Source organism: Brachypodium distachyon, chromosome 2 (genome assembly GCF_000005505.3).
Source record: "Brachypodium distachyon strain Bd21 chromosome 2, Brachypodium_distachyon_v3.0, whole genome shotgun sequence".
Taxonomy (NCBI): domain Eukaryota; kingdom Viridiplantae; phylum Streptophyta; class Magnoliopsida; order Poales; family Poaceae; genus Brachypodium; species Brachypodium distachyon.
Window position 1 is genome coordinate 118190 of NC_016132.3, and position 250034 is coordinate 368223.

The 250034-nt window shown below is 45.9% G+C and overlaps 27 protein-coding genes, 4 long non-coding RNA genes and 2 pseudogenes across 54 annotated transcripts; 16 read left to right on the plus strand and 17 right to left on the minus strand.

The window, feature by feature from the left end:
• Positions 1-6649: 6649 nt before the first annotated feature.
• On the minus strand, positions 6650-7628 carry LOC106866128. The gene is made up of 2 exons (XM_014898872.2): positions 6984-7628; positions 6650-6909 (listed from the first exon to the last, which is right to left on the minus strand). Exons 1-2 carry the CDS (start codon positions 7591-7593, stop codon positions 6881-6883), a joined length of 639 nt encoding a protein of 212 aa, XP_014754358.1. The 5' UTR covers positions 7594-7628; the 3' UTR covers positions 6650-6880.
• A 15157-nt stretch (positions 7629-22785) lies between these two features.
• On the plus strand, positions 22786-24134 carry LOC104582979. The gene is made up of 2 exons (XM_010234609.1): positions 22786-23166; positions 24102-24134. Exons 1-2 carry the CDS (start codon positions 22786-22788, stop codon positions 24132-24134), a joined length of 414 nt encoding a protein of 137 aa, XP_010232911.1.
• A 15618-nt stretch (positions 24135-39752) lies between these two features.
• On the plus strand, positions 39753-48424 carry LOC100826213 (probable nucleolar protein 5-1). 8 transcript variants are annotated; one of them, XM_024459458.1, is made up of 12 exons: positions 39753-40051; positions 40300-40414; positions 40527-40568; positions 40983-41147; positions 41244-41423; positions 42193-42390; positions 42500-42717; positions 44047-44151; positions 44259-44689; positions 45171-45338; positions 45430-45609; positions 46783-46920. In XM_024459458.1, exons 2-9 carry the CDS (start codon positions 40304-40306, stop codon positions 44350-44352), a joined length of 1113 nt encoding a protein of 370 aa, XP_024315226.1. In that variant the 5' UTR covers positions 39753-40051; positions 40300-40303; the 3' UTR covers positions 44353-44689; positions 45171-45338; positions 45430-45609; positions 46783-46920. The 8 variants fall into 8 exon arrangements, with proteins under 8 accessions (XP_024315226.1, XP_014754252.1, XP_014754249.1 ...); XM_014898766.2 differs by having other exon boundaries at positions 44259-44300; XM_014898763.2 differs by lacking the exon at positions 46783-46920 and adding an exon at positions 47080-47214 and having other exon boundaries at positions 44259-45338.
• Positions 47651-48416, minus strand: LOC100826528. Its single transcript, XM_014898476.1, has one exon. The coding sequence runs from the start codon at positions 48335-48337 to the stop codon at positions 47651-47653; it is 687 nt and encodes a 228-aa protein (XP_014753962.1). The 5' UTR covers positions 48338-48416.
• A 3025-nt stretch (positions 48425-51449) lies between the features above and the next one.
• LOC112271139 lies at positions 51450-52419 on the plus strand (the record flags this gene model as incomplete). Its single annotated transcript, XM_024460182.1, has 3 exons — positions 51450-51892; positions 52043-52187; positions 52291-52419. Coding segments are annotated over exons 1-3 (717 nt in total), but the record flags the coding sequence as incomplete, so codon positions are not given.
• A 9003-nt stretch (positions 52420-61422) lies between these two features.
• LOC104582981 lies at positions 61423-65673 on the minus strand. Its single transcript, XM_014898477.2, has 6 exons — positions 65527-65673; positions 63402-64507; positions 63157-63303; positions 62895-62996; positions 62098-62809; positions 61423-62016 (listed from the first exon to the last, which is right to left on the minus strand). Exons 1-5 carry the CDS (start codon positions 65671-65673, stop codon positions 62104-62106), a joined length of 2208 nt encoding a protein of 735 aa, XP_014753963.1. The 3' UTR covers positions 61423-62016; positions 62098-62103.
• Positions 65674-67673: 2000 nt separating this feature from the next.
• Positions 67674-69076, minus strand: LOC100827142. 2 transcript variants are annotated; one of them, XM_024459461.1, is made up of 3 exons: positions 68260-69076; positions 67999-68111; positions 67674-67915 (listed from the first exon to the last, which is right to left on the minus strand). In XM_024459461.1, the coding sequence occupies exons 1-2, from the start codon at positions 69055-69057 to the stop codon at positions 68007-68009; spliced, it is 903 nt and encodes a 300-aa protein (XP_024315229.1). In that variant the 5' UTR covers positions 69058-69076; the 3' UTR covers positions 67674-67915; positions 67999-68006. The 2 variants fall into 2 exon arrangements, with proteins under 2 accessions (XP_024315229.1, XP_010232916.2); XM_010234614.3 differs by having other exon boundaries at positions 67674-68111.
• A 325-nt stretch (positions 69077-69401) lies between these two features.
• Positions 69402-70515, minus strand: LOC112270892. The gene is made up of 3 exons (XM_024459462.1): positions 70037-70515; positions 69680-69942; positions 69402-69481 (listed from the first exon to the last, which is right to left on the minus strand). The coding sequence occupies exons 1-2, from the start codon at positions 70460-70462 to the stop codon at positions 69856-69858; spliced, it is 513 nt and encodes a 170-aa protein (XP_024315230.1). The 5' UTR covers positions 70463-70515; the 3' UTR covers positions 69402-69481; positions 69680-69855.
• A 253-nt stretch (positions 70516-70768) lies between these two features.
• Positions 70769-72268, minus strand: LOC112268516 (the record flags this gene model as incomplete). The annotated part of the gene is made up of 1 exon (XM_024460184.1): positions 70769-72268. A coding segment is annotated over one exon (1500 nt), but the record flags the coding sequence as incomplete, so codon positions are not given.
• Positions 72269-72502: 234 nt separating this feature from the next.
• On the minus strand, positions 72503-76164 carry LOC100827457. Its single transcript, XR_002963484.1, has 2 exons — positions 76026-76164; positions 72503-75548 (listed from the first exon to the last, which is right to left on the minus strand). It is a non-coding gene; the product is annotated as an uncharacterized LOC100827457 (long non-coding RNA).
• Positions 76165-77479: 1315 nt separating this feature from the next.
• LOC112268529 lies at positions 77480-77951 on the plus strand (the record flags this gene model as incomplete). Its single annotated transcript, XM_024460185.1, has 1 exon — positions 77480-77951. A coding segment is annotated over exon 1 (450 nt), but the record flags the coding sequence as incomplete, so codon positions are not given.
• On the plus strand, positions 77921-78575 carry LOC100827759. The gene is made up of 2 exons (XM_024459463.1): positions 77921-78228; positions 78336-78575. The coding sequence occupies exons 1-2, from the start codon at positions 77956-77958 to the stop codon at positions 78417-78419; spliced, it is 357 nt and encodes a 118-aa protein (XP_024315231.1). The 5' UTR covers positions 77921-77955; the 3' UTR covers positions 78420-78575.
• Positions 78576-81853: 3278 nt separating this feature from the next.
• On the minus strand, positions 81854-90021 carry LOC100829593 (aspartate--tRNA ligase, chloroplastic/mitochondrial). The gene is made up of 15 exons (XM_003568639.4): positions 89597-90021; positions 88782-88922; positions 88241-88350; positions 87257-87368; positions 86636-86707; positions 86090-86181; positions 85721-85841; positions 85288-85410; positions 84768-84963; positions 84494-84681; positions 84261-84332; positions 84068-84166; positions 83175-83255; positions 82829-82886; positions 81854-82465 (listed from the first exon to the last, which is right to left on the minus strand). The coding sequence occupies exons 1-15, from the start codon at positions 89975-89977 to the stop codon at positions 82296-82298; spliced, it is 2016 nt and encodes a 671-aa protein (XP_003568687.1). The 5' UTR covers positions 89978-90021; the 3' UTR covers positions 81854-82295.
• A 645-nt stretch (positions 90022-90666) lies between these two features.
• LOC100828071 lies at positions 90667-93987 on the plus strand (annotated as a pseudogene).
• An 81-nt stretch (positions 93988-94068) lies between these two features.
• LOC112270893 lies at positions 94069-95497 on the minus strand. The gene is made up of 2 exons (XR_002963483.1): positions 95355-95497; positions 94069-95118 (listed from the first exon to the last, which is right to left on the minus strand). It is a non-coding gene; the product is annotated as an uncharacterized LOC112270893 (long non-coding RNA).
• LOC112268532 lies at positions 95170-98769 on the plus strand (annotated as a pseudogene).
• A 1835-nt stretch (positions 98770-100604) lies between these two features.
• LOC100833883 (histone H2B.1) lies at positions 100605-101326 on the minus strand. The gene has a single exon (XM_003568827.4). The coding sequence runs from the start codon at positions 101240-101242 to the stop codon at positions 100772-100774; it is 471 nt and encodes a 156-aa protein (XP_003568875.1). The 5' UTR covers positions 101243-101326; the 3' UTR covers positions 100605-100771.
• A 4257-nt stretch (positions 101327-105583) lies between these two features.
• On the plus strand, positions 105584-119783 carry LOC100828373 (putative pentatricopeptide repeat-containing protein At5g59900). 4 transcript variants are annotated; one of them, XM_024460049.1, is made up of 5 exons: positions 105584-106160; positions 115722-117910; positions 118516-118717; positions 118956-119120; positions 119248-119783. In XM_024460049.1, the coding sequence occupies exons 1-2, from the start codon at positions 106008-106010 to the stop codon at positions 117768-117770; spliced, it is 2202 nt and encodes a 733-aa protein (XP_024315817.1). In that variant the 5' UTR covers positions 105584-106007; the 3' UTR covers positions 117771-117910; positions 118516-118717; positions 118956-119120; positions 119248-119783. The 4 variants fall into 4 exon arrangements, with proteins under 4 accessions (XP_024315817.1, XP_010230327.2, XP_010230328.2 ...); XM_010232025.3 differs by lacking the exon at positions 105584-106160 and having other exon boundaries at positions 114966-117910; XM_010232026.3 differs by lacking the exon at positions 105584-106160 and having other exon boundaries at positions 114966-117910; positions 118989-119120.
• Positions 119784-126629: 6846 nt separating this feature from the next.
• Positions 126630-127416, plus strand: LOC100834711 (histone H2B.3). Its single transcript, XM_010232024.2, has one exon. The coding sequence runs from the start codon at positions 126717-126719 to the stop codon at positions 127182-127184; it is 468 nt and encodes a 155-aa protein (XP_010230326.1). The 5' UTR covers positions 126630-126716; the 3' UTR covers positions 127185-127416.
• Positions 127417-127913: 497 nt separating this feature from the next.
• Positions 127914-131744, minus strand: LOC100828677 (putative receptor-like protein kinase At3g47110). The gene is made up of 2 exons (XM_010232023.3): positions 128705-131744; positions 127914-128598 (listed from the first exon to the last, which is right to left on the minus strand). The coding sequence occupies exons 1-2, from the start codon at positions 131520-131522 to the stop codon at positions 128237-128239; spliced, it is 3180 nt and encodes a 1059-aa protein (XP_010230325.1). The 5' UTR covers positions 131523-131744; the 3' UTR covers positions 127914-128236.
• On the plus strand, positions 131241-132068 carry LOC112270665. The gene is made up of 2 exons (XR_002963055.1): positions 131241-131538; positions 131741-132068. It is a non-coding gene; the product is annotated as an uncharacterized LOC112270665 (long non-coding RNA).
• A 757-nt stretch (positions 132069-132825) lies between these two features.
• Positions 132826-134490, minus strand: LOC100829495 (iron-sulfur assembly protein IscA-like 3, mitochondrial). Its single transcript, XM_003568985.4, has 3 exons — positions 134052-134490; positions 133348-133465; positions 132826-133244 (listed from the first exon to the last, which is right to left on the minus strand). Exons 1-3 carry the CDS (start codon positions 134233-134235, stop codon positions 133148-133150), a joined length of 399 nt encoding a protein of 132 aa, XP_003569033.1. The 5' UTR covers positions 134236-134490; the 3' UTR covers positions 132826-133147.
• Positions 134491-134654: 164 nt separating this feature from the next.
• On the minus strand, positions 134655-138729 carry LOC100828978 (uncharacterized sugar kinase slr0537). Its single transcript, XM_003565172.4, has 8 exons — positions 138447-138729; positions 136460-136723; positions 136303-136374; positions 136172-136210; positions 135929-136036; positions 135740-135837; positions 135417-135528; positions 134655-135222 (listed from the first exon to the last, which is right to left on the minus strand). The coding sequence occupies exons 1-8, from the start codon at positions 138594-138596 to the stop codon at positions 134974-134976; spliced, it is 1092 nt and encodes a 363-aa protein (XP_003565220.2). The 5' UTR covers positions 138597-138729; the 3' UTR covers positions 134655-134973.
• A 125-nt stretch (positions 138730-138854) lies between these two features.
• LOC100829278 lies at positions 138855-141876 on the plus strand. Of its 7 annotated transcripts, none has more exons than XM_014898357.2 (7): positions 138856-139129; positions 139236-139307; positions 139496-139530; positions 139658-141134; positions 141210-141282; positions 141364-141441; positions 141639-141876. In XM_014898357.2, the coding sequence occupies exons 2-4, from the start codon at positions 139265-139267 to the stop codon at positions 140828-140830; spliced, it is 1251 nt and encodes a 416-aa protein (XP_014753843.1). In that variant the 5' UTR covers positions 138856-139129; positions 139236-139264; the 3' UTR covers positions 140831-141134; positions 141210-141282; positions 141364-141441; positions 141639-141876. The 7 variants fall into 7 exon arrangements, with proteins under 7 accessions (XP_024314386.1, XP_014753843.1, XP_014753842.1 ...); XM_014898356.2 differs by having other exon boundaries at positions 139658-141116; XM_024458617.1 differs by having other exon boundaries at positions 139658-141282.
• A 2326-nt stretch (positions 141877-144202) lies between these two features.
• Positions 144203-147028, plus strand: LOC100838900 (protein RER1B). Its single transcript, XM_003569262.4, has 3 exons — positions 144203-144776; positions 146285-146465; positions 146613-147028. The coding sequence occupies exons 1-3, from the start codon at positions 144400-144402 to the stop codon at positions 146661-146663; spliced, it is 609 nt and encodes a 202-aa protein (XP_003569310.1). The 5' UTR covers positions 144203-144399; the 3' UTR covers positions 146664-147028.
• Positions 147029-148424: 1396 nt separating this feature from the next.
• LOC104582454 (ABC transporter F family member 4) lies at positions 148425-149697 on the minus strand. The gene has a single exon (XM_010232030.2). The coding sequence runs from the start codon at positions 149629-149631 to the stop codon at positions 148645-148647; it is 987 nt and encodes a 328-aa protein (XP_010230332.1). The 5' UTR covers positions 149632-149697; the 3' UTR covers positions 148425-148644.
• Positions 149698-149978: 281 nt separating this feature from the next.
• On the minus strand, positions 149979-151581 carry LOC104582455 (formin-like protein 5). Its single transcript, XM_010232031.3, has one exon. The coding sequence runs from the start codon at positions 151270-151272 to the stop codon at positions 150187-150189; it is 1086 nt and encodes a 361-aa protein (XP_010230333.1). The 5' UTR covers positions 151273-151581; the 3' UTR covers positions 149979-150186.
• Positions 151582-152660: 1079 nt separating this feature from the next.
• LOC106866199 lies at positions 152661-156119 on the plus strand. The gene has a single exon (XM_014899014.2). It carries the CDS (start codon positions 152940-152942, stop codon positions 155874-155876), a length of 2937 nt encoding a protein of 978 aa, XP_014754500.1. The 5' UTR covers positions 152661-152939; the 3' UTR covers positions 155877-156119.
• A 671-nt stretch (positions 156120-156790) lies between these two features.
• Positions 156791-160324, plus strand: LOC100822959 (mediator of RNA polymerase II transcription subunit 17). The gene is made up of 8 exons (XM_003569380.4): positions 156791-157100; positions 157190-157385; positions 157482-157595; positions 157836-157921; positions 158003-158390; positions 158542-159000; positions 159084-159404; positions 159806-160324. Exons 1-8 carry the CDS (start codon positions 157003-157005, stop codon positions 160121-160123), a joined length of 1980 nt encoding a protein of 659 aa, XP_003569428.2. The 5' UTR covers positions 156791-157002; the 3' UTR covers positions 160124-160324.
• A 1138-nt stretch (positions 160325-161462) lies between these two features.
• Positions 161463-199842, plus strand: LOC100845900 (serine/threonine-protein kinase ATM). Of its 7 annotated transcripts, XM_014899010.2 has the most exons (79): positions 161469-161644; positions 161766-161874; positions 161985-162128; positions 162567-162728; positions 162810-163005; positions 163146-163302; positions 163385-163515; positions 163595-163682; positions 163793-163896; positions 164241-164339; positions 165066-165122; positions 165321-165396; positions 166088-166171; positions 166750-166791; positions 166913-166983; positions 167856-167904; positions 168179-168250; positions 169547-169684; positions 169782-169874; positions 170632-170819; positions 171057-171666; positions 171749-171817; positions 171932-172096; positions 172842-172967; positions 173052-173179; positions 173332-173488; positions 174128-174174; positions 174260-174323; positions 174500-174574; positions 177757-177879; positions 178350-178535; positions 179913-180037; positions 180127-180196; positions 181124-181251; positions 181760-181901; positions 181979-182119; positions 182207-182305; positions 182394-182440; positions 182616-182814; positions 182905-183123; positions 183919-183990; positions 184083-184152; positions 184770-184878; positions 184967-185090; positions 185166-185297; positions 185998-186063; positions 186680-186727; positions 187183-187287; positions 187366-187452; positions 187752-188048; positions 188141-188253; positions 189739-189805; positions 189896-189970; positions 190051-190173; positions 190457-190621; positions 190703-190804; positions 191910-192061; positions 192171-192372; positions 192447-192494; positions 192582-192665; positions 193280-193363; positions 194000-194080; positions 194166-194255; positions 194338-194400; positions 194973-195113; positions 195223-195279; positions 195374-195433; positions 195836-195930; positions 196019-196127; positions 197508-197597; positions 197694-197773; positions 197871-197949; positions 198034-198080; positions 198191-198290; positions 198393-198524; positions 198631-198765; positions 198851-198916; positions 199146-199286; positions 199403-199842. In XM_014899010.2, the coding sequence occupies exons 1-79, from the start codon at positions 161576-161578 to the stop codon at positions 199478-199480; spliced, it is 9018 nt and encodes a 3005-aa protein (XP_014754496.1). In that variant the 5' UTR covers positions 161469-161575; the 3' UTR covers positions 199481-199842. The 7 variants fall into 7 exon arrangements, 4 of the variants coding, with proteins under 4 accessions (XP_024315549.1, XP_024315550.1, XP_014754496.1 ...); XM_024459781.1 differs by lacking the exon at positions 179913-180037 and having other exon boundaries at positions 161468-161644; positions 180095-180196; XM_024459782.1 differs by lacking the exons at positions 179913-180037; positions 180127-180196 and having other exon boundaries at positions 161468-161644.
• A 1683-nt stretch (positions 199843-201525) lies between these two features.
• LOC100841533 (RING-box protein 1a) lies at positions 201526-204732 on the plus strand. Its single transcript, XM_003569526.4, has 5 exons — positions 201526-201735; positions 201829-201879; positions 201973-202032; positions 204276-204347; positions 204439-204732. The coding sequence occupies exons 1-5, from the start codon at positions 201576-201578 to the stop codon at positions 204474-204476; spliced, it is 381 nt and encodes a 126-aa protein (XP_003569574.1). The 5' UTR covers positions 201526-201575; the 3' UTR covers positions 204477-204732.
• Positions 204733-205059: 327 nt separating this feature from the next.
• Positions 205060-210397, minus strand: LOC100836028 (1-deoxy-D-xylulose 5-phosphate reductoisomerase, chloroplastic). Its single transcript, XM_003569591.4, has 12 exons — positions 210193-210397; positions 208941-209122; positions 208606-208692; positions 208380-208505; positions 208234-208296; positions 207666-207815; positions 207414-207481; positions 207222-207333; positions 207026-207130; positions 206601-206722; positions 206333-206479; positions 205060-205655 (listed from the first exon to the last, which is right to left on the minus strand). The coding sequence occupies exons 1-12, from the start codon at positions 210281-210283 to the stop codon at positions 205487-205489; spliced, it is 1422 nt and encodes a 473-aa protein (XP_003569639.1). The 5' UTR covers positions 210284-210397; the 3' UTR covers positions 205060-205486.
• A 3482-nt stretch (positions 210398-213879) lies between these two features.
• Positions 213880-214655, minus strand: LOC104582456. Its single transcript, XR_730179.3, has 3 exons — positions 214407-214655; positions 214236-214306; positions 213880-214156 (listed from the first exon to the last, which is right to left on the minus strand). It is a non-coding gene; the product is annotated as an uncharacterized LOC104582456 (long non-coding RNA).
• Between the last annotated feature and the right edge of the window lie 35379 nt (positions 214656-250034).

Genomic DNA, 250034 nt, shown 5'->3' on the forward strand with positions numbered 1-250034 from the left:
AAAAACCTGCACTGAGAATTGATCCCCTGAAACACCACACGCATCTGTCGGCAAAAATAACTAGCAGTATAACTTGTTGCAGGAAGAAGTACACAAGCATCAACAAACGACATGAAGCCATGCACGAATCCGATCGAAATTACACTTCATCATACTACATCATTCAAAGATTCCAGGTAATTGACAGCAGTAAGCGACAGTTGAACTGAACCACAGTTAATTTCTGTAGGCATCAAGCAGACGGTCGGTCCAGGGAAGGATGCGAATTCGCAAAGCCGAGCAGGCCAACAACTAAGCTAAACGTGGGATGAAGCAGACGGATGAATGGGACTTAGGGAGGGCAGAGACTCATCAGAGGCCGAGCAGAGACTCGTTGGTCATGGAGATGTGCGTGTGGCAGATCTCCGTGCAGCGCAGCGCCTCCTCCAAGGCGGCGATGGCGAAGCCGCGCTCGCGGTCGACGCAGCCCTGGGCGTCGGGGAGGCCGCAGACCGAGTTGAGGTTGCCGCGGCACGACAGCAGGGGCGTGTACGCGTCCTCGGCCGCCCTCCTCGCCGCCCGCACGTCGGCGACGGGGTCTTCCTCGTCGTCGTCTTCAGGGGCGAAGGCGGCGAGGTCGGCGGCGGAGAGCGGGTGCGCCGGGTGGTGGCTGGCGCCGCGGAGGCCGAGGAGCTCGGCGCCCCACATGAAGGAGGCGGCGGCGTCGAGGAACCCCGTCGCGCCCCGGAGGTGCGCCAGCGCGTCCTGGGCGTTGCCGAACGTCGGCGCCACCGCGTCGTCCCACGCCGAGGCGTGCACCATCGGCGCCTCGATGAGCGGGCGCACGGTGAACTGGAGCCGCTGGAAGGTGTCGGTGCAGAGGTTCTGCGCCGCCACCACGTCCCCCAGCACGTGCCGCTTCCACTCCTTGGCCAACTCCACCTCCATCGAGATCTTCTTGAGCGCTAGCTTTCTTCTCCACGGCGTCGGCGTCGGCGCTCCTCAAGTAGCCCGGTAACCGCCAGCCTGGCAGTGGGGCCCGCGCGGCACAAGATTTGAAACCGCAGGGTAAGGGGGGCGGGCTGTCAGTGACACAGTGGCGACTTCCTTCCTTTTGGGGATCGTGAACCGCGAGGATAGATACTCACGCCAAATATTGGCGGCTATCCGTGAATCGGCTTTTCGTAACCGATAGGACCATAAAGTAAAATCATCTAATATGTTTCTAATTATTACAATGGGTGGCAAAGATATATGACAAAAGATCCAGGCTATTTATTGAGTCCCAAATCTTCCATCGGTAAGCATCATAGCCGGCCATAGGGATGGTGAGGCGACCGCCCCCATGGAGCATTGCCCGAACCGGGAGCAATCCGAGATGGTTCCAAACAGCCCGACTGAGAGGGCAATGGAAGAACAGGTGCTCATTCGTCTCGGGTAGTAAGAGGCAGCGTGGACAAATAGCATCCGTGATGATATGCTTGCGTAGTAAGTTGCTCGTGGTACTCCTGTATGTGTATCAACAGCCATGCATGTTTAACTAAATAAAATAGCTATACGCACGGTGTGTGATAGCTTTTGCTTGCTCAATCACGTTCACTTGTGTCTTGTACTTGTACCACGGGTGTGTACAAAATAAATTCAGGACTTACCGTCTTGACGGTGATGGCGTCCATGTCCTTGAGTCTCTGCATGTGGGCCTCGATCTGGCCCGGTCGAACACGTCGCCCACGAACCGTACACCTGCGCGAAATGCTGTCGTCTGCAAGAAAGGAGAAGCACCAAACAAAACATGATTCAGCATGTATCCGTGAGAGCTTCTACTAAAGAATTGATCAATGTCGACTTGTTACCCGGCGACAACGGGAGTGGAATCGTGTCGTCCTCTGCATCAGCGATCGCCGACGCGTTGCCGGTGCCAACCCAATCCATGCTCGTGTTGCCGAAGATCGGCGCTGCTCCCATGCTTCCTTGTGCTGCTCGCCTACAAATTGTTGGTTCCGGACGAACACCAACACGCGGGTATATATACTACTAGGCGTAGGGATAGAGGTAGAGTCCATTCGCGGTTTGAGGTTTGGAGGGCAGCAAGCTAGCTAAGGAAGGATGATCGGCGGTGATGGCTGGGCTGCAACCAAGTCTCGAGCCGAGGGGTTAACGCGTACAGCTGGCAGTTGCATCTGCATGGCGTAGGCGGCTAGGTGCAATGCAAAGCGGAAATGCTTCCGTATTCCGTTTCGGTGACGCACGCGGCCTTGGGTCGCAAATACGCCGCGTCAATTCGATCGGTAAATAATAAGCTCGGGTCTTTTCCATTCTTGGACCCTCTTGATGGAGTAGAATCGAAGCTGGCTTTCATGACCAAAAGAGAAATCTTGGCACCACGCCAGGACCTGACAGCTGAGCCAGCATGTACGCGCACGCTAATTTGTTGTGCGTGTGTCCTGGTGACCACACAAGCCAAGCTAAGCTAGAATGGAATGGCAGAGGAGGCAAGGATATCATCAGACAAGACTATATTTTGGACACGCCTCGATCTGTTGAGAATATGAAAATGATGAATTGGACAAGGATATCATCAACACGTGTTCCTAGCTAGTGCTCTATAGATAGAGCGCAGCAAAATATTAAATAAAATATCAAGGAACCCCTCTGTAATACGTAGAGACTTTGTTATGAAAAATGACAACTCTTGTCATTCCGATTGTGTAGTGACACCTTTTTGCGCTTTAACTCCGACAAACAGTTTGTTCTTCTGTTTATCTGCTGATACATAGAACGCCATTTTTATCTAAAAATACTTTCATATCGCATAAACACAACTTTTCTGCTAATCGGTTGCCAAAACCCAAACACTGACATTCAAGCAGGATGACAGCAGATCTAAGACGTAGGGCCCACATTTCAGCCTCATAGCTGCCTCCTAAAAAGAAGCTGGCCAGCAAGTACGAGTAGTATCTTAATTATTCACTCGCATTTAAACTGATCATAGATATTTTGATTCAAGTTCACAACAAGTGAAAGTAACAACAGCAATTAGCAAATAAAAAAAAATGTAGACCGTTTTATAGTACTCTTTGATTCTTCTCGTATAAACATACTTCATGCATTCAGATGAGCAGGAACATGTGCAGAAGCCCCGAAGTTCTATTGGTGGAATGGACCAATTACAAATACGACCTACTGGTGTTAAAAGTGAGAAAAGCTAGTATTAAAGCATGCATGCCGTACAAGCTGACGACATTAGTTTGTTCCTAAAATATCAAAAACATGGAACAAAATTAGCGCATCGTCCCAACACTAGAGCATGCTGTAGTACATCCTAATGTCAACACCTGGGCATGCTGTAATCGATTACACTAGTTTTTTTTTTCGGGTACCGATTATACTAGTTTCAACACTACAGTGTATTGTATATCAAGGAATAACAAAACCAGATAAAGTCCCACGTCCTGATACTTTTTTTAAAAGAAAACAGGCTCCATTTCCATGTCCATATTCTGTAATATAGATCGAGTGCAAATCGAAGGAACAACCTCAAACAATATGACGAGCTAGTATTAAAGCACGCGGTAAGAACATAGCAACTCATTACACTAAGATTAACCTATTCTTAGATTGCTCCAACAAGGGCAGAAAGCTAAGGTGGTAAATACTCTGTCGTATTCACTCGGTAATCAGCAGTACTGAATACTAAAACCCTGCACTGAGAATTGATCCTCTGAAACACCATCTATACTCATCTCCTGAACAAATGAACTAGCAGTATAAATACTTTGTTGCAGTCAGAACAGCACAAAGCAGCAGCAAACGAAACTACACTCCATCATATCGTTCATAGAATCCAGCAAACGTGTGTTCAATCGGTAATTAATCATCAGTTGATCAGTAGTGTATACTAAAAACCTGCAGTGAGAATTGATCCCCTGAAACACCACACGCATCTCTCGGATAAAATAGCTAGTGGCATAACTTGTTGCAGGAAGAAGTACACAAGCAGCAGCAAACGAAATTAAGCACTACACATGCACGAATCCGGTGGAAATCACACTGCATCATACATCATTCATAGATATATTTCAGGTAACTGACAGCAGCAACCGACAGTTGAACTGAACCACAGCTAATTTCTGTAGGCATCAAGCAGACGGTCGGTCCAGGGCACGGATGCGAATTCGCAAGAGTACGAGATCATCTACGGGCCAACAACAAAGCTAAACTAGGGAGGGATGAAGCAAAAACGGATGATCGAATGTACAGACCGCTTACGGAGGTCCGTCAGAGGCCGAGCAGAGACTCGCTGGCCATGGAGATGTGCGTGTGGCAGATCTCCGTGCAGCGCAGCGCCTCCTCCAAGGCGGCGATGGCGAAGACGCGCTCGCGGTCGACGTAGACCTGGCCGTCGGGGAGGCCGGGGTAAACGACGAGGGCGCAGACGGAGCTGAGGTTGCCGCGGCACGACAGCAGGGGCAAGTACGCGTCCTCGGCCGCCGCCCTCGCCGCCGGGATCATGCCCAGCGCGGCCCTTACGTCGGCGATGGGGTCCTCGTCTTCAGGGACGGCGGCGGCGAGGTCGGCGGCGGAGAGCGGGTGCGCCGGGTGGTGGCTGGCGCCGCGGAGGCCGAGGAGCTCGGCGCCCCACATGAAGGAGGCGGCGGCGTCGAGGAACCGGGTCGCGGCCAGGAGGTGCGCCAGCGCGTCCTGGGCGTTGCCGAACGTCGCCGCCACCGCGTCGTCCCACGCCGCGGCGTGCGTCATCGGCGCCTGGATGAGCGGGCGCACGGAGAACTGGAGCCGCTGCAAGGTCTCCGTGCAGAGGTTCTGCGCCGCCACCACGTCCCCCAGCACGTGCCTCGTCCACTCCTTGGCCAACTCCACCTCCATCGAGATCTTCTTGAGCGCTAGCTTTCTTCTCCACGGCGTCGGCGCTAGCTCCTCAAGTAGCAGGCCGGTAACCACCAGCCTGGCAGTGGGACCCGCGCGGCACAAGATTTGAAACCGCAGGGTGACCGGGGCGGGCTGTCAGCGACACAGCGGCGAATTCCTTCCTTCTCTTTCTCTCCCCCTGCTGTAACAGAAAGCGCCAGCCTGGCATCTGCCGCCGTCTGCAGAGATCGCCGGCCGCCGCAGTACAAATAGCGCCTCATCAGAGACGAGACCTTCTCTCTGTCCTCCAGAGGCAGAACTCAACCACCGTCAGAAACCCGCAAATTAAGCGCGGAGAGATCGAGCAATGGAGATTTGGAGGAGGGCGGCGAAGACGGCGTCGTTCCGCAGCATGCTCGCCTGCGTCCGCATGGCGGGCGAGGTGGCGCATTCCGGGCGCATGCTGGAAGGCGCCCGCGAGCATTTCGCCTGGGTCGAAGGCGCCGCCGACAGGGCCATGCAGGTCCTGCCGCCCGAGCTCCGCGACCGCCACGCCGTCGCCGACGCGTGGACCGCCACGCGCAGCGTCAGGCGCGCCATCCGCCGGACCACCCGCATCGTCCGCGTCCACACGAGGTGCGGCGACGTCTTCTCCCTCTGCGCGACGTCCATGGCCGTCCAGGAGAGCGCCATGGCACCGTGGTGGCACGAGTGGCGGCAGCGCCACGCGCACGCCGCCACGCAAGCCTACGCCGCGCTGGAGAGCCTTCGGTCCGCCTGGACGAATGGCGACGCGACCCTGGAATACCTCTGCAGGCTCGGGCTGACGGAGCCCCCGGACTGGGACGAATGGGGGCCCGACATCCTGATTCACCTGGACGAAGCCGGAGACGACATACGCGACGCCATGGCCGCGCTGGAGGTCTTGGAGCAGGCACTTCTCGTTGAGTACGCCACCGCCCGGAGGCTTCTGCGCGACGACATGTACTGATTAGCACGCCCATCGACCCATCACCAGTGAGCTTATCACGCTTCTCTTCTGTTTCAGTTCATCCATCGATCCTTGCTGGGTTTGAGTTTTTCCATCCATCGGTTCCTACGTGTGTGAGTATAGTAGAGTACTGCGCAGAGATCAGTTCCAGTTTGTAGATGAACTTGATTGGAGATCCGTCGATGATTGCAGCAGGAACTGAGTGTCAGTCTGTAATGCTCGGTTTAACAAGACTAGTCTTGATCGATATAGTGCAGAAAACCTGTGCTTAGTTAGTTTGTACTGCAATCTTCAGTTAGATACAGTGCAGAAAAGTTGCTTAGTTTGTACTGCATCTTGTTTCTACAATCTTCAGTAATCTGAGTTGCAAGTATACGTGTGTGTTTGTGAGAAAATTAAGGTGACTGATGTTTCTTTTTCTGTTTTGCGAATTAAGGTGACTGAGTTGAAGACAACATCGATTTGTAACAAACAAAGCTAGCTAGCTGGTACAAATTAAGGGCTCTACACTTTCGACCAGGATCGAACGATCGATCAACACTCAACACAACAACATTTTAATTTTCAAGTTTGCTCGAATGCGGATCCATCCGTGTCCTAGCCTTAGCCACCGTTTTCTGCGGCGACTGTTGATCTTCTTCTTTCAGTTTGTTCCTCCTCCATCCTTATCCATTTCAGCAAGACCAAAAAAAATGAAAAGAAACAACGAGGTTTGAAGAGCCTATTGTGGCCAACATAATATAAACACTAATATATATGCATCGCAGAAAATAAAAGATCAAGAAAAAAAAGGTACTGCACAGGTTGATTCCAGGTAGCAACAAACGCATGGATCATATAACGTGGAAGTAGTAAGTAGCCAACAATTAACATTGGGATATCAGATCAAGCAACAGCAAAGCTTCCACGAATCAACCGCTGCAGCATTATCCATCTACAACTAGAGCATCCTTGCAAGAAATGAGAGAAACAACAGATGACCGAGTTGGAATTGGACGGGGCATGCGCGCAGGCATGGTTTCAGCAGTCGGCAGTACTCATCCACTACGGGACCAAGAAAGCAGTACAATGAACTGAGGATGGCGAAACGATCGATTAAGAGATGTAGCTGCAGGCAGAGGGAATAGAGGTGAGGGACTCAAGAAACCTGGATGCGGGCGACGGGCTCGGCGGCGAAGGAAGCAAGCGCCGTCATGTTCAATGTGCTCAAATACACGGGTCCGAGATGCGCGGCGATGTTGCGGATCAGGGCTTCGAGGTAGCGTCCCGGGAACGGGGCAGGGCGCGGAGCACCAGGGAGGAGGCCGCCGACGCCGAGCATGTAGGCGATGGTCCACAGGGCACAGGCGGCCTCTGCAGTTGTCGAGCACGCGGAGCGCGTCCTGGCCGTGCTCCCTGGCGCCCTGGAGCCTGACGAGGGCGAGCCACTCGTCGTGGAGCCGCTGCGTGTTGGCCACCGGCTCCGCCGGGACCGGCCCGCAGCCGCGCCGCGCCAGGAGGTCGGCGGCCCCCATGTTGGCCAGGGCTTGCGATAAGTACTGGGATGCCCTGGTCATGCTCTCCACCGCCCGTAGCAGCCGGGTGAAGGTGAAGGCCGCCGCGCCTTGGGCGATGCGGGGCTGGAGCACCTCCGACGGCGACTGGAGAGCCTCGGACGCGTTGTTGACATGCACCGGGGCGGAGCGGCAGGCGTTCAGCGCCATCACCACCTCACGCTGGAACACCCTCCTCCATTGCTGGCTCTGCTCCGCAGCCATGTCTCTCTCTCGCTGTCTCCAACACACACGCGGGGCAGGCTCTTCTCTGTTTCTCTTCGTCCCCCTTCTCCTCCCAGCAAGAAAGAAACAGGCGAGCCTGGAACTCAGGCAGCTACCGATCCCATCACTGACAGGTGGGTCGACCGTACGTCGGACCAGTAGTTCAGTGAGACAAACTGTATAACGGCCTGTGTATCGTGTCCCGTGATGGATTGTGACGTGGGAGCGAGGTGATTCTGCACGGCAGCCGCGAGGTTCACTGACACGTGGGTCCGTCTCTGCGGCAGACCCCACTCCCGTAACAGAATGTTTGCCGTCTCCAGCTGGAACTACTGGTACCTCGCAGTCCGTAACGGAATGTTTACCTCAGCCGGCGCAGTAGAAACAAAAATGGAGGGTAAGAAAGAAGAAATTATCTACCGGTTCCATCGAGCGGTAGAAATTATCTAACGACGCCTGCTTGCCGCCGCCGTCGACGAGGAGCGCCAGGAGCTCGGCTGACCCCATCTGGGCCATGGCTTCAGATAAGTGGTGCGATGCCATTTTCGATGCTCTCCTCCGCCGAAAGCAGCAGGTTGAAGGCGAAGAAGGCCCCCTCGCCGTCGTCGGTCGCGTCTTTGACGTGCTTCAAGGCGGCATTGCTCAGACATCTCTCTCGATCTCGATGTCTCTCTCAGACATCTCTCTCGATCTCGATGTCTCTCTCAAGTCTCAAACACACATGCGCGGCGCGGCGTCTCTTCCCCTGGCTTTCCCCTTCTCCCAACAAGAAAGAAATAGCCAACCTGGCCAGGAGAGCCTGGATGGAACGAGCTCACCATATTTTAGCGAGCGAGACGGTGTGGAAAAGATGATGACAGAGGAGCGGGTTTTGTGGTTAAATGGTGGTGGATCCGGTGCCATCTCCACACTTCTTAAGTGAGATGCGACGGATTCAGATCCAGTCCAGCATGGAGATGTTCTCCAACCGACGTACTACAGTGATAAATGCCTGTATGCAGCACACATGTTTATCAGCTCAAAAAAACTCTTTGGTAGTGGTGCCGCTCTTTCCATTGTTGGATGTTGTGCTTCTCTTCCAACGCACAGACTCCTAAGATGCTATGTGTATATTATTTTTTTATTTTGTTGGAGTCTTTTTTTTATTGCTTATCACATTCTTGTTTTCTCACGGTCAGTCTATTAATTAATTTCTTCGTGTGTTTGTATTTGTGATGCTCTATTTATTTTTATAACAGGTTTGTTATTTAGAAGTCACATATTTTTAGTTACAGATAAGTCGACGTGTTTAGTCATTGGATTTTAATCCAGCGACAACACGTGTGAGAGGAAAAACTAGAAATGACACTCATATCTGATTCAAGTGAGATTTAAACATACCCTCCGTTTCATAATTCTTATCTCAAATATGCCAAAACTGGATGTATCTGTTTCTAAAAAACGTTTAGATATGTGTAATATTTCGACAAGAATTATGAACGGGAGGGAGTATTTATTTCTTAAAAATCATAAGACTGCCGCAACCACTTTATAAAACGCGGTTACTCTCTCCGAAAAACTACCTCGCTGGCAGAAGGCCGCTTTCGACCCTACTTGTCAGCCTGGCTTGGAGAGAAGCTCCTGGAACTACCTATCCCGTGAAAAATGATCTTCAATGACAGGTGGGTCGGACGCATGTGGGACCACAAGTTCAGTGAAACAAGTGTAGAACGACCAGTGTCCTTTATGGATTAGGCTGACGTGGGAAGCGAGGTGATTCTGCACGACGCCGCGAGGTTGGCTGACATGTGGGGCCGTCCCTGCAGTGGACCCCACGGCCGTAACGGAGCTGCCCTGCCGTCTCCAGCTGGAACGGAATACCTCGCCGGCGCCAGCGCAGTACAAATAGCACCAGGCGCCTCTGATTAGAAATCGGCGCCCTTAGAAAACTCACCAACAAAGCGCAGAGCAACTAGGTAAGGTAGCTAGCACGCGGCGGCGGCAATGGAGGAGGTGTGGAGGAGGAGAGCGATCAAGGCGTGTGTTGAGAGCCTCGTCTGCATCCGCGCGTCTCACGCAGCAGAAGTCGGTCCCATGGACGCCGCCCGCGTGCAGTTCCTCCGCGCAGAGCTCGACGCCGAGTACCACTACCGGAACGTGCCGCGCTCCCCGCGCGACGTCGGCACGCGCTCCGAACGAGCCTTCGTTCAAATGCTCCTCGCCACGGCCCATGTTGTCCTCGCCGTCAACCGGATGAAGCTCGTCGTCGAGAACCACGCGGCGTTCGGCAACATCTTCTCCCACTGCGCGCTGCACCTCGGGCTGCAAGCGGCGCCGGGCTGGCTCGCCTGGGAAGAGCACCACGCCGCCACCGCCGCCCACGCCAACAGGGCGCTGCAGATGCTGGAGACCGCCATGTCAAGCACACGGGGGACCATGGGAGCCCTCTTCAGGCTCAAGGACAGCCCGCCGCTGTCCCCACTCTGGAACCAGTTGGGACACCTAGTCGGGCATGCCCTGCGCTTCGCCAGGGAACATCTGGACGCGTCGGCGCTAGAGGTGCGTCCCTTGCAGAGTGCCCTTGTCCTTGAGTTCGCCGCCGCCCGGAGGCTTCTGCTCGCATAAGCAGTTGCGCTTCTCTTGTGTTCGTCCATCCTTTCCCCGCCGCCCGGTCCGGAGGCTTCTGCTCGCATTGCTATGTCTGTGAGTACCGAGTACGTACAGAGTTTAAGTTTGTGGATCAACTTGTTGGAGATTCGACGCACAAGATCAAATTGCTTCGTAATGTTCGCCGGCTTAACCAATCAACTCAAAACTACGTAACTCTTGATCAGTTAGATAGAGTGCACAGCATTGCTGCTTAGTTTCTGCTACCACTTGTTTCTGCAATCTCCTTTAATCTGATCCCTTTCTGAGTTGCATCCAAGTACAATTGAGTTTCTGCAGATTGAGATTTCTTTTCCCCTCCAGCACTTTGTTATGTGTGTTAGTATGTACAGAGTTTCAGTTTGCAGGTCAACTTTTATTGGAGCTTCAGTACGTTGATCTTTGTAATGCTCGGTTTTGCAAATCGACTCAAAAGTCAGAACAACTCTTGATCGAACAGTTAGATGTATTGGAGCTTCAGTGCAGAAGCTTGTGTTTAGTTTGTACTGCATCTTGTTTCTACAATCTTGAGTAATCTGCTCACTTCCTGACTTGCATGATCCATGTGACATCACTGATCATTCTGGATCAATTGTCATGTACGTAGAGAGTTTCAGTTTGTAGAAGAACTTGGAGCTTCAGTGCATTGATCTTCGTAATTAATACTCGTTTTACCAAATCGACCCAAAAGACTAAACTACTTGATTGATCAGTTAGATTTCGTAATGCAACTTGTTTCTACAATCTTCATTTCGTTTCGTGACGCTGATTCGGGACTTGTTTGGTTGGGGATTGGAACGGGGCCGCTTTGTGCAGCTTGGCTCGCTAGATTTTTGTGAGCGAGATGGCTCACAATTTTAAGCTAAGAAATAATTATTTCTTAGTCAACAATCGTATCCATCCAATGAAGATATTCTTATTTATCAGACCTACATTAATCTTACACGAATCTCAATGATTAAATCAAAATGTTGTTATCATTGACTAATAAATACTCCCTCTGATTCTAAATTCTTGACTCAAATTTGCTCAAATATGGATGTATCTATTCTTAAAAAACGTCTAGATACATGTAATATTTCGACAACAATTTAGAATCGGAGGGAGTAGTTATTTTTCAATCGCCTAAGAAATAGCAAAACCGATATTTAATTCATGAGCCGCTCCGCTAGGGGGGTCTTGCGATCCAAACACACACAAAAATTTAGCCTCTCCAACCCATTCCATAACCAAACACATCCTTGGTGAGGGTCTCCTTGAGTCGAACAAAATCTGCCTCGACTTCTTCCTAACCACGGCGATGTCCATCATGGCGGCGTTGAGAAGCTTGTGGCCTTGTCTGTTCATGGGGTGTTTGCGAAGGTGAGATTTGTTCCATTGTGTCGCTAGTGTTTGCTGTATTTTGCAGCGGTGCCAGTGAACAGAAAACGACGATGGTTCAGGAGTAGATCTTGTGGTTCAATGGTGGCGGATCCGGTGCCATCTCCCGACTTCTTCGGTGAGATGCGACGGACCCGGATCTAGTCCAGCGTGGGGATATTCTCCAACGGACGTACTATAACGACAAGTGCCTTACTATATGCAGAAGGCATGTTTATCCGCTCCAAAAGACTTCGGCAAAGGTGCTGCTTCAAATCTTGCATTTTTGAAGTTTGTGTTTCTCTTTAGACAAGCGCCTCGGTATTGCTGGAATTTGGCGCCGGGTTTTGGCTTCAATGTGTGAAGATATTCTTAAGATGATGTGTTTTTTTTTTATATTACTTGTTGGATTCTTGCCTTGTACGGGTCAATCTAGTTGTTTCCACGTGTGTCTGTACTTGTGGTGCTCGGTTAGTTTTGTAAAACGCGGTTACTCTCTCTGAAAGAGAAAAACCACCTCCTCTGCAGTACAAGAATGGACTGCACGCAGCCGGGCTTGGAGAGACGAGCTTGGAACTACCGATCCCGTGACGCACCATATTCACTGACAGGTGGGTCGGACACATGTGGGACCACAAGTTCAGTGACCCAAGAAAGTGTAGAACGATCTGTGTGGATTAGGATGACATGGCAGCGAGGTGATTCTGCACGACGCCGCGAGGTTGGCTGACATATGGGGCCGGCCCTGCAGTGGACCCCACGCCCGTAACGGAATGTTCCCCGCCGTCTCCAGCTGGAACTAGCTCGATCGCCGGGCGGCGGCGCAGTACAAATAGCAGCAGGAAACGTCTCCGATTCACCAAAAGTCAGACACCCGCAAATAAAAGCGCAGAGAACACCCGCTATTCAAGCACGCCGCGCCGGCAATGGAGGAGGAGTGGAGGACTCGAGCGAGGGCGTCTGGATCCGCGAGTCTCACGTAGCCGCACTCGGTCACCTGGTCGCCGCCCGCTTGCACTTGATCGCCGCAAAGGTTGCCGCCGTGTACCACTGCCTCAACGTCCCGCCCCTGAGCGAGAGGAACTCGGAACGAACCGTCGCTTCCATGGTCACCGCCACGAACCAACTCAGGCCCGCCGTCGTCCGGATGAAGCGCGTCGGCGAGGTCCACGCGGCATGCGGCATCGCCTTCTCCATCTTCGCCTCGCACATCGTCGGGCTGCCGGGCTGGCTCGCCTGGCAGCAGCTCCACGCCGCCGCCGCCGCCCACGCCAACACGGCGCTGCAGAGGCTGCGCACCGCCATCTTCTTCGCGGTTTGGGCCCTGGGAGTCCTCTTCATGCGGCTCAGGCACAGCCCGCCGCTGTCCCCGCTCTGGAACCACCGCCTATCTGGACGCGTCCACGGACGAGCTGCGGCCCATGCAGCGTGCCCTTGTCCTTGAGTTGTTCGCCGCCCGGAGGCTTCTGCTCCCATAGTCACCCACTCGGTGAGTAGTTGCGCTTCTCTTCTGCTCGTCCATCCTTTGCAGGAATCGATCGATCGAGTTGTCCCCATCGACGTGCCGATTGCAATTGCTATGTCTGTGATGTGACTAGGTAGAGAGTTTCAGTTTGTTGATCAACTTGGGGATTCGATGCGCAAGATTAATTGCTCGATCTCTAATGTTCGGCGGGCGGCTTATTAACCAATCGACGCAAAACTAGTCTTGATCAGTTAGATAGAGTGCACGACATTGCTGCTTAGTTTCTGCTACCACTTGTTTCTGCAAACATCTGTAATCTGAGTTGCGTCCAAGTACCAATTGCAATTATTCTCCCTTCTGCTCTGTTCATCGATCCTTGCAGGAATTGAATTTTCTTTTCCCCGCCGGGCTTTTCCATCCATCAATTTGTTATGTGTGTTAGTATGTACAGAGTTTCAGTTTGCAGACCAACTTTAATTGGAGCTTCAGTACGTTCATCTTTGTAATGCTCGGATTATCAAATCGACGCAAATGTCAAAACTACTCTTGATTGATCAGTTAGATGCATACACTATACAGTGCAGAAGCTTGTGCTTAGTTTGTACTGCATCTTGTTTCTACAGTCTTGAGTAATCTGATCCCGTTCTGAGTTGCATGATCCATGTGACATCACTGATCATTCTTGATCAATTCCTATGTCTGTGAGTATGTAGAGAGTTTCAGTTTGTAGATGAACTTGGGGATTCGATACGCAAGATTAATTGCTCTGTAATGTTCGGCGGGATCAGTTAGACTGTTAGATAGAGTGCACAACGTTGCTCCTTAGTTTGTGCTACCACTTATTTCTGCAATCTGACCCTTTTCTGAGTTGCGTCCAAGAAAAATTGAGTTTCTGCAGATTGAGATTTCTTTTCCCTGCCGGGCTTTTCCCTCCATCAATTTGTTATGTGTGTTAGTATGTACAGAATTTCAGTTTGTAGATCAACTTTAATTGGAGCTTCTGTACGTTGATCTTTGTAATCTCGGTTTAGCAAATCGACTGAAAAGTCAAAACTACCAGTATTGATCAATCAGTTAGATGTCTACAGTGGGGAAGCTTGTGCTTAGTTCGTACTGCATCATGTTTCTACAATCTTGAGTAATCTGATCCCGTTCTGAACTGCATGATCCATGTGACATGACTGATATATCATTCTTGATCAATTGTTATGTACGTAGAGAGTTTCAGTTTGTAGAAGAACTTGGAGCTTCAGTGCATTGATCTTTGTAATGCTCGGTTTAGTAAATCGACTCAAAAGACTAAACTACTTGATCGATTAGTTAGATTTATATTAGTAGTACACAAGACTTGTGCTTATTTCGTAAGGCAACTTGTTTCTACAATCTTCGGTAATTTCTGAGTTTTTTTTATTTAGGAAACCCCCTTTTTGAGTTGTATGATCCATGTGGCATCACTGATCATTCCATGCGTTGAGCTACAAAACTGATCGATCACAGTTCGCAGGCACTGATCTATGTGTACCCAAAAACTTGTTGCATATGCACACAAGTCTCTCTCTATATATACAGGTTGAGTTAGAAGTTCAGGATAGGTTGATGTAGAAAGAACATAGGAGTATCTCCCTAGGAGTATATACTTGTAGCAGTAGTAGGAACGGAGGGAGCAGTATAATTCTCGAGACGAGTCTTATAACAGTACCTCGATCGATCATATACAGGCTCTAGCTCGATTTTCTAAAAAATAGGCTCTAGCTGGCTCCAAGCTGCCATGTGGCCAAGGAAGGAGGGGCAATGCACCTCGTAGAGCACACGGCAATTATACGTGCACTCGCTGCAACTATCGTAGCCTTGGCAGGTGCACGACCACCGACACACCTCCGTGGGATAGTAGCAACCACGGCGGCCACTAGCTCCTGCAGTCTCCGTCTCCCCGCTCTCAACATCAAGCCACCACAAGGTCCACAACCTGTCCACGCTGCACACCAGCAGTTTGCCTGCGCTCTCCGCGAATCCCACCACCTTGAACAACCGATCCGATGGCAATGGCGCCCTCTGCAGCTCCGACCGCACCCAGCTTCTTCCATGATCGGCCGTCTTCCAGAGATGTAGCCCTCCGCCGCCGACGCCGGTGCTGTGGAAGAACAGCGCGAGGTCGCCGCCTCTGGTGACGCATGGGAACAATGTCTGTTGTTGTTGTTGTTGGAGATGGCGTTGGAGCGGGGGGATGAAGGGGAGCTTTGTGAGGGCTGCGCGTGTGGCGTCGCCGGTGACGGCGAGGATGTACAAGGAGGAGGCGTCACGGTAGAGCCAGTGCGCCGTGCCGTGCGCGTCGTCCACGGTGCCGGCGCGCGGCCCGGACATGGCCAGGGATTGGCAATATTCGATGTCGATGGGCGCGCTCCAGAGGCCCGCGGCGGAGGAGTAGGATTAGGCGCGGTGCACGAGCTGGTGGTGGTCGCCGGAGCTGAAGACGACGGCGGTGATGAGCACCCTGAAGGACCCAGCGTCGGTTAACAGCAGCGCGTAGCCGGTGAGTTCGCGGTGGAGCTCCGGGTCGAGGTCGAAGGGGGGCGGCGGGAGGACGCGCGCGCGGCCGCCGAGGAGAGGGTGCGAGACGGCGAGGTGGAGCTTCCGTTGGTCTTGCGGCGTGGGCAGCAGGCGGGAGAGCGGCAGCCCGCGCCGCGACGCCAGGGGCTTGGCGGAGTAGCTGCTCAAGATCCCGTCCTCGGAGCTGGGGAAGAAGCAGGAGCCGGCGGGCCGCGTCGGCGCGTGGAGCCTCACGAACTTGGGCGGCAAGGAAAGTTTGTCATTGTTGTGGTAGAAGGCACCGAGGACGGAGGAGGAGCGGTGGAGCTGGAGGCCGAGGTTGGCGTTGCCGGCGGCGTAGGGGTGGAGGTCGAGGATGAGGCGGAACCAGCGTGCGCAGGTGGCGGCGCAGCGGAGGAGGTCGATGGGGTCCGGGAGCCGCGAGAAGATGTCCAGGAGGAGCTCGTCATGGAGCTCGGCGGCGGCAGCGGCCATTGATCGATCTGATTAGATTGATTATAATTTGTAAATTAAGTACATACATGCAGCATGCATATATAATACCCAATACGTTGATCCGTGGTCCGATAGCATTGGGGCTATTTGTGCTAATAATCTTGAATCCGAATAGGACATTTACGTTTGTGTTTCCGGCCTTGTGTTTGAGTCGGTTTTTGAGTACGAGTCTGAAGATACTTAAGTTAATGCGTACCTAATTACTGTAGTTCGTAGCAATACTAGTTTGAATTAGCTTAGGCGCCTATAGTTCGAGTCTAGTCCTGTTAGGAGTTGTTCTGCTTTGCGTACACAGTAAATTTCACAAAAGCACACTTTTTTAAGCAGCTTTGTCACGGAGCCACGGTTAACGCAATACCGTCCGCAGAACCACACTTTTTGTGTCAAACCGTCTCACTTAACCCGAAAACCGCTTATGTTAGTAGTTTTGCTCAAATCCTGACCGGTGGGGCCCACATGTCGGGCGGACCCTAACCCGACCTGTTAACCCCGGGTGTTTGACGAGGACGCGATCTCGCGGAGCATGGCGGCCGCGGCTGTCCCGGCATGGGCGAGTGAGAGATTGGCGTTGGACGTAATTGACACGAGGGAAGAAAGGGACCTCGGGGAGCACGCGCTGCGGCGCATGGAGTCCGCGTCGAGCGGGGTGGAGAAGACGACGATGGCCACCAGGACGTCGGATGCCGTCTGGGCATGGCGAGAGAGACTGCAGCAGGCCAAGGAGAGCGCGCGAGCGGTGCCGGCGCGCACGAGGCAGCGACTGTCGCAGTCGCTGTCCCTGGCGAGCGCCATGGCCCTGGCCACGAGCTCCCGGCACGCGACGCCGCCGTCTTCCCGCCGCGGAGGCGTCCAGGGCGGTGATGGGCACGCGGGGCGTGGGCGCGCGCTCGTCCGCGCGGCCGCTGGCGACGCACAAGCCCTGGATGAGCCGCCGTGCGGCGTCGTTGGGGACGAGGTCCTCGAGCCGCAGCGGCCGGCCGGTGCCAGGGCACGTGGAGCGGCCGCGGTTCAGCCAGGCCTAGTCGCTCTCCCGGTTGTACGTGATCCCACGGGGTCCCTCATCGTCTCCAGCGAGCTCGGGCACAGCAACTGCGCCGGCACCTCCTGCCCGCAAGGTTTTCGACTGACGGTCCCGGCGGCTGGGCATGCGCATGTGGTCGGCGCTCATGTGCGCCGTGTTCACGAAGCAGCTGCGGCTGTCCAGCAAGTCCCAGCGTGGCATTCCGTGGGCGAGATCGCCAACTACATCGCTCGGCAAGCTCCCCTTTTGGCTGCACCTGGCGTGGAGCATGCCGGTCCAGCTCACCCTCGCCATCGCGTTCCCAGGGCTCGCCCCATGGCCGCTTGCAGGCTAACGGGTCGGGTTCGACAGAGCTGACGTGTCTCCTGACATGCGGGCCCACCGGTCAGGGTTTGGGCAAAACCACCTAAACAAGCGGTTTCGGGTTAAGTGAGAAGGATTGACGCAGAAGTGTGGTTCTGCGGGCGGTTTCGTGTTAAGTGTGGCTCCGGAATAGAGCTGTCCCAAAAAGTGTGGTTTTATGAAATTTCTAATGGCTCCGCGATAGATGCACCGGGGATCATTTCTAATGGCTCTGCCACCTGGTGGTGCGTGCAGAGGCTGCCACGTGGTATTTACCCTAACCAACATCATATACCATTAAAAAATATATATATGATATACCAATAAATATATCTTTCACATAACACATACCAATACCATACACCATTGGTGATACCACATATCAATGAATATCAATACAAATATATCATTTGATACCAATAAAATATAGTAATGAGGTGGGCCGGCCCAATATCGCGTGGCACCCTCTACACGCACCGCTTAGCAGAGCCGGTAGAATCGCCGCTTTAAGCAGCCCAATCAACACGAGAGTTATTTTCAACTAGTCGGTTAGCTACGGAAAAAAAAATGTAACCTAGCCGTCAACAGACCACGTGTCTCGCCCCATCCGGCTGGCGACCATTCCAACAGGTCCCTGGCTTCTCCGCTTGCCGCTCCAGCGGTAGGAGAGGTTAGGGACACTGGACCTGCGCTTGGTCCAATAGTAGATCCCTTAAGTTAGGTTTAGTCAACCGGCATCGGCGTTATGGTGGCGATGACGGCACTGTGCGGGTTAAAAATAAGGTTTTCTCAACTCCCTATCCACCTCGTCGATGGCGATCTCGTCGTTGACATTGAGGAATGTGGAGCGTTTGATTGCTGCTCTTTTGGAGTGGTGAATTTAGTTTTAGTCTTCGTGTTTTACAAGTAGTCTACGTGGCTTGATTTGTTGGTTCCCGTCAACGGATCCTATCGCATCAAGCCCAACATTCTGATTTTGGAATCCATCACTGGAAAATACAAGTAACTGTCTCAGACAAAAGAGACAAGGGCAAGAGCAAGTATTGACGCATGAAGTGCGATGCTAATGGCAGGAAAAAACACGGGCCATTTTACAAGCACTAATCCCCTGCAGTAAGAACATTTACACCCATCTATTCAGGTTTGGATGCAACCCATTCATCTTGGAAAGAAAATCTACTAGTCCAGTTAAGAATTAGCACACCACACATGATCGACCAGATAAAACAGTGAACATGTATCTAGCCGACAGAAATTAGGGCATCTGAAAATTTTACAGTGCAGCACAGAAAACAAATACAGATCAGGCGCCATTTCCGAATGTTGTGATTCAAACTAGGACAATTTCAATTCCAAGGATGGATCTAAACAATACGGCGAGCTAGAATTAAGGGAAGCAGTAGCAGTTATTGAGACTCTGATTAAACTGTTCCTGCAAGACCCGAAAACAGGGAAGAAATAGGCGAGAAAACTAATCTGTCGTGTTTGCGCGCAGCAAGAAGTGATCCTCTCGAAAACGAAGCATCATTGACGAAATTAATAACTTGTCGACAGTTAGAACAAGACACACAACTCAACAATAAACGAAAGCATTATGCATGCGCAAATTAAATCGGGTCGAATTTCTGTTCATATACAAGGATTCCAGGTGATTGACAGCAAACATGCACGAATTGATCTGTACTGCAGTACGTAGCATCTAAAGCAATCCTTGCAAGAACACACAGGAGTTGGAATTGGACGAACACGATCAAATCAAGAGACCTGGCCAACAACGGGCGATTAAGAGAGACTGCTGCTGCTGCTGCTGCTGCAGAGGGAAGGAATTCAGATGGACCTGGCTGGCTGTACGTCGTGGATCACTGGATGGGCGAGGGCGAGAGCAGGCTCGGTGGCGAAGCCAATAAGCGAGATCATATTGAAGGTGTTGCCATACGCGGCTGAGAGCTTCTCGGCGACGGCGTCGACCTGCTCTTCAATGGAGCGGCGCGCGTGCGGGGCAGGACGCGGAGCACCAGGGAGGCCGTCAAGCATGAGCGCGAGCGTCCAGAGGCGGCCGGTGCAGTCGTCGAGCCTGGCCGTGCTCCCTGGCGCCCTCGAGCAACTCGCCGTACTTGGTGCCCTTGTCGATGTCGTGGAGGAGCTGGGTGCTGGCCACCGGCTCCGTCGCGCAGGCTCGCAGCACCAGGAGCTCGGTTGCCTCCATGCGGGCCATGGCTTCGGATAAGCACCGGGATGCCTTGCAGATGTCCCGCCGCGCCGAAAGCAGCAAGCCGTCCTTCGACATGCTTCTCGGCGGAGCGGCAGCCGTCTAGCGCCCTGGCCACCGCACCCTGGAACAACGACTTGCATTGCTCAGACATCTCTCTCTCTGACTCAAACACACACACGGTGACGGCGCAGGCAGAGGCAGGCTCTTCTCTGTGAGGCCGGGGGTTTCCTCCTTTTCGAAACAAGACAAACAAAAAAAGCAAGAAATAGCCAGGAGAGACGACGAGTCTGGAAGTCAAACAAACATAAGTGTACAACGACCGGGGATCAGGACGTAGGATTCTGCACGACGCCGCGAGGTTCACTGTCATGTGGGGCTGGCCCTGCAGTGGACCCCACGTCCGTAACGGAATGTGCCCTGCCGTCTCCAGCTGGAACTACCTCAGCGGTAATCTCTGCCGCCCTCTGCAGCCGGCGCAGTAAAGAAATGCAGAACCTACCGCGCGAGGCCTGGTAAAGAAATTTCGATCGAGCCTACAGATATCGCCTCTCTCACAAACATACACGGGCATACAACTCACCGCCCGCAAATTACGGCTGCCGGCAATGGAAATCCCCAAAGAGATGCGTGCGTAAATATTACATCTACATCAACAGTGGGTACTTCGATCACGCAGCAGTTTCTAATCGAGCATCGCACAAGTAGCCAAGTACTTGGTAAAAAAAGCAGAAGAACATGGCAAAAGCAAAGGTAATTAAATAGAGGAGTCGCTCACAGCTTTGCCGCCTGTCGCTGCCGGCGGCGATGAGAGGAGGAAAGCAACCGACCGATCGGGTTCGGGGCGACGAGGGTTTTGCCGTGAATGTGTGAATGGTTTGTGTTAATATATGGTTGTTGTAACTAGGACTACTAATTTTGCTCATTAACAAGCTGGACCAAGTTCCTGACCTGTGTGTCAAAAAATCTACAGTCCGTTAACAAGCTGGGCCTGGTTCCTGGTCTGTGCGCCAAAAATCTACAGCAAAGAAACGGAGACCGACCCGGAGAAAAATCGAATCCCTCTTTACGCGTAGGTGTTGTGCAAGAAAGATCTCCTCTTTTTCTCCGGCAATCCCCTCTACAAGTGCTGGAGCCCTAATCCCCGGCCCATGGCAATGTTCTTGGGCCTCCGCGAGCCCCTGTCCGTCGACGGCGACGGCCGGTTCGGAAGCGTCGAGCAGATCGTCGAGGCCACCATGCGCGGCCCCTGCCCTGCTGCATTGACCAAATCACCGAGGTACGTATGCTTGGATCTGGTCCTAATTGGGTGTTTAATTCAATCGAATTTGTGGCTTAGCTATGTCAAGTTTTTTCCTATAGTAATGATTGTTTGTTCATCATCTCCTTGGAGACTTTGAATTGCTCCTTCTACTCAACGAGTCTGCTTGTTGCACTTCAGGAACGAGGATAATGTGGCTGCTGCTGTGCTGCAACAACTAGAATCAGCTTGTTGTGCACTTAACATGCTTTGTTGTTTTAATAACATATTTGTTTCCTCCCCTTTGCAGGATAGCAGCAATGAGCGTAGGATAAGATACTTGCTCGAGGTAATAATGTATCTTTTTTTAGTAATATAATATGTATCTGATGCGATATATATAGTACCATTTGTATTAACATGATGACTATGGCTACTTAAATGTTTATAATACTTTGCTTGTATTTTTTAGGACTATGAACCTTTTGTAGTCCCTGCGCATGCCACACTTAAGGTGAATACCAAGGACGACAATGGAGTCTAAATCTAAGGAGGTTGGCGTTGCCGGCCGCTTCTACGTACTCGGTCATCGGGGCGCATGCCACATATTTCATAAAATTTGCTGTAGAGATTTTACGGGCGGTGACCTTAACACCCACTCTTGAGGACTTTTACACACTACACTACTTGGGATATCAAACTTGTGGGAACTCAATGTTGATACAACACTCTCTTTAGTGGCTATCCTACACACAACCCTATCATGATAGCTCACTTCTCTACTTGGTGTGGTTATACATTACTTGTGGTGATTGTGGTACAACTCATGGAGAGGGGGATCACCCCTATTTATAGTTCTACAAGAGCATGTGGTACATCTTACTACAATTCTCTAGAATACTCTACATGTACTTAGTTCTAGAGAATTCCCACGGATTCTTGCAAGTTAGCCTGAGACCTTTCCGTGGTAAATAGCAACCCTCTTCAAGCAACCTCTCGAGCCTTTTAGAATATTCCAATCTTCTCATATTCGCTAGAAAACTCCTTGTAAATATCTTCACCTCCAATAATCCAAAATATTCTAGAATTTTCTCAAATATGCATAACTAATTCACAACACTCTCCAATTATCCAGAGTGTTTCAGAATATTCTCAAGTATGCATTGCTATTTCTCAACATTTGCATAGTCTCGATATGTTTTATGTCTTAATTTGTGAATTTTAAATCATGTAAATATCGCCATGAGTTCCCTATTGGAAAGATTGGTAGAAACAATTCGTGTAAAAAAAAAATGATGAACAGTACATTCAGTAATATAATTATTGAAATATAATAAATTCATTAGATGGCAAGGACCAAGTCAAAGGAAGTCGCAAGGCTCCCAACATTTCCTGTACTCGAAAGCATCTATCTCGGCCGGTATAGCTAGGGCCAATAATCTGAAAAGCTTATGATCTGAAATGATTTAAAAAAGGAAAATTAATACTCGAGCTCTGTCGTCAGTTGGATGTAATACCCGAGTCGCCAACTCGCCATCGTACGTACCGTTGCAGTTCGGTAACATGATCCGTGGCCGCGGCGCGTATACGTGCGCCAGGCCACCAAATGTATGTACGTAGGAGTACTTTGGGCGCTTCAAATTTCCAGGCCGGCCGTTTCTGCACGTAAATGTATGTGCCGGCGTTGCAGGTCTCGGAAACGAAGCGTCTGAACTCCCGTTAAAAGCTGCAGTTTCGATCCCATTAATTCCCGGCCGAGCATGCATGCCTGTAGAGATTCTTCCCACTACACTCTGAATTGAAGACGTGTCTCCTGTGTGTGTATAAATAAAGAACGTCTCTCATTCGATGATCCATAGCCTACATCTGTCGGAACACGTACGTACGCGATGGCTTCGACAGAGAAAACCACCACGCTGAGCCTGAAGCTGCTGGTGGACAGCAAGGCGCAGCGCGTGCTGTATGCGGAGGCCGGCAAGGACGTGGTGGACTTCCTCTTCTCCCTCCTCACCCTCCCCGTCGGCACCGTCGTCAAGCTCCTCACGGCAGACTCCATGGTCGGCTGCGTCGGCAACCTCTACGGCAGCGTCGACAAGCTCGACACCATCTACATCTGCCGCAAAGACGCCAAGAAATCCCTGCTCACGCCTGCCGCTGGTCGCCATCAGCCGGGGGCCGATAAGCTGCTGCAGCTACCCGCTGCTGAGGCCGGACATTTCTTCAGCTGTGGTTGTGGTATCTACTTTAACTGCTGCTACAATGTAACCAAGGTAAAGGGTACCCAATGTCCGCTCTGCAAGAACGCGATGAACACCCAGATGAAGCTCGCGGAGCGGGCCGCGGGCTCCGTCCCCGCACCTCGACCTCCGCCCCGGGAGCGAAGAGCGGGTTGTTCTTCATCACCATCTTCTTGGCTGGCGGAGCAGTCGTCGCCATCTTGTTCTTCTTCTTGGCGACCGTCGAGCTGCTTGGGACGGCAGCGGACGACGCCTTCTTCATCATGTATCGACGAGGCGGCGAGCGCTACTGCTGTTGTCTCTCTTTTTCGACTCTGGTTTGTGGAAATGTGCGTCTCCGGCGGTGGCCATGGCGCCGCCTATAAATCCATGGAGGGATTTTCATGGTTTCGGCGTCCGAGGAAGCGGAGGACTGGCCGGCGGTTACGTACGCTTACGCGGCGAGCGACATGCCGACATTGGCTTCGCTCCTTCTTCTTTTTTTCCTTTGCATGGTGGGGCGCTCGCGCTCGGTTTCGCTTATTTTTACCCAATTCGTTTGGATCGATGGGGTCTTATGGGAGCGCGCTATGGCCCAAGCCTAGAAAGAATCGTGCCAATGGCCATCGTACTTTCTCCCCTGGCTAAAAAATGGGCGTATCTAAATCTCACGTCTGTTTTTAAGTGAAAAAACTTAAATCTTAGTACTCGATAGTACTAGAGTCGTTCGATTAGTATCTGGACATCACATATACTCACTCCTTCCTTCGTTCCGAATCTTCGTGCACGGTCCAGACCCAACGGCTGAGCAATCAACTTATCCTAACTAAAAATCAGACAATTTGGATATAGCAAAATCGAAAAAAAAAATCTATTTCCCCCTCTCGGTCGTCACCTAAAAGAACGGTTGGCGCCGATGGACGTCGAGTGGGCTATTTATTAAGTCAAACAACTATTATATGAACATCTTTAAAATAAAAATATTACAGTCTTTCTCTGCACTTGCTGGTAACGTGCTATGAGCGAAGCTTGATGCTGTTTATAAAACTACGAACCGCGTCAGAGCTAGGAAAACGTTGTTGACATAGCAGCATGAAAGTCGCCCTAGGACGGAGCTACATTATTAATATTGGGTTCATATGAACCCAATAAAAATGGTCAAATTCAATAGAGTTTAGACATAGTACTACGTATGAACCTCATGATTACAATATAATGAACCCATTGGTGGTTTTTTTGGCTCCGCCCTTGAAGTCGCCAGTCGCAGCCAGAGGATGTTAGTAATAGTGATCGGGGAAATAGACCGATGTTCCGGAGAAGAGAGCGACGAAAAGAGCTGGACGACCGCCCCAGATCCAGCCAAACAGATACGGGGGTACCTATCGTCATCGTCTTCACTCTCTCCCTAGCATCATCTTATCTCCCGCATCCACGTCTCGTGTGCTAGTTGCCACGCGGCTGCCATGTCTAGCGGACACGATACCAACGAGCTGACTACTCACCAGACGGAGCTCCCACAGCAGTTGACCCGGTCGCAAATGACAACATGGCATGCCGACGTGTCAGGTCGGCGGGCAAAACCACGTCACGTCAACATCGGAACCGCTTTAGACGGGTCGAAGGATCAGTGGCTTCTGAGAGTTGAGCGACCAGGAGTCCACCAGAAGAGTTGATGGTCCATTTGCACACTTTTGGACAATTTGAGGGATGGATACTTTTTACTTTTCTCAAAACATTTGCATCTACTTTTCTCGAAAAAATTGCATCTAGAGTAACGAGCTCTTCCTCTTTTCTTTGTTGCGAGTAAGGTTGGTCATAGTGTGGGAGTAACATAGACGTAGTATCATGCATATGATACTAGTCTATATTACTACCTTCATAATGCATGGTATCATAACCACGGTATCATAGAACCTTATTGATTCACAAGAGACATCATGCCTTGAAAAACGCTATGTTACCGGTATCATATTATGTATTAGTATCATCTTTCTCCTCTGTTGAGATATGTGTCGACTTTCGTAACATCCTCTTTAAATGATATGCCACATCATCTAAATGTCTATGTGGCACTGCATGATACTATTTTTGTTACTACCACTATGACCAGCCTTGTCTAGATATCTGGGATTGATACTGATTGATCTGGCTACCACAAAAGTGTTGAAGTAGATGAGTTTCTGCCAAGCATCACATATGTATGAGAAACTAAAATTGGTCTCTAAAGCAAGCAATAATACAAGAAGAGAGCAAACCTGAGTATGTGGAGCCATACACTTCGTTAAACTCACTCTCGGATGAAAATTCAGGGGAGGAAATGCCATGAGAGATATTATATTAGAAACCACCCTGGGATGAAAGTTCATGAGGTGAATTAATCCAGTCTGAGACGAAAATCCCGCAGAAAATCATTGAGGGAATTCAACATGTCATGGCATGAAAATGATCCCGAAGAAAATCCTAGACATGTCGATGGCGTCCGTCGCTTTGCAGGTCGATTCCACCTTTGGGGCACCAGGAGAGGCCGCCGTCGCCATCGCCCGGAAGAGTCGCCCCATCTGCTCCCCAAAATAGCCTTAGTCGCCTCCTATTCCTCCTTCTACCGTCCTCCTACCGAATCCCTTTGTTGCCGGCGGGATCACTAAAGGAGGGTTGCAAGTGGAAGGAGAAAGGGCACGAGAGAGCCGCTGCCGTTGCCAGGCGTAGAGGAAGGAGAGCTGCTAGGGTTCAGCGAACAAGGTGTCGGTGTAGGAGGACGTGAGACTGTCGTCGCGGGCGATCGTCGGCGCCCCTGCCAAACCTAAAAGGGGGCCGTGACCGCACGCCCCCGATGTCGGAGCCCCGCGCGACGCCATCTGGCGCGCCAGGTAGGGGGCGCGAGAGAAGAGCTCGCCGGTGATCGCCGGCAGCAGCGTTTGCATCAACGTCGGCTTCGCCTTCTTCGCCGACGAGACTAGTCGCCATGCCCCCCAAGCGGGCTGGTGATCCTCGAATAGACTCGCGTGAGGCCCCAGCGGCGCACACGCAGTCGCATGACGTACGACCCGAGTCGGGGGCTCAGGAGAACCTCGAGCCCTTGAGAGTGCAGCAATCACAGCTGCCTCCCCCGCCTCCTCGGCCGTCTGCAAACAATCAGCCGAGGGGACCGGCTGCCCCCAGTGCCGGGGCCAGTCGCGCGCGCGGGCATGGTGCCGCCCGCGCCGGCGAGCGAGTCGAGTCGCGGGCCGAGGATGCGCAGCGAAAGCGGCACCAGGAACATACCGCGTCGCGAGCGACCCCCGGGGGGTCGCACCCCGCGTGCCTGGAGGCGTCCGGGGCCAGAGCGGAGAGCAGCCGCTCGGGGAATCGGCTGGCCCCCGCGCAAACCCCGGCGGAAGCCATCATCGCTGCGCGCGTCATGGTGCGGTATGGACCGCAGCAAGGCACGCCGGCGCACGCGACGTGGGGCGAGGAGTTGGACGCGCTCCTCGCTCTGGCCGCCTAGCAGCCGCAAGGCGAGGGCACCCCGGTAGGCTCCGGCCACGGGCAGAACCCGGAGCGCGGGGACGTGCCACGCGCCTCGCGACAGGGGGGGAACCCTCCCCCTCCGCAGGGAGGTCAGGGGAGCGGGGGCCCGGAGGGGTCCTCGAACTCGTCGCCCACCGTTCCGAGGGGTGACGCGCGCGGCATCTTGAATGCCTGCTAGCAAGAGGATCTGTGCCGGCGCTCCAAGCGCCGGCGCAGGCGCGAGGTATAGCGCCAACGCCCACAGGAGCAGTAAGATGCTCCCATGGGCCTCAAAGACGGTTGCACCGCGTTCACGCGCGAGTTGCGGTGGGTGACGTGGCCCCGTAAGTTCCGAGCGCCCGTGCTCGGTGCGTTTGACGGGACCGCCAATCCCAAGGATTTCCTCTTGACGTACACGTTGGTGATGCATGCCATCGGCGCCGACGACAAGGTCAGAGCCAACTGGTTCCCGATGGTCCTGAAAGGATCAGCGAGAACCTGGCTACTCAACCTGCCCGCCGGGTCCATCGCCACTTGGGCGGACCTGCGCGAGCAGTTGGTGAGCGCGGTCCAGGGTGGCTATAAGCGCCCGGGAACCATGGCGGAGCTGCACACTATTGTGCAGAAGCCGGGAGAGACGTTGCGAACCTTCGTCAACCGCTTCTCCAATCTCTCCTATTCCATCCCGGAGGCGGAGGCGGCTGCCATCATCAACACTTTTGCCATCAACGTCCGCGATCCCAGATGCGCGAGAAGCTGAGCACGCATCGGATCCGAACAACGCAGGATCTGTACGCCTTGGTGCACAAGTGCACCATGGTCGAGGAAGGGCGCCTAGCGCCCGAGCTAGCAGCTAAGGCTGCCGCGTGCCCCTGCGAGGGTTCGCAAAAGAAGGGTTCCCGCAAGCGCAGCGGGAAGCATGTTCTCGCTGCGGACTCGGGGGCTCCTGCGGGCCTCGCCGGGTGGCGGATCTGGCGGCAAGCAGGGTGATGCTCCCCGTTGCCCCATCCACAGCAACTCCATCCACGACGCGCAGAGCTGCCGCATTCTAAAGGGGATCAAGCAGCAGCGCGAGCAACGCCATGAGGAACGCCGTGCCGCCGGTGCCTGCTTCAACTGCGGCGACATCGGGCATCTCTCCCGAGATTGCCCGAACGACCCCAGGGTGGGGCCGAGGCCTGCTGGCGGTGGTGCCGGCAGGGACGGACCCCAAGGGGGACGCGGTCAGCCCCGCGCGAGAACGCCTGCCTCGAGGACGCGACAGAGCATGCGCTGAGGAGCAGCGCGAGTCCGACTGCACTCGCGGCGACGAGCTGGGCTTCAAGGAGCCTCGCGGCGTCGCCTGCATCCATGGGGGAGCTTACGCTCTCCCATCCCACACCACGGTGAAGCGCCTCGCCCGCGACGTGTGCGCACTGTTGCCGGACGCGGAGCCGCAACAGCCGCTGAGGTGGTCGCATGTGCCGATCAACTTCAGCGCCGATGATCACCCAGTGTGGCAGCTGCGTTCAGGGGTAATACCCTTCGTCGTCTTGCCGATCATTAGCAATATGACGGTGACTAAGGTGCTGGTGGACAATGGAGTGGGGCTTAACCTCCTGTCCGCCAGGCTGGTGGAGAAACTCCAGTTGCCGGTGGAGCAGCTGAAGCCCACCGATCCGTTCCGGGGGGTGAACCCCGGGATCGTGCGCCCATTGGGGCGCATCACGCTGCCGGTCACCTTTGGGTCCCGGGAAGCGTTCAGGACCGAACACATAGTGTTCGACATGGCACACACCCCGTTGCCATACAACGGGATCCTTGGTCGGCTAGCGCTGATCAAGTTTATGGCGGCCATGCATTGCGCTTATGGCATGATGGAGATGCCGCCCGTCTATGGGGTCCTCTCCATCAGGGGCGACCTCAAGGACGCGGCCTGGTGCGTTGGCGAGGTCGTCAGGGCCGCCGCCGCAGCTGACGCCGGCGACGAAGACACTGCCGGAGACGACAGCTTGTCGGGCGATGCCCCGGCAACGGAGAAGGCCCGCGCTACCCCGCAAGAGGTTGTCGGGGGAGGCGTAGGCTCGAGCTCGCGCCCCGGCAAGGGGCAAAAGCTCCGGGAGAAGGCCGCCAAGGTGAAGAAGCTGCCCCTCCAGGCCGGCGACAAGGGACGCACCGTCACCGTCGGTGCAAACCTTACTGCCGAATAGAAACGCGCCCTCATCACCTTCCTCCGGGATAATGCCGACGTGTTCACTTGGGAACCGTCGGATCTTCCTGGAGTCCCCAGGGAGGTGATTGAGCATCGGCTCGCGGTGCGTCCGGACGCGCGTCCCGTCAAGCAGAAGATTCGCCGGCAAGCACAAGAGCGTAAGGATTTCATCAAGCAGGAGGTGGACAAGCTCAAGGCTGCCGGGGCGATCAGGGAAGTTTTGTACCCCACTTGGCTGGCTAACCCTGTAGTAGTACCTAAAGCAGGGAATAAGCTCCGCATGTGTGTAGATTTTACTGATCGTAATCGCGCATGCCCCAAGGATCCCTTCCCTGTACCCCGTATTGATCAAATAGTTGATTCTACCGCTGGTTGTGACTTGCTGAGTTTTCTGGATGCATTCTCCGGCTACCATCAAATTAAGATGGCGGTCGAAGACGAGGAAAAGACAGCGTTTATCACCCCAGTTGGCTGTTATTGTTATACATGCAAGCCTTTCGGGTTGAAGAACACGGGCTCCACATTCTAGCGCGCTTTGCGCGAATGTTTGGGGCCCCAGTTAGGCCGCAACGCGGAGGTCTATATGGACGACATCGTCATCAAATCAAAGTGTGGGGACTCGCTGATTGATGACCTGCGGGAGGCGTTTGATAACCTCCGCAGGATCAAGCTCAAGCTGAATCATGAGAAGTGCACCTTCGGTGTCAACTCCGGGCAGCTTCTGGGTTTCTTGGTTTCACACAGCGGGATACAGGCCAACCCGAGCAAGATAGAAGCCATCGAGAAGATGAAGGCCCCCCGCAAGGTGAAGGATGTCCAACGCCTCAACGGCTGTGTTGCCGCGCTGGGACGTTTCATCTCCAGGCTGGGCGAACGCGCCCTGCCTTTCTTCAAGGTGATGAAGAAGAAGGGTCCGGTTGACTGGACTCCCGAGGCCGAGGCCGCGTTCCGGGAACTCAAACAGTACCTGAGATCGTCACCAGTTCTTGTCGCCCCCAAGCCGCGCGAGCCGCTACTGCTCTACCTAGCAGCGACTGACCAGGTGGTCAGCTCGGCGATGGTTGCCGAGAGGGAGGAAGATGTCCCGGGGACTGACGCTGCGGGGCAGGGGGCTGAGCGGCCCCCGGTGACCATCTTGGACCCAGGGCCCACCCCCGAGCCGGCAGCTTTTGCGCCGCGGAAGCGGTTGGGGCAGCACCCGGTGTACTTCGTTAGTACGGTGCTGCGCGACGCATGAACGAGGTTCCCGCAAGTACAGAAGCTCCTTCTGGGGATTCTCCTTGCGTCCCGCAAGCTGCGCCACTACTTTCAGGCGCACCGCGTCACGGTGGTGTCGGGGTTATGCTTGAGCGGGCCCTCACCAACCGTGAAGCCACCGGGAGGGTGGCCGAATGGAGGATGGAGTTGTCAGAGTTCAACCTCCACTTCGCCGACTCCAAAAGCATCAAGAGTACGGCCTTGGCGGACTTCATCGCGGAATGGACGTTTGCAGGCGTGGAAGAGAATGAACCGGAGACTAGCCTGCCCGGCAAGCTGGACGAGGACCACTGGGTCCTATACTTCGACGGCGTGTTCAGTCTCCAAGGAGCAGGCGTCGGGGTCGTCATCGAGTCACCGACAGGGGACCAGTTGAGGTTCGTTGTCCAGCTCGACTTCGCGAACTCCACCAACAACACGGCGGAGTACGAGGGCATGCTTGCCGGGTTGCGGGCGGCGGTCGCCCTCGACATCAAGCGCCTAGTTGTTCACGGGGATTCCCAGCTCGTGATCAACCAGGTGAACAAGGACTACGACTGCCCGCAAATGGCACCGTACGTGGAGGAAGTCCGCAAGCTAGAACGAAAGTTCAAGGGTTTGCGTTTCGAGCACGTCAAGCGAAAGGATAACTTCGCTGTAGACGAGCTGGCCAAGATGGAAGCAGAGCACCAGAAACCTCCGACGGGGGTGTTCTGTCAGAAGCAAGCGGCTCCTTCAGTCGCCCCCAGCCGGCTGTCGGGGACGCCCCTCCGGCAACCGAAGGAACCCCTGCAGCAGCAGGGGTCCATGCCGCTGACATGGCGGCATGCGTTGGCAGGGAGATCCCTCCCTGGGCGGAAGAGATCGCCCGCTACTTGAAAGGGGAGGCTCTCCCGCAAGATGATGTTGCCGCGGAACGAGTAGCGCGGCAAGCCAAGATGTACACTGTGGTGGATGGGAACCTCTACCGCAGGCGTGCGAACGGTGTCAAGCTCATCTGCGTGCCGCAAGATGAAGGGCGCGCACTGTTGGAGGAGATACATCGAGGCACATGTTCACACCATGTGGCCTCCCGGGCTTTAGCCGACAAGGCGTTTCGGCACGGTTTTTACTAGCCCACGGCCCTTGCCGACGCGGAGCGGCTGGTGAAGACGTGCGAAGCGTGCCAGTTCCACTCGAAGAAGAGCAACCAACCGGCGCAGGCCCTGCATGTCATGCCTTCCTCGTGGCCGTTCGTGGTCTAGGGCCTCGACATCGTCGGCAAGCTACCGAGAACAGTTGGCGGTTACGAATATTTGTTCGTGGCCATCGACAATTTCTCCAAGTGGGTAGAGGTGGAGCCAGTGCGGAAGGTGACCGCCCAGACGGCCATCAAGTTCTTCAAAAGCATTGTGTGCCGATTTGGTGTGCCTAACAACATTATCACCGACAACGGCATGCAGTTCACAAGTGCGGTATTCCAGGCCTATTGCGAAGGCATGGGCACCAAGTTGCGCTTCGCGTCCGTCGCTCATCCAAGGAGTAACGGGCAGGCGGAGCGAGCCAACGCAGAAGTGTCGCGGGGGCTCAAGACGAGAACCTTTGACAAGCTGAAAGGCCACGGGAAACACTGGGTTGAAGAACTCCAGCCCATGCTGTGGTCGATCCGGACCACAGCTAGTCGGGCAACGGGCGAAACTCCTTTCGCCCTTGTCTACTGGGCAGAAGCGGTGCTGCCCCTCGAGCTCAAGCACGGATCTCCCCGGGTACGCGCGTACGGCAACACCAGCCAACACGAGCAAAGGGTCAACGATCTAAACTTCATCGAAGAGCTTCAATGCCGGGCTGCTGTGCGAGCTGCGTGCTACCAGCAGGGACTCCGTCGTTATCACGACAGGCGAGTCCGTTCCCGGGGGCTCGAGAACGGAGACCTTGTCCTGCGCCGGATACAAGGAACGAAGGTCGGGAACAAGTTGACTCCAAAATGGGAGGGCCCCTTTCGGGTAATGCAGGTGACCAGGCCGGGGGCTGTCCGGCTGGAAACCGAAGACGGCTTGCCGGTGCCAAATAGTTGGAATATTGAGCACTTGCGCAAGTTCTACCCGTGAAGCGGCGGAGCCCGACCCTCAGGTGATGCCGCCGATGCATACCTCTCGAACTAGTGTAGCCGGGCAGCCCCCGTGTGTAAACCACTAGTTATTGTGAATAAAGATAAGTGTTTCATTCCTGAGCTTTAAAGTTGTCCTGTTCATTCGCATGTTCTTCCTTCTCCTGTCTCCTGCCTCAGGTGCACAAAAGTGTCTTTCCATACTTGGTTGTGAGCAGGGGGCTGCTGGAGCCTCGAAAAAAAAAACTCGTTGCCGGATCGTTCCGGCACGGGACATGCAGTTGGCGGGCTTCCCGCAACGAGCATAACGGAATGTGCAGTTGCCGGGCTCCCCGCAACGTGCACCGCGCAGTCGCTGCGCCTGGGAAATGAAATGCTCACATCCAAGTTTGGCATCGACCCTTCTGTGCCCGGGGGCTGGGAGGCAGGAGGCTATCCGTGTTGCTTTGTGTATTTTTGTGAATGTATTTTCGTGAATTTCGAAAAAAAATTGCAGCACCTCGGGTCGAGTAAAAATCTAACTTGCATGAAAAGAGGGAATCTTGTGCACTATTGTACCCGTGGGCTGCCCACGGGTCGTGGCATGCAGCGGTGCCTTGTGGTGCGGGACGACCGCAACACAAGGGACTCACCGCACTCTGAGGCTTCTGACTCGGGAGGGCGCCGCCACGTGTGCCGCGGCAGCTTGGCATGCGGAGTGGCGGAGACTGTCTCACATTTTAAGGGAGGGAGGCCACGGGTGCCGCGCTGATCCGTTGCGCGCGATGGCAAGTCCCTCCCTCGCGCCTATAAAAGGCGCGCCCCAGCCATGGGACGGCTCAGAGCGAAGCCGAGTGAGGGGCTGGTAAGGCGGGCGGTGCCGCGGAGGCGCGATGGTGGCGCATGCCATCAGCGCTTAGCGCCGACGGGTGCACTGCCATCGCGGCCTTGCCGCATCACCCCATCAAGCCCACCCCGAGGGGTGTCGTAGAGGCACGGTGGTAGTGCATGCCATCAGTGTTCTGCGCCGACGGGTGCACTACCGCTGTGCTCCTGCCACGCCTCCTCAAGCGGGTGGCTCCTGGGTGAGGGCTGCCGTGGAGGCACTGTGGTGGTGCATCCCATCAGCGTCCGGTGCCGACGGGGTGCATTGCCGCACTGCCCTTGCCGCACCCCTCCATAAGACACCTCTGCAAGGAGCAGGGTCTGTTGCGGAGACACTATGGTGGTGCATACCATCCGCGCCTTGCGCCGACGGGTGCACCATCATAGTGTCCCGGCTGCATTCCCTTTGAGAGAGCCTTGCTTTTCAGGCGCGGGTCGTTGCGAGGACGCTGTGATGGCGCCGGTGCCGGCGCACGCCGCCCGTTCCGGCCCATCACTGCGTCCCTGCCACGGCTCCTGAGCAGTTCTGCTCCCGGGCAGCGAGGGTTGTTACACCCCTCGGGACGAGCTCCCCAGAAAAACCAGGTCTTCCCAGGTGCGGGGGCTGTCGCCGGGAGCCTATAACTTCCTCGCCACCCGTGCCCGCCGCTCCAGGTGGGATGCAGCTGGCGTCGAGGACGTTATAGCCGTCTTGCAGCAGCTCCCGGGGCGGAGTCCCCCTAGGCCAGGGTTCCCCCCCCCCCTGAAGGCGAGGGTTGCTGCATGAGCGCGGTGGTAGCATCGTCGTCGGCGCTTGCCGCTGGCGGCGATCCTGCCGCATCCCTCAGAAATAGATTTCCTTGAACAGGTACCCGCGGGTGAGTCCCTACTAAGGCAGTGCTCTAGGCGCACTTTTCCGGCAAGCGTCCCGAATCATCGGACTGAACGAAAAAGCTAAGTGCTTGAACATGAACGTTGAACTCGCTAAGAATTGAACGAAATTGAGCGTTGTCTCGCCGGGTGTGGCCCCAGAACCTATGCGTAGCCGGAGTGTTAGAAGGACGCTTGCGGGGGGAGTGTGCTCCCCGTGTGGCTTCCCGGGTCCGTCCCGGAAGGGCACGGCTTGGAGTAGTTACCCCACAAGGGGAGCGGTTCCCCCGCTACCACTTGACCCCAGGTCAGCACCGCGGGTCCGTCCCGGGTCCCTGGTCTGGTCAAGGGTGAGACGCGTGAGTCCCCTGCAACACAAGGTGAAACATGCAAAGGCTAGTGAGGCCGCCCCGCGAGACAGCACTGGGAACAAAGAACTAGAAAATGAACATGTTAAAGAAGCTGTTTGACTAAGAGTAGAACGATTACATAGGCTAATCAGAGAGTAATTGTTCAAACGGCGCTAAGCGCCATGCTTGCAGGGAAAAACAGACAAAAGAAGATACATTGTAAAGCAGCAAGGACGGCTGGGGCTGCGGCAACTAGTTGCCGGCGTCTTCGGCCGGGGGCTCGGCAGGCAGATCGGGCTCCGGCTTCATCTGCATCCGCTCGACCACCTCGTCGACGAACTCACGCACTGCTTGGGTGTGCGTGGGTTCGTCCTCGCTGTCGGACCAAGCGTCCAGCAGGGACTCGAAGGAAAACTCCGGGTCCCGAAGATGAATCCGCGGGAGGATTGTCCCGGCAACCTCCCGGGTGCAGTTGGCGACCTCGTTGGCGCCGTACTGGGCGATCCAGACGTCGAGCGCCCCAAGCTTCCCCACCAAGTCAGAGAAGAAGGGGATCAGGGTGGAGACGTCCGTCCCGTCCACCGCCGCAGCCTGCAGCTCGAACTTGGGCAGCAAATCGCGCAGCGCTTGGGCGATCTTCAGCAGCTTCTCTGTTTCAATCTGCTGCTGCCCGATCAGCGTGCCGTGATGGAGTCGAGTGTCGTGCGCGGCCTTTTTGGCTTTGCGGATGTTGTCTTCCATCGCCGCGAGCTCTGCGGTCTTCACCGCGATCTCGTTGCCGGCCTTGGCGAGCTCCTCCCGGACGGCGGCCAGTTCGGTCTCAAGCCTGTCCGCTTTGTCCTTGGCGGAGCCAAGTTGGAGCTCGTGCCAGGCCGCCGCTCCCACCGCTTCCTCGGTGGCCTTGACTTGCACCTCCAGCATGACGCGAAGGCCCTGCATCTCACCGCGGTAGTTGGCGATCAGGTCACTCTTCTCGTCTAGCTGGGTCTGGGCCGTCGCGAGCACCTCGGCATGCTCCTTCCGGGCCGCCTCGAGGGTTGCCGCCATCGAGTCCAGCTCCCCCTGAAGCTTCGTGCGCTGGGACTCCAGCTGCTGGTGGAGCTCGGCCTCCGGGACCACCGGCTCCTTGGTGTCCTCCAAGGCTTGCCGAGCGAGGCGCGTCTCCTCGCGCAGCCGGGAGAGCTCTTGCCGCTCCCTCTCCACGGCTTCCCGCACCTCACCGAGTTGGTTCTTGGCGGTGGCATGGTGCTCCCTCACCTCGTTGAAGGAGGTGATGAAGGCTTGTTGCTGGTCCCTGACGACGTCCAGGAACCGGTGCCCCCGCTCGAAGATGCTCGGATCCCAGGTGATAGGTTCCAAGCGATCCCGGCGAGGGTGCCGAGGTCGGTACCGGGGAGAGCAACCGAGGACGACGAGGCCCCCGCTGCTGACGTGGGGCTGTGCGGGAGGTCGCCCGCCTGCTCCCGGGGGTCTTGCTGCCTTTCCCCGGCAACTTCCCCTGCGCCTGCGCCTGGGGACCCTGGGGCTGGGGAAGCCTCCCTGCTCCCGGCGGGTGCTGTCTCCTGCTGGGCGGCAGGTGGGCCCGCGCCAGTCGCGTCCGCGGCTGCGGGAGCGTCGCCCTGCGCCGTCTTAGTGGCGGCGGTGTCCATCGCTACCACTGTCTCTGGCGCGGTGGGGCTTGATGTGAGAGCCGGTTCCGGCTCCTCCTCCGCCCCTGTGATCTCGACGAACGGGTCAAGATAAACCACGGTCGCGCCCGTTCCAGGTGCGGGCACACTTGTGCCTGCAGCAATGAGAAATATGAGAATCGGCGAGTAATAGAACTGTCAGAAACGGACAAGGGTGACCAGGATGGTTACCTTGCGCGGCTGACGAACTTGCGGGGGGGGGGGGGGGGGGGGGCTCTCCCGCCTCGCCTGCGCCGGCGGGAGCCTCCGAGAGGCTTCCCGCGGGCGAGCTGCCGCTCTCTGCAAAAGAAGGTACGATTCATGTGTTTAACTAACAACTAAAAAATGCAGCTACGGAGAAGCGAAGAAGAAGTACCAGTTGCCGGCCCCGCCTCCGTGGGGACTAGGCTGTCGTTGGGTGCGATCACGTCGCTGCTGACCTCTGCAGCGGTGGGGTCAGCGGCGCCGCTGGCATCTGCGCGCGCCCTCTTGCTTGGAGTGTCGGGTGGGGAATCGCTCCTCGCCGTCTTGCTGGCACCCGCCGGCGAGTTGGACTTCGGGGGGTTGCGCCGGAGCGCGAAGCTCCGGAAGACCCCCCGAGCAGGCGGCGCCGTGGGCGCCCGCGGGGTCGTCGTGACCCGGATTGTCGCGGGTGTCGACGGTGATGCCGCCGCCGTGCCAGGAGCCAACCCCAGGGAGGCTGCCGCTGCTGGCGCGAAAACTGTCGTCGAGACTCCGGCGACCGTTGCGGATGCGGGCGCTACCGGAGTGCCGGCGGGCGCCCCAGGAGCGGCTACCCCCATGGTGCTGGCGGCTGCCGCCGGGGCGGGGCCCGCCGCTGAAGCACCGGCGACCCCTGCGTCCGCGGACGCTGCCGAGGTACCGGCGGGCGCTCCTGAAGCGGCCGCCGCCGCAAGGTTGGTGGCCGTTGCTGGGGCAGACGTCGCCATCGAAGAGATAACTGCAGCCGCCACGAACACCCTTGATCTCCGCACGATCAGGGGCGCGCTGTCCCTGTCTTCATCGTCGTCGTCCACGGGGACGACCTCTGGGGACGCAGCCGCCTGGCCCGCCTCGTCGTCCAACGACTGGAGGGAGGGCCAGTTGGGTTCGGATCCGCCCCTGCTCTCCTCGAGCACCTGCTCCTCGCGGGGTGCTGGCAGGGGAGCGCGCGGGGCTCGAGTGGGGGTGTCGTCCATCAACCCCCACTCGTTGCAGGGCGGGAAGGCGCCGACGATGTCGCTGAGCGCCGCAACGCCGACATGAAGAGTGGAAACCCCCGGCGGGACCTTCGTCGATTGGAAGGTCTTGCCGGGGATCCCCCTCACCCACGTCCTGAGGGTCTGCAAGTCTACGCCATCCTGCTGGAGGCGTGTCCTGTCCCCAGGACCTGTGTACATCCACGCAGGCCGGGAACGCAGTTGGAGCGGCGCTATGCGCTGGTGGATGAAGGTGCGCGCCACGTCCACGTCGGTGAGCCCCGCTAGCCGCAGCGCCTTGATCTTTTCCACGATGGGGAGGAGATCGACGTCGCGGTGGTACCTGTCTTGCCAGCCATTTTGGGGTTGCGGGAGCTCCGTGGGCGACTGGATGAACTCTTGGGGGTCCTCCACCCGGACCCAGCACCAATCGCCCCGCCACTCCTTTTCAATTTTTTCCCCGACCGGACGATAAACTCAGACTTCATCTAGTCGCGGGCGCGGAACACCACCCCCGACGACATCGCTTTCGCGTTGTCGATGCGGGGATAGAAGTAGTGGCGGAAGAGCCCCACCGACGGCATCAACCTCACGAACGCTTCGCAGAGGAACTGGAAGGTGGCGAGGAGGAACAGCGACGTGGGATGAAGCTGCGCCACCCGCAGCTGGTAGGACTCCCTCATCGCGTGGAGGAATAGCGAGAAGGGCGGCACCAGGCCGGTGAGAAGGAAGCGCGCGAACACCCGAAATTCGTTGTCCTGGTGCTCGACGCCCGCCGGGAAGATCAGCGTCTCCCCGTGCTCGTTGAAGTTGGAGGCGACGGCATGCCGGACCATCCCCAACGCCTCGCCATTGTAGTCGGGGCGGAAGAAAGCGAGCGGGGCCCACATCTCCCGTTTCTTCTGGTCCTTGGCGGCGGCTGCCTTGGTTGCCGTCTCGCTCTTGCTTGCCGTGGCTTTCTTCTAGACCTGCACCTCCTTCCCTTTTCTGGTGGTGGGGGGCGCCTTGGGGAACGAAGGCGAAAGCTAGCAGGAGCGCCGGGATGCGAGATGCGAAAGGGGATGAAGAAAAAGGCTATGGGGGCAAAGTGTCTTTCCCCTTTTGGCAACAGTAAGAGCCTTATAACACCCGGCCGTTTGGTAACTGCCGGTTCCGTACCCTACGGGTGCGCGGGGATAACTCCTTAACTTCCCTATTTAGGGGGGGAGTTAGGGCGGAAATCACGCGCCCACTACTCCGTCTGTAACGGCGCTGTGCATGGGGCAGCGAAGGAACGCGGGCCCGCGGCGAATCGGGTCCCACACATCGGTTGAGGGCGTCGCCCGGCAACCGACCTGGGGAAGCCTCATCCGGGAACAGGCGATGCCAGCCCATGCCCGGGGGCTACTGTCGAACCAGTGGCACCCGGGGTACCACCGCGGCGCGATGCGTGGGCCCCGTCCCCGAGTTCCCGGGATGGTTCTGTCCCGGGCAGCGGCCACGAGCAGCCCGGCAAGCTACCAGCCCGGAAGGGCTAGCGGGGCTTCGGGGAATATTCCCGCCTGGGCATCTCCCGGGAAGCCGCTTCCCGGGAGGAGGTTCCTGGGTGCGTTGGGCCCGGGCGCTTCCGGGGGAGCGACTTGCCGGGATAAGTGGTTCCTGGGCGTAGGCTACCGCCTCAAGGGTGGGGCCCAGTGAGCAGATCAACAGCGCCACGCGGGCGCGTGGCAGGCATGGGGTGCGCGGCCCCACCGGGGCAAGGAGTAAGGCGCTCGGCTCATTAAATGAGCCGACAGGAAGAGCGTTACCCGTCCAAATTAAGTAAACAGTGGTTGTCCAATCCTACTCAAGGGTTTTAGACCCCTAGCGGCAGTGGTGGCGTCCATGCGTGCCACCAGCTCACCGGGGGGGAGTTGTATGCCTCCCCACTCGACACTTGTAGCGCATGCACCGTGGCACCTGTGGCATCCCCTTGAGTATAAAAGGAGGACCCCCGCTAGCGGTCAGAGGGTTCCAGGTTCCAAGTTTTCAAAGGTTGGTCAGTTGGATAGTTTAACAGTCACACGGCTACACAGACTCATAGCTCACAACTAGCCCTAGCCCGAGGGTAGCAAGTAGCGTTCACAAGGAAAGAGAGAGAGCCCGGGGACCTTCCCCCGGCAAGGTGTAAACACTTGGTGCTTAATCAATACTAGCTCAGACAGGAAGGACGTAGGGTTTTACACCTCCGGACGGCCCAAACCTGAGTAAAAACGTGCGTGCATGTGTTTTTTGTTTGTGCGCACCCCGAGTACATCATTTCGCCGGCCCCGCAGGGCCATCGGCCACGCCGGCGATCGCCGGGGCAATCCCCGACGCCCCTGCCGAACCTAAAAGGGGGCCGTGGCCACACGCCCCCGGTATCGGAGCCCCGCGCGACGACAAAGACCAAGGCGACTGTCCATGTATTCTTATGAGCCCAACAAGGCGATGCTTAACAGGCCGTCTCAGCCCGGTTAACCAGGCGGAGTGGATTTTTCTATGGGAGCAGCGGCCCATGAGGACGGACGCCTAGATCGGACGGTTGGAAGCTCAACATGGTAAGATCCGACGGACAACAGAATTGATAGCACGAGAGGGCTGGAAGGGTGTCCATTTTTACTGTCCTAAAAAATACGAATCCGTATCCGTATCCGTATCTGTTTTGTACTCTTCTTTAATTTAATCTTCTTTTAAGTTGGAGTTTGTACGCCCGTCCGCCTACCCCTTTCTTTCGAAACTCCACGCGTACGCTGCGCCATCCTCCCCTGCGCATGCCGCCGCTGCCCTCAAGGCCGCCACCTCCGCCTCCGCCGGCCGCGCTCCTCCCCTGGCTGCGCGCGCTTCCCTCCCGCACGCCCGAATCTCCTTCCCCTGTGCGCGCCGCCTCCTCCGCCCGTCTCCGCCTCGGCCGGCCAAGATCCACGGACGAGCCGGTGATCCCCTCTATTCGGCGGCCCAGCCCCCTCGCTCCGTCGCTCGTCTTCCTCCTCGCGCGAGCGCCTCCACCGCAGGTATCTATCTCCCCTTCAGTTCTCTCGTTCCCGACCGTTTCTCCTCCCATCACCCCACGAACAGATCCCTCCCTTTAGCTCCCCGTTTCATCTCCTTAATCTTCCTCAATTCGTAACTGAGGCAAAAATCAAGGTAGGGTGCCCTACCGGGTCCTCCGCCCTTGTCTCTCGGCTCGGGAAGGATTCAATGGAATATAGTGCCTTTTCCGCATGATCCATTAATCTTGAGTCTTGATTTGCTCTGCCAGGAAAATGATTGAAACTGTGTATACGGAACATTTGAAGGGAAGGAAGGTGCTGCTTGAGACGCCCACTGGTTTCGCAATCTTCGTTGTGAAGGATTTTGCTTTCGAACAAGACAAGGTAATATGTTGTCCTGTGATGAATTATCCGGTTTCGTTCCTTTCTTGCTTTTGGCCCAGCAACTATTTTGTAAGCCTACACGCCAATTAATTGTTCTTGCGTCTTTTTACAGAATATCTGGGTGCACTTCTCGGATCCAGAATGCGCAATTCAGGTACATTACAGCTACTGAATAATATGTTATTCCACACAAGCTGGGGTAAAACAAGATCCTGGATGGACATACTTGTATTCTATTAAGGTCTCTTGAGACGTAGTTATGTTGGCCTCTCTTTCTAAATGATAAATCCATAACTAAAGATTTCATAACATTTGGATCTTATAGAGAAATAAAAGCTGGACATGCTATTGATGTTTGTTAGTTCTTTACTACCACTCCATCATTAAATATTTTATAATATTTGCATCAAATAGAGTAATAAAGATGAAAGTACTATTGATGTCTGTTAGTGTACTACCACATGGTTCATGGCACAATCATATCCTTTGGTAGGCTCTTTTTATGGTTGCTCTAGGCCTGTACTCTGTTAATGATTCATGCTCTCACTTTCTTCATAAACCTTGTCAGGCTCTTTTTGCCTTGGGCTTCAAAAAAGTTGATAACAAATCTGCTGCTCGGAATGGTGATGCTGGTCCTGGAAAGGACCTGGTGCAACTTATTATGAAATTCTGCAGGACTGGAGAGACATTAATTGTTCAAGATAAGGAACTTAAAGCTTCTATCGAGAAAAAGGTTGTCAGTATATGTTGCCTTTAATTTTTTATTTATGTGATAATCATTCCAAACCCTAATATGGTATGTATTGCTAATGATTAAAATGTCTTTCAGGGTATCAAATGTAGATGTGATGGATATGATGTTGGTGAGGTGATATGGGGGATAAAAAATGTTTTGCATGCATTTATACGCGAAGAAGAGCGCAATATAACACAGGAATATTGTCTTCCAGTGAGCAAGGGATTGCAAGAGGCCTTACAATATTATGTAGTCAATATCCCGCCAAGAATGGTAATTATGCTCTTGCTGCTGCTATTTCAAGTATTTATTTTATAGCATCTATTATTGTTTAAGCTATACGTGCCATGCATCCCCCCTAGCTTGTTGTGCTGTTATTTTACATCATATTTTCTCTTATTAGTAGACTCTTACTCAACTCACTTTGATTTTTGTGCATCTGTGTATGTAATTCTTGTTTTTGCTTAAGAGTGTATGTCAGAAATGTTCTTCTACCACTATATTGAATGTATCACAATTATTTCCATTCAAGTCATTATTAAGTATATTGTGTGCCTCTTGCCCCTTCACTTCTGAAGTTATTGATGCATTTGCCCATGGCCAAATTATTGTTTGGACTGTCGATGCCTTTCTTCCTTTCATAATTCATAATGAGCAGAGTGTTCTCTAATTCAATGAACTTCTGAATAATGGAGATACTCCCTCCGATCCATATTAGTTGTCGAAATATTACATGTATCTAGATGCTTTTTAGGCATAGATACGTCCATATTTGAGCAAATTTGAGACAATTAATATGGATCGGAGGGAGTATTATTTTTCGAACTGTTTTTCATGTATCCAAACATTAGTAATTATGTTGTTTGAATTTCAATGACTAGCCAATTTATTGTGTCACAGTCCATATGCACACTAGTATTTCTAGTTTACATTCCCTGTGATTTCTCAGCTTTATTTTTGTATAGATTGAAGCTCCTCCATAACTCTTACCTTGCAGCATGATTCTAATTGCTGTGCCTTTTTCTCTTGCTCTCTATTTCAGGTTGACAAAACTTTCATAACCAAATTTGGTTTCCTGTGCTACCTTGACATGAACCTAGAGGGTTTTCCAAAGGAATTGTCGAGGTCATTTGATGAGTATGTTGGGATTGGTGATACTATTAAAGATGGCTTGGACTATGCGAAAGTGCTTGCAATGGCACTTGTTCCTGACTTGGTGGAAAAATGTGGTTTCTCTAAGGTTAACGAATCTTAATTAACAGTTGTTGATTTTTACAATGTAATGGTCACATAAACTTGTCCTTCAGTGATAATTGATATATGAATTTGACTTGCTTTGTTTTGTGTAGACATTTTCTCATGATTTGGAATCAAAGTTGCATCAGGCTAAGCTGTTTCAAGCTAATCGTAAAGATGACCTTACTATGCATGACTTGGAAAAGATAATGGGATACCTTGATTACCTCTTGTATGTTCCTCAGCTGAGAGACAAGATTATTATGGATGTGAAGCTTATGGAAGCGACACTTCTCAGATCTCTCAATGCAGTCCAAAGGGTTAATGTATGGTAAGCACTTGTCGCCCATCTGCTCTATACATCAATTGAGGGTTGATTATTGTTTTGTTCAAGTTTAGTATGCGCAGTGAAATACAACTCTCAGCAGGTTGAATCATAGCCCACATCTCTTTAAAATTTATTTCTGTATCATGGTAGAAGAAGCCGAATTTAGGGCTTTCTTGCAGCTTAGTTTTGCTCTTTCTTTTCAGATCTGTTAAACAACAATATGGGGTACTTGTTTCTACAGAAGTGTTTTTGGGTAGGACTGTAAATTGGAGAACCTTAGGGTGCCCACTGACCCTCTTTGTAACTTCCCAAAATTCATGCACTCTTTGATATCGTTTCGTTGTACTAAATATGGTAACCCCATTTGCACCCCTAATTTGGACTGGAACTCTTATTTGGTGTTTTAGGTTCGAGTTCGAGTCTAAAACAGTCTTTAGGGTTTGATCTTTGTTGTGGACAATGAAAAAGACCAGTTAGGATAGTTGTTCCTTGTAGCTCAACGCTGGTGAAACATGTATCCTCATGGAGGAATGGTGGCGGGTGGCATTTTTGATGCACTATGAGGCTGGAGCCTTGTTTGGGCCATTCTTAGGGGGTGTTTGGGACTGCTCCGCTCCCATTTTTTCAGCTCCGCTCCACGAACTCCAGCATGGAGCAGCTCCACCATAGAGTTTGTGGAGCAGGTGGTACTGTTTGGCACACAGCTCTGCTCCAGCTCTAAGAATGGGTTGTTTTCATGCAAATGGTCCATTATGCCCTTGATTGAAATTGCATTTGATATTTTCCAAGAAAAAATAGAAAACAAATGCTAGCTAGATTATGTCAACTAACTAGGCAGCTAGGTTAGGCGAGGGCCAAACGGTCAGGCCAGAACCGTGACGTCCGATGGGCAGGGGGAGGATATTGACATGGAAGGACGTCACGTAGGCAGACCAAGACCGTCGGAGATTAATGAGCGGAACAAATAGGAAATGAACCGGTGGTTAATATGTGGCAATGTGGGTAATTATCCCTCAACTCTACGTGGGAGTACAAAACTTCAAAACTGGAGTACCCCTTGAGGTGCTCCAGAAAAAACGTGGAGTTGGCCTCCAGCTCCACCTTTTTTGCGGAGTGGAGTTCGTGGAGCTAGGCGTGTTTGGCAACGCGAAGCTGGAGCGGAGCTGGAAAAACGGGAACGGAGCAGTCCCAAACACCCCCTTAGGCTTTGGATGTTGGTTACTTTTCTTAAGTTTGAGATGAAAAAAGCAAAGTACAGGCTGCTTTTAGTTTTCTTTGTGAAGTAATCACATGGCTGCTTTTAATTTTCTTTGTTCTTAACTTCACTGGCAGGGAACCTGTAGATTTCAATAAAATGAAGTTCAGGAGGGTGCTGCTCGAGACTCCCTCAGGTTTTGCTATATTTAATGTTCGTGAAGATTTGTTTTGCAATCTAAGGTATGTCCAAACACGCTTGTGATGAATCACCTATTTTCCTTTTTTTTGGTGTCATGCAACGGATCATTGAATCCAGAAACCGATAAGTTTTTTCCCCATTTTTGCAGAATATCTGGACTTATTTTGCAGATATACATGGTGCACGCAAAGTACAGTATCTCTGAAAACTCAACTTATATTTTTAATTTCGTCCATTGCTAATTTGTTTGTTCATCCCGTATGGGATCAAGTTACATAGGAAACTCTTCTTTTTTTAATGTCTCTTGAGGAGCAATCATGCTTCCATCTCTCCTCGCAATTTAAGTTGGGACCTGTTTGGTGGATCTCCCAAAGTCAATTGCTCCTCTGCCGAAAGGCCGTTTCCAGGAATCACTCTATAGAATTGACTCTCTGAAATGAACTAAGATATTGGGTGCTGAAAAAAACAGCTTCTCCTGATTAACTTCATTCCTTATTCCTCCGTAGAATCTCCCCAGAGAATCACTTCTAGGTCATCTCTACCAAAAAGGCCCTCAGTAGTACACCATCAGTTGTAATGGTAAGATCAGTGCCTGATTGGCTATTTGGGTGGGTCTAAATGGGACAAATTGGCTAAGTACTGGGTAGGTTCGGTAGGTATAGCCACTTTGTGCGTCCATAGCAAGGCTTGGCACTCAGCTTTACAGCATTGCTAAGAAGACTGTTACTTCTAACTGACATAAAGCATCTAATTAACCTAACCTTGGTAGGATAAATTGACTAGATATCTGGGATGGATGATGCACGCTCTGTAATGCCCTGCCAAGGAGAAAATACTTTTACTTCCAATCACAGGACATGCCGTACCATCTTCCTGTAGTTTGATGGTCAAACATATTTCCAAAAAGGCTTTGTTCTTGTTGTTACTTTGATTAGAATCATTTTGATCATGCTGCATTTATCAGCATTTATCTTCTCCATTTGAACCGCGCAGGGCTCTAATATTTTTTATGTGTCACCCACTATCATATTCTGATGAATGTTGTTTTGGATTATGTCAGATTGTCTTTGCCATTGGTTTTGTAAGTGTTGATGAAAAATCTGTTACCCGTAATAGTCATGATGGCCCTGGTGACAAACTGGAACAGCTCATTCTTAGATTCTGCAATGCTAAAAGGGAATTGGTTGTTCAAGATACACAGCTTAAAGCTGTTATCGAATCAAAACTTGTGAGTTTTTATTCCGTCAACAGTTTTCCTTTTTGTCATCAGTACTGATTCCAGTCAAATGTGGCATTCTAATGTTGACATAGTTTCTCAGGATGTCAAATGCTGGACAGGTGACCAAGTTGTGGAAGAGGTTATTTGGGGATTAAAGTATGTCATGCCTCATTTTATATTGGAGGAAAGGAATAAGATTACTGATAACTATTTTCTCCCACTGAGCAAGCAACTGCTAGAGGACCTGCAAACAAATCGAATCAATGTCTCCACAAGTGAGGTATTTTGCTCTCCTTGCTATTGCGATGCTATTCTATATTCTGATACTCTTGAAATATCATAATAATTAAGATTTGGAATAGGTTCGATTAGTGAATCACCTATGGCTTAAAAAACGCTGGCACTTATAAAATGAAAACTACCCATCCGTTTTAAAGGCCAATTTTACCCAAGCATCATTGACATACGTCGTCCCCACAAAATAGAAGTCTGTCCTCTACTATTAATACAATGATACACAGCTCTCCTGCGTATTCAAGAAAAAAAATAGAAGTCTGTCCTGTTCTATAAGAACAATTTAGTTTATCCAATTGTACTTGAGTGCCATAGAATTGGAGTGTTGACATGGACTATGTTGTAGCATATGATCTGAGCGCTTAAAGAGTTGTTTACTACTTTCCTAAATCTGTGAATGTATAGCAACACATACCATGGTCTTACTGCACCTTAGTTGCAGATTGCACAGGTATTAGTGAGCCTGATTTCTTCACTGTTCTTTTGCATACTGGTATGCCATTCAAAGCATTGTAACAATTGACATGCTCAATGCCTGCAAACATTGATTAAATGCCTGCCTCATGTACCTCATATTAGAATATCTTTTTGGCGTGCTCCATTAAGACAAGACAAAATAGACTTCAGAGAACTGGTGGCAGCCATTCCTAGATTTGAAAGTTTTGTTATTCTGCTTCAGTCCTTTTAAATCGTCTCAGTAAATTGATAGTGGTTCTGCTTACATTTTGGTGCCATTGATGACTATTGAATTTTGGAGTTTACGGTTGAAATTCTCTATCATTATTAGCATATTGTGTTTGAAATTAAACCATAAATTGGTGGTGCACTAGAAATTGAAATCCTTCCCTGAAATCTGCAACAATATTGTCCTCTGATTCAAATATCAATAATGCAATATCGTGCATCAATGTAATTAGATCCTGTTATTGTTCATTAACAAGTAGTTTTGTCTGCAACCATGTGGAATTTATGTGTATTTCTAATTTGTTGGTATTGCCCTGTGATCATGCTAACTCACAAGTAGTCCGTAGTCGGTACATGTTGTACTGTATTTTCAAGAACTTAGCTTCTTGATGGTTTATTTGTGTATTGATTGCTGTACCTTCTTGAATTTTATATGATTAGGTTTATTTATTTTCTTTTTTATTATCCATTTCAGCTTACTGCAGGTATCATAAATCTGTTTGGTTACGTGAAAGTTCTTGACAAAATCCTCAAGAAACTTTCTAAGGCTTTATGCACCAAATGCGATTGTTATTTTTCTGATATCATAGTCAGTGAAGATGATATGACCTATGCAAGCATGATCGCAAAGGTTCTGTTTCCTGAGTTTAAGGAAGAAATTGGGCTCCCTGAGGTTGAACATCTGACAAAATTTGTTAATATAGTCGATGCATTAGCAATAATAATTGGATCTGGAGTGATTGATAAATAAAATGTGTTTTGTTTTGTACAGATTGCTGGTGGTTTGGGATCAAAGCTAATGGATCTGCCTAAAGGTGCCGGAAAAGCTATTGCTAATAGTGACAAACAAGAAATCCTGGAGTCCCTGAAAAGGCTTTCACATGTTTGCAAAGAGAAAAGGCGTGCATTTCAGAAGCTCCTGGAAATTGAAGCTCAAATTGGTGTTGCCAGGATGGCTGTCCGTAATGAAGCTGTTGGTAAGGATGATGAGGGCAAGACAAACACAAAGGGTAGCAACAAGGACGGTGGATCTGGAAAGAAGTGCGAGACAGAGGTTACTAACAAGGGCAAAACAGAAACAATGGGTAGCAGGAAGGATGATCGATTTGCAAATAACGGCGAGACAAACCAATGGAGATATAGCACTCATATGTGAATGACTTCTTCCTCAGCTTCCCTCTTGCAACGAGCCTTCTTCTTCGGCACGAGGAAGACGTCTGTCAGCAGAGTCTTGGACTTGAGCGCAGTAATGAGTATGTCCAGCGCCTGTATTCCCATTTCCAACACAACACACACAAATCAAAGAGTCCATCCCCTAATAAATATTCAAAACTGAAAGCACATCACTGTATAATTATAATCACCTCTTCCTTGCCGATCTTGACTGTCTTCTCCTGCAGCATGCTGAGGTCCTTGACGTGGCACCGCGACAGCATGGAGATGCCCGACAGCACGCCGCCGGACGCCTGGGTCACCGACAGGTCGTCTCCGATGGTGTACATCCTATTGGTCTTGGCTGACGTGCGATCATTGCCGCTGGTCTGCACGAGCGCCATGACCTTGATCATCGGACTCCCGCAGCCCTGGCAGGCCGCGCCGTAGATTCTCAAGACGTACCGGCAGCTGGCGTAATTGGAAGTGGTTCCGTAAGGGTTGCTGCTGTTGCTGACACCGGACTTGCCTTGGCACCCGTAGAGGCAGACGCTGGTGTCGCCGTTGGTGATGGATACCTGCTCCTGCTGCGCGCCGAGCAGCTGCTGCAGGTGGGAGAGCGCGGCGGTGGAGACGGCCGGGCTGAGGTGCCGTGGCTTGCTGCTGTAGTTTGTGCCCATCTTCTCCACGCTGCCGAGCAGGCTGCCGATGCTGCCGAGCATGTTGTGCTCCTTGGCGAGGAGGGTGGCCATGGTGCACAGGGGAAGGGAGAGGAGGCCGGTGAGGAACTCCACCTCGTCGATGCCGGCCTCCGCGAAGCAGACCTTCTGAGACTCTTTGTTGATCAGGAGCTTCATCGATAACTCGTCGGTGGCCATTCTTTTCTCAGCTTTCTTTCCTGCCACAGTTAAACTTCCAAAATTAATAACTGTTGATTATTCAAAAACTTCTAGTTAAGTGGGCAATGCTTGGGAGCAAATGTGCTTAATTTTCACTCGATTCACTGTCGCAACAGAAGAGTTCATTTCAAAAGAGAAGTTTAAAATGGAATAACAGATAGACTTCCATGTGTGTGCAGAAAACTTCAGAGTTGAGATTAATTAATTAGTGGACGACAACATCAAGCGTAACCACAAGCTAATTAGTACAACCGCGCAAGCTATACAACTAAATCAACATGAAAATTTGACAAAACAAAAGTAACGATCGTAAAAGCAAGACCACGCACATTATTGAGATACATAAATATACAGTCAAGCAAACTATGGAACTGAATTCTAGTGTACATTCAGTACGTAGATATCTGTTGGAAAAAAATTCCAACACGCGGAACTCAAGTTAGTAACATGGAAATCCCCAACGAGATGCGTGCGTAAATATTACATCTACATCAACAGTGGGTACTATGATCACGCAGCAGTTTCTAACCGAGCATCGCACAAGTAGTCAAGTACTTGGTACAAAACGCAGAAGAACATGGCAAAAGCAAAGGTAATTAAATAGAGGAGTCGCTCACTTTGCCGTCTGTCGCTGCCGGTGGCGACGAGAGGAGGAAAGCAACCGACCGATCAGGTTCGGTGCGACGAGGGTTTTGCCGTGAATGTGTGAATGGTTTGTGTTAATATATGGTTGTTGTAACTAGGAGTACTAATTTTGGCCCATTAACAAGCTGGCCTCGCCCGTTAACAAGCTGGGCCAAGTTCCTGGCCCGTGTTCCAAAAAATCTACAGCCCGTTAACAAGCTGGGCCTGGTTCCTGGTCCGTGTGCCAAAAACCTACAGCAAAGAAACGGAGACTGACCCGGAGAAAAATCGAATCTCTCTTTACGCGTACGTGTTGTGCAAGAAAGATCTCCTCTTCTTCTCCGGCAATCCCCTCCACAAGCGTCGGAGCCCTAATCCCCGGCCTCCGCGAGCCCCTGTCCGTCGACGGCGACGGTCGATTTGGAAGTGTCGAGCAGATCGTCGAGGCCACCATGCGCGGCCCCTGCCTTGCTACATTGACCAAATCACCGAGGTACGTATGCTTGGATCTGGTCCTAATTGGGTGTTTAATTCAGTAGAATTTGTGGCTTAGCTATGTCAAGTTTTTTCCTATACTAATGATCGTTTGTTCATCATCTCCTTCGTGAATTTGAATTGCTCCTTCTACTCAACGAGTCTGCTTGTTGCACTTCAGGAACGAGGATAATGTGGCCGCTGCTGCGCTGCAACAACCAGAACCAGCCGGTGACTCGTCGTCCTCGGAGCGCAACGCTGCGACATTGGACCAGGCTACTGCTTCCTCGACCTGTCCGCAGGCATATAATACATCCACAATGAGAACCAAAGATTGCTAAACATGCCATGGATGCGGACACACCCCTTGCAAGATAAGATGTAAAACTTTTGCTCCATCGATAAGAAAAAATACGAGCCACGAGAACTATCGACAATGCCTACACCACGACGAAGATGGAGACATGAAACCAATCTTCGCGAAGACGCCACCGCCAAGAACACACAAACACAACGAAAAAGATAGCAAAATTAGATGCCCGACGTTAATCCGTGGTTCCCCTGTCTCTCAGTGCCAGATAAGCTGTCATCGGAGACGAGAGGGGCCACGGAAGATCGAAACTTCCTCCAAAAACAGTGGATAGGATTTTCCCATGGCAGCTCTCCGCAAGAACCCTTAGAGCATGTACAATGCAAGATGCCAAGGTTGCTGCTTAGAAAAGTTAACCGATTTTTGTTAAGCACTGGTGCTTATTTAGACTAAGAAGATGCATAACTTTGCACCTCCTCTATACAAATAAGCACTGGTGCTTAAGAAAGTGCTTGGTTTATTTTCGTAAGCGTCTGTGTAAGCACCTTGCGTTGTACATGCTCTAGACACTGGCCGGTAACTTTCAGAGATATAAAAATAAATAGATTACCATGCATTTTTTTTTTGAAAAAAGAGGTTGAAACCCTGACTTGTGCATCAAAATGATGGCTGTGCTAATTTTTTGAAACTAACTTGACCGCTAGCATCAACATAACCAGCCACGTAAAATGCGGGAAACTCTGGCCCAAAAATGACTAAAATATAAGGCGTTGGTCAGCCCAAAACAGATGAGTGAAAAAAGGCCCGAGAGCCCGTTCCTCCACGTACGGTCTGTGCACTGAATTCGAAGGCCATTTTTTCTTTTGTTTTGCAGGGAAAACAGATAAGCATCTCGAGAGACCTACACACTGACATCACCGAAAGATGAGGAAATAATTCGATTTTGGTTATGTATAAGTAACTTTGGAGTTATTTAAAATACTTGCGCATAGCCAATATAGAGAGTCTCCTTCTCCTGGGCGAGCTAGGCGATTTCCTTGATGCCCAAGGAGTTGTAGGGCCAGTTTTTTTTGGAGAAGCCGTCACTTAAATTTTATTACGCTACCAAACCAGCGTCATCATCATGTTCATGTACTCGATGTTCAATATGTTCCGAGTGTAAGAAATTATACCTTTGATCCAAATCAAACTTGTTATAAACTTTGATCAAGTTTATAGAAAAATCTGCCGACATGATCTACACTCCAAATTAGCTTAATGAGATATTTCCATAGCATATCTATTTAATATTCTAAGTATTGATTTTTTTTTTGACTTAGAACAAAGAACTAGTCCAGTTATAAAATGATCGATCGGGTGCAGGATGCTCGGGGCATGCATATTTTTTTTGACTTAGAACAAAGAACTAGTCCAGTTATAAAATGATGGTCGTCGAGTCCGGTAATGTTTCCCCAGCTGATTGAGTACGGTGCCATGGAAGAAACAAGCCGAGTAGCACACGTGCTGGTGCGTGTAATCCCCTGACCGAGACGGAGTAAAAACGACCTTTAAATTAAATAAATAAATAAATTCCACGTGCGATCGATCGAACGCTCGTGTGTTGAGTATTTATAAAAGCTAGGAGAGGCCTTGGACTAGATCGATCTCCTCTTTCTCCTAGCGGCCGAAACCCTAAATCATCGTATGGCAACCCCGTCGTTCGGCCTCGTGTCCATCGATGGCCGCGGGATGAAGAGCGATCCTTGCCCGCGCGTGCGGCCGGCGATCCATGGCGCCTCCTTGGGCCCAGGGCCGCTGCTGTTCGTCGACCTAGATTCCGATGGCAACTACTCGTGCCCTCTTCTTCCCGACGACCAGGAGATCACCGTTGCCGCTGGTGACGACTACTCGTCCTCGACATTGGACCTGCAGGCTACTGCTTCCTCGACCTTTCCGCAGGCATATAATACATCCACTCGCCCCATTTTGGCCCAGCCACGAAGTGATTGGGGTATGGAATTTTACATCAGGGCTGATCTCGGAGGATCGATCCACACGTATCCTGATGTCGGTGGCCCATTGCAGAGCATGGAGCAAGTTGACGATGCTATCGATCGGTATCTCCATGAGCGTCGGCATCCCACAATGTAAAGTTTCTCGACCGACTCTATTCTTGATTTTCTCCCCACCGTTTTGGTGTGTATCGATCAATTCTCCACTTTTGATGAGGTACGATCGATCTAATTATATATATATATATATATATCATATGACGACCTAATTAATCTAGGTGCGTGGAGCAAGCCGGTGTTTCTCTGCTGGCCTGATGGCACACGGAAGAGGCGTACAAGATCACACGTGCTTCGGAAAAGCCTTGAAGGAATGCACAATTTGGTTTCCGCTGTTGTGGACCAGTACAACGAGGATCACAATCTTCTAGGGGTTTGCTTTAATTTCTCTAGCTCTCTCTCCCCCAAGATTTGCATTATATTTATTCATATAACAGTTGCTTATCTGATTCATGCATGCTTCTTATTCCGGCCAGGATCTTGCATACAACCTCAAAGACGTTCTGCACCATGAATCATTTCGTGAGAAAAAGAGCATCTGGTACCGTCACTTGAATTTCACCGCAAACACCAAAGGACTTGATGGCTTGGACTGCTGCATCGGCAAACTATTCTTTCTTGAACTCAAAAGTACAAAACACGATGGAATAAATGAAGAATGGGTAGTCTCCTGTTTTTGCATGGTTGAACCTTCTGATAATGGTATTCCAATCCATACTCTTTTCTTCAATTTAAATATTTTTGAAATACACTATGTGCTTGCATTGACTTTGATACATCTGTAAGATATAATTTTACATAGTTTTAGCTTTATTTAATAAATTGACTTGCTCCTTAAATTCAGCGGCGTAGCTATGGACCACCCTGGCATTTTGCTACGCGCTTATATACCATACATTTTCAGCCCAATAAAACAAGCTCAATAGGTGTGAGTTTCTATATCCATGTGGGAAAGAGAGAATGGAATCCAATTTGAAATTTTGCAACCCAACTTAAATTTTACAGTAGTGTAGACATGCTATATCGTGTGGCAAAAAAAAAAAACTTTCAATTGGACCACCTTGGCTTAAAAATGCTCACTACGCCACTGCTTAAATTGACATTCGTGCCATGTTTACCTCCATCTTCATCCATTATCTTTTAAGTTCTTACATTTCTAATATCTCAAGCAGGGCCATGCGCATCCATGTGTAGAATTGCATGCATGCTATTTTTGTTTTACTACGGTCAAACTATTCTCTGTTAAACTAACAAATACAAAACAAGAAGGAATAAATGGAGAATGGGTGGTTACAAAATATTTTTTAAGTACACTATATAATATATATGTTAGATATAATTTTACCTCTCTTTTTAGCTTTAGTTAAGACATTGACTTGTTCCTTTGACCTTTGTGCATTGATCTTTTGAGCATTATACATTTCAAATATCTCAAGCAGGGGTATGCACACCCATGTGTAGTGACTGCAAGTACACTGCTTTTGTTTTTACCTACGGTTATTTAGCTATTATAATATGTGTCTGCCTGCTTGGTTATTAGGCAGTTAAGTGGAAATTAACCCCCCCTTCTCTCTCTTTTTAACTAAGGTTCCTGTGGTGCTTGTCTAAACTGTATGAAACACCCCAACAAAGCTGATGTGTACCATGGTGGTCATGTGCGTCCAGATGTTTTATTTGGACTTCCGGCACAGTGGAGCGACTCTGATGAAGATGTATGTTGATTTATCTTGTTCTGTACTTAACATGCTTTCTTGTTTTAATTACATGTTTGGTTACCCTTTGCAGGATAGCAGCAAGGAGCGTAGGATAAGACGCATGTACGAGGTAATAATATATCTTATGCGATATGGTATCATTTGTGTTAACATGATGGTCGGTGTTGACTATTGCTTGTATTTTTTGTAGGACTATGAACCTTTCGTAGTCCCTGCGCATGCCACACTTATGGAGACCAAGGATGCTGGAGTCTAATTCTAAGGAGGCTGGTGTTGTTGTTGCTACTCGATCGGTGGAAGTGATCGGACCCGGGGTTGGTGTAATGAGTCGTAAACCACCTGACTGAACCAAAGTTATCAATGATCAATCTTCTATATCTAAACTAGCTAAATGTCCGTGCTTTGCTACGAGATTAAGAATCTGTGGCTGTGGCTCATATTTTTAAACTTTTGATAAATAAGAAATGTCTAAATATATTATTTTTGAAAAACAACTATCTTGAAAGTCATCAAACCAATCAAGAATAATCAAAAGATGCTGATACATATAAAATAAGTGGCAATTAGATGAATCTTTAACCATTAAAGGATAGTATTGTTGAGTGAACTATCGACCACCAATTCAAATCTTTATAAGTGTAAAGATAATAGACCCCAACTACATGATTTCTCATCACATGCCACCTCGTCAAGTCAGGCATTTTTTTTGAACCCATTTATGTATTCATTTACATTTTTTCATTATTCTATCAGTTGAATCCGAAGTGTTGTATATCTCCTGGTGTTTTACGTCTCCTCCGCTTCCGCCAGCGTCGCCCCCGTTCCAAAGTGAAGGGACGAGGTTGGCTGTGCCCCGGGAGGGCATTGTGGCTGCCGGAGCTTAACACAGTCTCATAAAAACCTCCGTTCTTCATAGTCGTCACCACCCCTAAAATTATCCGAGTTCACAAATGATCACGTCCCACCAACATGTTGACAAAAGTACTATGCATGCTTTCCCTCAAAAAAAAAGTACTATGCATGCGGGGAAAAAAACAGCTACAGAAAATCAAAGAGGTATACACACATACCACTTTAAATCGAAGACTTTGTCATCTCCAATTCTACAATAAAACAGTTTCAGGTTGCAGCCCCAATTTTGAACAAACAAAATTGTGTGGCACTAATGCTGCCAGATCTGGTGACAGCCAAAGGGCGACCAATCATCTTCCATGGTCAAAAAATTACGGTGAGCAAAAAACTCCTTCTCTACAGTACAATAGAATGTTCTGAAAGAGGTCAAGTTCCAGCAGTATACCGTAGCTGATCCTAAATAATTTTACCACCAAGTTATGAACAGTTCGCTCATGAAGCACGTAGGCTGAGATCCTTCAATTGCTGAGGATCCACAGGAGATGGCGCTTTGGTGAGTGAACACTGAGCAGTCGTGGTCTTGGGGAAAGCTATCACATCCCGGATTGAACTTTCGCGAGCCAAAAGCATCACCAACCGGTCCAACCCATAAGCAATTCCTCCTGCCAAAAGATGAGGACGGAGGTGACATTTCTGTTTAACATTCTACTTCTAGTTTAGTAAAAGCAAAACAAAAACAAGAAATACGATACAAGATAACGCACAATAATAAGTATATGCACTAGTCTTTATTCAAGCAGTTTAGATCCAGAAATTATATAATGTTATGGATATAGAAGATTGTTTCACTTCAAGAGACCGAAAACGTAGAAGCAAGATTGCTTCAGAAAGCTGCTCCTGTTTGTGAAACAGCAGTTTAATGAAAAACATAGAAGAAGCATAAAAAAGGAAAGTTCAGCTGCTAGCTCAAATGCACCAAAGAACATAATACATCGAGAGGCGTGTGGTTTAAGACATCATACCATGCGGAGGAGCACCCATGTCGAAACACTCCAAAAGGTAACCAAATTTTTCCTCTGCCTGCATTGCAGATTTGGGTTATGAAGTTTGTCCCCCAGAAAAAGAGCAGCACTAAATATAGCATGTTGGCAGAACGAGCAACGATGGACGTAATGTGGATAAACACCGATGTCTTACAGAGGAGTCCAAGTTCACACATTATAATTCCCTACAGTGTTACACTTCTATAATTTTGCTGACATTATAACAAGCATGCAAAATTTAGCAGCCTAGAACAAACATTTTTTTAATCTTCACATCAATTTTCAGTTTGATTGACATTGCTAAGAGAGTACTTTCAGATCATATGAAGCAGGAAATGGGTTCGTGCAGGGGATCGTCACGTACACGGTGATGGACGACCTCAGGGTGGCGCCCATGTCGTCCATCTCCGGGATCACACTCCTCAACACTTCGGCGTCACGGACATCGAATCGCTCCAGGAGAAGGCCGTGGAACTTGGCTATGCTGAGGTAACCAGATTAAATGCTTGCCTAATACGCGTTCTGATCTAGACTGCAGGCCAGGCATGCCTCACCGGCCGCTTGTTAATTTTTGTCGCCTAGGGTTTGGAGATTCTCAAGGCCTCGTTGCAGTCAAAGACGGTTCTCACTGACGTCTTCCTTGGGAAGAAGCGCAAGGCCTGAAGCATGCACTTCGATCGAACGAATTGGGATCGTCAGTTTAATTGCTTTTGCGTCATGCCGTGGGGCTCTCGATACAGAGCTCGCATATGTGTTTCCTCGTTCAGAGTCTTTAGTTGTTGTCATCCTTGGCAGATGGACTACTCCTTTGATGTGTTCCGTAGTGTTGTCTTCTCTTGGCAAGAAAATGTTGTCTCTTCTGTTAATTTCGCGTCATCTGTGTTGAAGTTTGTCTAGTGTCATGTTTGGTTTACCTTAAATCCGAGCTTCATTATTTTGATTGACGAAAAAGGATTCAGGTCGTGAAACATTCCGTAAAAGGAGAACTAGTAGGCGCGACCACACACATGGTACAACAGTTTTCACTAATAATGTACTGTACGTACGTGGTAAAGCAAATGGGCCATGCCACCACATACGCCAATAAACAAACAAATCACACCGGCGCGTGTTGTATGCGGAGGCCGGCAAGGACGTCGTCGACTTCCTCTTCTCCTTCCTCACGCTGCCGCTCGCCACCATCACCAAGCTGCTCCTCAACGCTAACTCCATGGCCGGCAGCGTTTGCAACCTCTACAGCAGCGTGGAGAAACTCGACGACGCCTACATCTGCCAAAACGACGCCAAGAACGCCCTGCTCGAGCCTGCTGCCGGTGTCTGCGAGCTGCTGAAGCTACCCCGACGAGGCCGGTGGCCAGTTATTCCGCTGTGGCGCCCCCTATGGCCAGTCAAAGTGCTACAACAGTGTCACCAAGGTAAGGGGTACCCCGTGCACGACCTGCAAGACTGCGATGCAGACCCAGATGAATATTCTCGTGGAGCCGGACGACGCTGGAGACGCCGTCCCGGTACCGGCTGCAGGCGCTGGGTTCGTGCAGGGGATCGTGATGTATACTGTCATGGACGATCTCAAGGTTGCGCCCATGTCTAACATCACCGGCATTATTACCCTCCTGAACGCCTTTGGCGTCACGGACATCGGAGTCGCTCCAGGAGAAGACTCTGGAAACTTGGCTACACGCAGGTACCGATCAAAGTTTTGCATGCCATGCATGGATCATCATATCGATCAAAACGTAATTTTGTCTCGTAGAGTTTGTCCGACGAGTTCGTAATAATCCGCTTTGAACATTGCGCTCGAGAGGCGAACTGTGTGGCCCATGAACTGCCTAAGCTAGCTAGATTTTCAGACCAGGGGATTTGGCTCGATGACCCTCCTCCTTGTATTGTCCCCTTTCTGGTCTCTGATGTAACTCTCCTCAATGATCAATAAAGTGCTTGCTTAGTTTAAAAAAAAGGTGCTCACTCCACCGGAAGTTACCAGCATTGTTATTATTTGGTCATGTTCGGTGATCGACTCACGGTTGAATGCCAGATTAAACTCAATATGGTCTCTCGGAAACCCATTCGGTCGTCAGCTTGAGGTTTTTGAGGCAACATATCTACATAATAGCGTCAACAATGGACGTTGGAGTAAGGTCGATAATTTGGTGGGGCACCAAGATTGCTCTCGGTCGTTCCCCGTTGCCAATCAATATGGAGCTTAGCAAGATTGCGTATATTTTCTGAGCGAGCACAACCCGGCCTCGTCAGCATTTGCAAGGGGAGAAAGCCTGAGGATGATTTTTTTGACTTTGGCATGTACAATATCAGAGACCAAACTCTGGCGCCATTGCTAATGGAGATGGCTCCCATGAATAAGGTGGTGGTGTTACATGCCGGTCCATGGTCTTTGAGTTGGTTGTTTTGGCTCTCTATGCAATTCACATTAAACTCCATCTTCGGTAGGGGTTTGATTTTGTTTCTTCTGTAGTTTCTTGTTTGTGAACTTCCTTTAGCGGAAATGATCTGTTGAGAAATAGCAATGCCTACTTGAATATTCTAGATTTGAAGAATTACAAGGAAGAGATATTTGCAAGGAGTCTTCCAGAGAGAATGATAAGTATTTTGTTATGAGAACACTCTAGAAATTTTGTGAGTATTCATGAAGATAACAATATTTACCATGAAAGGTCATAATGCAAACTCCATGCTAAACGAGAATTCTCTAGAACTAAGATACATGTGTATAGTATTCTAGGATAAGAATTTCATGATATAGGGTTTGAATGGTTGCCAATTGACAATAATATAGCGGTGTTGTAATCATCAATGTTAAATAAAGTTGAGTTACCTCACAGCTAAGTGTGATATTCCAAGTAGTGAAGGTGTGCATATATACTCCATCCGTTCCATAATATAAGACGCCCACACATTTTGAGGTCCAACTTTGACCATCAATTAGACTAACAAAATGTGAATTATGTATTATAAAAGTTACACCACTAGATTCATGTATCTGACAGAAGTTTCCGACGGTATAATTTTTATGATACATAACAATATTTACCATGAAAGATCATAGTGCAAACTCCATGCTAAGCGAGAATTCTCTAGAACTAAGATACATGTGTATAGTATTCTAGGATAAGAATTTTATGATATAGGGTTTGAAATTGGCAATAATATAGCCGGAGTATATAGTATTCTAGGATAAGAATTGCCAATTGCCGGCACGGTGGAGGGGGCATCAGGACGGCCGGCAGCGAGAATCGCCGGAGCTGTAGTTGACGGGCTGAGTGACAGTCGATTCGACGAGCAGGTAGATCATGGGATGATGGCTTCCCGGATGGCCGTTGTATCGCGAGTCAGCAAAGATGGTCAACAAGATGAACGGTGAGGGTGGGATTTGCTTTCCACGTGTAAATATCAGTCTCGTGTGCGCACCTCGCCCAAGCCATCGCCTTCGCCTCGCGAGCACTGCGCCATGGCCGTCCTTCTCATGCTACTTGTGCTGCTCGCCGGTTTGTCGGCTAGCAGCGCCAGGAAGCTCGCCGACGACCACACGTGCGGCGGCGCGGGGGGCGTGATCTGCGCCAACCAGACGTGCGGCGGCGGCATGGGCGGCAAGCTGTGCAGCAGGGAGTTCGACATATCAGGCATGTTCCTCGTGTTTGTCTGTGCCATCAACTGCGGCGGAGGGGCGGCTTCGTCCGCAGGGGAGCGCGGCGGCGGCGTCGGGGACGAGCGGCGCGCGAATGCTGACTTGAATCGCAGCCACCGGCGCTGGTGCCCGCCACCTGTTTGACGTCAGGCCCCGCCGCCTAAACCTGAGCACAACGGCCCGAGGTCTCCGTTAGTGCTAAATGTGGTAGTTTGCGTTAATTGAGGAAGAAAAATGAGAGAAGGTAACGTGATTATTGGTATTGGGTTGTGCGTTTCTTTCTTTGACCTGGAAATTGCTCGTGAGCAATCGTGGGACTGGCCGCCGATGGGGGAAAGCTGCAGCGTTGCGCTTTCCGTCCTCCGCCCATGCTTCTCCCAGTTCCATAGCAGTCAAGTGGAGAGATGATGGCTTCTGTTGTCTTGTGCCAATGTTGAGTAGCAACTACTTAGCTTTTTTTAGTGCAATGCCAATACTCGATCAATACAGTATAATTTCTCCACCTTTTTGCCTAGGATATATACAACCTTGGTTATTATTCCGCGAGGATGAGTGATTCATGGTATGAACACAACTTTGTCGCCTTTTGCATTCGAGTCACGCCCTATTGGACGTTCAGGTTCAAGTGGTTGCTACTTGAGCAAACATGTTAAATTCCACATGTTTCTCGCAAGAGCTAGCTTAAGCAGTTTCAAGTAACACAATATTTTCAAGCACTTGAACGCCCCCACTCACCTTCTATTATCCTTTGCTTTACTGTTTTTGGTAAATCACATGTGTCGTCGTATGCTTTTTCAACTATGTTAGAACATCACATATAGTCATGTAGGTTTCCGCCATCCGTCTCCGCGTCAATACATGACATACCTACCAGCTTTTAGATTGTCTCGTAAAAATGTGCATACCCATGTTTTACCATTTATTTATTCATGCTCTAAAATTGTATTTTCTTTTGCGCAGGGGCTTCCAAGGCTTGCGACGGACTGTGGCTCGCTCACTGCCTCGTCAAGACCTGTGAGGTTGACTTTGCCGCCCCGTCCAGTGACTGTTGCGATGCCTTTTTCGCAGTCGTTGGGCGGGGTTCCCACTGCCTCTACTCAGTGAGCACACAGGCTGTGTTCGTCTTCTCTCCTCTCGCCTCTTCGCACAGCCTTACTGACCTGTACGACAGGTGTGGTGGCATGGATGTCCACCTCCGCTTGGACGATGTGTGCTCAGAGGCCGCCCCCCCCCCCCCCCCCCCCGCCTTCTCCTGTAGGCGAGGAGGAGTGTCCCTCCGCACCGCAATCATCGGGTGCAGTCTACTTCGCGATGTGGAGTGGTTGGTGTTTGGTGGTCCTGTTACTTTGTCTCCTTTTGATTTTGGTGCGGGCTTTGAAGGTGTCTTTGAGACGTGACGGGGAGTTGAGGGCACCTCCACCTCTTGAGGCGGCTACCGTATCAAAGATCAGTGTTGAGGATCAGGGCACCATCTGCCGGTGACATTGAGTTGATCAAGCTGGTCAGGAGGTCTCTTGCTGCACATGCCGCGGTTGACCTCGCTCCGCGTTGACACTGCTTGTATCCACATGCTGTTCTATGTTACAAAATATTGACATCGCTTGTATCTGCATGTTGTTCGAATGTCTTATCTTTAGAGCTTTATAAGATTCTTCGGTTCACTAAAATGTTATCAAGTGATTTCTGTTATGTGCGAGAATTACTATTAGTGATCATGCACAAACATTGGCGAGCATAGCATCATATAGATTATGAAAGTCCAAATTAATTCACTAGGCCTGCTAAGCTTCGGGTTTCTCCTTTTATATTTTTGCACAGAAGCACGGAACATGCTTGTAGAGATTTTACGGGCGGCGACCCTAACACCCACTCTTGAGGATCTTTGCACACTACACTACTTGGGATATCAAACTTGTGGGAACTCAACACTTTATTCACTATTTCAATGTTGGTACAACACTCTCTTTAGTGGCTACCCTACACACAACCCTACCATGGTAGCTCACTTCTCTACTTGGTGTGGTGATACACTACTTGTGGTGATTGTGGTACACCTATGAGGTGGGGGCACCCCTATTTATACTTGTACAAGACCGTGTGGTACATCCCACTACAATTCTCTAGAATACTCTACATGTATCCTAGTTCTAGAGAATTCTCACTTATTCTTAAAACTTATCTTAACTATGTCCTTTTATGATAAATTGCCACACTCTTCAAGTAACCTCTCAAGACTTCTAGAATATTCATATCTTCTCATATTCACTGGAAAGCTCTTTGTAAATATCTTCTCCTCTACTAATCCAAGGTATTCTATATAATGCCTCCACACAAGTTTTCCCTCACTCTGAGCACAGGTTCTGTGTTAGGCATCTATACTCAAATTTCCAAGGCCACTTCAAAGGAGAAAATCTAAAGGAAATGGAGAAAATGACAACTTGACTGTAATGACCACAACTATGCAAATGGATCATATTTTAGTCATATATGTGTGCTATCTCAATCTGTGAATTGTATTCACTGAATCCCATTTATATGAGTACATGTGAATTCATATTTCAGTCATATATGGAAATGAGGAGAGCCTAGGTTCGGTTGGGTTTTCAGCAAAAAGGCCATGACCATTATGCTGCTGGTGCCTACGTGGTTGCTGCTAGTGACCGACAAACAGTACCTATTTGTGAACCACAGAATAGTTTAAGTATGTACTGTGCATTTTACTCGAAAATAAAATACATTTTTTAAGAAAAGAATCGAATAGATTAGTGCTATCAAAAGTACTTACTCAGATCCTATATAATGCCTCCACACACTAGAAAATATGCCTTCTTCTACACCACAGTTCAACACAAGAAATCTCACAGATCTACCAATGGCTTTCGAAATTGTACGGGAAAGCAATATATCAAGCACAGATATATCTTCAACTTTTTGAATCAAATCCTCACCCTATAGAAACCGTGTTATTATTTCTTATTAAAATTTTGAAGAAGAAAAATTACAAGTAAAAACAACAAAACATCACCTAACCTTAGTTTAACCAAGAGCACGCTGGATGAACTGCCTTGAAAACTTGAAAACATGCCGGTGGGTAGGTGACCAATGGTCAAAAATATATTTATACTTTCTACTCTTCTCATGTAGGTAATTGTAGACTTTGGACAACAGTTGAAGCTTCTGTGCTCCAAGTCGCCAATTAGCACAATTCCTCCAGCTGTGTAATGGACGGTATCGAGGAGGTTTCCCGGAGAAATTTGCATCTCCCGCTATATAAATATTACAAATGAATGAGGCCCGAACCAAAGGTGGTTTGAGCGCCATAGGATAGCTAATCAATACAAGAAACCTCTGCCACTTCTCTGGATCTCCAAAACAATCATTTATCAACATATGATCCTCTGCTAACTCGTCAAAGTGCGGAAGAAATTGTCCGTCAATCTTAAGACGATTAAGTACAGTTTTGCAGAATGTAGTTAGATCACGATGTCCACTGTCAGCACTCAGCTCACAATCTTCTTCGAAGTCAATCACAAACTCAGTGCCATTCTTGACCTTCATGTTAGCTTCGGACCATTTTCCATCCCAACACCTGCCTGTTTTGAACTTGGCAACAATACAACTGAGGAAACCCAACCCCATCCTCCTACTATCATACGATGGTAGTGCTTGAGAACTCTCACCAAAAACAGCATAATGTTCATGCAAAACAATGCTCTCAACAAAATCCACAAAACATTGGACGCTACATTCCAAGAAAAAAAATGCAATCAATAACGCCAGCATTTTATCACCATATTTATCACTGTAGGCTGTAGTGAAGAAGCTACCTTTTAGTAGGAAGGCCAAGTATTTTTAATACAGCATCCGGGGAATCCACTCCATTCTTTGATAAATAGAAATCAACAGCCTTCTTCAGATCTTCACAAATCCTGTATTTAGGAAAAATAATCACATCAGGTACTAAACACTTTTGACTATATGCAACAGATGTCACTTTAAGTGGCTCCTTGGTACCGGTGCTCAATAGAGATTGCCTAACAATTCTAGATACAGGGTAAGTATGTTCAAGGGATGCAGGTGGCTTATTACCCAGAATAGTTGTCTTCAATCTTCAGGGCCAGTGGTTCATTAAATGAAATGATAAATTCGTATGGCACATAAAACCGTGGCCTCTGTGAAGCAAAGGCTGCCACGACGCCTTCAAAGTAATGATCCGAGCAACCATTGTCTTTAAACCTACAAAAATGAAATGTGTTAGAATAGAACCGCTAGTCTAGAACAACAAAACTCTAATCTATAAAACAAATTCTTCTGGAATAAGTTTAGAAGCTTACTTATCCAAAAAGTTCAAGAAATCAGAAGCATCACCCTTAGGCACACCATCTTGACTTCCAGAAATGTTACCCACTGCCGCTCTTTCATCTTCATCTGGTGTTTCTTTATCTGACTTAACCTGTGCTTCATTTCCAGTAGTTAATATTCCAATTTTTGATTCACAACTTTCAGCAGCTCCATCAGCAGAGTGCACTGCTGCTCTTTCATCTTCATCTGTTGTTTCTTTATCTGACTTAACCTCTGCTTCATTTCCAGGAGTTAATATTCCAATTGTTGATTCAGGACTTTCAGCAGCCCCATCAGCAGAGTGTGCTTGTTGAGGTGACTTCTTCACCCTGCTGTCTTGATCAGGCACCACTACTTCTCCGCCATCACTGTGATGGGAGCCCACTGCGTCTGCCCCTTTTCCAGTAGTTAATATTCCAGTTGTTGATTCAGAACTTTCAGCAGCCACAGAGTGTGCTTGTTGAGGTGATTTCTTCACCGTGCTGTCTTGATGGTGATGGGAGGCCCCTACCTCAGCCCTTTTTCCAGTAGCTTCACTTGGTATAGAACTTCCACCCGCATCATCTGATTGCCTTTGTTGAGATGATTTTTTTCTCTCCTCCCCCTTGTCTTCTTTTGGTTCCTTCTCTTTTCTCAGTTTCTCTATAAGTTCACGATACCATTCCATAGCCTTGTCTTTGTGCGGTTGATGTATGATAGGGAGGAATCGGTCATTGAAGTAAATGATGTTCTCTTCGTGCTCTTCAAATAACATCCAGACAGCTTGATTGATTTGTTGGCGGATGGTCTCATCAACTACATATATGAATAGAGCATCATAGCGTTTGCAAACAACATCTAATCTGTCGCGGCAAAACAGAAGTGCTAGTCCACAGTCATTCAGCTCCTCATGCAAAATCTTAAATCCATAGGAAGTAAACTTCCTTTCCAATAAACTCTTACAGACATTCCTATGATCACCTTTGCCATCGACATAGTAATCCGCCAACTCCCTATGAGAGAAGTCTCTGAGGGCAGCATAACTTTTGTCCTGCGGATCTAGCACCCAGCCGTGAAGCAGAGGCAATCGCAGAAGCTCACACAGCAACCTTGACCCATTCTTGTAATTAAAATTTACTTACATGTACAATATATACGCATGTCTGTATTTTTCAAACATTAAAATGTCATGTAATAAATTTATTCAAACAAGCTGGGCTTGCTGCTAGAGCCTGAGAGACGAAACGTTTTTCAGACTGCATTAATTACTACTCACAAGGCCTTTCGTGTTCACTCCTAGTAGACGATATAGATTCCGGATTAGTATATTAGGAAAGAATAACAGTGAATTAATTAAGCTAACTTATGTTTCGTTCCAGATTATAACAATAGGGATTAACTACATGTAGATTACTTGCTATCTCGTTTTGCGATCAGTACGTGCAACTCTATTCTTAGAATTCGGCCAGTTAATCATGTGTGTACATATAGGGTTGTGAACTTCCTTTAGTGGAAATGATCTGTTGAGAAATAGCAATGCCTGCTTGAATATTCTAGATTTGAAGAATTACAAGGAAGAGATATTTGCAAGGAGTCTTCCAGAGAGAATGATAAGTATTTTGTTACGAGAACACTCTAGAAATTTTGTGAGTATTCATGAAGATAACAATATTTACCATGAAAGGTCATAGTGCAAACTCCATGCTAAGCGAGAATTCTCTAGAACTAAGATACATGTGTATAGTATTCTCATGACATATTTACCATGACAGAAGTTCCAAGTAGTAGGAGGTGATGGCGGCGAGTCTTTTCTCATAAAAGTGTCAGCCTTCGGAACGGTGTAGTTTTGCATTACAGTTTGTTGTATAACAGGGGTTCTGTGATATTTGCTCTGAGTTCCACTATAATAGTTCTAATAAATGGAAAAAATATTTAGATGCAATTTACGAATTGTAGCGTAGTAGGTGGTTCTTGTCATGTGACGTGGAAATCTATTGCAGCTGGCGATCGATGCTTATAATGGCAGGAACGGCAGGTTCAAAATTGGTGGTTCTCGTCAAGTGACGTACTGACGTGGCATCATCATGAAAAAACAAAATCCGATAGCTAGAAATCAATCAAACGACGGTGGTTCTGGACGCAGGTGGCGTTCTTGACGTAGAGCTCGTTGCGGACGAAGCTGGAGTAGACGAAGGAGACGTTGCCGTCGCGGCGGATGGCCTGGCCGTTGGCGAGCAGGCAGTCGCCGGGCGCCACGACGCTGACGGTCCTGGGATCCACGGGCATCAGGGACCGGAAGTTGCCGCACATCAGGTGGATCCCCGAGATGGTGCAATGCCGGCTGCCGCTGCACTGGTTGGAGACTGTCACCGTGTACGCCGACGTCCCGCTGCGGATCCCCCAGGCTCTGCATGATCACGAGGTCCTTTTGCACGTTGCAGTGCCCGCCGCCATGGGCCGGCGCCGCGGGGGGCGGCGGGGGAGCCGGCTGCGCCGCCGCCAAGAGGAGGATGGTCATCGAGGCTGCGAATGCCATGAGCCACGCCATGGAGATGGAGCTAGCGTTCGTCTTCATCGTCGGCGGAGGAGTTCTGAGACTTGCTCGTATGTGCAGAAGCTAGTGGGTTAAGGCGAGCGATGCATCTATGTATACACGTATATACATGCATGTAATTTGGAATTGGTGTGGGTATTTGGAATGATCCGGATTTCTTTTGGCATGACGAGCGCCGGGAATTAAAGAAAGAAATTCTATTTCTTATTCCCATATGTAGCTAGCCCCGGCCAGAGGCCAGAAGTGGATGGAAATTACGCTCTTATCTTAGCTCTTCTTCGTATCTTCTGATCCAACATCCAAGAACCTTTTAAGTCATTAAACTCTTGTTAGACTTAATCTCTTGTAAGTTCGGTTTAGATTCAGGAATCGGCAAAGAAAAAAAAAATCGCTTCACACGTATTCCCTCCGTTTCTAAATAGTTGTTGCTATTTTAGTGCAGCACTAAAACAACGACAAGTATTTAGAAACGGCGGGAGTAGTGTCTAATCAGGACTCTGTGGTCTAGTACACGATACGAGTATATATACACACGGGCACGTAGGTTAAATTAGTTGATGTAACATAAAGAGTAAATCTATAATCTAGCTTCTTCTTCCTGGTAGCTAGATCAGCCCGATCGTTCAAGCTGGCATGGACGCCGCCGACACCGATCACCCTGAAGCTTCTGGTGGACACGAAGGCGAAGCGCGTGCTGTTCGCGGAGGCCGGCAAGGACGCCGTGGACTTCCTCCTGGCCCTCCTCACGCTGCCCGTCGGCACCGTCGCCAAGCTGCTGCCTGACTCCGGCGTGGCCAACATCTACGCCAGCGCCGAGAGCCTGGACCCGGCGTACGTGCAGAGCGCCGCCGTGCACGGCGCGCTGCTGAGAACCAACATGCCCTTGCTGCTGCGTCCCTGCTCGTATACTACTGCCCCGCCACGCCGACAACGCCTTGGTACAGTGCGCCCCATCATCAGCTGGCCGCCGTTGCTGAGAACGGCGCGGTCACGTACTACGGCGCCGGTTACGGCGGCAGCACTAGCTCCGGCGGCGGCGGCGGCGGCGGGATCGTGCGGGGCGCGGTCACGTACACTGTCATGGACGACCTCACCGTCGCGCCCATGTCGAATATCTCTTGCATGGCGCTGATCAGCAAGCTCAACGGGGAAGACAAAGGGCTCGTCGTCGAGGAGAAGTCGGTCCAGATCGGCTACCAAGAGGTACATAAATCTCCACGGACTCTCTGATCTATTGATCGTCCTCCGTGTGTGTGCTGGTAATTCCCTTTGCAACCTGCTGAACTTTGACTTGATTTGTACGTGCAGGGGGTGGAGATTCTCAAGGCTTCGCTGCGATCCAAGACGGTGCTGACCGATGTGTTTTTATCCGGGAGTGGTGACGACGATGATGTGCTCGTCTCCAAGAACAAAAGGGCTCGCAGCGATGACAACAAGGACGACGATTTGGGCGAGGAGAAGACGCACAATAAGATCCCAGATTACTACTTGTGAAACTGGTTTACAAAAATACTGGAGTATGTAAGTTTCTTCGAAGGAATTGAACTGCCGAAACAACATTACAATCCATCATGCATGTTGTGTGATTTTAAGAATTAAGTGAATATAAATAATGCTGCAGTAGTAGCGAGTAATATTTGTTAGTACGTTCCTTTGATGGATGGTGTTAAACTGATGGATCGAGAGGATGCTTCATCCCAAGGGCACGAAACATTGGATGCCGGCAGGCGAGCTGCCTTATTGTACACAGAGAGCTGGTCTAGTAACACTAGCTATCTGGTTCAATTCCACCCAACTATAAGAGCAAATCCAATATTGATGCTTGACAGCTTTGAGGACCAACAGAATATGGGTAGCTGACCGCTGACGGCACCAGGTATCAACAGAAGAACACACACGACCTAAATCGGAGTAGCAATAATTGGTAGATTAAAAGACCAACCAAATCACGCTAGACGAATTGAGGCGTTGTGCCTGCAGATGATCATACAAAAGGGCAAACCTAGTTAAGCCTACTCTTGCAGCTGCAGACATATGCAGAGGAGGAGCAGAGCAACCTGCAGGGTTAATTCAAGGGGTCGTTGCTGCCGCTGCAGGGAGGCTTGTTTGCAAGGAAAACGTCGGTAAGGACGGTCTTGGACTGCAGCGACGCCTTCAGTATCTCCAAACCCTGCAATCGATCGATACATACAAATGCTTAATGGAAGGCGAAGGTAAACAGAGGAGAGGAGTAGCCCCTGAAGCCGAGGTGCTGACTGAAAGAAGAAAGGTCAAATTGACAGTAAGAGCAAGTGTTGACTGACCGATGAGTAACTCACCTCGTTGTAGCCGAGCTGCACGGTCTTCTCCTGGAGCGCGCTCAGGTCCGTGACGCCAAAGCAGCTGACCAGCAGGGTGATCCCGGAGATGGCCGACATGGGCGCCACCTTGAGATCGTCCATCACCGTGTACGTCACGACCCCCCGCACGAACCCTTGGTCATTATTCGCGCCGTCATCGCCGGCCACGAACTGCAGCGCCGTGGTCATCTGGGTGCCGCACGAAGGACACGCCGTGCCGGCAGTGTCCGTCACGTATCCCCGGCAGCTCTTGCAACTCGCAACACCATAGCCGCTGCCGCCGAAGCCGAAACCAGCCGGGGGGGTGCCGAAGGCAGGAGGAGCACCCGAGCTGCAGTTGCTGTTGCACCTGTAGAAGGTCTTCATGGCGGGGAAGGAGGGCGGGCCTGGCAATGGCGAGCCCAGGAGGAGGGAGCTGGCACTAGCGGCAGGAGAGAGCATGGCGGGGCTGAGGAGCTCGTCCTTGTCGGCGCCGGGCTGGAGGTAGTAGGTGTCGTCGAGCTTGTCGACGCTGGCGTAGAGGCTGGCGACGCAGCCGGGCATGGAGTCGTTGCCGAGGAGCTTGATGACAAGGACCCGGAACAACTCCATGCCCGTCTGCGTCAAGGGTGGCAGCCGACGCATGGCCGTGGCGAGTGGCAGGGTGAGGAGGGAGAAGAGGAAGTCGACGACGTCCTTGCTCGCCTCCGCGAACAGGACGCGCTCCGCCTTGGTGTCCACCAGCAGCTTCAGGCTCAGCGCCGCCGTGCTCGTGGACATCGTGGTGGGCGTTGCCATTTTCTCCAAGTAAGCTCTCAGTGTGGTTGTTGGTGGCGGTGACTGAGCCAGAGGAGCCACCATTTAAGCCGGCATGGATGGAGTGGCCATTTTGATTTGACGGGCCGAGAGAGAGCATATGCATCGTATTCTCTTCCCCTAAATCATTTCTCCCAATCAGCCCAATCAGCGTCATGTTCTGCGCCGATATAGGCCCTAGGCACAATATTGGAACTCGAGCTCGGCGGCAGGGGGCGATGGCTCACACGGACACCAGCTGGCTCTCCATGTCGGTGGTGTTGGCAACGAACCTCGTGCACCGCGCGCCGGGTTGTACACGGCTACACGCCCTGCGTTTGTTGTGGCTGTCGACGCTGGTGGAGATCAAAGGGGTTGACATTTGATTATGCAACGCAGTTCAGTAAAATTCACGTCCAGGATTGATCTGATAAAATCAACAGCACGTGACGTCAGAACATCTTTTATATCTAAATAGGAGAACTTCGTTACTTTGTTTTGTCTCTTTCTGTGCATGCACACGCATGCTTTCTTTCCATCGAGCTATTCTCACTAAGTAAAGAATCTATCGTACGATTACATTAAATTTTGAATACTCTTTTGTTGTTACTCAATTTCACTATACCTATGTGAATTAAAACTTTCCGCAACAATGTGCGGAACATCATCTATTCTTCAAAAGATCACGGTCATCCATTCGGCTACTCTTGCAGCTGCAAACATGTACAGAGGAGGAGAAGAGCAACCAACAGCAGCTGCAGGCATATACAGAGTAGTAGCAGAGCAACCAGCAGGGTTAATTCAAGCGTTGCAGGGATGCTTGTTTGCAAGGAAAACGTCGGTGAGGACGGTCTTGGACTGCAGCGACGCCTTCAGTATCTCCAAACCCTGCATTTCATCCACACAGATTGATTCCTAAGAAGAAGGAACATTTATATGACAAATTAACAAGATGAGCAAGTGCTGACTGATGATGACTCACCTCGTTGTAGCCGACCTGCACGGTCTTCTCCTGGAGCACGCTCAGATCCTTGACGCCGCAGGAGGTGAGCAGGGTGACGCTGGAGATGGCCGACATGGGCGTCACCTTGAGGTCGTCCATCACCGTGTACGTCACGATCCCCCGCACGAACCCTTCATTATCCGCGCCCGTGCCGACGGGGAGGGTGAGGATGGACAAGAGGAAGTCGACGGCTTCCTCGCTCGCCTCCGCAAACAGCACCCGCTCCGCCTTGGTGTCCACCAGCAGCTTCATGCTCAACGCCGCCGTGCTCGTGGTCGTGATGGGTGTTGCCATTTTCGACTGACTGAATGACTGGTGTTGGGAGAGTTGTTTGTGAAAGCCATCCTTTAAGCTGGACTGAGTGGCCATTTTGATTGATTCGAGGGAGGTGACCGGAGAGAGCATATGCGTCGTGCATCGATCGGCAGTGGAAAGTTCGGATCTTCTTGGGATCTGCACCGTATTCTCTTCCCTTAAATCATTTCTCTGCTGACGCTGACGCATTTTCTCCCAATCTTCGCTATACTCCGAGTCTCTCATGGGAGCCATCAACATGAATGCCTCAATATCTTTGGTGGTCTGTTCGTCAGCAGCAAACTCGATATTGCAAAACCCGGAATTCCCCAAGCCATAAAGTGCCATGAGCAGCCAAACGAAGGTGATGAGCTCCCCTCCTCGGCCTAGGTGCGCCGCGTGAGTCTCTGGCCTGGACTAACCGGCGGCGTAGGCGAGGAACAATATCCACATGTCCCTAATGTTCTTGAGTGTATCATAACATGGTTGGATCCCGTACTCGTCGTCCGGCCCCAACGCCGAGATCAACCTGTCTGAAGGCAGAGTGACATCGTCAAACTTGCCGGTGACTGGCAACACCTCGGGGTGGACGGCGAGAAGGTACATCATGTAATTGGATAGTTTCCGGCATACCTCCGCTAGCTTCGTTGCCTCCTCCGAGATCTCCCGGCCGTATGACGACGATCTCCTCGTCAGATGCAACTCCGTGAACACATGGAGCCGGACAATCGCATGAGCAAATTCGACCTTGATCTCGACTTTTAGCTTGCTCAACAGTACTTCACCGAGACATGGCCATGACACGGTGCCTCTCCCAGCTGCAGTATGGTGCCGGATCTCACGAACTAAGTCACAAATGAACTGCACGACATTGTCCATCACTTCACTATCCACTTGAGTGTACTTGGTGTCAAGTAACGTGCTCAACCAAAACAACTTTCCCTTTTTGCTACTAGTGCTGCAAACTAAACCCATCATCTTCTCGGCCATCATCTTTATTAGTTGCTTGCATGAGCCTGACAACCTTGGCTGATCACTACTATTGCTGCTGCCCTCAAGCCAGCGAAGCAAGCTGTACCGCCCCATGGAATTTGACCACAGCGGCCTGCTCTCCGTCCATCCAATATTACTGGACAAAAAATACCACGAAACGCGGCCTAGAACATTATTGTAGCCCTTCAGCCGATCCCAAGTCCATGGTGACGTCATCAAAATAAACACCGCGCAAATGTCCAGAAAAATCCCCCCCACGAATAAAACATAGGTGATTGCAACATCGGCTCTACTGTATCGCCCCTGCTGTTTGTTGCTGCTGCTTGCAAGGAAGAAGAGCACAAGAGCAATAACAGTGGATACCTGAGAGATGCATCGAAATATAGTTCCGCTTCTTGTCCGGAGAACCATAGCCTTAGTGTAGAGATCACCATACATTATGCCAAGTTCGACCTCCAATAACTTGCGCATCTCGAGCTTACTGTATCGCCCTTGACACGCATTGAAATGCATTCTTTTAGATATTGGTCCCGTCTGAAAGATGGTGCTTCCTGCAAACACATGTCGGACATAAAGCGCTGAAAGCAAAGCACAACGAACAATGCCTGAGTAGCCACTGTAGTCAGGATATGGTCGAACTTCAAACTCCTCTAAATCCCCAATGGAATTCCTCATGTTCTCTAGGCCCCCGTACATCAGAGCTATCGTTCTCTCCACATACTTAATTATGCCGGAGACAAATAGAAAGATGCCAGGGGCAAGGAGGTGCATGTTATGCTCCCCTATAGACCTCCAGAAGACATACAAGGCTAGGGCAACTTGCACCACCAAATTCAGCAAATGCCTCAACCATAAGTTGTTATCCTCGATGGAAAAAGCTGTAATAGTGTCTTGCCCACCAAGGTGGATGAGAAGGAAGGGTGCCCAAAAGAAAGCCAGCAGATGAGTCCCTCCTAATGAATCCTCATGCCGTGAGAGGAAACCAAGTGCCTAAACTGCTACCAAATCTGCCCCCAAGTAGGCTGACCAAATGGAAACCCTCAAGAATATGTTGGTGCTATTGTTTGACACGAAAAATACTCTTCGGAATAAAAATATTTCTCTTGCACGCCAGGGGAATAAAGCAATGCGGGCGTGCCAGTGTACTAAGTACACAAATAAATAAGGAAGCGTGTATTTTATTAATCTCGACTCGGAGAAACAAAATTACAAGATCCCTTTACATGAGCGCTCCATGGCCTGCTAGCGCGGCCAGAATGACTTGGGCGATTGTGTGTTCTTGGTTCGCGGGGCCTCGGAAGGCTCCCGATTAATTACGTCCGTGGATCGAGTCCACGGACCACCTCCGATTAAGCTGCTGCAATGGTCGTCGTCTTCAAGTCTCGTCTTCTCCATGCGCGGTGCAGACGAGACAGTGGATGATGATGAAGTGGAAGGATGGAGCGGTACGCGCGTCGCCCTGGCGATGCTAAGCCATATCCCTTCGGCTTGTCGACGTTCGAGGATGAAGATGTCTGGCCTCGTCAGCTCAGACAGATGGGCAGCCTTCGCCTCGTCGGTGCCAGGCCTGGTGGTGTCCGCCTTGTCGGTGTCGGACGTGATGCATTGCCTTCGCCTCGTCGGTGCCCGGCGATGTGGTGTATTCTGCTTCATCGGAAGAAGACATGTCGCTGGAGTAGCTTCGCATCGTCGGTGCTTGGCCGATGTCGAGGATGAGTGTGGCGATGTAGATGTTGCAGTAGACGTGAAAGTCGCCGCATGGTGACGTTGATTGATGACGACGGTGCAGTGAGCTTGTCGATGTAAACCTTGTAGAGTCGGTGGCGCACACGAGCTTGTCGAGACTCGATCATGTTTGGAGTCGTGTACTTTGACTTGAAGTAGATTGCCGGTGTAGACATGTAGCGACGTGCCGATGTAGTCGATGTCGTTGTTGGGCGAGGAGCCGATGAAGACCCAGCCGCATGTTGGTTTAGATGGCGTCCTCGTCGAGTGAGAAGTTGATGTAGTCGTCGTTGGCGTCGTCTTGGGCTGTAGCGACTCCATGGGTGACGACACGGCATAGTGTTGATGTAGACGGCAAGAGGGCCTTGGCGCCGGGCTTGATGGAACGTGTACCAGGTCTTCGGATGTTGTCGAGTGATGATGTAGTCGCGTGTGGATCTTGGCGATCGTGCCTGTCTGATGTGGCGTGTTGCGTGCTATATAATAAAAACAGATAATCTTTAAATACCTTGATTATTTTGGAGTGCCATGTTCTGATCAATGACATGCATGGCTGATGTACTAAGCGCGTGCGCATCATGTGAGATGATGGCGACACATCGGCTTGTTAGCGGCCCATGGCGCATCCGCTTCAACTAGGTCGATGAGAAGCATCGAGGTGTTGACGATGTTAGCCTTGACGAGAGGCGATGCAGGCTCCTGACTCCTGCACGACAGCTTGCCTGGTGATGATGTCGTATTTGATGTAGAGGTGGCGGCTCGGCGGACGTGACGAGGGGCGAGCCGTTGGACGGCGCACGTCGAGCTCATGTCGGAGCTTCGAAGGGGCATGCATGTTGGTGTAGTGCTGCGCATATGCACAGGTGTCCTCTCGCGGCGCCGTATGTGTTTGTGTTGATGTGCATGTTTGCACCGAAGAACGCACACATGACTGGCATGATCGGCCGGATCGCCATGGCCGGCAAAATCTGCTGAAGAGAAAGAGAGAAAGGAAGAGGGAGAGAGATTCACCCGTGGTCCTCCTCACTTAACATTGGAGAAGAACGTCATGGGTGCTAGCTTGTGGTTGATGGCGGGCATCGAACTCAGTCTTCTCCCCCCCGCCACCTTGGGCGCGCCCAACCCGGCCGCTGCACGGCGTGTTGGCTCCTCGCATAGGACGCCACCGCAGCGCCGCACTCCTTCGCTTGCAGCTCCTCGTCGCCCTGGATGTGAGCGCACCATGCGAGTCGTTGCTGTCGACACCGGTGGCTTGTCGTCGCCGCCGCCGCCTTGGAAGTTTAATCTGCTTCACGGCCGGCGCCATGCGAGTCACGGCACCGCCGAGCTGGGCGCGCCCCATGTACAGCTTCTCTCTTGGTCGATGATAACATGGAGACACGAGAGATAGATTGAAGTATGTATATTGTGTCCTGGGAGATGCAGCAACCACGGGCGCGTTCTTCCTATGGCTCCGTCGAGGGCGTGGCCGTGCTCCTCAGCTTCTCTTCTTGTCCGGCTTTGCCGCCGCCGGCCATGGGCGCGCTCAGCCTGCTGCCCTGCATGATGGTTCTTCGCATAGGGCGCCGCCGGCCGCGCTCCTTCGACCCGCGCAGGCCCTCCCCGTCCTGGGTATTGGGCGCCCAGGTGATGTGCCGCGTCGGCGCGTCTTCTCTTCTTTTTTTCCTCCTCTTCCTGAGCTTGGACGCACCGGCCGTGTGCTGCCGCCTTGGGTTCCTCCTGATCGATCTGCGCTGCCCCCTGCGTGATGGAGTTATGCTCCTTATATAGGCAGAAGGCTGGGTCGGGGGAATGCCTTGGAAAGGAGTTGGCGACGGCCTGATCTCACGGCGCCGTTCCTTCCTTCTCGCGTTGTCTGGTTAGGCTGGACTGGCTAGTGTTTATCTGAGGCTTCCATATCGCACGGGACTGCTGCAGCTGAACTTCCTTATCTCCGTCGGCTGGATAAACATTGCATTAGCAAAGCAAAATAATATTATTGGCAGATAACGATCAATCCATCCGGCCAGGCGTAGCTTCGTCCGTCGCGTGGGGCTTCATCAGATCAGCCGCACGTACTACTGCTTGCTAAGCCAACAGAACTAACATAAACGAGGTACAGTAGTAGTTAATTAATAGAAAGAAAACAGGCCCATGCATATGTTGGTGCATGCTCGATAGGCTTTAGCAAATAAATAAACAAAGGATAACCTGTCAATTAATTAGCCCAAGCACGCAGGTGCTAATTGGCCATTTTGGGCTTGACCGTGGATATCAGTCAAGCTCCATGATGATTATTTCAAGCACGTGACATGCACTGTTTTTTTTATGTTTTTTAATATCGTCGAACAGCTATACTGCCGAAGATTGCCAGTAAGGAAGAGAAATAGCTGTAATGTGAAGCTGAGGAGCACCAGCAGTTGGATTTCACACTCAACAATCAGCTGGGTGAAATTCTCCATTATAAATTTTTAGCCTTTCGTTTCCTGTGTGCTCTGTGCTGCAATGATCGATGTAAACGATTTAGTGCAGATTTGACAAACACAAATTGAAATAACACCGAATATATTGCATGTTTTGAAATGCGCAAACTTAATAATTTAGTATATGTGACAGCTACAACAAATGAAAAGAAAACCTGGTTTCTGTTTTCTGAAATGAGTAAAATACGCTACAACTAACTACCAATTTCGAAAACCAGAGAAGTGAAATCAATTAATTGACAAATGGCTAATTACTAACTTACAACCTTTATATATACTCAATTGCTATACATAAACAAGACTCGACAAAAAGAAATCCAACTCCAAAAGTTTGTGCTAACCTTTATATATACTCAATTGCTATACATAAACTATTTTCCAGCACATGTTCCCTGCATGCATGCACATATAGTCTATAGAGACGAATCTAGAAGAGCATGCGGTTCTACAACTGGGATCAAAATAAAGTCCAAACTATATATTGGCCACCATACCTTTGCAATAGATGCTGATGAAGTCAATTTAATATAATTGTAGCCAGAGCGCTGGCGATGTTTCCGGCTGGCTTATCATGTATGTGTCTGGACTAAATGATGTTCTTGTGCTGCGTGTGCACATATATTCCTCTCTTGTAGCTATAGGAGCACTCTTCCAGCTGGGGATTCTCAGCTCAGTTTATACATTGCGTGCAGGCAAAGCAAAGCAAAGCGACATTTGGGTCATTATCGTATCTTGTTCCGCTGTGGGCCGACGATGACAAGCCGAGGAGGAAGGGAGCTGGTGGCAGGAGAGAGAGAGCACGGCGGGGCGGGGCGGGGCGGAGCCGGAGGAGCGCATCCTTGGCGGGGCCTGGCTGCACGTAGTGACAGGGTGGACGCGAGCCCGCCAAAAGCTCGCCGTTTTTCATTTCACCGGCGAGCCACGGAACAGAGGTCGGCCCGAGCTCGGGCAGCTCGACGAGCCCAACGGCGTCGGGTCACTGCCATGTGGGCCAAGGCTCGCCGGCGGGTGGATCGAAGCAGCAGGTGAACGTGCAAGTACGCCGGCGGGAGGAAGAGGGTGTCGCCGAGGGCTTGGGGAGGGGAAGGACGCCGGGTCGTCGCCGTCGGCATCGCAACCGCGCCGCCCCGAGGCCGCTCGCCGGCCTCTTCGACCTAACCCGCCGTCGTCTCCGTCTTCCCCGTCCGTGAGAAGCCCCCAGGCGCGGGGCCGGGAGGCAACGTGGTTCTGCGGCGGAGCTAGATGGGCAGCGGCAGGGCGCAGTGTAGCGGCGCAGCAACGGGGGCGGCGAAGCGAGCAGTGGTGGTCTCGGGAGGACTGGAGCAGTCGGGGGAAGAGTCATGGGCTGCTGCAGGCCGCTGCAGCGTTTGGAATGTGACTGGGCTGGGCTGAAATTGTTTCGGGCCTTGGGCTCGCTGAGCCGCGCGAGCCCAAATTCTCGGCCCGGACGTTCAGGCCGGTACATTTCTCGACGCAGCTGCCCTGTGGCGCTGTACGTCATCGCCTACTCAGCCATCACAGTGCTGTCACAAGGATGGAGTAGCTAGGAATCATTCATTACAGTACTGCTGCACCACTCTTGATTTGGAGCTTTTTGGTCTCCGTCGTCCCATCTGAATTTTACTAGTACTCAACTGCCTTGTTGCGTAAATCAAGGACGTGACAGTGCGCTAGCTCTTGGCAGAGTGCCTAGCTAGCTGGGTTGCTGGCTCAGTCACAGACCTGCCTGTTTCTCTCTGGGCGCACGTCTTCCCCATGAATGCAGGCATCCTTGTGTTGTGTCCAGTCACTTCAGTCCAATCAAGTTAATGGCTTCTCGCTCCGTCCAACTCTCAAGCTTAAATACACACGAGCTACTATCGATCAAGCAGCTTTGCCTTCTCACCATCACAAGTCACCGCACAGAACCCAATTCAGGCAAAACATCTAGCTAGCCTGCCCATCAAGACAGACATCACTCATCACCCAGGATGGCATTGGCATTGGCATTGGCAATGGCAATGGCAGCCGCCGCCACCACGAGCCTGAAGCTGCTGGTGGACAGCAAGTCCCAGAGGGTGCTGTTCGCGGAGGCCGGCAAGGACGTCGTCGACTTCCTCTTCTCCCTCCTCACCCTCCCCGTCGGCACCGTCGTCAAGCTCCTCACGGCAGACTGCATGGTCGGCTGCGTCGGCAACATCTACGGCAGCGTGGAGAAGCTCGACGCCACCTACGTCCAGCGCGGCGCCACCAAGGACGCGCTCCTCCGCCCCGCCGTGCTCTCCCCTGCCGCCAGCTCCCTCCTCGGCCTGCCGGCGGCCTCGGCCTTCCACCCGGCGCCTGCTGAGCCGCCCAAGAGTTTCTACACATGCAGCAGGCGCTGTAACTCGAGCGACTATGGATTCGGCAAACAGCCAAGGCAGTTGCTTCAGCTGCCGATGCTAGATGACGGACGTTCTCGCCACCGCCTCTCCGTCCTGTGGCCAACAGATGTCCATGGAGCTGAAGCTCGTGCCGGCCGCCGGGGCTAGAAGCCAGCCGGTGCTGCAGCAGCAGCTGGGAAAAGGGTTCGTGCAGGGGATCGTGACGTACACGGTCATGGACGATCTCAAGGTGGCGCCCATGTCGTCCATCTCCGGGATCACCCTGCTCAACACCTTCGGCGTCACGGATCTGAGCGCGCTCCAGGAGAAGACCGTGCAGCTCGGCTACAACGAGGTGATCGATCAGTCGTCGATCTTGTTAATTTGTCATATAAATGTTACTCTGTTTCCTCCTTCTTAGTTCCTTCTTCTTAGGAATCGATCTGCGTGGATGAATTGCAGGGTTTGGAGATACTGAAGGCGTCGCTGCAGTCCAAGACCGTCCTCACCGACGTCTTCCTTGCAAACAAGCCTCCCTGCAGTTAGAGTCCCAACCCATTATGGGCCTTGGAACTGACGATTGGGACGTTGCTAGACTAGCTCTCTTTCTACAATGCCCCCCACCTGCGGGCATATCACTTAACACGTACCACTCCTCAAAAAAAAAAAAAAACTTAACACGTACCATCCATCATCAATTAACCAACACTCACGTCTAGAAATTTTAGCCGATCGATCGCGCGAGTTCATCCAGGAGAGAATTTCGTATGTACCTTTGGAATGAAAGAAATAGAAGAATTTTTCAGCAAAAAGAGATCAACCCTTCAATGCTTTTGCAGCTGATCATCGATGATTATGGCCTCCTTAAGGAGGCGAAAGAGCTGTAGTTTTTTGTTTAGTGTTCAGTCGCATCGGGGTGGCTGATCTCGGTTTTTCTTTTTCTCCCCTTGGTGTTAAGGGTGCTGTAACTGTTGTACTCTGTGATCTTTTCTAATTGAAAAGTCAGAACACCATTCCCGTCAAAAAAAGAATTTCGTATGTAAAGTTAGTCCATCCGATCTATCGACTGCAGATTTGCTACAATTCTTCTGTGAAAACGATTAACAGGTTAATTTAGTTTCCATGCATGCTAGCTGGTATCTCCCTCGTTCATTCCACTGGCATACGCGGGTGAACTTTATCCGCTGAGATGAGGTGCACCGTACGTGCACTTGTACAAAAAACAAAAAGGTGATGATTAAAACATATTTCTTCGTTCAAACCAAGATAGATAATTGCAACTAAGATAGACATGGGATGGAAAACATCCTCATTCCTCTTTCTTTCACACGATGGGTCTTTTACCCCAAAAATCATAAAAGAGTAGGTATAGTAGTACTACGAGTAGTAGATGCTGTGGAGAGTAGTACAAATCATCACCGAAAATTGACTTGGCATTTTTTGACAAAACAAAAGCCAACGGCAATCGTCACGAAGCAAGGGAGGGTCGCCAGAAGGAAGCTGAAAACGTAGGTCATGACGCCGGTTCCGTCGTCGCCGTGGCCGTGGGTGCACTTGAGTTTGTCTATGGTGACCATGGCCGCAAACGCCTCCAGCACCAAGTAAACAACGAAGAGCAAAGCCTGCAAGCCGTCAAATCAAGAGACAAAAGATCAATTAATTAATCCTTGTTTTGCGACATGCTGCAGGCAATTAATTAAGCTAGATAGTATAAATTTCACATACCACATGTAATGCGGAGGTACAATGCTCGGCCCGGCGACCGGCGACTTGCTGCGGCAGCTGCTGCTGCTCGATCTCCATGACTTGCTGCTGCTGCTGCGGCGGCGGCTGCTGCTGGTTCTCCATGTCGAGCGTCGTCGATGCTGAGAGTACGCAGCACGTAGTACTCCTCATCTTTATATATACATGTGAATATGTGTATCTTTGTCAAGTCTCAGGTTTGTTAATTTCTTGGACCTTGTGTAAATTAAAACTCTTATTTCCTAACAAAATTTGAACCTTCCGTGTATATAGTTCACATTTCCTAAGAACAATTTCGAGTCTTCCCCAAATACTAGTAGCTCGGATTTGTTACCGAAAACAAATTTGTACTAAGAATAAAGGATTTTGAAAACAATAACCCGACTGGGTCCGCCCCTGCATGCGGCCGCGTCGACCTTCCCCGTGACTTCGCCGCCGCCGTCCGGTGCCAACCATGCCGCCGCATCCCCCTCCCCCGTGACCCGCTCGCGCCGGCACTGCTCTGTGAGCACCTCCGCTGCGCCTGCGCCACCAGAAACACGGGATTTCGGGAGGAGGCGGGAATTCAGGGTGAGAGAGGAGGTCAAGAAAAGCTTCGCGCTGTCAAGGTGGTGCTCCAGAGGAAAACGGCAGGCTCGGGGAGCAGCAGGAACGGCGGCGTTATTCCCGAGAGAGATGCAGCTGGACGGCGCTTGGGTGACGTACGGCACATTCACTGACGTGTGGGACCAGACCCACGTGTCAGTGACTGCTAAGGCACGGGCCGTGCGGCACCGAAGCAACCTCCGATGCAGTTACCAGGTAGCATCAAGATGCAGCTCAAGCTGATACAGTTACTGCATATGATGTGGGCCCGAATCATTAACATGGCCAAACCAGCCATTTCAGGGTCATTTGTTACTTGTTAGTGTTGGCATCTTGGTTTACAGAGGCACCCGTCTTAGCTAACCTCTATTAAATGGCGCAAATCTGGCAGCCCCGATAATGCACAGGCCTGGGAAAGGGCCGATCGAGAGAGACATGACCGTACTACGTCCCACCAGGAGCCTCAAGCTGCTGGTGCAAGGCGCAAAGGCCCGTCTTGACTTCAGTTGGTCCTCAAGCATTCATATTTGTATTGGATTTGCTCTTAGTTCACGTGGATTTAGAAAATGGTAACTAGTGTTACTAGACTAGCTCTCTCTGCCTACAATGCCTCTCACCTGCCGGCATATTTGGGGGTTTTCTTGGATCAGTTGGCCTCAAGCATTCATATTTGTGTTGAAGACTCCCCTCGATCCATCAACCAACACTCGCGTCAAGAGATCGATTTAAGCTTATCGATCGAGTTGATCCAAGAGGAAATTTTGTATGCAAAGTTAGTCCATCCGATCTATCCAGTGCAAATTTGTTACGAGTCGTCTGTCAAAACGGGCAAATTGCTAGTATCTCCGTCCTTCATTAACATGTGCAGGAGGACTTTATTCGTTAAGATCAGATGCGCGTTTACGAAAGGACACATACATAAAAAAGAGAGGTGATAGTCAGAACATTTAATTACTTCGTTCAAAGCAAGATAAAAAACATGCGATGGATAGTAAGAATTCTGGACACCGCGGAGATGGCCAAAGCAGTACGTAGGTAGAGCTGAGTGCTGGAGTACATATTATCATCGAAAATTGATTCGACACTTTTTTCAATACAGCAAACCACGGCAATTATAACAAAGGAAGGAAGGGTCGCCAGAAAGGTGCCGAAAACGTATGTCTTGACGCCAATTCAATCGTGGGTGCGCTTGACTTTATCTATGATGAACGCGACCGCTACCGACTCCAGCAACAAGTAAGCGATCAAGAGGACAGCCTGCCGTGAAATTAAGAGACAAGATCAGTTTAATCGTTTGCGTGAAATTAAGAGACATGCTTTGCTCCAGGAAAATAGAGTAAATAAATTGTACCTACCAGACGTGCCAGAGTCGGGATGGAACAAGGGTGGCCCTCGTCCTCGACCATGTAGGCGGCGACGACGATGGCTTGCTGCTGGCTCTCCATGTCGATGCCGTCACAATGGCGATGGATGACTTTATATAGAGCTCCAGGTTTTTCTTCATTGTGCCTTCCGTAAAATGACACTGTCTAATAATATTATACATAATTCCTAACAAATTTTGGACCTTCTGTGTATAGTCTACATTTCCTAAAATAAATTTCGAGGCTTCCCCAAATACTACTAGCTCGGATTTCTTACAAACACAATAGGGCAGGTGAACCTTCCATATATAGTCAGGACTCAGGAGCAGAGTTGAATGATTTTCACGGAATATGGCTCAAGATCCATGTCACACAGTCATCATCTGCAAATCACTACCGGAAAGACGTGATTTGTCGTGTGCCCTCGGCTTTGCCGGAGCCTTTTCTTCGTGCACACGGCAAAGCTGGATTTGCCGAGAGCCTAGCTCACCCAACTCTAATTCTACAATGATACAATTGTTGGCAGCCCAAATTTATTTGTGTGACATTGATGCAGGCAGATCTGGTGACATCTGAAGGGCGACCAATCATCTTCCATGCTCAAGAAAATCTCATAAACAAAACCTCGTTCTCTACATGTAAAGAGAGAATGTCCTGGAAGAGATCAAATTCCAGGAGTATACTGTAGCTGTTCCTAGATAACTTTGCCCCTAAGCTATGAACAATTTGGTCACGGAGCATGTAGGCCGAGATCCTTCAATTGCTGAGGATCCACAGGAGATGGCGCTTTGGTGAGTGAACATTGAGCAGTCGTGGTCTTCGGGAAAGCTATCACATCCCGGATTGAACTTTCGCAAGCCAAAAGCATCACTAACCGATCCAACCCATAAGCAATTCCTCCTGCCAAAAGAGGAGGACAGGTGACATTCTGTTTAATATTCTAGCTGTAGCTCTACTTTAGTAAAAGTAAAACAAAAACATAAAAAAAGATACAAGATAATGCACAATAAATAAGTAGGCGCTAGTCTTTATTCAAGCAGCCTAGATCCAGAAATCATATAATGGTATGGATATAGCAAGGAACAAGATTGCTCCCACTTTGAGAGAGAAAACGCTGAAGCAAGGTTGCTTCGGAAATGCTCTTGTTTGAGAAACAGCAGTTTAATGAAACATAGAAGCAGTGTCAAAAAGGAATGTTCAGTTGCTAGCCACAATCTTAAACTAAAGAACATATAATGAGACAAGTGGTTTAAGATATCATACCATGCGGAGGAGCACCCATGTCGAAACACTCCAAAAGGTAACCAAATTTTTCCTCTGCCTGCATCGAATATTTGGGATATGAAGTTTGTCCCGAGAAAAGAGCATAACTAAATATAGCATATTGGCGGAACGGACAATCATGAACATAATGTGGATAAAGGACTGATATGTTACAGAGGATTCCGAGTTCACACAATATAACTCCATTCAGAGATCACTTATATAATTTTGCCCATGTTATAACAAACATCCTAAATTAAGTGGCCTAAAAGAAACATTTTTTAATCTTGACATCACTTGTCAATTTGATTGACTTATCGCTAAGAGAGTCGGACAAAAGACAAACCTGTTCAGGTGAGATACCGATGATCTCAAATATTCTTTGTTGCACATCACTTTTGTAGATCCTCAAACTGCCTCCTCCGATCTACCAATAACAGGACAGAACATCAGATGCACATTACGATTTCAACTCTGTTTCTACATCATAGCTCATTGCAATTTGCATAGGTGGCAGTAGTACATGCAGATATATGCAGCTAAACTTATTATTGATATATAAAGATTAACATTTGACACTCAGCAGAATCAGTCATTTATAACAGAAAAGGTCATTAACTCAAGCAAGCAACCAGCTTTATAAAAGCATTTTAGGATGCGTTTGGTAACGGTGCCGGCTGGGTTGGGTCGGCCCAATCCTATTTTCTTTGCGTTTGGCTCGCTAGATGGGCTTGAGCGGAGCGGCCCAGGATGGGATTTCTTCCTAAAAAGCTGATCCGCGTCAGCTCGTCAAAATTTGTGGAATCACACGGCCGCCGGCGGTTTCGCTTCGCCCTGACCGGAGCGGGAACCAAACAGATCCTTAGTGTCCAAACCTGTCTGCCGGGACAATATGGTACGAATATTTATCATCTGAAACTCAGAACCATATGCTAATACAAATATAACGCCAAAAAAGGTAAAGCAGTGTTTTACAGCAATACGAAATTATCATAATATGCAGAAAACTACTAAATTATATTGAATTTTGATGCATATCACATATCGGTATGTCCCACTCCATGTTTGGCTGTTTGAGGTATCATGACTATTTATCAAAGATAATATATACAAAAACTCTTCAGGTAAGCGGTGACAAACTTGAACTTCAGTGTAATATAGATTCGAACAGATTGAAACATCGAAACAATGCATTAAGCTAAACCTGAGTAAACACTTCAAAATAGAATCAGGAAGTACCTCAACCCCATTGTAAATCATATCATAAGCCAGGGCACGAGCTGAAGGTAGATCATTCATATCTTCAGGATTTGGTGCGGTGAAAGGATGGTGTAGAGCCTTGTTCAAAAGGGGAAAAAACATTTCGGTGTTTTAACAGTAGAATTAGAATATATACCTCCTATAATTTTTGGGTACAAACTAAAAGACTGACCTCATATCTCTGCTCATCACTGTTCCATTCAAACATTGGAAAGTCTGTCACCCAAAGAATTGAGTGTGCTGACTGGCATAAAAAAAAGGAAAAAAGGGTGATAAGCACAAAGAAAACAGAAGCAGATACTGTTCAGCATCTGCGGTGTTTCAACTTTCAACAATATGCCATGAGGACATGCACAGAATATATTGACAGTACAAGAACGAACATTCTTTGGTTGGGAAACTCACCGTGTCTATCACTTCCAACTTATGAGCAATAAATAATCTTAACCTGCCAAGAATTTGATTAGCTGTTGATTGCTCGCCCAGGGCAAACAGGATAAGATCACCTGCTTTTGCATCTAAAAGTTCCAACAGCTGTTCTTTCTTTTCAGGTTTCAGAGTTGACACAAGCGGACCAATTCCTTCAAGCTCCCCTGTTGTACAAATATAAAAATAAACATACAGCATTTGCTGCCAGATAAAAACTTTGTCTATAAAGAGGGATTGTTTTGCCTTTTACCATTATCCATAACTTTGAGGAAAGGCAGGCCCTTAGCTCCAGCTTTGGATGCTTCAGCATAAACAGTTCCCTTCTTCAGGTCAGTGTTTGAAAAAACTTTGGCACCACCAGGCACAGACAATGCCTTTATTACACCACCATTTTCTAATGTATCTGCGAAAACCTTGAAGCTACTGCCCAAAAATACATCACTAGCCTGCATTTGACAGAACAACATTGAAGTTAATATGGAAGTAATAAGCCTAGAAAAGGATTTTTAGCATAAGTTTTGCATGTAAGCTGCAATGCAAATGAAGCATCTAAATCTAAATTACATCCCACTAAGAAATACAAAACAATATAATACTACTGATAGTACTAGCCGTGAATTTATGATAGCTTCTGTTTAGAATATATAAAAACGGGATAGGGAATAGCCCCTTGTTCAAAAATAATTTGGCAATTTGTGGTAGTAATTAACTAATTAAGTAGATAACTAGGTATCACTGAGGTCATGCTGCAGAAAGTTAAAGGTCCTTACATCTTTTAGCTCCCAGTCAAACCGAAGGTCAGGCCTGTCTGTGCCATAACAATTCATTGCCTCCGCGTAGGTAAGCCTTGGAAAACATTTTGGAAGCTTGATATCTCCCACCTCTTGAAATATCTGCAATATAAATTTACCATAGCTCAATGACTCAATCAACCATGAAGGCAATGGTAGCTCAAGAAAAAGAGGGCTCATTTTCTGAACAATGAACTAAGAGCCTGACTACTGCTAACGGTATAATGCTCGGTAACTAAACTACAGTATGCGCATACAGTTGCGGTTCGTACAACCTCCTGAGAACTATAAAAAAAGTACCAAATTGCGTAACCTTTCAAACTAGGCATTTCACTTACAGACAAGGATGACAAGATATGTGTGCCAAGAAGAAAAAAAGAGGGCGGAAATATAAAGGTCAAAACCAACATACATGTATCATCAACTCTTCATTCAACTTCAACATATCCTCCATTGATGTAAAGGCAATCTCCATATCGAGTTGTGTAAATTCTGGTTGCCTATCTGCACGCAGATCTTCGTCCCGGAAGCATCTGCCATGAAGCAGCTCAGTGAAAAAAGATAATCATGCTAGACAGCTTTTCAGACTATACTAGTTCATTGGTTCAGTAATAAAATGAGGAAAATCAAGAATTCAGCTAAGGCTACAAAAATGAAGATGATTTGCTACTTTGGCATAGGGAAAAAAATGCCAGCCTGATAATATAATCCATGCGGAGTGTAAAAACACAATTACATCTGTGAAACAACACCCGGGCTTTTAAACATGCTACACAATTACCTTGCGATCTGAAAATATTTTTCAAAGCCAGACGCCATCAACATTTGCTTGAACAACTGAGGACTTTGAGGAAGAGCAAAGCATGTTCCTGGCTTCAGAAATCATATTGGAGGAAATCAGAGGAACAGGAAGAATTTAAAAGGCAATAAGGCTGGACATTTATGTAAGAACGTACTAGAGAGCAGTGCATGTCTTAGTCTACCTCCAAGATAGTTTGCGCAAATATATCTATTGCAACTTTTAAAAGAAAAGTAGACAACTCAACTCAAAAGTAACTTTAACAATCAGAATATCAGCCATCAACAAGAAATAACTAACTATGTCCATCTCCTGGAAGGTGATTGTACTCAATAGTGGTAAGAGATTGATACTTGAGAAGGCTATTTTTACAGTAAAGCACTCAAATATGACAGCAGTAGTCATTAGATCTTCCAATATTAAATAGGCTAAGAGAACAGAGCAAAGAGAATCATGTGAAGGCGAAGAAACAACCATGTTATGTAATTGTTTTTGAAAAGAGGTGGAAAAGGTGCAGAGATTATTCACCTGGACTCTTGAAGGTACAAGATAGTCCCGAGCACCTTCTGGTGTAGACTTGGATAAAATTGGAGTCTCAATCTACCTTGGAACATGTAGTAACTTTAGATGAAACATAATAGAAATGATAAGCTGAGAGATGTATACGCTCCAGACATTGCAAAGGAAGATATACTGGTAGTCACTTTAATGCCTTAAAATCTCACGACTTGTCACATCTATTTTGACCAATTCATGCAATTTCCATCAACGAAATGTACTACTGGTGATGACATGATAATCATCCTTATGTACCCAGTAAGAAAACAGATAATTCATTAAACACGTGTTATTAGACGTTCGAGAATCAGTACCACCAGAGTACAAGTAGAACTCTTGGCACTATATTACAAGAGAAACTATCTTGACTTTTCTGTTGCAGTTGATCTTAAGAATAGGACCACCAATATACTGCATGTCAAAATGAAAACGGCAAGCATATAAAGACATGTAGGCACGAAACCACAGCATAAAATGATCAGTAGACATAACCAGCATGCCTCAACAAAACCATGTCTATCCTCCAATTAGAAAACGACAAGCATATAAAGTACCAAAGCATGAAATAGTCAGCAGATATAACGAGCATACCTCAACAAAATCATGTCTATCCTCCAAGTAACGACGAACGTGCTTAATTACTTTATGGCGCAATCTCAAGTTTGACTGCATTTGTGGTCGACGTAAGTCAAGCACCCTAAATCTACAATATTTAAGAAGGGCAGTCACAAAAAAGACAGTCATTACTTAAAATGAGAGCAACTGAACACGTAATTCAACTAAATCCAAGCATGACGGACTAGAGGTAAACTGGTAACCTAAAGCACTGAACACAGGAAGGGGCAAGAACAAGGAAATTGACTTTAGGAAATAGGAGTATTCATATCTTTGGGCAGGAATTGTTCTAACTAGAGAGAAGTTGTGTTTGAAACATGGAATCATTACATGTAATGAGAAATTAATAATGTGGTTGTAGTATAGCACTGCAGTAGAACACATTGTCCAGCAGATTCAAAAGGGCGGTTTGACAGGTTACAGTATGACATTCACATAACCTGCTACAAGCAAATCATGATCCATCTGATCACAAAAAACTATCTACAGAGCTGAATCTCAAAAATATCCACCATGATACCAATGTTGTATCACCCTAATGAGAGATACTGAAAGAACAAGGATCCAAACATTATAGCAATAGACATGGTTAAGTGCGTATTAGTGACCGAACTGAATATTTGGTTATTTCAAAGTGCATGATAAATCTATATCCCTTTGCAGGAGAGTTAACGCCTTCTCAAGTTATATGCTCCCAAGTCCCGATAGTCCGTGCCATATATGGCAAAAGTGGTTGACTATGCCTAAGTTCCCCAAGCATTATCTTCGTGCCTAATAACTTATATGCAGCTCTAGATGTGCCACCTAATCAGATTGTTACACAAACTTGATAAATTTAAGCACTTGTTAGCCAATAACCCCCTGCTAGATTTTTTGGGGATTCAACCAAATATTCTTCCATGTACTTAACAATATGCCAATGAAAAAATATGCAGAGAACGCTGATTGTGCTTGTCTTACCTCAATCTGACTTCTTCTGGAAATTTCTCTTTTACAGTATCAGCAGTAGTGACTGGAAAAGGTAGTGAACGAGTTACAGAGTTCAGCACCAATATATGATCTGCAACAACCTTCAAGGTGGAGCATAACAACATAATTAGAAAAGCATGTTGCCTTCTGGAGGAACACAAAACAAAGATAGAAAAGCTCATGGCAGTTAAAGGAAACAATTAGTAGAGCAGTAAAACTACGATTAATGTTGTTACATACTGCATGTTCAGATACGTGACAGTCGATTTTTTGAACTGGAGCCATGATCCCCGTTCCATTACGATCAACAGAAGTAACAGTGTCTTACAGTTTGGAACAGAAAGAAAAGAATTGTCACACAAACAGCTTTTGGGAAGAATAAAAATTACATCCTAAGGCTGATCTCTAACAGCAGTTTGTAACTTTTCTATACTAGATTGTTTAAATTTCAAATTCTAACTATGTTTAAGTAACTCTAGCTCCATCCACCCCCAAAAAAGTTAAAAAAAAGTAACATAAGACCAATCAATACCTCTATAGCCCCAGTCTTCATCTCTGTGTTGATGGCTTCTGTCGGGCGTGGGCGCACCACCCCCTCAACAGAAACCACTGATTCCACTCTCAGCTTGTTCACAACAGCATATACTTCAGGGTACTCTGGCAAGGTTGCCACCTACAGAAAGAGTAGAATAACCCACTGGGATTGAGATCACCCAACAGCGAACAATAATGACAGAAAACATCAACAAGTAGAGCAGGTAACCATGTAAGAATTATCACTCTACCAGCCACTGCAAAGAATTTTTTTTCGCATGAGCCACAACAGAATGGAGTAACAATCACTAGAAATGCACTACTAATGAGGTTATATATACTTTTTTTTGCCTGTAGAAGTTACCTGATCTCTCAACATCAGTAAATAGAGAATTCATGTTTGTGAAAACAAAATATTCAGGACAATTGCTATTGCATCAGTATTGAGTACCGCTACCCTATCGCCATTTGTTGACTACAAACATTTGATAAAATCACCCGAAAGAACAGTAGCTAGTTATAGCGCTATGATGTACACCACTAACTTGCTGATACAACAGAACACTCCAAATGACACAAATGGAGCAAAGAAAGCTTAAGTGAAAAAAAAATGTGATGTCATCAACTATTCTACTATGCCTAGGATATCTATAGGGAAGCAGGAACTACATTGTTGTAATCATGAATTTACGAGAAGGAGATCATGAAATTAATCACCAGCCCACGGCAGCTAAAAGCATGGCAACCGGAGCAGCAAACAAGTAATGGCCAATTACTAACAGCACTCACGGCATTAAAGCGCAAATGGATCACCTGAACCATGCCGGAGGAATCACGGAGGGTGAGGAAAGTGAGGCCGGCGTGGGTGCGGCGGAGAGCGACCCAGCCGCAGAGCCGCACCCGGCGGCCGGCGTCGCCCGCGCCGAGGTCGCCGCACAGCGCGTCCCGCCGAGGCCACTGAAGCGGCTGCATCCTCTCCAGCTTCGCCTCCGCCGCGGGAAGCGCCGCCTCCTCGGGTGCGGTCGCCGCATCGGTGGCTAGGGTTCGGAGCGTGGGCGGGGAGCAGGAGGGGACCGAGGTGGAGCCGGAGAGCAGAAGGAGGCGGCGGAGGTGCGAGGCGGGGGGCCTTCGGTTGACCGGCTTCAGGCGGGAGAGGAGGGAGAGCGGCGAGGCGCGGAGGAAGGAGGACGCCATTGGAGGCGATCAGAAGAAGGAAGCAGATGAGGAAGAAGAGATGGGCTGCTGGGTATCTGAACTCTCAAGTAGTACTCCAGCAGATAGAATACGCCTTCCAGTGCGGTTTACGCACTCCACAAAATCCGCCTTCCTTTAAACTTGTTGTCTTGTTGAGTTTGACCTTCGGAACTTTGAATTTCGATACGGCGCCACAGAACATACATATCCATCACACACAGATGGCACTTCTTTGATGCCTGAACCAATTTGAATTGAATTGCCACGAAAACGCAGACCGGAATCGTGCTCCTTCGCAGACACTACTCAAGTCTCGGCAGAAATTCACTACATTGCCGATAAATGCGCAAAGTTTCACTATATTCCGTGCAAGTTCGAGGAGCAGTGGAGATGATGATAACCTCTTGTTTCTTTTTTTCCTAAAAAGAAGGAATGCTTTCTCTTACAAGGGCAAGTTTGAAAAGGTAAACACAATCGGTTGGCCCTGGCTTGACCACATCAATCAACCTGACAAAAGTCAATAATAGAAGCTAAACAGTAGAGGCATCATCAAAGAGTGTGGCTCATGTCACTGTCCTCCACGGCATGTCCTTGTCGATACTGGTACAGCCGGAAGCCATCAAGGCTCTTCCCAGTCTACAGATTGGCAGATGGTCATCAGCATTCAGCACCTCTGGAAAATTCTGCAGCATTGAACATTTGATCAAGTCAAAAAGAAGACAGTGGACGTATAGATCATATAAGGAATAGCAGGGCATTGTTGAAAAGCAAGCACGCATGACCAAGACTCCAAGAGTATCCTCTCAAAGAAAAGAAAATAGACTTAAGAGTATCCGAAGCAACCAAAACTGGAATCAGTATGCTCACAGCAATGGGGCTGGTGAGCTTGCTATCATCACTTGCTGCCATCCTGATGATGGTCGTCGTGAGCGCCGGCGATGAGGCCGCGTTGCTTGCTTTCAAAGCACAGGCCAGCGGCGGCGCCGGCGGCTCCCGTGCACTGGCCTCCTGGAACGACAGCGCCCACTTCTGCAGCTGGGAGGGCGTCACGTGCAGCCACCGGAGAACAAAGCAGGTGGTGGTGGCGCTGAGCTTGCACCGCGGGGAGCTCACCGGAGCACTGTCCCCAGTTCTTGGGAACCTCACGTTCCTGCGGACGCTCAACCTGAGCTACAACTCGCTCCACGGCGAGATCCCAGCGAGCCTCGGGCGCCTCCGCCTCCTGAAGAACCTTGATCTCTCCCATAACCAGCTCGTGGGCTCGATCCCACCAGAGCTCGGCAGCATCCAGAGCATGCAGATATTGCAACTGTCCGCCAACAAGCTCTCTGGTATGCTTCCACACGCTCTCTACAACTTGTCCTCGCTGGAAAGATTTCAGGTTGGGGGCAATAAGCTGAACGGAAGCATTCCGGTTGATATCGGCAACAAGTACCCAGCTTGCAAGTTCTTAATTTGGGCGCTAATCAGTTCACAGGAACCATCCCTTCGTCACTGTCCAATCTATCTGATCTCACGGTACTGGTCCTCGAGCTAAATAGATTCAGCGGGTATGTTCCTCCCACTTTGGGGAGGCTGGGAGCTCTCCAAGACCTGTACTTGACTGTTAGACTTGAAGCGAATGAAAAAGAGGGATGGGAGTTCATCACTTCTTTAGCAAACTGCAGCCAACTGCGGCGCTTGATACTCAGCAGCAACCCTTTTGGAGGACAACTACCGCGTTCGATTGTGAATCTCTCGACATCACTCCAGATGTTACGATTAGATGACAATAGGATCTCTGGGAGTATCCCTGCAGACATCGGCAATCTGGTTGGTCTGAACATACTACTGATAGTGAATACTTCCATGTCAGGAGTGATTCCAGAGAGCATAGGGAAACTGAAAAACTTGGTTGACCTTGGCCTGTATAGTACTGGCTTGACAGGCATCATACCGCAATCTGTAGGAAATCTTACAGAGTTAACTAGGTTTCTTGCATTCTGGAACAACCTGGAAGGATCAATACCAGCAAGTCTCGGGAACCTGAAGAATCTATTCATTCTAGATTTGTCAACAAATTACCGCCTGAATGGTTCAATACCCGTGGAAATTTTTCAGCTGCCTTCACTCTCATGGTACTTGGATTTATCATACAATGCACTTTGTGGACCCCTCCCGTCAGAAGCAGGTACAATGACTAACCTCAATGAATTGATTCTGTCAGGAAACCAGTTGTCCGGACAAATACCTAGCACTATAGGAAATTGCATAGTTCTGCAGAAAATCTTACTGGACAAGAACTCTTTTGAAGGAAGTATACCCAAATCTCTGGAAAACATAAAAGGACTCAATATATTAAATCTGACCATGAATAATTTGTCTGGAAGGATCCCTGATGCCATCGGTGGCATTCGAGATCTACAACAATTGTATCTAGCACACAACAACTTGTCAGGTGTAATCCCTGCAGTTCTACAGAATTTGACAGCATTGTCAAAATTGGATGTATCCTTCAATAACTTGCAAGGTGAGGTGCCAGATGGAGGTGTTTTCAGAAACATCACTTACATAGCAGTTACTGGGAATATCAATCTCTGCAGCGGCACACCTCAACTTCGCTTGGCTCCATGCTCCACAAGCCCCGTACACAAGAACAAAAAAGGGCTGTCAAAGTCTCTTATAATTTCTCTAGCAACAATTGGAGCAATCTTTTTGTCACTTTCAGTTATTCTTGGTGTTTGCGTGCTTCACAAGAAGCTCAAGCGAAACCAGCAGACAGTAATTGAATATTCAATTGCTGGAGACCACTACGAAAGAATCCCATATGATGCATTATTCAGAGGAACTGACGGGTTTTCAGAAGTTAACTTGATTGGGAGAGGAAGTTATGGTGCTGTTTATAAGTGTGTTTGGACACTGACGAAAGAACCTTGGCTGTCAAGGTGTTTAACCTTGGTCAATCCAGGTCTTCCAAGAGTTTTGAGGTTGAATGTGATGCCATGAGAAGGATACCACACCAATGTCTCATAAAGATCATTACTTGTTGTTCGAGCATCAACCATCAAAGTCAAGAGTTCAAGGCATTGGTTTTTGAGTTCATGCCCAGTGGTAACTTGGATGGTTGGCTTCACCCGAAATCTCAAAAGCTCACTAAAAGCAACACACTCAATCTTGCGCAGAGGCTTGATATTGCAGTCGATATTGTGGATGCAATAGAATATCTTCACAACCACTGCCAACCGTTGATAATCCACTGCGATCTTAAGCCAAGCAACATTCTTCTCGCTGAGGACATGAGAGCCCGAGTTGGAGACTTCGGCATATCAAGAATCCTACAAGAAAGTACATGCAAGAGGATGCAAAACTCATATAGCTCAGTTGGAATTAGAGGTACCATAGGCTATGTTGCTCCAGGTAACTGAAATTCTTCTAGTTTTGTCATTTACTATTCACATAAACATGTCATGCTAAGTTGCTAACTTCAAAGTTAATGAATAATTGTAGAGTATGGGGAGGGCTATGCAGTCTCAACTCGTGGTGATATTTACAGTCTTGGGATATTGCTGCTTGAGATGTTTACCGGAAGAAGCCCAACAAACGACACGTTCAGGGATTCATTGGATCTCCATAAGTTTGCAGAGGATGCTCTTCCAGATAGAACCTTGGAGATAGCAGACCCAACAATCTGGCTCCACAGTGAACCGCTGGATAGCACTACGAGTACCAGAATCCAAGAATGCTTGGTTTCTGTCTTTAGGCTTGGCATATCCTGCTCAAAGCAACAGCCTCGAGAACGGACATTGATTAGAGATGCAGCGGTAGAGATGCATGCAATTAGAAGCGCGTACCTCCTGCTTGGTGGTTAGCTTATAGGAGAACATGAAGAAAGTTAAGGTTCAACTGAAGACATTCGGAAACCATTGAACAAGCTGGAAAGATGTGATCCAGCAATAATAGAAGTTATGCATGTCGTTTCAGTCAGCATTTTGTTAACAGATAAATTGATGTATATTATTGTGGCAACTGCAAAATGCATGTATGATAGCAATGGTATCATTACTGCTTCCAGCAATAACATAGATTATCATTGCAAGGGTATCAGATAAATGTAAAATGTAAAGCCTCAGTGTTCCACAATAGCACTAAAAAATAACCAGACAATATACATGGCTTCTAGTTCCAAAGATTTCAGAGATCCAGTGATGCAAAAAACATCATTCTCGAACAAGTATACTGGCAACATGAATTTATTGCTCCAAGCAAATCAGCAGACAGAAGTTCAGACAACGCACAGAACATTGTCCATGTGAAGGAAAACACGGCGAAATAGAAGCAGAAATTTCCATAACGTTGACTCGTTGAGCGTTTCCAGTAGAAACTGAATAAAATTTGACAGCAGGCAGGAAGCAGCACAAAAGCATAGATTCACGCGGCAGAAACAAACTGGCGGATACAGAAGTTCTTCTAACGAGTAACAGCGGCCAAATTTACCTGACTGCGGAGCAGCCATCATGCATCAATTCCCGTCAAGTACTAGCGAGCGCTACTGCTCCAAGACAACAAGATTCAAAACAGCAATTAGCACTACAGGACGAAACCTAATAGGACGTGGAACTTGGTGACGGCCCTGGTGGTGGCGGAAGGTAAGGGGCGGGGCTGGAGTCCTAGGGTGCGGCTTCAGGCGGGAGAGGACGGGGAGGGTGGAAGCCCGGAGAAGTGCGGGGGAGCCATTGGTGGCGGTATGGGAAGGAAGCAGAGGAAGAGAGGGTTTGGGTTGGGAGGAAGAGAGGGTGGCCCGGAGGAGTGCGGGGGAGCCACTGCTGCAGCCTCTGCAAATTCAGTACAGTCGCTACAAATTCAGTATAGCAGATGAAACAATGGACCAAGTGTCATTTTAGCAGAGTCAGTCAGATATCCGGATGTTGACACGGGATGCAGAAATGCAGAATCCATCTTCCAATCTCCACTGGGCTTCAAACTCAGCAGAAGCCAAACTCTGGTACAGACCTGTTGGCAACGAAGTACAAAAGGGAGACGAAAATGGTAGTACCATTGGATTATCTTTTCCTTGCAGCGATGATTTTCGAACACGATGCGCCGGCATCGCTCTCTTGTAGCAGCCATTGATGGTGGGTCATGGCCGCCTCCTCCGGGAAAGTCTGCAAGTAGAAGATTCCATTATGTCAAACAGAGGACAGGCCAAAGAAGTGTCCATTTTTTTCAGAGCGAAAGTGAACCTTCATAAATTGTGATATAAATGAGGAGTTGCAACCCTTCCGACAGGTACAGCACACATAATCAAGTACTACTAATATCAATATATGAAACCACGCAGTTGCTAGTGCTACTACTCAATTGGCAACCAAACCAACAAGGAAATGGCAATGGGGCTCACGGTCATGAGCTTCGTAATATGGTCACTCGCCGCTGCCCTGATGATCGCCATGGTGAGCGCTGACGACGAGGCCGCGTTGCTTGCTTTCAAAGCGCAACTCGGCGACAGCGGCTCTCGTGCTCTGGCATCGTGGAACGACAGCGCCCGCTTCTGCAGCTGGGAGGGCGTCACATGCAGCCACCGGAGGCCCGATCGGGTGGTGTTGCTGAGCTTGAATGGGAGCGGGCTCACCGGAGCACTCTCCCCAGCCCTCGGGAACCTCACGTTCCTGCAGGCGCTAGACCTGAGCTTCAACTGGCTGAACGGGGAGATTCCGGCCAGCCTGGGCCAGCTCCGCCGCCTGCAGAGGCTCTACTTGAATGACAACTCCTTCTCCGGCATGTTCCCGGCGAACCTGAGCTCCTGCATCAGCATGTTCATATTGGGACTGCACAACAACAAGTTCAGCGGGCGCATCCCGGCTGAGCTCGGCGAAAAGCTCAAGTTCCTGGCAGCGATCTCGCTGAGTAACAACAGCTTCACAGGACCCATACCGGCATCACTGGCCAATATGTCCTATCTACAGAACCTCGATCTCTCCAACAACCAGCTAGTTGGCCCAATCCCACCAGAACTCGGCAGCATCAAGAGGATGCGGCGATTCAATCTATTCGGTAATAACCTCTCGGGTATACTTCCACCTTCTCTCTACAACTGGTCATCACTGCAATTATTTCAGGTAGGGGTAAATAAGTTGTCTGGAAGCATTCCAGATGATATCGGTAACAGATTCCCCAAGATGAAATATCTTGGCTTGTCTGTTAATCGGTTCATTGGAGCCGTCCCTTCATCACTACCCAATCTATCAGATCTCGTGAGACTTGACCTCTCGTGGAACAGATTTAGTGGGTATGCGCCTCCCACTTTGGGAAGGATGGGAGTTCTCCAATATCTTGATTTGGCTGAAAATAAGCTTGAAGCGAATGACAAGGTGGGGTGGGAATTCATCACTTCTTTGGCAAATTGCAGCCAACTAGAGCATTTGTCACTTGGGAGGCGACTCTTTCGGAGGAAAATTACCTGGGTCGATTGTGAACCTCTCAGTGACTCTCCAGAAGTTATACTTAATGGACAGTAGGGTCTCTGGGAGTATCCCTGCAGATATCGGCAATTTGGTAGGTCTCACCTTGCTTGCCATAGCAAATACTTACATATCTGGAGTGATTCCAGAGAGTATTGGTAAGCTACAAAACTTGATCGAGCTAGGCTTGTACAACAATAGCTTGTCTGGCCTCATACCGTCATCACTAGGAAATCTTTCCCAGTTGAATAGGCTTTATGCGTACTATGGCAACTTGGAGGGGCCAATTCCAGCAAGCCTGGGGGAGTTAAGAAACCTATTCGTACTTGATTTGTCAACAAATTACCAACTTAACGGTTCAATACCCACAGAGATTTTCAAATTGCCTGGACTTTCTTGGTACTTGGACCTTTCATACAATTCTCTTTCTGGAACACTTCCTTATGAAGTTGGCAGCTTGGCAAACCTTAACCAACTGATTCTATCAGGAAACCAGTTGTCTGGCAAGATACCCAACAGTATCCAGAATTGCGTAGTGTTGGAATGGCTAGTATTAGACAATAACTTGTTTGAGGGAAGCATACCTCAATCACTGAAGAATATAAATGGGATGAGTAAGCTGAATCTGACCATGAATAAGTTTACCGGCAATATTCCTGATGACCTTGGTAGTATTGCAAACCTGCAGGAATTGTACCTAGCACACAACAATTTGTCAGGGTTAATCCCAGCAGTTCTACAGAATTTGACATTGTTGTCCAAATTGGATGTATCCTTCAATAATTTGCAAGGCGAGGTGCCAAATGGAGGTGTTTTCAGAAACATCACTTACTTAGCGGTTGCTGGGAATACCAATCTCTGCGGTGGTACACCTCAACTTCACCTGGCCCCATGCTCCACAAGCCCCTTAAGCAAGAACAAAAAAAGGATGTCAAAGCCTCTTATAATTTCTCTAGCAATAACTGGAGCAATCATGTTGTCACTTTCATTTATTCTTGTTCTTTGGGTATTTCCCAAGAAGCTCAAAGAAAGCCAGAAGACAACAGTGCAAAATTCAATTGTTGAAGAACAGTACGAAAGAATCCCATATGATGCATTATCGAGAGGAACTAACGGATTTTCAGAAGTTAACTTGCTTGGTAGAGGAAGTTATGGTGCAGTTTATAAGTGTGTTTTGGACAATAAGGAAAGAACTTTGGCTGTCAAGGTGTTTAACCTTGGTCAATCCAGGTATTCCAAGAGTTTTGAGGTCGAAAGTGAGGCCATGAGAAGGATACGACACCGCTGTCTCATAAAGATCATTACTTGTTGTTCAGGTATCGACCACCAAGGTCAAGAGTTCAAGGCATTGGTTTTTGAATTCATGCCCAATGGAAACTTAGACGGTTGGCTTCATCCAAAATCGCAAAATCTCACTGCAAAGAACACACTCAGCCTTTTGCAGAGGCTTGATATTGCTGCAGATATTTTGGACGCAGTTGAATATCTTCACAACCACTGCCAACCGCTGGTGATCCATTGTGATATTAAGCCAAGCAACATTCTTCTTGCTGAGGACATGAGTGCCCGAGTTGCAGACTTTGGCATATCAAGGATCCTTCAAGACAATACAAGTAAGAGGATGCAGAAATCACATAGCTCAATTGGAATAATAGGTTCCATTGGCTATGTTGCTCCAGGTGACAGAAATTCTTCTAATGTTTTCATTTACTTTTCACACAAATATGGAATGCATGCCAGGTTTCTAATCACAATCTTTTGCACAATTATAGAGTATGGAGAAGGCTCTGAGGTCTCAACTTCTGGTGATATTTATAGTATTGGCATATTGCTGCTAGAAATGTTTACTGGAAAGAGTCCAACAGAAGACATGTTCAGAGATTCATTGGATCTGCATAAGTTTGTCGAGGATGCTCTTCCAGACAGAACCTTGGAGATAGCTGACCCAACAATATGGCTGCATGACGAACCACAGGATATAGTTACATGTAGCAGAATTCAGGAGTGTTTGGTTTCTGTTTTCAGCCTGGGCATAGCCTGCTCAAAGCAACAGCCACGACACCGAATGTTGATAAGAGATGCAACTGTAGAAATGCATGCAGTTAGAGATGCGTACCTTGTGTTTGGTGGCTACCTTAAAAGGGGACATGAAGCAGAAAAAGAAGCCTCGATTCAATACACTCAAGACAGCAACCCACAAACAAGCTGGTACAAGACATGATCCTGCAATTACATTACAGTGGCAGATCCACATTGTAGATAGGTGGTTCAGATGAACCCACATAAATTCTAAAAACACCTTTATATGTATTGATATTTGTAAGAAAAAATATGAAAATACACAAGATTTCAATACAATGAACCCACATGATTTCATTTTTGGATCCGCCACGGTTACATTAGTTATATGTGCTGCTTCAGTTAGTAACTTTTTCTTTTCCGCAAAAAAAAAGTTAGTAACTGTTCTCGTAGCTATGTTTTCTTACACCTGTGTCGGATAACTGCATGGCGTTCCTCTGTAGAACTGTAGCATTTTCTAGAGATTTCAAAAATAAAATGGTACAAGTTTTTTTCCATTCTCAGAACAGTACACATGCTGGCAATATTAATTCATTGCTTCAAATAAATCAGTAGACAAAAATCCAAGACTGCGCATGAAGCATACTCACAAGATCATAAATGGATATGCGAGACAATGAATATAGGAAGTAGAGCACCATAGATTCACACAGCAAAAGAACAAACTGTCAGGAAAAAAATCAACCGCTAGAAATGCATCAGCAGTATTCAGATATATCAGGTTTCCTTTGTTCCTTGAGGCCCTTTGTGTAGTCTTTTAATATATATTACCCTATTAAAATATATACTGTCGGGGTCTCTCCTACAGTTTCTGAAAAAAAAATCAGATATATTGTCAGGCAACAATTCCCAAAAGGAGCAACAGCAATTAACACCATTCATAAATTCCCTTCAATTGCTAACAATACTACTACTGGATAACCAGAGTCACAACAGCAATTAACAGAATTCAACAAACAAGCTGTTACAAGGCATGATCCTACAATAATAAAAAGTATATGTGTCCTTTCAGTCAGTAAATTGCTCTCATTGCTACGTTTTGTTCCAGCGGTATCGGATAAATGCACGGTGTTCCGCAATAGCACAAATGCTACTGCTAGAGATTTCAGAAATCGACCGGTACAAGTTTCTTCCCATTCTTAAAACAGTATACATGCTGGCAACACTAATCCATTGCTTCAAGTAACACATCAGAAGGCAAAAAGTTCAGACTGCACACGAAGGATTCTCCTTGAGTATTGTGTAGAAAAACCTTAGAAGGCATTATTCAACAGCAACAGAAATTGCCTGAGTTCTTTCCAGTAACACAAACGGATGATACTAGGCAACGAAATTAGGAAGAGGAACAGCATAGATTCACACAGCACAAACAAACAAACAGTCAGAAAAAAAAATCGACCACCAGAAATGCATCCGTACTATTCATATAAATAACCAGAGCCACACAACAGCAATCTACAACAACGAACTACCACTACGGGATGCAACCTGAGAGGACGCGAACTTGGTGGCCCTCGGAGGACGGCATGCTTGGCGAGCTCGCCTGGAAGGGCGAGGAGGGCGGAGGCCTGGACCTCGGGAGAGAAGCGAAATGCGGAGGACGCCATTGGAGGCGACGGGAAGGAGACAGAGGGTTCGAGGCCGGAAAAAGACAGGGGATGTGTTTACTACGCCTTGGTGTGTAGCTTACGTACCCACGAGAATACGCCTTCCCACGAAGGCGACGGACTGGGGAGTGGAGTCTGAGGCTTCGAATTTTTGAGCTGGCGGCGCCACTACTTGAGATTAGAAACTTGGCGCGTGAACAAAGCTCTAAACTGAAAGCCTGCCCAGATTTTACATGCGCGCGCTTCCAATCCAAAATTTTCCGACCGGAGGAATTTCCCGCCAATTGATTAGAGCCCAAAATTTTCATGTCCGATCTTTGCGCTCCAAAATTTCGGATTGGGCAGTTTTAAGACCGCGAGGAGGCAAAACCAATCGATGCTCTGGGCGAAATGTTTGTGCATATTTCGACCCAGATTTACAGACTGATGCACTTGCATCAAAATTCGAAGCAAAGAGCAGAACCGAGGAACTTTTCAGGAGGAAGAACATGACAAAATCACAGATGGAAGCCACAATTGAAGAACATTAGGTCCTATTTCTCCATTGTTTATCGCACACATCCAGCACGGTTCATACACGACGACGAACAGGAACAAAAAGAACTCCATCAGCTAACTACAGAGTGATACTACCGAAAGGAGGGGATCAATCACGGGAGACAGTAAATCGCCTAGGAGGAGGTAAACTTGGTGACGGCCTTGGTGCCCTCGGAGACGGCGTGCTTGGCGAGCTCCCCGGGAAGAACAAGCCTGACCGAGGTCTGGATCTCCCTGGAGGTGATGGTGGGCTTCTTGTTGTACCTGGCCAGCTTGGCCGACTCCCCGGCGAGCTTCTCGAAGATGTCGTTGATGAAGGAGTTCATGATGGACATGGCCTTGGAGGAGATGCCGATGTCGGGGTGGACCTGCTTGAGCACCTTGAAGATGTAGATCTTGTACGTCTCCACCGACTTCTTCGCCTTCTTCTTCCCCTTCTTCCCCTCGCCGCCCTCCTTGGAGGCGGCGGACGTCTTGCCCGCCGGCAGCCGCTTCTCCGCCTTGGGCTTCTTCCCGGCGGGGGCCTTGTCCGCGGCCTTCTCGGTCGCGGGTTCCTCCTCCGCGGGCTTCTTCGCCGCCGGCTTCTTCTCCGCCTTGGGGGCCATGGATCGCTGCTGCTGCTGGTTGTTCGGAGGAGAGGAGAGTGGTTTCGCTGGGAGTTGGATGGGGAATTGCAGATGCTTGTGTGAGGGGAGGAGGAGGATGTCGCCGAGAGCTTTATACAGAGGACGAGGTGGGCGCTGATTGGTGGAGCGGTGGGTGCCGCGGATCGGTGAGGTGGAATGGATCGAGCCGTTCGCCGCTGTTTTGGATGGACGATTGGGATGCGTTTTGGCGCGGATCGCTGACGTGGCTAAATTTTTGGATTGCTGGGCGGCTTAATTTGGAGGAGGACGCGTTTAGCAGGAATTTTGCAGGGCACGCGGGTCCCAGCTGCCCACTTCTCTTCTGAATAAAAATCTTTTTTAATAAAAAACGTAAAGAAGCAGGCACTCCCAAACATATTTTTTTTTACACTTACCACTCCCAAAACATGTTTGTACACTGTCTATGAACGCACGCATCACATCTTACCTTATGAGCATTTTTCAGAGTCCGAGCTAACAATTTTTTTGTGGCCCCAAAACATTTTTCATTCATTCTATTCGTGTGTTTTTTTTCGGAAAAAAAAGCTTCTCCAAACAAAAGCTAAAGAAGATTTAAAAGTCATTTTTTTCATAGCACTACAAGCATAAACGTCGAGAAGTTGAACTTTTTGATCAGTAATGTCTCGTTGGATGAATCGTCTGTGTGGCTGTGTCAGACTTGCCCAAGGAGCTAGCTGAGGAGAACGAGATGCTCGCTGCCAGAATTACTAAGGATGAGATTTGTGGGGCGATATTTCAAATGGAGCACATTGTGCTCCCGGCCCGATGGTTTTGCGGCAGAGTTTGCCAAAAAGTTTTGGGAGGTCACCTTGATGGCGCTCTTATCCGGTTTTCATGTGGGGGTCCTCCCAGTTTTCGGTCAATACGCAAATTAGCATCTTGAGGTATTTAGGCCCTGGTTGATTAGGCTTAGAGTGTGGATTTTGACTCTTGAAGTTGCTTTTTGCTTGTACCATCATTAAACAATGCATAAAATCAAAAGCCAAAAACACATAAATAAGTGATTTTGTAGCCTGACCAACAAACCCCCCCCCCCCCCGACTGCTTCCAAATCAACTTAGGATAGTACAACTGTACACAATCCCATCCCTCTCAGGTCACCTGCATTTTTTATTGACTGAAAACTGTAAGGGAAAACCTCTACAGCAATTTATTAAAACCAACCAAACCAACTGTACAAACAGACAAAAGAAAAAAGGAAAACTTACCTGTACTATTACAAGTATCATACAACAGGGAGTCTAACCAAGCGGTAAACCTGGTCACTAGACCTGGTTTGAACCTATGTTTCAAAAGCGAGAGATCATGTACAAATGCCACACGCCAAGAACGGAAGGAGGGGGCAACGTCAGCAAAGATCGGTCCATTACGTTGCTTCCAAATGTGCCAACAGGCAAAAGCGACAACCTCAAACAGGAAAGGGTGACCAAAGGAAATCACCGTCCTTTGGACTACCACATCAATGGACGGCCCCGAGCACCAGTCAATTTGCAAGAAAGCCCAAATCCGCCGACTGAAAACACAGGAGAAGAAGAGATGTTGCCAGTCCTCTAGCACGCGTAGTTGACAAAGCACACAGTGATTATCATCTCCAGTTTTCAATGTCATCGTCGGAGCATGTCTCGAGTGTTGAGATGATCCGCCAACAGTAACCACGCAAAGACTTTGACTCGAGGGGTACACCGTGAGCGCCAAAGCCAAGAGAAAACCTTGGGCACAATCAGATGTTGGAAGCCCATAGCATAAAATTTGCTAGATGAATAACTTGTTCCCCAAGAAAACTCCCAACAGTCCGAATCCGCAGTGAGTTGGGTAGACTGCAGAAGGTCAACCAACTCCCCCAACTCCATAAAAGCCTGCTATGATAGACGAAGTTTAAAAAGCTCATGAACATCCAGAGTGCGCACCACATCCTCCACAGATAAATAACCATCAATAACAAATGAGAAGATGTGAGGCCAATCCTCCTTGAGAACACGACCCGCCTACATTTTTTACTGTCAGGTCTACTATTTGGACGAATCTGGCCGTTCGCTTGTGGGCTTTGTCCTAAATAGTTGTTGCTTCCAGAGAAAATCCGAGGTCTATCATTGATCGGGCCGTTCGGGCCGTTGGACTAGGCTGGGCCAAGGTGTCCATCTCTCACTCCATTTCACGAAAAATAAAAGGAAAACGTTCCGGCCCCTCGTGCGCCGCCTCCTGTTCCTGGCTCCTTCTCACGTTCACCCTCCTTGTCGCCTCGGCCCTCACCTGCCATGCCCAGCGCCCGCGGCGCCGTGCCACTGCCTCTCTCCCCCTACGCCCGCCGCGTCCCCTACTCCCCCCATCCGCTCGCTGACGCCCCTCTACCGTTCTATCTGCCGCGTCAAATCATCCCCCTGCGAAATCATTTCACAAAATTTAACAGCGGTGTCTACTATAATTATCTCATTCATATTTATGTTTTTGGCTGTGCACACGAGAAAAATTTGCGTACACAATAGATGTATTGTTTGATACTTATTATTATACCGTTGTTAATGTAACAATATCAATGTTGAGAAACGTCTGTTTATTATGCCAAATATCTATGTGTGTGTCCATATCTCAAGCGCCTGGTTTAAGCAAAAGGTTTAATTCTTATCCCATAGTATGAGAGCCACTCCCTTCTTTTTCGTTTCGAATCTTAAAGATCAATCTAGATCCAATGTCTAAACAATCGACTTATCCCTAACTAAAAATCATGCGGCTTAGATATAGCAAACCTGAATATCCATTTTCTTAAGTATGTAAGTACAGAGATGTTTCTGGAAACAATATATATATATATGTGTGTGTGTGTGTGTGTGTGTGTTTACTCTGATAAAGACCTAACTTCATAATACACCTCCATTTGTTTTATGCTCCCGTGAAACATTGTATTATTGGAAAAATAAACATAGCACCAAGATTATTACGCATTTGACAGTTTATACTTATATGTGATGTGGCATTGTACTTGCATTAGACCCAGATAGTATAAACTGTTTATGAGCATTTCAAATATCAAAGTGGATAAAAAAACGCAAATCCACATATACAAATACTGAATGTTAAAAACAAAACGGTTTTGCTATTTCTTAGGCGACTAAGAAAATAACTATTTCTAAGTCAATGCTAACAACCGTTTGATCCAATCATTAAGATTCGTGTAAGATCCATACAAGTACAATGGATAAGAAAATTTTGATCAGATAGTTCGGATCGTTGACTGACAAAATAACTATTTCTTAGGAGATGAAGAAATAGACACGTGCATCTCACAAAGTGAGTTGTCGCCTAAGAAATAGACACGTGCATATGACAAAGTGAGCTTACGGATGAAGTTCGTGGCTGTTGTGTTCAGTTTAGGCGTCGAGCTGACGTTGAACAACTAGCGGGCACCAACGTCGGTCGCCACCGGCGCTGTGGTTCAAGGCACGTTCGTGCGCCACTCGTCCCCGCCGCCGTGCTCCCCTGCGGACGACGAAGCCCCTCCATCGCAGTTGAAGGCGCAGACAAAAAATCAGAGACAGAGAGAAGAACATACCTGATATGACGAACTCCTTGGTGCACAACTCGGCGCCCACGCTGCCGCCGCACGTGTGGTCGTCGGCGAGTGTCCTGGCGCTGCTGGCCGACGAACCGGCGAGCATCACAAGGAGCATGAGGAGGACGGCCATAGCGCGGCGAAGAGGCGACGGCTTGGGCGAGATGCGCTCGCGAGGCGAAGGCGACGGCTTGGGCGAGCTGCGCTCGCGAGACTGATATTTACACGTGGAAAGCAAATCCCACCGTTCATCTTGTTGACCATGTGTGCTAACTAGCGATCCAACGGCCATCCAGGTGCGCTTGATATTTATACGTGAAAAGCAAATCCGACCGTTTATCTTATTGACCGTCTGCGCTGACTCGCGATCCAACGGCTATCCAGGTGCGCTCGCGAGACTGAAAACAAATCCCACTGTTCATCTTGTTGTCCATGTATGCTGACTCGCGATCCAACAGCCATCCGGGAAGCCATCCTCTCATGATCTACCTGCTCGTTGACACATACAGACCCGAATGAGAAATTTGACAAAATGCCACACATTTCGTTGTAGTTTGTCTCAAAAGCACACCTTTTATTATTTTAGACAAGATAGCACATCTTTATTTGATACCTTGACAAAACACCATTTTTTATTTTTAAAAATCACGTTTCCAATCCAGGCCCACATGTCACATTTTTTGGGACCAAATTGCCCTCGTCTAATCTCTCGATTGGGATGGGTTTGTGGATCGCTCGAAGGGAGATGAACACGAACATGGGAAGAAGAGGAGAGGGGAGTCGGTCAGTCGGGGACGCCGCCGCAGCCGGACGACGGGACGAGGTCCCTGCTGCCCTCCGCATACACCGGACGAGCCAACGGCCGCTGTGTTGTAGGCTCCGCTGCTTGATGTAGGCCTATAGCTCATGGTGCCATGTACGAATTATTGATTTGCATGTATCTAATTAACGTCAATTGATCGACCGTGTACATAGCAATGCTGGCTTGCTGTAGCGCTCTTTATTTTTTCTGCTTGCTTGCGTTGCTGGCTGCTGGTTGCTTGTTTGTTGGAGAAACCTGGATGGGGAGAGGAACGGTGTGGCGGCATTGCTCCCGACCAACACACTGCTTCCCAGATACTCTTCTCCCTCGTCAAGATCCGCCAGTTCGCCCTTGCCCGTCACCTGTTCGATGGAATGCTTCATTCTGGTGTTCGCCTGGACGAGTACGTTTACACGGCCGGGATCAGGGCTTACTGCGAGGTCAGGAATCTCGACGGCGCCAAGGGGCTCGTGGCAAGGATGCAGGATGAGGGGGACAAGGTCAGCGCGGTGCCGTACAATGTGTTGATTTATGGATTGTGCAAGAATCAGCGCGTTCGAGAGGCAGTGGATGTAAAGAACAGCATGCTGTCAAGGGGAGCTGCAGCTGACGAAGTGACTTGCCGTACGCTGGTGTATGGGTTTTGTAGGACGGAGGAGCTGGACATGGCATTGGAAATGACAGGTGACATGGCTAGTCTGGGGTTTGTGCCATCAGAGGCCAATTGCTCTTTTATGCTTGACAGGCTACGGAAGAAAGGGAGGGTTGAGGAGGCTTTCAGGTTAGCTTGTCAGTTGGGCCTCATAACACACTGATTGCTTCCTATAAAAAATACTCCCTCCGTCACGTATTAAGTGCTGAAATATTACATGTATCTAGACATATTCTAGTATATAAATACATCAATTTTTAGACAAATTTGAGTCACTTAACCTGCTCTTGTATCAGCTGTTGCCGTGAACCCTGAGCAGCTTATGCCGTAGTTGAGCTTCAATCTGTACTGGAAACTGAGTCAACATCTGGAGGAAAGCAACGGAAACTTGGGAGTATTTTGAGCTCTGGGAACGAGAAACCATTTGTCATTGTGGCTTTTGATCTTGTCTCAGTTATAGAGTCCAAGTGGGGCATGAAGCTCGTAATCCGTAAGTCATTTCCTGGGTCAGTCCTGGAGCACTGCAGGCATTTATTGTGCTCTTCTAATTTCACTTGTTGTGCTTGAACTTTTTGTTTTCATGTTTTACTTGGATGGTGTTTTCAGATACATCCATCCTGTGAATGGCAACGAATGTTCAGTCGTCATTGGAGGAGATTACATAACAACTGAATCTGGAACTGGCCTTGTTCACACTGCCCCCGGCCATGGCCAGGAAGACTACATAACAGGTTTGAAATATGGGCTTCCTATATTTTTTTTCCCGTGGATAACGAAGGGAACTTCACTGCTGAAGCTGGGCAATTCAATGGTTCATCTGTCCTGGGAGCTGGTAATGCTGCAGTTGTGAAGTATCTGGGTGAACATGTTTCACTCATTTTATAAGAGCCTTGCAGTGAGTAACTTCACATCTTTTGTTCAATTGTGAATACGAAGGACTTTATTTATCAGTTTATTTGCCCATTGTGGTCTTTGGTTGTCAGAACACAAGTACCCCTATGGCTGGAGATCTAAAGAACCAACAATATTCCGAGCAACTGAACAGTGGTTTGCCTCTGTGGATTTTTTCGGGATGCTGCACTGGATGCAATCAAACAAGTAACTTGGGTTCCTTCTCAGGTATTTAATGTTTTTTTTTCTGGAACCTATATTTGAAATTAGGGACTTTTTCCCTCTGGTTTATTGTCTCACTGAACCGAAGTTTCAACTGTTAAGCTCAGCACTTGGCACTTTGCATCTTCGTTCAGTGCATATTTCTTATCTGCACTAGCTCACTGGTTGAACTTCTATGCACATTTGTTATCGTGTCTTGATTGTTTTTCCCCAGGCAAGTGATTTCTTGTCTATTATGGTCAAGTATTTGCATGTCTGGTTTCATGCAATACTATTTCCTTTCAAGCAATATTTTTCATGCTAGCATGGAATGACCTAATCATACTCTTTATTAGATTCCTTTAGTTGCTTTTTGTGTTGTCTGATAAGTAAACCTTGTTTCTTACCTGTGTTTCAAAATTCACAGGGTGAAAAGAGGATTGTTGCCATGATCTCTGCCCGTTCTGACTGGTGTATTTCAAGAGAGCATATCAAGGGTATGTCGATGTCTATGATTTCTTGCATTTGCTTGTTATGTTTCTACTGTGTCTGAAACACCATCACGCCCAAGCAGTTGCTGATCTAAACGTCTTGTTTGAAGGTGTTCCTCAAGTTTAATTTAGATAATGCTCTTGTATGTATACAGTCATTTCATTACATTTGCTGTAACCAACTAACCATCACTGCTCCAGTTTAGAAATTTTCAAGCGCATTTGTTAAATCTAGTATGCAATCTTTTATGACATGAAGCTTAGAACTGTTTGTACTTGTACTCTCTCAATTATTGTAAAATGGCCTTATGCTCCTCAGTCTTTTTCATTTACTCCCATTTCGATTTCTTCCCATTTAGGGCATGTTTAGGAGAGAAGTGTTTCTTGGTCAAGTTTTGGTGTTTACTCCAGTTCAAAACAGTTCCTTACGGAAATGTGGTGTACTGCTTACTTCTACTTGGATTTAGAGACAGATGAATATCTGCCAATAAATTCACGTCGGCTGTTATGCAGCTGTACTGTCAAAGAAAGGCAGTGATGCCTGGTGGTATATGACAACTGAGGAACTTCTTCCCAATAAATCCCCTAAAAAAAAAACTTCTTCCCGATAAATATCGTGACAAAGCATCTGAGTACCGCAAGGGAACTGATACAATGGATGTTTGGTTCGACTCTGGTAGGATTCAGTCATCATTGTTCTGCTAATAATATTTTTTATCTGAAGCTCAATGGGTGATGGTTGTGACAATGCATACATCAATGGTCTGCATAGCACGCACTATGAATCTTGACAGCCGTTCATCATTTAATTGCTTAACCTTCAATTTGAGACAAACCACCCAAGTCATGTGTTAAAATCTTGCGTTGATATCATTATTCGGCTTGTTATTGTGTAACATCCAATCCTCATGCTTAGTATGTGGTTTTCCATGCGATCTTTTTCCCGGCCTCTCAAAGCACGCATATAGTAATAATGTTCAAACAAAGATTGAGCTTTGTTAGGAACATATTTTTGTTTTATTTTTATTTTCCATCTTCTAGTGACTTCGATTTTTGACATCTGCATCTTCTCTTGATTCAGGTTCCTCATGGGCTGGTGTTCTAGCAAAAAGAGATGGCCTTAATTTTCCAGCAGATGCGTACCTTGAAGGTTCAGACCAACATCGTGGATGGTTTTAACCAGCATTGCTACTACAGGTAATTATGGATAACATTCATTACATTCTTTAGGGTGTAATATCAGTAGAACCGTTGCTTTTTTACTTTTTGCTGACAAAATATATAAACTTACTCCACGTGCTCCAAATACTTAATTCTTTTTTACCCTACATGTGCTAAGAGTTCATCGACTTGGGCCAGGATATGTAAGAGGGATCGTGGTCCAGTGACGTGGATGACGGAGGTTCTGGCCTCCTGGACCAACCGGGGTTGGAAATTCTCGTGGAACAACTAGGACCACGGTCAATGGAAATTCTTGCTGGCTGGCTCCGCCGGCGGGTCTCATGAAAATCAATGTCGATGCGGCGGTGGCAAAGACGGCCAACCGAGGATCTGTCGCTGCGGTGGCGCGAGATGAAAGGGGCACGTTCCAGGGTGCTTCTGCTGTTACCTATGAAGGTATGTCTGATCCTGCCATCCTCGAAGCAATGGCGTGCCGCGAAGCACTGTCTTTGGCAGCGGACCTCGGAGTTCGACTCCTCTTGGTGGGTTCCGATTGCTTGGAGGTGGTGAATGCTATTAATGGCAGGAACCTAGGGCCGTTTTCTCAAATTACTAGCAAAATTCGTTTTGTCTCTAATTTTTTTTCTACTTGTACTTCTCGTCATGAAAGTAGGAGCTCCAATGTGGATGCTCATAGTCTAGCTAGATTGGTGCATGTGAACTTTTTGCAGATTTTGAATTCGTGTGTGAGAATTTGCATGTGAAATTTTGCAGTTTTTGTGCAAATCTGGTGCAGAATCTGAGAGTTTGTAGACTGTTAGATAGAATGGAGAGAAAATTTGGTTCGCCGATTTATTTGCTGGAGATATTTGTTCTCTTTCATTGTATGTTTACTTGTTTCTTTTTAGGTGGATCTGCTCTGAATTTAGGTGGGATTGAAATTGGTGTGTTCCTACGTAACCAAAATCATTGTCCTTTGTAAAAATAATCGGCAGTTGATTGGATTTTTTTTTATGATTGCAACTTTTGTGATGCGCACCACAACAGAAGAACCGTAGCTGTTCTTCAGCTCATTCTAATTTTCTAGATTAAATTTTCTGATAAGTCCGTGAATGCCCGTGAAGTTTTCCCCAACATGTGCCATTCAATTGACAGCACTTGTACCAATGTACCATTTCGAATAAGATCTGGCTTTTATTTTTATTTATTTGTTCTTTACCAAGATTTGAATTTTGTTGTTGCTTCTTCTTAAAGATTATCGTTCCAACAAATTTTCATCTTATTAGCTAATTTTTTCCGGCGAACAAAAAAATGATTTTCGTGCTGGCATGTGGGCGTTGGAGCATGGCCTAGATCTTGGATCCAGGTGCAGTATACAACTAGATATATACTCATGCTCATAATGTTATCGATCGGATCTAGGCATATCCTGAGCATGCGCATGAGATCCATGCCGATGGCGCACGCCGGAGAGCATCATCGACGTCGGCGGCGCGGCAGTCGCGTATGTCGTGGTGGCCGCGCAGGACAAACATTCATCAAGAAAGAATCGACCATCCAAAGGAGGCCGCGCAGGACAAACATGCATCAAACGAAGAATCGATCAGTGCACGTTAAAACAATGGATCAACAACACAAATACCTGCATGCATGGATCTCCAGGTGGTGAGCGCGTCTAAGAAACGTACGGAATGACAGAATCCAAGATGATGGCTCCAAAACCCATTCTCTCATCGGCATAGTTTTTTCAGATCTACGTTTTTTAATTTTGAGTGTACCCGATCCGTTAAAAAATAGGAGTAACTACACCCGAGTAATTTTCCCTAGGACATAAAACAATATATATATACATATAATAATGTGATGGGTGGAGTCCTGTTGGCTGATACATATAAGTAACTACATCCGTTTCCTTTGGCTGTTAGGTAATCTTCTTCCGAGCTGTTGGAGTCCTGGTGCTAATCGGATCCGGAGGTTAAGCTAGCTACGGAGTAGGAGAGGAATTAAATCCTTTATAAATATCGATCTATCCCCGTACAAGGAGAGGAGGCGCCATGGCAGAAAGCAAGCCAGAACAACAAGTCTCGGCGCCATGGCCGGATCTGCTACCGGAGTTGCTGGGCCTCGTGCTCTCGCGCATGCCGTCCCACGCCGACCGCGTCCGCCTCCGCGCCGTCTGCCGGCCGTGGCGCTCCAGCTCCACCAACCAGCCGCTGCTCCCGTGGCTCGCTCTGCGGGACGGCACCTTCCTCAGCTTCCCCGATGGCGAGGTCTACCGCTTGCCCGTCCCAGCCGACGTCTACCACCGCGTCTCCGCCGGCGGGACCATCTTCCTCGTGCACGCCGACGGCAAGTGCTCCCTCATGACCAACCCCTTCACGGGGGAGACGGCCCCTCAACACATGGACCCCGACGTCCTCTGGTTCCAGATGACAATCCTTACTCCCCGCCAACTTGTCGCTCATTTTCGTATCGCCAAGGTGGTGGTCTCCGATCATGTTGTTGCCACCAAAGGCAGGCGCGGCGCAAAACCCCGCATTTGTGCCCGCGGCCCCCCGCAAACATGCACGCCACCCGTCGTCGAGCTTCAATTGCATGCCGACGACATTGACTTCTTCCAAGGGATGCTCTATGCCGTCAGATCAAAAGATGTCGACACTCCAACACTCGGGGTTGTTCCTCATCGTCGGGAGCTCCATGTCTTCGACTTTATTACCCGCGACCCCCCCATCCTTTGCATACCCGGCACCACAATTGCTCACTCCACTGGACTTTACCAGCTTTATTATTACTTGGTCGTGTCCGGTGATCGACTGCTCATGGTTGAACGTGAGATTGAACTCAGTGTGGTCTCTTCTAAACCCATCCGGACTCGCCGGCTCGAGGTTTTCGAGGCAACGGGCCTTCATAACGGCGCCGGCAATGGACGTTGGATTAAGGTTGATAATTTGATGGGACATGCTCTCTTTGTCAGCCAAGATTGCTCTCGGTCGCTCCCCGTCGCCAATCAATATGGAGCTCACCAAGATTGTGTCTACTTTCTGAGTGAGCACAGCCTCAACGACAATTATTTGAAGGGGAGAAAGGCTGAGGATGATTTTCTTGACTCCGGAGTGTACAATATCGGAGACCAGACCCTGGCGCCATTGCCAACGGAGATGGCGCCCATGAAGACCGCAGTAGTGTCACATGCCGGTAAAGGGTCTTTGAGTTGGTTGTTTTTGCCCCAAAACTGACCTAGGGTACACAGATGCTCTATGTGCAATTCACATTAGAAACTCCGTCTTCGGTGGTTTGCTTTTTTGTTTTCATTTATGTGTTGTGAACTTCCCTTCCTTTAGTGGAAATGATCCATCTATAGTTCCGTTATCGATTTCCTGATAATTAGTGAAATCTGATCAAATGCCATCGGAGAGTGAAGAATGCATTGGGAACTTTGTAGGGAAAAATCATAAACTTGATAAATCAAAATCTTGTTGCGAAGATGGCTTTGATTGGAACCTTTGAGGCCTATACCGGAGTAGCTCACCGCCTCACCTGCAGGCTGCAGCTGCGGGGCTAGCAGCAGCAGCACCCGAGCGAGCATAGGCATAGCAGCACCTGTACGCACAGCTAGCGCCACCACTAGCATATATCAAAAACATATGTTGAAAGGTTCAGACAGTGCCTGGACTATATATAAATCAAAAACTTATGTTCACGGCGAGCATATATCATGTCGGTAATACCTGTAGCGTACACAAAGCTACTCCTACAATCCATATTAGTTGTCAAAATATTACATGTATCTAGACGCTTTTTAGGCATAAACACATCCATATTTAGACAAATTTGAGACAATTAATATGAATCAGAAGAAGACAAGTACTAGCATGGAACCAAACAAAATAACGAAGCAGCAGTATAGTTGAAAGGTCCAGACGGTGCATTATTCCATCCAAGCGTGCATATAGCCGTACAAACGCACTGGGTTCCATAGTGCTGGAAAGGCCTACATACAGCCCAAAGTTCTCGGGAGAACAGCAAAGGGTGTTTTAATACTACATAGTATGAACCGCATAGTTTCATAACATAGACATCATCAACGAACCAAAAGAAACTGCAGCGTCAAGCGGTTGCCAGTTCAGTGCCAACTGTACATACCAAAGTAGTCCATTGCCTACTCAGACCACCACAAAAATTACTGAATCAGTAATCCAAAGAATCAAGGTCATCATCAAGATAAAACTGCTGATGTGCAGTAGATCATAGCAGGTTGCTGCATGGTGAGGCAACTATTTGTTCTTCTTCACATGAGCCGGTTTCTTGGGTGTCTGCACAGCAGAAGCATTTCCTTTCAAAGCACTTTTGCTACACAAATTCAAAGGGGGGAAATTTAAGGGGAAAGAAGAAGTCAGTAAACCAGAGCCGAAAATACCGTTCGGTGATCAGGCTGAGTGTAATGAATGCCAGCCAAAGGTGCAAGCTAGAAGGTGGCACAAGCGAATTAAAATGAATGAAAGAGCACACCTCATCATTAGCAAGGGAAAGAGCTGCACCATCACTGGAATAGCTTTATTGAATGAAAAAAACACTCAAGTCATGCTACTGATTATTCCTACAAGCCACATATAGCAATCTAGTTTGGAACCTAACGGGCTCGGTGCCACATCTGGGCCTGGAGGAGAAGATTTCGGTCCGGTCCGGTCACCTATTGTTGAGCTTCCCCATGCTGGGCCCATTTATTCCGAACCTGGCTGGGCCGGCCCGATGGCCATCTATAAACGGTGCTTTTATGCAGTCTGTTACTTACCATTCACGGACCAGTGAGGGCGACGTACATCACCGGCAGCAGGAGCGTTCGGGAAAGTGTAGTTGCACCCACGTAGCTTTGTAAATTAATTACATCTAGAAATAAAGAGGAAGACACACTTGAGAGACAAAGTCAAATCAAATCAGCTGGATCAGTGTAGAAAATTTCTACTGCAGTTAATTACGGCTATCATTCCTTCAAAAAATCTATTACAATACTATCTTTACTATTCTTTAATTCTCAATTACGTCAGTCCGTACGTCGTCCCTCCCACGAGTCCCCGACGCACGGAAGGAAAAAACCGGAACCCCCCGCACGGAAGGTAAAAAACCGGAGCCCCTCCGAAAAGCTTCTTCGATCCACGCGTCACGCGTAACCCTAGCTCCGGCCCAACTCTGTGCCACCGGACGCCCGATGGCTCTGCCTCGCTGGTGCCCCGCCGCCTGACAGCATTTCCTCTCTCTGCTCCGGATCTCCTCGCCATCTCCCGTTGCCCCCACCCCCGATCCGGATGGCGCCCGAGGGCTCTTTCCCGCCGTCCTCATCCCCGTCCTCCCCGAGTCCCTGAGGTGGCGCTCGGGGGCTCTTCCCCACCGTTGACCTCCCCAAGCTGACGCTCCAGTATTCTCGTCCGTGCCGCTGCCACGGTCGTCGTCGTGGAAGAGCCCCCGGCAGCATCCCGCGGCCGCGCGTCTCTGATCGACTTAGCAGTCAAGGGCGATATCTCCGTGCTCATGCGGCCGCTGCACGTCTCAATCCTCAAAATCTCCACGCACATCTTCCCGGAGCCCACCACGCCCCCAGCACTTCCGGTGTATTGCGCCGCCAAGCCGCTACAACGCCAGATGCTTCGTTCGCGCTTTACCTGATATGACGAACTCCCTGGTGCACAGCTCGGCGCCCACGCCACCGCCGCACGTGTGGTCATCGGCGAGAGTCCTGGCACTGCTGGCCGACGAACTGGCGAGCAGCACAAGGAGCATGAGGAGGACGGCCATGGCGCAGCTTGGGCGAGGTTCGCTCGCGAGACTGATATTTACACATGGAAAGCAACCCACCGTTCATCTTGTTGACCATCTGTGCTGACTAGCGATCCAACGGCCATCCGGGAATCCTCCTCCCATGATCTACCTGCTCGTCGACACATCCGGTCCCGAATCGACCGTCAGCCCGTCACCTACTGCTCCGGCGATTCTCGCCGCCGGCCGTCCCGATGCCTCCTCCACCGCGCCGGCGCCCGGCCGGCGACCCCAGCCCGAACCTTCCTCCCACCGCCTCCCACTCCGGCATGGTCAAGCTCCTCGCCGACCTCCTCCACCACACCCCGCCCTCCGCCTGGCCGCCGGCGCTCGCCTCGCCGCCGCTCCGGAATCGCATCTCCCCTTCCCACGTCTCCTCGCTCCTGCTCCTCCCGGCCTCTCTCTCCCGCCCCGGCCTCTCCCGCCGCTTCCTCCTCCTCCTGCCCCCCAGCATCGTCTCCCCGCTCTGCCTCTCACTCCTCGCCCTCTCCTTTCTCTCCTCCACCTCGCCGCCGTCCTCCTCCTCTTCCTCGCCGCACGCCGCCTCGCTCCTGCTCTCCCTCGCGTCTTCCTCCCTGTCCGCGTCGTCCTCCTTCTCGTCCCTCTCCCACGCCTCATCCCTCTCCGCGTTCCCTCCCTCCGCCACCGCCGCCGCCGGCACGCTCCTCGCCTCATCCTACCTCCGCCTCCGCCGCGCCCGCGACGCCGCCGCCGTGCTCCACCTCTCCCTGTCCGCCGGCATTGCTCCCGACCAACACACTGCTTCCCAGATACTCTTCTCCCTCGTCAAGATCCGCCAGTTCGCCCTTGCCCGTCACCTGTTCGATGGAATGCTTCATTCTGGTGTTCTCCTGGACGAGTACGTTTACACGGCCGGGATCAGGGCTTACTGCGAGGTCAGGAATCTCGACGGCGCCAAGGGGCTCGTGGCAAGGATGCAGGATGAGGGGGACAAGGTCAGCGCGGTGCCGTACAATGTGTTGATTTATGGATTGTGCAAGAATCAGCGCGTTCGAGAGGCAGTGGATGTAAAGAACAGCATGCTGGCAAGGGGAGTTGCAGCTGACGAAGTGACTTGCCGTACGCTGGTGTATGGGTTTTGTAGGACGGAGGAGCTGGACATGGCATTGGAAATGACAGGTGACATGGCTAGGCTGGGGTTTGTGCCATCAGAGGCCAATTGCTCGTTTATGCTTGACGGGCTACGGAAGAAAGGGAGGGTTGAGGAGGCTTTCAGGTTAGCTTGTCAGTTGGGTGAGCTGCGCATGGTGCCGAACATATTTGCATATAATGCGTTACTAAATAATATGTGCAAGAACGGAATGTTTAGTGAGGCAGACAGGCTCGTAAATGAGATGTCCGACAAGGGTCTGGAGCCAAACGAGGTGACTTATGCTATATTAATACACTCCCTTTGCAAAAGGGGGATGATGGATGATGCACTTTGTATGCTTGATAGGATGAGGGAGAAGGGAGTCAGGATGACAGTTTATCCATACAATTCCTTAATTAATTGTTGCTGCAAAAAGGATGATTTAGACATGGCAATGGGTTTTCTGAGCGAGATGGTTGAGATTGGGCTAACACCAAATGCTGCTTCGTATTCTCCCGTCATAGCAGGTTTATGTAGGAAAGGGGATCTGTCTGGTGCTGTGGAGCTCCACAGGAAGATGGCTGAGAAGGGTGTTGCATGGAATACTTATACATTCACGGCCCTTATCAATGGTTTCTGCAAGGCGAAAAAGATGGATGAAGCTTCTAGGTTGTTTAATAAGATGACTGAGAGTAACCTAGAACCAAATGAAGTAACTTTTAATGCCGTGATAGAAGGATATTGCCTGGTAGGCGATATTAGGAAGGCATTCCAGTTATATGATCAAATGATGTGTAGGGGCCTCACACCTGATAATTACACTTATAGGTCATTGATAAGTGGATTATGCTTGACTGATGGAGCCTCCAAAGCAAAGGAATTCGTTGCTGATCTAGAAAACAACTGTTCTGTATTAAACAAATTTAGCCTAACAGCACTTCTGCATGGATTCTGCAGAGAAGGAAGGTTGACCGAAGCATACCATGTTTGGAATGAGATGGCAATGTGGGGAGGCAAGCTTGATCTTATCAGCTTTACCATTATTGTGTATGCAGCTCTGAAACAGCATGACAGCGAAAAATCATGCGTGTTATTCAGGGAGATGAAAGAAAAAGGTGTCAGGCCAGACAATGTGTTCCATACATGCATGATCAACATGTACTCAAAAGAAGGAAATATGGTTCAAGCATTAAATTGTTGGGATGAGATGATCGCAGATGGGCACTTGCCAAATACCGTCACATATACGGCTTTAGTCAATAATCTCTGCAAGTCATGGCATTTGAGCAGCGCAGAGCTCCTTTGTAAAGAAATGTTAGCCAGTCACTTTCTTCCTAACAGTTATACTTTTAACTGTTTTCTTGATTATTTTGCAACTGAAGGGAACCTGGAAACGGCTAAAGATCTCTATTTTGCCATGCTTCAAGGATTTCTTGCTAACATAGTGTCTGTTAACACGTTGATCAAGGGGTTCTGCAAGGTTGGGCAGATTCAAGAGGCAATTGACCTTATTAGTAGGAGTACTGAAAATGGTTTTTTTCCTGATTGCATCAGCTATTCTACAGTAATACATGAGCTCTGCAAGAAGGGTGATATAAATGAAGCGATTGAGCTTTGGAATGAAATGCTGTACAAGGGAGTGAAACCTGATATTGTAGCATACAATATTTTGATACGGTGGTGCAATATCCATGGTGAATCTGATAAGTGTTTAGGAATATACATTGATATGGTTAAGAAAGGGGTGCAACCGAATTGGCACACACATAGAGCTCTTTTTGTAGGAACCTCTCTGATGAGCAAGGGAAATACTTTGATGCTGATCCCTGATGTTTAGTGCAACCGTTTTATTGCTATTCTTGACTCAAGTAGGCTGACTTCTCGCATTGAGGATGGCGATGGCACCATGGATTGTTCCTTGAGCAGTTGCTGCATGTACAACCTGGGGCTGTCAAAAATATAAAGTGCTTCTTTCAGGTACTCAATCTCACCACTATAGGTGCTGTTCTACATGTCATATGTCAGTAAATTGATTTCAAATCGACAATACTGCATCAATTATTAGTTTACTAGAACCCACATTGACTATACTGCTGCAGCAGTGGGTCTGCCAACCAGGGCTCAAACCCTGGTTCACAAAATAAAGGCCCCTCACTGAGTTGTTCCCCACGCATGTCAGGTCGTCAATCGTGCCACCGCAGTGGGTGGAGCCGGTGTTCGGGGCCTTTCCTCAACCTAAAAAGCAATGCCTTCGGGTTTCTTCCCCTAAGGGTCGAGTTATACTGCTACAGCCAATTGTTTTTTCTTTAAAAATTCCTGTCGCCTCTTGTTGTCGTTTCTTCCATAACATTTCCCCTTTTGCATATAAGGATTTGGCATGTTACTCCAGAGTAGGCTGATCGGGGTGCTTTATCTCAGTGATTTTTTTGTTTGCTGCTAACTAATGAATAGATACGAACAAAAAGTATCGTCAATCTTCATAGTTTACTTGCGAAATTGGGAATATAAAGAAGACTAAACAGAAACTTATGAATACATTGTTGTTTTGGTTGAGTAACATGGCCGTTTAAAATTTGTGACAGTGGTAGAGCATACCTGACGGATGTGGCCACGAGCACATCAGCGGAATTGACAGAATCTCGCGGCTTCGAGTTCTGGGTGATGTATCTGGACCATGCAGGACATATGCATTGTTCATCTTTTTCAGACATCAGCACGTTATCCAACTGTGGCTGATGAACTTGGATATGTCCCAGTATATGCTGCTTCTCACATCTAAGCTCGGTAATCATGCCTTATCCATATCTTTTCATATGTCTGTTTGTGAAACTTGGGGCATCTACAGAAATCTAGTATTCCTCTGTCCAACAAAGGATGTCAACTTTAACTAAATTTGAATGTATCTATACACTAAGTCGTGTCTAGATACATTCAAATTTTGACAAATTTGAGACATCTTTTGTTGGACGGAGGGAGTATATTAACTTGCTACAGAAAGAAAACTGAACTTGCAGTTTAATAGGTGCTTGGTGTTTGTTGATTGTGGTCTGTGCAGCAAGACCGCCCTAATTTCTGATACATCGGTGTGGTCCTCGTACACATGCCAATTTGCTGGTTTCCGTCAATTGTATTATTTATTCGTCACGGAAGAACTGGGCAAGGTCTCTTGTTTCTCGAAACTATGCAGGTGATACTCGCAGTACTCTTTGTTGATAACTCCATTTTGTTTGTCTGTTAGAGTTGTGGCCTTGTGGGCCATTGAAAAATATAGTGCAATCTGATTGACCTTTTCTGTTTGCTGCATTTGTTGCCAGGAACTCTGCTGGAAGCCACGGCAATACAATCCTGTTAACTGTAATATTTTTGCGCTCAGCCGCTGTTCAGAGGGGAACAAGTTCCAGCACATATTTAGTGTCAGTCCTGTGAAGTTCCCCTCGTCTGCTGAGACCCTGCGCAGTTGGTTTGATGTACAGCAGATCCATTACCTGCACAAACTGTACCGTACCTCCGTGTATAGAAAGAAGGAAAGCAAGAGATGGCCATTCATATGCTTCAACAGTCTAACCCTGAGAAGCATGGTTGGTTCCATTTGATTTTCTTGGTATCAGGCCATCGACAGCGTCGAGCAATCATTCTGTAGTCGTTCGGGAGGCAGACAATGTCTCCTTTAATATGTGCTGCCAGCAGTTTGGGATCATGGGATGTACTGTCAGCGATGAGCTGATGATAGTTGCCTGATGGCCTGAATATATACTTCAAGAATATAGTACATCAAACTGAATACGTTTTTGGCCATCTCTGGTGTATTATACTATCTCAGGATTTATTTTTTTCTTGGTCTCTTAGAGAAGATTTTTCGCTATTTTCCTTTTTCTTTTTATAAGAGTTGTGGTTTGACGGAGTCCATGGGCTGGGTTTGACCGCCTAACATAGGCCGATTTCCTGAAAGCCCACCAGTTGTCAGCCAGCAATGCCACCCACGCTCTATATAAAGCCTTTCTCGTAAGTCCACGTACATGGAAAGGGGCTTCTGGACACAGGACTCGGGACAATTTGGAAAGTGTTTTTGGCACTGCCCCTAAAACCGGTTGCACCATTAATCTGGAAAGTGCATTTAACATAACCTGCCGAGCTGGGCGGGAATCCTCGATCGGCATAGAGTGCTGAGATGGTTCCCGACGTAGATTCCTTCCATCGGTGTATGCTCGAGAGCGATTCATCTCCAGTGAGCCGCTGTTAGCTCGCCTGCAATAGAATAAGGATGGTTTCTTTCTTCCTTGAAATGCGGTAAACACATGCTCCTCGGCTGGGGAGTTAGATGAATGCTGCAACTGTTTTTTTTTTAAGAAAATGTGGATGCACTGGTGCAACTGGTTTTAGTGGAACTGTCAAATGCACTTTCCAAATGGTGCAACTGGCTTTAGGGGAAGTGTCTAATGCACTTTCCAAAACGCTAAAAAAAGGGTTTTAGGGGAAGTGTCACATGCACTTTCCAGAACTGGCTGCACCATTCATCTAACTCATATGTTTTTTTGAAGGGGACTACGGCGGCCAAAAGCCAGCCTGCCCAACATTTCAATTAAATGAAGGAATCAGGATACAACGAGTACAAGTGCAGCATTTGCCAAAAGAAACGCAACAAAGAAAAAACCTAGACCCTCGAAACATGTCAACGGCGAAAGAAATGCAAAATAAATACCACTCTCAATGCAGTTGAAAGGTGTCAATCTGCCGAGCCTACTTGGACATTGTGTCATCGCCGTAGCCGAAGGGAAGAACACAATCGAGGCCGCACCACGACACGAACGTAGCCGGCAGAGTCAAAGGGACGTGCGCCACCAAGACCCACCGCGACGCCGAAGTGCCATAGATGAAGTCAAAGGGCGACTCACAGATAGTTTGGTTTGTGTGCAGTGATTGATGTGATGAAGAAGGAGGCAGATCCATGGAGGAGAAGAAAAAGCGGGACGGTGATCATCTGGAGGAGGCGGAGGGGAGTGACGCCAGCGATAAGAGCAACTGGATGAGCACAGAGCAGCTCTGGATCGGTGATGGGTCTGCTGTACCCGAGGTAGAATTAATCCGGCTCTGATGCGGCTGTTTCTTTTGGAAACTCTAGTTCGGCTCTGACTCGTCTCGCGGCGAGCTCTTCACATGCTAAGGGGCTGGGATAGAAGGCGGCAGTAGGGTCTCTAATGCATAGCCACCAGCGGGAGTACAAGCTCCGTGGGAAGCACATTGAGGGGAATCGCCCGCTCTACGCCATCGGTTTCAACTTCATCGATCGACAAGGGCTACTATGATGTCTTCGCCAGGGTCGGTGTGGACCGCGTAAGCGTTGTTCCAATTTCTCACTCGCTCGAGCTTTGCTCTTCATCGGATGTAGTTTTAGGGGGGAAAATGAAATGTGAAACACGCTTTCAATTATATCTGATCAAAAGTTACAATTTGGTGGAACTTGATTATATATCTTATAAGTGACAACTTATTGTGGCCTCCCGGATGGTAACTTGTCTCTTCTGCAAGCATATGGTGATGAAGATGTAAGCTCCGTTACAATCTTTAGTGTCTTTAACATCAATCCAGACCCATCTCGCATACAAGAGCACCTGGACGAGCACAGAGCGCAGCTCTGGATCGGCGATGGGTCTGCGGTTCCCAAGGTAGAATTAATCCGGCTCTTATGTGGTTGTTTCTTTTGGAAACTCTGGTTCGGCTCTGACTCGCCTCGCGGCGAGCTCTTCACCAGCTGAGGGGCTGGGATGCAAGGCAGCGGTAGGGTCTCTAACGCCTAGCCACCAGCAGGAGTACAAGCTCCGCGGGAAGCACACCGAGGGGAATCGCCCGCTCTACGCCATCGGTTTCAACTTCATCGATCGACAATCGCTACTATGACGTCTTCGCCAGAGCCGGTGCAGACCGCGTAAGTGTTCCAATTTATCACTCACTCGAGCTTTGCTCTTCATCGGATGTAGTTTTAGGGGAGGGGGGGGGGGAAGGAAATGTGCAACATGTTTTCAATTATATCTGATCAAAAGTTACAATTTGGTGGAACTTGATCATATATCTTGCAGGTGACAACTTACTTTGGCCTCCCGGACCGTAACTTGTCTCTTCTACAAGCATATATATGGTGATGAAGACATAAGCTCCGGTAGAATCTTTAGTGTCTTTAACTTCTTATATCAGTTTGACAGTGTATTTTCTCTGATGTGGTGAATTTTGTATCCTGTCTTAGAAGGATGAACAATTCTTCACTCTGAGTTGGGCTGCTGGCCTTGGCGGATCACCGCTACTAGTAGCGGCAGGAAACAATGGGATCATTCTGAGTCATCAACTATGGTACCAAGAAGTTAATGAAGGTCCAAATAGTGCTAAAATTCTACTTGGTATTGTTGTGTATGTGGATCAAGTCTCATTGAGCATTGGTCTATGATTTAGCTGCTTAGTTGATGTCCTTCCTAAAAATAATTGCAGAATTGCTTATTAGATATGTGTTGGTTTGTTTATGTCTTCCGTTTTAGGCGGCCATTTGGAACGTTGCTATGATCAGGAAATGGTGTATATGTTCTTATTTTGTAGCTAGGTACTAAACTGTATTTGTCTTCCACAAAGATGGTAGTTGTTAATACTTTAGTATGTCTAGCTTGGTGATGACCTCAATCTTGCACTTCTCCTCCTCCAGCCTGTGGATGTAGTCGTCCATGGCGGCCGCCGGCGCATGTCCCGCCACTCTCATGGCCGCGAACATCTTCAAATCCAGGCTCGGATGCTAGATTTTGAATTTTCGATTCGTGTGTGTTGTGGGAAATGGAAAATACAGGCGCTGGAGATGCTCGTTGCTGCACTCAAGTCCAAGACCGTGCTGACGGACGTCTTCCTAAGAAGAACGCTCGCTGCAAGAGCGAAGCTCATGAGGAGTCCATTCAGATATGAGTGCTATCGATATGCCAATCTGTTATAAAAAATTCAGATTCCTTGCTTCACGCATGTCCAAGGCTGTACAAGATTCAGATATGCATGACATAAGTGTAGTTGGTCAAAACTTCAGATACTTGGTACGAGAGAATTATATGAGACAATAGTAGATGTGACTTGGGTGTACGTTCCATCTTGATAAGTACAGAACTTACCGCAATTATGTCTATGTTTTTTTAGAGCAAAAGGAGCATGGCTCCCGGTTTCATTAAGGAAACCACAAGTGTTTATAACATAGAGGTCTCAACAGATAACAGAAAGACAGGATAGTGCCAAAGCAAAGAAGATAGGCCTAATACATGGATCAGCCTTAGAAATTGTTGAAAAAGTTCTTCATATCTCATCAACTTCTTCAGGATGCAATACGTTTGACAGTTGGTCTCCGGCCATATCACGCTTGGTACACTTCATGAGCGACCGTTGACAGGACATGCGCCATTTGCTTCATCTTGTCTTTATCACCTCTCTTTTGAAGCACAGCCCAAGCATCCAATGACATACAGAGAACACTACGTTAATAGAATTGCTTAACTGTTTCTTATCAAAATAAGAAACATTCCTAGATTTCCACAAACTCCAGCACATAGCAGCCCCACCGCATGCTTTAAGATTCTTAAGCATCCCCCTATTTCCTTCCAGAATGAACTCAGTTAACTCTAACATGTTCTGCGGCACTTTGCTGAGACCAAATGCACAACCCACCACAGACCAGCAGAAATGAGCCACTGGACATTGGGAAAAAAAAGGTGATCTACGGTCTCCATCGATCCCCATAATTCACAACCTGTGGATCCAGACAAGCCCATGTGGACCAAGTTATCCCTCGTCAAGATTCTGTTCTTGACAGCCAGCCAACTAAAAACTTCAATTTTAAGAGGTATCCTAAGTTTCCATAGATCCTTATAGGCGATGTACGTGTCGATCTTTAATAAACTTGTATAAAGACCCTACCGAAAACACCCCTCATTAATTATTATTATTATTACAACTATGGGAATAAGTATCTGAAAAAAACCCTATAGGAATAAGAATATTTCCAACACACGCAATGCATGCAATTGTTCCAACGCTGCGTGCATGTGACGGTATGGAAAATGTATTTCCTGTAAATGTTTTATATACATTTTCGTATAAATTTTTTCTACATTTTCCTGAAAATTCTTTGCAATATGTCTTATTACAACGGTCAAATGGTATGTTTGCTCCAGCACTACATTTATCTTTCCATATGGTTTGCCAGTTGCCCCTCTCTAGAGTGCTTGCTCATTATACCCATAGCTATGGCTTCCATTGTGTCCGGATCGATCAACTCGATCACCTAGCATTAGAAGGATCAGCGTGTGGGCTAGCTGCCATGGGATTCATGAGCTTCAGTTAGCGGAACTCATCATCGAGAATGCTCCTAGTCTTAAAAGGTTGCTCCATCTTTATCAAAGCAGTGGCCCGCATATATCAACTTGAGACCTTACGCTGCCGTTCATGTCAGAAATACTCCACATATATAAATCTTCTTTGACTCCCCGGTTATTCAAGTGGCCAAGGCGTTCCTACTTCTTGACTTTACATGACTTCTAACATAGCATTTTTGTGTGCAGAGAGATAGTATGCACATGCAACCTAATGTTTCTGTGTGTTTGATAAAGGGATTGCACGTTGATGACCAAATGTCAGTCTTGCGTGTTGTTAAGATTTTTGCTTTCGAAACAGATATTCTTAGTCTGTATACATTTATAGACTCGATGAGATGCTTTCCGTACCTGGAGAAGTTGTACATTAAGGTGATGATTCTTCGTCGATAGTTCAGCCGCTATTTTGATCTGCTTAGGTTCTGACGGGCTATTTATTTGTTTCTCTATGTCCTTTTGAGTCATCTAGATCCAGGCTAAGGAAATTTTGGTGTCGTAAACACGGGAATCTGATCGGATGTCTTGACATCCGTTTGAAGACAATAGTGTTCGATCTATATTGGGGCCTGAAGTCGCAAGTTAACTTGGCTACATTCTTTGTATTGAATGCGCGAGTGCTAGAGTTGATGACACTTAAAATTGGAGCAGGGAACAACAATGAGGAATTCTTGGTAGAGGCATCACAAAAATGACTAAATCCACTAGAGACATTAGTTATGTAATCACATTCAATGCAAGTAGTCAGAGTAAATGTGTGAGGCATTAGTTGGAGGCATCCACTTGAATGAATGTTAATCACATTTGTGGGTAAGGCAGGACATTTTTAGACTAGTAGCAAAATTTCTGATGATACAAATTGTTTTACAGTAAGGTTCAGCCTTCGTACAAGAGTGCGTGTTTATTTATACACTGTATTACAATATTAGTCCTATGAATTTGTCAAATTTTAGGGTGTCATTCTGCTTTAGTCCTGTGACTTTTTCGAATTCTAGGGCCTCTCATTATGCATTTCGTTGTGGGGGTGAAGGGCCTGGTACCCCCGCTTCTCCTTCTCCATGCTCCCGACCGGTGTGGTTCTCCACGATCGATACAGATAAATCATTAAATTATGTGTTTATTTTAGATAAATCAAAAACAGTACTTGCAAATCTCTTATATTTTGAAATGCCGTAAACATTCATAGTACTCATCATACCATGTCTTTATATTTTCGTTCACATGTTGCTAACTACTCCGCGACAAGCAAATGTAGTTGTGAGAGAAGACACTATAAATACCCTCATACCACCCAAATTAATACAGTAAAGGCAAATCGAATTTCTCAATTTGATAAAATATTAGACAAATAATATTTGACATACACGTATGAAAGTTATACCATTACAAAATATCGCTTTTGCATCATAACAATTTCATACCACAAATTTAATATTGGTAAAATTTTGGCACAAAAATTCTACTTTGACCCTACATATTCGGAGAGAGGGAGTATATAATAAGAAAGAAACGGAACTGGTAATCCTAATTACTAAGTTGTTTGATGGCGCCATGGTTAAAATCTAAGTCCTGCTTTTGAACGATTAGTTGTTCGCCATAGTTACAGACCAATGAAACGATGAACTCAATGGAACTAGTCCATTTAAATTTAAAAATAGTCCATCTAACAAGTCTTCCTTTATATCTCCCTAGCTTAGTTGTCCGTTGGTCCAGTTGAATTTGGGATATAATTTCTATGTGCAACCAACCAAATATTAGAACTCACGCTCTTAAATCCCAAGTCTTGTTTTCTCTTTGCTCATTTCCCTGACTGAGACAATTTTTTATTACAGAAAATTTCGTTATGGCTAGCTTTATTCCGAATTTGACCAAAGTTACATCACCGATGAGTAATAGCAAATAAAATTACTCCATCCATTTCATGATTCTTGTCGAAATATTACATGTATCTAGACATTTTTTTTAGAAATAGATACATCCATTTTTGCGCAAATTTGAGACACGAATAATCACATGGCTGTCCTTATTAAAAGAAGAAAAAGGAAATAAATTCAGATTCGCCAAAACCAAGTTTCGTGTCGCCGGCTGCTGGGCCCGGAGTGCAGTAGGCCCCAAAAACCACAAAATTCCCGCCTAGTGCCGCCTCCCGCCCGCTCCCGCGCCCATATCAGCGAATCCGCGCCAAAACGCATCCTAACCGTCCATACCCAAACAGCGGCGAACGGCACGATCCGTTCCACGTCATCGATCCGCGGCACCCACCCCTCCACCAATCAGCGCCCACCTCGACCCCTCTATAAACTCTCCGCCGCAGCCTCCTCTTCTTCCCCACAGAAGCATCTGCAATTCCCCTCCCAACTCCCAGCGAAACTTCTCTCTTCTCCGAAGCAGCAGCGGCATCCATGGCCCCCAAGGCGGAGAAGAAGCCGGCGGCGAAGAAGCCCGCGGAGGAGGAGCCCGCAGCCGAGAAGCCCGCGGCGGAGAAGGCGCCGGCCGGGAAGAAGCCCAAGGCGGAGAAGCGGCTGCCGGCGGGGAAGACGGCGGCCAAGGAGGGCGGTGAGGGGAAGAAGGGGAAGAAGAAGGCGAAGAAGTCGGTGGAGACGTACAAGATCTACATCTTCAAGGTGCTCAAGCAGGTCCACCCCGACATCGGCATCTCCTCCAAGGCCATGTCCATCATGAACTCCTTCATCAACGACATTTTCGAGAAGCTCGCCGGGGAGTCGGCCAAGCTCGCGAGGTACAACAAGAAGCCCACCATCACCTCCAGGGAGATCCAGACCTCGGTCAGGCTTGTTCTTCCCGGGGAGCTCGCCAAGCACGCCGTCTCTGAGGGCACCAAGGCTGTCACCAAGTTTACCTCGTCTTAGGCTGTTTCGTTCCGTGGTAGTTTGCTGTTGTTAATTGTCTTGTAGTTGTGGTTAGTATTTGAGGGTCGGGGCTGTGGCTGACGTTCTGTAGCAGTGGATGTATGAACCATGTGCTGCTTTTATTTCATATTGTTACCTGACAGATCTGATAGTGATGTTATGTTAAGTTTTCAACCTACTGATTTGTGCTAGATGTATGGTTTCTGTCTGGAAGAGCTTTTCTTACAATTAATATTTGCTAGATGATATCTGATTCCTCTCTGGAAGTGCATCATCTGGTTCCCATCCGGATGATGTTTGGTTTGGTGCTATATAGCAGACTCAATAATTTCACCTCACTGATTTGTGCTAGATGATCGTGTTGTGTGGCTCTGTGCTGTGCAGGTCTGCTGTAATGCTCTCTGGTTTCATTGCCTATTACTATCTTCAGGTTTGTTACTTGAATGTGAAAGGATTCATACAGTTTCTGTTCTTGTTGCATACTTATCATGTTTTGTTGCCCATGGAAATGCTTTTTGTGATCTCAGAAGTTCTTATTACTGATGTACTTGAAGCTATATTTCATTTGATTTCTGTATTGGTTTTGAACTTGCTGCAATTGTGCGTCTGCAACACCGGAGTTTGATGTTCTGCATTTGTCTGATACTGTTGCAAAGAAACATAGCTCTTGGAACAAATACTGTGTAACATTCTGCATTTGTATGATACTGTTGGAGAGAAACATAGCTCTTAGCACAAATACTAATGGATTATTACTGTTGGAGTAGCTCTTAGCACAAATGCTAATGGATCATTTATCTGATAGTACTGTTTATAAAGAACGACATAGTACTAGCTCTTAGAACACATCTGATAATGCTGTTATAAAGAAACAGCTTAGAACACATCTGATAGTACTGTTACAAAAAAAACATCGTTCTCGGAACACGTACTATCCAAAGCGACATATATAGCTTCCATTATTGCAGGATCAAGTCTTGTACTGTACTACCAGTTTGCCATTTCTGAAAGTCTTGAGTTGATGATTCTCCTCTGCTCCATGTCCCAATAAGCTAACCAACGAACTCAAGGTACACATCTCTGATCGCATGCATCTCTACTGCTGCATCTCTTATCAATGGTCGCTCTTGAGGCTGTTGCTTTGAGCAGGATATGCCGAGCATGAAGACTGAAACCAAACACTCCTGGATTCTACTCGTTGCAATATTATCCTCTGTTTGTCCGTGCAGCCAAATTATTGTATCTGCTATCTCCAAGGCTCTATCTGGAAGAGCATCTCTGACAAACTTAGGCAGATCCAATGCATCTCTGAACATTTCATCTGTTGGGCTTCTTCCGGTGAATATTTCGAGCAACAATATGCCAAGGCTATAAATATCACCCAGAGGTGAGACTGCACAGCCTTCCCCATACTCTACAAGTTATGTGGAATTTAGAGGTTAGCATGACAAATTACTTTGAAGAAAAGCACACCACATATATGAGAAATATATAAGATAAAAAGGTGGAAGTTTAGTTACCTGGAGCAACATACCCTATAGTACCTCTAATTGCAGTCGAGCTATATGAATTTTGTATCCTTTTGTTTGTATTTTCTAGAAGGATTTTTGATATGCCAAAGTCTCCAACCCGGGCACTCATGTCTTCAGCAAGAAGAATGTTGCTTGGTTTAAGATCACAATGAATTATCAGTGGTTGACAGTGATTGTGTAGATATTGTATTGCATCCACAACATCAACAGCAATATCCAGCCTCTGGGCAAGGCTAAGTGTGTTGCTTGTACTGAGGTTTTGATATTCTGGATGAAGCCAACCATCTAAGCTACCATTGGGCATGATCTCAAAAACCAATGCCTTGAACTCTTGACCCTGGTGGTCGACGCTCGAGCAACAAGTGATGATCTTTATGAGACAGCGGTGCCGTATCCTTCTCATGGCCTCACATTCAGCTTCAAAACTCTTGGATGATCCGGATTGCCAAAGGTTGAAGACCTTGACAGCCAAGGTTCTTTCCCCACTCTCCAAAATACACCTGTAAACTGCACCATATCTTCCTTTTCCGAGCAAGTTTGCCTCTGAAAACCCGTTAGTTCCTCTCAGTAATGCGTGATATGGGATTCTTTCGTATTGATCCTCAGCAATTAATGGTTGCACTATTCCCTTCTGCCTTTGTTTGAGCTTGTTGTGAAGCATTCGAACAAGAAGGATGACTGAAAGTGACAGCAATGTTGCTCCAGTTGTGACTAGAGAAATTTTAAGAGACTTTGACATCTTTTTCTTGCATAAGGGGTTCGTTGAGCATGGAGTCAACTGAAGTTCAGGTGTACCACCACACAAATTTCTATTCCCAACAACTGCCATGTAAGTTAGGTTTCTAAAATAACCTCTATATGGCACCTCACCTTGCAAATGATTGAAAGATACATCCAATTTGAACAATGATGACAAGTTCTGCAGAACTGCTGGGATTGACCCTGACAAGCTGTTGTGTGCTAGGAACAATTGTTGTAGGGCTTGAATGCTACCGATGGCATCAGGGATCCTACCAGACAAATTATTCGTTGTCAGATTCAATATATTGAGTCCCTTTAAGTTCTCCAGAGATTGAGGTATGCTTCCTTCAAAAGAGTTTTTATCTAGCAATAGTTTTTGAAGAACTCTGCAGTTTCCTATACTACTAGGTATTTGGCCAGACAACTGGTTTCCAGACAAAATCAATTCATTGAGGTTAGTCATAGTGCCAACTTCTATTGGAAGGGGTCCTGAAAGAGAATTGTATGATAAATCCAATTGCCATAAGACTGATGGCAACTTAAAAATATCCTTGGGTATTGAACCGTTCAGGCGGTAATTTGTCGATAAATCTAGCACAGATAGTTCCTTCAGGTTCCCAAGACTTTCTGGTATTGCTCCTTCCAGGTTGTTGTAGTATGCAAGAAACCAACTTAACTTTGTCAGATTACCTACAGATGGTGGTATGAGGCCTGTCAAGCCACTACTATACAGGGCAAGGTCAGTCAAGTTCTGTAGCTTTCCGATGCTCTCTGGGATCACTCCTGACATGGAAGTATTCACTATCACTACCATATCCAAGCCAACCAGATTGCCGATATCTGCAGGGATGCTCCCTGAGATCCTATTGTCATCTAAATATAACTTCTGGAGAGTTGTTGAGAGGTTAACAATTGAAACTGGTAGTTGTCCTTCGAAAGAGTTTTTGCTGAGTACCAAGTACTGCAATTGACTGCAGTTTGCCAAAGAAGTGATGAATTCCCACCCCTCACTGTCATTTGCTTCAAGCTTATTTTGATAGATGTTCAAAGATTTTAGAGCTCCCAACCTCCCCAAAGTAGGAGGCACATAGCCGCTAAATTGGTTCTCATAGAGGAGAACCAGTCTGAGATCAGATAGATTGGTTATCGATGAAGGGATGGTTCCACTGAACTGATTAACAGCCAAGTTAAGAGTTCGCATTCTGGGGAATTTGTTGCCAATATCAGCAGGGACGGTTCCGTGCAGCATATTTCTCCCTACAATAAACGTTTCCAGCATCGACAAGTTGTAGAGGGAGGAAGGAAGCATACCAGAGAGGTTATTGATGGATATATCAAATTGCTGCATGCTTTGGATCCTGGTGAGCCCTGGTGGTATTGAGCCAAAGAGCTGGTTGTTGGAGAGATCAAGATATTGTAGATAAGACATATTGGACAGTGATGCTGGGATGGGTCCTGTGAAGCTGTTGTTCCTCAGCGAGAGCACTGTAAGCGCTGCCAGAGTTTCGCCGAGCTTATCTGGGATGTGCCCACCAAGCTTGTTGCTGTGTAGTGCCATATAGGTCATGTTGATGCAGGAGCTTAGGTTCACAGGGATTGTTCCAGTGAAGGAGTTGTAGCTCAGTTTGAGTGTCTGCAGGCGACGGAGGTTGCCGAGGCTTGCTGGAATCTCCCCACGGAGCCAGTTGAAGCTCAGGTCGAGCATCAGCAGGTTGCGGAGGTGGCCGAGGCTCGTTGGTATCTCCCCGTGGAGCCCATTGGAGCTCAGGTTGAGCGTACGCAGGAATGTGAGGTTACCAAGGGCCGGTGAGAGTGCTCCTGTGAGTCCTCTGCTGTACAAGACCAGCGCCACCACCCGTGTGGATTTCGGGTGGCTGCAGGTCACGCCCTCCCAGCCACAGAACTGGACGCTGCTGTTCCAGGACGCAAGCGCTCGAGAGTCGCCACTGCTGACCAGCGCTTTGAAAGCAAGCAGTGTGGCTTCATCGCCAGCGCCTACTCTGGAGATTATTAGGACGGTGGCGAGTAGCGATAGCAAGCTGATGACCCCCATTGCCATGTGCATACAGTTTGTTGGTTTGGTACGTGAACGGTACCAAGAACTTGCAATTGATCCATATATATCCTGGTCAGGTGGTGTTTCCAGATGTCTTCATTGTTTTCCTTTTACAATTGGAGCCAACACTTACTTCATTGAGCTATTTATCTATTTTGTTTCACTTTCAGGGATGAATTTTTCCAATACATGATTTAGTCCTCTCTTTTGCATATTCAAATTTGCAGCCTACAGAATTTTCCTAGTTGGTGATCGGTCAACAGAATGGCCGGCTGCAAGAGGAGAGTGACAGCCATATACTATGATATAGGTGTAATTTCAATGGCTTAATCTCGCAGGTATTGCATGGGTTGATTCTACGGTGAGGAACCATGGGCTACTTGATTGTTTTTTCAGATTCTCATCGAAGTGTGTGTACTTGCATATTTTCTTCGGATTCTTCTGCAATTTGTGACTGGCTTGTAATCATTTAATTAATACCGAAACTTCCATGCATTATTAATTGTGACTGGAACAGTTAAACAATTAACAGTTCATGTATTTCAGGACCGATCCTTTTTTTCTGCTTTGCTTTATGGCAGAACTGCAAGTGTTTTACCATTTCATCCAGAAAAATAATGATGTGAAACATTATTGGTGATTTATGTTCCTATTGTTTTCTGGTTAATGATTTCTTTACACATGGACAATTTTTATGCCCATCTGAATTCCAGCCTACTGATTTTCTTGGAAGAATAAATTATGTTGCCAAACGTACAGGGTTGGAAATGAAAGAACTGTCGTCATTATATTTCTGAAATTTGCCGTGTATACGATAGTAACAATTGCATTGACATCTACCTGATACTTCTGCAAAGAAACACAGCTCTGAGAACTTACGCAGATCCAATGAATATGTGGACGTGTCATGTCAATGTAAACATCTCAGGTAGTGATGCACAAGACTATAAATATCACCAGGAATTGAAATTTGAGCCCATAGAGATTTCCCCAGAATCTACCATTATGCAAAATTTGTGGTTAGCATGTCATGGTTTGTGCGGGAAGTGGAAGATAAAAAAGAAATTCAGTCACCTGGAGCATAATAGACTATGACACTTCTAAATTGCAGTTGATCTTTGTGAATTTTGCATCCTCTTGTATGTATTTTCTGGAAGGATTCTTTATATGCCAAAGTCTCCCACTTGGGCCCTTATGTTTTCAGAGTGTCATGTTGCGCTTTTGCGGCTGCTGCTCAAACATGGATTCAGATTTGCAAATGAACTTACAATTACTTGGCAGTGCTTAATTTCAGAAGAAAGAAAAAAAGATGTTCAAAGTTGATAATCGTGTACACAGCACACTGAATGGGCTCGTGCACCTGATATTATGCTCCCAGACATAAATAAATCCTCCATACAACAACACAGCTGAGAGGAAACTTAAACGTACAGTTACAGTTACAAGTAACTTAGTTGCTGATCCATCTCACAGGTTAAATCTGCTGCAGCAGAACGCAGATGCAGCTGTTTAAGAATGACATTTTTCCTCGGCAAAAAATCCAGTAGCAACAACGACCTTTTTCCTTGGCAAAAACCCAAGTAGCTGGAGCTGTCGCTCCTCGTGCTTTGCTCTATTTACATCAGGTGGAGAAATCATGACGTCGATCCTTTGCTGCCTCCTGTAGTCATGAACGATTCACCGCACCCACACTCCCCTTTGGAGTTCGGGTTTATGAACACAAACTCTGACCTGCAGCAGGAGCCAACGTTTAACTACTAACCAAAAAAGAGGTAAATCAATGGAGGTGGAACATTAATCAAAACGTTATGGAAAGAAGTAGTCGGAACCGTACCTCAATGGATCGTCGATGTAATCCATCTTGGTGCCGATCACATGCATCAGAGCCTTGGGGTCAATTAGCACCTTCACTCCTTTCTCTTCAACAAGCTCGTCGAACTTCCCTTTCTCTTCTGAATAAGAGAAACTATTCTTTAGCATCAACGAAAAATACTCACATGAAACCAACGAAAGAAAAGGAGCCAGGTTGTTAATTCCTCGTAATACAATGTAACAATGCTACGACTGATACCTATTGTTGGTATGGGAAATTAAGGTCAATAGATCGATTTGCGCTGGGTACAGCTAATTGATCTGTACTAACATCTGAACAATGCAGTCTGACACTATAACCCGGGCCTTTGTGATAGCCGTAAGGCCAAGGCTTATGACATAGATGGATGTTTGACATGAAAGAGGAAAACACACACCCGATTACCAATCGGTCGTAATTGGATAAATTGTTCAACCAGACGACACTAAGAGTACCCAAACATGATATAAATCGATCGGCATGGCCGAAGATATAACCTGGACGCTACGAATACTGAACATTTTGGCCTCACTTTCTTTCAGCTATCTTCGCTGAATGGCTAAATGGCATATCAGGGTGAAATTTCACTGGGTCATCTGGGCAGTTAATCCAGCCGTGATCTGGCAAGCTAATTCGCTAGGTTAAACTTGTGTAGCTTTGAATCCTGTGGACTCGAGAAAGCGTACCGGCGTAATTGAGCGTGTAGGAGAGGCCGTTGCAGCCGCGCGCCTTGACGCCGAGGCGCAGGTAGGGCCGCTGCCTGAGGTCGAGGAGCTGCCGCACCCTGGACGCAGCGGCCTCCGTCAGGGACAGCGCCTGCTTCCGGCTCGCCGCCTTCTGCGCCGCGGCCCTCAGCGCAGACGACGACATGGTTTCGCCGGCTAGGGCAGAGGGGGGGACGGCGGGGCTGCAGACTTCGCCCTGGATCTGCTCTTCCGATGAGAGGGAGGTCGGTCTCCGACGGCCGCGGGCTGCAGAGCGCCTGGATCAACGGCCTCTTGCTCGCGCTGTTGTGGAATCGCAATCGGCTTCCTCCTCTCCTCTCTTGGCGGAGTTTGGACGTGAGGAGGAAGAAAGAGGAATGAATTGCGTCTGGAGGAGAGATTGCGGAGGTTATCCAACGGGCTCGCTTTCTGGTGGCTGTATGTATGTTTGGTGAAAGCCCATCTTGGCATTCGGCCCATCTAGGAGCAACAAGCCCATCGAATTTGGTCCGACTGCGACACAAACAGCATCAACCTGCCAGGTACTAGTTCTAAAAAAAAAACAGTTCTCAAAACAAAAAAACCTGCCAGCTTAATCCTGTTTTTTTATTGCATTTGTGACTATTCTTTTGCAACAGGTTATAAAACAATCAAATCACATGCATGATAGTAGTACTAATAATCCATAGTGGGTTCAATTCAATTCATTCATCCATTCAAGCATGGACAGGTTCAGTGCCCTCCTGAACAAACAATCAATCTGCTTGCCCTTTCCCAAACATATGGGAGATCAATGGGGGCAAAGCACTTGCAATGACCAAAGTCAATCGATGGCTTCTTAACACAAGCTTTCCAGCAGCTTCTTAGGAGCAAGTATGTAACCAAGGCAGGAGGAGTCATTCATTCAGTTCTTGAGCTCCGGGAGCAGCAGCCCGCCGGCGTGCATCTGCTTGTACATCCACTGCCAGTTCTCCGGCCTCACCTCCCCGCCCAGGGCCCTGATCACCGACCCGCCGCTGCACGCCCCAACCTTGCAGCACTCCTCCAGGGGCAGCCCTTTCACCAGCCCGTACAGGAACCCGCTCGCAAACAGGTCCCCCGCGCCTGTGGCGTCCACCGCGTTGCTCTCCCCGATGGCCGGCACCTGGACTACCTGCAATTTTGATCATTTTTGCTCAATTTGACAAGTTGAAAAAACATTCTGGCTCAACTACTGCATGCTAACACGTGTAGGTAACCGTCATGTCTTATTCGTCAGAAGATGTATAGGTTTTGAAATGGAGCAAAGACGTTGCCGGTATTTTAACCCATGTGATTTGCGGTTGCTGCATTGATGCTGGCTCTCACCTGCTTGCCATGCTTAGCAAGGCATCCCTTTGATGCAAGGGTCACCACGGCCCATTTGCAGTACTTGGACAAGAATGCAAGTGCCACCTCTGGATCAAATGTCAGTTCTCCCCTGCGGATACATACACGACAGATGAGCATTGGATTTAAATTTGAACCTCGAATATGAAGAGAGGCGAACAATAAGGGAAAGGAAGACCAGGCACAGTTTGCTCAAGAAAGAAAGAATAAAGAAGAAAAGGAATTTGCTTTGCATTTTCAAATTACCCTTCTATGTTTTTTCCTAGTTACATATAATGATATATGATAGTAGAGAGAATCACCCTATGATCTCCCTAGCTTCATCCTCATTTGCAAAACAAAGGTCAATGTTGCCTGTCTCCAAAAGGGCAATGAGTTGCAACCTATAGTCGCGAACCATCTGCATGAATGAGATAAATCAACAAAACTAACAGATTGTCTTTGCAAATTAACATCAATGAGCAGTGAGCTTGGTAAATCTGCTGACAGACCTCGAAACTAGCCAAATCTAATGATACTGAGAGACCTTCTTGTTTAGCAACCCTGATTGCCTCAATAATCTGTTCCAGATTTTGTTGTGCATATCTCACAACCAGCCACTGCATTACATCAATACCCAATAATGGAAAAGGTATCAAGATTAGACATATATTTGCCAGAATTTGTTATCTGGGACAGCAATATATGTTGGAATGTGTGCACAGAATATAGAGTAAAGAGGAAAAGTAAGATACCTTGGAGCCTTGGAAGTCCTCCTTCACGAACTCATTGGCCTGTCATTTGGAAAATTGTGAATCAATATTACGATCATAACCGAGATAACATTACTATGTAAGAATTAGGACTGTGCCAAACAAAAGGTTACCTGGAGCTTGACTGCACTGGATAGGCACGGGCGCATGGTGCGATTGCCACTGGCATCAACCAAGCATGCACACTATAACAGGTACCCTTTTCAGTCTTGTCCAGTAAGCAGCAAAATAAGGGGAAGAACATAAATTTGGCTTCAGATTTTAGACTACCTGCGCAGTGTGCCCCTTTTTCGTCCTTAATCTGGTGAGGTCTACACCACTAAAGCTCATGTTATTGACAAATAAAAGACCCTGGTCATCATCTCCACGAGCTCCAATTATTCCAGTCGATATCCCAAATCCCGCTGAGAGTCCCCGGATTGTATTTGCAACACTACCACCGGCCATAGTTCTTACTGGAGAGAGGTCGTCACGGGAAGGGAGGATGAGGGCATTCACTTCAGTCAGGATATGATTTAACTCCTCAAAAGAGACCTGTGAAGTAATAAAATAATTGTCAAATAAAGTCGCAACATAACCAAATGACGTAAGGTCCACCCATTTAGTACAGCCAGATACGATTATATTTTGCCAAACATTATTAAGCACAGTGAATCAAGGAACCATAATAAGAAAGTAATGTATTACATGAGTTCTAGAGGGAGAAGAAATGGATCAACCAATTAAGAGCCAAGGCCCAAGAGTGAAAGAATGTTGACTACAAATACTATATCTTCAGTTTCCATTGATAAGTGATAATTTTTCCTCATAACTGTTTTTCATGTGCATGTACTTTTGCTTTGGGGAATACTCGTACAAGAAGTCTGCAAACGGGAATACTTGTACTAAAACTGTAAAACAAGAAGGAAATTGACAAGGATTCTTTTTTCGCTGGGTAAGCAAGCTGAAACCTCTGTCCTCATTAAAATATGAGATAGATACTACTCTCATCAACTGAAATCTCCCGGGTATCATGTTACAAGCACATAACTCAAAGGAGCGAAAGCAAATAATTTAGGGAAAATACTGACACCAAGTTGTAACATGCAGACAAAGATGGAATCTGACAGTCACGAAATCCCGATCTCCTTTAATACACAAGCATCATATTCTTCTAGAGTCAGACTCAGTAACTGCCCTATAAAAGGTACCGAGTCTGCTTCATCATAAAATAATGCATTAAGGTCATTAAAGTACAGATGTTCCTTTTTTTTTTTCCTGAACCTCTGTCCCGCGTTCATATGGAGATGCGGTTGAAAGATGACAATGGCATGATAACTGCTGCATCTAATGAGACATTGAGTCTGCAAACGGAAAGTCAAGAACCAGGGTGGCGGGTGATAGTGACAAGGACCAATCAGTACAGAACGTTTACCAATTCTGCCTGCCTAAATGATTAGCATAGCTGATGGACCAATCAACTTGTGTGACAGAAAGCCTAGGTTGACAGTTCGGCAAGTGTGCAGGCCAAACCATCGACCAAACCTATTATCACGTTTTTTTATTATAAAATACTCCCTCCGATCCAAAATTCTTGTAACGACAACAATTTAGGATCGGAGGGAGTAGCAGAGTATAACAGCATGTAGCTCTGCACCTAGCCAAAGTTGCTAGTAGTGTTTTTCTTACTTTCACTTTTTTTTCAAACTTAAATTCAAATGCAGGGAAGGGTACAGTAGTACGGGAACACAGAAACACCTGATGTTTATGACATTTGGGGTAATCACAAACAGGAATGCGAGAATATTTTTCTGGAAAAGGCCACGAATTTGTAGGCAGGGCAGGAGTTCAGCGAGCCAGGAGCATAGGCTTTCTCTGGAGTATACAAAAAGGGGGATTCGTTCCGCCGCAAGCAATTTACTGGTATTCGAGGGAAAAGGGGAACCTAGATATCACATGGCCGACAACTTGGGGGGAGGAAAAACCATGTGTTTTCTTAATAAAAGAGAAACCATGTGTGCCTGCCTCGGTCACCTACACGGCGGACGAAATCCAAGCGAAATTCCCAAGGCTTTTGGCAGTTCGTTCGTCGTGGGAACAAAAGCAGGGCGGTTTACTGATCCACCAACGGCCGGGCTCAATGAGTGCGTGCAGGCGAAACGGGGTGGTGGAGCAGTTATGCGCATGTCCTGGGTAGAACAGGAGGAGGGAATCTGACGGACCTCGGGCAGACAGCAAGGGTCGACGAATTATGGTGTGTGGGAGGGAGGAAAGGGACCTGCTGCGAGCCGCCGCGGTCGCCGGGGACGCGGTCGAGGAGGGACCAGTCGACGTGCGCCACGTGGTCGATCAGCGCCGACAGCTGCAGCCCCACCACCACCGGCGGGGGCGAGGAGGGCGCCTGCTGCTGCTCTGCCTCGGCGCCCATGGCTGCAGGGCTCCCCCTCCTCCTCCCTCCACGCCGGCCTCCGCGTGCGGCGGACAGGTCGGAACAAGGGTCGTCGCTCGCCGGCGGAAGCTTGTGCGGCGCGGCGGGGGGCGGGAGGGGGTTTCGTGGAACCTCCGGGGAGGCTGTGTTTATTTATAGATAGATGCAGGAGAAGCAGAGAAGACAAAGGACTTTGGGGGAGGAGCAGCAGCAGCCATGAGATAAGAAACGGACGGCATCCGAGAGGGCTAAGTCACAGCCTGACGTCCGCTTCGTCAAGTTAGACCTATCGTTTGGGTCCCACAACTCAGTGACTGCGAAGCCACTGACGTGCGGGCTCCACACGTCAGAGCCCCTTCAAAGCCCGGGTTCTATTCTATTCCCCCCCGCAACCCTGCGGCGGCGGCGCCGCTCACCCCCCCGCCGGAACCTGAGCTCCCAGGAGAGGCGATGGATGGTTTCTCTTCCAAGGATGCGGACAAGCTGAGCTCGCTTCTTCCGCGAGAGGAAAGCCTCGTCGAGAAGAAGCGGCGGTCTGTCCCTCAGTCCCTGTGCTTGCTCTCTTCTCCTATCTATGTGCTTGCGTGCCCTAATCTCTCACTGCAAACGTTCTTGTTATTCGTCTGCTTATGCGTGCAGATGGCTGGCCTCATCGGGTTCTGAATTAGATGTTCCCCGTAGATCCAAGCAACCAAAGTTTCTCAAAGCTGTGTGAGTATTCATCTATCTTTGCCAGTTCACTCTCTTAAGGCTGAGCATGGGGGCTGAGGCAGGCCTGGGATCTTGTATGATGTAAATGCGCCGCAAACTAGCATCTTTTGATTCTTCTGTTTCTGCTCTGTAAGGTTGCTTTAGCCATTGATACTTTACTAACCCTCTACAGATTCAATGTCCTGCAGCTACTTGGCTGAATCGGATGCCCAGGGCTGTTGAAGTAAGTTGTTTCTGCTTTCAAGACCTACAGCTTACAGTTTTTCAGTTTCAACACGTATCCCCCCTTGTGTTGTTTCAGTTAGTAGGCCTGTAGCATAAACATGATAATCGATAATTGTGTGTTCCAGGTGTCTAGCGAGGGAGTAAGATTCTACGTCGAAAGAAGTTTCGGTCTGCAGAGCAATTGCTACAAGCACCACGTAGTTAAGGACGGCCGTGATCTTTTTAAGTTACAGAAACAGAAAGATGGCTCTCTCTGTCCAGAAAGCTTTAAGATCTTGCACTGCACAATCCAAAAATTAAGCAACGAAGCGCTTGATTTAGTGGCTAAGATTGTGACACATGATGGCACTAATTGCAGGAAATTCAGGCCAGTCTTGCTAAAGATTGTGAAGGACCACCTCCCGAAATACTTGGCCAAGTTGGATGGCGAAAATAGCAAGGTTCCGTTGTCTCAAATTTTAACAAATCCATGCATCTGTCAGTCCAGTTCCATCAGCATTGCAACACCTATTTCACCAATGCTTCTGTCATCTATGAACCAAGCTTTAATTAGGCTGGATGAGATTTCCCACCAAGCTGTTGTTGCAATGAATAGAAAGCTCAGGGAACGATTGTGTGTTCCAAAGTTCTCGATGACAGATCATGGAGCTTCCCATAATGGCTATCGAACTAACACAAAAGGTCGTATTGTTGACTTGGTGTGGAGAAGGTGTCTAAGCATGACACAAAAGCTGCATGAAGGCAAGGATCTGCCAAATAGAGTCGCAAAAGCATTGTCAGTAATGAACTTAGATCGGAAACTAACACTAAGGAGTATGGATATTTCACAGACTGGGTTCTTTCCCTTCGCATGTGAAACTGTGCTGTTGCAGAATAATATCCTGAATGCTCTGTGGTCACTTCCAGAAATCCATACTGATAATCTGAAGTTGCTGCGTCCCATTCTGAGTCAAAGCTCCAAGGTTAAGATGACATCATTCCGAGGAGCTGTGAGGAGGTACTTGAAAGACTGTTTGTTTGAATGTGATGATTGTAGTTTACCGATTGAGGCGGAACGACCCATTTCTTTCATAGATCAAATGTCTCCTAAACATCAGCAGGCTATTCTCGCAGAAGAGAGAAAGGAAGTGGAAGTAGATGCTGTCCTGGATTTAAGCAGTTGCCTCAGATCTTTGGCACGTGGTGCCACAGAAGAACGCCTGAGTGATGATGAAGTCAGCTTAGAGGTTGGCGGTTGCAGCAAAGATAATGATTTTGTACTCGCCGATAGCAACTACTTCGATATCCGTTCTCAGTAGCATATGGATGAGGTCTGCTCAAATTTTGTCATCAACACTGCTGGTGCTGGACATTATGGAGGCAGTGAAGTTGCCTGTAGTACCAAGGATCCTAGATCGAAAAAGGACGATGTGAAGAAGGCTGGATGTGCTGAAGATCATCTATATGCAGCATGCGATGACACTGCAATTGTGGCAGACAAACTTATTGGGCAAATTCTGAATTACATGCTGATTGAGGATAAGGCGGTTGATGAACTTACTAGAAGTTATCTTGGAGGAGGTTCTATTTCTCAAAATCCTCAAGGTGCATTGTGAACCATCGGTAAAGGTTTTCTATGTTTTTGGGTTTCCAGTGTACAATGCCATTGTATGATAACAAAATGTTTCTTTGCCATAGTTGTTGTAGCGAAGAACCAAAAAGGCATTGTGTTGCATTCTATCCAGAGTGTCTTACCTAATCTGGCAGAAAGGTTTTCCAGTTTGCTCCATTGTTTCCCTTCCTCCATTTTGCACATGAATGGTCTAATACTATGTTGCCGTGTGGGGTGTAGCTCCTTGGAGAAGATTAGGAGGACAATGGATGGTGCTGACAAGTGAGGAGATCTGCTAGGTGCTAGCATTGTCTTGAGGTAGCTAAGCATACTGCTTTCAGGAATATTCCTTGTATCTAGATCAATAAAGTTGCAAAGATAGAATGCGCAATGTCCAGCTGATTATGAGTTTGTACACTCATCTTGTTTTTCTAAACTGTGTTTGACCCTTTATGCTGCATGGGTTCTGCATCAGTATCAGGTTACTAACAGCGTGATCATTGTGCATTCTCCAGGTGATGGGAACGACTGCTGCAGTTCTCTCTGAGTTTGCCGCATCGCATCAAAATGTCGTCGGCGCTGTTTATATGTTATCTGAAATAACATGTTGATTGTGTGCCTTGGTCTAGACAAGTTTCTGATGAAACTTGAATACCTGAGTCCAGAAATTCTAACTTCCCCTACTAGTAATATTTCAATTTCGCGGTACCTTGTGTTGCTGATCTATTTATACAACCAGCTTAGTCGTCATCACCACCTTTTTGTGCCTGGGGTGGTGTCGCGACCCAGCCTGGGACGACCTGGTGAGCTATTTTGCTTTGGCGAGTAACACGATTTTGCAAGTGCCTCAGCTGTTGCTTTCTCTAACCCACTGTCTATGATTCTAAGAATTTCTTCCGGCGTCTTTTGTTGTTGTCCTCGTCTCGCCACTGGATCCAAGAGAAAAAAAAATCAAGCACTATACAAAAGTCACCATTTTTATATGGTTACGTGTATACTGCGTAGTAATTAGTAAAAGTTGACGAGAGCGCTTGGTGTGAAGTTTCCCGGGGATTGTTTCCAACGCGTGTTGTAGCTGAAAATCTCTGTGTTGGCCGTTGACGTGAGCCAGGCATAAGTCCATGGATCGTACGTACTAGTATCAGCTATGCCTATGGCTAGTTTAAGGCAGCACGATTGGGAGTTTCTGAGCAGCTTCCAAATCAAAATCGACCTTTTTTTTATTCCGTTTTAGAGGAAAGTTTTGGTCATGAAATTCTTTGTTTTTGGACTGGTGTGGTTAAAAAAATGCTCCGGACGCCATTTGGTTTCGTGATCCATGTCAGCATCTCACTAGGCATCTACGGGAGGTCATGAAGGAAGCCGGCAGTCGAAAAGAAGCATGATAAGCGTTAGCGGAGGAAATGGGGGAGGAAAAGGGAACGTGTTTACATGTACTCCCTCCCTCGGTTCCATATTCAGTGCAGACGCTTTTTAGATGTTGATACATGTATGTTTGGACAAATTTGAGTCATTTTGGTATGAGACGGAGGGAGTACCTGCGTGCGCTGATGACACTGTCAGCAGCATTAGCGATCCAAAACATGTGTTCATGCCGAAAAGAGGCAAAATAAGGAGAAAAGAAAAGGAGTAGGGTCTCTATTGCGTTGCGAGAGGGGGCCCTGGGAAGAAGTGCAATTAGCGTTGGCAGAAGAAGACAGGGATGGAGAGAATCTGATTGGGATCCATCCAATGGTGGGACGACACACCATAGATAAGCTAGGCTAGATACCCCAGGCAGCTGCTGCACATGGCTGTTTGCAAGACGGTGACACCCTACCCCGTGTGCCTAGGCCGCATAGACCACCAGAAATACAATATCACCAGCAGGCTGCAGCCAATGTGGGTCTGTCCTGGGCTAGCTATCTGCAGGCAGTTGGTTTCTAGTGTACCGCACCATGTTTCGGTGGTTTAATTTACAAATGGCCGGCAGATTCAACGGAGTTTATGTTATATATGTAGAGTCTGTAAGTGTTAATTTCCGGAGTACCATTTTCAGATATTCGATCGAATTAAAGTGTTTTTTTTCTTCCAGAAGCTGGAATTCGCGTCGTCTCTTGACGCATCCTAAACGGCAGGGGGGCTTGTTTCTTGAGAGAAGGTGAGCGAGTGAGTGCAAAAGGACACACATTACCGGCCGGCGTTTGGAATCATCATCGTCATGCAGCAAGCAGCAATCGAATCATTCATGGGGCCGGCCGGCCAGTCTATCTGCTGCTGCCGCTGATTGCTGACAATTTGCACGGAACATACACATAGAAAAACCCATCGGCCACGTGCAAATTGTACGGCCAATCATTTCTCCGCCGAAAGACAAGAAAAATAAAAGAGCCAAGATAAAGTGCTGCGTCACTCACTCACTCATGGTGTGATCTTCTAGTAGTATTTTCTTGCCTTTTTTACTTCCTTCTCTTGTATTGCGCGCAGCACTGGGCTGCTAGTTTGTGTTGCGCCTTCAGAGCGGGCCGACTGATTTCGTCCTTGCGGCCTTGGTTAGGTTAAGCCTGTCGGGCCGGGACCGAACGGGCTTCTTCTACAGCCATCCAATCCTAACTGGGCCGGCCAGACGAGCCACAGCGCTAGAACGCAGAGACGGCGTCTAAATGCAAGCAAAACCTTGGATCGGCTCGCTGGAAACATTCTCATGGCCGAAAGCCTTGCGCAACCGTGTCGTTAATGAGACGGCAATTCATGACTGTCTTGGTTCTAAAACACAGACGTATTTCATTTTCGTTTTCTGCCCTAATCAACTTGTAACTTATGTGACACAATCCTAACCATAACCGAATCCTTTGGAATACAAATATATTGTAAAATTCTAGCATGTCACGAGGAATGTATTATCATCAATGGACTAATTAATTGTTGCTCAAAAGACAAATCGTGCTAGAGACAGAATCCAAAACAACCCAAACAAAGACCCTATTAATTTTTTTTTTGTCAAAGTCACCACCAAAAATATGGCAAGCAAAAAAGAAAAAGGAAAAATCGGCCATCTTACATACACGAAACACGAGGAGGAGATCTTAACCCAAACAAAACCCAGATAAGCAGGCGTCGTGCAGAGAGAATCGCTACCACTAGCAACGGGTATATGCCCCCGGAAGCCGGAACCAAACCCAACCACGGTGGATTTGGATTGGAACGGAACCCTCTCCGAAGAGCAGCAGCACACGAGCCTTCCTCAATCAATCCCCAGCTAGGCTAGGGTTTCCTTCCTTCCACCCTGCTCCTCCCATGGACTCCGGCGGCGACTCCGGGGGCGGGGGCGGAGGAGGCGGAGCGGCGGCGGCGGCGGCGGCCAAGTGGCGGAGCGACGCGTCGCGGGCGTTCCAGTACTACCTGGACCGGTCGACCCCGCACGCGACGGGCCGGTGGGTGGGCACGCTCGCCGCGGCGGCGATCTACGCGCTCAGGGTCTACATGGTCCACGGCTTCTACATCGTCAGCTACGGCCTCGGGATCTACCTCCTCAACCTCCTCATCGGCTTCCTCTCCCCCATGGTCGACCCGGAGCTCGACCCCTCCGCCGCCGCCGACGGGCCCGCGCTACCCACCCGCGGCTCCGACGAGTTCAAGCCATTCATACGCCGCCTCCCCGAGTTCAAGTTCTGGTACCGTCCTTCCCCTCAACCCAACCCAACTCTTCCAGATCTCTCGCCGGATCTCCCAGATCTGTCTACTTCACTTCCATGCAGCGGCCGCGATCTCTCCCTAGTTCAGCCTCGCCTCGTCCAGATCGCCCCCGCGATCCTCAGCTCACGGGTCAGATCAGTTCGGCGAAAGCGAAATCTCTCCATGTCACCCGTGGCCTGATTTGATACTGCTAGTATTATTAGTCAACTACGTCATATCTCTATCTCGTAAATAAACGATCATATTTGCTTTTTTTTACATTTGTCAGCAAACCGTGGCATGTAACGAATCAAATTTTAGAGAGCTAGGCGCCTACTCGATTCATCCTGGTCTTATTGATCACGCCGAGAGTTCAGCTTCACATTGCTGCTATAGTACCCACAAATTTGTGGTCTTTTTGAACTTCATATATTTGGGGGCTCGGTTGCTACCCTTGCCATGGTCATTTATTTTCAAGTTTGGCTGCGAATGTTAGTTAGTCACAAGTTTCTTGTCAATAAGATTTAACTACTAGCTGCTAGTATCTTAATGGCTGTTCATCTATGGTGTGCACACCTTGTTATGTTCGCTGTCACTGTTTTACGGTAGCTCGAGTCGCAAGGAAATGCAAACATTGCGTGGGGTAATGTTCGTGTAATGTAATTGTTGCGCTGTAAGAACCCGGGTCTAAATTTTGCATGCCCATGTTCCTAAGCTACTGTGGAAAATTTGTGCAGATGAAAACATTGACACAAGGGAAATAGGAACATAGCTCCCTTGTCTGCGGTTGTCTGTTCCCTGCTTCCATTGCAAAAGCAAACCAACTTGAGTGTGGTCCTACCCCAAACAGATCTCCAACAGATCATTGTACTCATTATAGGACTTTATATTTCTTTGGAATTATCCACCAGCAACCCAGCAGAGTCTTGAATCCTGCCAACTAGTGTCTCTGCCTCCTTGACTGCAGTTGAGTTATGTACCTAAATAAACCACTGAACATATACCCTCGTATATTTGGTGTTAGGACAAAATGATGTGTGCTTATTTTGTTTAGGAAAAAAAATATTTTTGGTAATGTCTAACTGAATTAATTTAAGTCAATGGAATTTACAGTAGTGTTTTAGTAAGAGCACCCAATGATTCTTTGAGCTCATCATTGGTAGTCCATCAGACAGGTGGCATTCTTGAAGTTTACATGTTTTATGACGATATAATTTGAGTACTTCTATTTTGTTTCCATGAAACTGGTGTTAGCTCTTATCTTTCTTACAGAAAACCTGAAACTTCTTTTGGTAGCACGTATATTTAGGTACGGCACAGACGGTGGTTCTAAGTTAAGTATGTAATGCTTCTGTGGATTTAGATTCGCCGCAGAACACCGCATCAAAATACATGCTCATTTGTATGATGTTATGAGCCACTTCCTTTTTTAAAATTATTATATCTAAAAATTGGGCTTGTTATTTTTAACCGGTATATCCATAATATTCATCTGCTTATGTTTCAGGTACGCAATCACAAAAGCTTTTGTTGTAGCTTTCGTGATGACTTTTTTCTCTGTATTCGATGTTCCGGTCTTCTGGCCTATACTTCTCTGCTACTGGATCGTCCTCTTCGTCCTGACAATGAAGCGCCAGATTCTGCATATGGTCAAGTACAAATATGTACCTTTCAATATCGGGAAGCAGGTTAGTGTTTGGTGTTAAATTTGTCAAGTTTTGTTTGTCCTTTGCTTGGACATATGCTTTAAGATCATTTATGCTTCCCATATCTTGTTTCTGTTTGTCATCAAATGCCATTTCATTCATGATAATCTGTTTCGATTATTTTGCCAGAAATATGGCGGGAAGAAGGGTGGCGCAAGCAGCAGTTCTTCAAAAGACTGATTCCCAGCCTACCCTGGTGGGAAGAATGGAAGAGCGAGAAGATACAGTTGATGCTATTCCATGTGCTTAATACCAAGTGTAATACTCCATTCATATCTAGGGTTAGGAGGATGTTCAGTTATGTTTCTGACATGGGTTCACGGTTTAATTTGATATTCGTGTTAGAGTGCTTCCTTCTGTCCGTGTATAGCGTGATTCTTTTATCTGACAGACGTTCGGTTGCTCGAAATGTTGCAGCAATAAGGGATGCCGCAAAAATTCTTGGTCCTGCTCCTGGACTGGACGTGTTGTTTATGTATCATGACCAATCTTTTACCTGCTGAGCCAGTATGTGGAGCCACTAAATATAGGGAATCCCCTAAATATATTGACGACGGCAGCTCCAGTTTATCATAGTTTGAACCATTGGCTCATCTCATCAGAGGGACTAGGGAATATAAAGATCGTTTTTAGCAGCGAATGTGAGTCTCATTGTAGTGTGTTGGTCCATCTTTCTCGGTGGAAGAGTTGATACTGAGTTACTGACATTGAATATTCCAGTATGGTTGCTGCGTCACAGTAATTGATACCGCGCTAAACAGCTTCTCTTTCCTAACACGTTTGAAAATCTTAGTATTGTTGCTGTGCCACAACGAAAAACCTTAGAATTTTCAGGATGGATTTGGTCTGTGCTTACCAAAGATTGGCCGCTTTGTATCTGTTCTCCTGGGCATTAGATACCATACAGAGAATCTCTATGTTAAATTCTGTCGAGCAAACCGAATAAATAATGGCTGCAGTTTGAAAAACATATTGGATCGGTCTTGAAAAACAACCTTGAAACACAATCAGGTATAACTTTCATTCTGAATATGAATTTGTTAACTTCTCAACGGAAAGCCCAGCAACTTTTTTTAGGAAATCAGGGTTCTTCCTGGTGAATTTCACAGCAACATGGAGAGAAGGCGGTGAAGTTCACCCATGACGAATATCAACAGCACGAGGGACAGCAATTTGTTCAGTGGGAAAGATGAGTGGTCAGATTCAGAAGTATGAAGTTGGAATTACAGATGCCATGTCTGAGTGTATGATGCTATTAATGGATCTACCTTTGGTTAACTCATCAAAAATATGAAGCTGTAACTACAGGTGCTATTGTGTCCTCTTCCACCACAAACACCGCTGCAGACATCAAGAATCATACAGGATCAATGCAGGTTGTACGCTCATATAACGACGGATCGCCTAGTAGCTGGAGAAGGATGTGTCCTTGCTTTTTGTGTTCCCATCACCTAAGACGGCTATCCTGTCGGACAAAGGACCAGCATCTATGGTTGTAACATCTAGGTTTCGGCGAATTCGTTGCAGCAGCTTAAGTGTGAGGTATCCCTTACACTTTGATCATACAGCCAAAGCCGACTTTACTAGTGTACAATGAGGCCCCTGGATTCGCGCTGTATGTCAGAACCGAACTCAGATAGCAGGAGCATCTGTACAACAACTCAGATTGCAGCTATCATCAAATAAGAAGGCAAAGTTGGAAATCTAACCTTGACACTGCCCGGTGCCTGCTGTGCCAATTCTCGTCTGCCCGGTGAGAACCAAAGCCAGCACCTTGCTGGCTTTAACTAGTCTCCCATGATCAAAACAAATATATCCCCTCCACTTGGACATGTTCTGCATTCCTAGTATTCTACACAGTTTTCAACTTTTCATAAGGGCTGATCTAAACTTATAACCCATATGAATAACCATACAATCTGAAGCATCAGAACTCTGAAGGGACAATAAAAATGTAAATCTCATTCCAACAGTGGCATGGCATTTGATATGGATGTCACAAAAAATGTAAGTTTGGAGTATACAAGAGTGGTCAAAATACCCCAAACTCAGTTGTACAATAAAACCCAAAATACAACAGCAGATTCAACCTCAACGTACCAATCTTCAGAAAGCCTGATACGTTTTCAATCAGCATGGATTCTCCTAAGCCTAATCTCGATTACTTCCGCTGCTTCTTTTTGGTATGCTCTACTAGCTCTTTCTCGTTACCATCGTCGCCATCTCGCTCCCTCTTCTTTTTCCTCTTCTTTTCACTACCCAAATCACCATTCATAACAATTTCTTTCTTCTCTTCGTCGTCTTCTGCATGCTTCCTTTTCTTTCTTTTCTTCTCCTGGCTAGCCACTCCATGTTCAGCCAGGTCACCGTGAAATATTTGTTGCTCCGCCTCCTTCGCATCCATCACCTCCTCTTCCTCCTGCTTCACGTGCCTTTTCTTCTTCTTGGCCTTCTTCTCACTTCCGACTCCTCCTTCCGACACCAAACCATGCAAGACATCATCAAGGGCCTTCCTGCTCTCCTCCGCATTCACACCCCCTGATTCATCTTCCACTTTCACACGCTTCTCCTTCTTCTTCTCCTTCCTCGCCCTCTTTTCATCGTCGCCTCCTTCCGACACCAAACCTTGCGAGCCATCAAAAAGGGCCTTCCTGTTCACCTCCTGATTAACATCCCCTGATACATCTTCCTCTTTCACACGTATCTCTTTCCTCTCCTTCTTCTTCCTCTTCTCACTGCCAGGGCTTTGCAAACCTCTGTTAGCAGCAGCAGCAGCAGCAGCAGAGATTTCTGGTTCATCAACCTCCCCTAGCTTCTGACCCTTCATCTCCTCATCCTCTCTCGACCCCTTCCTCATACCGCTCTTCCTCTCACCGGCGGTTGCGGAGGCTCCCTGCTTCCTCTCGCTAGCCTCGCCGCCGCCGCCGCCCTCATGAGCGCCATCGGCGACGTCGCCTTGTGGCCTGCGGAGGCCGCGGCGGAAGATGTGGAGTTCGTTGGCGGCCTCGGCGACGGTGCGGAGGTAGGTGGCGGCGTCGGAGGAAGGGAGGTTGGTCGCGTTGAGTTCGGTGAAAACGGCGATGGCGCGCGTGGCCTTGGCGAGCGAACAGGGCGTGGAGGAGTGCACGGCGCCGGCGATCGCCCTCATCGCGGCCGCCGGGAAGCCTACTCGGGGGGGAAGTTGGTGAGTGAGTTCGAGGGTTAGGGTTTTAGGCGCAAGAAGGGGAATTTTTACTCCGGTTTCCGGGGCCATATCGCCGGCTGGGCCGACTTGGTCCATCTAGACGGCCCAAATACTAGAAGCAAGGCAGGGCCCAAGAACAAATTTAATGAAAAAAGGCGTGGGTGCACTGCAAACTCTATCTATGAACCAGAATCGAATATCTGAAACTTTTGGAGAAGGAGATGTAATTCAGATGCACTTCAATAATTCAGCCACCATTTGTAGTTGACCACGGATTCTCAGTAGGAAAAAAAAACATGTCATTGAAAACGTTGACGCGAACTCTATCTATCATGATCCATGAACGAGAATCTCGAAAATGTCTGAAATTTTTGGAGAAGTTTCTGCATGGATTGTTGATGACCTTGCTCTTATTTGCATATATGTAATGTATACATCATTGCTGGCTCATATCGATCATGTACACGGCGCCACGTTCCTGGCATGCCATGACAATGGCGAAATAGTTTACATGCGCTCTCATTTCTTCGCGGCGGCGGCGGAAGCAGAAGCAGGCTTGTCGGCGGCGGCGGCGTGGCGCTGCTTGTCCTTGGAGGTGGACTTGGCGGAGAGCTTGAGGTGCACGCCGGGGTCGCCGCCGTTGCACGAGCTCTGCAGCACCAGCGAGTTGTTGATCAGCTGCACGTTGCTGTTCACCAGCGCCGCCTGCTTCCCTTTGCCGGCCGCTCTCGCCGCCTTCCCGCCGTCGAGCCTGTGGCCGTGGCCGTCCTTGCCCTTGCCATCGGCGCCCTGCACCTTCATGGACGCGCCCTTGTTCTCGCCGGCCAGCGTGATCACGCTCGTCGTGGATCCATGCCCGTGGCCGGAGCCGGAGGAGGCGGCGGAAGCGGCGCCGGTGCTGGCCTTGCTCACCATGTCGGCCACTCCCGCCTTGATCTCCTTGTGCAGCAGCTTCCCGTGCTCCGCCGCCTTGCTCTCCTTGTGCTTCGAGTCGCCGTCCTCGCCGCCATGGCCATGGTGCTTCTTCTCCTTGTCCTTGTCTTTCTCTTTGCTCTTGCTCTCGTCCTTCTTCTCCTTGTCCTTGTCTTTGCTCTTGCTCTCATCTTTCTTCTCCTTCTCCTTCTTCTCGTGCGCTTTGTCTCCGGCGCCCTTGTGTTCCTTGAGCTCGGCCTGCGGCGGCAGGACGGTCTTCTCCGGCGGGAGGACGACGCCGACGTCCTTCTGCACGGGAGGAGGAGGAGGAGCCGCGGAGAGCGCGACCGGCTCGGTCGGCGTGGCCGTACCGGGGTTGGGAGACGGCGGCGGCACGGCTAGCAGCGGCGCTCTGACGGGCGCGAGCGGCGAGGGCCGGGACGACGACGAGCGGGGCACCTGAGGAGGAGAAGGAGGAGCGGCGACGCCTCTTGGGGATGGTGGACGCTGGTGGTGGGGAGACGGCGGCGGGCGGCGTGGCGGGGACGGAGCGGCGGGCGGGGACGGCGGGGAGACGCGCCTGGAGATCTGCGGGCGGACGGCGGGGGGGCGTGACGTCCGGGACGGCGGCGACTGCGGGCCTCCGCTCCAGTACGGGAACCAGTACCTCGGCGGCGGGTCGCCGTCCGCCATGGCCGGCTTTCGAGCTGTAGGAGTTCGATCGAGCGCGATCCTCGAATGCCACGGAGAAGCTGAAATCAACAGCCCGGCTCTATCAAAATCGACGGGGATTTATCTGTATCTGGAGCTGATTTACAGAGCCATTGGGACGCTCTCTGGATTTTATAAGCCGCGGAGGCGATCATCGAGCGGCATGGCATCCGGTTCTGCGTGCACTCTTGGTTTGAGTTTGACATGGCGACTGCATTTGGAATCATTTAGCTTTGCTTTGCTCTGCTCCATGATTCCGTTCATTCCTTGCTCCTGTCCTGTCTCACGGGCTTGCCCTTTGTGCTTTGCTTCTGCGGCCGGGGATCGTTGCTTCTGGCCCCTTCCGGTGGAGGAGAAGGAGGACACGAAGATGGAATGCACGATGATAAAAAAGGCTGATGGGGATTGGCATCTCGAGCGCTTTATTCTGAATCTGTAGTAACATCTTCGCAAATGTATTTCTTGCTGGTTATAAAAGTCTACCCGCAACTCTGAATTGGTTTATTGAATCTAATATACATATCGGTGATATATTGCTCCCTCCGTCTAATAATCCTCGTCGTTGTTTTAGTACAAATTTGAACTAAAACAAGGACAAGAATTACGAGATGGAGGGAGTATTTGATAGTATACATACTATATTTGTTTCAATTAAATTCATCAAATTCAAAGTAGGAGTAGAAGAAAGAAGTAACGGACTGAAATAGAGTGGTGCCCAACGAGTAGGTTGGCGAGAAAGTAACGGAGAAGTAAGATATTAAAGAATGAAATTCTAACCGTGGCACATTCATACATGTTAGAGTATCGCTCGTGACGAATATTTAGGCCGGCCCATGTGTGTAATTCCTGAAAATTCTCGGAGACACGTTACGTTAAAGTGGCATGAGAGTGCAAAGTTTAGCACGCTCTTTTTCCGTTGCGCATGAGGTGCGGCCGACACCTTTAGAGAACGAGAAGGAGACGCAACAACCTCCGTGTGTTGATTCCCTTCCTTCACGTTGCGCACCACGTCGTATGGAGCAGGTTTGAGTTCTGGCTCACCAGCTTACACGGGTTCGAGTTCAGACGCACCACGTTGAGAATTGAATCTAAGGGCATCTCCAAGCGCACCAGCGGCAAATGATAGCCACTCGTCCTTTTTTGTTCGCGGACAAAATAAAAGTAGTAATTAAATCGGATTTTTCATATTTAATGTTACAAGTCCATTTATCCGCGGTCATTTCAAATGTTAGCCAAATTTAACTTTCGTTTGACAAACCGGCAGAAGCGGATTCCAACGAAATTGAGCGCACTCTACGGGGGGTCCTTTTCCGTCCCTCTCCCTCGGTACGACGGACGATTCCTTGCCTCTTTACCTACCTCCAATCCTAGTCTAGCACTTCACTCCACTCTCCAACACACGGACGACCCCCACGCCGCCGGCCTCGGAGAAGAAGCCGCACCCGCCGCCGCCTTCTCCAGCCAGCCTACAGTAATAACCTCCCCCCTTTCGTCTCCTCCCGCCCGCCCGCATCCAATCCAACCCGACCTGGCCCACCCACCCGCAAACCCCGCGTCGTTTCCTCTTACTCCTCCCGCACCGCTCGCGTTTCCATAACCCCCACCCACATCAACGCCATCCGCATCCCCACTGGTGCGTGGGACCCGCGATGGAAAACCCAGCGGCAGCGGAAGCGGCGGCGGCGGCCGACCCGGAAACCCTAGCCGCCGGGGAGCTGGTGTGGGCCAGGACCAAGGGCCGCGGCCACTGGTGGCCCGCGCGCCTCGCCGCCGCCTCCCCCGCCGCATCCCGCGCCGCGCCCGTCTGCTTCTTCGGGGACCACGACGACGACGGCGGCAGCGACCCCCGCCGCGCCACGCGGCTTAAGCGCTTCTTGGATGCCCAAGACGAAGACGCCGACGCGATGGCCCGGGCCAGCACGGCCCGCCCCTTCCTCGCCGCCGTCGACGCCGCGCACGCCGCCGCCGTCGCGCTCCTCTGCAGGGACCTCACCTGCGCCTGCGCCTCTCCTCCTCCGTCCTCGGAGGAGGCGGCGGCGGCACCTGAGGTCGTCGTCGTCGTCAGCGGCGTGGCGAACATGGCCCCCGCGGAGTTCCTGGCCGCGCTCCGCGACGGCGCCGCGCTGGACGCCTCGACCGTGGGGCTGGCGGCCCGCGCGAGGCTCAAGAGCTGGGTCCGCGCCCTCGCCCAGGGCTGGGGCCCTGCCGGCCCCGGCCGCTATCTGCGCCGCTCGGTCGAGGAGCTCGTCGACAAGATCGACCTTGACGTGCTGGCGGTGGATGACAAAGACGACGATGACGCTGCCGTGGAGGAGGATGAAGAGGAGGAGAAGGCGGTGGTGGTGGAGCGGCTGCAGGAGACGCCCGCGCAGAGGCGGCGTAGGGTCACCAAGCTGATGGAGGAGCTGGATGGAGGGGAGGAGGTCGCCGACGACGACCAGAAGGAGGACGAGGACAATGGCAGTGGAGACCCTGGGACGGCAGGGCTGTCCTCGAGGCGGGAGCGGAAGAAGAGCAAGTACCTCTCGCCGCCCTACACCAATCCAGGAGGGTTTACCATCATCGAGAAGCTGGATGATCTGCCAAAGGAGTTGCTGCTGCCTAGTGCTGGTAAAGATAACAAGAAGAAGGCGTTGCTGGACAATGTCGGTGTGCGGGAGGTCTTGTTGCTGGTTTGTCGCTTTGGGAAGGATGTCTTCCATAAGAACAAGTTCCCCAAGGCTGCCGAGGGGTTCCTTGCTTTGCGTAGAAGCTCGCTGCACGTTGAGGGTGCTGATCATGGGTCCTATGTGGAGCATAAATGTCCGGCAGCGGGTACTGATGCCAAAGCTGCTGCAGACGTTGCTGGTCTGGTGTCTGGTTCATGTGCTGATCCGAAACAAGGGAAGGGTGCATTGAAGAGGTGTAGAAAGAACGATCAAGATGGGAATGGTGGTTCTTCTATTAAGAGGAAGATGAAGAAAACCTCTCTCACGAGTCCAGCGGAGAACGTTCTTGTAAAAGCCAGTGAGGATGCTACTGGTTTGGTTTCCCATTCATCTGCTGATCTGAAACAAGGGAAGAGTGTATCGAAGAGGAGTAGGAAGAAGGATAATGATGAGAATGGTGGTTCTTCTGTCAAGGGGAAGAAGATGGGGAAAGCCTCTCCAATGGTTACTCCTCTTGAATGTCCAGCGGAGAATGTTTCTGTAAAAGCCAGTGAGGGCATTGCTGGTTTGGTTTCTGATTCATGTGCTTCTCCGAAACAAGGGACATCTGTAGTGAAGAGGGGTAGAAAGAAGGGTCAAGAGGGAAGCGTCGCTTCTCCTATCAAGAGGAAGAAGATAGAGAAAACCTCTCCAACTGCTACTCTTGGCTGTGGCGTAGTAATTACTCCTGCTGTTCCTATCAGGCAAGTTAGAGCAGAAGATATAAGAAGCGAGGTGAAAACAGGCGGTGTTGCAAAGGACATTGGAGTTGGGATTCTGGATCAGAAGAACAAGTTGATGACTACAAGTCCTGTTTCAGCTGCAACCTCTGGAGGAATAAAATCAGGAGAGAAGCAGGACCAAGCAGATTGTGGATCTGCTGTGAAGACACCAGTGAATGCTTTGCCTAGCAAATCTGCAGAAAAGCATGACAGTGGTACCGTGGAAGCAACAGAATCAGGAACTGGTATGAATGCTCAGACTGTTATTGCAGATGTGCCTGTGAGAACAGTTGAAGCAACAAAATCAGCAACTGATATGAATGCACAACCTGTTATTGCAGATGAGCCTGTGAGAATTGTTCAGGCTGAAGCAACAAAGCCTGAAACTGGTATTCAGGTTGATATGAATGTCCAAAGTGGTATTGTCGATGTGCCTGTCAGAAGTGTGGAAGTGAGTACTGTCCTAGAAACTGATGCTTCTCTGGAGGCAACGGTGCCAGAAATGCAGAAGCAAGTGGAGGTGGTCACTCCTGGAACAAATGTCATGGCAATGAGCCACACACTTGCAGATGACGGTCAAAAGGGTGAACAACCTGAACAGAAGAAGACAGCTTGTGAGGCAATTGCAAATCATTTCCCTGCAAAAGCTTCTAATGGAACCGGCCCTTACCCACCTAATTCTACTCCTAAGAGGAAGAAGAAAGAAACTGCACAGTACTTTGCACATCCAGCAGAGATTCTGTTGGAATTCACGCCGGGTGTCATCCTCCCTTCCAAAGAGGAACTAATCTCTGCATTCAGCAAGTTTGGCTCCTTGATCGAGTCTGAGACTGACATTTTAAAAGATGCCTTCAGCGCACGTGTCGTGTTTGGAAAAAGTGCAGAAGCTGAGGCAGCCTACAACAAGCGAGAAGCCGTCGGTGTGTTCGGCCAGTTTGGGCCTCCTTTTGCCACCCTAAAGAGGCTTACTTATCTTCCCGCAACCAAGCTGAGCATCCCTCCTCCGCGTTCACCTGCTGCTTCGAAACCTTCGCTCCTGGACATGAAGAAAAACCTCGAGAACATGATCTCATCGCATGGCACGAACCCGAACCTCCTGAGTCAGATGCAAGGGCTCCTGTCGCAGGTTGAGAAGATGGTGGCCGGGTCCTCTAGCGCTACGAGCACTCCTCCTTAGGCCCCTGCTGTATGCACTTATGAATCAGGCTTCTCCCTAGCTCATGATCTTGATAGTCGGTGCTGGCTGTATTTTGTTAATTAATTAGAGCTGCTTATTTCCAGTTTTAGATAAATTAGACCTGTCGATCGGTTCAGCAGTTATGGTCTGATGAAACTCATGCGAATGGTAGACGGTGTTATCATGTCCCTGCTTCTTGTGCCTGGTTTATGTCCGAATCGCAGTTTTTTTTCCTGCCCCTCATATTAGCATGAGAATCATGTCATGTTTTTTCCTGTGGTGTCATGTGGTTACACTCTGTATATACAGTTGCGGGGGGCAGTAGGATTTTACCCTGCTGGACCTGAACTGTTTGCATACATCGACCTGGGAGAGTTGAATGTGGCCGTGATATCTGATGATCTGATCAGACACTAGCACCTCTTAGATGCCTGTGTTGTGCTTATTAGTACTCCCTCCGATTCATAATAAGTGTCGTTGATTTAGTTCAAAGTTGGGTGTAGGTCACTGGTTTACACTTGGAAGGTCTGAACTTGGCTGAGAGGGAGATGAGAACAGGTAAAATGAGCTTTATTTATTTTTCTTGTTGACACGTCAGAGATTTTGCTTTCTGGGCAAAAATCTCTCGAATTTTGTTCGAAATTGGCTCGTTGTAGTTCGGTGTCAACTCTTTATATGTCAACACTCTCAGGATCGACTCAGTTTGGAACCAGTTAAAAGCATAGCTTGAACTGAGTTTTGAGCTTGTGTTCAGCAGAACCTGAGCTGAATTCCAGCTAAATTCACGGAACACACATTTGCCATGGTTTGCAGCTTTGTGGACGGGCCCTCAGACCGGCCCAGCCCAATAGCTTGGCGAGTGGCGATTTCGTTTCCGCGCAGCCCGGCCCAGCCCGCCCCGCTTTAGTCGAAGAGCAGACCACCCGCTGCGAGCTCCAAAGACCCCCACCCTTCCTCTTCCTGCCTCCGCTCGCCGCCGATCCCGCGGCTCGCCGGCGGCTACTACTACCTACCACTCTCGACCTCGAGTGGGGAACTCCACGGCTGCGTCGCACGCCCAGCACCCCCCCGCCTGCCCCCCTTCGTCCCGATCTAGCCCGCCGCTGAAAGGCAGGAGCAAGGGCAAATGGCAGGCATGGACGAAGGCGTCCGGCTGGACCTCGACAAGCTCCCCATCAAGCGGCTCGATGCCATCGACGAGGCCGGCAACGAGCACTACCCGCCGTAAGCCCGCTCACCCCCACCTTCTTCGCTCATCCCGCCTCCCTCGATCCGAATCGCGTGAACTCACCCGCGAGCCGCGGCTGCTGCAGGGACACCAGCAGCGAGGAGCAGCGGCTGGCCGCAATCCGCAGGGTCGACTTCTCCTGGGTCATCGAGAGGGACGCCAAGAAGGCTAAGAAGGCCGCGGAGGACACCGCGCAGCAGTCGTGGCAGTGGCAGGGCCTCATGGAGAGCCTCCAGCAGGCGCAGCAGGAGCTCACCGTCGTCCTCGACCTAATCAGCACGGTCCGTGAATGCATACACACATACATACAGACCTGGCACCCCCGTTGTTTCGTCAATGTGATGTTCATGATTTTCATGGTGCCCATGATAGTGCAGGTCGAAGCGAACGATGCTGTGGCCGTCACGACAACGTCCAAGCCCAAGTCGCTGCCGAACGAAGTTCTAGATGACATGGCGGTCTCCGCGGCCACTAAGCTCCAGCGACTTCGGGTATGCTGTCTACCAACTGTTGCCCCTGTGCTAGAAACTAGAGTATGTTCATCCAATTAGCAAAAAGACCCACCGTAGCATGGAATGAACTTATCGGATTTGTCAGCTTGGTAGCAAGAACAAGGGAGTTGAAAGAAAATGCAATAGAAAGTGTTTGAGTAGTTCATGTTTGAACTTACACCATGGACCTTATTATGCTTTCTTCTGCAATTTTAATTTGTATTTGTTGGGCCCTCTCAGCATTTGGGACGGTACTTCAAACAATCAGCTAAAACCATGGAGCAACAGTTCCAAAAGGAGGCCAGGTTCTATGGCTCATTAATCAGGTTTGCCTTGTTGCAGGAATTGTGAATTTTGAGTATCATTTTGCTGATCTTTGTACCATAAGCACTATTGTTTATTCGCAGATTGCAGCAGAACTGGAAAGTCAAGAGGCACCGATTTGGTGCGACTGGTCCAGGAAGTGACAGCTTCATGTTTGACGTAGTTGACACATCTCAGTTAGATACAGCAGCAATGCCCCGAATGTCGTCAATGTCTTTAGTTCCAATTGATCAAGACTCATCGGGCACTTTATCTGTACAAGTCCCGCAAAAGTCGTGCCGTTTCTTGAGCCTTCAACTCCGCGGGGATAATGCCAGCAGTGCGGAAAGCTATGCTTGCAAAATGAAAGGTATCTCAAGCACCACTTCTGCAGCGGAAAATGATGCTTTGGAGAATGATGATGTCAATAAGTCTGTCAAACATGCACATTCCATTCTTCGCAATATCCACAAGTCAATATTCGAGGAGCAGGTTGGCTAAATGCTTATGATTTGTTGAAACCCCCTTTTTTGACTAACTAGACAACCATGAAAAGTTGTTGTTCTGACAACATTTTGCCATCTTTGTTTTGTTATTGTTTATCTACACCACATTGTACTTCGCTTACCATATGCCTTTATAGGTATTTGACATGGTGATCCGTGAGACATTTGTCCCATCTCAAGGAATCAACGTAACTGGAATGCGTGAGGATTTTCTCCAATTAGCAATTGGCCAAGAGAACTTGTTGTGCCTTTCGCTTGAGCATTCTGGTTTGGATACTGACTCCGAAATGGAAGGCCTTGAAGAGCCCACTGATTCAGAGGATGCTTCAAATCTCGTATTAGCCACCATCAATGGGAAGCAGGAGCCTTCAAAAATGGATGCCTCAGGCCTTAACCCCAAAAGTCTGGAAATTTACTTGCTACATATGTTTCATGAGAACATTCTTAGGAAAGTCAGGGAAAAATATCGTAATATTGTTCGCTACCCGAGTCCTGCTCAGGCTGCAGGTGATGACTGTAACCTGCTAGGTCATTTCTGCATGACAGTGGCTCATAGGATATTCTCAAATAAAGTACACCTGGAGCTGGAGAGTGTGGTATAACTACTATTGTCCTGTTGGTTCATGCAATATAATGTGGGTTTAGATTTCTGGTATTCTAATTTCTTTTACTAATGCAGGTTAGCAGGGTTCCTTATCTCCATCTGCAGTCTCTCCCTACGTGGCATTCTCGAACTTCATCCTGGTCTCTCTGCTTAAGAGTTCCGCAGCCTATTTTGGCTGCTGACCGAGTCACAAAACCTTTAGATAATGATGAACCTAAGTACAAGTCCAGGTCACAGTTCAACACAAAGGTTATCTTGAAAGATGGCCAAATTAGTTTGATGGGTGAAGGTTCTCCAAGCATTGCTGGATCACTTACTAGGAAGCCATCCGATGGGTATTTGATAAATAGTTACAACTGTGACTTGGAAGACCTCCCAACGATGCTTCTGCAGCAGGTAAAACTTGTGATGAAACCGTTTAAGGTATATCTGAGTATGCATCGTCAGAGATATGTTTATTCCTACTTACAATGTAATGTTGGAATGAGTGACGTGTGGCATCTCTGTGGTTGCATCTAATGTACAGCTCCTTCTGTATAGGCTCTGTTTTCCGGTTAAATATTGAAAGTGTACCCCTGTTTTGGCTTCACAGTTTTTTTTAAAAGTGTAACCCCTGCAGTTTTCCGGTTAAAACAAATATAGTGATGGAACTTTACATTCAACTAGTTAGAGTGGTGCTCTAATTGGTGTTGTCTGGACTCTGGACAGCCTCACCAATCACCATAGTTTTGAGCATCCATTGTCTTCTTTGAGACCTACTTTGACATAAGATGTTGGGGGCATGTTTGCATCTGCAGGTTGCCAGTCAAGTAATAAACTGGCTACATGAAGAAGCATTGGTTCTCGGGATGAATGTGACTAGAGATTTCCTGTGCCTTTACTTTGATCTTGACCAAGGCGATACGCTCGGCCTGGTGGCACATGTTGACCCAGATGACGCCTACGGCTGCATTTCGTGGTACCTAACAATTGATCACTCAGCGAAGGACGGGAAGATGTCGACGGATAATCCTGAGTTTGAGAAGCGTAGGTTTCTGGGGTATCTCTCTCTGGAAGTGTTGTACTCTACCCTGATGGACTTGATAAACTTGTGTAGCACCGGTGTCCACCACTAAAGATATGTTGTACAATGCTAGAATTCTGTAATAGTATACTAGCACCGCTAACTTGTTTGTGACAATCACATTTCTGCCCCTTGATCTTTTTGTTTTGGCTTAGGTCAATGAAATGTGCTATTGATTTTTCCATGTGCTTATTTTTGCGTCCTTGTGGCCTTGGTAACTATTAATGGGAGCAGACTTGTGTGTGATAAGATATTTATTGTTGTTCGGCAATATGGTATTGATTTTATTCATCCAGTTTTGCGTGTCTGCTGGTGTTGCATTTTGTATATGCACTGGTGCTGGATATGGAATTCTGGATGGCATGCACTTCTCTGAAAGGAGGAATACTCAGATCATGGTATGATTTGTAGGGTACAGCACTGCAGCCTTGACGATTGTATCCCAAAGATCAACAGGTGTTGCCGTTCTCAGCAAAAAATTTTAGATAACAGAATCTCATATAGTTGAAGGTTGATATGCACCCTTCGAAAGTGGTATAGTTAATTTGTGTACATGTACACAAGTTCATGAAAAAGATACAAGTGGTATGGTTAATTTGGTATAGACTTAGAGATCGCCAAGCACTCAGCAGAAAACCCTAGCTGCCTCTCTTCTCGACAGTTATCTCGCCGGGAACTCCATTGGTTCTCCTCCTCTCCTGCCCTGGGAGAAGAAGGTGAGAGCGTGCATCCTCTAAAGGGTCATTTTGGTGATGATGGGGGCGACGACGCTAGGAAAAATGTTGCTCTGGTTAGAACATCATCTTGACATCAACTCCATTGGCATGGCGGACCTACCTAGTGAGCTTTGGAAGGTATGTAGCTCTTTGACCCGGCGGTTCGGTTGTCGTGTTGCACGTCAAAGCTCAAAGTTCAAAGTGGCTTTGACAGCGATAATGACACGTCAAAGTTCAAAGCGTCAAAGCTCTCTTGAGGCGGGTTCCCATTATCAACAAAGTTTAGTGCTAATTTAGACTCAACAATGCCTCTTGATGTTCTCACTCGCAATTCGCAAGAACCACATGAAAAATGCTATAAAAAACCTAGGTACATATACACCTAATTTTTTTGAAATTTATCAGAATTCGTAATTAAGTTTCAAGAAGTTTGAAGAAAATCATATGATAGGATCTTATCTTTATACTTCCTCCGTCCGGAAATAAGTGACGTGAATTTGTATAAGAATCTATGCAAACCACGCCACTTATTTTTGGGACTGAGAGGATATATTTTATTTATATTTATAAAATATAATCATTTGCACTGGATGCAAATATCACAAAACCCATGTTCCTTTCTTTTTGGGTTCTTTTCGCTGCTTTTGCATTCCCCGCATAAACTAAACCCACCAAAACCCCCCTTCCCCCTCTCTCTCTCTCGCCCCACCAATCTCCGCCCCTCGCCGATGTCCTCCGCCGCCGCGGCCCCACCCAAACCCTAGCTCCCCTCGCCGCCGCCGGCCAGGATGGCGACCCCGCGCGACGTGGAGGAGGTCGTCCAGAAGCTCTCCTCCGACCGGGCCAGGACCCGCGATGTGAGTGCTCTCTCCAGTCTGAAACCAACCAACCAATCAATCAAGCAACTTCCTCCTTCCTCCTCCGATCGTGCGCTGAACCGTCTCGCCGTGGTGTGCTGTGCTGTGCTGTGCTGTGCAGGAAGGGGTGAAGCTGCTCGGGACGTGGCTGCAGGGCGACCGCGCCCTCACCTTCTGCCGCCTCCTCGCCCGCAACACCCACAGGGCCAAGCCCGGCCACCTCTCCTCCTGTGAGAAGCCCCCTCCCCGCATTTCAATCCATCCATCTATTTACACGAAACTTGTGCGCTCCTTGGTGACTGCGTTCTTGCTGCTGCGGCTGCTGTTGTTGGTTTTGCAGCGATCACGTGGCCGTTCCTCGTCATGGCGGTCGCCAAGTGCGTCGTGGTGGACATAGCCGGCAAGAAGCGCGGCGCCGTCAAGAGCACCGCCGCGAAGATGCTCCGTGTCGCTATCCAGTGCGCGGAGGACGTCAGGCTCTCTGGTTAGCTAAGATTTTGAAGTCCTTCTCCTTCGCCCTGCTACTACTTTTCGCATTAACACAATCATATGCCATTCGGGATAGTACTGAAAGGAAGTGGCTCAGAAATTCTCATCCAAACACCCTTGCTAGTGCCTACTGTGAACCGTAGCTTAGTATTCGAATCATGATAAATGTGACATGTTTGCTGCTGCCATTTGTTCTTACTCATCCGTTCTATATTGCGAGATGTGGTAACTGTAGGGTGGACAGTAAGTGTTAGATGGTATGCTTGTGGTTTCAGCATCCCGTTGATATGGGTGTGCATATAATATGTGGGTTTTCACCTCCTAGCATTACATTTCTTGTTTATCTATACGCCTTCCGTGCAAGCAGTTCTTCAATTGCCGTTATGTGGAATATATGCTGCATGCCGTTACATAAGGTCCACTCTCGTTGCAGGGCATTCCTTACTTCTGATTTCAGTTGCTAAGCAACTTTTCAGTCACATATGGGAGGTACTAAAAGATGCTCCCAGCTTTCAGCTAGAGTACAGCCCGATTCTTCGGCAGCTTTTAACTGTTAAGGAGTACCGGTATCAGATGAAACCTCGAACATATAGCAGTGAGTCTCCGTACCAGCGGTCCTTGTTTTTCATATCGTAACCCTCTCCTGTTCCATTCTTAGATTTTATATGTTCGCCAGGTTTTGTGGTGCTCTATATGAAGAAGGTTGCGACTGGGTTTGATGCAAACTTCAGCAATCAAGCCAGCTCCAAGGAGGAATCCTTCCGCTGTACATTGACACTTCACGTTCTACTTGAAAATCCACCGGGTGATTATCCTGATAACATGAGGCAGGAGGTTCTTAATGGATTTTGTGCAATATTCTCGCATATTAGGCAAGTAGTTTATGATCAGTTCCTTCGCACTCTCCTGTTGAACCCCCTCCACTTCTTAAGAAGCGTAATTTGTTTATTTTAATAGCATCTCCTATTAATTTTTTCTGAGTTGGAAACAAATAAATTTTTCTGTCGACCAGGGAGGATGGAAAGCTGACTCGCAAGCTTATGGAATGCGTTAACACCTTTTTACTGAAGGATGGGCCAAACCTTGGAGACAGATCTGTGGAGATCCATAATGCAGTTCAAGACTTTATATTGCAATCATGGCTGACGACTCGTGATCACCAACTGAAGGTTCTTATGGCCTGACTTGTACTGTTATAACTTGTCACAATCTTTGATTTTTGATTAATTGTGAAGTTATTGCCGCTTTCAGAGTTTGTTCATCACATACACAAAAATTCAGCTGAAGCTTGCTAGGGCTATTTCAGAGGTCTTGGAAAAGCTTCTTGATGTCATCATTAAGGAACTAGACCAAAATGTTAACACTGGAGCAGGTTTATTATGGTAAAGGTCACTGTTCTTCTACTGTCAATGTGTTATGATTTTGTTCTTCAATTTCATTCAAGAAGTTCAACAAATATAGGTGTGAGGCTTCTCGAGATGAGAAAACTGGGTCTGCGAGATGCTTCCAGGAAGAACTAATGGATCTGTCTGCTACTGTTTTTTATCTGGTATTAGATCTGCACACCCAACCTTAACTTAGGCTTCTGATTCTTGTAGTAAATCAGCATTTCATTTTTTCAGTAAAAAGTACAACTGACTTTGGTATATAACCTTCTAGGCATACAAATGCCCACCTAAGAGAACACATAGGGAGAAAAGGTTAAAGACGGAGCATGTTAGCACCCTCATTATGGATGGCCTATCGAAAGGATCTCTATGTTGGTAAACTATGAAAATCAACATTTTTATCCTTAAAATAAGTACCATCTATCTTTTTTATGTCTAATATCTCAGGTGTGTACCCTGAATATGGTACCTTTCCAGGCTTCAACACTCTTGCTTACTACTGCAGTTCTTTAGTCAAGATTGAATACCCTCTTTTACTAGAGATGCTTCATTTTGTGTATTTATTCATGCCATTACTTGCTGCTCCCTAATTTGAGCAACTTCTGACAAGGAAAATATTTGTTTTCAGCTTAATATTAGGACATAACTATATAAATTAGATCCTCTATTAGCCAGTGTTTGATTTTGCATACACGTGATTTGTCTTTATTTTCCCCCAGGAGTGGTACAATATGTTTTCTTGTTCAGAAGTATGGATATCTAGTGGAAAAATCTTTGTTGATCAGTTGGTTTGAAGCAAGCTGTAAATCTTTGAAAAGGTAATGTACTGCCATGCTTTTGATTAATTCAATTATTTGTCACAACTTGCCATTTTTCAGTTAAATACTCCCTCCGTTCCTAAATATATCATGTTATAGCTTTGTCCTAAATTTTATAACCTTAAATTAGTTTTATAACCTTAAATCAGATTTTAGATATGCAGTATTTGGAGCGAGCCTAAAATAAACATGCATTAAAGATAAGATAAATTTACCCCTTTATTTATTTTCTTCAACTTTGAGATACAAAAATACACATTGGTCTGAACATTACCAATATACTTGCATATGCTACTGCTATACTTGGTGAAAAGGATGGTTGAGGCTGATATGGTTGCTGTCAGTATTAGAATGGTAAAGACAAGCTGCATTATATCAACACAAAATACTAGGATTATGCATTCCAGTATAAAGTCCGCAGAGAACAAAGTCATGCCTTACATAGTTAACATTATTTTTCCTTTTGCTCAACACTCGGATAAAAGTATGTTCTTCATGCATGGTGGCACTATCAACTTTTGGTATCAGTAAACTTCTGGACATTTTTTTTTCTTTCAGAAATTGCATTCGCATATATGTTTTGGTGTTCATTTTTCTTTTACATAATTTATATTTACTAGTTTCTCATGTTCTCTAGTTTATTTCCTATTGGAAGAATGTTTGTGATTTTTTTATGGGTATTCCTTTTCTGTGATATGATTTATTGACTTTGTTATGTTTATCCAGTGCCTTGAGCAATTCAAATGCCACACGTTTTCAGGATTCACTGCTTTGGCTTATCAGGTGTGTTTTGATGGTATTTATTTTTTGGGAGTTTGTTGATGACTTAAAACATCCGGTGATGTTATATGTGGTATAGTGGATACCTTACTGTTACATGGTGCTGAGTTTTATTCCTTAAGCCATTGTCAGAATCTATTCTATCTTTTATGGCTTGCTAGTTAGTAGAAGTGACTATATACTTGTCACTGGTCTTGACAGGTCACTCAAGGAATTCTCTGCGACGCTCATAGTGAATACTAGGGATGAATCCCATTTTTTACCAACAAAAGGCGAGGTTGTTTTTCAAATCCATATTGCTTATGCTGTTTGCATTTCAGTTATTCTTGATACCTCCATTTATTTCCATGTAAAGTAATCATTGATTAACTAGATTGGGGCTAAAGAAGAATTTGGACTCACCATTTTCCAGCTTCCACCTTTAAAAAAAGTGAGAGCATTTTAAAAGTTGGAATAATAGGGGAATATTTTCAAAGGGGTAATAATTTAACATGACTGCAATAATCTTAGATGAGACTGCAAGGGTCTCATTACTTGTTACAGGTCTTTTGTTTATATATAAACCATACTGTAAGTTCCAGTATTTTTGAAGTGGCACCTTTTGAATTGTAACAACTAATATATTATATATACTCCCTCCGTCCGGAAATAAGTGACTTGGATTTGTATAAGAATCTATACAAATCCAACTATCCAAGCCACTTATTTCCGGACGGAGGGAGTATCTGCTTTGGTTCAGCATGCCCACTTTTACAGCTTAGTCCTGTTAGCATTCTTTTCCACTCTTATGTATGCTGTTTATTGTCTTGCTTATAGTCTAATCATCAGATTTGTCAACACTGAAACACGTCTTCACTTTATTTTTAGATGCTTTGATGATTTTGTTAACCAAGTGTTGCCACTTATGCGCAAGTAAACTTATGTTGTTGATAGTTCTATTCAGTATGTGCGATTCTGTTTATTTGCAGATGTCAATTGTTGAAGGTTATTGGCAAGATATCTGGAATTCCCTTATTCACGCACTTCCTTTGTTTAGCAGCACAGCTCTGGTGGTGAGTACCAGTAAATTACCCCATGTGACTATTTCTTTTACGATTATAAAAGTTGCAGTTTTTATAGCATTTCTTACAGAACTATCCGTCATTTAGTTGTGCGATGTTTCTTCAACCACCCTGCACTCTCAGCTGACATCTTTGGAATAACCACTGTAATTGCTAGAGTGCCATTAAATTTCAATTAGTGTGTAAAATTTCATCACTTATTGGGGATTCAGAAAACTGCGTTTGTAGCCTTGATCTGAACCCGATACATCCGTGGTGCAATTTATTTAGACTTTTCACTGTTTATCCTCGTACCGGATTATCTTATGTTTTTATTTGCTGTTGTTGATCGCAGATATTTGAGTGCATAGTGACACTCCCCAACATTGTTCAATAGTTCATACTGGTTATAGAAATAGATTTCTGCATACAGAATTCCATCCTTTGTGTACAGTAGCAGTATTTTGGTTCGTTCTTGCTATTCTTGTGGGTTGTGGTACTTGCCCTCGCAGATATGAGGTTTAACTTGTTACATTACACTGCATCTATCTATTTTACACTCTGATGGTGTATGCTGTGCACTTCTGTAGGCTGATTCAGCTCTGAGTCTGTTAGGTGGAATGATCATGCGGGTGAGCTTCTTAGCCTGTGAACCATTATTTATGACATGTTCCATCATATCCACTGTGTGACTTATGGCTGGCAATAGTTGCTTCTGAACATCTAAAATTTCTCTTGATTTCCTTCTTTCAGGACCAAGTTCATACTTCATTTGTGTCAGAAGATACATGGGACTTGCAAACTTTTAAACATCGACCATCATCGTATGCCTTCTTTTTCCATAACTGGCGATCAATTCAAATCCTCTCTATATTTCTTCAATACCAGTATTTTAGCTTTATTTCTTATTAGTAAGACATTTTTTTGCACAAAAATGACATCTCTTTTTGCGATCAAGGATACATTATAACTGGAGCCCACTGCTCGATTCTTAGATGTACGAACAGAAAAAGGCAACTACATACTCTTGTAGGATACTAAGCAGCTTCCGCGTGCGTGCTCCAATTTTCTTGATATGTCGGTGCTGTTATTGCGTTGATTTATCTAGATGGTTGGATTCTTGTTCTGATGAATTTCATGAGGACTGTTTTTGCATTGGCTTTAATAGATTTGGAGATGGATGTGTGGACCAAGTTGGGTTTATCCTTGTATTGAAACAAAAAGTAAATACTCCTACCAAATGTATGAGCCATTTAAGCCTCCTTAGTGCAATGGAGGAGATTGTCAAAGAAAATTAGGGGAGTTCTTTGATGGGCAAATCAGAAGAGAATTTTCAACTGATACTCCTACACCAGAAAGTTGGATTAACTAGTTACACCAATATAATGATGACTTTGAGCTTGAATTAAAATGCTACAAAACAGGTAGGAGCTGCAGTAGTGAAATAACTACTCCTGCATATTAGCATCATTTCATGTGTGGTGACTTACTGTGTTATTACTTAATTTCTTTTCTTTATTCTGTTGAATCCTCGGCGTTGCTGCGTAGCTTTGAATCTGTAGTGGAATTTTGTCTATTGGTTATTGCTGAGTCCTGTCATTCTTGCTAATTGCGACTTATGATTTAAATTGTTAGGAAAGTCATTCTGGTTACTTTGGAAGTTATGCTTACAATTCTTTACTCCTGGTCGCTCCAGGTCTGCTTTGTACTTCATCGCTTGCTACTTCTCAAGGATAGGTTTTCAGGTATAGTATCAATTTTGTACTACTCTCTACTTAGGGCTGCCCCTCTGAATTCGACGGACTTGATCCCATACATTTTGAGAAAAAGTGCACAGTAGTTTTACATACTCCCTCTGATCCATAATAAGTGTTGCTGATTTAGTACAACACTTATTATTGATCGGGGGGAGTACTTTGTAAACAGTCATTAATAGATAAAGCAGCCGCTGTCTTACTTTTATATATATTTCAAATATGCTCAAAGCTTGCTTTTGTTCATTGACATCATGCTATGCAGGGTGATTTATCCAATTCTATCTTTGTTCGAAAGAATCTGCTAAGATCAACTTTGGAGTTAATTCACTCAAAGGTGGTCCTATATTTAAACTGTTTTTCTTTTGTTTTTATCTATTCCAAACTTTCTGTACACTTCCAACGCGCATATATTAACAAACTTCCCCTCCTCTCAGTTTTTATTTACCGCCAAATAGTTTTATCCTTAAGAAGTGATTACTTGATTCCTTCTGGTTTGGCTGCACTGGTGTTCTAGAATGTGAATACATGGTTGTATGGAGTGAATTGGTTGTGATAGATAGTTAAATGGACTCTAAGCAACAACCACAAGGCCTGGGCAGTGTCACTTAGTGTTGATTCCTTGTAAATTTTGTACATATTTTCCTTTTAATATATTTCACTGTCGGAGCCTCTCCCACAATTTTATTCAAAAAAACCCCCTACACACATGTAGGGAACATGGTAGCAATTTATAATAGGACGCAAAATTCATATTTAATTTGAACTTAGCTTCTGCATTTACGTGCGCAATGCTTTTACTAACTGAAGGCATTTCAGCAATTCAATGTAAATGTACCATACATATTGATAGTCTAATTGCTTATTGTTTTCTTATTTTTTTGCCATCATCTTTTTCTTTTGAGTTATGTGCTGTAAATGCCTTTTCCCTCTTCTGGAAGCGAGTATGTTCTGTATGTGGTTAACTGCATGCTGAAAATGAATGTGATTTTGCTGAAATTAGTGCCTTGATGGTATTATTATTTAAGTCTACCTGATTTGTTTTCATGTAGTTTGCACGCCATACTACCATTCCATATGTCATCGTGCTGCACTCTACTGTGATTTTTATTTGCATACTAGCTAAATGTCCGTGCTTTGCTACGAGATTAAGAATCTGTGGTTGTGACTCATATTTTTTAAAATTTCTGATAAATTTGAATTATCTCAAAATATTATTTTTGATTTTTTTTAATCTTGAAAGTCATCAAAACAAATCAAGAATAGTCAAAAGATCATGATACGTATAAAATGAGTGGCAATTAGATAAGTCCGTAGCCATTAAGGGGTTGTATTGTTGGAGTGAACTCGTGACCACCAACTCAGATTTTTATAAGTGTAAAGATACTATTTAGTACCATGATCATTATGGTTTGATATTTTTGTTAATACTACGTTGAACAAGAGAGCAAAACAGACTTTGGTTCATTTCCATTCTAGCGTTCCGTCATGTTGTATTTGTCCATTTGCATCTGTGTATTACTATTTTGCACCATGATATCTGTTTCTTAACTCCCTTTCTGTGAATGATTTATCCATTTTCAATAACTATTGATATATTGAATCTCAATTACTGATATGGCTTTTACGGCAGGGATCCTCTGTTTTGAACGAACACAATGTAGTGATGATTCCTGAAGTCATTTTCTCTCTATGTGCTGGTTTTTCATCATCAGCCATTAACTCAGCAGATGCATCACAACTGGTTGGTGAATGTAAAATCTTTTCTAAGGTATATTTTTAACTAGCTGTCACATTTTTTTTAGGGTTAGTTGAATCTTTCTAAATGTTTGTATCTGGTATGCTTCTACTAACTTTATTTATTTTAGTTGTTACTCGAGGGCGAGGACTGGGTTATTAAGGACGAACTAGGTTACTCTGTGCAAGCTTTATCAGAAATCAGTATTGAAAGTTCTACCAAGGTGAATTACTCTTAGTCCTTAATCGTTTTCCTGCTTTTCTCACAGTAGGTTTAGGACTGGGAGTACCATGTCACTTAACTATTAAGGCATGTCTTGTAAACATGGATGCTTTCTTAAGAAAGTAATCTGATTTCACAGGCAACCAAAACTCATTTCGTCCTAACATGCAGTGCAAACCTATAGTCATTTATCTCAGTTGTCATTTCGAAACACCCAAATGAGGAGAAATGATATGTGAAGCTGCTGGACCAACAGAAATGCCAACTCTTTTGAAAAAGCTGCATGTTGGACTAGAAAAGTTGTTTTGCATATCCCACTGCCGCATAATTTATTTCCTCTTTGATAATGGGGTTACTGAGGCTCAAAATATATATACTGTTATGTAGCATGTGCATTTGGGTTAACTCCGGAACTTAAATGAGAGGTGGAGTTAGCGGGTCCTTTGCTGTAGCTGGTACTGGCTAATAATTTACTCTGAAAGTTGCATACTCATACTTCATTGAACTTTCTCAGCATTACAGTTGATGGCATCTTTTGAGTTAAGCTACATATCGGTGCATTTCATATGGTATGCCCATACCCACTACTACTGGAAGAATATTGGATTTTAAGTAAAAAAACAACAAAAGCTGAAAAACAATCATTTATATGATTTGTGTTGCCAAATTTGAGAGACTAACATTACCTAGTTCGGATGGTTTTTGTTTCACTGCTTCCGTGGATGATACCTACAGAAGATTCCTTATTTGTTAAGCAGGTTATGTCTGATAAATGCAACCGAGCACACCTTCCTGGGCATATCCAACAACCATTGCTTCTTGAGCTTATGGAGTTCATCAAAGGATTTGTGGCCTCAAATGAACAGTTTGAGAAAGTGGACTTATGTACTCTTGTATATGTTTGTTCTCTTCTCTGCAATCTAATTCATTGCGCGCTGTTGTCAAGGTACTTATTTTCTAGCCATGTAACCTGTTGTAATCAGTTGGTGGTATCAACACCTCTTAAGGCTTTTTTTTACTCAATAGGATATTGGGATTAAGATCAAGATCTTGATAATTAGTGGTCTTGAGTTGGTGATAAAGTAGTTCTGCATGTCTCATCTCTCTCTCTCTCTCCATAGTACCCACCAGTCTTACAATAATTCTATGCTTGGTGTCCTTATGCTCTATATTTTTTTTTCAGGGCCATAGAAGAAAAATCTTCATTTCTCCAATCAGTATTTGATTATGTCACGAACAGTATAAAATATATTATATCAATGGTTATCAAAAAGCATGATGAACTATCTCATGGTCTTACTAGCTTAGGCTCTGCATTTGAGACAACTGGTTCCGTTTTATCCTCGTTTCAGAGTTTCCTGTCTTCTCCAATTTTTAGATTGCGGAGAGTTAGTAACAAAGTTAGTTCTGTGCTTATCAAAGATGTTACTGGATTGCTTGATGAACTATTGGTTGCATTCTCTCAGCTGTTTTCTCGTCTTTCTAGTTCATTGAACACTTCTGACAGTGAGAGCACTGGTAAAATACTGCCAATATCTTCTGTCAACTTGTTGGAAGATCTAAATCATGTTGTCGGCCACAAGAGTAGTGTTCTTGATATGGATTTTGATGTGACGGACTCTGGTGAAGTGGATTCTATCACAGCTAGTGTAAGTGGAAGTATCGGTATTTCGTCACGCCCTTTGGAGTGGAAGCTAGAACTAGTTTGTGTTATTTCAACATTTTTCTCAGTGTCACCACCACACGCATGGGAAATCTTGTACAGCTTAGTGGAGAAGGAGATTGATGTCAAGGTACATATTTGCAATAAAATCATTGATATTTATTTATTGTTGTTCTTTAACTTGAACAATACCATTTTCTTTCCCTTTGTAGGTTTGCCAGGCAATCCTGCTTAACCTTTGCCAAAATATATCTGCTTCACCTAAAAGTTTATCTTCTCTGGTATTGTCTGACCCATATTTATAATTATACTCCAATTTGTACATTTGCTATTGACCTTAAGTTTTATCCACTCGAGTATTTATTTGATTTTAACCTTTGGTTTTGTTCACGCAGGTCCATCTGATATCCAATACGAGGGAGAAATGCGAAAGCTCACTACTTGGTTCTGCCGACTGCTTAACACATGTACATGCTTTGTTAAGAACTTTAATAGCTACACGTGATGTTGGACAAAATACTGATGGAAAGCCACAAGCTTGCAATATGGTTTCAAACGAGGTTGGTATATATATAATCTAGCATGTCTTGTTACCTTTCTGCCAAATGTTGGTCTTAATTATATAGCTTTTTTCTGCAATTCCATGATCTTATGTTATGGCTTATGATTTTAATATGTGAACATCCATTTTTCTACGGACAATTGTTATCTATGATAAAATAAATCAACTAACGGAGTCCTCAACCTGAGTCATTAAAAACCTTACAATCACAGTAAATCAAGATATTGCCGACCAAGGACAGTGGGATGGGATCAAGTGTGTACTTATATAAGGTGGAATTTATACTAAAGATCTTTTCCCCCTCCCCTTGCATTTTTTTGAAGCAATCATTTTTAGGGCACTCACATTTTTTGTCTGGTTATCTGTGAACTCGGTCAATCTTTTGGTAGATATTTCCACGTCAACTTTGATGAACCTTTTCTGCTTGCCTAGACTTCTTTATATAGTCAATTTCCATGATTATTTTTGTTTAGTGGTTCAAACTACTGAATATATTCAACGTGCCAGAGTAAGGATTCTGAGAACTTTAATTTTTTTTAAATCGCCCTCTCTAGTTTCTTGAAAACCCCATAAATCATTGGTAATAGCTGGCCAGATTCGTTCATTACTCATAGTACTGAGTAAATCGGAGTTAATATGCTGACTAGGAGCTGGCTGCAAAATTGTTTTTGAATCCTTGTTGACTATTGATCCATACTAGAGGTTACAACTTACAACTGCTACATATGTTCTCACTATTGCAGAACCAGGACACTTTATTAGACTTGGTGACTAAAGGTACTGAGATCAGTATCACAGATTGGTTTTTCCGCATCAAGCTGATTGATTGCATCTCCCACTTTATTTACCTGTTCCCTGACATTGCCCAGGTGATTTTATTTCCTTTCTGTTATCACAGACACATACTACCATTTCAAACTGTATGTTTCATAATTCCATTATTTTGATTGTAGGACATGACTGGACATTTGCTCAACATGCTACATGATACTGATTATCGTGTCAGGTTATATCTGGCTAGGAAAATTGTCGTGCCATTCCAAATATGGGAAGGACATAATGAATTGTTTCATGATGTTTGGTAAGTGTTTGATGATTTCGATATTTACGGGTAGACCAGTACCCTCTACTTCCCTGTAGAGACTGATTTACTTGTAAATGAATCATGTTTCGCATTTAGATTGCCTATCTCTAAGTTTGCGAGATAGCTTACCAGTGTTCTGTTAATATCAGTTCAAATATTGGTGTCAAGATGGTGCAGTTCTCCAACAAGATTGCAGTTAAATCTAGAGAAGTCTTAGCTGCTGGTCCACAGTCTGTTCCTGTTATTGAAACTGTCCTCATTACACTAGCTCATTTGTCTGTGCATAGCGAGGAGGTTGAAGTTGAGGTATCATCTCGTTGTCACCAACTTTTATTGTGAAACAAGACTCTGTACCTACATTCTATTCATTCTAATTGATGATTAAATATTATTCTTTGATAACACTAGTTTTTCCCTTTACGATCTTTGAAGTTTAAATTATGCTCTCTGTTTTGATTAATGTTGTCGCATTGTACAATGCTAGACCCCATATATAAGTATTAAGAACCTTGTCACACTAGCAAGTGAACCCTACAAAAGTTTGATAAAGTTGCTCTAAATAATGTTTCATTCACATTTTTACTGGTACTCTAATTGTGGTTGTGTAAACCTACCTACTACCTAGATTGCACTGCCACATTCCTATTTTACATCTGCCCCCTCACCCCCACCCTTCTGTGTCCCGTTCTTCATGAGTCCTCAATTTGTGTACCCCTGAGAGTCCAAACCCAACCATCCTTGCAGCATTGAGCTGCCGCCCAACCTCACTGGCTGAACCTGGTTTTAACTTCTGCAATATGTGGCCTGTGGATTTTAATGTCTTCTAGCCAAATATTTTGGTAAAACTGTCTCATTGTTTGCACTACTAATGTCTCGATGTTGGAGAAAAATATTCAATCTGCACTGAAGTTGTTCAACCTATTTGTTTCCTGTCCAACGTTGCAGTGTGCATTCATGATTTCTGCTGCTGCTGCCATAGAGACTTCTCAGCGGTATTATAAAAACAAATGAACTATTTGTTGATTTCTGGAAATATTACTGTGCTTACTCTTTATTTTCATTGTATATCCTTTTCAGAGAATTAGCTTATGCTTTATTTGATTCTGTCTCAAGAACTCTCAGTTACGCATCACGAAATAAGGTGAATGGGCATTCTCAGTGTACACCTTTCTCTAGGTTACTTCTCAGAATGGTTAATAACTTAATATGCTGATTGAATCTGAAGTACTACTTTATTCAGTTCATCTATTGTAAAAGACAATGACTTGCTTGTGACAATTAAATTGTGCATATTCTGATGTCCTCTCCTTTATCCAGTATTTGGACCAACTGACGGGTCCAATTCTTTTCCGTTGGGTTGCTTGTGAGATGAGCCTGGTTTCACTTGTCGAGGTAATGTTTTGTTCTACTGCTTTTTATACTTCGATAATTGATTCATATATGATCTCAAAGTTTCAACATAAAATGACAACGTTATTAGGTTCAGCAAAGTTTTTCCATGCCTTCTTTTATACTCCGTAGTAGTTTGCGTGTCAGATTCCACGTGAGGAAAATGGAAAGGGCTAGATTCAATATGGTAGTTTCTGTATTCACTGGAATTTAATTTATGTTGTTAAAATGGCAATTTTGGTAACATCTTGAAAGTTAACAGAAGATAAACCACTTTTTTGAGTGTTCAATCAGGTACTAGTTTTCTCCAGACATCCGACATTCACAGTTCCACCGGGAAACTGTCTTCTGGCATATGGGGATATAATCTGAAGCACTCTGGGAAACCCATGCCAAACCTTTTTTGTGTGTGTGTGCAGAAAACAGTTGTGTGTAACCTGAACACAGCAGTCGTTTAGTTTTGTTGCAAACCACCATAGACTGGAACTTGATATAATTATTTTTAGGTATTGTCCGCCCCTTAAGTATTCAATACCTTCCACTAGCCCTTAAACTGGGTTTGGAGGTGTTTTTTCCTACATGGCAGATGACATATCTCGTGGCTGTTTGCCTACATGGATTGACTAACCCTTTCGAACCCATATGTCAATGCCACTTGCCCATTTCATTTCATCTCTTGTTTTCTTCTGTATCACCGCTGTATTCTCTACCTGTTCATCCAGCATCTTTTGCCGGATTCCACCGGTCACTTTGTCCTCAATGCCGACTCCTTCCTTGCTTCACCATTGCCCTTTCCCTTTACACCTATAGCTACTGTCCAAGAGTCCCAAAACAAAAGTTTCAGCTTTGCTACAGATCTCCAAAATTCAAACTCTAAATATTTTTTTTGAGGCTATCACTGGGGGGATGACTTCATCCCACCTGAATATATTCCCAAAGGAGCCTGAGGGGCAAATACATCTTGCAGGAGCAAGAACACACAGTAGAAAAACAGAAAATACACAGTACATGATTACAACACACCACAAAAGAAACTTTCTAAACATAGGCAATTGCCACTAGAAGACTCCGAGTGCAGCATAGGTTATGTTGTAAGCTATGAACCAGGCAACGAGCAAAGAAGGAGACTGCCAATGGCCGCACAGTAGCCTGAAGACAGTACAGAGAGGTCGCAGGTGAAGATCATGGATGGTGAACGTAGATGAAGGTTGATTTTTCAGCTCCAAAAGGACATTGGCGGCAAACACGGTCTCAAAAGAGATCTCCAAGTCCAAACCACAGCACCAGTCGTTAGACGATGCCGCCACCACAGCTGCCACTGCAAACCGTGATTACCGAGGGCATGGCAATGCAGCAGCCAACAGAGGGAAGGACGAGGACAGAACAAGGAAGCACGCGGCATTACCCTAATCTGCGTGAGCAGAAGTTTGTCCTTGTTAATCTGAAGTTGGAGGGGTTTGAATGTGGGAGATCAGCGGACATTGATGAAGATCAGATCCTCAGATGAAAAAATAAAAATGACATTGGCGGCAACACGGAAGCGATAGCATTCTCCAAGTCCAAACCACGACACCAGTCGTCGAACGATGCCGCCACCACAGCTGCCACTGTGAACTGTGGTTACTGAGGGCATGACAATGCCGCAGCCAATGGAGGGAAGGACGAGGACAAAAAAAGGAAGCATGCGGCATTACCCTAATCTGTGTGAGCCGAAGTTTGCACTTTTAATTCTGAGGGTGGATGGGTTTGAAGTTGGGAGATCAGCAGGCGTTCATGAAGTTCGGAGTGTCAGATAAAAAATGACATTAGCAGCAACACGGAATCAATAGTATTCTCCAAGTACAAACCATGACACCAATCGATGCCGCCACCATGGCTGCCATCTGCAAACCGTGGTTACCGAGGACATGGCAATGCCACAGCCGACGGACGGAAGGACGAGGACAGAAAAGAGGAGCACATGGCATCACCCTAATCTGCGTGGGCAGCAGGTTGCATTTTTTAACTGAGGATGGCGTGGTTTGGAGGTGGGAGGTCAAAGGAGACTGGGGAGGAGCGGCAAGGGAATCAACCTGGAATCGGAGGCAAACAGCGGAGAGGGGCACCTGCGTATAAGGCTTGTGGAGGTTGAGATGGACATGCTGGTTGGGGTGGAGGAGCTCGTGGGCGCGCGAGGAGGCCCTGCAGCTGCCGACCGATGCACGTCCGACGCACGGGATGGCGAGAGGAGCGGCTGGAGGTGGAAAGCAGTGACGTGGTGAAGCTCCACCAGGGTCTAGCATGGCAGACGCCGGATCCGGATGCCTCGAGGACGACCAGCGACGGCAAGGGAAGCCATGGGACGGATCCGGGCAGTGAAGCCCGACTTCGAGCGGATAGGGCCACGGCAATCACCTACACCAATCTCCAAACTTCTAGCTGTAGATTCCCCTTGCCGAAACTGATGGCTCCAATCACATTGCAGTCCCCCAAAACTCTTAGAAATCCTTTCCAGAGACCCGTTGTCGCTGTACACCTCTCACTTTGTTTAGGCCATCATTGCAGGAGAGTTCCATCATGGCACCTGTTTGCACTGCCATGACCCAAGTAGAGCACTCGAGAGCAGCTTGAAATACCACCTCACCCAGGTCTTGCTGGATCACCAGTCCACCACTGCCATGGATGTATGCCGGGGTTAGATGATGTCCGTGGAGATGCACACGCCGGATTTGTCGGGCTGGTGATAGGCCATTTACATATATGGGAAGGTGGAGTAGTCGACACAGAGATCATCACATGCCATTTCTTGATTTGTTAATTGTTATCCACGTTGGCGAGTTGTCATCAGCCCCAAAGCATGTGACATCGAGCAGGGAGAGGCCGCTCAATCATTGAGGACAGAGCGAACCCATAGTGCCACCTTGTCGGGGAAGGACAGGAAGGGAGACGAAGAAAAGTAAGTGACGCACTGTCACATGTGGGCCTATGCCACAGGCCAAACCACATCCAAAACGGGACCAGGGGGTGAATAAATGGGATTGAATGGATACTTAGTTGGTATGATGCTTGGTTTATACGTTAGGAGGTTCAGTAGTCGATGTGGTAAACTTATTGTCCATAGCTGGTAAACTTCCCAGCTGTTACCATGCCAATTAATCACATATTTGTGTGTTACTGCAGTGTAGTTCTCACAAAATGTTTTACAGGTGCAAGAGATATTTGGTTTTAATTCATCTGAGTCAAAGAACTTCATTGAACATATCTGCTCATGGCTTCTTTCGTTCCTCATTCTCAGGGGTGATGCTGCTGATCTTAATTGGATATCTAAGGTGAGTGCTCACTATAATTCTAAACGAGTCTTAGTTGCTGATTATTTTCCATTTGTTTTTCTGTACTGTAGCAGTGTTGCTTTCATGGTTGCAGTTGCAAGAAACCTATAAAACAACAAAAGTTACAAATAAAATTCAAAATTTACCTTGTAACCCTATGTATTTTTTTTGTTTTTTTTGACGAAAAATGTATTTTTTTTGTTAGTAATATAATTCAGTAGGTTTCTTCCCCACTGTTCTCCTAAAAAATGACAATATCAACATTAAATTCCCTGCAAAGAACATATCAAACACTTTAATTTTTTAGTTCCAAAAGTGTTTTAAATAATTTTAGTTCGAAAAGTTTTATATATTTTTATGATACTGTGTACAAGTGTGTCGTAAGGTGTTCTCTCTAGTCTCCACTCACCAGAACTTAAATGCACTGAATGCCTATGATCTAATAGTTATATTCTTTATGCATTTATCAGATTTTGTCGCAACCTTTATCTGCTGTTATCAAGGGATATTTTGTTCCGATCTTTGGATTGTCTATTGCTGCCAGATGTGGTACGGGGCCAGAGAAGGACCTGGCAGAGACTGTCTTATATGATTCACTTTTGCAGTTTGGTGAGATTTCTGAGTCTGAGCGTGACGATCTCATTAGAAAACATATGGTATGCTTCCCAAGGATCTTTCTCCCTTCAATCTGCCTGCCGTTTTTGCCATTCCTTTGTGCTTTTGACCCTTCGTAATATTTCTCTTTTGTTAATCATCTAGCGCATTTACGTATACACAGCGAAGTGGTGTTGTTTTGGTTCCTTTTTGTGATTCACTATCTGTGGTGTTGCGCTTTGCTACTTGTGTGGTAGTTATGGTCTAGATCTGAGCATTTCCTGGATTAGGTTGGTGCTCTGGCTTGGATTGTCACATTTCCACATTTGATGAAGTATGGGTAGACTGCCAACCTTTCTCAAATACCTTAAGGTTTTTGTTGAGCTGGTCAGTGTATGCAATTCAACTTGTTACTAGAGCCTGAGGTCTTCACAGGGGCTTCTTTTGAGAATTTTAAAGAAAATAACAAAAAACCCAGGAATTTGAAGCAATTTTTTTTATCCGAGTCAGCTTGGTATTAGAAGGAACTAGGAACTGGTGATTGGATTTACTCAAGTCCTACGCCATGTCGAGTCTCCACCCGGCTTAGCTAAACCTAGGAGCAGTGGGGAGTGTCAACTTATTAAGAATCAACAATCAACAACGCTTCTATCCTAATTTCATAGATGTTTGCTCAACCGGTGATGGTAGGCTTCTGCCATATTTCAGTCTCTCTCTTGATGCCATCGAGGACGTCTGCACGTCGGGGCGTTCATGCCGGAACACCCGGCTGTTCTGCTCTGACTTGATCGATCAGATCGTGAAGATCACCGTGGAGTCTAGGCATGGACAGCCACCATTCCTCCATAGAGTCGCTGTATGAGGGGATACTGCAGCTGTGTTCTGCCCAACACAGAAGAAGCAACCAAATGTTCTGAAACTAAGAACATCGTGTAACAAATATTCCGTATTTTGGGGCTCCTGAAAGCAAAGATGGCAGGTACATGGTTTGGTAACTGGCAGTGACTATGTCGGTAGGCAGTTTAATATTGGTGATGAAGGGTGATCAAGAGGAAGAATGGACAGTTCAATTGCGTTTTGACTTTTTAGTACCTGAGGTGTCAATACAATTGTATTTGCATTTTCTGATATTTGTATCCAGTAATATCTGATCCCCAATCCAAGAAAAAACATACGGTAGGATATTATTGGAGACTCGACCCTGTTTGGTCCAATTACACCCATAGTTTTACTAGTGCGTTTTTACTGGTGCAACTGAACATTGGTTTTAGGTATTTTAGGGAAAAAAATGAAATGCATGGCCTCTGGGTTTGCACTTAAAAGCACAGAGACAACAAAAAGATGCTTGGTGATTTCTGCGTGATTACAAATCATGTTCAGTGCTCATAGATCCCTATTTCTTATTCTTAATTCTGATATTTTGCTTCTCGTATTTTTAGGTTTCCATTGTTGGCCTTTTGCTCTCAGTTTCATCAACTGCTCATCAGCCAGAATTCCCGTACTTTTCTAGGGAGATTTTAGCATTCTCGATTAAAACAGTTGTTGATGGATTCGTGGATACAACGTATGTCCTTATTTTTTTCTTTATTCTAAACAATTCTGATGATTAGTTCTGATGTAGCAAAATCCTTGCTACAACATTTTACATTTTAGGGATGACGATTTGGCTGATACAGTTGTTGTTGACAAGATTAATATATTCCGTGCTGACAGAGTTTTTAAGGTATTTTTGTTTTGTCACATGTTTAATGTTTATGTAATGCCTTTTCTCAAACACATGTTTATTCAATTTCTTAGAAACTGCAAACTAAAATGTCTTTCTGGCACTTATTACCTGAAATGCTGTCTGGTCTTATGGATGGATTGTCAGGATGCTTTGGATCTCCCAGCCAATGTTCCCTTAGTATTTGTTAAACCATGATCTTTTCTGTATGCTTGCATAGATATGGATTTTTATAGCCCCTACTTTGAGTTTACACCTTTGTTCCCGGTTAGAAAAGTAATGGAGAAAGTTCATTTTACTCCATGAATACCTGCTGAAATGTCATTTGTCACCCACTTCTCTTGTAATACCAGTTCACTTCGCCCCTTGAGTTTTATCTTGGAGTAGTTTTGCACTGCGGCAGGCATGGCACCTTTTTCATTGCTGCTGTGGCCACTGCATCACAGCTTCTGTGCTTAACTACTATATTATCAAGCAGTGCATAAGCTGTCAATGCTGCACATTGATGCTCCTGCTCCTTGCCACTCGCTTGGACTAACTAATCATGCTTAAGTTATCACCATTCTCAACTCTGCATGCCTGGGCAGTTGGGTACAAGCTCGCCTGGTATCATGAGTATACGACCCAAGGGGTTTAAGTGCACCAAATGAAAGTTTAACTTTCTTGCAAACACGTGGATCAACAATACGAATTATGATGTTCATCAAAAAGAAAAGATTAGAGTTCAGTTGCATAAATATATTCCTTTAGAACTTGTTCTGAGGAGTGGGGATTAGTCCCTGCCTGTCAAGTGTTGTGTGCAAGTCTGCAGGCCTTCATGGGCAACACAGGGACAAATGAGCATTACGTTTGTCTAATCTGTATGTCACTTCTTGGTTCTTATGTGGTTTCACCAAGTTCCATGGATGTACTCTTAACTTTTTGCAGTTCCTGTTGGCAATACATCAACAAGTTGCAGATGCAAGCCATCCTAGGCACATGGGTCATAGGCTGTGTGCGATTGAGGTTTTAATAGATGTACTTGGGCATAGAGTGGTACACTACAGCACTTGCTTGTGAGTTTTTTCTTCCTTTTTTCCTTTCTGATAATTGTTGTATCAGATGATTCTTAAATATCTATTTTTGTTTTGTTTTAAAGTCTCCTCAAATATTACATTGATCCAACTTTTCACATGTCTGGAATAAAAAAATGCATTACTCAGGGACTAGCTTACTGTATTGCTGCACATCTGTTCTAGGAGTTAAACTTTTATTTTAAGTTTGATGTTGGCACCTGTGTGTGAATGCCATTCTCTGAGCTCTAGTTTAAGCACTAATTAATATTTATTTCGTAAGAAATAATGAACAGCACTCCTAATCTAGTCTATTTTTAGCATAACCACAAATCTTTCCTTTTGTTCGGTGTGTAGGCCTTCATTTAAGTGTATATGCAGTTCTGAATTGTTAGGCTTAGTTCATGCCGTGTGTTATTTATTTAGAATGTACCATTTTTTGAAGAAAATTTGTGGGTCTATCTTGTCTTCTGTTAATCTAAATTTGAGTTGTTGCATGTCTCGACTGCAGTTACATTATTTGCATCGTCGGGAACTATATCTGGAGGCAACCATTGCAAGGCCAGTGCTGCAATATCTTGACTAAACTGTTGACTGCTTTCAATGCGAGCCCCACTACGGAAACTGTTTCTGCGCTTGGCATGCAGCTCCAGGTTATTTTCACGGATAGTGTTCTATAATTTACTCGTTGTACTTCTGTTACTTACTATTTTCAAATGGACTGTTACAGCTTTTAGTTCCTAAATTGGTCACCTGTTGCTTATCTAATGATAAAGAACGGAGAAATGGTAATGGAGATTCATCGAAAGTTCTGTCTTTGCTTCGTCAATTGACAGTTGACGCTGATCCTTTGCTTTATGATTACATAAGAGTACGCTTCATCTCCGCTGACCTACTCTACATTGACTGGCTGCTGCTGTTTTCCTTTTGATTACCTTTCTTCTTAATGGTCTTACAGGATTTGGAACCACTTCCTGCTCTTGATTGCTTGAAAGATATCCACGTTTTTCATGCTTCACTTTCTGACTCTTATGCTTCAAGAGATCAGTTCCTAAAGGTTGTTATCTTTGTTATTTTCTTTTTTTCTTCTATATTTATTTATGTATATATTCATTATGAACTAATGTATTACCTACTTCCTCTAGTTTGTTAACAGGGCTCCTCACTTGCCTGCAGAATTGTTTTTGCTGAGGTAATATGTGCTTATTTGTGTCTGAAGTGCCTCTTTGTTAACTGGCACAATATACTTGAAATATGCTAGCTTAGGCCATTGAGACATTGTATCATATCTTTGTTTTGAAGTCAGTATCATGTTTTCCATTGTTCTAACATCACTTCGTTCATTTCTTTCTTGTGCTTTCATTAAGTCTTCGCATGCATCACAAGAAGTTATTATTAGGAGAAATCATCTGTAGAGGCGATGCATCTGTGGGTAATGCAGACACAGTTAGTTGCTGGCACAGCGACCCAGATGTCGTTTCTGCTGTATGGACTCTTGTTGATCTCTGCAGCTCATCATCTGTTGCAAACGAAGCTTCTTCAGTGCTTGCTGATTTTATTTCTAGGGTGTGCTTTTCTGTCTTCATCCTTTGCCATGCTTCACTATGTTCTTGACATGGATTTTCTCTTCTCAATCAGATTTTTTTTTAAATGCAGGCTGGTATATCTGATGCACATCAAGTAATATTCCATGTTCCAAATCTTACTCAAAAGCATTCGTCACAACTTCAAAGTGGTTCTACTTCCAAGGATGATAAATTGTGTTCGGACTATGGTATTTCTGATGATATCTTGGTTGGTCTTCTGAAACTCTTGAAGACTTATTTATCAGATGACTCTGTTGAAATAATAGATGTTACTTCACAAACATTGAGGGTAAGTTGTAACCACAATTTTTGTGTGAGGATCTGTGCTTATGGTGTTTGTTATTGGGCACATCATGAGTAATTAGGACTTTTTTTATTGTTTAATATTTGATTACTTTGGTATCATAATTCCACAATACCATGATTCTCTGAGCATGATTTTTTTTCTCGGACATGGAAAGTATCTCCATCGCTTTAGGGTATTGTGAATTTTGTTTCCACCAAAACTGCTTCCAATGAAGGAATATCGAAAATAAAATTCACAGGTTACTGCTACATTTAAGACACATAAAATAATAACAACCAATGTTTTATCCCACTTCAGTTCATTCACCAGTTCTAAGTAATTACATACAATTTTGTATATTGTATGGTGACAACCTAATTTGTGTTGTAACTTCTATGCCATGGACATTACTTTTTCCTGTATCTTTTTTTTCATTTACTGAATTGCCTGGTATGTTATGTTCAAAAGTTATCTGGTGCTTGGCTGCAATCAAACTGATTGCTGTGTAGAAAGGTTTTTCCATGTATTGATTGAATGCTGAAATCCTCTCCTCTTATTTTGCGAAAATCATATTTGATTTCTGTTAGCATTTGTCACTTTTGAAAAGGAAACATTTTGAGTGTGCGTGTGGCACATGGTCACATTTGCAAACCCTGCCTAGTACTTATATTGTGACTCCTTATATAGATGGAGCAAAATATTTATGTTTTGCAAACTAACCCATGCATATGCCTAATTTTATCTTTATTATTAGTGGCCTGCAGACTGCAATTTTATAATTTTGTTTTACATAAACAGGGGATTCTGTCAACATCGAAGGGCGTCAATTCTCTGCAGTGTCTTGATTCTCTTGACAAGTCTTTACTGATGGTATTTTGTACTATGCTGTCTCGTCTTTTATGTTCAATTTCATTTTTCATCCCTCAGTTTATTTTTTCACACGCTGAAAAATTACTCCATAGGTTCATTCAAGAGGCATAAACATTCAGTTAGTTGAGCAAACACTTCTGGGCTTGGAAAAGTATTCTGCTGGTGAGTGATAGCTTCTTGTAATCCTGCTAAATTGTTTGTTTGTGTTTTTTCTTATTTCTTGCGCATCTTCCAGTTTTACAACCATAAATTTAATGGTATGTTCAGAAGGAGTATATTTCTCTGTTTTGCTTCATGTCTTGGTGTTGCTCTTGATGGTGAGCTCTGCTATTAAAATCCCAGAAATTAAACCATTCCAACTTGATCAGGGACCGATGCCACATACACAAATGATAAATCGTTGAACAATTTTTTTTTAAGTCGCTACGAAATACGGGCAGCAGACAGACATTTGGTTTGTTCTATAGTTGTTGGTTGCAATTCAAATGGTTAAGTTCAGGGTTGAAAAGTTTGATCTATATGATAAAATATTTCTGATATATTATGTGGCACGGATACGACTCAGATCAGCCGTGTAATGTATCCCATGTATTGGATACTTGACAAATTGGATCATGAGATTTTGTATGTGCATTTTTTATGGGAAAACTCTAGGCGAGGCCAGAATAATGCAAAATGCATTACCTATAAATATTTTGCATTTTGGATAGTACACTCAAAATTGTAATGGCATTGCAAATTAAATTAATCATCTTTTTTGGTTGAACTTGGTTTGACAGGTTCCCTTGAAGATTCAGACATCTGGCAGACTGATGGTCGGAGTTATGACCAATGGTTGTGTACCTTAGTGAGCTCACTCATCTGTCATTGCGATGACATCATCTTGAGGTATCATTTTCAACTGAAAAATATAACATTGGTCATTGCAATTGTAAGTTTGTAACACCTGCACAGTATGACAATAATGTTCTTATAGACTTTGTAGAAGTCTTGTTTTTCTCAAAGTTGAGGCTGCAGAGCTTTTGCTTGCAAGTGCTCTGGTGAACATTGCTGGCAATGTGGATTCTAACAATAGCATATGCGGATTAATTTCATCAAAGGTTTGTTGCACACCAAGTTATTTGATTGCTTGAAGATTCTCAGTTCATGACTTGTCACTTGTAATATGCTTGTAGGTTGAGAAAATAATTTTTTGTGACTCCAATCATTTGATGAAATCAGTAAATTTATTTCTGGATGCACTGAATGTTGTCAGATCTTTTTACGTTGCTGAAAAAACAAGAGATTGCCCTTCTAATACTCCCAAGGTATGTTTTAAATGTCAGTCTGAATGTTAATTTCTAATGAGTTGAGGTTGACGCCATTATTTTCTCAGACCATAGTTACATGATGATCGAGGACTCATGACAACATTAGTACATAACTTTTTTGCTCTGTTGTTGTATATCTCCAAGATATCGCCTAGTTTTATTGGAAGCACCTAAGTTATTGACATCTTTATGACAAAAAGAACATGATGTGGTTGGTTACTCTTGCATAGAGCTTTTGTAATTCATAAACATTCTCTTCTGGGCTGCCTGATGCCTCGCAATGTTGTGTTCATCTGACTATATAGTCAAATCATTCCCTTTTTCTTAAGGATTCCATTTGAGAACTTTCCGTGATTGAAATATATCAAAGAGTAATGTGCCATTCCATTGTCTTCGAGCTTTCTTATCTTTTACTTTAAATGGTTTGATTCAAATACCGTGTGAAATGTGCATGATGAATCAAGCAATCAGCATACAAATGCCATGCGGCAGACCTCTTTAATGCTATTACGTTGTAACTTCTAACTATCCTATCTGTTAGGAGATCAACACATCCTTTTCTCGAGTCGATATTAATATCGAGATACTATTTTTAATAATGTTGTCCTTAACTTAATTGTTGTTCTTCTTATATTAATGTTGTGCACTTGATGTACTGTTTATATGTACTTTTGAACTGCCTATTGAACTTCCTTAGGTTGGTAGATCTGCCAGATCCAAAAGTAGGTCACCAGCAGCAACCCCATCATCTTCATGGAAGAAGGTACCTTATTGAACCATCTCCTTGAATTTTTATTATATCATCCTTCATATTATATTTTCCTTCATTTTATTATTTCTGTACATATTCTTCTGAATTTGGTTATAAAAGGATATTTGTGGAATTTTTATGTTGGCTTGCGTGCAACTCCTGACATCTATACACCAGTTTTATATTGGCTTGCGTGCAACTCCTGTATGAAGTGTAACCAACAGTGCTCTCTCCTAATTACTACCCCTCCACATAGGATTTGGGTGATTTTGAAAATGCTATCCGACGGTGGCATGACACCATTGGTTTTTTTAACAAGTCTTAGTATTGATCTATTCTAGAGATTGTTACTATTGAGGAAAAATAGGGTATTATCTCTCCTGTTAGTAATGAATTGTTGGAGATGCTCTTAGACTCAACCTTAAATATATGGGATGCATCGTCCTTCGTAAAGTGAAGCTTCCAAGATTGGAATCTAGGAGTTACAAGTTCAAAGCAAAGGGGCTCATTTTCTTCTCGAGATGAACTTCTCATTTCATTGTGTTTCAGAAATTTTAGTGCATTGCTTGTAGCTACGTAGAACTTGTACAGCTGCTGTCCCTTCTCTAACATATCATTTATTCTCCAGGTGTACTGGCTTTCGGTTGATTATCTTGTAGCTGCCAGAGCTGCTAATGTACGTGTGATACCTTTCCAGCATCTACCAAATATTTTATCTACATGTTCATTATGTTGTTTGTTTCCTTTGTTAGTCTCGAAATTGTGTTGTTTGTTCTCTAGATGTTTCAGCCCATAGCAACATTACAGGATCGTTGTGCTGTTTTGCATGGATTCTGGAACCATCTCAAGGTTATCAGGGGACCATGATTTTTACCCTCTAACAGTATTGGCTGTAATCTTGTTCCTATTGATATCCCGTCCCTAGTAGCAGTATCTAACAAGGAAATAACTTGGTCCAGCAATCAACTATGAATATTTCCTGCCTATGTGAAATGCTTGCTGTGCCAATTGTTCCTTGTGCATGCAATTTTTTCCGTCCTGTGCCTCTGGCGATTGAATGACTTGGTGTTTCAAGAGTACCTTTTTTTCCTTTGATGGTAATGATCGTGGCTTTCTAATTGATCTTTGCAGCGTTGCTCATGTGACTTCGCTACGCTTATGTATGTTGAACTTTGGTGTGAGGAACAATTCAATAAGCTGGCATTAGGTCCTCCGGATTTTTCACAGGATGAGTCGGTCAGTCCTCTTCTGTATGTGCTTTTCTGTTGTGTTATGTCAAAAGTTGTAATAATTTATGTTTCTTTCTCTTTCCAGTTGCCAGCACATATGGGTCTATTGGTTGCTGCATTCACTCACATAAATGAGCCTGACAGCATTTATGGAATTACACTGGCTAACGAGGTTATTCAAGCAAAAAGTTAGATTTATTTTGAGTCTTTTCGTGTATCATGTTCACATTTTCTGTATGAACTCCGTATAATTTGAAAACAGTAATGTGAAATAGTCTGTATCCATCACCGCAGAGGCACATAACATAATCTGTCATAGTTGTAAGTTGCAAGTTAGACTAGGTTATTTAAACAATTATTGGTTTGAAATCTGCATCATATTTATAATTTTTGAGATCTAACATTTTTTTGTTAATATCTGAAGGTTATGCATCTTAGATTTGCTTGTCGTTCTTTCTGTACCTTGAACAGATAACTTCTCAAATCATCAGATACGAGCATGAAGGTGACTGGAGCAGTGCTCTTGAATATTACGATTTACTTGTAAGATCAACACCAAAGGAGAACCTTGGCAATTTTGCTGGGACAGTGTTGGCTGGACCATCTGCTGTGTTTTCTAAAGCAGAAGAGAAGAACTGGAAAATGCACAAAGGTCTGATGAGGTCCTTGCAGAAAACTGGATGTAGTCATGTGCTTGATTTCTACAGCCAAGGGTTGACCAACCAAAAAACGTGTCTTCAACAGGATTCAGAGTTCATTGATATACAAGTTGGTATTGCAAATTGGAGATAATCACAGTTACCTCTAGAGTTTTTGAGTAATATGTGACTTTGTTGTATGTTTGATTATGTATCTTGCAGTACGAAGCTGCTTGGAGGGCAGGAAACTGGGATTTCTCCTTTTTCATTCCATATTCTTCTCAGCCTTCAAGCCGCTCGAGAAATTACTGTCTTTTCAATGAAAATTTGCACAGGTCAATAATCTTTCCCAGATATCTCTTTTTCACATGGTCCATAGCATTATGTTGTATGCAAGCAACACGTTTTTTTGTGTGTATATTGCACATTTGCACTTTTGATCACCCAGTGCCACGTGCAGGGCACCTTATTTCTATCTACTCTTTGCGGGTTCCATCTCACTTGTTCCACCTCAATCAAGTTAATGATCTGCTATGTTAAAATAGAATATAAGGACAATAAGCAGCATGGTTAACTGGACAACTGTCATATTCATATAAAATATGTGTGCTACTTTTGTCATTCATGGCCTGCCTTTTTTTTATCAGGATATTGAATTTTTTTTAGGTGTCATCTTCATGTTTCACAAGCTATTTCAGAAAGTATGTATAGAGATACAGATAGACACATGGGTGTGGGTATCATTTACTTTTGTGTATAGAGATACAAACTTGCCACTTTGAGGGCTTGATTCTTGTTTCCATCGCAGGGAAGTGTTCTTCAAATATGCATGATGAAATGAAGTTAAATAATTTTGTTTTGATGGGATACTCTTAGTTATTTGTTTAATTTGTTGTAAAATACGCCCAGGGTCCTTTAACTTCCACATGCTATCACTTTTCTGATGTCCTCCTGCTCTCAAAGTGCACAGCCCTAAACTTGCTAAATGAGTACACTAAAGGACCAAGCATGCTTACGGTTGCACTGACCATTTACGTGGCATGTTGACCGACCTTGCCAGTGTGGCGTCCTAGTAAGTAGAGGTCCACAGATCACCCTCTCCTAGGCTCAAAACATAAATACCAGGTTGGGCAGGTGATGCTGAGTCTCCACGACCTGAACCCTAGTAGTGAGACTGCACTAGGAGTCTACACCGGGTTGTATGGTGCAATGGATGCACTGATACAGGCTTGGAAGGCACTCCTCGCAGCCATGTACAGCATCGGCTGCCTCATACCATCTCGTATCTCCAGCCTCCAGCCCCTTCTACATGCTCCAGCACAAGTGCTAAAGGCTGGAGCTAATAAGGCCATAGCTGAGAAGTGGTGCCTAGGGAAATGGACAGCCATGGATTGTTGAGGTCACAGGGCTGAGTATTGGGCATGCATACATGCCAGAACTAGCTCAGGGCAACAGATAGGAGGGGCAGTGTGCCCATGGAGGTAGTCGACTAGAGCAGGGGATAGAGGAGGTGTTGAGCACCAGGATAGAGAGTCACAAGAGGAAACGGGAGATCTAGGTGAGGAGGTGTCTCCTCCCGGCACGGGGCTTAGAGCATGGTAGGAGGGAATGTGTGTGTGAGGACAGAAGCTTAGTGGGTCAAAATAGATACAAAATTAGCTTCAAGACAAAATGGTCGAAAGCTCTTCTGTTCATAAAGTTTAAGAAACTGTTGAAACAGAGTTGTTAATTTATTCTTTCATTTCTCCATTTTACTCTCACCTTTTGGAAACTTGTTTTTCTTCTACTGAATATTATTCACTTGTTTCTGCATGCTTCAGTTGCTTAAGAGCTCTGCAGAGTGGTGATTTTGAGCAGTTCCATGGGAAACTTTCTCACTCCAAGATGGTAGTGTTCAGTGTTCACATTAACTTTCTAATGGTGACTTCTCTCAATTTGGTTTCCCAAGACTGTAACTTATTTACTCATGTCTTTTAGGATCTCGTGTTGGCTCTTTCAAATGCTAGCAAGGAGAGCACCAAATACATCCACTCTACTGTTCTCAAATTACAAGTACCCTTTCTGATCTTGTGATGATCTACATGTTTTTGGTTATCATTACCTATAATATTCCTTACATTTTGTATATTTAGATGCTAGATCATCTTACTATGGTTTGGGACCTGCGCTGGAAAATTTATCACAATGAAACACCAAAATCATATGTTGGAACCGATGAATTTTCTCCCATTCCTGCTGTTCCTACAAGGAATCAGGTTCTGAAACTTTTCTCATCATATATAGTTTTTCAGACAGTCTGCTCAATCATTTATTTCCAAATCTATGTGTGTCGATTTGTATTCTATTTCAGACAATAAGTTTGTGAACTATATGTGTATGCAATTTATGTGACCTTTTTAGGCGGTTATGTTTCAGGACTCAGGAATAGTAAAAAAAGGAAACATATTCAGTACAGTACAACTATTTAAAATCCATTCCTCGAATATTTTAATTTTCCTGGTTGAGTGATCATTTCCTTCAATTGTTTCTTTTTTGCAGTTGGAGTTTTTGAATAAAGAGTGGAACTTCATCCTGTGTCAAACAGAACGTAACCTTGATCTTTTTGAACCTTTTCTAGCATTCAGGCGCACCCTCCTTAAGATTTTAGGTTGTGAAGAACATCTCATAGACCATTTATTTCAATCCGCTTCTGCACTCCGGAAGGTTGTCTCACTGTTATTTTTGACTGTGGCCTGTGTACGTGTTTGCTTGCTTAGTTCACTGTGATTCTTCTTCTGGATTCAGGGATTAAGATTTTCTTTGGCTGCGGCTTCTTTATATGAACTCAAAGAACTTTGTTGTCACCGAGATCAGCAGACTATGGCCAATACTTATTTCCTGTCAAAGGTACATACTTTACCTTTCTGTTATCTTCCTTGTCGCTTTTTTCAAAGTCTATGTACATGTACTATTTAAAATGGCCATTAGGCAGTTTCACTAATTTATTATGGTAAAACTTATTTGAATCCATGAGCACTACAAGAAATATGATAGTACAAAGGATCATATATGAGAGTTGATTTCCCATTTCCTGTTTCTGGTGAACCAAATTAAGTCATCTTACTATTTCCAAGTCCTATGACTCTGAGTGCAAGGTATTAGAATATACACAGGAAGGGATGCACTCCTAGTAGGTGTCTTCCTTTTGCAATGGTCAACATTATAACTTAGACCTGCTACATGCAGGATGCTGCCTTTCCAGCACTTGTGTTACTGCCTTGTCAGTACTAAAAGGTCAAAATGGGAACACCAATTTTTTTACAGTTCAAGAGGGTCTGCTCCTCTTCCTACAAATTCCACTTGGATTTCCTGTATTCCAGATAGGCCCGAAGTTCTGTTTAAATTGGGCGCAGAACTTTTGTTGGTACTGTATAGGGGTGCAACATGGTGACGCTCAGGGTACCCTTTGACCCTCCTTAGTTCAAACAAATGAACTAGTTTTCCAAAAAGTCGTGCCATTTTAAAATTTTAGTTCATTTGATTGAACTAAGGAGGGTCAAAGGGTACCCTGAGGGTCACAAGTTTGCAGCTCTAGTACTGTAATCGATGCATTGTCAACTTCTCTGCAGTTCCTTTGCAGATTTCAACACCATATTCCTTACTAAGTCATATTTAATAATGCTTCTCTGCCATTACAAAACTCGGTGAAAAGGCAGAGCAGCACACGTTATGGAAATACAATGTATTATATGCTGATAATGGTGGAATACGATGATTTTCTAATTTTCACATACTGCTGCCTCTTACCTCCAGCAGCCACTATCTATTCCATCTTGCACCATCTGAGTTTATGCAATAACCAAATTAGAAGTTCTAACTTGCTATGTTTTCTTCCTTTTTGCATTAATATCACATCATTCTGGTTTTTATGTATTCCTTCTTTGAAGTGAAGTATTTCTAATCTGTTATAAATTGAAGTTCATATTCTGATAATGCTGCATTCACTCTCCAGCTTGAAGAAGCTAAACTGCTGAGAGCTCAGGGGCAGCATGATATGGCTATTGGTCTTGGTAAATACATACTACAGAACCATACCGATAAGAAAGACATAACAGATGTCTACCGATTGGTTGGCAAGTGGTTGGCTGAAACAAGATCGAGCAAGTAACTGTTCATATTTGATGCACCACATGTGGTTTTTGTATTACGAAAAACGAACTCCTCTTACTTTCTATATGTGTTAATAATTTGAGTGTTAATAATTGTTTTGTAGCTCAAGAACTATCATTGAGGACTACTTAAAACACTCTGTAGATCTTACTGAATTTCACAAGAGCCCAGACAAAAAGTACATGTCCAGGCAGTGTCGTACATATTTTCATTTAGCACATTACACAGATAACTTATTCAAAAGCTATGAGGAAAGACTTTCATCCAATGAATGGCAAGCAGCTCTGAGATTAAGGAAATACAAGGTAGCCTAGTAGGCAAAATCATCAATATTTGACTTCATTTTGCGTTTATCCTAATCCAATGCTATTTAATGCAGACTAGGGAGTTGGACACACTGATTAAAAGATTCAAAAGTTCATCCAAGGCATGTAAATAATTACTGCCTTTTGGAGTTGCTGAAATGCTGGGTCTTTTATTCTCGCTAACTCGTATACAATCTTCAATTTTTCAGGGTGAGAAGACTGATTACTCTGTTAAAATCCAAGAGTTGCAGAAACAACTTGCACTCGACAAAGAAGAAGCACAGAAGATTCAGGTATGACTAGTGTTAACCACACTTCATACTGTATTTACAAATTTGTGGCCCCTGAATATATAACAAATTTATTGTTTAATAGTTCTCCAATAACAATATATCCAAAAAAAATGCTGCTGACTGGGGAAAAAAATTCTTCCACTCGCACAAAGAACCATTTGTGAAGTGCATGATGCATTATTATTAAAAAATATATAAAGATGTATTGCATTTCATGTTATGCATATATGCCAAATTTAATGGTAAAATTCATCGGAGCCGTGGAGTGCTGGAAAAGATGAGCATTGCACTGCACTATTACTCCTTTTTTTTTCTTAGTTATCTAAGAGCAGATGAATTGGGCCTTCAGTTTGTGCATGAGTGTATCATGTGCTACATCCATGGAATTTCTTGAGATCTTTTGGACCAGTGCATCTGTGGTTTCATAGATGAGGGTATGGTGCCAATGGGAGCATTAAATACAGCCTCCCTTATCTATTCCCGTGTTGAATAGTAACCCAGGTTGTAATTTTAGCTTTGAAGTTAGTTACGCATGTTTATGCATTGTATTTCATGCAGTATTATTTTTCTCGGTTTGCATTTTAAAGATTTTGTAAACTCCTCCCCCTTACCAGGATGATCGAGACAGGTTCTTAAGTCTGGCACTACAGGGGTACCAACGTTCCCTCGTTGTTGGTGGCAAATATGACCTACAAGTGGTATGCAATATCGTTTGGAGATCCCACAATATTTTCTAATTTCAGGTCTCATCTTTTCTAATGAGACTAATATGTACTCCTTCGGCCACAAAAGAATGCCCACCATTTGTGTGTACTGCATCATTATAGAGTACACACAGTAGCCACCAGAGTACTGGTACTTGTACTCATGTACTGGCAATGAACAACAGTCACCATGAACCTTCTCCAAAGACAACTAATTTGTTTCGTTAACAAATAGTTGAGTACCCAACTACCAATGTTAAATGAACATCAGTTTGTAACCATAAACCTCTGTGTCTTTGAAATTTTTGGCGGACTACTATTTGAAGTAACAAACCTTTGTACAGTAGTACATAGCAATACCTCTATATTTTTTATTTTATTACTCGTGTTTAGGAGTATTCTTTTTTCTTTCAGTCACGAACTCACAATATGGTTGCTACTCTAAAATTGTTTTCCTTCAGTGTGAAGCATCAATCTCATACTCATTGTCGTCTCTGTGTCAGTGTAATTATACCTTTGTTGTGAATATTCTTGTTTCAGTCAAAATATATTCAACACTATAAAATGTCTACCTCTAACTGTGCATTCTTTTCTTAAGGATAGTGTTGCTCATAGCAGTCTTATATTCAGGTTTTCCGGTTGGTCTCAATGTGGTTTAGCCTTTTCTCAAGGGAACAAGTTGTGAAATCAATGATTAAAACGACAAAAGAGGTCATCTTTTGAGTTCCATTTGTTGATTCCCTTAGGTACTTTTTGCCCATTTCATTCTAAAAGAACTTGGTCTTTGGTTGTTTAGGTCCAAACCTACAAGTTCATACCATTGGTCTATCAGATCGCTTCTAGACTTGGGAGCTCAAAAGATGCTCAGGGGGCAACAAACTTCCAGGTATGCATATCAGCCAGAACTTGTATATTGTTTCTGAACATAAGTATGAATCTCTCGATTAACACCGCTGTCTTCCTGGCAGAATGCATTAGCTTCTCTGCTTAAGAAAATGGCCATTGATCATCCATATCATACGATATTTCAGGTATTAAAGTGGCAGATCTTTTATATATTTGAAGAATTATGATCAAAGTTTACTTTCTTGTCATTCATATTGTTGCAATGTTGAACCAATTCTATATTTGAATGTTAGGCCCATAGCTAGTCTGGCTGAATAACAATGGTACAACATGGTCAGTACTGTACCGATTAATACGAATAATTAGCTCCCATCACTGAACTTGCCAGGAAACCATTTCCAACCCCTATGTTTACTAGATGTTTATTGGGACTTGGGGTGCATACAACCTTAATGTCATCTTGAGTTGTCTGGCTGCATGCAGCAAGCACTAATGAGAAAAAAAAATGCATCCATAAAACATGGTTGAATTAGATTTGAATGACAAGATGGACTCGTAGATATGCCCAAGCTGGCTTGAAATCGCCAAAACGCACCAACATGACCATTTTTAGGAGAATAACACGACTTTCCTGGTTAAGTCAATGTATGGAGCAACTCCAGTACATCTTAGTTAATCTCAGATTCTTTCAGGTTGTTTTGTAAAATTAAGAACAAGCTCTTGGGCTGTTTTAAGATGTTTAATTATTTGGTCTCAGCTTTTGGCTCTAGCAAATGGTGACCGTGTCAAAGACAAGCAAAGGAGTAGAAGTTCTTTTGTTGTTGATATGGATAAGAAGCTTGCTGCTGAAAACCTATTAAAGGAGCTATCTTCTTTTCATGGAGCTTTGATTCGTCAGGTTTGCCACTTTTTACCATCTTCATTTTATTGTGATTTACTTAATCTTGAAGGATGTTGAAGCATTTGCTGTTGGAATACATTTTGATGCTCATTTCCACATCTTATAGATGAAACAAATGGTTGAGATCTACATTAAATTAGCTGAACTAGAGACAAAGAAGGAGGTTAGTTATATATTCAAATATCATCTTGTAAGAGAATTGTGTCCATATATTTTCCATGTTGACATCTTCTTTTCATTCCATCTGACCGTGTCAGGACACTAACAAAAAAATCCCACTACCCAGGGAGCTCCGCAACATTTGCCAGCTTGAACTTGTAAGGCTGCTTTTTATGAAAATTATCTCAAGTACATTTTTTGCTGCTTTCAGCTGAAAAACAATTATACTGTTGGGGAACTAAGCAGGTCTTTGCTAGGTGGTAGTGCTTGATAGGACCTACCGAATTTTGCTTGATTGATAGCTGATAGGAGGAAATGAATTGCTACGTCTCGCTGAAGTTTTAGTATTTGTGGTTCGAATAACTAAAGAGAAAATGTTATTTACTCCGAAAGCCTAAGAGGTTATTGGTTACATTACTCACAATAATTTTGAGCATCTCGTCTTCCTTTTTCATTCTTCCCCTCGTTCCATGTTGTCTAGTTGGTTGATAGGGCAAAGTGTTTCAGATAATGTATGGCAATTTTACTATTCTGCATTTCTTTTTGGTTGGCTTCGTCAGGTCCCTGTGGTGACTGCTACTGTTCCAGTTGACCCTGATTGTCGGTATGAAGAAGGTACCTTTCCACATTTCAGTGGGCTGCTGGATTCTGTCATGTGAGTTGGGGTTTAGTTTAGTGCATTATTTATCTCTGAGGATTCACTGTTTTTATCCTTGTTGACTGTTGGAAGTCTTTCTTGGCAGGGTAATGAACGGAATAAATGCTCCCAAAGTTATTGAATGTATTGGTTCAGATGGCAACAAATACCGCCAGCTTGCAAAATCTGGAAATGATGACCTGCGACAAGATGCTGTATGTTCTTTTTCATTTTAAACATGAGAGTTTAGCATGAAATGGCTTAAGGGGTTTAAAGTTTCAAGTCTTAACTCTAGAGAAACCTATAGCTGCATTCTTGATCTAATGATCTTCTACTGAAGCCTGTGAAGTATTTAGTTGTCATTCATCATTATAATCACAACTGTTGTACATGAATATTATGTTCCATGATATATGTACTGTTTGTTAGTTATGTACCACTACTACCATTGATATTGTTGTCTTTTTATTAGCGAGATTTGTACAGGAGTAACTAGTATGTGGCCCAACTATGAGTAATTACCAGTGCAAGTATTAACAAACCTTCCAAATTACTAAAATTTGATTGTAATCTGGAAACTAGCTGTTACCTCTCATAAGTTATGCTTAACTAGGAAAAAAAATACAGTTTGAGAATATAGCCAACGATATACATTTTTGCATTATGTATAGTCTTGTTTGCGGTCGATCTAAGCCTTTGTATCTTTTGGTGGTGTCGCCTCTCTTTTCTCTTTGTTTGGCTTGTATGTTGGAATTTTTTCTTTACATTTTTTTAGGAAAATGCAAAAGGTTGTACCTCTTTGTGTTGATAGGTTGGGAAAAGGAGAGTACACACCCAAGCTGGGCCAACACACACACACACACATGCACACACACATGCACAACTGTCTGGACAAGCCGTGGATGTAAGTTCGGTACGACGACGCTTAGACCAGTCGCACCAGCCGAGGTCAAGCGGCAGTCTCCATCTTGATAGTCTCCAGGAGAACGCGGGTATCAGGTCTGGCATTGTCGAAGACACAAGTGTTACAGTGTTTCCACAGCTCCCAGGCGCGCTATGAGTAGCACGACGCTAGCCAAGCTCTTCCTAAGCGGCTTCAATGTATCACGGTGTGCAGACCAGTGACCACAACCAGTATCTACATACAGTATTTAACAACATTAAATCACTCACTACAGTTGGTGAGTTGGTCTCCCCTGCCATATAAAGTAGGGCAAGTAACCGTGTCTAGTAATGTTCTATAAAAAACTATAATACTTTTGTCTGATAATCTCACTGAGTTTATTGGGGAGAAATATCAACTCTGTGTTGCAAGAATATGAGAATACATTTTCGGCAACGTCATATATTTGGGACGAATGAGGCTCAGTTTTTGGTTGATGTGTTGTGCATATTTGTGAAGCTGTTGTAAAAGAATATGTTAAGTCTACTAACTGTTTGGTAAGTCAAATGAAAGATAGATAAATCCTATCACTCAATGATTATTATCCTCACGTTTCATTTTATATATCTAGGTGGTTTAGCCATAGCAGGAAATCATAATGCATATCAACACTTCATGGAGCTTGAGTGGTGCTGTCTTGTGTAAATTTCAGGTGATGGAGCAATTTTTTGGTTTGGTGAATATGTTCTTGCAAAATCATAGAGATACTTCTGAAAGGAGATTGAGAATTCGCACATATAAGGTAGCAGAAAATGACATAAATTTCCATTTCTGTTCTTAAATTTCTACATGCCCATTTAGTAACTAGCGATAAATCTAATTACTTTCTGTAACTTAGGTTGTTCCATTCACCCCAAGTGCTGGTGTTGTTGAATGGGTAAATGGGACTGTTCCGCTTGGCGAGTATCTCTTGGGGAGGTACTTCTGTTTATGGTCCCAGTTTTATATAGTATAAAGCATATTCTGATTTTGAAATGTTTATATTATTAAGACATATTCTCATTGGTTTGTACAGCAATAGAAATGGCGGAGCGCATGCACGATATGGAACTGGAGATTGGACATTTCTTCAAAGCAGAGAGTACTTGACGTGTGTATGTTCACATGTGTAGCTTTTATTTTTATATATCTAATAAACAGTGATGATTGTCCACTTTAAAAGCTTTTATGTTTTGTAGGAGAAAGACAAGAGGAAGGCGTTTCTCAAAATCTGCGACAACTATAGGTCTTCTGTTGATCTCTTATTTTCGTTTGCTAATGTGCCGATACAGAAGAAGTACGGAGTAAAATAAGTTTGTTTTGCTTACATCTTTTCCTTTGTACTGCAATAACCAGGCCTGTGATGCACCACTTCTTCTTTGAGAGATTCTTGCAACCTGCTGACTGGTTTCAAAGTAGACTCGCATACACAAGAAGCGTGGCAGCAAGCTCAATGGTAATTTCTAATAGTTGGTCAACATGTTACTGAAGTCATGTGTCTTGGTCTATACGGACTATTGATGAAAGCTACGTTTTGGCTATTAATTCTGTGGTTCAGGTAGGATATATTGTGGGGCTGGGAGATCGTCATGCTATGAATATTCTGATAGATCAAGACACAGCTGAGGTCGTGCACATTGATCTTGGTGTTGCATTTGAGCAGGGTCTCATGCTTAAAACACCTGAACGGGTATGTGATAAAAAAAACATGTTGTCTATTCCATTTGTGAGTAATGTTTGTTTGCACTACCTTTTCAGCAATGACAACCTGGATTAAGTTTCTGTTTCTACTTTAGGTTCCATTTCGGCTGACAAGGGACATCATTGACGGCATGGGTATTACTGGCATTGAAGGTGTATTTAGAAGATGCTGTGAGAAAACTCTTTCCGTTATGAGAGAAAATAAAGAGGCATTGCTCACCATTATTGAAGTATGTCTGTTACCAAAAAGTTTTTTTTTCATAAATTCAACAGCAAAGTGAACATAATGATTTGCTAATCGATCTTATATGTCAGGTCTTCATCCATGATCCTCTTTATAAATGGGCGCTTTCACCACTGAAAGCTTTACAGCGTCAAAAGGTAACCACAAGAATTTGTTTTGGATGAAAATATTTATTTTCTGGGCACACGTGGAATGCCATTGTTGAATTTGCAACTAATGCTAGTGTTGCATGTATCAGCTGCTAAAACCATCATATCATGCAATCCTCACTTGAACATGCACGATTTTCTCTTAATTTCTCTTCGAAAGATGTAAAAAAAATCCCAAGTCATGCAGCACACCGTTAAAGTAATACTTGATTTTCAGGAAACTGTTGACACTGACTCGTGCTTGGAGGACTCCCAAGAGGCATGTGAGGGCAACAAAGATGCAGCCCGTGCCATACTCCGTGTTAAACAGAAGCTGGATGGATACGAGGACGGCGAAATGAGAAGTGTAGAGGGCCAGGTACCTAACTGTCCCGTGAAGGCGAAGTTTGCCAATCTTCTGAAAGGAATTGCGACCTTTGTACTTCACCCATCCAAATCACTTGTTTCTTCTTCTTCTATTGTTTTTGCCTTCAGGTCCGTCAGCTCATACAGGATGCGGTAGATGTTGATCGGTTGTGCCAAATGTTTCCGGGTTGGGGACCTTGGTTGTAACTTTGTAAGCAGTAAAGCATCCATGGAAATAGATGGGGATTCTGAACCCAAGGTAAAAGCGATTTTGTGACTGCTAGTGAAGCTTTTACTTCCAGGTGCCCCGTGCCTGTTCTTGTGGGTGTCGAAGGCATGGGTTCATTTTTGGTAGGTGACCGAGTATACATGTAATGTTGCAAAGCTATGATAATGCTCCAGTCGACAATCCAGTTGGCTTTGTAGATGGATACTTTTTTCTTTTCTTTGTGGGTGTTGTAAATGTGTCCTGGAGACCTGGAGCTGGTAAAAATCTTGATGTAAAAGAAAACAAATAGTTTCTAAAATTTTGATTCTAGTAATGTTATTCAACAAAATTTGTTACTCCCTCTGACCCATATTACTTGTCTCAAATTTGCTCAAATATGGATGTACCTATGTTTAAAAAGCGTCTAGATACATGTAATATTTTGACAAGTATTTCCGGCCGGAGGGAGTACTAGACTGGTTTGATCCAGGTAGCCTGTATATATGAGGGAAAAAAAGTTGTAGGACAGTTTCGTACGATCCTACTCGCATCCAGTATAAACGTTTGCTTGTGCAATGTAATGCTGTCAAAATGCATCGGAGAGTCCCAGTCAAACGTAAAGAAATAGCGTTATCTAAGTTCCTATGGCAATACTATGATTTTCGACCTTGTGACAACCTTGGTGACTTGCCCGATCATGGATCATTAGACTCTGGCGACTTGTTGTAAACTTCAGTTAGGTTGAATGGCCTAGATGCTCGCCAGGCTTTTTTTTTTTCTAGAACACGCGGAACCCTGCCAGATGCTCGCCAGGGCTGTGGCCGCACCATGGGCCCTGCTCGCATACATATATTCATATTACATGTATCTAGACGTATTTTAGGCATAGATACATTCATATTTAGACAAATTTGAGTCATTTAATATGAAACGGAAGAAGTACTAAATAAGACATGAGAATTTTCAGTCAAGTTTATACCATGGACCCGACGATTCAAGCAAAGATATTTGATCAAGCACTCGAGACAGCAAAACTACATGTCATTGTATCTTCACGACATATGCCATCAGGGGTGGCTAACGTGGGTTGAAGCTGCCGGTTTAGAGTTAGCCGGAATTGAGATCATGGAGCACGATGTATCCAGGTTTGGGTCCTCTTGGTAGAGATAAGGACATGCGTCCATCTTTTGCTTGTATTAATTCGTCGAGTACAAATTACAAGGCTAAGTGGATAGCAGATTGAACTTGAAATTATACATGCTACACAAAATTGATTACTCGCATGAAGGTGCTTGATTTGAAAACCTCCTAATTTTGAAGAACCGAACCAACTTTTGTCTTTAATAATTCTGCCATTTTTGAGTCAGTTTCTTTATGTGAAACTTCTCATGTACATACCCGCAAAAGAAAGGGTACTCATTCGACATGCAGGGTCACATATTATGTCACGTACATGTGGAACGGTTGTGGGCGCGATGCAGTGTCGCATGTTCAGGTGCTTAATTACGACCAGGCCGCTCCATACCACTATCCCCGCCTGTCAGAACCGGACCACACGTGCTTTTACACTATACTTGAGCGCCTACTGGTCAGGGTGCGAAAGTACACATTTCCATACCTAGTACGTCCACTGGGGTCACTTCATATTCTGGTGGACCCACATGTCAGTTGTAGAGCTTCTTTAGGACACGGTTGGTTCCTTTGCAGCATGAGAGAGGCCATCCGTCAGGGACGAAGGTACATGTGTCTACCGGATCACTTCATGTCTTGATGGATTCACATGTCAACCATGAATCCATTTTTTTTTAGAGCTTGGATGAATTTAAGTCATCATAGAAGCACAAACTGACATGGGATTATTCCATGTGAAACATGACACACAGATGAGGTGAGGATGAACATTGTAAATTTATCACCAAAAATGCATAATATTATCTTGTGTAAATAAATGGTATTTGCGTTCCAGTTTAATAAAAGAGAAAAAGGATTTGTGATATTCTACAATTGCTACTATACCTGCAAGCAATATATAAATAAATTCCCCGCGGACTCTAGGGCGAAACCCCAATCCCCTCCCGAACCCGAGCGGCGACGATGTCTGCCATGGAGACGGACGGCCCCGACGCGCCGCCGCCCGCCCCCGCCCCCGCCCCCGCCGGCGAGGGCTCCTCCGCCGCCGGGCCCTCCTCCTCCCGCAAGTCCAACAAGCGCTTCGAGATCAAGAAGTGGAACGCCGTCGCGCTCTGGGCATGGGGTACGAACACAACCCGCCCTTACCCCTCCCTGCGCGCTGACTGACGAACCCTAGTTTCCGATTCGTTTCTGATCCCTCTGTTTTGTTTTTCAGATATCGTCGTCGACAACTGCGCCATCTGCCGCAACCACATCATGGATCTATGTAAGTCAGTCCGCTTTTGGGGGATTGGCAATCTGTGACTAGGGTTTGATCGATACGGTCCCTGTGTTGATTTTTTTTTGGGGGGGGCTGCAGGCATCGAGTGCCAGGCGAACCAGGCCAGCGCCACCAGCGAGGAGTGCACTGTCGCCTGGGGTACGATTCCGGTTACTCTAATCATCGTGCTTTCATCTCTGCATTATCTTCCTCCTGTTCTGTGCGCCTGGATGAAATCTACATGAGCTATGTATGACACTGTATCTGTATGCGATGTTGAAGATGGGTATTTGTAGCATGGATGCTTGATTAGGGGCTGGCGCTTAACTGCTGCAGCATATATGCGTATAACTAGCACTAATTAATGGTAATGGAACCATCTAAGGGCTTATACATATGAAGTAGGTAACACTTTCACAGGCTCTACATTACGTCGCTACCCGCCCTTTAGGCAACCACACATATCCAAGTGCCTGTACTGTACATTTGTACGGTACATTTTGCAAGTGTATTATACTTGTGCCCAATGCTTGGTGATTGTATATCCATCATTAAGGGAGCACAACGTCCATCTCTACCCACCCTTTTTGTTGCAAACTGAGGCTCCAATATCCACCCGTTGTGTTTGAGCCCTGAACAACCATGTCTTCCTCGAACTGGGTGGTGTGCACAGAAGGATTCTCACATGAGAAACTCTATGTCATGCTCAAAATAGACGATTTGTTGATAATTGATAATCAGGAATATAGACTAAAATTGATGACTACATATTTGAGAGGCAAGGAACCTTTCCATGCGGCTGTCCCACAACCTCTTAGTTTTCATGAGATTTCCAGGTTATTCTAATTGATGTTGTTCATGATTATGGATTAGTGTTGTTCTCGTTGGCGAACCAGGATCACAGCTTCTGTATCACGCAAGTTAGAGATATTGCACACTTCTGTTTTTGATTGACAGCTTATTACTTCTATTTGGAAAATAGACATGCTTATTGATGATCACAAGTAGACTTTTTTTTTAATTCTATGGTACATCTTTTGGGAGAGGCAAGGAATCTTACCAATTACCATGCAGTTGTTCCACAACCTTTTAGTTTTCATGAGATTTTCAGATTATTCTAATTGATATTTGTTCATGACTATGGCCTAGTGTTGTCCATTACTATTGGCTAAGTTGATATTTGTTCATGACTATGGATTAGTGCTGTCCTTGCTGGTGAGCTTGGGTTACAACTTCTGAATCACACGAGTTAAAGATGTTTCACTTTTCTGCTTTTGACGAGCTCATTACTTTAAGTTGTTTACTTCTGTATGGAAAATAGGCATACTTAATTGATAATCAGAAATATACTAAATTTCTTCCTTAGATGGTACTCCCTCCGATCTTAAGTTCTAATTTATGTTCAGAGGGAGTTCATCTTTTTCATAGAGGCAAGGAACCCGTACGATGCAGCAGTTCCATGACCTTTTAGTTTCATGCGATTTGAATGTTAATCATAATTGATATTTGTTCATCACTATGGGTTAGTGTTGCTCGTTGGCCAACCAGGAGTTATATATGTTTCACACTTATGTTTTTGACAATCTTACCAGAAGTTATTTACTTTTATATGGAAAAACGTGATTTGTGTACTGTTGCTGGAATAACATTGTAATGTTGAACTACGAAGTTGTATCCACTCTGCCCTTGCGATTGACTCTTCACGTGTATGACTATAGTATGGTCTTTCTTGAATTTTGTTTGACGAGAGTTGCCTCATCAGAACAAACTTGCTTGGCTGATAAGCTTATCATGTAAAGATCAGATAACTCTAGTCCTTTATACTTAGATAGTACTAGGTAGCATAGGTACCCGTACATCTGATATTGGTGCAAAGCAGACATGATGATAAATTGCATCTGGGTCTGCTTAAATTCAACTTAGCATTAAATACTCAAATTTTACTGCTATGTGTGTTTGCCTTGACAAATTAGTAGACCTTTGAACATCTTCATTATGCGCTACTTGTATTTGTGATAGTCATTGATGGACTTATGAGATATGAATTTTGAGAGGCTATGTGAGGCTGTCTAGTGATTTGATTGTAGTTTCAAGACATGAAAGATTGTAGACCAAGAAGATAGTAGGATCTCCTGATTGGCTACTTAATTGTGGCGTGGTTAATTTTTATGTTTGATATTTGATAATGATGACAATTTATAGGTTTTTTAATTATAATATTTTGTTGGGTGCCTCAAGTACATTTGCTGGCCAAATCCGTATGACTTGTATCTCACTTTATATGCAAATTTAGTGTAACAAGTATGTATGAACTCTTCTGATTGTAAGTAAATATCATTGAGCGAACTTGTCTTTTCTTTAGCTTCACAAGACCTAACATAATATGCTTTTATCTACAACAGGTGTCTGTAATCATGCTTTTCACTTCCACTGCATCAGCAGGTGGCTCAAGACTCGTCAAGTGTGCCCATTAGGTAGCCCCATGTCCTGCATATGTTTTTTCTCTCGAGGTTCATCTTGTTGGCTTCTGCATACTGACCAACATCTTTCTTGTTCCACTTGCAGACAACAGCGAATGGGAGTTCCAGAAATATGGCCACTAGACACCTCCTCTGCTGCTGGGTGGCTTGTTTCTTGCCTGCTGCTGTACCGGGAACGTGGGCCTGTCATATATCAAGCATCTCTATCTTTAGCTACTTTAGAACATTTGCATCCAGCTTTATCCTTACCAATGTTCTTGCTTGATGATTTTGTATAAAAGATCTGTGTATTCACACAGTTAATGCTATCGTGTTGAGGGATTTCTCCTTTTGCCCGTGCTGTGGTACCATTTCTGAAGTCGGTGCTTTTGGATACATATATTTTTCTCTCTTTCTGTGATCCTTCGAAAAAGGAATGTCTTGGGAATGTCGTGAGGGTCGGTTGTCTTTTCAGTAGATATGTTTAGTGCAGTATTATCACGTAAGGTATCAGATTCTGTCGAAAGCTTTTGATGTCGTCAAAAGCTGTCTGCCTTGTCCTGAAATTCAGCTGCACTGTCTCAGGGCAGTTTTATGTGATCCTCTGTCGGTGCTGATACGGAGGAAATAGAATAAAGCTGCCCGTAATTCCACATATAGTCTTGAGAATTTGTACTCTCGTATCCTCATAATTCATGTTCCCTTGCATTCTTATGAATTGTAAGTCTTGACGAATGACCATTTCTTGTTCAAAATGTAGAAACACATTTGATTCTTTCCTAAATATTCCATGCTATTCACTTAATCCATCAAAATTGGTATGGAACACACAATTTATTCATGCACATACATGATTTACATTCAGGAAGGCAACTAGGTGTGCCTTGATAAATCCTGATCTAGTCCGAATGACCAATTCGACCATGGCCCTGGGCCTGGAAGTTAGTCACAGCCGTGTACACTTTCTGTAGCTGCCCAACTTCATCTTCTAGACCTGCTCCTGCTATACACCATAATCATGATAGCTAGGCAAGCTAGATTGTATCCTTTGTAGCTAGAGATCTAATGCCATGTTTGGAGCGCAGAAATTCCACAGAAATAGTTCAATTCCGGCGAGAATTGAGGGGAAGCCACGGGTGTTTGCAATTGCGGCCTTAGGCGAGAACAGGGCTCCGTCCTGTCGATGCCTGTAGGCTGGCAGAGAACTTCCTCGCCCACTGATCGTAGTGTATGATCTCCTCAAGCGACGGGCTTGTCACTAGCTCATTGCGATGAGCGTCGCACGTAAGCTCCACCACCTTGAAGATGTCCAGATAGCTGATCCTGCAAAAAGAACAGAAGGAGAGAGATGATGACTTATTTCTATGTCCATGTTTTAAACAGTTTTAATACATCACCGCACGGCAAAGATACATGTCTGGAAAGAAGTATTTGCAAAAAGAAAATTATCCGATGAACATTGTTTGCTTCATATGAAGTTCAGATTTGCTAATTTTAAATTTGGCAGCATTTTATTGTACTTGAACTGATGCAGTCATTTTCTTCAGGAAGAAAAACAATCACAAGTCTGTTTGATAGTACCAGCACCTGGAAACCAGTTTGGTACTTCCACCTTTGGATGGCTACAGTATGGCCGGCGTATGCAACGACAGGTAGGCCCTACCTAAGCTACACTATTGATCGGTTATTAAATAAAGATGGTGCAGAGCTATTATAATCCAACATGTAGGTTATGGCTAGAAAAATTCTTGGGAATATTAGCTTTCAAGGACATACATTATCCTTACAACTCATACTTTCCAAAGAACAAGAGATGTGCATGGACCCTTTGTTGATACCGAAGAATTTTTATTGCAATGCTGCTATCAGCAGAACATAATTCTCCTCAGGACAAGCAGAACATTGTTCTGTAAACCAAATCAGACATGGCATCCACTATGCAATGCTTTGTCTAAAAAAGAAGAGGAAAAAAAGATGATAATAGGCAGAAAGAATCATACTTTTCATCGATGAAGAGCTCCACGGCCTTCTCGTTAGCAGCACTGAGAACTCCTGTCATGGTGCCCCCTGCACGCCCAGCTGCGTATGCAAGATCCACTGATGGGTATTTCACATTGTCGGGAGCTTTGAATGTCAGTGAACCCAACCTGCATTATTCCAATTCCAATTAACCCATGAAACATATCAGAAATTCTCAGAGACCATTCCTGAACAAATTATGGTGGTACCGCCAAAGTAGAGAATAGAAGTTAGGGAAAGTGCTCGTACTTGCAAAGATCTAGCCGGGGCCAGGTGACCTCAGAGCAGTAGATTCTGTCTGGCCAAGATAAGGTGTATAGGATCGGTAACCGCATATCTGGCCATCCCAGCTGAGCCAAGACAGACGAGTCCTGAGGAGAGAGAACTTCATGAATACACATAAAGATAAACATTAAGCTGCATGTAGACTACTACTGAAATAATTTAGCACACTCTAGGACCTGATTTTTTTTCTTTCAAAAACCTAAGATTCTGCTCAGATTATCCCTATGCGCTAGAACAGTAATACTACAGAGAGAATAATGTGAAAACAAAACATATGCACCGTATCAGGATTAAGTGTGCATGTGTTAGTGTAGGAAGCACTACATCCGAGCAGAATTTCGAAGAATATGCTTCTTAGTAAAACGATATAATTATGTTGTAGGACTCACCTGGGTTTCAATCATAGAGTGTATGATAGACTGTGGGTGAATAACAATCTCAATGTCATCATATTCAGCACCAAACAGGTAATGTGCTTCAATAACTTCTAAACCCTGTAAGAAATGAGTCATCGTAATAGTGATTAGAACAATTACAAAACACAAAAGAAAACAAATTGAAAAACTTGAGGAAACTTCTAAGTACCTTGTTGAACAAAGTAGCAGAATCTACTGTGATCTTCTTCCCCATATTCCAGTTTGGGTGCTTTAAAGCATCGGCAACTTTTACATCTTTCAACCTCTCAACTGGCCAGTCCCTATCGTCACCGGTTGATATAAGATGGGAGTTCGATGCTTTCAGAAATAAAACATATATGACATATGACAATACACTTACCTGAAAGCACCACCTGATGCAGTCAGAATAATGCGTCGAAGTGATCCTTCAGACAAGCCTTGTATACACTAGGATAGGAGCAGCAGACATAAATTCAGTAAATCACAATAATCAAAAGTAAAGAAGTATTGCATTAGAGATTGTTTCAATTCCCTCAACCTAACCTAACAATCCCAATCTTGCATATACTGAACTTGCGTGATGGCGAAAAATATGACTGCAATGGCAAGTAATTATTTTATGAATATGCACCTGAAATATTGCAGAGTGCTCAGAATCAGCAGGAAGTATTTTCACGTTGTGTTTGTGTGCAAGAGGAAGCACGAAAGGACCGCCTGCAATAAGTGTCTCTTTGTTTGCCAGTGCAATATCTTTCCCAGCTTCAATAGCTGCAACTGTAGGCTGAGGTAACAAATAAATAAATAATTCAGTCAGTAACTTAGCGGATGATTTGGTTTGCACTTGTAGATAACTTCAGCAAGCATGCATCCTTTGATTAGTCTACAGACAACACCTCATTTTCTTTGATCATCCAAAATGGCAGAGACCAGAGAGAAAACGCAATGATAGCATGATAAGGATAAGATAAGATATTAAGCAGTCTGAAAGTAGCACCATTGAGGCATGATGGGCCTCCTAATATGCAGTATCATAAAAGGAGCCATCAACTAAGGTTCTAAAAAGGTAAGAATAAGATATCGGTTACACCACTACGGCACTATCAATTAGGTTGTTGCATATCGAAACTTTTAGTGCCTCAAAACTATTAAAAAAAGAAAGCACAGAGAAAAAAAATATGCAATAGAAAAACATAGATTACCTTCAGTCCAGCACACCCGACTATGCCGGTAACAACTGTAACTGCATCTAGGTGGCGAGCAACCTATTGTTGAAGAGTTGAATATTAGTAAAATTTAGTGCAAAGCATTGATTCTTTACACATCAGGATCTGAAGAAATATCTTACCTCTATGACACCTTGCTCCCCAGGAATAATTTCTGGCATCTCCTCACAATCAGCTAAGGCTTCCTTTAGCTCATTAAGTAATGACTCGTTTCTTACAGCAACCAGCTTTGGTTTGAATGTTTTCACCTGTTAAATTCAAACAGTAGCTTAAATAAGGACATAATGTTCTGTTACAAGTTTGAAAACCCCAGGGAAAAGGAATAATATACTCACAAGATCGTAGTACCTGATCAGCTAGAAGAGTCACGTTGGAGCCAGCAGCAAGAGCAACAACTCGGAATTTATCAGGATTCTCCGCAACTATGTCCAATGTCTTTTAGTTATGCAGACAAAAAATGGGAAGATAGCACAACAACAACTATATTAGCATGAATACAAAGCGGGTTGTGTGCACTCCATGAGGTCTGAGGCCGGGGAGAGATCTCAATTATCTATATAAAAGTGTGAACATAAACCCAACCATATCTTTCATCCAATTCGACAAAATCTTGATCCGTCTTAATTAACCAATATTATCTGAACATCTAGATCAAAAACTTCCATCCTTGCTTATCTCTTTACCTGAGTTCCTATGGAACCAGTTGAACCAACAATTGAAATAGGCTTTGGGCCATCCCATGACTTCCTCCCAGGTTCAACAACAGCTCGACCAGGCCATGCCGGCGGTGGTCCCTGTTGCATAGAACAGCATGTCCTTCTCAGTGAAACTGCTCTTCTGTCCCTCCTTTGAAAAGTGAAGTCCACTACAATGAACACAAGTCGAATGAAGATCAGAAAGCAACAGCATAACCAAAAGTGCACACTAGAATTAAGCCTCTATAGAGCTAAGAAATAAGGGTGCAGAATACACTGCTGGAACATTCTAAAGATATTTGACAATCTAAGCCCTGACTTTATTGCACCCTATCTTGACCATTTTATCTTGTATGTGGACACACTGATTGTTTGCTCATTCATGTTAAACTACTAGATCATGTGCAGTGCACCAACCAATTAGCCTAAAAGCAAGTCACAGACAGCAGTGCAACTTACTGACCTGAACAATATCATATATCACTAGAAAGTAGAAACAGGAATGGAATCCAGGCAGAATATATTCCAGGAACATTAATTAGATATTCCAAAGCTTGAATTAGCAAACGGCAAGATGAGGCCCAGATATCTCAGAATTTAATGCAGCCAGTTGGTCGCAAAAGAGGCGATTCTAAATTCTAATCAAACCAGGTCATGCTGACAACTGCCAAGAAAAAGTTGCATAAGCTTCTGATTTCTTTTTTCTTCTTTTCTTATCTCAAATTCCAGTAGCTTTTTACGGGGACCGGGAAAATCCAGCTTTTTAGAAGCCGTCCAAATCACAACAGTTTGGCATGCATCCGCGAGCGTGCGACTTTACAATGACTATATCCCCCAAACCTCGCAGTTGCCATGCACAGTGACAGCGGAAGCAATCTGAATAAAAATTATAAAAGAAAAATCCCAATTCTCCAAGAGTGGCATGAGTCCTTCTAAAGGCGTCAACGGAAGTCGCACGGACGCAAGTCAATGACTGTAAATAATCTTCGACATCAGCAAGAAGTGCTTCATCAATCTTTGCACCATCATTAAAAAATTCGACCATAATACCAGTTTTTCAGTTACCTCTGAACGAACTGACGATGCTTAGTGCTACTACATGCGAACTGACAATTAGTAACCATCAAACACACGGGGCAGGAACGCAGAGACCAACAAGAAACGCTCACGAACCGATCCGGCAAACACGGAAGAAACCAAAAATCCGTGGGGGAAAAGAGGAAAAGATCCAAGCCCAAACCTTTGCGGTGGCGGAAAGCTCCCCTGCCGGAGTCGAGGAAGGAGGCTCCTCCTCCGGCCAGCTCCCCGGGGAAGGAAGCCCTGAGCGCCATGGCTTCTCTTCTTCACGTACTCTGAGACGCGGCCAAGAAAGGCAATGGCCTTGAGAAGGTGGGGGGAAGAGGAACAGGTAGTGGAGGTGGGATGGGAAACGAGGAGTGTGCTCCAGTTATATAAATTTGTGTGGAGATAAGACGAGGTGGGCATCTGAGACTCCTATGGACTCCAGTGCTACCCGCCGATGCTTCTCTCTTCTCTCTGCTTCCCAGTTTGTTTAATGAGTTCCATATGCCCCGTCGGCAACGTCACATTAATCACGCTTCACTGGCTGACATCACTGAAATTTAGCTTTTTTTTCTCAAATGAAAGAAATTAAAAAAAATTGAGGGGAAAAAGAGTGTAATTTTGCTTTTTCAAGAGAAAAGAAAAGGCAAAACTTTGCTATTCTGGCCTTGTGTTGAGTATTTGTGGCGAACATAGCTATACCTATATCCACGGGTACAAAGTTATACCTATATCCTACCCATCGCTTATCGGCCGACCCATCAGATATACCCGTGGGCTCAAACGTCGACCAGTATCCTACCCATTCGGGTCAGGTACCCGCGGGCGAGCTTCCCACCTTTAGTCACACTTCATTAGCTGACGTGACGTCTTGCATTACTCGAAAATCTATTTTTTTTCTCAATGAAAAGAAATTGATTTTTTCTGAATGGAAAAAAAGAGTGAAATTTTACTTTCTCAAGAGAAAGAAAATGCAATTCTATGCTATTCTGGCCTTGGGTTGAGTATTTTTGGCCAAGATAGCTCGTCTTTTGCTTTGAAAGCAAAGTTTGTCTCCGCGATAAGTTAGCCGTGGAACACGTGTCTTGTATAAAATACTCAAAACTAGCTGGTAGAGCAAATGAGATTACGAGAATTCATCAAAATTTCAGATGCAGCCTTACAGTTACCGTGTACTAGCACTTACGCAGTTAAAATCACGTTTATGCACAGTAAAAACAGAGGATATGTTTTTATGCCAGAGCAGCTCAGAAACTAATTATTTTTTACTAATCGGATTCGACAAACAAAAAAAAATACAGCAGAAGGGTCGGCCGGTTTTATGTGTTGTTTAGCTCGATCAGCCGGCCGGCCGGCATGCTATCGATAAGCATGAGGCTTTGGCCGGCCTGACAACGATGGTCACAGTACAAAGAGCATGCAGTTGATCTATTAAGCCACGAGATTGAATTCCTCCTGCCCAAAGCCTCAACTTCTGCACATGTGCTCTGAACGGCAACAACACATGAGCTTCAAGTCTACGTCAACAATTCAGTTGATCTCCAGTCAAATTGACATAAAGGGGAAGAAAAGGAGTTCTTCTACGGCCAAAGAGAAAGTATATATCTTAGCACATGTTGCATTGTTCAACCGGTTTAGCCGTTTAGGTGGCTGACTCCAAAGTGACACTATCGGATTGATCCTTGGAATCTGTACACGAACAATGCAAGCGCTCGTCTCCCTTGGTTGCATCGGTTGGCATAGCCGTAGTTAAAGACATGCACGCGAGTAGACGAACTTGCTTCAGCCCGGTTAATTTTCTGAGGCGCCGACAGTAAGACAAGATACAGCGAAAAATGGATGAAAGAGTCGTGTCTGTTTCTCACTCTGATAAGCATTATCAGTTGATTATTGCAGGTCAAAAACGGCAGGCTCTGTCTATGTTCCTTATGTCTCCTATTCCCTCGCACTTTTACACCTCTTCAATTTGCTCCTCTTTCTAACCTTACATGTTCGACACACATTCCATGTAGCTAATTAGCTAGTGCTACCAACACGTAAGCTATCAACTTTGGCCGAGTTGTGCTTATATAGAAAAAAAAGGGAAGCATTGTTTTGACAAGTAAAAGTTGGTGAAGAATTCATTTTTGCACGGCACATATGAATGCTCAAGTGCTAGCTGCATGCATGATGTATGCTAACAGTTAATGTTTGTACTAAATCAACGACAAGTAATTCTGGCCGGAAGGAGTAATAAAAGTCTACTTTTAGTTTCACTGCTATCAGAAAAAAAATCGCTCCACGCGGGCACAATTTTGGCTCTGGAAGTGAAATTAGACTATTATTAAAAAAAACATCCGACAGAAAGCTAAAACCACAAAATTGCCAGAGATTGCCCTTACAACCACCTCAAATTGTCATCGAGGCCATTCATCTAAAAAAACTAAATGCTTCTCGCCAACCCTCGTTTGTGTGAGTAATGCTTTCTCCTTATATACTCACTGTCACGCTTCGTTCGCGAACATGTTTTTAGCACTCTTCTTTTTTATATCGTCTATACCATCGTCCAACTTCACACATAAAACAGATGAGAATCAAATAAGACAGATGAGTAGAGAAGGATGGAAGAGCTCAAAAGATGTTAGAACATGAGGGAACAAGAGGCATCGGGAGTAGTGGCAGAACATCATTGGGATCAGGAGTTAGAGATGCCCCATCTCATGCCCAATAGCTATATTTAGGGATTTTAGCCAAAAAACACCCTCCAACAGATGCCCCATCCGATTCTCCATCTTCAGCCGTCCCCCGAATTTCCATCGGGCTCCCTCATATTGAGCAGAGCGATAGGGGATCCCCATCGCCCCCCGGTCGAGGTGAATCTTCCCTCCCGCCGATTCTTCCGCCCAGATACGCGTATGCGCCTTCCTCGGCCAACTCGGCCGCCACCAATCTGAGTTGCGCATAAATTGATCTCGGAGACTCCGAGCCAAGAAAATCCTCTGTTTTGCTACTCATCTACGCAGTTCCTTCTCAAAACTCCTTTATTTTTAATGTTTCAAAAAATAAAATAAAAATATATGAAAGAAGCAATCCCTTTTTCTAGGCTAACCAACATTCAAACGCACGGATGGCGAAATCGGTCATCGTAATCTTTGTTAATTTCCATATATGTGCCTTTAATTTGACACGACTAATTTCCGAATGCGCCACTGAAGTTGATTTACCAACACTAGCATAGGTGAGACGTTGGCTATATGCATCACGCCATACGCACCTGACATTCATGATTACATCAAAGATAGATGGCCGGCCATGCATGTTGATACAACCACATCCACGGTCCATCGTCTTGCAATGGTTTGAGAGACTAGCTAAATACATACCCATTCGTTTCAATGGATATATCGATTAGATTACCCATAACTAGTTGCAGTATTACGTGCTTCCTGCCATGTGTTTGAAATTTTTGCCAAAATTAATTCTACTACTACTCCATATATAGGCAGGCGCAAGAGAAGAGATGGAGACCTATAGCAGGAAACGATACAACATTTTGACACGTGCACGTCTGGGTATAATTCTTGTTCGATCTTTGTCTTTGATCTACCTCCTTTTAAAAAAGTGACCATCTTTACCGACCCGCTTGCTCAGAATGGATTAGCTAGTGGAACTAATACAAAGACCTTTTGATAATCTAATTGGAGCATGTATGATCGAGAGCACTAACAAGAAAAATGAAATCAATCATTTATGGGTTAATTGGATCTATGCCGTTATAATTTTCACTGGTTGGAAATATGCCATTATAAAAACTTTGATTTGGAAAAATATTACTCTAACTTTCTTATACCTCTAACCGTGCCATTTTGTCCAATACCATCATGTATACTGTCTAAATACATATATACCACTACTACAAAAAAGTTTATAAAACATCGTTCGCTCCAGCCGTTACTGATGATGCCATCATCAGTGGCGGTCACATGTTACAACCGACAATGATGTGGTTTTGCCAAAATAAAAAAAAAGCACGCCCGGAGCCCGCACCAGAATCAGCGGCAATACACAACAATACACAAATGCATCATGTAATATACATTCACAACACAAGTACATCCATAGTCAACAAATCCCGAATTCCAGCAAAAACGCATCGCCGAGATCTGCGAGAGAGATGGAGCACTTTAGAAAAAACGAGAGAGGAAGAGAGGGAAAGAAACAAGACAGGGAAAGAGTACTTACCTAGGTTGACGGAGGCGGATCCGGCAGCGGGCTCGGGGGCGGCGGCTCCTCTTCACGGCGGCGCTCCATGGCTGCAGAAAGAGAGCGAAACTCAGATCTAGAGTGAGTGAGAGAGAGAAATCAGAGAGAGAGAGAGAGGGATAGAGAGATCAGAGAGAGATGGAGACTCACCGAGAGATCCGGGCGCCTTGGAACACTGCTGCTTCTCCTGGCGCCTTGGGAGGTGGCGCATGCGAGGGAGAAGGAGGGGCGCTGGGCCGCTGGCTCGAGGAGGGAGGAGGGGCGCTCGGCCGCTGTCTCGGGGAGGGAGGAGGGAGGGAGATAGAGTGCGGCGGCTGGGGGAGGAGAGATGGGGATGGGGGAGATAGCGGGGGAGAGGGGCGGGCGCTGCTGTGGAGGAAGCAAGAGGGGCGGGGAGGAGGGCGGAGAGAATCGGGGGCAGGGAGGAGATGTGCGGCGGGGGAGGAGAGATGTGCGGGAGGAAGTGGAGCTGGGGCTTTTATACGGCGCCCTCCCAACCCTAGGATTGGGAACGGACGGGGTGTTTCGGTCCAGCATCAGTGGTGGGCTCTAGCCCAATGCCCGTCACTGGTAAGTGCCATATTGTTATAATACATAAGTAATTTTGTCTATAAGTTTAAAATTACGGTCTATTTTGGATGAAAATTGACATAGGTCATTTTGAACCATATAAATTGTACTTACTTCACAAAACACACACAAATCATCCCATTTCTTGCACCATTTATCAATCTTATATAACACTTTGGTCATTTGGCTTGAAACACATAAAAATATCTATAAAGCTATACAATTCAATATCTTTGGACATTAGCATTGAAACAAGTTATAATTTGTTTGAAAATTGGATAAGTGCCATTTGGAACAATATTAAGTACAAGTGCTTCACAAAATACCTCATTTTTGTATTTGGAAAATAGAAAATCATTTTTTTGACCAAAAATTTGTAAACCTATTTGGCAATATTGTTTGTCATGACAAGATGAACTCTTGTGCTAAAGATGGATACATTATCATGAAATGTGGCATAGAAATGGACACAGTTTGGTCATTTGGCTTAAATAAAACATAAAGTTCAACTATACATTTCTTTGGCAACACTTTTTGGCATGGTAATATACACCTATGTGCAAAAAATGGATACATTATCATGAATTAGGACATGGAAATGAACAAAATTTTGATCATTTGGCTTAAACCATACACTCAACTGTGGGAAACTACAAAATTGTACTACACAAGTCATTTTTCAAATGTTAACATATGATATTATTATACCATCATGTTAATAAAGTAAAACTAAGATTACAGCAAAAAAAATCACATTTTTCCGATTTTTTTATGAGTTATGATTTTTTTCAATCTTCAAAGGTTTCCAGGGCTCATCAGTGGTGGGCCTAGATATTGGGCCCGCCACTGATGTGTGCTTTTCTGATTTTGTTATTTTTCGCATTGAAACATTAGTGACGGGTCGCCCGGGCCCGTTACTGATGATTGGTCATCAGTGACGGACGTACGGTGCCCGTCACTGATGAGGCGTCATCAGTGACGGGCGTTGGCACAACCGTCACTGATGTGGGTCATGAGTGACGGGCACGAATGCCCGTGACTGATGACGGTCATGAGTGACGGGCACGAATGCCCGTGACTGATGACGGTCATGAGTGACGGGCACGAATGCCCGTGACTGATGACGGTCATGAGTGACGGGCACGAATGCCCGTTACTGATGTCTCGTCACATATGCACCGTTTTGTAGTAGTGTACGTATCTCTATACGAACAGTTTTTTTTACATCCCAAGTTAAACAGTTGTATTCCTCTTTCTCTTATTGTCCCCCACGCGCTCCCCTATCCTGACCCTAACGAACCCTAGAAAAAGTGGAGACAGATACTGCTGTACACGCTGAAATACATGTATTCTATAAACAGTAATTGGTCTTAAGTGGACAGAATGTCATAGTTAGAGGTATAAGAAACTTAGAGTGGCATTTCTCCAAGTCATGTTTTTGTAATGGCATATTTTCAACAGGTGGAATAGAGAGTGGCATAGATCCAATTAACCCATCATTTATCGGTAGGTCCTCGGACGAAAAGCATGGATCTGGTACATTTGTGAAATGAAATGAAATGAACATATATAGCCTAAAAAATGTCAAGTTTTAAACTCGGTCGTGCTTTAAAAGGTAAATGAATTGCAACTCGCGCATCCCCTGGAATCGAAAGGAAGATGAATGAAACAGTGGTGTGTTTGTCTCAGTCTGATAAACAATCTCAGTTTACTATTGCAATTCACAAACCTCTGGCTCCGTTTATGTTCCTCATGAGTCTTATTCCCTTGCACTCACATCTCTTCAATTTGCTCCTCTTTCTCATCTTACGTGTTTATATGCACAATGCACATTCGATGTACTAATTAATTAGCTACTGCTACCTAAATGTAAAAATAAAGTAGGAGCTTGCTATCAACTTTGGCGGAGCTGTAGTTATATAGATGAGGAAAGCGTTGTTTTGACGAGTAAAAGTTGGTGAAAAATTCATTTTGGTACGACATATATGCATGGTCAAGTGCTGTATGCGTCTGGTATGCTAATAATTAATATTAAAAAAAGAGTCTACTACTTTCACTTCCACATAATCATACAAGTTGATCTAAGGATGCACAATTTTTTCTCTGAAAGTGAAATAAGACTATTATTTACAGAAAGCATCCGACAAAAGGCTAGAACAACAAAATTAACAGAGATTACCCGTACAACCACCTCATTGCCTTCAATGCCATTCATGTAAAAACCGAACTGCTCCTCGCCAACCCTCACCTGTGCGATTAATGCCTTCTCCTTATATAGTCCATTTTTGCTCGAGTAAATAACAAACTATGTGTCCCACTTTGGTTTCAACATGTTTGTAGCAATCATTTTTTTTATATCGTTGTGTGCCACCGGATCTCGTCATTCCATCTTAGCACATAGACATGTGTGAATCAAATAAACAAGATGAGTGGAGAAGAGCCGAAGAGATGTTAGAACATGAGGGAACAAGAGGCGTCGGGAGTGGTGGCAGATCGATGAATCATATCGTACTTGATGATACCCCAGGAGTCGTGATAAAACTATGTCTAAAAATCATCGGGTTAAGGGCCATATGCAATTGCCATCTAAGGCTCCATAGACGGATGAACTTCTATCGTGCGGCGAGATTCCTTTGGTGCCTGGCTACGAGTTTGAATTCCTACTCGGAAGACTCAAGTTCTAGACATATGCTTCGAATAAGAGCACACACATACATATTGGTCTCAGAAATGATAGGTCAACGTTCTGCGTGAATAAGTTGATCTCAAGTCAAATTGTCAAAAGAAAAGATTGCAATCGGTATGCTAGTAATTGATATTATTATTAGAGAAGATAAAAGAGAGTATCTTTACCCGTACAACTATAAGATTATTTTTCCTTTTTGCAATATAAACAGCTCGCTTGTAAAAAATAAATTCACAGTCGGTCATGCATGCAGTTAATTTCCTCCCAAATCCTTTGGCATGCAGCAACCACCACAAGGGGGATGAACGGCTCTGATGTCTGATCAACTGAACACTCCTGATAGCCACGGTACAAAATAAAAAGGCAATTGCAACATCATCATCTTCTTGACTGCGACTGAATAAATTAGATGAAGGAGAGAGGTTAAGTGAGGAATCACCCACGTGGCACATTTACGCATGTGAAACGGCATATACATTGATCTCCTAGCTATATCCATTGTTGCCGGTTTAGTTATCATGCATGTAAAGATTTTTCATATTTGAGTGAATTCCATTTTTGACGTCCAAGTTCCATTTTTTTTTGACAATTTTAACCCCATTTAGTGGGTTTTCCGTTTTTTTACCACATTTAGCAAAACTTGTGCCACTTATGACCCCATTTTAGTTTTTTTGCCAAAATCCCCCTGTCCTGACAGGTGGGCCCCATGTTTCAGGCCTACGTGGCAACGCCAGCTCGGAAGCGTAATTTCGCATGGGCGTTTTCTCCGCATGATGGTTTTTTCGTTCAACCAGGCCTAAAAGAACCGTCCAACCCGAGCCAAACGAGGCACATGGCGGGAAATCAGGCAAACCCACCCCACCGGACGTGGTTAGCCTGTTCCATTTAGTGGGATTTTCGTTTTGACCCCATTTAGTAAAATTTGTGTCACTAATAATCCCATTAATTTAAGCTTTTGACCCGAATCCCCTTCACATGTGGCCACGATTTAAGCAATTGCACCAGCCGCCGTAATGGCCGGTGCCCAAGACCGGTACTGCAGTTGCTGGGGATCACCCCAGTTAGTCGTCGAGTCGTCGAGTCATGGGCGCCGTCGCTGGGCAACAAAAGAAGCTCACCATTGCAAGAACGGGTACCGAGAGATGCGCGTACGATCGAGCGGATTAATTAACGAGATGCCAGAGCCTGAGGCTGAGGCCGGCCGTTGAGCGTTTGATCGTATGGCAGCTTCAGGCCGTGGATATGGCCCTGGGAATCCATGGCGATCGACCACCACACCCTCAAATTCTATACTCACTCCGTTCCTAAATACTTGTCGTGGTTGTTGTGAGTAGTACATGCTAACATGCATAGTTTGCGTCTGGGTCAACAAGCTGATCTCGACCCAAGTTGTCATAAAGGGAACTAATCTCGAGCCAAAGAGAAACAAAGAAAAAACTATGATAGCGAGAAAGCCTATTTAGGTGGTGCAGAGCGTTTGAACATGAGTTCATCTTGCCTCGACTGCCTGCTTAATTTCCCACATGCTGCCGTGGGCGAGACCAATTGTGAGCGAAAAGGGGGACAAACCATTAATGTCTCCCTCTTACACAGATCAATCCAACAAAAGGCTATGCCTATGTTCTTGATGTCTCCTATTCCCTTGATCTGTTTTTTTTAACTGAATTCCCTTGATCTTTTATTGTATATCTCTTCCATTTGCTCCGTGTCATACGATTTATGTGATCGCATTCAAACTAATTAGCTGGTGCTACCAACATGTGTAAATTGTTGTAAAGTTAGAGCTTGCTATCCGCTTTGGCAGAGTTGTACATGCATATATAGAAGAGGAAAGAATTATTTTGAGTACTGAAAGTTGGTGAAACATTAAATTTTGTAAGAGAAGTTGCATGGATGCTCAATCCGTATGGCAGTAAGGAATATGAGAAAGGAGCTAGAGAGGGGAAAATGCCCTGCTTTAGCTCACGTGCTCATCTATGCATGCAGTTTCGTCTCAATTGTTCTTATTCTTAGCCTCAAACAAATAAAACAAAAAATATATGAAAGAGAAGCCACGCCTTTTTCCTAGGCATTTCGTCAAAAAAAAGAGCCACGCCTTTTGCTAGGCTATAACCAATCCTTTGGCATGCAGCAACCACCACCTGGGGGATGAACGGCTCTGATCAGCTGAACACTCCTGATAGCCACAGTGCAAAATAACCCCCGCGAAAAAAAGCCACAATGCAAAATAAAAAGGCAATCGCAGTATCATCATCTTCGTGACCAAGCTCATGTGAAAAATAAAGTAGGACTATCGACCAAGCCCATGCTATCTCTACTTTGGTGGAGTGGTACTTATTATATAGAAGAGGAAGCCATTATTTTTACAGCTGAAAGTTTCGGGAGCATTCATGAATTCTCAAAAGTTGCGATCAGTGTGCTAGTAATTAATATACAAAATGTCTACTCTTACTCGTGCCGTCCCTAACATTACTACATAACACTTAATGGTTGACAAACGCAAACGCAAGGGGTTCAATGAAAAAAATTTGGCATCTGACAAGCGGGACCCACATGTAAGAAATACTGTCAAAATCGTTTGAATCGTTATTTTAGGTGATGTGAGATAATTGGACACAAAACCTGTTTATTTTGCGGACAAATTAGCAAATCTGGTGCCTTGTTGACAAGGCTGCCTCAAAACATGTGGTTATACGAAATTTATTTTAAAAAAATGTCTAAAAAAAATAGTTCATTTTTATCTACGATTGACGGGCCACGTACTGCGCTGAACAATTCTACGCTCCTGATAGCGATGGCCATGTTGCAAAACACGGCAATCGCACTATCATCATCTTCGTGACCGCGATTAAGATGGCATGAGAGAAGAGGTTTTAGGCGCGGGACCAGGTAACGTGGCACACGAGCAGCAGATACACCCACCCGTAGCGGACACGTACTATACAAGAGGTACAAGAGAAGAGAAGAGAGAGAGATCAGTTGGGCCTAGTGACGTGGCGATCTAGCAGTAAACGAGGCAACAATTTAGCACATGTCTGACCTTATAGCAATCTCATTCTCTTTTTCCTTTGATGATTGGCAATCACCATCTTGACCGACCAGCTTGCGTGGACACGTGTGCTCCTGCTTGTCGACCGACCTTAAGCCACCAAGACGGTCATCCGCTTGCTCTGCTTACGCGGAGCTAATGCAGATCATTTTGATAATCTATCTGGCGGCGTAACTTCTCTCAAAAAGAGGACATCTCAATTATGAGTATGCCTTGCTTCAAATAAGAGTAAAATAATATCCCACTGGAAACTCTTATGGGTTCTTTTTAATTTAGTGAAAACATGTCTTCTCTTCTTCAGCTTAGCTTCAGTACTGCCTCTCAGACATTCAGAGCAAAATTCGTTTCTCAACCGGAGCTCTTCAGATCACCAAACTAGCTCCGAGTCAAGACATACACTGGTCTGACGGAAATTGACCTATATATACGAGGAGAAAACATCTTTACTCGTGCGAACATGTTTCTTCTAAAGCCAGGCCTATTCATGACGGCCTGGCCCATTTCCCATGTTAATGTAATGTACGGGGCCGGAAAAATTCCCAACCAAGGCCCGAAACAACGCAGCCCGTTTGGCGCCAGCATGATCAAAGGAAAACATGCCTTATGTTCCCTTCGTCTCAAGCATGACCAAGGCAACAGCAGAGGAGCTGATCGATCTCCGGTCAAAGAAATACAAAATGAGCCGGGTTCAGGAGACCCTCTACTCTAAAATGAGGCCATCCCTTTGCTAGGCTATGACCGACTCCTGGTCATCACGGTCGAGTGGAAAATGCACAAGGATATAACCAAACACGCACACCAAGTAAATCTCCATACTTGGCCTTGTCTCGACCTCACTGCACGACACCATAGTTGAGGCACCGATTGTGAGCAAAGGCTACAGCCACATGTGAAGGAAACCGCAGTTGCTTCTTGCGCTGGACCGGTCATCGCTGTTTCTTCTTAGAACAAACGAACTCTGTCTACAATCCCGATGTCTTCTATTCCCTTCATCTCTTACATCTCTTTGATTTGCTCCTCTCTGGTCATCTTCTATGTTTATGCTCTCAACTTTAGCAGACTTGTATATATATAAGAGGAGATCATTATTTTGACAAGTGGAAGTTGGTGGAGCATTCAAGGGTTGGAATCGATGTGCTGCTAATTAATATAAGAAAAAAATATCTACACTCTCAGAACTATTACGCAAATCTAAACTTCAGAACTAACCCTAAATTGCCAAACGGAATTACTTCACATATGATCTTTTTAAGGTCCGATTTTTGTATGATGGTGTATCTTTTTAACGGCCAAAACATTTTCAGGACTATTTTTTGCCTGTCTTGTCCGTTTTCATGTGCTATAGCTCATGTTTTTCTGTTTTTCGGCTGATTTTTTGATATCCTGTACTGTGTGCACGGTTTCGGGATGTTTTGGACCGATGCAAAATAATCACCGTTTTGGCCGTTTTCGCGTGGGCTATACTCCATGTTTCTCAGTTTTCTCGGCTGCCTTTTCCCGATCCTGTAACCCCAGTACACGGTTTCATGCCCTCTTTTGTCCATTTTCGTGGACTATAGCACAATGTTTTTAGTTTTCGGCAAATAACGGTTGATACCAAGTTATATGCACGGATCAATTCACCATTCGCAAATTCTACTTCACTGTGCAGCTAGCATAGGGAGGCGCAAGCGATCAAGAGAGGGAGATCAATTGGGCCTAGAAGTAAATTAAACGAGGCAACATTCATGTTCAATCCTTCTCTTTGACGATCTCATTATTGGGAATCACCATCGATCTTGACCGATCTTCCGTGATGGCCATCCAGTGATTGGTCCACATCTTGACCTCTCGTCGTGCAGTGACACTAACGGCGGCGTCAAGAGGCAACGAGGTGAATGATCCATACTCCAGAGTAGTTTCAACATCTCACCCGATCGCTCCAACTCTGCTCAATGCATGCTCCTGATGCCTCCCGTTCCCAAGTGTTTCTGTCTTTTCGTTTCGATCTTCTCGTGTATCTGATGTTTACGTACGTGATCTCCTTCTGCTTGACGTCCTAAGTTTGCTATCGACATGTTAAACTGTAAGTGGAAAGGAACAACTTGACGTCTACCGCGGAAGATGGATCGGTAGTATATATGTTAGGGTACCCCAAAATTAATTTGGACGTACCGTCCATTTCTTATGATCTAATAAGGGTTTAGATTAGTTGTTACTCCTTAATAGTCCAATTTATTTGTGTGGAGTATATCATCTCAACACAAGAAGGAGTTATCACGAATTGAAAGTTGTTTTTACCGGCGCCGGTGCCCGATACACCGCTCATTTCTCCATTAACTGGGGCTACGTGTCTTCAGATTCGTTGGACAGAGATTCAGTGATTAGAGGAAACACGAATCACAAAGCAACAATGGATGGTATATAGATCTGCAGCCGGTACTCACGGCGCCGGTAATAAAGCCGTTCTCAAGGAGTATCATGACGGCAGGGGTAAAACAAAGAGTAATTGGCAGTTTCCTTTCGTTTTTTCCCAATGAGATCATGGGACCAAGCTACCTTGCTCTATGCGATCAACACGTACACCAACTCCAACGATCCTTGAGTCAGCCGTCCACTTTGACGTGTCACCAGGGGACCGGCTGGGCTGGGAACGGCGGCGCGAGCTACGGGGATCGGGGGAGACGAGAGAAGAAAAAACAAATCTCAATATGTTTCTTAAGGCCCTGCTCGATGATGGCCTAGCCCATTTCGATCCGTGCTCTGAACGAGCGAGAGGTCATGCCATTCGTACGCAGGCCATAAGCCCATAACCATCATCCACAAAATATATATTGTATATACGGAAACACAAGGATACATTACCAATTTCGTTATCATATTTTTTCTTTCTATGTAGTGTGTGAAGTTAAAGCAGGCCTTGACTTATCTGATTAATTTCGCAACAGATGACCTGCCGAAAATGTGCAATGCTACGACCAAACTGACAAGAAAAACTAGCAACACCAGATCGGGAGTTGGGTCTTTGCCAAACCCGGGCGCAAAAGCATAATTTTCTGGTTTGCTGGGCCAAGTTAGGCATGTTTGGTCCTACACCAGTCCCATGAAATCGTTACACCTGCTCAGAAGTCGGATCTACCTTATCAGTGTAAACTTAGATCACAAGAACTACTTGCTAGGCCTATGTTCCTGACGTCTCCTATTCCCTTGAGCTCTTCGATTTGCTCCTCGGTCATCTTCTATGTTCATGTGATCTACACCACATTCTATGTACACTAATTATCTAGTGCTAGCTACCAACATGTAAATGGTGAAGTAGGAGCTTGCTATATATCAACTTTGCTGGAGTTTACATGCATATATATATAGGAGAGAAACGAGTTGTTTTTTGAGAAGTTGGTGAAACATTAGCTTTTGTACGAGATGCATGCTCGACCGGTACGCTGGTAAGTACAGTAATATTAAAAACTAGAACAATGCTAGTGCATCGCTACAGACCCCACATTCTAAATGAACGCATATATCCACTACTGAAAACGTCAAGTTTGGTACACGTAGTAGGATACATGGGAGTAAATGTTGTCACCTGGAACGGTCCAAACTAGCCGGGCATCAATACAGAAGCACGTGGCGACGAAGAGGAGATCTCAATTATGATTATGTCTTGCTTCAAATAAGAGTAAAATATCCCACTGAAAACTCTTATGGGTTCTTTTAAAAAAAATCAGAAGAAAACATGCCATCTCTTCTTCAGCTTAGCTTCTGCTACTTCAAAGGTAGAGCTTCCACCATTTACGTCAAATAAATAATTAATTAACACGTGTTCCTTCAAGGGCAGCATGTGCTTTGAAATCTGAATGCAGGAGTGGACATGAGAAAACAAGAATTGACGGGGTGTGGTCAAAGGGAGAGAAGAAAAACAACACAGGATTTATTTTCTTGGAGGGTAACAACAACAGACGAATTAGGCAGAGAAGAATTTCTTCTAAGGCCCTACTTGATGACGGCCTGCAGGCCCATTTCCAAGGCAATGTAATGTATGGGGCCGGAAAAAAATTCACGACCAAGGCCCGAAAGAACGACGCACGTCAGTCAGCCGTTGGCGCCAGCATGATCAGAAAACGTGCCTTCCATTCCCTTCATACAGAGGAGCTGATCTCCAGTAAATGAAATACAAAATGAGCCGGGTTCAACAGATCCTTTACTTCCTCTACTCTAAAATTAGGTCTTCCTTTTGCTAGGCTATGACCGACTTCCAGGTCAGCAAGGTACAGTGAAAAATGCACGCGGATAACCAAAGATGTACATGAATAAAATCTCCATAGTTGCCTTATCTCGACCCGATTAGTTTCCCTACGCTACACGGTACCATAGGCGAGGTACCGATTGTGAGCGAGGCTACAGCCACTTGTGAAGGAAACCGCATGATGAGCTTCTTGAATTGGATCAGTCATCGCAGTTTCTTCTTAGAACAGATGGACCGCTGATTATGTCTACAATCCCGATGTCTTATATTCCGAAATTCATCTCTTACATCTCTTTGATTTGCTCCTCTCTCTCATCTTCTGTGCTTATGCTATCAACTTCAGCAGACTTGTGCATATATAGAAGAGGAAAAACAATATTTTGACACGTGAAAGTTGGTGGAGCATTCATTTTGTATGAGATGAATGCGCTTGTTTGTAAAATCGTAATTTTACACTGCTCTGGTTGTGCATGACTACATGCACATGTAGTCATGCACAACCAGAGCAGTGTAAAATCACAGTGTAAAAAAGAAAATGGTAAGGTCAAAAAGTATATAGATAGTCTCTAACCAAATTAAAAGTCATACATAGGGAGGCATTCATAAATCTGGTTTTCAAGACGGTGTAACAACATTTCTTGTTTTTCACCAATGATCTTATTAGTAACTTTTCACATATATTTATGAAAAGTTCTCAAATTTTGCTTTTATTTCGTGATCACTTAGAGCGGAGAAGTTGACAAATCTGATCAGTACAATCCATACGAGGTCAAGAGCACTGGCATCATCCATCATACGTAATCACGATTAAGACCAAGAATATTAGCTAGCTGCTTGTTTCTTTCAAGAAGCGACTTGCTGAGATCCCACTTTCGCAAAAGTGCGATCCGGCCGATTTGGAAAGGGGTGCACAACACGCTACCATCGGTATTTGATGATCTCAGCTAGTAAGTTGAAGAAAGGTGCAGTATCTGCATTTCACCGTGATCAATACTCTCATCTCGTCGTAGAGACTATGTAGACAACGGCTCTGCCTGTGTTCCTGATGTCTCATATTCCCAGGCATCACATGTTTATCTAAGATCGTCATGTATTTAATGTACTAAGCTAATGCTGTGAACATGCATGCTAGACTAACGTAGGGCAACCGATCGATCAGCTTGTACTCTACTATATATATGGTGAAGATGGAGTGATATATATAAGGAGAGTATATCTTTGAAATATATAAGAGGATGGCATTATTTTGGACAAAAGTGAAAGATGGTGGATCATTATATTTTTTTTGGGTGATGAATATAAGAAGGAGCAGTTGCGATAGGAATGCCAGTAATTAATATTAGAGAATCATATACTTGCTCCTTTATCTAATGCATGAGCCTAGTTCTGGTCCCATGCAAGACTTCAAATTGTTTGACTATCAGTCAACAATACTACCAGTGATTTTCCACTAACGGGCGCGCTGCGTCGCTGACGGACGGGCCACCCGTCAGTGGAAGCTAGACTATCTCACTTGAGGCAATGAAACCGTCAGATGGCAGCGGCTTTTGCACCCTTCAGTAAAAGGGGTTTATCAGGTGTAGCGCACCCCTTGCCAATCACCTTGAACTCTTGGATGCATTGCTTGGATCCTCACTAGTCTCAACCTCCATGCGAGATATAACCAGATACGAATGAAGTTGGCAGCCAATGAGCACAAGGTCGTGTTTCAGACTCACCGAGATCACTACGAGTTGAAGGTTCTGTCTTATGGCCTAACTGGATCACCATCATCACTTTTCAGAATGCTATGAACAATGAATTTTTGCTCCCCTTTCGAGGAAAAATGTGTGCTGGATTTCATAGTTGTCATTCCGACGTATAGTGGGACCTAGTCGGCTTAAGAGATCATTCGGAGCATGTGCAACACCCGGCAGCAGTGTTCAGCCTTCTGTAGCACCACAACTTGGGCTTCAAGCCTTACAAAGTGCACCTTTGCACTATTTGCCCCCGGCTGAAGTATTTGGGCCATGTTTCACCACGTACAGGAGTGGTGAAAACAGATCAGAAGAACACTCAAGTCGTGCAGATTTGGCTGAAGACACCCACACTGACTCTCTACCTATGAGGACTTTTTGGCGATTCCAATGGCAGTCTAGCAAGTATCAACCAGGGTTTTGTGGCTTCTCTGTTTTGTCTCCCTTTTTAACCCAGCGGTGTAGCATGTTGCAGGAGTCGAAGAAACATAACATGAATCAAAGCGAATGAGAAACAGCTGTAGAAGTCCTTCTTTGTTTCCTTCTGTCTCTCTAAGATTTGTTTGTTCAGTCGAATTCCGAATGCCAAATTCTTGGTGAGCACCAGTTTCTTCCCAGTACTTATGACTCTGTGGCTACTAGCTCCTCACATGTTTCCGATGTCTCCTATTCCCCTGTTCTCTTACATCTCTCGGTTTCCTCCTCTCTCATCTTTGATGTTTTATGTGATCGACGCACATTTGATTTATAAGAGTTAGCAGTACTAGTTAACTAATGCTACCGACATGTAAAAATAAAGTAGGACAAAAGAACTTGCTGTCTACTTTGGTTATGTTGGAGCTGCATATATACAAAGGAGAATGTTATTTTGCATATATACACTCAAGGGAACAGCTAGAGCGTGTCGGAGATCTTCAGGCTTCGGGACAGCGAACGAACTCTACCTCCAGCAGAGCTGAACGACATGAGAGACTAGTCAACACAAAAAATAAATATAACGGAATATTTGTTTGTTCTCTGAAGGGAACGGTTCAACCTACAGTGTTTAGAGCCCAGCGTTTTCTACTTCATTCCCGTTTAATTGGCCGATTACAAGGAAAAAGTAAAGGTGACATATCAGAAGTAGCAGTCTCTTTCGATCCACACCCAATTATCCCGATTAATTGGCCGATTACAAGGAAAAAGGAAAGTTAATGTAGATAAAACGATCGATCGATCCCACCTTTGTTAATCTAATTAGGTACCACGAGTTTGATAGGGACGTGTGTTAGCACCAGTACTTAAGCATGCGCCTTGGATGGATATGGGTAATAATGCATGGTTGACCAAAAAAATCACTGTGGAATCTTAACTTCTTAACACGTTTCCCTCAACGGGCAGCATGTGCTTTGAATCTAAACGCAGCATGCAGTTCAGTGATCAAAGAGAGGGAAGGAGAACAACAGAGGAGTTGGGCACAGAGAAAAATTCTTGACATTAACCCAAAACAACAGTTCAGTTGTTGGTCGTCGGCGACCGGAGCATCATCTACAGCTCGCTGAGACGCCGACTGCATTCTTTGGAGGAGGCGCGTGGAGGTGTCGTTGGACATTCTTTCCTGAAAACAACACCAAGGACGTATTGTTGGCATGTGCTCCTCACATAACATTGCCTGAATATTACGCCCGTCCAGCCTTGGTGGCTCGTCTTTGCGCGCGGGTACAGGCAAGCAGACAACGGTAGCTAGCAAAACTAGACAGTTGCCTCTCTCTCCATGGGATCAATGCTCGCAGTTGGAGATCACCTGCTCCCTGTATGTTTCCGATGTCTCCTATTCCCTTCATCTCTTACATCTCTCTACCTGCTGATCCTCTCTCATCTTCCATGTTTACGAGATCGACACACATTTGATCGATGTAACTGTTGAAGTCATATAGCTGGAGCACATACTGACTAAATTAGATGGTCCATTTTCTTGAACAGTGCGTCTAGTTCAAGATTTTTCGGTTGGGTGTGCCTATTTATACGCACGAAACACAAGTCTCACAGCATTAAAAGTTCAATAAATAGGTCTTCAATTCGCAAAAGTTATAATGCATTTTTTTTAATCAAGTTACATTACAAATAGTCCAAAGATGAAATTCTGGTTTGACAACAGTTGATGGGCTTGGGCCTCATGAACTGTTGCAATGCAGTAGTACTTGGGCCAGTGAGCCATATGTTGTTCGTTTGAAAAAGTTGAATTATGCTCTTCTCGGTATTCCTCCAAAAAGAACACCAACATCGAAAGTGCTACATGTGAAGTGCTAGGAGCCGGGACCAGTGCCATCAATGCCTTTATAAATTCGGCCATATTTTTTTTTTAAAACAGTAAATTTCACAAAACCATCGTTTTTGTGGCAGTCATGTCGCAGAACCATAACTAACAAAAAACAACCGTTCGCAGAACCATACTTTTTGAAAATGCCTTATACATTGGCATATTGTTTTTAGAAAAATGCCTTATACATTTGGGCATATTTAAAGAAAACGCCTCATATATTCAGAGATTCATGTATTGAAAACATAAAGCTTTTGGAGAAGTTGTCAGCTCTGTCTATAATCCCGATGTCTCCCATTCCCTTCGTCTCTTTGATTTGATCCTCTCTCATCTTCTATGTGATAGATTTCCTTGAATCAACTAGGTGCAGATCGTCGAGGGTAGTTGGGGTTTTTGTGATACAACTTAGGATTCGGGTATGGGTTCAAGAGAGAGAGAGAGATACCTTCACTTTGGGACGAAGAGGAGCTTGACTGAGCGGCCATGTCGACGGTGAGAGAGAGATGGCGGCGGGGAGCGACGACGTTGGCGGCGGCGGAGCTTCCCGTCACGGTCTGCGCAAGCCCTAGATTGGTAGGGTATTTCGGTGGGGCGGACGACAACGCAGCGAATCTCGTAGTACATGCCCCGGCCCCCCACGTCTTTATCTATGCGCAGCGCGACAGGGGCCCGCCAACCATATTGGGTTGGGCGCCCCCGATCAGGGCGCGTCAGATCTAGGCCCGATGGGCCGTTGGGCCCACACGGCTGGGAGATCAACTCTAACAATGGTATCAGAGCCAAGGCTCTAGAGAGTAGATCGTCGGGTAGAAGAGAGAAAGAAAAAGACAGCAGAAAATCAAAAGGAAAAAGAAAGAATTTTACCCGAGGGGCCGCCGGTCGCCGCCGGGAAAAGGGCGCCGCCGCCGGTCGCTTGACGGCGACGCGCGCACCGTCGGGTGCGCGCGCGCTCCGGCAAGTGGCCGGGGATGACGCCATGCTTCACGCCGGGAGAATCCCCGTCACAGAAAGTGGAGCCGAGGGCTCGCCATCACCGGGACGGGGGCCACCGCTTCCACCGGGAAAGAGACAGGGCGCGCGGGGGGAGGAGACGGGCTCGCGGCGCGGCTCGCCGTCGTTCGCCGGCGGGCGGGCGCGCCGGCCGACCGGGCAAAGAGCTCCTGCCGCCGCCGCCTGAGAACAGAAGAGAAAAGAAAAAAAAAGTGGCTAGGGTTTCGGCTAAGGGAGGAGGTTATCACCTCATCGAGAAACACTCCCAGTCGTCCGATTCGATCGGACGGCTGTGGGCGACCCTGGAGCCATGGCAGGCTGTTGGGCCGTGAGCGTGTGTAAGCGGGCCACGCGAGCCGAGATAGCCTCGGGCCAGAGCGCAGGCCGTGGGCCGTGTGGGCGTGCAGACTGTGGGCTAAGCGCCGAAAGCCTTATTTTTCTTACAGAAGCATTTATTTTATAGTATATGATCCAGTTTTTGCACATTATGGTCTAATTTTTGTCCTATTCAAACTGAACCAACGAGATGTTTGTTTTAGGAAATAGTAAAGTGCAAAATGATGCTTCTGAAAAGTATAAAGTTATAATTGTTTGTTCAAAGTTTCCGCTGCCAATAGTTTAAAAGTATTGTTTAAATCAAAAGAATGTGATTAAAGGTGTTTATTATGTTAATTGTGACCCTGTTATTTTTCTTGACCAACGTCATTAATAGCATGATCATGATTAATGGTTAAAGTGTGCATTTAATTCTATTTTTTGCCCAACCATGATATAGATTAAATTGCACAAACAGTTGTATGTATCAATTTTGACCAAAGTTGGATTAATGCATGCAATTGTTGTTATCTTCTCACGTCATTGTGGTTTCAGGAGGGTACTACTTGATGGGATGCCTCAAGGACGTACCAACCCTCAGGGGTGACTACTACATTGAGTGGAGAAAGAAAGTGGACCTAGCATTTGTTTGTGCCGAGGTAGACTGGGTGGTTGACACTCCACAGTCACCAAAACCTACAGAGCCAGTCAGGGATGCAAAAGATGATGATGATGTTTGGGAGAAAAAGAAGATGGAGTATGCTCCATTGGAGATGTCATACACCTTCGAGAACAGAAAGTGGCTAACCGCCAATAAAAAGTGCATGGCTTTCATAAAGAACACAATTGAGCACGCTATTGTGGGCTCAATTGCAGAGTGAGCTTCCGTAGGGGAGTATCTTGAAAAAATAAAGAGCCAGTTTACTAGTTCTTCAAAGACATATGTTACCCAGCTGCTGAAGCAGCTGGTCACAGAAAAGTACACAGGAGGGGGACACGGCATAAGAGAGCATATTTTTAGGATGAGCAACATGGCTTCAAGTTGAAACCCATGTACGCTGATCTTGAGATTAAGCCTGCAATGCTTGTTCATCTCGTTATGGCTTCATTGTCAAAAGAGTTTGACACTTTTGTTGTCAACTACAATATCCAACCAGAGAAGTGGGATATTGAAAAGACTATAGCCATGTGTGTGCAAGAGGAGGATAGAATTAAATCCTCACATGGTGGTTCCCTGAACTATGTGAGGGATAATAAGAAAAAAAACTTCGCTCAAGGCAATCAAAGTTTTCCCTACAAACCACATGGTAAAACTCCCATGGAACATCAGCGACAACAGCAACAGCAAAGGATTCTTTCAGTGGACAAAGACACGTGCCTCCACTGCAAGAAGACCGGGCATTACAAGAAAAATTGCCCGGAATAGCTAAAGTCAATCATGGCAAAGAATGGTATAAACTCCATTTCCTTTGTAAATGAATCCTTGTATACACAGTTTTCGAAATCTACTTGGTGGATTGACTCTGGTGCAACTGTTCATGTTGCAAATTCTTTACAGGGATTCCGTTCGACGCGGACTACGCAAAGAAACGAAAGATGCATTGAAGTTGCAAATGGAGTCCAAGCGGACGTAGAGGCTGTCGGCGACATCTCCTTGGAGCTTCCTGATGGATCTACGATTCAGCTTAGAGATGTGTTTTATGTTCCTTCATTGCACAGAAACTTGATTAGTGTATCACGTTTGGACAAAGTTGATTATGAATGTCATTTTGGACATGGCAAGTGTGCCATATGGTTTAATAATGATTGTGTGGGTGTTGCCTTCCTTCACAATGAGCTTTATTTGTTATCCATACGTGAAAAGGTACATTCTGTGTGTAAAGTGAATGAACATGTTACCGCGTCGAAGAAAGTGCAAAAGAAAAGAAAGAGGACTAATTAATCATCTAAATTATGGCACTGTCGTTTAGGCCATATTTCGAGGGGGAGAATAGAAAGACTTGTTAAAACAGGAATTATTCCTACATTAGAGCTCTCAGAAATAGAGCAATGCGTAGATTGCATTAAAGGAAAGTATGTAAAACAAATAAAAATGGTGCAATACGTAGCACCAGCACACTTGAAATTATTCACACTGACATTTGTGGACCATTTCCTATGAAAAGCGTGGATGGTTATGATTCGTTCATAACATTCACAGACGACTACTCCCGTTATGGTTACATTTATTTAATGAAAGAAAGGTCAGAAGCATTAGATAAATTTAAAATATTCAAGGCTGAAGTTGAAAATCAGCATGATAAAAGGATAAAGATAGTAAGATCCGACCGTGGGGGGGAGTACTACGGTCGGCACACCCCATACGGCCAAGTCCCTGGACCTTTTGCAAGGTTTCTACAGGAGACTGGAATAGTTGCCCAGTATTCAATGCCGGGCGAGCCTCAGCAAAATGGAGTAGCTGAAAGGCGTAACCGTATCCTTATGGATATGGTGCGCAGTATGATGAGTTATTCCACATTACCATTGGGATTGTGGATGCAGGCATTAAAAACCGCCATTCACATTCTCAATAGGTGCCAAGCAAGTCGGTGCCCAAAACACCGTACGAGCTGTGGACAGGAAGAGTGTCCTCTCTACAACACCTGCGGCTGTGGGGGAGCCCAGCTGAGGCCAAAATATTTAACCCAAATATTGCAAAGTTGAATACCAAGACAGTAAGTTGTCATTTCATTGGCTACCCAGAAAGATCAAAAGGTTTCATTTCTACTGTCCAGATAGATATACAAAGTTTGTGGAAACGAGACACGCCGTCTTCTTAGAGGACGAAATGATGAGGGGGAGCACAGTAGCTCGGAAAGTTGATCTTGGGAAGAAGAGGGTGCATGCACCTAATTCGATGACTCAAGAGCCATTCTTTTCACTACCTGTTGTTGCCGCACCGACAATCCCTGAGATTGTGGTGTCGACACCTGATGCGACTCCACACATGGCAACAATGAGTGAAGGTTCGGAACCTGTCCTTCAAGAGCCGACTCAACCCATTGTTGCACATGAAAGGGAGCTGCAGCAGCCCGAACATGCGCCACATGAAGAGACACAGAACGTGCCAAAAAATGAGGCCCCTAGAAGGTCTCAAAGAGTTAAAAAGTCAGCCATTTCAAAAGATTATAAAGTTTATAATACAGAAAGAGTTCATATGGAGAATGATCCCACTTCATATGAAGAGGCCATGAGTAGTTCTCACTCATCGAAGTGGCTGGAGGCCATGGAAGATGAGATGAGATCGATGAGTTCCAACGAAGTTTGGGACTTCGAGGAAATTCTTAAAGGAGCCAAAACGGTAGGCTGTAAATGGGTCTACAAAACCAAATATGACTCTAGAGGGAATATAGAAAAGTACAAAGCACGACTCGTGGCTAAAGGATTTACACAAAGAGAAGGAATAGATTACAATGAGACATTTTCACCAGTCTCATGCAAAGATTCCTTCAGAATAGTAATGGCACTGGTGGCGCACTTTGACTTAGAGCTACATCAGATGGATGTAAAGACGGCATTTCTAAACGGGGATTTAGAAGAACAGGTTTACATAAAACAACCCAAGGGTTTTATCATGGAAGGCAAGGAAAACATGGGATGCCGCCTAAAGAAATCCATTTATGGATTAAAGCAAGCCTCTAGACAGTGGCATCTAAAGTTTAATGAGACTATTAAGAAATTTGGGTTTAAAGAGAATGTTGAGGACAACTGCATTTATACAAAGTTTAAAAGTGGGAAATATATTTTCCTAATTCTGTATGTGGATGATATCCTGCTTGCTAGCAGCGATGTCAGTCTACTACTAGAAACAAAGAAGTTTTTGTCTTCAAACTTTGATATGAAAGATCTTGGTGAAGCTTCATATGTCTTGGGCATAGAAATTCACCGAGATAGGAAAAATGGGGTGCTAGGACTATCGCAAAAGGCATATTTAGAAAAGATTTTAAAGAAATACAATATGCATGCGAGCAATGCCACACCTGCTCCTATAGTCAAGGGCGACAGTTTCAGGAAATTTCAATGTCCCAAAAGTCAATACGAGATCGATCAAATGAAAGCGGTTCCATATGATTCGGCCGATGTAAGCCTACAGTATGCACAAGTGTGCACTCGCCCTGACTTAGCTTTTATCACCAGGGTACTCGGTAGATACCAAGAAAATCCAGGCATAGAGCGTTGGAAAATGGTAAAAAAAGCATTGTGTTATGCGCAAGGCACAAAAGGCCTCATGTAACATACAAAAGATCTGATTCCCTAGAGATAAGAGGGTATTCAGATGCAGATTTTGCGGGAGATAAAGATGATAGAAAATCCACGTCAGGATATGTATTTACTCGCAGGCGGGGCTATTTCGTGGAGAAGCTCCAAACAGTCAATAGTTGCATCATCCACGATGTATGCATAATTTATAGCATGTTATGAGGCCACGGTGCAGGCGATATGGTTAAAGAAATTTATACCCGACTTGAAAGTAGTGGATCGTATCGACAAACCACTAAAGATGTACTGCGACAATCAGCCCGCAGTGTTTTATACTCACAACGACAAGTCGAGTAATGCTACCAAACCAATAGAGATAAACTATTATGTTGTGAAAGATAAAATCCAGGATCACACTATAAGTCTCGAGCATATAAAGACAAAAGATGTGCTTGCGGATCCGCTTACGAAAGGCCTACCACCCAGTGTGTTCAAGGAACACTTAGCCGGCTTGGGTTTAAGGAAAAGCCTATGATTCCTGGATAAAGATTGGCCCGAAAAGAACAGAATTTGTTTCAATATGGAAAGGTATGTCGTAGCTGTTTGATTCTATCGGCAAATGAGCTGAGACGATGAAACATGCTCTATGTACCAATCGGTGGTGAAACGAGTAAAGCAAAAGGTATACAGTTAAAAGAAAGTTGAGATCAAGGGGGAGAATGTTAGAGTTGATCTCCCAGCCGTGTGGGCCCAACGGCCCATCGGGCCTAGATCTGACGCGCCCTGATCGGGGCCCCCCAACCCAATCTGGTTGGCGGGGGGCCGGGGCACATACTACGAGGTTCACTGCGTTGCCGTCCGCCCCACCGAAATACCCTACCGATCTAGGGCTTGCGCAGACCGTGACGGGAAGCTTCGCCGCCGCCAACGCCGTCGCTCCCCGCCGCCATCTCTCTCTCACCGTCGACATGGCCGCTCCGTCAAGCTCCTCTTCGTTCCAAAGTGAAGGTATCTCTCTCTCGAACCCATACCCGAATCCTAAGTTGTATCACAGAAACCCTAAGTACCCTCGACGATCTGCACCTAGTTGATTCAAGGAAATCTATCACTATGTTTATGCTATATATATGGCGAACTGTATGTATATAAAAGACGATCTCGTAAGTTGGTGGATCATTCATTTTTGTATGAGGATGCATGAGTTAATGCCCAAGAATTGCAATCGGTGGTGTGCTAGTAATTCCCGAAATTGTACGTTTTACAACACTCTGGCGTTGCATGAACATTAATTCCAGATGGCTCGATGCAGATTTCACGCACACATGAGCATTATTTAGACAAATGAAAGTTGGTGGATCATTATTTATAGAATCTTTGGAGATGAATAAACAAGGAGTTGCGATAGGTATGCTAGCAATTAATATTAGAAAATCATATTACTTCCTCCATCCAACAAAGGACGTCTCAATTTTGACTAAACTTGAATGCATCTATACATTAAATCACATCTAGAGTACATCCAAATTTTGACAAATTTGAGACATCTTTTATTGGACGGAATGAGTAGTTGTTTCTCCTTCCGTCTATTGCATGAATCTAGATGTAGTCCCAAAAAGACTTCAAATTGTTTGCGTATCAGTGGACAATACTGCTACTGACGGGTCACAACACGTTCGGAGCTCCCCGCACGGCTTTCACTAATGAGCGTGCGGGCCACTAATCAGTGAAAGCCATGCGGGACTGACTAATATGTTCCCTCTATCGCGTTCCAATAAACATCGATCGTCCCTTCCTCGTCTCATCAACCTGTTTCTTTGATTTTCGCAATACTAGCTAGTCAACAAACATGTTTAGATCATGCATCTAACTAAATGCCAGGTTTTGGCAGCGACGTTTACCCTCTTGGGCCGGACTGAACAGTATGCCATTGCTCTTGGGCTTGGGCCTGCTATCAATCGAGATGACGACTACAAGTACAAAGGATATTTCGCTAAAAAAAACAAGTACAAATTAAGAAGATGGCGACGGGGAAGGGGGCTCGGGAGGAACGAAACGGAGTCCTGGCTAGGTGTGCGTCGCGTGTCTCCTTCTCTCCTTCTACACCCTCTTCACCCGTGATCCTAGTCTGCAACCGGAGGAAATAGCCCAACTTTGCGCTGATAGCAAAATGTTTGCTGAATCTTGTTCTACATCACTCCGTAGTTCTACAAATGGGTCCAGAAAAGAAGATATATCGAGCTCTATGGCAACGCGTGCACCCGCTCAGGGCGCCGGAGAAGTACGAGATCCAGTAGAGTGATTTCGATGGGCCACAAACATAGCGCCACAGTGGTTGCTGTGTGGATAGCTGGTGGCTTTGTTTGCGTTGCCTTACGGCTGCTAGTGTTGGTGGATCCAAGCCGTTGGATATACTCGGTTGGACCGTCCGTATTAGTCCTTCTCTACCGTAAAAGATCCTAAAGTGAAAACTGCACACCCTCAAACATGTCAAGATCAATGAGCTCATATTTTTCCTACTTCTCTCTGAATGCTAGCTCTGCCTATGTTCCCCATGTTTCCTATTCCCATCTCTCCGCTATGCTCCTCTCTCATTTTGCATGTCTTTAATTTGTGTGATTGAGACGCATCCAGTTCATGTACAAGATAGTGCTACCAACATGTTATAAACTAGGACAACGTGAAATGAAGATGGCTAGCTATCTACTCTAGTGCAGCAAAGATGAAGCGGCCGGGGTATATATAAAGAGAAAGCTAGCATTATTCAGGCAAGGGAGAGGGTTGGTAGAGAATTCATTCTTTTATGAGATGAATGCCATGAGTTGAGTACGATACATGTTTCAGTCCGATTTTATCAGTCATTTCTCCAATCATTTTGGAGTCTTTGCAAATCTGTTGGATGACTTAATTAACGGTGCAGCTTCCATTAATTGAAAGCCTCTAAACTTCTTTACCATGTGGCATGTGCTTTGTTATATAGAAAAAAATTCTTCCCTTGTACGGCACTCCCAACTCCCAAGTTCCTAAGACATGTATATATCCGCCGTTGTCGGGCAGAACACACGGCAATTGACAAAGGCATATTAGTGGAGAGCAACGGAGTGTTCCTGAAGTGGGCCGCATCTTGACAAAGGCCTATTATTGGTTCGTACGTGCGGTATTCATTTTTGTCAAGAGGTGAATGCTTGGGAGGTGCGATACATATGTGCTATAGCACTCCACATGAGTAGGAGATGGAAGGTGTAGGGTATCTCCTCCGACTAGGCCATGCTTGCGTAGGAGAGGTAGCGACAACAGATGGGCCGACATGCATGCTTAATTAGGGTCGGCGGCATGCCTGAGAAATCGGAAGAGCTAGGTAGCAAGAGACATATATATGGGTGCTCGGGCTAGGTTATATAGTAGGTGCATTCGTTCGAAGGGGAGGTGTAGGGATGGCAACTGGCTCAGAAACATGGATCGCATTAGGGTTTTTTCCCTGTCCGGGGATGGGGCGGGTCAATTTTAATCCTTAGAGCTGCTCATGGGGCTGCAAAAAATCATAAACCAAGGGTTTCATGGGATCGACCCATTCCTACCTTACCCAGAACCTTAATTCCAAGCCCCTGAATACGACAAGTGGGCCCCACGTTTGGAGTGAGCTAGCCCCTCTAGAACGACCAAAACCCTAATGTATCCCACCTCTTCCTCCAAAACCCCAAAATCGTTCTATGTCCTGGCCTCCATTGACTCTCTCAGAAATGCTCAAAAACCAAACCCTACGCGAAATACTATAGACATTATAGATGTACATTTCTTACAGTTTCTCATGAAATTAAATTTCAGGCGAGTGTTAGCGTCCATATGCACATGACATTATTTTTACAAATTTAAAAACTTAAAAATGTAGAAACATTTAAAAAAAACAGGTTCCTATGAACTCGGGTCCCACTAGTCTTGCTTTAGACATAAAAGAACAAAAGCAAACTATTTCTGCTTCAGAAAGAAATTAAAGAGGAATTGACATTGCACATAGACGACCCTAGATTGAGGGTGCAGTGCGCCCACGAAAGAAATATTAAAGACGAACTGACATCAATTTCCTCTTTCTTCTATTCTTAATCTGGAAAATGATCATTGAATAGAGAACTTGGTCGAGGGGCAAAACCAAGTTATCTATCTACATGTCACTCTGCGGCAGAGGTGAGGCTCTGCCAAGGCCACATCTCCAACACCGTGGCCGCCAATTAGCGGTGGCCATGGAAAGTCCCTTCCCGTTCCTCCCTCTCGTCACCTTCTCCGTCCTGTCATGATTCCTTTTTGTTCTTCACCTCGGATTTGGTCATTGCTACAACTTTGGCATGCCCCTGCTCCGATCTCGCCTTCTTGCTGCTGCCAGGTTTTGCCCGTGACAACGAGCCCTTTTTATCTGATTGCCACATGAGTTTGGAAAATCCTCTTATCTATGATGCATGCATGCTCCATTTTCTGGCTTAAGATTATCCTAGTTTATTCCATGATAATTTAATGTGATTGTTGTCAAGGGATTCCAATTCAGATTTTACAACATAATATAACATGCGCGTAGATTCTACCCTACATCTGAACATAAAGTTGCATATATACAAAACTATCAAAACTGGAGCGAGTCGACAACCTAAACCAGATCAAAATAAAATTAGATCCCGGAACAGAGAATGGGGGCCCAGGGGTGGTTCCGTTTGATGACCACGTCGGATCCCTTGATGGTGTATGACTCAAGTGTCCACCTGGAATGTCGGGCGGCCGTGCCGGAGCAGGCAGGGACATGGCCGGTGCCGCTGGATTGGAAGGCGATGCGGTTGCGACGAGGGGGCTGCGATGTTTTTTTTCTCTATTCCCCTACATGAAAATGGTCATGAGCCCCATCTCTTTCACTTTCCTCCCGTTTAGTCCTTTGGTCTACTTTGACGCGACTCCACCTCCATGACAATGCGCCACATGTAACGGCCAGTGACACATGGTGGCTCAGTGAGACCTCCTCTATCGGATCGACGTGAGGGCCCATCATGGCCATCAGTCGTTGCTGCAGGCGCGTGAGTCCAGCACCACAGGTCGGTGACTATTAAGGCACCAATTGTATGTCTCCGTGTTTGGAAGGAATGCAAAGGCTGGTCTACCACACACCGTCTATCAATCATAGCACAAATGGAAATATAGGAAAAATTGGTTTAGACTGCAAACTTAATTGATGAGTCAAAAGTGTTAAATAACAAATTTTGGGGAGTGAGCCTAGTTCACTTGGTTGTGGGAGTGGTTGTACAATCCCAACACCTGAGTTCAAATTCTCACGAATGCGAATTTAGGTTCATATTATACTGTACGGGTCTTTCTTACAGTTTCCTATAAAAAACATTAACCAAATTTAAGCTCGGAACAAACCGTCTTGTTCTTCACATCGGACTTGGCCATTCCTACAACTATGGCATGCCCCTGCGCCGCTCTCACCTTCTTCCTGCTGCCAGGTTTCGTCGGTGACAGCGAGCCCTCCTGTTCCACTCACTAATCTCAGCCGACCCACGCTAACAAAAAGTTTTGCGGTTTGTGAATATAGGACCCACGGTGCTCTCTCTCTCTCTCTCTCTCTGCGCTAAGCCCGACCCACCGAGCTCCCCGCAGCAGTCCCGTGCCAGCACATGCACCCAGGCAAAGCCTCTCCAGATGCAGAATTTGGGTGGGACCAGCATCTCGATGGGATTGTGGGAGGAGGAGATGAAGGCCCACTGCACCAGTCCAGTCTCACCATGGATCTCTCCACCCGACTAGGCCTTGCTTTGGTAGGGTGAAGTAGGAAGGGCAGAGGGAGACGACATGTTTAGGGAGTTAGGGGTGGAGATAGAGGGAGTAGGGTTGGTCGCGTGCTTCGGACATCGGAGAAAGAAGGAAACAGTGCCCCGAAACATGGCTCCCCTTGAGGTTTCTACAACCACTTCCATGATGTTGCGCCACATGTCACCGCCGGTGACGCATGGTTGCACGGTGAGTCCTCCGCTGCCGGATTGATGGGAGGGCCCATCGTGGCCATCAGCCGTTCGATCAGTAAATTTGGATGGGTACCGTGAGTATATATAGCACCAAGTGTCTGTCTATTACGGCACCAGCTGCACATCTCCGTGTCTGGCCGTAATGCAGAGGCCGGTCGATCTACCACACATCTATCAAATATAGCACAAACGGAAATATAGAAAAAAAAATGTACATAGACTGTAGAACTTAATTGATGAATCAAAACCGTATGTGCCTAATAACCAATTTAAACCCGGCAGTAACCATCCCAGCATAAAATCTTACGAGAAGATGCAGACATAGAGACCGCTGTAGTGTACTCACATTTACAACTCTACAACTGGTGCCCACAAGGAACCAGCCGGCCGCTCATCGCCGTGGCCAAGGCAACTAGGTATTTCTTAGCGAGGTCACGATTTAGTTTCTTTAGCTGGAAAAACTTTCTGTAGCAAGATCAACATTTACGTTCTTTAGCTGGAAAATATTGCGAGCAATATCGGCATTTATGTTCTATATCTGGAAAAATATCACGTATCTTGAATTTATTAGCTTTCTTTCGCAGACGTACCAAATATATCTAAACAAAATTTGACCCATCGGTCCAGCTATTTTCTGAAAACCTTGGATACATCCTATTTTCAGTTGCTCATGAATCAGCTGGCAAGTGCTAATCACACATCCATATGCACATGACATTTTTTCACATTTTTTAAAACTTAAAAAATGTGAAAAGCATTTTTTTCCAAAAGCCCATGAATTCCTATGAACTCAAGTCCCATTAGTTGCTTTGCACATAGAAGCCAGTGACACGTGTTGGCTCACTGAGTCCTCCTCTATCGGATCGATGGGAGGGCCTATCATGGCAATCAGTCGTTCAGTAACTTTGGATGGGTTCTTGCCGAACGAGACTTCGATGAACGTAGGGCACAATTGCTGCAGGCGCGTGAGTCCAGCACCACAAGTCGGTGACTATTAAGGCACCAGTTGTACGTCTTCGTTTTTGGAATGAATGCAAAGGCCAGTCTACCACACATCGTCTATCAAATATAGCACAAATGGAAATATAGGAAAAATTGGTTTAGACTGCACAACTTACTTGATGAGTCAAAAGTGTTAAATAACCAATTTTGAGGAGTGAGCCTAGTTCACTTGGCTGTGTGAGTGGTTGTACAATCCCAACACCTGAGTTCAAATTCACACAGATGCGAATTTAGGTTCATATTGTACCGTATGGGTCTCCCTTACAGTTTTCTATAAAAAACATTAACCAAATTTAAGCCCGGAACAAACCGTCTTGTTCTTCACCTCGGACTTGGCCATCCCTACAACTATGGCATGCCCCTGCGCCGCACTCGCCTTCTTCCTGCTGCCAGGTTTCGCCGGTGACAGCGAGCCCTCCTGTTCCACTCACTAATCTCAGCCGACCCACGCTAACAAAAAGTTTTGCGGTTTGTGTGAATATAGGACCCACGGTGCTCTCTCTCTCTCTCTCTCTGCGCTAAGCCCGACCCACCGAGCTCCCCGCATCAGTCCCGTGCCAGCACATGCACCCAGGCAAAGCCTCTCCAGATGCAGACTTTGGGTGAGACCAGCATGTCGATGGGATTGTGGGAGGAGGAGATGAAGGCCCACTGCACCAGTCCGCCTCACCATGGATCTCTCCACCCGACTAGGCCTTGCTTTGGTAGGGTGAAGTAGGAAGAACAGAGGGAGACGACATGTTTAGGGAGTTAGGGGTGGAGATAGAGGGAGTAGGGTTGGTCGCGTGCTTCGGATATCGGAGGAAGAAGGAAACAGTGCCCCGAAACATGGCTCCCCTTGAGGTTTCTACAACCACCTCCATGATGTTGCGCCACATGTCACCGCCAGTGACGCATGGTTGCTCGGTGAGTCCTCTGCTGCCGGATCGATGGGAGGGCCCATCGTGGCCATCAGTCGTTCGATCAGTAAATTTGGATGGGTGCCGTGAGTATAGCACCAAGTGTCTGACTATTACGACACCAGCTGTACATCTCCATGTCTGGCAAGAATGTAGAGGCGGGTCGATCTACCACACATCTATCAAATATAGCACAAATGGAAATATAGAAAAAAAATGTACATAGACTGCAGAACTTAATTGATGAGTCAAAACCGTATGTGCCTAATAACCAATTTAAACCCGGCAGTAACCATCCCGGCATAAAATCGTACAAGAAGATGCAGACATAGCGACCGCTGTAGTGTACTCACATTTACAGCTCTACAACTGGTGCCCACAAGGAACCAGCCGGCCGCTCATCACCGTGGCCAAGGCAAGTAGGTATTGCTTAGTGAGGTCACCATTTAGTTTCTTTAGCTGGAAAAATATTCTGTAGCAAGATCAACATTTACGTTCTTTAGCTGGAAAATATTGCGTAGCAATATCTGCATTTATGTTCTATATCTGGAAAAATATCATGTATCTTGAATTTATTAGCTTTCTTTCGCAGACGTACCAAATATATCTAAACAAAATTTGACCCATCGGTCCAGCTATTTTCTGAATACCTTGGATACATCCTATTTTCAGGTTCTCATGAATTACCAGGCAAGTGTTAATCACACATCCATATGCACATGACATTTTTTCACATTTTTTAAAACTTAAAAAATGTGAAAAACATTTTTTTTTCAACAAGCCCAAGAGTTCCTATGAACTCATGTACCATTAGTTGCATTGGACATAGAAGCAAATAAACAATCCTTTTCCGGTTCAGAAAGAAAAGATGAACCTGAAAACAAGAAAGATCACCACATGAGTTTGGAAAATCCTCTTATCTATGATGCATGCATGCTCCATTTTCTGGTTTCAGATTACCCTAGTTTATTCCATGATAATTTAATGTGATTCTTGTCAAGGGATTCAAATTCAGATTTTACAACATAATAAGACATGCGTAGATTCTACTCTACATCTGAACATAAAGTTGCATATATTCAAAATTATCAAAACTGGAGCGAGTCGACAACCTAAACCCGATCAAAATAAAATTAGATCCCGGAACAGAGAATGGGGGCCCAGGGGTGGTTCCGTTTGGTGACCATGTCGGATCCCTTGATGGTGTATGACTCAAGTGTCCACTTTGTATGTCGGGTGGCCGCACTGGAGCAGGTGGGGATATGGCCGGTGCCGCTGGATTGGAAGGCGATGCGGTTGCGACGAGGGGGCTGCGATGTTTTTTTCTCTATTCCCCTACTTGAAAATGGTCATGAGCCCAATCTCTTTCACTTTCCTCCTGTTTAGTCCTTTGGTCTACTTGGACGCGACTCCACCTCCATGACAATGCGCCACATGTCACGGCCAGTGACACGTGGTGGCTCAGTGTGTCCTCCTCTATCGGATCGATGGGAGGGCCCATCATGGCCATCAGTCGTTCAGTAACTTTGGATGGGTTCTTGCTGAACGTGACTCGATGACGTAGGGCGCAGTTGCTGCAGGCGCGTGAGTCCAGCACCACAGGTCGGTGACTGTTAAGGCACCAGTTCTACGTCTGCGTGTTGGGATGCAATGCAAAGGCCGGTCTACCACACATCGTCTATCAAATATAGCACAAATGGAAATATAGGAAAAATTGGTTTAGACTGCAGAATTTAATTGATGAGTCACAAGTGTTAAAATACCAAATTTTGGGGAGTGAGCCTAGTTCACTTGGTTGTGGGAGTGGTTGTACAATCCCAACGCCTGAGTTCAAATTCTCACGGATGCAAATTTAGGTTCATATTATATTGTACGGGTCTTCCTTACAGTTTCCTATAAAAAAAATTAACCAAATTTGAGACCGGAACAAACCGTCTTGTTCTTCACCTCGGACTTGGCCATTCCTACAACTTTGGCATGCCCTGCGCCGCTCTCGCCTTCTTGCTGCTGCCAGGTTTCGCCAGTGACAGAGAGCCCTCCTGTTCCACTCACTAATCTCAGCCAACCCACGCTAACAAAAACTTTTGCGGTTTTTGTGAATATAGGACCCACGGTGATCTCTCTCTCTCTCTCTCTCTGCGCTAAGCCCGACCCACCGAGCTCCCGCATCAGTCGCGTGCCAGCACATGCACCCAGGCATCTCGATGGGATTGCAGACTTTGGGTAGGATCAGCATCTCGATGGGATTGCGGGAGGAGGAGATGAAGGCCCACTGCACCAGTCCGCCTCATCATGGATCTCTCCACCCGACTAGGCCTTGCTTTGGTAGGGAGAAGTAGGAAGAACAGAGGGAGATGAGATGTTTAGGGAGTTAGGGGTGCATATAGAGGGAGTACGGTTGGTCGCGTGCTTCGGATATCGGAGGAAGATGGAACAGTGCCTCGAAACATGACTCCCCTTCAGGTTTCTACAACCACCTCCATCATGTTGCACCGACGCATGGTTGCTCGGTGAGTCCTCTGCTGCCGGATCGATGAGAGGGCCCATCGTGGCCATCAGTGGTTCGATAAGTAAATTTGGATGGGTGCCTTGAGTATAGCACCAAGTGTTTGACTATTACGACACTAGCTGTACATCTCCGTGTCTGGCAGGAATGTAGAGGCCGGTCGATCTACCTCACATCTATCAAATATAGCACAAACGGAAATATAGGAAAAAAAATGTACATAGACTGCAGAACTTAATTGATGAGTCAAAACCGTATGTGTCTAATAACCAATTTAAACCTGGCAGTAACCATCCCGGCATAAAATCGTACAAGAAGATGCAGACATAGCGACCCCTGTAGTGTACTCACATTTACAGCTCTACAACTGGTGCCCACAAGGAACCAGCCGGCCGCTCATCACCATGGCCAAGGCAAGTAGGTATTGATTAGCGAGGTCACCATTTAGTTTCTTTAGTGGAAAAATATTCTGTAGCAAGATCAACATTTACGTTCTTTAGCTGGAAAATATGGCGTAGCAATATTGGCATTTATGTTCTATATCTGGAAAAATATCTCGTTATCTTGAATTTATTAGCTTTCTTTCGCAGGCGTACCAAATATATCTAAACAAAATTTGACCCATCGGTCCAGCTATTTTCTGAAAACCTTGGATACATCCTTTTACATATTTAGGTTCATATTATATTGTGCGGGTCTCTCTTATAGTTTCCTATCAAAAAAAAATTAACCATATTTAAGCCCGGAACAAACCGTCTTGTTCTTCTCCTCGGACTTGGCCATTCCTACAACTTTGGCATGCCCCTGCGCTGCTCTCGCCTTCTTGCTGCTGCCAGGTTTCGTCGGTGACAGCGAGCCCTCCTGTTCCACTCACTAATCTCAGCCAACCCACGCTAACAAAAAGTTTTGCGGTTTTTGTGAATATAGGACCCACGGTGCTCTCTCTCTCTACGCTAAGCCCGACCCACCGAGCTCCCCGCATCAATCGCGTGCCAGCAGATGCACCCAGGCGCAGCCTCTCCAGATGCAGATCACTTTTGGTGGGATCAGCATCTCGATGGGATTGTGGGAGGAGGAGATGAAGGCCCACTGCACCAGTCCGCCTCACCATGGATCTCTCCACCTGACTAGGCCTTGCTTTTGTAGGGAGAAGTAGGAAGAACAGAGGGAGACGACATGCTTAGGGAGTTAGGGGTGGAGATAGAGGGAGTATGGTTGGTCGCATGCTTCGGATATCGAAGGAAGAAGGAAACAGTGCCCCGAAACATGGCTCCCCTTGAGGTTTCGCCTACTAGGGTATGGGGAGGGTCAATTTTAATCCCTAGGTGTTGCTTATGGAAAACCTAAATTCTAAACCCATGTGTTTCACCAGACGCACACTTCTATCAGGCTCGTCACTTTGCTGTGAGATAGCCCCTCTAGTACCACCAGATCTCCACTAAAACCGTTCATGTTCAGGCCTCCACTAACTCTCCCTAGAATGTTAAAAAACCAAACCCTACTCGAAATAGTACGGACATTATAGATGTACATATTTTTTTTCAGTTGCTTAGGAATTATAATGAAAGTGTTAATCACACATCCATATGCACATGACATTTTTCACAATTTTTTAAAACTAACAATGTGAAACACATTTTTTCCTTCGAATAACCAGGTTCCTACGAACTCGGGTCCCATTAGTTGCTTTGGACACAGAAGACAATAAACAAAATCCGTTTGCTGTTCAGAAAGAAAAGCGGAAACTGGAAACAAGAAAGAGCACCACCAGAGTTTGGAAAATCCCCTTACCTATGATGCATATGCATGCTCCATTTTGTGATTTCAAAATATCCAGTATCCTAGATTTACTCATGATAATTTAATGTGATTGTGGTCAAGGGATTCCAGTTTAGATTTTACAACATAATATGACCTGTGTAGATTCTACTCGCCATCTGAACATAAAGCTGCATACAAAATCATCAAAACTGGAGCAAGTCGACATATATAGATAACCTATACCCGACAAAAAAAAATTTGATCCCGGAACAGAGAATGGGGGCCTGGGGGTGGTTCCTTTTGATGACCGCGTCAGATCTCTTGATGGTGTACGACTCGAGTGTCCACCTTATCTGTCGTGCGGCCACGCGGGAGCTGGCGGGGACGTGGCCGGTGCCGCTGGCTTGGAAGGCGATGCGGTTGCGACGAGGGGGCTACGATTGTTTTTCTCCATTCCCCTACTCGAAAATGGTCACTAGCCCCCTCTCTTGCACTTTCCTCCTCTTTAGTTTTTTGGTCTCCTTGGACGCAACTCCACCTCCATGACGCTGCGCCACATGTCACGGTCGGTGACGCATGGTGCCTCGATGAGTCCTTCCTCTGCCGGATCAATGGGAGGGCCCATCATTGCCATCAGCCGTTCGATAACTTTGGATGGGCGCCTGCCGGACGCGGTTTCGGTGACGTAGGCTGTAGCACCTCCCCATGGCCCAGGAAACCAAACAAGTCAATTTTTGCATGGTGGGTGCAGGCTAGGTGCGTGCCGAGCAACCAAACATACCCTAAAAGGAGATTGAACTCTACTTAGCCTTGTGCATGGTGTATGTGTGCCTCCATACAATACCCAAAAATTATGAAAAATGTATGATACATATACATATACAGCTCTATTTTTGAGTTTTATAAAAAATGTGTAAAATACATATTTATTCATTGAACTTGAGTTGTGCAATCTAATCCTCAATCTTTGAAAACGCTCATCTAGATCATCAAACTTTAAAACATTGTGCGGCACGTTCCTATACGGCCCCAGCACATCGTATTTTGGCGATGTGGCTTGTATCTGACTACAATGGGGCCCACTTGCTTACAAGATAGGAGTACAACCCTTTTTGTAATAAGGCCCCTGATCAGCCTGGATTTGAAGATGTTCGCGGCCAGGTGCGTGGCGGGGCGCGCGCCGACGGCCGCCGGCCAGATTGAGGTCTTCCACCGCGAGCTCCCGCTCTGCGCCCGCCTCCTCACTAACGCCGAGAAACGAAATCAAGCCTCCTATTTATTCTTTCTGCTTTGAATTGACATATAGTATCTCACTATCAGAGGATTTTTGTTGTATATTTTTCGCTGATAAACAAACACAAAGACCAAATTAGTGAAGTGTTTAATTGTTCCATTGGGTTCATTTGGACCGAATTGAATGGTTACGTTGTATATAACATCTCGGCCGCTGCTTGCTATTTTTCTGAATCGCTGGTTTGGTTTTGTGCAGTGATTGATGTGATGAAGAAGCGGGGCGGTGATCATCTGGAGGAGGCGGAGGGGAGAAGTGCCAGCCACAACAGAACGTACTCGACGAGCACGGCGCAGCTCTGGAACAGCTAGCGGTGATCGACTCCAAGTATATATTTACTAGTACTACTATGTACCGACCAGTACCTTCAAAGTTCGAATGTTTGCTGGATTAGACAAAAATTAATCTGGCTCAGTGCACTAGACACAATCGCGGTAAACTCACATGTGTTAACTCACATGTGTGCCGACCGATCCACTCAACGGCCGGGCTTAGCTCACTCAAACGGACATGATTAGCTGGCCGGCTGGTCTAGTACATTATTAATAGGGTACGACTGCTCGAAAAATATTGAATTATAACTATATATAAGTTCTCAGTTTTATACTATACCCTAAATACGGATAGTTCTGAACAAGATCGAGGATCCATTTCAGCTCCGAAACAAACGCGCGTGCATGCAATTTTGAGGGTGGAATTGGGCCAATTGCTCTTTAATTGATTCAGAAAGTCGGTATACAAAAGAAGCATGCAATAGGGATCGAGAAGGGCAAACACTCAATACCCAGCACAAGCTTCTGTCGTCCCAAGTCCCGGTGCAACAAAACAGATAATGCTGGATTGCTCGCTGCTTAGAATCAAAGCATCTTCAGCACCTCACTCTCCTTTGCATCAAACCACAGCTTCCGGCTCGAGCTGGTAATGCAATAGGGGGATCTCTTGCTTCTTCACCGCTCCCGACGCCTTCTGTTCCGGACATGCATGTATGTTTACTCTCATCAACCATTGATCTTGCAACAATTAAAACCCAGTAAACATACCAAAACTAGTCGTCGTATATGAAACACAAATTTAATCCATTAGCTAGCTAGTTTCCATGTTTTCGACAATAGATGTTAATTTTAGAACGACCGGTCGTCGGTAAATATGAGTGGGTGGAACTACTACGAACGCCTGCTATTTAATTTATAATGGGAAAATAAGGAGATGACACAGAATAAATAAAAATATAGTTTTAATAATTGTGCATTTAATATGTCATGCTGCCACATAAAGATAAGATTTTTTTTTACGGGTGCACATAAAGATAAAATAGCTAGAGCAATAACAGAGTGGCTTCTGAGTTAGCTCATGTTATTAACTTAGCGGCTGGCATTTAGTAGCATGAACAAAAACGAACTGACATGCATTTAGGCATTTTGGCAAATACATGAGGGAATGGAGCTTGTGTAACCAAGATAATACGCCTGAATGTCACCTTACTGAGAAAAAAAGGGACTGGCCTCTTTCACTAAAATTACGTTTATGGCCGTATGGATGCAGTATTCGATCGATGTTTCACGAACAAAACAACAGGAAGTTGTAGAAGAGACTGTCAGTGTGTGAGGAAGGACAAGAACAAATCATACATCGGGAGAGTTGGAAAGAGAGCTGCGAGGGAACATGGTATCGTTCCTACTTCCAGAAGAGAAAAATGAAAATGAAATCTTTTTCCCACATGTTTCTTGGTGACCGAAACTCAAGTCCTCTGACCATCACGCGTGAAAAAGTTCCATTGCTCCATCCAGGCTCCCGGCACCTCCCATTCCCATGTGTTCTTCCATCTCTCGTTCTTCTATCTTGTGCCGCTTCTTTATTGTTCGCATGACTGCCACCAGCTGCTTGGTGTGTACCACTGCCACTGCTACTAACATGTTAAATCGGACCAGAGGATCGACAGAGTTATCATTTTGGTGAAAAGGATGGTATATATAAGGAAGAAGCATAATTGACGCAAGTGCAGGTTGGTGGAGTATTCTATTTTTGTGTCATACATGTTCATAAGTTGCAATGGGTGTGATGTTAATTAATATAAGTTGTTGCACTTGCATGTTCACTTCAAAGCTCTAGCCAATGCCGAAAGGGTTGGCCACGGCGAACACTTCTCGGATAGCATTTTTTTTCATAATCATGATACCGCTGCTCCACGTCTAAAATGTCGACGGACTGGGG

What these genes read in the sequence shown, in the direction of transcription:
- LOC104582981 (XM_014898477.2), bottom strand. Translation starts at nt 65,673, where the DNA reads ATGCCCGTGGATCCCAGGACCGTCAGCGTCGTGGCGCCCGGCGACTGC. An exon ending in ACGTCAAGAACGCCACCTGC is followed by an intron (nt 64,508 to 65,526) that starts GTCCAGAACCAC and finishes TTTAATTACAAG; the next exon opens with AATGGGTCAAGGTTGCTGTG. An exon ending in CTTGGCCTTCCTACTAAAAG is followed by an intron (nt 62,810 to 62,894) that starts GTAGCTTCTTCA and finishes CTTGGAATGTAG; the next exon opens with CGTCCAATGTTTTGTGGATT.
- LOC106866128 (XM_014898872.2), bottom strand. Translation starts at nt 7,593, where the DNA reads ATGGCTGCGGAGCAGAGCCAGCAATGGAGGAGGGTGTTCCAGCGTGAG. An exon ending in AGCCCGTCGCCCGCATCCAG is followed by an intron (nt 6,910 to 6,983) that starts GTTTCTTGAGTC and finishes CGCCATCCTCAG; the next exon opens with TTCATTGTACTGCTTTCTTG.
- LOC100841533 (XM_003569526.4), top strand. Translation starts at nt 201,576, where the DNA reads ATGTCTGCCATGGAGACGGACGGCCCCGACGCGCCGCCGCCCGCCCCC. An exon ending in CGTCGCGCTCTGGGCATGGG is followed by an intron (nt 201,736 to 201,828) that starts GTACGAACACAA and finishes TTTGTTTTTCAG; the next exon opens with ATATCGTCGTCGACAACTGC. An exon ending in GGAGTGCACTGTCGCCTGGG is followed by an intron (nt 202,033 to 204,275) that starts GTACGATTCCGG and finishes TATCTACAACAG; the next exon opens with GTGTCTGTAATCATGCTTTT.
- LOC100828373 (XM_010232025.3), top strand. Translation starts at nt 115,035, where the DNA reads ATGCCTCCTCCACCGCGCCGGCGCCCGGCCGGCGACCCCAGCCCGAAC.
- LOC100829495 (XM_003568985.4), bottom strand. Translation starts at nt 134,235, where the DNA reads ATGTCGTCGTCTGCGCTGAGGGCCGCGGCGCAGAAGGCGGCGAGCCGG. An exon ending in CTACACGCTCAATTACGCCG is followed by an intron (nt 133,466 to 134,051) that starts GTACGCTTTCTC and finishes TCTCTTATTCAG; the next exon opens with AAGAGAAAGGGAAGTTCGAC. An exon ending in TACATCGACGATCCATTGAG is followed by an intron (nt 133,245 to 133,347) that starts GTACGGTTCCGA and finishes CTCCTGCTGCAG; the next exon opens with GTCAGAGTTTGTGTTCATAA.
- LOC100838900 (XM_003569262.4), top strand. Translation starts at nt 144,400, where the DNA reads ATGGACTCCGGCGGCGACTCCGGGGGCGGGGGCGGAGGAGGCGGAGCG. An exon ending in CTCCCCGAGTTCAAGTTCTG is followed by an intron (nt 144,777 to 146,284) that starts GTACCGTCCTTC and finishes CTTATGTTTCAG; the next exon opens with GTACGCAATCACAAAAGCTT. An exon ending in CTTTCAATATCGGGAAGCAG is followed by an intron (nt 146,466 to 146,612) that starts GTTAGTGTTTGG and finishes TTATTTTGCCAG; the next exon opens with AAATATGGCGGGAAGAAGGG.
- LOC100828677 (XM_010232023.3), bottom strand. Translation starts at nt 131,522, where the DNA reads ATGCACATGGCAATGGGGGTCATCAGCTTGCTATCGCTACTCGCCACC. An exon ending in TATAGGGTATGTTGCTCCAG is followed by an intron (nt 128,599 to 128,704) that starts GTAACTAAACTT and finishes CATAACTTGTAG; the next exon opens with AGTATGGGGAAGGCTGTGCA.
- LOC104582979 (XM_010234609.1), top strand. Translation starts at nt 22,786, where the DNA reads ATGGCTTCGACAGAGAAAACCACCACGCTGAGCCTGAAGCTGCTGGTG. An exon ending in GCTGCTACAATGTAACCAAG is followed by an intron (nt 23,167 to 24,101) that starts GTAAAGGGTACC and finishes AAAATATTACAG; the next exon opens with TCTTTCTCTGCACTTGCTGG.
- LOC100834711 (XM_010232024.2), top strand. Translation starts at nt 126,717, where the DNA reads ATGGCCCCCAAGGCGGAGAAGAAGCCGGCGGCGAAGAAGCCCGCGGAG.
- LOC106866199 (XM_014899014.2), top strand. Translation starts at nt 152,940, where the DNA reads ATGGAAAACCCAGCGGCAGCGGAAGCGGCGGCGGCGGCCGACCCGGAA.
- LOC104582455 (XM_010232031.3), bottom strand. Translation starts at nt 151,272, where the DNA reads ATGGCGGACGGCGACCCGCCGCCGAGGTACTGGTTCCCGTACTGGAGC.
- LOC100827142 (XM_024459461.1), bottom strand. Translation starts at nt 69,057, where the DNA reads ATGGCAACGCCCACCACGATGTCCACGAGCACGGCGGCGCTGAGCCTG. An exon ending in TGCAGCTCGGCTACAACGAG is followed by an intron (nt 68,112 to 68,259) that starts GTGAGTTACTCA and finishes GATCGATTGCAG; the next exon opens with GGTTTGGAGATACTGAAGGC.
- LOC100822959 (XM_003569380.4), top strand. Translation starts at nt 157,003, where the DNA reads ATGGCAGGCATGGACGAAGGCGTCCGGCTGGACCTCGACAAGCTCCCC. An exon ending in TTCTATGGCTCATTAATCAG is followed by an intron (nt 157,922 to 158,002) that starts GTTTGCCTTGTT and finishes GTTTATTCGCAG; the next exon opens with ATTGCAGCAGAACTGGAAAG. An exon ending in AGTCAATATTCGAGGAGCAG is followed by an intron (nt 158,391 to 158,541) that starts GTTGGCTAAATG and finishes ATGCCTTTATAG; the next exon opens with GTATTTGACATGGTGATCCG.
- LOC100833883 (XM_003568827.4), bottom strand. Translation starts at nt 101,242, where the DNA reads ATGGCCCCCAAGGCGGAGAAGAAGCCGGCGGCGAAGAAGCCCGCGGAG.
- LOC100828978 (XM_003565172.4), bottom strand. Translation starts at nt 138,596, where the DNA reads ATGGGCGCCGAGGCAGAGCAGCAGCAGGCGCCCTCCTCGCCCCCGCCG. An exon ending in AAAAGGGGCACACTGCGCAG is followed by an intron (nt 136,375 to 136,459) that starts GTAGTCTAAAAT and finishes TACCTGTTATAG; the next exon opens with TGTGCATGCTTGGTTGATGC. An exon ending in TAGATTTGGCTAGTTTCGAG is followed by an intron (nt 135,838 to 135,928) that starts GTCTGTCAGCAG and finishes TCATTCATGCAG; the next exon opens with ATGGTTCGCGACTATAGGTT.
- LOC100829593 (XM_003568639.4), bottom strand. Translation starts at nt 89,977, where the DNA reads ATGGCGTCCTCCTTCCTCCGCGCCTCGCCGCTCTCCCTCCTCTCCCGC. An exon ending in ATGAAGAGTTGATGATACAT is followed by an intron (nt 85,411 to 85,720) that starts GTATGTTGGTTT and finishes TTTATATTGCAG; the next exon opens with ATATTTCAAGAGGTGGGAGA. An exon ending in CATGGGTGCTCCTCCGCATG is followed by an intron (nt 82,466 to 82,828) that starts GTATGATATCTT and finishes CTCTTTTGGCAG; the next exon opens with GAGGAATTGCTTATGGGTTG.
- LOC100845900 (XM_014899010.2), top strand. Translation starts at nt 161,576, where the DNA reads ATGGCGACCCCGCGCGACGTGGAGGAGGTCGTCCAGAAGCTCTCCTCC. An exon ending in ACTGGAGCAGGTTTATTATG is followed by an intron (nt 163,516 to 163,594) that starts GTAAAGGTCACT and finishes CAACAAATATAG; the next exon opens with GTGTGAGGCTTCTCGAGATG. An exon ending in TTTAAACATCGACCATCATC is followed by an intron (nt 166,984 to 167,855) that starts GTATGCCTTCTT and finishes TGGTCGCTCCAG; the next exon opens with GTCTGCTTTGTACTTCATCG.
- LOC112270892 (XM_024459462.1), bottom strand. Translation starts at nt 70,462, where the DNA reads ATGCTCTCTCCGGTCACCTCCCTCGAATCAATCAAAATGGCCACTCAG. An exon ending in TGCAGGTCGGCTACAACGAG is followed by an intron (nt 69,943 to 70,036) that starts GTGAGTCATCAT and finishes GATGAAATGCAG; the next exon opens with GGTTTGGAGATACTGAAGGC.
- LOC104582454 (XM_010232030.2), bottom strand. Translation starts at nt 149,631, where the DNA reads ATGAGGGCGATCGCCGGCGCCGTGCACTCCTCCACGCCCTGTTCGCTC.
- LOC100829278 (XM_024458616.1), top strand. Translation starts at nt 139,265, where the DNA reads ATGTTCCCCGTAGATCCAAGCAACCAAAGTTTCTCAAAGCTGT. An exon ending in CCAAAGTTTCTCAAAGCTGT is followed by an intron (nt 139,308 to 139,495) that starts GTGAGTATTCAT and finishes AATGTCCTGCAG; the next exon opens with CTACTTGGCTGAATCGGATG. An exon ending in GGATGCCCAGGGCTGTTGAA is followed by an intron (nt 139,531 to 139,657) that starts GTAAGTTGTTTC and finishes TGTGTGTTCCAG; the next exon opens with GTGTCTAGCGAGGGAGTAAG.
- LOC100827759 (XM_024459463.1), top strand. Translation starts at nt 77,956, where the DNA reads ATGACGGACGTTCTCGCCACCGCCTCTCCGTCCTGTGGCCAACAGATG. An exon ending in TGCAGCTCGGCTACAACGAG is followed by an intron (nt 78,229 to 78,335) that starts GTGATCGATCAG and finishes GATGAATTGCAG; the next exon opens with GGTTTGGAGATACTGAAGGC.
- LOC100826213 (XM_014898763.2), top strand. Translation starts at nt 40,304, where the DNA reads ATGATTGAAACTGTGTATACGGAACATTTGAAGGGAAGGAAGGTGCTG. An exon ending in TCAATATCCCGCCAAGAATG is followed by an intron (nt 41,424 to 42,192) that starts GTAATTATGCTC and finishes TCTCTATTTCAG; the next exon opens with GTTGACAAAACTTTCATAAC. An exon ending in GTCCAAAGGGTTAATGTATG is followed by an intron (nt 42,718 to 44,046) that starts GTAAGCACTTGT and finishes CTTCACTGGCAG; the next exon opens with GGAACCTGTAGATTTCAATA.
- LOC100826528 (XM_014898476.1), bottom strand. Translation starts at nt 48,337, where the DNA reads ATGGCCACCGACGAGTTATCGATGAAGCTCCTGATCAACAAAGAGTCT.
- LOC100836028 (XM_003569591.4), bottom strand. Translation starts at nt 210,283, where the DNA reads ATGGCGCTCAGGGCTTCCTTCCCCGGGGAGCTGGCCGGAGGAGGAGCC. An exon ending in GGGAGCAAGGTGTCATAGAG is followed by an intron (nt 208,297 to 208,379) that starts GTAAGATATTTC and finishes CTTCAACAATAG; the next exon opens with GTTGCTCGCCACCTAGATGC. An exon ending in TCGGGTGTGCTGGACTGAAG is followed by an intron (nt 207,816 to 208,233) that starts GTAATCTATGTT and finishes TTGTTACCTCAG; the next exon opens with CCTACAGTTGCAGCTATTGA.